The 239,449-nt window shown below is 39.9% G+C and overlaps 9 protein-coding genes and 1 long non-coding RNA gene across 10 annotated transcripts; 6 read left to right on the top strand and 4 right to left on the bottom strand.

Moving 5' to 3' along the window:
* Positions 1-43,872: 43,872 nt before the first annotated feature.
* LOC143004811 (uncharacterized) lies at positions 43,873-89,698 on the bottom strand. The gene is made up of 2 exons (XM_076155964.1): positions 88,661-89,698; positions 43,873-44,067 (listed from the first exon to the last, which is right to left on the bottom strand). Exon 1 carries the CDS (start codon positions 89,696-89,698, stop codon positions 88,913-88,915), a length of 786 nt encoding a protein of 261 aa, XP_076012079.1. The 3' UTR covers positions 43,873-44,067; positions 88,661-88,912.
* Positions 62,063-65,255, top strand: lingo1b (leucine rich repeat and Ig domain containing 1b). The gene has a single exon (XM_076156002.1). It carries the CDS (start codon positions 62,063-62,065, stop codon positions 63,932-63,934), a length of 1,872 nt encoding a protein of 623 aa, XP_076012117.1. The 3' UTR covers positions 63,935-65,255.
* Positions 89,699-97,693: 7,995 nt separating the features above from the next.
* kcnq1.1 (potassium voltage-gated channel, KQT-like subfamily, member 1.1) lies at positions 97,694-127,880 on the top strand. The gene is made up of 17 exons (XM_076156283.1): positions 97,694-98,383; positions 105,447-105,537; positions 108,886-109,012; positions 109,410-109,488; positions 109,601-109,697; positions 113,290-113,430; positions 113,620-113,730; positions 114,350-114,445; positions 114,609-114,722; positions 116,384-116,522; positions 121,447-121,503; positions 122,211-122,340; positions 124,227-124,302; positions 124,420-124,514; positions 124,733-124,779; positions 124,875-124,936; positions 125,485-127,880. The coding sequence occupies exons 1-17, from the start codon at positions 98,025-98,027 to the stop codon at positions 125,731-125,733; spliced, it is 2,070 nt and encodes a 689-aa protein (XP_076012398.1). The 5' UTR covers positions 97,694-98,024; the 3' UTR covers positions 125,734-127,880.
* A 1,202-nt stretch (positions 127,881-129,082) lies between these two features.
* cdkn1ca (cyclin dependent kinase inhibitor 1Ca) lies at positions 129,083-130,166 on the bottom strand. The gene is made up of 2 exons (XM_076156071.1): positions 129,598-130,166; positions 129,083-129,493 (listed from the first exon to the last, which is right to left on the bottom strand). Exons 1-2 carry the CDS (start codon positions 130,013-130,015, stop codon positions 129,402-129,404), a joined length of 510 nt encoding a protein of 169 aa, XP_076012186.1. The 5' UTR covers positions 130,016-130,166; the 3' UTR covers positions 129,083-129,401.
* Positions 130,167-131,765: 1,599 nt separating this feature from the next.
* On the top strand, positions 131,766-146,900 carry trpm5 (transient receptor potential cation channel, subfamily M, member 5). Its single transcript, XM_076156117.1, has 26 exons — positions 131,766-131,805; positions 133,508-133,575; positions 134,175-134,328; positions 134,440-134,620; positions 135,319-135,485; positions 135,613-135,790; positions 136,040-136,104; positions 136,491-136,676; positions 137,331-137,430; positions 137,554-137,672; positions 137,780-138,127; positions 138,725-138,868; positions 140,779-140,902; positions 141,085-141,230; positions 142,024-142,139; positions 142,226-142,327; positions 142,850-143,108; positions 143,831-143,949; positions 144,032-144,164; positions 144,269-144,443; positions 145,014-145,182; positions 145,350-145,528; positions 145,779-145,911; positions 146,310-146,382; positions 146,466-146,556; positions 146,662-146,900. Exons 1-26 carry the CDS (start codon positions 131,782-131,784, stop codon positions 146,811-146,813), a joined length of 3,705 nt encoding a protein of 1,234 aa, XP_076012232.1. The 5' UTR covers positions 131,766-131,781; the 3' UTR covers positions 146,814-146,900.
* Positions 146,901-146,989: 89 nt separating this feature from the next.
* Positions 146,990-153,257, bottom strand: traf6 (TNF receptor-associated factor 6). The gene is made up of 8 exons (XM_076156118.1): positions 153,186-153,257; positions 152,170-152,495; positions 151,555-151,705; positions 150,191-150,349; positions 149,983-150,054; positions 149,761-149,838; positions 149,154-149,480; positions 146,990-148,777 (listed from the first exon to the last, which is right to left on the bottom strand). The coding sequence occupies exons 2-8, from the start codon at positions 152,493-152,495 to the stop codon at positions 148,172-148,174; spliced, it is 1,719 nt and encodes a 572-aa protein (XP_076012233.1). The 5' UTR covers positions 153,186-153,257; the 3' UTR covers positions 146,990-148,171.
* A 66-nt stretch (positions 153,258-153,323) lies between these two features.
* Positions 153,324-167,602, top strand: ttc17 (tetratricopeptide repeat domain 17). Its single transcript, XM_076155860.1, has 25 exons — positions 153,324-153,517; positions 154,640-154,729; positions 154,892-155,061; positions 155,510-155,621; positions 156,279-156,410; positions 156,757-156,866; positions 156,991-157,138; positions 157,445-157,584; positions 157,884-158,044; positions 158,165-158,277; positions 159,512-159,664; positions 159,854-159,969; positions 160,062-160,218; positions 160,374-160,445; positions 160,567-160,791; positions 161,511-161,730; positions 162,461-162,583; positions 162,951-163,246; positions 163,460-163,607; positions 164,205-164,325; positions 165,161-165,320; positions 165,549-165,632; positions 166,185-166,304; positions 166,431-166,574; positions 166,776-167,602. The coding sequence occupies exons 1-25, from the start codon at positions 153,347-153,349 to the stop codon at positions 166,905-166,907; spliced, it is 3,618 nt and encodes a 1,205-aa protein (XP_076011975.1). The 5' UTR covers positions 153,324-153,346; the 3' UTR covers positions 166,908-167,602.
* A 13,135-nt stretch (positions 167,603-180,737) lies between these two features.
* hsd17b12b (hydroxysteroid (17-beta) dehydrogenase 12b) lies at positions 180,738-191,808 on the top strand. Its single transcript, XM_076155924.1, has 11 exons — positions 180,738-181,061; positions 183,964-184,010; positions 184,183-184,258; positions 184,944-185,051; positions 185,334-185,398; positions 185,654-185,698; positions 186,442-186,476; positions 187,087-187,168; positions 188,570-188,635; positions 188,911-189,060; positions 190,637-191,808. The coding sequence occupies exons 1-11, from the start codon at positions 180,884-180,886 to the stop codon at positions 190,742-190,744; spliced, it is 960 nt and encodes a 319-aa protein (XP_076012039.1). The 5' UTR covers positions 180,738-180,883; the 3' UTR covers positions 190,745-191,808.
* Positions 191,809-219,143: 27,335 nt separating this feature from the next.
* Positions 219,144-219,780, top strand: LOC143004847 (uncharacterized). Its single transcript, XR_012963990.1, has 2 exons — positions 219,144-219,563; positions 219,622-219,780. It is a non-coding gene; the product is annotated as an uncharacterized LOC143004847 (long non-coding RNA).
* Positions 219,781-236,268: 16,488 nt separating this feature from the next.
* On the bottom strand, positions 236,269-238,913 carry lrrc4cb (leucine rich repeat containing 4C, genome duplicate b). The gene has a single exon (XM_076156055.1). The coding sequence runs from the start codon at positions 238,911-238,913 to the stop codon at positions 237,018-237,020; it is 1,896 nt and encodes a 631-aa protein (XP_076012170.1). The 3' UTR covers positions 236,269-237,017.
* Positions 238,914-239,449: the final 536 nt, after the last annotated feature.

Below are 239,449 nucleotides of genomic sequence, written 5' to 3'. Positions count from 1 at the left end.
AAGAGAAGAATAGATTAATATTAAGAGACTGATAGACAGAATTGGAAAGAAACTCTGATAAGCTTTCACTCTCCCTTTGGCCTATATTATTACAGAGTGCTGCAAAATCGTGTGTGCATATGATTCTGGGACCATCAGTCAGAATATTTTAGCACAAAAACACAAGGAATAATCCTGTGTACAGTTGCACATTTTCGGAAGTAAGTTGGCAAGACACCGAAGAGTTTGACACTGCAGCTTTTACAAGCGCAACATATCTCAACAGTGATTCCTGTACAGAGAGACACCCATGCCAAGTTTAAAAAAAGAGAAGCCAAGCAGAGAGGTAGCCAGAGGGACTGTGCTTTTATCCATCTGGATGAAGACAACTGCAGGTGAAAGGGTGACAGCCAGAGTATAATGTTAGTCTGGGCAAGCTATCAGAAGTGAAATCCCACATAAGGCTTTGTTCAGATGGGTTTGGGCATTTTGTATTTCTAAAATGGCATTAATAAATAGATAATGAAACAAAGTGTAACTGTAAACCTAGATGGATGTGAATAATTTTTTAAATGTCGAAACTAAGGCTGGGGGCATTTTCTAATTCATTACATTTAATTTATGTTTGTGAAAAGACAAAGGTGATGCTAAAGAGTGAGAAGGTCAAAAATGTGGCAATAACCACTGGCAGACTGCAAGACCAAAAAACAGCAGGGGCTCGTGACAAAGGTAATGGAAGCTCACCAATTCTAATCCAGGAACAAAAAATGTAACTTGCTTGTGTTATTCAGTCTGAATACGAGATGTCTTTAGACACAGGACATGCTGTGTCTCATAGCATGTCTACAATTTAGAAATGCACACTAACACGGCACAACAAACACAGTAGAATGGTTAAAAAAAACCCACTGATGGTAGGCAGGAACTGAGGAAGGCAATTTTACTTTCCCCCGTCTCTTTACTATTCTTCGAACAAGAAAGGGTCAAAGAATAGCTTTTTTTTTGGATCTTATTGGTTGTATTTTTCCTCATTCATGTTGGAGTCTGAAAGCTACATAACAGGATATCAGGCTGTCAGCAGGCTCATTTTACTTTTCTTAGATGAAGCCATTTACTGCCATTCATTCTTGTTCCATAATAACGATGTAAGTGTTGTCCAATTCAGAGAAGAATTTCAATTTGGGTTGTATTGTGCCTGAGTTACCTGGCAACCACGGAAGGGAATGAAATTGTGATGAAATACCTCCCCAGGAGTGTTAATTGTGACATCCATGTTGATTTATTGGGGCAACTTTGTTTGTCAAAAGAGCAGTAACTTCATTTCCTTGCACTCCACACTGGAATGTGGTCTCGCTTATTCACGCCTTTTCAAGTTAAAGTGGATGGCACAATACTGAGATTTGCTAAGTGCTCTAAATTCTATGTATAATAGTCTGCCACACCCCAACAAGTACAACAAAGTAACGAGATGCAAGCAACTTTGACATAGTTCATTTAGATAGGAGCCTTACAATCTACAAGTTCTAAATCATTACGTGTTCAGTTCAATGATGTGCCCATTATAGCGCCCCCTAATGGTTGTCAAGTGTGATTTTTCTCACATGGCATGCTCCATCACTCTGTCTCCAAATTTCACATTTGCATGTTGCACCACTTGGGCTGCAGAATCCATTTGAGGTCAATTCTGGCAGAAGAATAAATAAAATAAAGTAATGATATAAACCAGAGCAAAAACAAGGGGGTTCCAGCACTTTTTGCTTAGACCCCGAATAAGAGAGTCAGGGAGCTGTGAATCATGAATAGATCGCATATGACCCAACATCCCAATGGAATAATCTGTGAAAACACTTGCAGATGTTACCTTCATAAGTCCTAAGTCAAAAACAAAGTAAACCTTGCTTTGGTCTCCACCACCTTGCGTTTTATGAAAGCAGGGGTATTGATTTTCTCTCAATGGGAGATGCTATCAAATGCTTTCATACTAGTCCTAAGTCCTAAGTCCTTGTGAAAAAATGAGGTAGGGAGATATCAAAAAAATCTCAAAAATGTGAACACATGCACAACATGAAAATTAATTGAGAGGCACAACAAACAATTCAACTGAGCTATAGGTAGAAGGATATTATCGCTAAATTAGACTGGCATTCTTCTAAAAAAAAGCAGAGCTGCCTACCTGTCCATTTGGCCCATCAAGCAAAATTTTATAAAATGGTTAAAATCCAGTGGAAACTAAACTAATAATCAAACACTCTTGGCACACTAAGTGGAAAGCTTTTATTTTTACTTTCTGTTATAGCAACATGGTTTCTGTTCTCTCTCTCTCAAATGAGAGCCAAATTCTTAAGAGCCTGCATTTCAACAACAGATTCTTCATTATTGGCAAGGGCCTGTGTCATTAGAAATTGCTTATTGCCCAAATTGGAAAGTAACTGGTGTGTCCTTTGTAGCTTTCAATATACCACAATCCCTCTTGTGAAATTGGGAGATTATGGAATTTACAAATCTCTCCAACTTCTCATTTTCACTTTCCTTGATGGCTTCCTGGTCATAAACTTGGACTCAGAAGATTCAGCACCTTTTGCAGGAGAGTTGTCCTACGAAGGAAGATTAACAGCCTTTATCTTTGTTTGCATTAGCTGGCTTGACAAAACCTAAACACTGCAATCAGGCTTAACCAAATAATTATATTGGTGGCATTTAAGCATATAAAGCTATTATGACCGCAAAGAGCACCAGCACTACTGCAAATAAATCCAGAGAGGAATGTTGTCCGAAAAAATATCAATAGCGGAAATTTGTAAGTTAATATGTTTACGGGATTACTCAATGTGACTGGATATGCCCTAATGAGCCCCTACTCCTAATTTGTTATGATTATATGTAAAGTGTACTGAGACATTAATTAAGTAAAGCCTAATAGGGCTTGAGACTAGCCGTGGAGAATAAATTGCCATGGTGACACAGTGCCATCAGAAGTGAGGCAGGTTTGTGACATTGAAAAATCCTACTTAAGCCCGAAGTTAGCTATCTGAACCCTTAATCTTGCTTTGTGTAGGGCATACCTTTACACACAGCTTGTGTTGTGATTTTCTGAATTTGAATGTCTTGATGCCCTGTGATATGATGTTAACCATATGTGATATAAGCTTTAAAACAATTTCTACTAGGCTAAACTGACTGCTGACATATTGACATATCTGACATATTGACATGTCAGACTGCAATACTCATAAAATAACAATCACATGAGGTAACAGACACTCGTTAACTAAATGAGGCTCACATGACATTTCAGAGTAAAATGCAATTGACATTTCCTGCCACTGAAAAGCCACCGGCTCACAGCGTTTTAACATTTTATCTAAGGGCCAGTGTGCTCTAAGAAAAGGTCCATGAATTGACAGAGTCGGCCCTTTAGATTGAGCCCTCATGATAGGTGCTGGAACTTGAGGGCTTTTAATGTATGTTGTCTTTGGGCTGTAATCTTCTGCGACAGATTGTGTGACACTGAACGAATCCTGCCCCTGTTTCCCAAATCCCTCAAAATGATTTGCCATTAACCTTGAAATGGTGACTGACTTTCCTTTGCTGACAGTGTAAGCCTGGGGCATTTTTCCCCACCTGCTGTTTGTTGGGGGAGTAATCATTCTTAAATTTTGAGTGTGCGACAATAAATGCCATGTATGAATCACATTATTGCACAAAAAGACACTGACAGCATCCTGCCTAAGGAAAAATTCAGTTTACAGAAAAGGGGGTTGCTGTTGAGGATACTTTAATTAAGTCACATTTGATCATTTACATATAATTTAGGTATAAGTAATAGCCTTTTAATCACAGCTAAGTCAAGTGATAAGGACGTCAGACTGTATAAATTTGATTAAAGTGATGGTTACAAAATGAATCAGCGACAATAGTTCATCTATGCATGTATGGATGAATTGAAGGTGAAGGAAGAAATAAATAGATGATGTATGGAACATCAAGATAAATGACATTCTCCTAAACAATGCAAACCAAATAGAGTTAAAATGAAAGAGGGTGGATATGCATTTGCAGTTCTGTTGAAGGTCAATCTTTCAGAGTCAACTGATTGTCTGACCTTCACGGCTCAAGTAAAATCAATAGAGGAATCTAATCAGGAAATGTTAGCTAGAGCTCAAAACCAAATTATGTCAGGAGAAAGGGGGTTAGGATTTGTGGGCAAGCTATTAAACTAGGTCAGAATGTTAAGTGTAATTTCATTAATTGGCTAGCAAATCAATGTTTGCCTTGTTTGCCCATATGCTTTGCAGGAGAAGAGCATTTTGGGTCTCCTGTGATTTCTGAGACACGCATCATCACTGGTTATCCTTTGAGCTCTGAGCACTCACATCATATCTCCAACAGCCCTTGTCATTTGTATGCAGACACCCAGTCAGGATTTCATGCACACGGAAGCTTCACTATTGCTCTTACTTTGAACAGGAGGCCTGTTTGGATATTGAGATAAGCCCGCAATCCAGCATCACAAGGTTCTTAGATTTTACTCACAGCTGTTTTTATTGATATTCTGCCTTTATGTCTTGGTTTTGTTTGACAAATTGTGATAAGGTTACATGGATGTAACATAAATTTCAGGACAGCAACATGTGCACAGTTTGTGACAAGATGGAAATGATAAATGCCCCGAGCCAAGGGGATGCAGGAAAATACATGACAGGCTATTTGATTAATAGACACTGTTATGCTGACATTAAGTCATGAATATCAGCCAAGCCTTTTAATCTGTACATGTAAAATGACAAATTTTAAAGTCATTATTAATAGGTATTGATGTTTTTGATCAATGTCGTATCAGGAAATAATACAACTGAATGCGGAAGTGGTGAACAATAATGTTCATTATAGGTCGGTTTACAGAGTATAAACTTGCAAGATGGTACGAGATCCTTTGACAACATCACAAGATTAATGCAAATCTGAAAAATGTTGTCCTATTAAAAAAACAATCCATGTATCAAACAGGATTGTGGCTGAAAAAAAATGATCTACAGGCCTTCAGTCAACCATAAGAAGCAGATAGTGTGCACTGCTCTGGTTACGGAGACCCTCCTGTGGAAATTCCTCCCCTTGCCTGTGACAGATTGATTTGGAGGATTGGTTGGGTCAGGATGGTGAACACTTCACTCTGGTAATGCAGCTCTTAGCTGAGTGTTTAGCCTTATAGTGGATTGGACTTGGTATTCATAGGTGACTGTATTGCCATGCATGATAACGCAGCGAAAGTGCATGAGTTACAGATGTGAGGCAATGCTCACCTCTTTCGCTCGGTCACTCTGCTTACAAGGTTTCAATTTTCACACAAATGTGCAGGGCACTGAGTGTGAGTGTGAGTGAGTGTTAGTATTTGGATCACATTCTGGGTATCTCTCCTTTCCCATCAGATCTCTCCTTCTCATCAGTTTTCCAAAGCAGCCACTCTATCAAGTCTCTCGTTTGCTGCATCTCTCCAGTTCCATGAACAGAACTCCTCTATTAAGAGATTGTCACTCCAGGGTTCTTAACTAGGTTCAACCATATGATTTTGGAGTCTGGGTCTAGGTCTGATATTGTCAACTGAGTATTGGATAGTCAATTCATATTTGAAATGTTTTGATCACAGTTATCCAGTGTGTGAAATATCTGTAAGAGCAGAGACGCAATGAGTGACAGCTCTAACGGGCCATTAAACATACATTTATTTTGGTTTCATTGCTTGCACATACACTTTCTTACATTTTCTATTGGATGGCATTGTTTGTACTTTCTCCCTGTTTGTTTTTAGATGCTGTGTTGTTGCATTGCAGTTCTAAGGTTGGTGTCACGAGGCTACATCAGCACTTTTCTCTTGCTGTATGCTGCACCATCCTTTGTTTTGTCTCCTTGTGTCTTCTGTTGAATAGTTTTTTTTAGTATTGTAAATCCGATCAGATGAAGCTTGTATCGTTAAAACACAAAGTCTGATGTTAGGGCCACAGAAAAACACGCATACAACAGGTCACTGGGATAATTTCAATATGCTTCACCATGTTTCAAGGTTCATGTTTGAGTGGCTAATGAAACAGAGGGAATGTAACTCTGGTAATAGCAATAAAAGGAAGAATAAGAAAGAGGATCTGGAATAAAAGAACTTTCCAACATGAAGAAACACTGACCGCTAAATTGCCCCAAATGTTAATTATTTCAGCAATCTATCTTTAAGTCGGAGCTGTTTTTCTTTCTAATATTCCTTCGAGCATTTTCAGTACTTGTGCCACAGCTGCCACAAGAGACCAAATGCTGCTTGCAGCATTTATGAACACAATGAATAATCTGATGATGATCATCACTATTTGTACCTGATGCTCCTCCACAGCCAGCAGCACCCTCTCTTTTCCTGGCTGATTTTGTTGTGTTTGTTTTGACCAAAGCCTCTTTCTGCATAGCTGCTGTCTAATAGCACCGAGTTTAGACGTATTTAGTGAGAAAATCTTTGTTGAAGCAGAGAATGTTGGACTTGTTGTGACAGATATAACTGATCTTGACACATTAATAGCTATAGCAATACAACACTGTCAACATATATAAGCAGGATAGTATTTCAACAAAATCAAAACTGCATTCTTTGCCTCTGATTTTCACAAACCAAACTCAACTAGTTTTTATACATAAGAGGATCTTGGAAGTTCATTAAAATATTATAACTCTGAGAGGTCATTTATTTTTAGAAAGACGGTTAAAAACCATTCATTTTTGAAAGTAGAGTCGAGTGATGAAATGCCAAATCCCAAGAAGATACAAGAGAATAGAATCTAGCTCTAAACAGTATGTGTCTAGCTTTTCATTTCACATAAGCCTTTAAAGGATAGAGCCACTGTACAAAATGTAGAATGTCAAATCTTTTTGGTAAATTGAATAAAATTGGTCCCAAGAGTAACTGCCACAATCATTCTAATGGTGGTCTACTCTTTGTTTTCTTGTCAGTTAAAATGTTTTTTTGTGATACAAATGTACCAGTTTACCAAGCCTATAAGCCTGGAATGTATTTTGTAGCTTTACAATAACTCCTAAGAATTGGCAGACAGACTACATCAAAGTCACACTCTGAGCTCCATTAAGGCTTGTGTGCAAAAAAATGCTGCTAAACATCAAGGTTAGGCAAAGAGATGCAGGAAATCATTACAGTTTCTGTGAATGGTGAGACATGATGAAAGTAAACAAAGCAGCTTTATATGCAACATATTTTCCCTGACATGTCTTATTGGAACAAAGTTGGAGTGTCGCCTGGAAATCCATCCCTCCAGGATTCTCGCCTCATTAATTTCTTCTCAATCTGAGTGATCCAGCATCTTCACCACTGTGATCACTACACTACCTTTGAACCCAGAGAGTAAGGAAACAAGAAACAGCTACACTGTGCAGGCCTTTCCAATTAGATGTATCAAATCCCTGTAAATGCTGACAGATGAGAATTATGATGGATGCACTTAATTTGTTCATCCCCAATCCATATCAATCAATCGGGGGCTCTATTTAGGTCAAAGTGCTCCTTCACACCCTTACCCATTGTCAGCCCTGTGAACGTTTTCTGGATTATGAGCCAAACCTAACAGTCTCTCTGGGGAGGTTCAGATGATGTTTTCGAGAACAGGCAAGGGAATAATTAACTCCACGTTCCAATTAGGACGGAGCAATCCATTGAGGATACAGCTTGAGACAGGATAAATACCCAGACATCAGTGTGGGAGGAGGGCAGGAGCAGACAGGCAGATAAGCAATGAGCGGAGGAAATACACATGCTATTGCTAAACACACAATCAAATAATGATGTTGAGCAATTGCATTTCACTTTACTGTGAACAGGGAGCTACAAGCCAAAGAAGCATATACAATTAATTAATTAATTAGTTTTGTATATATTTTTAGTATGTTGGTGTAAGTATACAGCTACTGTTGAAAGTTGTGTACTCATGTCCTGTACAGCAGTAGGACTTTGTGTCTTGTGATGGCTTACACCCCCTCTCTCCTGACCCTCAGTGTTTGTCACAAATGTGGTGTTATAGTCATTTTAAAGATAAAAATAACACCAAAATTATGTTCAAATGTTTCACAACCTACAGCAGATGTCATGTTTCACTAAATACACAACACATGTGAATGTGAATGTGAGAGAATGAATGTAACCCTAACTGAACTAAACCCAGCACTGCTAAAGTAATTTGTCCTATAAAGGGTGGAGCATCGAGTTCTGTTCATCTAAGTAGCCTCTGTAGACCTTTTGCTAGTGTTTCCTCCAAAGGTTCAGGAGTACTTACATTTTAAAGCATTTGTTTTGCAGTAATAAAGTATGACCCTGGGAAAGTTTAGTTTATAAATACTAGGAATGGTGCAGTGTGCGAAACACAGGAGCAGTTTCAGCAGCTGTCCTGCTGAGCAACACCACTGTTCCTTTGAGTTTTAGGTACTGTATATATTACCTATTATTTGACTTGGTCTTGCCGACACTCTCCTCTTGATTTTAGCAAGACACAAAACAAAATGCCATTCATGTCACACTGCAGTCTTGGAATAATGGTGTTGAAATAGCCCCTTGCACAGCAGTCATCATGTACACAGCCACCAAACTCCTTTGAATCCAAGAGGCGCTCATCCTGAATCCTCTATGAACTACTGCAGTTCATCACACCATCAACTGAACCCTGTGCAAGGCAGATATCATTGTTTGTGTATTCAATCTGCCTCTGATTAATTACTTATGGATATTCATCATCATACACATAACTAGTGACAGTGGCTAGGAGCTGATGGAATACTACAAGAGTATTGACAATACAGATCCTTTTGCACATCTCCTCCAAATGAGTCAGCAACTACAGGGCTAAGTAAGGGTCTCACAATGATTCCATTATTCATTCCATTAACTTGATTTCTCTGCGCACTGTGCTGGGGGACAGTTTATTACAACCTGCGTATGACAATGATTTCAGATTTGATCACCGCTTGTCAAATTATCTTTCGTGCACAACATGCGCAGGATGGCAGTACCTGAGCATACGTGTGTAAGAGGCATATGGGGGGGCATGGTGCAACATGACAGTGAGACAGCATAAGGATGCCTGAGGGTTTGGTGTTTAGTGACAGCCTGTCAGTGTCTTTGACTTTTTTTCAGCTGACAGTGCAAATCAGCCAAGCTTAATTCACACTGTGCCATCCTCACTCAGTCAATAGGAAGAGTTTAATCCTGAAAGCACTTAGTAGAGAGAAAGGGAGATTTTTCTGTCTACAGATTCAGCGCTACAGAGTCAATTTACAGCTTGGAGGTGGTGGTGTCAAAGTGTTGCAGGTAAACTGTTGGTGTTGATTCCAGTGGTATTGTTTCCTACCATCACGAATAACTTTTTTAATGTGTAATACTCATTATTACAGCGATACATTTTTTTTGTACAGTGTTAAATTGGAGTACAATGAGATAAGTTAATACCAGCAATACATTTACAGAGTGAAAAGCCACTCAGGCAGGGCGAGGTGTTTGTAAGCTATTTTATTGTCTCTTTTCAATGGTGTCAATACTGTTATACAATAACTTTATTTTGACACTGATGAGATCGAGAACTTGGGCTGAGATCGAGAACTTGGGCATGGAAACTCCATCACTGCATCAAACTACTTCACTTGGTATGAAAAAGGACCAAGTTTGCTGCTCACTGCTGCTCCCAAGGGTGTGCTATATTACTCCTTTAAGTTCAATCCGCACTATTTGCAGGGGCCGTGACTTCCAAACAGGTGGATATTTTACACATATTCATTTGGTAAAACATTATATTCACAGCAACTTCAAGTAACAGAGGGAACAAGCTGATCAATGAGAAACATGGACAATAAGTCCAACAAAGCAACATTTCATTTCCACTGCATAATAGTGCACATGTGTAGTAGGTCAATAAAGTCAGTAGGCAGATGTGAAGGTGTCTATGGAATGGCTTTTCAAGTCTTTAGGGCATTTTATAGACAGAGGGGTTTCAGCACATTGAATGCCGTTGCGTAACTCATTCCACAGAACAATCACAGAAGGAAATAGTCTAGTTCAAGATTTAGAGCCATGCTGTATGAGGCACTGTACATTAACAGAGCACAGTGCCTGAGAAGGAGCATGGACCTGAATGAGGGCGGTTGGTGTTGTTCTATTCACTCTTTTGTAGGTAAGCAGCAAGAACTTGAACTTGATATGAACATGGAAGCCACTGGAGTCACATGAGCCCCTTTTTTGATTGTGAAAGACCTGATGCGCTGTTACATTCTGGGTCATCTGAAGATGTTTCAATGTATTTGTGTATTACCATGGTGATGTATGGCCTTAGATATGCACATAAATGTCAAATAAAAGTGCCCTTACCCTAAAGGTTCAAGTGTCATCTGATTTATCAAAAAGTGAGAAGTCTGTGAAATTGTATACAAACTCATTTCAAAACAGAAGCAATTCAAAGCTTTAATATATGAGTGGTTGATAGTAGTTGCAGCATTGAATTAATTAATTCATTGTCCCTTGCTGCTTACACTTCATAATTTTCTTTGTTGAGTTTATAACAGCAACCTGTGTCAGATTGATGTGAAAACATCCTGTTGCTCTGGGAAACCTGCTTTGTCTTGCTGTTGCTACAATAAGTGCTTAATGCCGCAGGAGTTCTAACAATTAGTTCCAAGTATTGAATGAAGACTATGTGTGTGAGTGTGTGTGTAAGTGGAAGAAACAATAAATGTTGGGATAGTCTACCGAGTCACATGTAATCATTTCACATAATAGTGAAGTATTTAGTGATCATGAATAGTGAAGAGGGATATTTTGCAACAACATACATATATTCATGAACAACTTGATTCATGTACTTTGGCTGTGAAAATACTCTGACAGGATGCATTTCTATAGACGTGAACCTCTGGTTTCGCATTTTTACAATGTTCAACATATAATCTTTACTATATTGCTCTATAAAAATAAAAATAAATCTGTTTGTGTGTTGTTGTCCTCCCTTAACTCTTCACTATAGTGTATGAGCAAATTTGTTTTTAATAATGATTTCATATAGTGGTAAAAAAAACAAACATGTGTCAGTGCTGAAATATCCTGAGCCGGCTCCATTGTGCTTTCATTTGCAAATTCTGTTTGACCTTTTCAGCCTGGAGGCATTTTGAAGGTCCGACGAGAAGCCAACTTATTTTAAATGACATGCCAGCGTGGAGTAATAGCAATATGGGGAAGATGTAAAACATGAGCTTTATTGTCAGATAAGATTAGAAAAGAAACATTTCTGTTTGCTAAAATGTCAGCTCATTGAGGCTTTTCATGTTTTTGCTCAGCTGCAGGATAGCAGAGGCACAGATGAGTTTCCTTATGAGGTGGAAATAGTTTCAGTACATCACATGCATCTCAATATATTGTTAAAAAAGTAAAACATAATATTGAAATGTATTAAGATACAGGTAACATCTTCCATTTTTACTAAATAAATAATAAGATCAATACATTCACAAACACATCTGAAAATATTGTCTAAAGGAAAAAAAGGAACTGACTATAATCAATAATGTTTTATTGCTATTCTCTGATGACTGAATATTACTGATAACAACATCAGACCACATAATCTTAGGTTTTGTTATTATATGCATCTCCATTCGTATTATTATGTTCTAGTTCCCAAGGACAAGAGGCTCCTATAAAAGATGTCCTCTTAAAAGGACACATTCACATATATTCTGCAAATACATTTTTTGACATTGCTATGCCAAAGAAATTCTGAACCCGTTCCCCCTATCACCTCACAGGCCTCTGATGAAGACATTTTTGTAAGCGTCGTGTTTGACAAGCGCTTGACATTGTAAATCTCATTATGTAAATCCAATTGATTGGGGAGCATTTAAATCAGCAGGGGTGGACCATAAGGTTGAGCTTATAAACTAATTCAGAGTGAATATAATTTTCTATCTTGAACATATGAAGTGATGATGTAGCAGTTCAAAGCCCTTGACTAGTCACTGTCAATGTTTGTTTCTGTGGCCTTCGATTACATTATTCTTAAGGACAGCTGTCCACAGCACAATGAATAGTATGTACCCCTTACTCCCTTAGGGGTCACTGCAATCAATGTCCCCCAGAGAACTGGCTGTCATGTTATATGGCGGGGTGAAAGCATACTTAAGTGAATGGAGTAGAGAGGATCAAATCAGCTCCACAGGACTTAATACTACTGTACATGAGGAGTAATATGAGAATAAGTAATGTTATAATCAGTCTGACTGAAATATAAACAACAGAAAGATCATATCACACCATAAAAACAACATGAGGCCTCTCTCCTCTGGCGCTGGAAAGTCATAGTGTGAAAAACTGCATAAATAAACTGCAGGCATCCTCTGGAACAGACAATTCCTGTTGGAGTCGCCTGCAACAGGGCACCATTTGTGCTTGCCGAGATAAAACGGAAGGGATGAGCATACCCCCCGTAGGTAAATACTCGTCAGACCAGAGGATTGGCTGCTGTATGTCCAGATTATTCCATCATTTGCTGGCAGTGCCAGGCACTGTCGTGCAGGCCTGATATCCTCTGAAGAGTTTGGGACCCTGGTGGGATGGAATCTGGCCCCCTTCCGCATCCCTGGAAGGAGCACATATGTCTTGCTTCAGATCTGTAGCTGTTAAATCTACAATGTGAATCTTTTTTTAGAGGTGTTTCAAGATAACAGTGCTATAGTGTTTTCTAATGGTAAAAATCTATTAATTCATGTCTGCTTTTCCTCTCCTTTTTAACGTGGCTATGAACATATGAGGTCATATTGCGTTTATAATTGCAATCTTTATCTCAATGTTCAATTACTCAATTTAAATATATTTTTGTAGAATCTGATAGAAATCTGAGCAAAATCGGATTTTTGTCTCTCTATCATTTTCCGCATCCATACATGCTCAATCCAGAGATTTAACTACAGTTTCTGTTCACATGGCAGCCACTTGATATTGTCTCTTTGCATGCTGTGAAGCAGATACAGCCCTGCTGTTCACATGGCACTCATACATTTTCAATTAGAAGCAATTTCATAGTCTCGTACAAAGCACATCTGATTGTTCATTGAACTTCAATATACGCGACTCACATGCAATGAGTTTTTCACGCCCCAATGACAAATTCATAATAGTAATTCAATAAAAGAACTTTGGCTCAGTCCGCTCTCGACAAAGGTAAGTGCTGCAGTCGCTGCAAAGGATTAGATAAAACCACCAGCAGAGATAGAGCCTGTGTATGCCCTTCACCTGACCATTTCAATTCAGCCACACAGGATATTGTTGTCCATTATTGCTGGTGCGTTAGTGTTACCTATATGACCAATGAGATTACTTTTTTGTCACGCAGCACCCTTTCAGCTTTGTGCTGTTGGGTGCATCGAGTCAAGGGCTCCATAACTCAAATCCCAATTCTGTGGTCGAGGTATTTCAGGCGCTAAGATACTTCCATGCTGGTTGTGATAAATCACATCAGCTCCTCTCTAGACCTTTTCCCTTTGAGTCACAATAGAATCAAAAATTACTTCTGCATGGTATTTGCTCACTTTACATTTTTTCAAAATTTGATATTTAATTATAACATCCAATGCTGTGGATTTTCTTGGTTTGATGGGAAGTGTTACCATGTAGTAAATGTGGGCATACAAAAACTACTGCAGCAGTAATGCATGTCTCTACCGTCAAATCAAATATTTTTTACAGTGTCTTGGGCTTCAGTGACCCCATGTTTTGTATGGGGTATGTTTTGTATTTCACAGTGGATTGCTTTAATGTATTCACTGGGCCTCACTGCCTTTGTTTGTTGTGGTCCAACCCACCCACCCAGTGCTGTTTCAACAAGGAATACCTTGGAGTATTGAAGCAAGATGCCACTGAGCTGCTGGTTGTCAGTTTGTGACTGGAATGAATGAATCATAGCTAAAAGCCTTCACATCCACACACTGATTTCAATTAGAAGCCACTTGGGTTATTTTTTTTTCCTTTACAATTCTTAATGTAATATTGCCATGTCATGTCATCATAACTGGCTGTGCGTTGTTGCCGTTGCTTTGTTTACTTCTTAACCTATAATTCACATGTGTATCACATATCCTTATTCTCATTATTGTTATTTTTTCTTATTTCTTCTTTCGTCTTTGTGTGTTAACACAATCTTCAAAATGTTTCATCACTGCATGCTCATTGTTGTCAGTTACTTACTTCAACAAATAATATACCACAAATCTAATATCAAGTGATTTCCACGCATTTAGTGTATGAGTTCCAGCAGAGAAGTCTGGATAATATCAATGCCATGACTCAAAAATAGATAATAAATCCATATGTAAAACACTGTTGGGGCTGACCGAAAAGACATTTTAACAGGCTTTAGACATTTTACTATAAATAAATTCAACCAAAAATGACTATAAACTATATAATGGAAGTGGATTTGTGGCTTAGAAAATGGGAAAGTTTTAGCACAAGACTAAATCAGAAAGTCTGTGCTGTTACTTTCAGACACTACATATACACAGAGACAAGATATACACAATAAGAAAATGCCCCAAGGGGAGCAAAAATAAAAACAAAAGAGTTTTCAAAAGTACTAAATAGTACGATAGTAAAAGGGACTATATGGATTCACAGGTGGTACAATAGAAGAGAATACATTAATATAAAACAAAAGCAAGAGTGCTGTGGGTGCCTGCAATAAAATCTTCCTAATGTTTGTGAACACAGTGACACTGACTCCAATTCAACATTCACATTTATTCCACTAGAGTAAAAATACTAAATCTTCATCAGTCAATATATTTGATTAATGCCAAGTCGAGTTACTCTGTGCTATGTGAAAGCATCACTCATAGATAGAAATCAACACTACACCCTGCTACTCTGTGGAGCTTTGAGGCATTTTAAACTAATTGCTTTGGTTTTGAGCCATAAATACACCATATGGATGTGATAAAACAAAAACGTAGGCAACCATTTCCAGCAAACAAGCTCTGATAAGCACCGTACGCTACCTGTCCACTACAAAATGATTGAGGACTGACAGACAGAAAAAGAGGCTGGTGAAGAAAGTCAAGTATCTGTCAGCTTAATACTTTTTTTTCAGGAGAAAATGTAAATATACAGTATCACTAGACTTCACTAGAACTCAACAATACTATTTTACATGTGTTCTACAGTTGGTGGCTCAGTGGCTTGCACCCCTGCCTCACACCAAGAAGGTCTTTGGTACGATTCTGCTGGATAGGCTCCAACCCCCAAGAGCATAAGTGGCTACGGCGATTGAATGAATATAATTTACAGGCCTGTAAAATTCAGCTCCATCTGTATTTCACCAATGCCCTCTTGCATCCTGGCAGATAAATCTTTGATCGACTTAAACAAGTCCAGTTCTGTAATTGATGTGGTTTTCCTTGTCACCTCTTTGTTTGTTTGCATGGAATTTCAAGTCGCCATTTGTCACTCTTATGAACTTATGCAGAATCACATCACTTTCCTAAATATAATATCACTTCTAAATTCTTAATAGCTAACAGCTTGATTCTGCTTGGTTTCTCACAGCAGAACAATACTGAAAAATTAAATGGTAGTACATTGAACACAGCTTAGAATAACAGATTGTAACTTAAAGCTTAGCAAAACATCATCTTTCAACATTTCCTCCTTGTATAGTATCAGATCAAAGCAACAGAAGAAAAAAAGAAGTGGCTTGGATCTTTGATCTTGATGCAATAATACACCCATTACACATGCTGGAAAATGTTTGAGCATCTATTAATGAAATTAATATGGGAAATGTACCATGATGGATGTTTCTATACTGCCAATCAGTTACACTCACATTCACCAGTGCAATTTCCAGTATAATTAATTAAGTGAAAGAAAAGAAATTAACGAGTGTAAAAACTAAAGAATGAACTGGAACTCTCTCTGGATCTACATAAATGCCTCCTCCAGGCTCTACCTCTTGCCACCAATTCCCTGCTGTTCAACCAGAACTTAACTTCATGGCACTCACATGGTTGTTCTCTCCGGACGATATATCTTTGTATTCAAATCTCATATGTAAGTTGCTTTGAATTAAAGCGTCTGCCAAATGAATACAATTTAAATGTGAAGGGCATTGAAAAAATCCATTAAATAGACTGCACTTATATTCCTGTCTCTATATCTTCATCCATTTATCAATTTCAATCTTTCATCGGCACCCATTCAATTATTTGGCTGTCCTATTGTCTACTCTTCACACTGCACTTGATATTTGATGACTCTTCCTACCTTATGTCTTGTCTGAGTTTTATTCATGTGACTGAAACATGCTGTATTAAAATTGTCATTTTATTTCTTACCACTCATTTAATCACATTTGAGACCTGTAGGTCTCTACATGGCTCAAAAAAAGTGTTAAGAATGAAAGGTTTGTAATGTTCCTCTTTAAGATCCATTATGTGATGATCTGAGACTCACTGCTATAGCACAAAACACTACAATAACAAGGGGAATTCATAAACACTATACTGTATGACAACATCCATGTCAATGTCTAATAATCCCTTTGAACAATTCATTTCTTACAACATACAGTACAGTCTCTTATGATCTAGAATTGCACAAATACTTCCCCTAAGCTATAATGCAACTCAAAATCAACTTTCAGGAAAAGAATCCAAAAGGGTAAAAATGCCAGCAAAGCAAACAGATTATTCCCTGCTGACATTTTGGCTTCACTTAATGCACGTAAGCAAATCAACAGAAAAGACTTCAGACTGCTGTTGTGCCATATGTCTCCTCCTGGCATTCTTTCAATGCAAACTGTAGCTGAAAGCACAGATAAAAGCTATACCCAGATCAGACAGACATTATGGTGAATAATCTGGTCAATTTCTGATTTTTTCTGATTTGCTGAGAATGTTTAGAGACTTTGTTCCTGCAGGGTAGTATACAGTTTATACTTGACGTGACTGATAATGAGTTTATGACTTCAGGATACTTTAGCCCATAATAGCTAAGCGTTCATCATCACAGTTGGTATTTACCATTTAGGCCATTTTCAGTTCAGCTAATATTAAGGTAGTGAGAGAAAGTCGGTCAGGATAAGTGCTGTATGTCTTCATGTATCAATTCTTGTTTCCCTTTCTGAGGAGAAAGTCATTCTGGAGCTGGTAGAGAAATGTTTTCAACGTTGAACTATTCCAGTTATATACAGGCTATGGTGTAGTGAACCTGCAGTTTCAGTTTCACACTTAAACATTGCTGATTGGTCCAACATCCCTTTTGTGCAGAGTGAAACAGCAAGAGAAAATGAAAAAAATAAAAAAATAAACAGACAGCAGGACCAGCGGATTCAGGCAGGTCAAGAAGAAATGGTCTTTACTGAGAGTTGGTTGCAAGTTTACAGGCAGCAATGGGATAGCAGTCAGCTTGGCAGGTCAAGGCCTGAATCAGTACTGCCAAATGTACGGACAAGGTTCAAATCTAGACCGATATCAGAGGGGCAAGACGAGTGCAAGGCCAAAAAAAGGCAGGCTAAGGTCAAAAACACCAAAAAACAAACAGGAAACAAAAATCTGGGAAATACAGCTGGAGCAGAGCAACAAAAGGTGGTCTGACAGAGACAAAGGGGAAATCATCTCCTAGATACTGTACAAGGGAAGCTGATGAGAAGATGGTAATCAGATGTGTTGATGAAATGATGAGCAGAGGCAGGAACAAAGAGTAATGCAGGGGCGATGACAGAGGTATTAGTAATCAAAACAAAACAATCAGCTTCTGATTACATGAAGGAACAGAAACTGGTGTCACTGTGACACTAACTTGGGGTATTGAGGCCAGACATCTGTCAAATGCTACAATAGATTTTCTGTTTAATGGACAGCATGTCCCCAAAGATTTTAGGAGGAGGAGGAAAGCAGGGTTGGCAGCATTTTCTGAGAAACCTTAGTATTTTCCGATCCATCTGAGCGTCTCCACTATCAAGACAGCCAAAATCGCTCTACCCGTAGGATATCTTCGATGTCATTCTGTAATTTTCTTTTCCAGTGGCAGCCACTGTTCGCCCGGTAGCCGCCAGGGCTATTGAGTGACAGGGTAAACGTTGACTGCAAAGCTGTCAAGAATGTGTCATGCTCCCAGTAAGGGGCACCACTCTTGCAAGCAGTGCTTACGAATTACATTTGTATAGCCATAAGATTATTACTGGCTTGAAGGAATAAAACTAATATAATTTCTGATTAAATTGCCAAAAACAAATCCTCTGCTAAATGTAAGGTATCAACAGTAGAAGCAGAAACGGCAAGATGTGGCAAAGCAGGTAGAGTACATCTCAAAATGCAATTACATCACTGCATCCCAAAATAATCCTGATAAGGCAAAATGATTCTATACTGTATGTTTGCAGTTATAAATGTCTTTATAACTAATTCCTAACCTTTTAATTAAAATAGCAGTGAAAGTATCTACACATCCCCAGGAGCCAACCTTCACACAGTGCTGCCTGACGTTTCAGTTTCACTCAGCTGCTGATTCAGTATGTTGAACCGTTTTTGCTTTCATATGCATTATCTGTAGTGCTTTATCAAGTGAACCCTACAAAACTGCTTTTCCTATCCTTAGTGTTACCCAGCTATAAAGTAATTCAACTTTACAGCGAGGTGAAGGCTATTTAAAGAGCCCTGCCTTATTCTTACCTTTATTGTCCACCATTTCTTCACAGCATTATCCTGCCTGTAATCCTTAAATACAAAGCAGCACAAGTGTAATGAACTTTATGCTTTGTGCACAAAAGGTGTTTATGTGGATGTACAGTACACCAAACTTCCATTAGCATAAGATCATTGTTAATCTGGTTTGGTTGGAGGCAATGCTTTATTATTAGTGCAATCCATTTAATTAATGGGTTTCTGCTCACAATGCAACCCAGGACTTCAATGGAATGTTTGGTCAACTCGGGATGGGAGGTGTAGGATTAATGTACCTTGTAGAACATATTACAAAAGCTTTGAGACACTGGCAGGATGAAGAGTCAGATATAAAAGACACTTCAATATGCTGCTGAGACTCTTTTATCTTGGATGACAATGGAGCCAGAGGGAATTGGTGACTGTGGGCACTTTATTTGCTCAATTTTAGAAAAATGTAGAAATATTTTAATTCATTCATTTAAAACAAATCCTTAAGGGGAGAAATATCAAACCCCCTTTAGAAATCCACAAGACTTGAAATTTAAAAACAAACTGGTCAATACTTGTGAAAAATCCTCCACAGTCGCTCTTTAGCCAACAACAGTGCAGCGTTGTAGTTGTAACATTCAAGTCAAAATAAATAAAAGTTGCAAATGCAAATGCAAGATTTTATAATCCACAGTCACAACAGTGCAAACGTTAAATTAGGTTTAGATATATACATGTTTTGTGTTGTTTTATTCACTATTTGTTAGAGCTGAAGGATTTCACATTTTCAATAAAAATTGCAATTTCAAACTCAAATGCTGCAATAACTGCATTCTGCATACGCCCACCGACAGACACATGAAACCCATTCAACATTTGTGTGAAAAACTGACCAGAATTACATTTGCGGTGTCCAACAGCGTCGGATTTAGTCCAGAAGAAAAGCAACACTTCCGTCCTTCAGGAGTATTTTGGATTCGAGTCTACAGAGGTCCAACAGAGTGAGGTGACGTGCAAGGCTTGTCGCTGAGCTGAGCATGTTGTAACCTCTATCCTCTTGTCCCCATAGGAACTTTTACATTTTGTGACAATATTACTGCTGTGCCCATCCCTGTGCAGCTCGCTAGTATCTTATGCAATATGCAGGATTTGATGGACTAGTCCTTCAAATGTTTTCAAGTTCAAGGATAGACAGACAGACTGTGATTTCCTCCTGCTGAGTTGCAGTCGATGCCTGCAGCAGGTGACACGACAGTCCTTTTTTGTGGATTATAGATGGTGGAGAAGCGTGTCAAGGTCATGTTCAGCAGAAGACTCCCACAGGTGATCATTGTCCACTTGTGGTAGTTTGACAACGTCAGCTTCTTAAAATGATTTACCCTGCACCTCAGCAATGTTACATTTAACACATGTTAAATGTTCTCATGTAACACATCTTTCTTCAATCATTGTTCATTTTATGGTTTAAATGAAGTGCTGCACTAAAATTCACAAAAAAGAAAAAAGTAGGACAATTCTACTCCACTGAATTAAGCTTTTATTTGCCAACTAAAACATTTTTTTTTACTTCAATGGATGGCAAATGTTCACCAGTAGCACATTCTATTGGCACATTCTGCCACATTTTGATATTTATACTACATATACACATATGGAGTGTATATTGACATGGAGGAACCTTCTGGAGTCATCTTTTTTTTTCTTCAGAATTTAACTTTGTGAGAGACCCAATGTGACATCATGGAATATAATATGGTTGTGTACATTTCTTTAAAGCAGAGTACAAATGGTCAATATGTCAGAGAGTTCACTGTTACTGATAAAAGATTGATTTGATTGTATTGTCTAAATTGGATGGATGTGGGTTTGGTTAATTCCCTCCCAAATCTATCAACTAATTTAACCATTGCAAGGTGTTGCCCCAACAAAGAGTGCAAATGCAGCAGTATAGCTTTAGTATTGATTTTGGATCAATCATTTCTAGATTAACATATTGAACTCACTTACACTTTTTAGGGTGAATTACTACTACAAACTACCATTTCATCACCAATTCACATAACACACCAGCAAAATGTCCTCACCATACTGACGCAGTGGAGAAACTTTCTGCTGTACAGACAATTATTCTCCATGCCTGTAGGTACAGAGACTTTGTAGTGTAGCTTCACAAACCCACACCAATATACATACGCACCAACACAATTCTGTGGTAAGTCTAATTAGGGTCTTGAGGTAACAACACATTGAGCTGGCAAACATCTTGTATCACATGAACTATAATTACCTAAAGCATATATTTAAGGTTCAAATATTCCTCAAATATCTAGTAATTAAGGAATATGAATTGGGAGAGTGTAACCTAGTATACTACCTTAAGACCTAATTTGCTTCAAAGGATTGTTGTTTATGGACTTTTGTCTATATTGAGTATACTGTTTTCAAGCGTTTGGTGACACCTGTGCTCACATAAATGCTTTTGCATAATACAGAAATTACATTTGAACAGATGTGTGTGTCAGCAGTACATCTTTCGGAGCCTATTCTGCCAAAAATTAATTAGAGGAAGAAGAAAAATTCAGTATGAACCAGAGAAATGTTAACATATTTCTTTTCATCTCAAAAATGTTAAGTTTGTGGACCAATTCGACTAAATATGTGGTTTTTATTATCTGCAGTTATGCCAAATATAATAAAAATAAAATATTGGCCAGTGTTCTGTGAAAAGAAGTAATATACAGAATCTTCAAAAAGTGACAATTTTAAAACTATGGGAAGACATGCAAAGTTAACAGCCATGAGAATGAACCCAGGACTGCAGGGGTGTGGGGGTGTTATGTGTTAATCGCTACTAGTTCAGTCACAGTAGTGTCAGACAGCACTTACAAATTTGACATGTATTATTTCCTGTGCATGAACTCTCAATTACATGGTACATTATACATGCCTTTTAATTTACATACTTCTAAGAATGAGGGACCAGACCACATCAGAATCGCTGTGCTTGAACTCAAGCAGTTATAAAAGATGCCGCTACATAAATGCCAGAGAGAAAGAGTCAAATATTTATTAATATAATTTATGGATTAGCAAATAAAGTCAGTGAGCATGCAAGACAAACTCAAGCGCAACACATGATTTATCTTTGCAAATAAAGAATAATGAGGCAGCAACGAAACACGTGTGGTCATATTCTATAGGTTTAGTTACTTTCACTGAACCACAATCAGCAACAGCACAACCTGACCAATTTCTAAAAACAGGTGACCTCAACACATAGCACATCTGTTCTACCCGCATATCAGTCTAAACTGTATGAACAATAATCTTGTTGGCTTTGTGAAGAAAAGGGGACGAACACATTTCAGTGAATTCACAGCAGAGATTTTCGGATTGTTTACTTTTAACAGCATTCTAGAAAAAGAAAAGCCTGCATTCAGCCTTCCGGAGCTTGCATAAGGCTCATTAAATGTGTTAATCCCAACATCTGTCGCCAACGCAAATTTGGCAACGAGGTAAGTGAGACAGTATGGGATAATTTATTTTACATTTGAGATGAGTTTTGTGAATGCACCTCCACCCACTTGATGCAGCTGCAAACAGGTAAACAGTGAATTATAATGTTGGTAGGTTAAAATCTACATTAAAAGTCCTGAATAACCTCCACAGTCTCCTGGCTCAATCTCTGTTTATATATAACATGTGCCTTTATTTAGAATTGTGCTAATATTAGATAGATTATAAGATTAGAGGCACATTAGCATGCAGGATATAAGCAAAGGAAAAATGATGAAAATGCAGGCTCTGCATCACTGGCAGAATCTGTGATTAGACACATACTACCTGCATTGTTTTGCACAAGATAGTTTGGTCTCACCATTTGAGTGTGCACAAGCATCTGTGCTGCTGGGGAAACAGAGCTTTGCAGCCAAATTGACATTCATTGGACTATGCCCCTCTCCTGTCATTTTGTCAACACAGTCACTGTGTGGCACTCAGCCAAGCAAGACATCTGACAGACAGGCAAATGGGTGTGGTGGACCTCAGCAACATAAGACCATCTCACTGACTTCCCTGTGCCCAGTGGTGAGGTTCAGTGCACTTACATACGCTTTGTTAGATACATCTGTACAAATTAATGCAACACAATACAACATTCCAGCAATACAGTCGACCTATATGAAGCTGGTAATGGTCAGTTTTTCTGTGTTTAGTGTTCATTGAAATTGAAATGGTTCCTTTTCAGGCTGTAGCCTGTGGAGTTGTACTGGGCAGCATTATGACAGATTCAAATATCTGCTGCCAAAGCATCAAATATACAAACGCTTTTTTAGGCAAAGGGGAGCAATAAAAGTTGTCTTGGGACCCAACAGCAACATACTGTGGATTGTTTCTGTAGAGTGGCTGGTTCTGATAGAGTCAATAGTACACCGTTGACAAGTTTGTCTTTTTGAAACGCCCCTTGATGCTGTGTTCTACAAACATCGTCATGTATCCACAATCATCTCTGTGGCAAACTAGGTCGTATTGCTGCACCATGGTAGTCTTGTGTGTGCCTGTGAGTAGAGACACACAAACACACCCAAGCTGTATAGAGGGACTCTACACAGTACAGTGGAGACTATATTAGAGGATGGAGCTTAGTGAAAGGGTCTGTTTGGGACTAAAACAAAAGCAAAACCAACCTGACTGAATGAATGAATGCAGTTCACAATAACACATAATAAAATAACCTAGTTCTCTTGAAGACAGCCACTGAAACACACAAATGTCATGGTAGTCAATAGATGTGGTGTCTATTATGGGAGTGCATCTCTCTCGCTCTCTGAAACCAAAGGAAAATGTCTTGTTGTCATACTATAACTTCACTCTTGACACAGTGAGCCCTACCCATGTGCTGAATTTTGGATTTTTCTTGAAAAGAATCTACTGGTCCACATTTTAAGAATGAAGCACACTACGCTGCACTATAATCACATCACCAGCTGTGCTTAGCCTCCTTGGGATGTGTGTGTGTGTGTGTGTGTGCGTGTATGTGTGTGTGTGTGTGTGCGTGCGTGTGCGTGTGCGTGTGCGTGTGCGTGTGCGTGTGTGTGTGTGTGCGCGTGCGCGTGTGCATGGGCAGCTGCTTCACACGAAGTTACAAGCATGGGCAATCAGAGGGCTTGCGCTGCAGGTGTGCAAAACAAAGACAGCAGAGACAGAAGAGAGCGGGTCTTAATCAGGTTTTCACTCATCAAATCAGAAACGATGATCACTATTCCACCCCAGGTTCTATCAGTACAAAGCTTTTCAAATCAGTGCAACTGCATTGTGGGCTCAATACCAGTGCACTGAGGCAAATAAGCAAAATCTCACCACCATGATGTCTTCAGGGTGTTTTTGATGTCTTTGTTCCATTTTAACACAAGGCTAACATAATTGCATTTTTCATTGTGAAAGTCCACCAATCTCTTAAAGAAATTCTGATTTCATTGCAACACAGTAATTGTACATGAATGTAGCAAATATTAATGAAATTTCAGCAAACAGAAAGAAACCATTGCTAATTTCTAACTGTAATTTTCCCAGTGGTTACAAAATTGTGCAGTGCAAAATCCAGTGGGTGAAGACTTCTAATTTCCTCAAAGTACTATTTCTCATTTGCAAGAAAGAACAAGCAGAAGTCTCAAATTTCCCCCGAATGCTGAGCATTACAGGAAAAAAGCCGACATCAAAATGTAAAACAAAGGCACGTATGAGACAAGCTGCCACTATGTGTAATACAGCAATTCTGTGTGTCAGCGGTGAAATCCTCCCCTTCTCCATACGCAGAGGAACACATTTATCAGTCAGGTGTCATGACAAAACACTGGGAAAACAGGGCGATAGGGGACTGAAATGGAACCAACTCTTGTCAGCCAAGATGGGCCCTGACACCAGAATATGCTCAGGAAATGATTAGATAAAAATAACAGAATCTGCCTGGGTGTCTTGGAAGAGGTGTGCAGGTAGCTGATAAAGGATTCAGATTTATGTACCCTTCAATGAGGAAGCAGATGTTGTGTTTCTTTAAAATGTTACATGGAAGCTTGGTTGCAACGGAGAGTGTTTGCACAGTAGAAAGCCTGGAACGAATTAGAACGGGTCAACAGAAACAGGAAATCAAAGACAGATTCCACGTGTTTGGTAGGTAAGGAAACAATTTCAGACAGTTTTGTACAGAATCTATCATATCTCCTGCACTAAAATGAGAACCACCAGAATGAGGTTGGTGCATTTATTTTAAAAATATTTTCTCCCTGACTTTCTTATTGGCTTCTTTTGTTGCAGTGTGACAAAGGTAAAAGGCTCGGTACACAATCGAGACCAAAATTACAAGACCTTTCATCAGAAGGACTCCCCAGTGAATCTGTCTGAACTTTGTTTACTCACAAAAATACACTGGAGAGGTGACCCGGGAAGACAAAACACCACATCGATCTAGATTGTTCTCTGATTTTCAAGGAGGAAGCAGTGAGGGCACAGGTGTTACAAAGTGACTGTTGCTGGGGTTACGGGTGTACTCCGCCTTGTTTCCCTTTGCCCGATTTCTTATGTTCTCATTAGCCATATTTGAATAGGAAATGGATTACACGGCCACATGAGGTAATTCCTCCTTTAACATGAGTTATTGCGTAACTTTATTATAAAAGTCACTCCGCTCTATCACAGAGGATCCACATAATTATGGTTTTCACATGATATCCCCCTGAGAAACATTTAATGTCTGAATGAGACAATTAACTGTATCTCATCGCCCCATTTCTCTTCACAGCATGTTTTGCTCTTACTGCTAGCTATGTGACTCATCTATCACAGTTTATACATTGTGATAAAGAGAAAGCGCTGATCTGCCTCTTGTGTGGGGTTTGTGTCAGTGATAAATAACTGTGAGTGAGTGGGAGATTTGTTTTTAAAATCCAGTGTAAACTCAACAAACCTGGGTACGTCACCAAAACTCTACTCTCAAAACTGACCTTCAACTATCAGATCATTGTACCTTCAAAAAGACAAAATAATACACTATGAGACTGAGGAGCACAAACTGCTTGTAATGACTTACAATAGTTCCGAAAACAAAGAAATATACCAGAAAGGAAATCTTCTAAGGGCTTACATAAAGTATGTTACACTCTCAGTAAGAGGGGGGACATTCTTGTGCAACAGTTGCAGTACAAGTACAAAATAGAGAAATCCACATCTAGAGCAAAAAATACAATAAGGGCAAACATAACTTAAGGATATTATACCTGTTGTTAGGGTACAAAGTACAGAATGTGCAGAACTGGACATAAAATATATATACCTACGACTATACAGGTTATAGGTGTATGTTTGTTTGTGTGTCTAAATTGTGGATACTTGGATACAACTGATAGTTGGTTTTGGTTATTTACAATTACACAATATGTTTAAGAGTTATGGCACCATATGCCAATTAGGCCACCGTCTCATCATAATAAAATAACCTCAACCAACGAAATACTGTTGGTTGAGGTTTTTCAACAGTTTTTCTGGATCATTATGGTGAAGAATATATGAAATCTGCAGGAAGAGAAGGGGAAACAATTGCAGAAAATCTGTGTCATGAATAGTCTACACTGCCAGCTTTGCCTAGAAATAATACATGACAAAAATGCTGCTATGCCTCAGTTTTCAGGAGTTAAGAAATTCTAAAGTTCTATATTGTTGCGGCCCTCACTACTCCTCTGTATCCACAGCCATTTAACTGCCATCTGCTGAGCATTCTTTTAAGATATCCTGCTGATGAAATAAACGGAGGAAGCTTAACAAAAACGGTGTTTATCATACAACTGTTGGACTGGATTGCATTGTGTTGCAGTGCTGTCGCAGTTATTGTGTGAGGCCCTTGAGGTATACTCGCTATTTGGGCAAAACTCCCTTAATGGTATAATTACAGCTACTGTATCTGAGGTCTTTGTATTATTCATAAGGTCATACATCTTTAAGCATTTTTTGTCGTTAGATGTTATTCGTTACTGTAATGTGAAAACGTATAGGGTTAATGTTGACAGTCAGCGCATAAACTCAGTGATGTTTGCTCAAAAAGAAACTTTCCCAGTATTGACTCTGGAGGAATTGTCACAGGAGACAGAGGAGCATGATTGTGTTTACAATGGGGGACAGATAAGAGATTGGTGTGAATTAATTATTAATATGAAATAATATGTTGTGTTTTGCACCCAATGCAGGAATAAAAATAAATCTGCACATGCTTTCCATGTAATTGGAGTCATTTTCTTTGAAGCTGTGACTTTTACAAAGTAGAGAAATAAATGTACATGTCAATTGAAATGACAGCCTTTGAATACAGTCACAACAGACAGCAACAGGATAGACAAATGCTGTGACACATTTGATGTACTAAAACAAAGGACAAACAATGAGCTCTGTCTCTCTGTCTTTTACTCAAATGAGCCATGCATTTTGTGTAGGCCTGTATTATTTATGATCCTCTTTCTTTGTTCGCACCAAACTCAGTGTCTCTGCCTTCACTGATCTGTCTAATATTTTCTGAATAATGTCTGTAAGCACTTGGGCTTATTCCTCAGTGAACCAATTACAGGCCATTAACCAGCAAAAAAAGAATGAAATCGGGGATGGATAGATTGCTCATGGCAGCTTAATGATTAAAGATGTGGACTTCTGACAGAGAGTTGAATCCCTGTTCAGGCTGAGATGATCAGTGGAGAAGGTGAATGAGTAACACTTTCCATCCCTTGATGAGTGTTACTGAGGTGCTCTCCAGCAAGCACCAACCTAATTGCATCAAGTGAAGCTATTCAGTGGGACTGTGAAATAGTGGGCCATGCGATCTGTGTAGGGCAGCTCCCAGGTGTGTGTGTAACTTTATGAATGTGAAACACAGTGTTCCACATCTGCTTAGCGACCTCTTGCTGAGAAAAGTAAAGGTTAAAAAGATGTGAGCTGAGGGGACACGGGAACAAGAAAATAATTCAAGTAGCATTTAGCATTATGTCACTGTTCCTCTCTGCACAGAATGACATTTAAACCTTCTGCAGGGATTAGAATCAGTACACATCCTGGAAGGAATCCGATAGAAATAAAGTCAAACACAAGACCAGAATTACACTCAAATGTGGCCTGATCTGAGGTGAAAGACAACACGTGGCATCTTCACTCATCCCACTGTGAGTGTGTCAAAGAAGAGTTCTTCTCCTTATGCCCTTATGATTGGATAGGAATTCTGCGGCGGGATCGGAAGAGGAGCGATATGAATAAGTATTCCTTCATCTCGCTGCAGGAGAAGGAGCGTCTGATCTATATAAGGAGGGCGCGAAAGAAAAAGTTTGGGAACCACATGGTATACACTGAAGAAGTTCTTCAGAAGAGTAGCCAGGCACAGAGAAGCATTTCTCAAGATGAAGCAAACTATATTACTTATTGGGAAAATGGACCAAAAAAACACCAGGTAAAGGTCAAAGCAGGGATAAGAAATAATGAAGAGCAGAAAACCTGTCTGATGTCTACATCACAAGAAAACAGGCCTTTTTTGTTCCTGGTGCTTATCCTATTGCCTATTGCATTGTAAAGACAAAGAAAGGTTTCACAGCTCAGGGCTTTGAAGAGATTGCTGCTAAAAATCTAAATCGTTCATGTGTGCATTAGACAGATTAGTACTGCCAATATCACTGAGAATCGCCAAGACCTCAAAAACAGTGTTACATTTTTCTCAAAATGATGAAATGGAAAATGCTCCCCAAGCACAGGAGCTCACACAAGCTAACTGCACACCAGCTGTCCAGAGGGAGCCAAAGTAAATGAGTGGCTGGTGAAAAGGAGTGGAATAGCAGCTCATAAAGCGCAAAATATTCTCCTTGGGAGTTTTCAGACCAAATCAGGAGTGAACAGCAGTCAATATTGGATTTCATTTAAGAGGACACAAGAAAATGGACTCCAAAGGCAAAGGGATGGCGGTGTTTTTGATTCTTCAAGTAGATGACAGTTTGCCAACATGTACACTTAAACATTTGCATGCTCATTACTGTGACATTGATCTAAAGACGTTCTAGCTCCTAGGGGTCTGATGTGGCTTCAGTGAAAACTATATGATAAACACTGCATCATTCAGGGTATGGTGGCTGACTCTGTTTATAACCGTCAGGCATTTATAGCCTTTACCCTAATGTAAACTATCAATAATGCTGTCAATCATTTATAATAATAAATGTGTGTTCACTCTGCATGCTCAGATGGGTTGTCTGTGACCTCATTTACAAAGACCTGTTCAAATGCTTCTAAAATAGAAATGATACAAGCTAAAGACATAATTTTTGCATAGATAAACCCAGTATAGCACTGTAGGGCAGTGATGATTTTTGGGTGTATTATGTGTTGAAATTTGCACCACAAATACACTAGCATGAACGTAAATGTTCTCCTGGGGGGTCTGAAACCATGTATTGTGTTTGACAGTGAGTGACAGAATGAGCTCGGCACACAGTGGGGCATGGCACAGTGCGGTTAAATAGGCATCAGGAAAAGTTGTGTTTTTGACACCTATTTCTTACTTTTAGTGAAAAAGCTATTCTGTATCACAAGTAAACATGTTGTAAAAAAAGACAAAAGAAAAATACACAGATTGAGATGGTGTCCATTTGGAGGACTCAGAGCCAGACACTAAAATACCTGTCAGAAGGAAGCAAAATAAAGGGAATGACCCCATTTAGATCATCTTCAAGACACTTCCTTTATTACTGAAGGGAAACATACAAAGTGTGGAAGACAGAGCAACTGTGACTTACATCTAATGCCACAACAGGTATCTACATTGAGCAACTCATGGAAGTCCCTGGATATCAATCTATTGCATTTTCGTCAAAAGGCAAGGCGGATATGAGTCCTTCAGGCTTCGAAGGGAAACACAGGCTTCGTTTGAGGAAAACACACAACTCATAGCTGTTACGCTCCCCAAGAATCCACTGAAACAAAACACATTTTATGTCATACCATACTGAGGAGGGTAGTGCTGAGCTTTTGTTTATTGTGTTTATACAGGTGCAGCTCAATGAAGTAGAATATCGTGGAAAAGTTATTATTATTTATTTCCGAATTTCAATTCAAAAAGTGAAACTCTCATATATTATAGATTATTTAAATTCCTTTATTTTATTGCCAAAATTTTAATTTTGTTGGGTTTTTTTGTGGAAACATTTATCACTATACTGTATATGATTATTTTTCAGGAAATCAAACTGAAACAGGTGCATAATCGATTTTTGACAATAGCTGTTGTGAGCTGGGATGTGCATTCATTTACTATTCAGTTGTTGCAGCACTTATCATGTTGATTGCTATTGCAACAAGCATTTAGTGTTTTTTATTTGAGCAAAGGGCCCATTGTCATGTATATTATGCAATTAAATGTAATCTCATTTGACGTCCAGCCCTGGTTATTTAACATGTAATAAAACTACTGCTTACAATGCTGCACATGCTACAAATACTGCATACTGAGAAACAGAGGAGATATTATTCTTACTGCTATCTATTTTCTTCGACTAAACATTTTGACAATTGCACTTCAGACAAAGTACAGTTCATAGGTCAGTATTAAATGTGGCGTTAAATATTCAGTGTTTCTCCTATGACAGAGGAAGCGAGGAGGCAGCCCCCTCATCTCCATGAACATTAGGCAACAGTAGTCAATCATATATTCCCTGTTTAGCTGTTCATTCCCATTCACCTAACAGGCAGCATTCACACTGTATTCATTTGACATGCACAGGGTTGTGCTGCACTGCTTTTGATGCAAACCAAACACTTCCCACTGCTGCTTCACATTTAAAAGCACAGCAACCCAGTAGAAAAGATATAATCTGTGTTTACAAATTCTTAAGTACAAATTCCATTTTATCCACATATTCCTGTTGCACAGTCGATCACAACATAGGAAACTCAGCATATGAACTCATGTGAAACTCAGCATTAGGTGTGCTTCTTATGAAAAGTAAATGAGGACTATTTAGCACCGTAGCAAATTCCTAACACTTTAATAATTTGGTTTTTGATGCAAAGCAAGCAGCAATGTTTTGAGAGGATTAAAGTCTAAGATGATCCCAGAACACCAAGAGGCAGGAGGCAGAGATTTGATCCAAGGTTTAACGAAGCACAAACAAAGATATAGAGGACATACAGGCAGGCTGGTTGGCTATGGGCTCCAAACCCTTAGCAATGCACATCCTGACAGATCAAACAACACAGAGCCAGGCTGCTTGCTACAGACAAATAGGATGACTAACTAGAAAATGGGAAGAGTAGACAAGCTGGTTACAAAAGGATGTCTTGATGGCAGACAAGGAACAGGTGGAGATCAGCAGCCAGGTTAACACCTATCAGGAGAGTGCCACACACACACACACACACACACACACACACACACACACACACACACACACACACACACACACACACACACACACACACACACAACCTGTGTGGAGCTGTGAAATGTTCAGAATTCCTATCCAGTCATTCAGAAACCATGGGAGTCTGCAGCTCTGTTTCTTGTATTACTTTATCCAGACTGCCCATTGTCATTACAGAATATAGGGCAAACAGTGTAGCTAAAACAAGAATATTGTTGCTATATATGCATGTTTATTTAATTTTTTTCTGTCAAGATAATTTTAGGTCAAGTAAGATTCAGTATGTAAAGGGAGTAGGTAACTGGAGTAGGTAACTCCTAACATTTTAGGATGAATTATGTTACCTCATTAAAGTCTCTTATTGCATAAAGAGTGTTTCACAACCTCGTAACTATAAATCTATCTATTAATTTGTGATTGTTCTCATATCAACAGCAGTAGTTATTGTCCTTATTTTTTACACCAATCTAGCAGGGAATATCCAGTTTCCCTTTTCCCCATTGGAGGCTGAAATTATTCCACATGAAAATTTGTGTTCCAGGAAGTGTAATAACAAGAAATCAAATGTAGTAATCTAGTAATCTATCTCACAAATGTGAAATACATAGTCATTCTAATGACTATTTAATGAATTACAATCAGCCACTGTTATGAACTGACCTCTATCCAGGCTGTCTGGCATTAAAATTCCTGCATTGCAGTTCGTCAATATTTGCGTCATCTTACAACATCATGCATGCAGTCGTGTATTTGAAGGATACACTCTGTTGTCAACTCAAATGTCTTCTCAGAGGAAGGTGAGGTACCTGAAATGTGGCCTTGAATATAAAACATCCGGACTATTCTTCACCCAGCACTGATGTCGGCCCTTTTAATTACTTTCTCATTTATAGAAGCCACCCAAGGTTCTGTTTATTGTAGCCCACTTCATTACTGTCATGTGGCCAATGTGGTTACCATGGCGCGCCCATTACGCCATGTCCTTCGAATTTCAATTATCATTCACGGTGAAATTCATGCTGTGGACATAACACAGCTGCAATATATTGTTTTTTTTCTTATCTTAAGGGCTCAAACTCCATCCCCAAAATCTATATCTATGATCACGCCTGTGCTAGAGCTATCAAATGAGGGCATAAAAACAATGTGCAAATGTGAAATAATTTAAAGCATTTTAAGCATGCTATGGACCGCATGCTTTCAGGAATGAGACACATTTACCACTTTTCCCTAAACAGCCGCTCTGCAAAATGCAGAGGCGTCAAGTCAAACACGCCAGCCTTCCAGAATGCATTTCGATATAAATAAACCACCGTATCATTTAGGTAAAGATCGTCTTCTCACTCAAAAATAATCCAGGCGACTGACAATTCAACCAAGACTCACTTAAGGAAACAAAATACTTAACTAAGGGTTATTTGTGCAAATAGCATCACTGCTTTTCCATCACCAAAGCGCCAATAAATACTGTGGGATAAGAGGTAGATTGGTTCCACTTAGTCATTATTCCTGCAAACCATTTGCAGCCCATCAATGTATAGATCCACATTACCATCGCAGCTTGGTCAATAGTTAGGTCTAATTCCCTGCTCCACACTTGACCTAGTCACTTCTCACTTTCCCAATGTGTTTGTGAGCGATCTCACCATAAATAGTAGTTAGTTAGATTAAAAAAAAAACCTTTATCTTGGCAGTGACTTTCAGATAAATATACCTCTCAGTGCCTAATCAATTACATCATCATGTGGAGTTTCTCTGCTTGTTTACATTTGGAATTTATTCATTGTCACTTTGAAGAACTTATTGATTGGATGTAAATGATGATCTGTGGGAGGTTTTCAAATCAGTAAACATGTGACAAATTGAGAAAAAGAAGGCATTTCCAGTTCTGATGTATTGTCATTGCGTTTCAGTTGTTTTTCAAATATACAATCCAGAGGCAAAGAAAAGAACTAGTAGATGAGATGTCATCAAAATAGACCAGTTTTACCCACACAATGCTAATGATCATTTTAACGTAAATAATGGGATTTTAATTATTTAGATTACTTCTCTGTCTAACGTTGTCATGCTTGGATATAACAAAAACGCACAACTATTCGATAAAGACATCTAAATTACACGCAGTCACATTTCAGGGAGATCACTACGGCCAAGTATCATTTATGACATGCAACGCCCAGCTTCATCATTTATTGGCACACCCATCCCATTCCATGTTTGACCCCATGAGGAATTTAATTTACAGTGCCTCCATGTCCACAAGTGTATGTCAAGACATTACAGTTGCCTATGTTCACTTGATGTATAACCCAAAGCACTCTCTAATCCTTTTAATTGCAGTCAAAAAATACTCATAAATATTTAATGTCCTGGAGATCCCGTCAGATATCTCTGTTTCCAGCAAGAGTGGGGTGAGGTAAGAGACATCAAAGGCAGCGTGAGGAAAATGTGTCAAAGAACCTGGAAGAAATGCTCTGAAACAGAATATTTGACGGTATAAAGGTGGAGCCGTTTGATGTAATGAGGAAGCACGGGCGTCTGAGAGCCTGTCACACACTGAGAGCCTCCTCACACCGACCCAGAGGTGGACGGCCGTATCTCATGGGACCTGTGTCAATGCAACCTTGTTTTGTGGCTAAGTCACAATTGATTTCTTGAACGATAAGAGCCCTGCACATCATTCTCTGGCCTGTATAACCAACTCAATACATTGAGACAATTAACAGCAAAAGAGCCAAATCTAACCTATACTTATAATGCTTGTATTCCATGAAATAATTTTGTAATAATAAAAATACTGCATAGGATTATGCAAAGCATAAATAGAGCTGAACTGAGGCTGAACAACACTGCTACCACATGCAGAAAATTGAAATGGCTTCAGTGCCATTAATGCTTTTAACCTCAGCTGACTCCATCATATCAGACAGTACGGGATGCTGCCAAAGTATGAGGTGAATGTTTTTCATGCACCGCTGATGTGATGATGGTGAATGAAGAAAAGCAGAGCAGAGCAATACATGGCTGCTGCTTCAGGTCCAACCACGAATGGGTTTGTAATCTATTGGGTTTGATTACTAATCCAGTGAACTCCAGAAATGTTATATATACCACATAGATCAAAACTGAAATATGAGCATTTAACTGCCTTTGGTTTGTTTTTGTGTTTAGCTGAATGTCTTCCATACGAATATGCATTAACAGCTTAGTTATGTCAACTCAGGACACTTGATTTCTCTTGCTTACAAAACAGCCTTTTGACCATATTATCTTTTACACTGAACACAAAGCAAACAATGTAATGAAACACTGATTATATCCATGCATTATGGTAATTACATTCCACGACATTCCCTCTCAACAAATACCAAACAATCTGTGGAGCTGCAATGCTTCACCGTACAATTAGCACTGAAAAGGATCCACTCAAAAGTCTACAACAGACCGTAAACTATTTGAGAAGAAAACTAGACACAAACTCCATATTAAGAATGAACTCCATTGTGCATAATCAAACAAGAATACTGTTCCTGAAAGCTGTTGCAGGAAGGTTATATACTCATTTCCCTTATGTGTGCACATTATATTTGTAGGTGTATTAAAGAGTGTGTAAGTACTTAAATTGCTGACTACTAAGTGCTGGAGGTTAATACATCATTACAGTCCCTGGTTACACGAGTCATACATCATCTATGTACCGCTCTGGTATTGACAAATTCGTTTGATGTAGGCAATAACCTTGACAGCTTTCTCAGCAAAAGCAAAATCTTTATCACGAGGCAAAAATAATAATTCATAGAATGCATATTCTACTATTTGGCGTCACACCAGCAAAACTATAATGTATAAATGTGTTGTGCAGTATGAAAAACAAAACTCTTGAGTTCAAAGACGTTTTGGGTTCCTTGAACACATCTTCAACTGTGTTGCATTGACAGGGCTGAAGCTGATGGGTGAAAAATGGTTCAGAATGTTTTTAGCAGTGAGAGAAATATAGCAAAGGCAAGTTTTAAAATGCATGTCTTCCTGCATGTGATGTCTCCATGGCATACAGTCAAAGCTCTGAATTCCCTGTCAGGGCTCTCATTAGGGCACTGGTGTCAGGCACTGCTGAAGAAGAAGGAGGATTTTTTTTTTTATCAATGATATAATTAATCATCAAAATTCCCTCTATTCTCACATTTCTCTTTCTTTTCTTTCTCCTTGCCCATCACTTTCACTCCAGTGCCTTATAAGGCTCTCTCTCTCACACACACTCGCACACACACATCTGCTCTCTTCCAAGACACTGCAACACAAGCAGCCTTGTCCCCTTTTTCAATTCCTCTGACTCCAACTTGCTCCATCGCAGACCAGCCAGCAACAAAACTCTCACAATTAAGAAAACGGTGCATTCAGTAAATTACCCCACAACGGGACAACTGTGTGTTCAGCCTGCAGCCAGAACGGAGATCATTGCCCCAGTTCAACAGATAAACTCTTTCCCGGCCCTTGTAAACCAAAACAACACACTCAGCAGGCAGAGTATCTCTTCCAGGAACGCATTTGGCAAGACGAAACAGATCAGTAATCTACTGTAATAACATTCACCCCCCTCTTGTTTCAGAGTATCTTGCAGGTTGAAACTGACACAGAAAGCATCTTTCCCTCTTTGCGGCTTACCTCGGGTTGACACTCAGGACTGGACAGAGCAGCAGTAAGCAGAAAGCTTGGACGGATTTCATAGCTGTGTCACACTCCGGATCCTTCTCTCTTCTCTGGTGCGTTCTCGCGTCTCTCCCAGTGCCTCTCTCTCTCTCTCTCGCTCTCGCTCTCTCCCTCTCTCTCTCTCTCTCTCTCTCCCTCGCTCTCTAGCTCTCCCATCGGCTGCCTGGGTTTTTTAGCGCACTCACACACACACACACACACACACACACACACTCACAGACACACAAGAAGGGAGGCAGACAGATGCAACACAGTGGCTCAGAGAGAGGGAGGAGGGGAGGAGGGGGCGGGGGGGGGAAGAATCTCTGGCTTTAAATAACACAGGGACACGGAGCGACTTGCTAATGGGAATAAGCGGGTGGGGCTGAAATCAAGAGGGAGATGGGACTGATATGATGTCAGCGCCTGTGCAGATGTAGCTGTCGATGAGAGCTTTTCCTCTCGCTTTGTTTCCTTTTTCCCCGCAAAACACCTCTCCATCCTTTCCAATAGCATTTGACACGTGCAGCCAAACAGCTGGGGGCGTAGTGCAACTATTAGAGGGAATAGTGGACACCAATTAACTCAATCAGCTAAGATGATTTGACGAGTGACTGTAATTGTTTGTTTTTTCTCTTGTTGTCTCGCAATAATTATATGACAAAATCAGGATTATTTTATTGTGGTGTTATAGGAAAACACCGGGAAAGTGTAGATCGGAAAGAAAGCAAATCATCCATTTCTTTGTGAAATTCTTGCTCAGGTTCAAGGGTCTAGTCTGAACAAGTCACAACACCAGTCTGTCACAGGATAACACACAGAGACAGACAACAATTTGATAGTGGGAGGGCACCATCACAGAGGGCAGCAGTCAGTGATGTGAGGCGAGTCTGCTACCAACCACACTAACTCAAAGAAAGGGGTCCACTTAGGTGAACCGAGCATAAGGAGACAACAATAAGTAGGGTTTGTGTCCAGTCACAGCGTTGAAGTAAGTGATGGCAAGGAGATCATTGTTATGATACACACGTACACTCTAATGGGATGTTGCCAATATGAGGGCGTGACGGGACACCATAGACATTATTAAAGCTATTCCAATGTGTTTTAAATTAACAATGACATGCAAAGCGAAAATAAATTGACGGAAGCAATGGTGGTATCATCAGCTGTATTAACTGCTGTTGCTCCTGAACCGGCAGCCAACATGCGCCCAGCCCTGACGGTAAGGTTCACAAGTGAGCACGTCCACTATCAGCCTCCTCTCTCTGTAAATGCATGCTCAAAGCACAGGGGCTTGCACATCGTACGCTTTCTGGCACAAAGGGGCTCATTGATTTCATTAATAGGCAACTTGGAAGAGCATGTGAAACAGTATAAGGTGTAATAGCCTGTGCCCATGCAGCACTATACTGCGTCGCAATGCATTGCAGTAATTCATGGCCATGCTTCAACTATCTCCCACGCTTTACTAAATCTGGACATGCAATATTTTTATTCACACCAGATGTCACCACTCGTCTACCACAGTTTCTTGATCTCTGGGGTACAGAGCGGCTCCAAATCTGCATCTAGCACAAACAGCAACATGAGGGTTTACTTCAGGACACCTATTGTGTATTAGAAAAATAGCTGGCTTTGCTTTTGCTTACAAAATATTCAAATGTGACCCAGTTCTACCACCTGCTGTTTCACGCCATTTCCTTTTCACAATTTCACAAGGCAGAAAGATTTTAGTTCTTGTCAGTCTGGACCAGCCCAACCTCTAAACTGTAAGCTGGTGCAATAATTCTCAGGGGAAGGAGCAACCCTCTCATGTGAAAGGAAGTTACTTTGTTTAATGTTTATGTAAATTGGATCTCGAAGAATGCAGCGTTTTTAATATTTTGTCAGAACAAGATCGTAGCTATTAGCCAATGTGTTTTATTTGATGAACATGTTATTGTGGGAACAATCTGATTTTTTGCATAACTTCCACAATATAAATTGGAAACACCTATTATTATTATATTATTAGATCTTGTTCCCACTCTTCAATGCCTTGTTCTCACAAATTGCTAAAAGAAAAATAATTATACAGTATCTCCTGGGATTTCTGAGGCTGTAGCTAGAAGAGTGAATCTCAGTATTGGACACTGAGCCGTCCAAACTCTCATTCTTTACATCAAAAACATCTGAAACATCTGAGCTGAAAGAGGAGTAGAAGTGTTTAGTAATGAGGTCATCACCAGCCTCACCTGCCGTATGTATCGCTGTGGAATTTCAACTAGCGAATTTGAGAAAAACGCTGGAACATAAAGTTGGAGATTTCAGAGGATGTTACTCTCATCCCATACAGACAGAACATAAAGCAGTCCAGGTGGAGGAAAGGTGAAGGTCACACACCATGGGCATGATAAATGATTTCCATTAGAGGTTTAATAGAGTTTGGAGTCTATTGTCCGCAGGTAGTGACCCATTTTCCATGCAGAAGATTTCCACCCATTTATTCGGTCGAATTTTAAGTGCATGGAAACCCTTGTTGACTAGTTGTAATGAGTTTACTTGTCTGTGGCTTGCCTTGGTTACAGAGGAGAGTCCTCAATGAGCCGCTATAATCTGTCCTAATCCTCTACCACATCACACAGAAATGTGGGCTCTGAGTCAACTTGTTGGTCATCTTTGTTTAATGGGGAGTAATTATCATGAAATTAACACTGTTGCAATTATACAAGATTACATTTGGATATGCCATTGTTAGAACTGAATGTTGCATTGATGAATTTATATATTTTGCTCACAAATGCTTCATTTGAATTGTGTTCGTGCTGAATTTCCTTGTCCTGTGGCACTTACAACTGCTAACTAGAATCACAACATTCCAGCTGAGCATGTGATATATTAGAAATGAACCATGCCTGTCTGCCTCTCTGAAGGCATATTAGAAGGGTTTTCTTCCTCCATACTGCATTTTAAATCATTTGGTAAGACCTGTGAGCAAGTGAAACTCAAAAACATCTAATAGCTGATGCAATACATTTCTAACTCGAGCAATTTGCAACAGCTTAACAATGAAGTGAAAGTATGAAGTTACATTTTTAAAATTTTGGTCCCACTGTGGTGTCTGTGAAAGGAAGTGATGATTATTCAACATAAGCAGCAGGATGAGGCTAATGTGATGACATAATCTGTTTAAGAGGTAATGGCTTAGTGTTGTTTTGGTTTCAGAAATCATTTACAGTGTGCGGAGCTTCTTGTTGGTACTTATCAAAGTATATTAATATTAATTGCTGTTAGTGAATTCATATATGCAGTGTGTGTTTGTGCTTGTGATGCTTTGTGAGATTTTTGAAAAAGACGAGGAAAAAGCCAGAACTTGCCTACCAGCTGTCAGAGTAGCTTGCACTGCTGACAAGCCTTTGAAGCCATTGCACTACTTGTTTCTTCTTTATCCAGGAAACTTGTTTTTTTGCTGCATTCTTCACTGATGCTCCTGTGTCACATCACACTTTGCATTAAAATACTCTAACACATACGCCAGTGGATCTGTCCAGTAAAATGGCAGATATCTACAATTTTGCACTGAGCGGCCTCTCAAGGAAGACACTTAGGGGTCCTTGCTCAAGAACACACAGACAGTGGCTGCTGAGGAACTCAATGACTTTACCAGTCCATATTACGTTAGTGCTGAAATTCACTGTTTGCCTTCTGGTCACAGGCCCCTGTCTTTGCCTTGAGGCTACCACTATTCTAGCAGCCCATGTTTCCACTTGTCTGCAATAACATATCCAAGAACAGTGATACTGACTGACAGTTGGCTGAATAAATCAAGATATCCTGATTCTGAGCAAGCTAAAATAATGGCCTGTCAGCAAGGTGGCTGCTTTCACTGACAAATGTTGGCTTTCAACAAAGAGTCCCCTCATCCTCCACCTTCTGTTTGTCAGCATTAATATTAAACTAACAAAGATATGGTAGCAAGTGTTAAAATATCTATAGTATACTATGTATGTTTACAGAAGGTTTGCACCAAACAAAAGCAGAATCCAAGATTCCCTTGAATAAATTTCGATTCTCAACATCTACAATGCCATTCAAGATTCAGTGTGGGAAAAGGAAAGAGAAAGGAGGGAAATAGAGCATTTTGGCAGCAAAGCTGAAGCTTAAGGCAGTTCCCTGACTGTTGGTTCATTCATTCGGTGCAAGAGTATGGAAATGTGCTTTCACAGAACTCATGCTGAAATCATTTATAAACATCATTCCTGGAATGTTTCATTTTTAACATAGGGAAATAAAAACAGATACTGGAAAAAGATAAAATAGAACTTTATTCATCCCGGGGGAAATCACATAACAAAAGCTCAAGCCTCATATTTCACGAAGCTGACTCACGCAAACAGGGCCAAGATCAGTTGAACTTTCTTCGTAATACAGTACATGCCCCAAGTTAAGTCCATATCATATCAAGGTTGAATCAGGACCAGGGCCAATTCTGATAACCTGGTATCTGAGACTTCAATATTTAACTACTTATGAGCTTCAAATAGCTGTATTGAGCATTTTAGAGTAATCAGATGAATAATATACAGTATGTGATATGCACACTTGACTTGACTCTGAAAGAGAGGTGAAGAGATTATTATACACCACCTAAAAGTGTAAATGGGGGTAGGATATCTTTCTTGTTATCATCAGTTCATCAGTTTTATTGATATTGCAGCGAGTGCAGCCTATAATTATTTGATTAGTTCTGTTTTGTCTTTACCACTAGCTGTCTCTTTTTACAAGTTAGCTATTTAAATACATTTTATCTCATTAGGACAAACAGCAGAGTTGTGTTAATGAATATATTGTAGGACAGCTAAGCAGAGCTAACCAGGAAACTAATAGAGCAACCAGGGTCCTGTACTATGAAGGAAGCGTAAACTGGCTTAACAAAATCCAAACCCTGCAATCAGGCTTAATTGGTATCACAAAGCCGCTAATCAGCAGGATTTGTTATTTGTCCTTTGTTTGCCTTCTTAATTCTGAGAGATGCGCCCTCCCATAAATGGGGCCCTGTGGAACACGATGGAATGGTCATGCGCAGATACATAATTCACGCCAGAGGAGCTTGTGTGCATGTATTGTTCTATTTTTTATGATTCTATGTCAAGTGTACTGAGCCATTAATGCCAAATGTGCCTTTCACAAAGCTGGATTTGATTTGACTTCATTCGCAAAATACACGTTGTCTTCAGTATCTTCACTGTATCTTGTTGATCAAATATCACCTGTGACCAATACCTTAGTAGCAATATTGCCATCGTTATTGGTTTAGTTGAACTCCCAGCAGCCTGAAACGCACAATAAAGCAAATGAAAAGCGTACATAAGATACTATCTGCCTTCCACCGAGAATCTGTAGTGTTGGTTAAGAATACCCTCGGGGTAATTAAGTTGATATCCCGCTATCTAAATATCCTCACCCCGCTTTATACGGGGAAACCCCCTGAAGATACGTCAAGGGAATCCTGCAAGTCCGATGACACTATTTTCCAAACAAGTTGATTTGCTTTATTTTTCAGTGGACTAAGCTCCAAAAAAATCTGCTCTGGACCAGAATTGCCGTGGAGCACAAGTTACCGTGGCAACAGGGTGAGATCAGAAATGATTCTGCTTCGTGTCATTGAAAAATCAGACTTCAGCTTTACTTCAACATAGCTGACTAACCCCTTAATCGTGCTTAGTAGTCCTGGCCCCAGGACACGTATAGTCAGTATGTTTCCCATGCTCTACTTCGATTAAGTCAAATGTCACGTAAACACCATTATAAAATACATGACATTAAAAAGTATTGTAAGATACTCAGAGTAGGGGAGCACAGTTAGATTATTGCAGATTGATCCACTCAAACATGTAGATACTTCACCAGCTTACAATTGAACACATGAACCTTGTGTTTCATAAGCAAGCTAAGGGATGATTCACGTATAATTGGTAAATACACTAAGCAACTTGTAAGATGCCAAGATGCTAAGCTGCAGCAAGTATGTACCAGCATATCAGTAGCAGGATATACTGACTGAACAGATCTGTATCTATTTGTATGACTGGTATTGGACAGCACAAGATACTTTTAAAGCAAACTGATCAGAAATTCCCTGTTCATTTTGCTCTTTCTTTGTTCACTTCAATTGTTGCAATGCTGCACCAAATCCCTTGGAGGGGAGCCACCTTGGCCTTAAACTATTGTGATGCTGCCACTGGAGTGAAGCATTTGGGCAATTGTGTCTCAGTTATTGTAATTCCGTGAGGGTTGTTAGCAATGCATCCACTGTTTCCTCTGAATGATGGTGAAAACAACAAGGATGCTTTATAGACAGATTATTCACCAGAGTTTATGCTTGTAAGTACAGACAATTCTGAGAAAAAGTGTTTATTCTACTCATTTGGAGCAGAATAAGCTTCAATACATCCATCAGCATTATATTCAGTACATCATATACAGTGCTTAATTCTGAGGTATGTTAGTGAGGAACTTTCAAGCAATGTGTTGGAAGAATAAATCTAGCAAGAAGATAAAGATAAAGAAATGAAAGACAATGAACACGCAACCTGATGTGGGAGAGGTTTCAGCAGCGTAGGAGGAAAATATGTGAGGGTTAGATGGCTGACGTAGTGCCTGTTTTCCTTAACAGTAGTTATGTGTCAATTTACTCATCCGAGCAACATACAGTATGTTGACATTCCAAAAGGTCATGGTTGCTTGTGCAAGTATATTTGAAATAGACTTTCTTGGGTCAGCAAAATACAGAAAGAGTGTTTCACAAATAAAATGGCTTTTAATCTAACACTGACAAAGGTGAACAAAAAAAACAATACAGTTGCATTCCACTGTTGGGCTATAATAAATTGGCATCTGCCCAGTATCCAGTTATTCCATCTCTTGGGAGCTGTGGGCCCTGGAAAGAATGGAGATAGCTCTGGTACTAGTAACTTAATATATGACTGCCTTGAAGTATGGTTCATACTGTAACAAGGAATCTATACATTTATATAGATTTCATGTTCCTGAAGTCTCAGCACCTTTTGCATATGGCCACCCCCCAGGTTTTATGTTCAAACATTTGTGTGTTCTATGCACTACGTGCAACTAAATGACCATTTTGGGTTTCACCATGTCCCCAGGCGCCTGTTCTCACCAGCGAAGACGCTTGCTTTCACACTGTGAGCCTGAAATAATTTCTTCCAAAGCTGTAAACAACACAGGAGGCATTGTTTGTTGGTCAGAAAATGTATTATCGTTTCTGTTTTTCTACAGTGCAGATTTTAAAGCTGCAAAATGAAAGTCTAATTCAATGAAACGAAAAATTGTATGTTGGTTTTGACATAAAATCTATTTCCAACAAGCTATATAAAGGCCTGTGGTAAAAGACAGGGATTGCAGTATATTTGCACATGGCTTTGCCAAAACCATATGGCTCTATTCTTGGTCACTGTTTACTCAAAATGGTGATCAAAATGTGTTGCATCTAATCCAGTTCATTGTAAACCCAATATTTCTTGTGGAGATTGAGTTTTAAAACATTAACTAATGAAGTGTCATTTACAAGGTCAAAAACCAGACATACGCCAAGATTTTCCAATTCCACTATGAAATACAAATCAGAGGTAAGTAAGAGAATTGTTAGAGTGAATGTGTGGATGCATATAATACAGAATTGAGCCACCAACACACAGATAAATGAGCTGTCCTTTGGTATATATGAACCAGAAAATCAGTATTGTTTTATTTTCAATCATCATCTTGCAAACACATTGTTATGGTATCGACGCACTGCTGTGACGTTATGTTGCTGGGTGTCCTCTGTTCTGGAGAGGATGGAACATTGAAGTAATAAGACAAACCGTAAAACGATTTGCCTTGAAATGCAGTCATGACAGTGCTCACAATTCAGAGACGGAGTCCTCTTTGCAGGTAAAGATGGATTTTTACTGCCATCTTCTGGTAGATTCCTCAATCACAAGTTCAGAATAATGGCAGCCATGAACCAAAATGATATATTTTGAATTTAATATGATAAATGGGAGGCAGTAGCTCAGTGGGTAGAGCTTCCAGTTGGGAACCGGAGGGTCGCCGGTTCGAGTCCCTGCCGAGGTGCCCCTGAGCAAGGCACCGAACCCTCAATTGCGCCCCCCTCTGCGAAGGGTGGTAATGTAATGTAATGTAAGTCGCTTTGGATAAAAGCGTCTGCCAAATGCTCGTAATGTAATGTAATGTAATAAATCTAGACTGTACAGTGGGGCTCACTTATATATTATGGGAAAAAACAGTGGCATTTTATTGTTTAGCTGTTATGGTTTGTCTTAACTATTGTTTCTCATCTATTTCTCATCTAGTTTCCCAACCCAGGCACAACAACAATGTTCACAGTATTTAAATGTCATTGTTATGATGAGAAAAATGTTACAAGTGACAGGCGTGGAGTTGAATAACCCTATGCCGATTTCTCTGCTCTGCACACTAAGCTAAAAGCAGGATGGAAACAACAAGCATCTAATGTTCTCCAGTGGATTGAGGTGGAATAGCTCAATAAATATGGCTCATGTTACATCACACGCAATACTGGAAGGTCATAAAGGGAAAATGTACCACCTGCTTTAACATTAACCTGTGTGATGTCATGTCTCTGCACAGCGCCCTCCACAGTTAAGAAAGCCTTTACAAACATTTTGTACGCAGAATGGTGAGTATTGAATTGAATTTAATGTATTATGACTATGAAATCCCCCTTTCAGGTATCATTTACTTGTGTTGTAAGGGCAGGGGGAAGAAGTACTCTTTTGATATTTTACCTTAATGTTACCTCAGTTTATCGTTTGCTCCTACTTTGTACAACTCGCTGCTCTATGGAACATCATATAAAATGTTTAGCTTTCCACATTTCATAGTGAGTAGTCCAGGGGGATAAAAAAAAAAAATCTCATTATTTATTTTTATTGTATGGATTCCTCTCGGAGTGTAAACAAAAGCAAAACACTACAGGATTCACAAAAAGTAGGCTGTCATATTTATTTATAGACATTATATTACATATGTATTTTCAGGTGTTGCTGTTAAAGATTCCCTCCAAACTAAGCAAGAGAACAGATGGAGTAGGATAGGGTAGTGTATGTTTTATTGGGCCCTGAAAAAAATTTTTCTATCTAGCACATCCCATTACTCAATATTGTTACATTTTGTTAAAAAACACATAAAGGTAGGAACAACAGGATACAACAGTTTCTTAAACATATAGCAAAAACACTTTGTAAATAATAATTTCGATCAGACCCATTATAATGTGGTAAACGTTCTTTCTTTATTTGCTTTTATACAATCTATACACTCCAGTATACCTTATACTAAACAAATAAAAGAAAATGAGAAGCCTAATTTCTGCCTAAACTGTGATATTAATTGGGGTTTGTTTTCATATCTGAGCATGCAATTCTGACTAGACTATGGATTGTATGTATTACTGTGATCAAGCAGACAGTTTCCCTTGTTTCCAGGTGTACACATATAAATACATATGAGAGATAATAGAAAGAAAACATTATTAATCATCCACGTCATCATTTGACGAGTGATATCAACCTTGACTCCTGATTATTTAAAAGAAAAAAAGACATTTAAAAAAACAGTTTTATCACCCTGGCAGATTACGTGTTGAGCCAGAGAGAAAGAAGGAGAAGAAGACGACATTGCAGCATTGCTGTCATTGTCTCGGCAATCTGCTGTGTATGGCTGTGAAATGTCCAAGTAAATCTAGGTTTGTCCTTCCAAGGTCCCAAAGAGCCAAGCAGGTCCCTGTCTTGACTCTCTGTGGGTAGAGAAATACTTCTCTAGTAGCCTGGAGCAGCTGTCATGTTATTAATGCAGCATCAGGGGGTGGTGGCAGTGTGTTCACTTCACCTCAGTCATGGTTTTTGCAAGAGTGATGAGATATTACAAAAGCTTTTTGTTCCAAGTAAGAGGAAAAAGAAGTCAGCAGTCCTGTACGCTCAGCTTTGTTTAAGCTTCTCTTCAGCCCATGGATCATCTCTACCTGATAAGTCAGTGAAGTGCTGCTTTCTTTTTTCCATAGGCAGGAAATCACAGTTTTTGGTTGTTCAAATAATTGGCCAGTTGACCCGAGGGCTATATAAATGACTGTGTTTATGCTATTGTGTGAATCTACTCTCTAGATTCCCTAAACATATCCACAAATATGTCTTTTTGACATTGTTCCTGAGCATCAGCATTGGGAAAATGGGTCACAGAAGTTTGCACTCGAACGTTGCACCAAAATAATATACATTCTGAACGTGATACAAGCAAAGACTGAAATAACTGTGAAACAAATACCTCATGTACAGCAAGGTCAAATGAAATGCCAAGCATAGAAGATGGACACTGTTTACAGCTTACACTATCATGAACTATTTCAGTGCTGTGCTTCATGGCACTCTCTAATTTTAGAGACAGGTGTAGCTTTGTCTGTGTTTCCTTGCTGCAGCAGAAAGTGTCAGCAAATATGTGACGTTTAGCTTGTGCACACATAAGCGCTTCCCTCGCTACAGCCAGCAGCATCGTGCCAGGGCAGGCTCTACACATTACTGCTGTGAGGACAATTCACAGAATAAAAATGCAACTGTGTCCCTCTCTCCCACCTGTGAAATCATATTTGCAGAGAAGTGCACCTGTGCTGTGCACCAGATTTTTATGTTTTAAATAGAAATAAAAATGTCACTGTAATGATTATTATTGTTATCAGTATTGTTATCATTATTATTGTTATTGTTATTATCATTATTTTAATACAGGAACGACAACAATTGTAAAATCTGTGGTTCTCCTTTAATCGTCCTTTAAGTAATGCAAATGTCTCTTGGTAGAATGATAGAATAGCTAGATTTTGTTTCTACAAACAATGCAGATAATGACATAATCTTTTCATCATCCCTATCATCATTGTCCGTTATCATAGATGGAATGACTGTAATTCTGATTCTTTCTGTCTTCTGCTCTATGTCAAACAGCTTTGGTCAAAGGCGTTAATTTTACCATGTATGACATCAATCACAATAACAAAACATCAAAGCTCTGGAGGAAATGGAGAAAACAATGAATACAGCACAAGTATTGCGTAAAATATATAATTGAGCTGCTATTACAACTCCAATCCACAGAGTAGCGCTCTTCTATAACATTTGAGCAGCACAGGAAAACTATATGAATATTGTCAACAAAGTACTGCACAGACAGAACATTAATCAGACTGATTGGCCCCCTGATTGCTCAACCTAAATGAATGCAAGTTTTATAATCCAGTTTGAATTGTGATGTGCAAGCACAATGCAGACATTCATGATTTAATACAATATTCAAAGCAATTTCTTCATAATTTCAAATCAAATGTTTATGGATACACCACACAAGACACACTTTGCTGTTAGGTAACTTCCTCTCAACAATAATATCATGTTAGTCATCAGTCATTGTGTTCCATGATGAAAGGTGTCAGCCAGCTAATGAAGGATTTCCTCTGTTGGTCTTTGTGGCAACACAGTGACAGCTCTCATTAATTATTAATTTGACAGCTCTACTGGTGACAAGTCGTGTCTAAGTGGGAAAGCTGTCAGGACTATGTTACCTTTTTAAAAGATGACACATAATGAAAGTTTATGAACTGATTTTTAATTTCACTCTGGCTTTGATGGTTTTACCCCAAAACTTTGACAATGTTGAACACATACTCTCACTTATATTACACCATAAAAAGGAAGGGGAATAACAAAAAATCTGAATATGTCCCCTTTAACACTCTACCATACAGCCGACTCACTGTACACATGTTAGAAATCAATTTGACTGTCTTAAAATACAGCTAATCACTGAAAAACACAGGCCGGATTATAACATTAACATCTGGCTGTCAATCATCCATTTTCTTTATGTTCAAGTGTATCATTGCCATTCCTCACACATTCTGAGTCACAATCCGTCATAATGATTCAGCTCCCTTTCTAGTGCTGTTTAACATTGAGCTGGATGCACTAACAAAATGTTGTTAGGGGTGTTACTGTGAATTAATCTGTGCTTTGTCACTCTCCGTGGACCATGACATTACTTTGAGAGGGAGTTATTCAAATTATTCAGATAAAGTGAAGTTGTAGCCTTCTGTCGGCTATTTTTCAGCAGAATCCAACAACAAATCGTGTATGCTAGTAACCTACACCTCCTTTATTTCAGCTCAGTGAAATAAGTTGTTGGCATTCCCCTCGTTAGCATGTCATGAATTAGCTAATTATCCAGGTCGTCCCGGTTCAGTGTTTTGGTGTATTTTGTTCATTACCTGTTGTAGTTTGTAGTATTATTTTCCTGTTGGTTTTGTCGCATTACTTCCTACCCTTAGGTTTCCTGTTTCCTGTTACCTGATTGTTTTCAATTGTTGTAATTATCCTCACCTGTACCTCATCCTCATCAGCCTCACGTGTTTACCGTACTGGATTTGTTCCTTGTTTCAGATCTGGATTCTATGCTGCCCTGGTTTTGTCAGTAAGTTCTTGATGCTCTATTCTGTTTCTGTATCTGTTGTCTGGTTTCAACTCGTTATCTGTGTTTGTCTCCGTAATCTGTGCCCCTCTGGTTCTTGTCTTGTTTTGTCCCTGTATGCTTCACCCTGTTGTTGTTCTTCTTGCGGTCCTTGTTTCTCTGTTAGTTTTGGTCCTTCCTTGTCCTTGTTCCTTGTGTTCCTTTTATTCAGGTAGTACCTCTCTGTGTTTCTTAGTTTTTGTTACCCAGAGCCTCATCAAGCGCCTGTATTTTTGTTTCCTTTTCTAACGCTTTATGCTAGTTGTGTTGTCTTGAGTTCTGTTTTTCTAGTATTCTGTTTTTCCAGTTTGTTTCCTATGTCATGTTTATATTTCTACTTTTCCTTACCCATTTCCCTGAGTGTCTGTAATTGAAACCAGCTTTTCTGTTCTCCTTGTTGACCGGCATTTGAGTCCTCAACCTTTCTCTTCCCCAGTCTCCTAACGTAACACCAACATGGATACTGCACAATAGCGAAGTCTTGGCCCTGATCAACACACAGATTCTCTCCCAGCTGTTTTCCTACAGAACATATTTAGTTGAAGCTGCTTGTTTTGTTAAACCCAATACACAGTAACCTGCCCGACAGATACTTGAGACAAGATGTATCACAGCTTTGAACGCATAGACAGTTTGGTGTTATGCTTAATGGAATTCAGAACTAAAGCATATCTGTTTAGCTGTTTTGAATGGTAGCGTGGGCTTTCCTTCACCGTGATTGGTGTCACTTCAATACATTTCCTTTGATGGCTAGAAAATTATATACTTGTTACAATATGTTGGTCTTTGAAGCAGACATTTACAAGAGCAGGAGAAACTCTTGTTTGTTCACTGCCTTGCTTCACTTTTGACTTTATAATCTCTATTCATCGGTTGACTGTATAATTTAAAGAAAATGAAGCGAATTAAACTCACTAGCAACATAACCATATGGATGTTTGAGGCAGCCATAACTGGCTCCCCTTATTCTTGAACTTAAATCTAAAATGAAAACACAAGCAAGCTTTTCTAAAAATTAGTTTTTTAGGCCACTGTGCTCCTGGTAATTTGGCATTAGAAGTGAAGTGACTTGCTGAGGTCAAACAAGCCTTGCAGGTAGCAGCTCTATAGTGTCTGGTGCCAGGGATTCAAGCAGTAAAAGTGATTATGCAAGCAATGGCACTGATAATTGTTCATGACCACATGTGGTTTTTGTCCAGTGTGAGATTAAATCGTCACTTTCATGTGAATGCAGTCAGTAAAAGGTACACATTCTGAAAGCGGGTCTTGGAATTGGTTCTTTTATTTGTTGATGTGTAACACTTTTGTCACAATTACAATGTTACATCAACAATCAGCAATGCATTAACAGAGATGTCACTTTTTATAGCTTTCACAGTTAAATCGACTGTTTCACAGTTACTTATACCCGGATGAACACCTACAAACTGCAAGCACAGATGCTTACAAGCTTCCACAGCAGTTCCGGCCTCATTTACACATGGAATCCAGTTTGTAAATCCAAGGGATGTTATTTGGGTTAAAAGTTGCTTTTAAACTGACAAAGGCCCCTGCTTGTTTCAGCTGAAGACATGCCAGCAGGATCATCTCTTTGATTGTGAAGTAGTGGTCAAAATCAAAGCCGCAGATCAGGCCTAGAAAGAAGAAATACAAAACCATGGAAAACCTTTGCTTTGGTATGGATATGGACTATTGATTTAGGTTTCATCCTCAAATATTGCTAACATGACCTATATGAACTGTTACATCAACTGTAGACCAGGACAGCAATGCATGTGCTACGAGCATGAAAAGTAAACTTTCTTGTGCGTTTTGTAAGCAGTTTCGTTGGAATGAATGGGCCCCGTGTTTAAACACAGCATCTGTTGTTTAGTGGTTGGCAGCCATAGCTCAAACAAGTAACTCAAAGCTGTATGCCAGCTCTTTAGTGCTGCAAAAAGATGCATCTAAGAATAAGGAATAAGCACAAGTGGGGATAAGTTCTCACTGGGCGTAGACAGAATTAAAAACTAAAAAGTCACGTGTACATTTAATTGTTTGAGAATATTATGATACTAATGCAGCAAATCTGCCTCTGTTTCCAGGGGACAAAGTGAAGGGAAATTCATTAGGATGCAACACATCTATCAACAAAACGTGATTTAATGTTAAATATAAATGTGGAATTCATGAAAACGCAGTCCATGCTTTGAAGAGTCGATGTAATGGGCCAATAACCTTTAACATGTAAAAAAAAAAAAAAGATGGATTAATCCCACTCTGGTCAAGTGCTTTTTAACCTCAGGGTAGTCTATTCACATTTCCTCTCATCCTCCCTTCGTCATCTGGTTTTATTTCTTATACAGAGGATATCTCATTTCTTTTAGATTACCTACTGTTGGTAAAATGAGCCATAAATTTATTTTATGTTTTACTGGAGGAGAGAGGCCCTCTGCTTTTCAAAAGCATGAATAATTCCTCTTCTTCCCTGTACAACAAATATGAGCCTCTGCTGACTGATTTCAGCTTTCAATATTCAATAAATTCAAAAAGTGTGGATTCTGTATAGGACTTGGTAATAAAATATAATTTCAAAACAAAATTTAAATAAAACACAATACAAAGACAATACAAAAAACAGCAACAGTAAAAGTAGCAGTCCAAAAAGGAAAGAATGGTAAAAATAGATCATATTTGGTGTTCACTCTGTGTCTCACTATCATCAGTGATACAATCTCCCATATATAAGGACTGTGCAGCCGCCTTTGCCCTGCCAGTATGAGAGTGCGAGTTCAATATATCCATTAGCACCATTACGCCTCTGCCTTTCACCCACACTCCCAGTGCTCACACCAAAGGTGAGTTTGATGGATACCTCAGTCTGCACTATGGCTGGCATTAAGCCAAAAACACTGGCAAGAAATTAGGGAGGAGTCCGCCAACAGAAGAAATGGTCCATCCATCCCTGTCCAGCCTGTGTGTGACTACGCTTCCAATTGTTTTGCAGAATTGGGAATCGTACAGAGATTAACATGAATTTGCTAAATAGTAGTTTCAGCCTCCCCTCCCCCAACACAGCAACCAGCACACTTTTATGTTCATCCTCATCCCTCTTCCTTTTTTTGCACATTCATCTCTCCCTCTCTAAGCTTGGTCCCTCTACGACAGCACACCAGTCTGATTTTTTTCCTGTTCCAGATAATTAAGTCATATTCTGGAATCTGAAAACCAATGTAAATAAACATCAGAGTGATGCCCCCGGTGCAATTAGAGAATAAATTCTCTTTATCTCCTTTGACTTTTCCCTTTTCCTCCCTGCCTGTGCTCTGTGCCTCTCAGTCTCCCAGTGCACTGCAGCTCCTCCTTCCACCTCTCATCCGCTGCCCCTCCCTCATCCTTTCTCTCTCTGCTAGGTGCAGCATGTATGTGAGCGTATGTGAGCCAGAAGAGCCGCCTGTGTGTTTACATGTCAGCCTATCAGTGTTGCCGGATTTAGCGCATCTGGAGAGGACGCAGGCATCTCTCAAATGCCCATCAGACCAGGCATCCTCGTCTCTCTACATATCACATCTTTATCATTTGATTCTAGCCTCACTTCTATCCTGCATCCTTGCCTCAATGCTTTCTGAGGCATTTTGAATTTCCTTGGCAACATGGAGCTGCCTGAATTAGAATTCTCTGCATGACAGTCCTGGTAAGTACTCTGTCTCTATGGTGGGCTTTGAGCACTGAGGCATTGGATCAGATTTATTATGGTGCAGTGGTGGGCCAGTGAATCGCCAGGAAGGGAATTAATGTCAGGGATAAGATTGTATATTGTAGGGAATGGATACGACACAAAGAAGAGGAGATACTAGATCTTATTTGTGCTTTGTCATCTAGATGGATTTCATTTTGTTATGTGGCATTTGTCTGGGTTATAGCGTGTATGGAATACACACAAAAAGGTGTATATGTACTATCTGTATATATGTAGCACATAGTTTTCATGGGGCTTTTATTTCAAATGTGTTTGTATGTGTGTGCATGAATGCTTCAGAATGCACATATGTTTTGCCTGAATTACAACTAACGGTGTGCGCTTGTGCAGGAGAGGTCCAGTTTTGTGTTTCTTGCTGAGTGTTTTGCCAGGATGGTTGTTGCTACCTCATTATTTGCCCTCATTAGCTTTCGATACTCCTCAAATTGGATCTAAGAGTATGAGCCCTTTTCATTTTAAGCTGCCATTTGCTTTTGGCTGTCTCCAGCAGGGATGAGGGATCCTATGTAGGTGTCTAAATTACCAAAGGTTAAAAATGAGTAGTGGTTGCTGTGGTGGTGACGAAAAGGATGGGTGTGGGGGTTGGTGGGGGGAGACTTTCTTGTGTCATTATGATTAAGTAGGACAAACGCATGATGCTTCATAATTTGTTTTGACATGAGGTGTTAGATTTGCATCTTCATAATCATGGCTGCAACTCTCCAGCAGGCACACAGCCAGGAAGGGACCCTTCCTCTCTTTTTGTAACAGTGCAGTACAACCTCGGCAGCATACAGACCTCGGACAGTCTATTGGTTAGGGGTCTGCATTTCTCAACTGCATTTACTCAACTCTTTATGAGCAAGATAAAACTTTTAATTTGGCCCCTCTAGTCATTTCAGAGCAGTGAATTTCCCTTCTGATATTAAATCATTTTATATAACAGTATCAGTCACTATTATTGTTACAAGTCACAGCAGATTGTGTGGGTATATACAGAATATTGGCAAAAGTGGGTAAATATACATCTTTTTCATCATTTATGTATATATGTGGCCATCAATTATTAAATGTTACTATTTCTGGCTTTCATCAGAAATGTACTTTGATATGATCACACATCTAAATCAATGATAGAAACAAATAATCCATGCAATTTAGCAAACAAGATTTGGAACAAGCTGATTTTTACCTGCGGGCTACCCAGATTTCAGTTCTATGCATCTCATTTGATGATTTAACAAGCTGTTATACATGGTTGTAGTGTCATATCAAAATAGCAGCATCATAAGATTTTAATGTTGCTCTAACTAATGCATGCATACAACACATCATTTTATAAAGCTTTCATGAGTGCCAAACCATCGGTTATTTGTGTGTACATTCTCAGCTGGTTAATTGGTTAAAAGCAAGGTCTAGTAAGTGGCAGCTGCATATATGCGATGATGGTAGCCTGACAATTGAAGAGGCAGACATATTACGAGAAGCAAGAAACATAACCTCCCACTGCAGTTCAGCGGCCAACAGAAGGGCAGCTGTGAGTTGTGAGTATCTGGGTGCGTTGTGTTCTCTCCCACCTATGCACAAATGCCACTTAATGATGTACCCTTGAGTTTTAAATGCACTTTAAATCTCCAAATGGTAATTTCAATAATGAGTAAACCTTGGTTTGCAGATTTGAGTTGAATTTTCATGTGTCTGAAAGAGGAAGTGAAAAGAAGGCAAATTCAATCTGTATGCATATGTGCACTGATATACTTTTAAAAAAGGTGTCGCAACGAATAAATGAGGCTGCTGCATGACCTTGTTTCACTGTGACACATCACAGCAGGTTAGAAGGCAGCAGTCTTAACATTGTGTACTGATGTATTACCCAAGCTTATTCTGATGTACTAATAACTAATTTGGAATTTCTCACAATTGCAACAGAAGCAAAATGAATTTATACTGTACATGCCAACCACAGATCCTATCCGTACAGTATCAGTTACTAGTCACAATCAAAACAATGCTGCTGTCAAGGCTTTGTCAGAGCTTCCCCCTCTTTATCACATGCTTGATATTGTGTGACGCGTCACTAAGATAAGCCAGTCCAAGTAATACTGAATAATAGCCATTTCTTTGAGGTCAAGTAATGGTTTCTATTCAAATCCAAAAGGCAACAGTCAAGCTCGTTAATCATACATTCTCAGGCAGCTACACGAGTGTTAGGTGGAGGAATACATATATGGACATAATGAATAGGAAAACCATGTTTTTGAAGTGTTCCTGTGCTTGTTAGAGGATGCACCTCACATAGTTTGCTCTCACTTAGTACGAGTGACAAATAATGATTGATGTGATTTCCGACTTTGCTTTGATTTTGCATTGCGGCTCATTGTTCATTTTTGTTACCGTGCAGAAAGGTTGACTTTGGGTTTGTAATTATAACCCATTTTATAAAGTAACTACTCTTTAAAAATCAGGACAATCTCGCACCCTACCGTTGATTTGCGGCGCCCTAGAAAGAAGTAGAGGAGTAATTGGCCAGCATACTTCTAGGATATAATTATCAAAGCATTTTCTGAAACAAGATCCATCTGGAGCTAACATGTTGCCTCATAATGGGAAGCAGCAGTCATGTTTAAAAGGAAATGGTAAAATTGATTGTGGTAAGGACTGTGCGGCCATGTGTTTATACTGTGTCTGCTGGATGGAAAGGTGACAGATTGGGGCAGATCTGTCATAGGATACTCAAATTAACGTTCTACAAATGTAGTCAGAAGGTCACAGTGCTGCTCATCTACTGCAGCCTCTCATTTAAATTTAATAATAACAGTTTTATGCAAAATATGAGACAGTGTTGGGTAGGGTGGCAGACTCAGGTTTCCTCCTGCTCTTACTCTTAGCTGGCTTTATGCTCTAGCATATTACACAGAACAGAGCTCACAATATTAGACAGCAGCACTGTTCATAGTCAAGGGAAAGACTGTCTCCCATTCATCTGTCTACCCATCCATTTATGCAACTCTCATTTTCAATATTTATGAAAACACTGGTCTGGTTTCTTCCAGCAGAAAGAAAGGGAAAGATGCCATGGATGATGAAAGAGATGGAAGTGTGTGCCATTTAGCTCCATCGGCACCGTGTGTGCAATGCATAAAATGTGTATTCTTGGAATAACAATTAGTAGATATAAATAGAAAGACAAAGCAAGATAACTTCTTAGTTGTAGCATATTTGTGTTTAGTGATTTGGTATGAACATATCTCCAAATCCATCGCTGACATTGTAGGGCTTTAAGAAACAGGATTGTGCTGTAAATGGCTTTAGCCTGCCCATTTTAATGACATGCCAAAACATCCTCTTTTCTCAGATATGATCAGGGAATCAAGCTTTATTTAATTTCCATCTTATTCTACTGCCAGGGGTGACTTTGAAGACGGAACGTGGGTGTTCTACCTCTTTAGCAGAGTCAGTGTTAGACTTTGCTTGTGAAGCTCTAACAGATCTGCATGAAAGTCCATTGCAATGTAAATGCCATGGAGTTTTTCTCTTAGATTTTGCCTTCAGGGTCTGGGTTTTCTACTACACGTCGTGATCATTCCTGCTAGATTCAGCTAAGAAGAAAAATACATTAATGCTGCCAATTCAGATGAAAATTGGCACTGGGATCTCAAGCTGCTGCCTTCACTTCATTGTTTTAGTTCACCGGGCTGCAGGCTTCAGGCTCTAACAGACCACCCATCTAAAACCAGCAGCAGCCAATGTTTACAACTTCACACAAGCTTATTATATGGTTCCTGACTAGAACAATGTGACATCTAGCAAAGTAATGAAGGCAGTCAGCAATCCGCAAACCCAACATAAAGCATTGAGTCAGTCTAGTAAAGTCAGTGTGTATGTGCGTATCCTGATATCGCTCTTCCATTTGTCAGTTTACCAGAAAAAGGACCCACAATTGTGTGTCTGTGTTGCTCTGTTTCTGCTGGATGTGTCTCAGTTTAACCGTTTAAAGTAGATATAAAACATCAAGGTTTTATTTTGATTATTTCATTTGCTTTTACAAGACATTGAGATTGAAAAATAGAAATGCCAAAGAGCACCTCACTGCCTCGAGAAGACAATGCAATAATGAGTGTTTGCAGACTTTAAACAAACATTGGAAAAAATCTGACTCACACATGCACGCACGCACACACACACACACATTATTTTTTTCTAGGTTTGTTACTAATCCCCCAGTTCAACACAAACACTTGTTTCTGGGTGACAAATAACACTCAGATATCTGTAAATCCAGCCTAAATGAATCCTTCTATTGAGGTTTTGTTTTTGAATTCCAAAATGATCATTATCTCACAGTGTGTGGCACGCAAAGCAAAGGAACGAGGAACAAAATAGCAGACAAAATCTAACAGAAACCAAACATTTCCTTAAGCAATATTCATGATAAGAGGCAGGAGAGAAGCAGCAACCAAGTAGAGAGTGTACACAAAGTCCTCGAGGCAAGACAGTGTTTGGGAGAGTTTATTCTGGTAAACACTTTTCCAATGTCTGACCTGAATTTACTGGGCAACTGTATTACCACTTGGAGTCTACTCTCAGACTCTTCTGTTAACTAAATGGGCAACAACAAATGTTAAGTTCAGACCTCCATCAAGGCTAAACACACTGTCCAATTATACATTTAACAGGTTATTGACTAGACCATGATGATTAAAAAGGCCAAAATGCAAAAATGGTTATGAGCCACCATCTGACCGTACCAGAATTTAGGACGGGATAGGATAGGACAATTCATTTGATGGGTTGTTTCCTGGTTCATATCATATCTAACTAAACTCACACGGGCAAACCATGACTTGTAGAGGTAACACAAGGTGAAAAATGATCACATCTGCATATCTGGAATGGGAATTAATCACAAAAAGCAAATCCCAATGTTATAAACACTTCCATCTTGACAAACTTTCCCTTACAAGAATGAACTTGATGGAGTATCAATAAGGATCAGCATGCACAATTCAAAAAAACACAAAAACTGCTGCTTTGCATGTCATCGCTGAGACATTCACCCCTAACTATCCCAGCTCCTCCTGTTCTCATTTTGTTATTGCTGTAACTGACAATGAAAACCTCTTTTTTTGTATTTTAGGAGCATGTGACAGTTGGATTGTGTTTTGTATAGCCAAACATTTCAGTCAGCCTTCTGAAATAGAACAGATTAAGTGTATTTCTATGAACTTTCAGATGTGGTGTTTGGCCTCCAGGCTCTGACCTTGTCGCTTCTCCAAGCAGTAATTTAAAGGACATCAACGGAGGGGGATTTGCAGTAAACCTTTGTTTGAAGCTCCGAGATGAGCTAATCTGTGCTGCAGCAGTGATGGTAGTATCAAAAGTGTGCATTCTGGTGATCACTGTGTCATGTGGGAGTGTTGCAGCTCAAGTGTCAGTGTGAAGTATTTTGGAGGCTTCGCTCTCTTTATGCACTAAAGAATTCAAGTTCGACAGACATTATCTGCCTTTTGCCCAGATACACAAGCACATGTAGAAGTACGTAGTTCCACTGATTTAAGGGCTTGTGATGGAGGAAATGTCCTGTATGAGTACCGTCTACTTGTCCCAAGCCGTGACACCTATGTCAGCCACTTTAGAATACTTCATTTTTTTCACTTCAGTGCTTGTCTAGCATCACAACATGCCGCTGTCATTGAGCCACAACCTAGCGAGTGAATAACTGTTGTTTTTTTTTACAATATATAGCTCCAGGATAAATGTGAATGGAATTACATTTGACTTGCTATATGACGTGTCTTTTTTGCCATTCTTGACATTTCTTTTATGAACATATGCCAAGCATGTGATAAGAAACACTTAAACACATTAGGAACACTTAAACACTGATTGTAGAGATCATACTTCCACCAGTGAACATGTTAATCTTGATTAATGTCTAAGCTCACAAAGCTCTGCAAGAATGACTCATGCATACAATGTAACACATAGCTCATTTTCACAAACACACAAATGGCAATGGATTATTTATTTTACTAAATCTAATTTTTGGCTATAACTCCAACATTAATTCATACAAGTCAATATGACATAGATCCTGTGCTTGTTGTCGATGAATTGTGAACTTGGCCTCTATATTTACCTTTTGTTATTCTAATTTTTTTTATCATTGTAGCAACCAATAATGCTGTGAAATTCACCTCACAGGTGCAAATTTCAGCAGTTAGTTCTTTAACAATACAACATGCCAATTAATAGTGAAAATGTTTCGTAATACTATTCTAAAAAACATCGTCAGCATCTTCTACTATAAGAAATAACTGAAACCTGAACACTAACTAGATTTGTGTGCGGAGAGAGTTAATGTGTGTACTGGAATTGTTGTTGTAAATATAAGTGTATTTTTCTGCAATTTATAGATTTCATGCCCCAGCGCGGATTAAGTAGGTATATTGAATGCATTGATGAATAATTTATAGATTAACTATTTGTGTCTATGGAGTGCTGTAGTGGATGTTTAACAGCAACATTGCTATACAATTCCCGATCCAAAATCACTGATTTTGCTATGACATTTTGCTAAATTTAGACAATTAAAAATAATAATAATAAATAAATGCATTTACACATTATATTTTCCTGTTGCTTGGTGAATTTGCAATACACCCTGCAATCGCAAAATCATGAAACGCTAGAGGGACTGGCTATAATAAATCTTTTGTGTCTTTTATCAGGCTTTAAATGAAATACTTATGCTTTGCACTTGAGTCATGGTTTAGTTACCCCCGACTGAGGAATCTTGCTGCCAAATTATCAGGTGGGCGGACAAGCTGATTGGTGGGTCTAACCCTGTCATATTGTCTGTTTACATGAAAGAGCTACAGCCTTTGGCCGGCTATGTCCTACAGTACTGCTCCCATCAGTTAGTGCTCTCCCACTGGCCAACACATATTATGGTCACAAGGTTTTGAACAAAGTAGTACAAAATAGTTTTGTACCTGCAGCTATTTCATTGTTGAACAAAGATGTGTGTCATTTCATAAACACCTCACCACTGAGAAATGTAATTTGTCATTTATATGCCTTCTTTGTTGGACTTTTTCATGTCTCTGTGCCTGCTCTTGAAAATTCATTTTGATAATCATTCAAATCACGAAAAAGGTGTTTGTAGTAGCATGCCCTTTTTTCCATTTCGTAACAGGATGTTATATCTGCCTGTAGTGTCAAGAGAATTGTTTAGCATTTCAGTTTGATTGAAAACTTAATTTCCTACCTTCAAAAGCACTTCTATTCATATGAACAATATAACTTTCACATTCACCTCATGATTCATGCTGCTTTTGTGAATGATCTGCTGCAGCTGATCTTTTATTTGGTCGATCCACACCAGTGTTGGCAATAGCTGAGCAGGGATTACAAATTTTCATAGCTTTGTAACCCCTGCTAGAAGTCCATGAGACATTGTGCTAGCAACTTGGTGTTGCAGTTGTTGCTGTTGGTTTGTTGTTGGAGTGAAAACACAGAAACCTTAGCGACTCTTGGGGCACTATGTTGAAGCGGACCACATACTGTGCCATAACCCCCCTTGGCAGGGATCTAGTTGACCTTCTATTCTGAGATACGATCAGTGGTACAATATTCAAAACTCACTTGACCCGACATCAAAAGGATAAAACGCTGGTCAGAGAAACTATCCATATTGTGTGATGGACAGAGACAAATGGACAGCCAATGAAGATTGTTGTTTCCATTTCCATTTTTTACAGTTGTGAATGTTTTTCCCGAATTATTTGCCAGTGCTTCTAAGATCTATTGATTGAATACTTTTGCATAGAACACAACATCATTGAGAACAGGTACATATCCATTTCCGCTCTCAGTTTGTACAATTTGGGACGATATATCTCTCCTTTTCTTTTTAGATTTCCCCCTCTGCGCCCCCTTTTTTTTTTATTTCGCCGCAGCCCATGACACATTTTGCAAGTGCCTGGACGGTAGTATGATGTCCTCCTGTAAATACTGTACTTACAAGATCAACAAGATTTAGTGCAACACTGATGCCATTTGAAACTCCGTGGTTGCATTATGTAATTCAACATATCTTTGCTGGCTGTGTTTATTTGCTGTCCCCGCTATTTGTCACTCACATGTTCATTCCACAGCCTGGTTCTCTTTATTGTTTTAGTACTCTTCTTTTTGCTTTGTCTTTTCTTTTCTCCCCCTCTGAAAGAATTCTCCAGAAAGAAACACACGTGGACCCATGAAAACAGAACTGTGACAATTTGATTACACAATTATCCCTTTGGTACAGAACACAATTATTCATCAGCAATAATGATATTATTTATTACCTATACAACCCAGTTGTACCGGCTGTGATATTGCTTTGTCTCCATATGCACCTAATTCACATGTCTATCACATATTATTCTTCTCATTAATGTTTGGCGCAGTGTTAATTACCTGACAAATTTGTTCTGGCTAGTTTAGCTGTTTATGCGTACCTGACAGTCAATAGAGGGTGTGTGTTAACAGTTAGAGAACTCTATGGGGATGGGGACAGCATTCACACAGGGATAGGAATGTGGTCAATGGTGTTCCCGTGGGAATGGTAATGATATACTGTTACCTCTGTGGTAATGGCAAGGGAATAGTACCATTGTTTTAGGTCACAATATCTAAGAAAGCTTGTTTTTCAGGTGAAATAGAAGGGTTTGTGTGATGTACAGTAGTTGCCAAATATGGGTTTAGAAGAGAACAGAGTTTTCTCAAATTGAATTCTCTTTTTCCAGCTGTACTTTAAGGCAGGGGTGGGGATGCTGCCACAGAAGCTGGGGATGGGGACAGTGCAGCTCTCCAGTGCAGATGGCACAGCCCTCCTCATCAGATGGAAGACATGATTGTTCCCAAATGCATCACCAAAACGCTTTTTTTTTCAACCAAGACAGCATCATTAAGTGTAATTCAAAGTGTCGTCACTGGTCAAAAAATAACTTGAATTCATTACATACATTCCCTCTCCATCTGTTCACTACACACACACACACACATACCACACACACACCATAGCTTTGTGGTCTTGTGTTTTCACAATTGTATTACTGATTGTGCATATTTCTACATCAAATACATCAGGATTCTTTTGATGCAGTTTCTGTATTCAGGATGTCATGTCTTGCATTGCTCATTAAGTCCGTCACACATCTCAGTGGTCTGTGCCTTCTGTTTCTATCTTCAGTATAAACCCTGGATATTTTTTATGGTGCATCAATTCTTTTGAGACACAATAACCCTTTTTTTTCCTATGGAGTGCTTGTCTCTAATCCTTTGACAAATACATCTCTGACTTTATTTCCCTCTGCTCCATATCACCTTTAGATTCGTCAAAACAAATACAAACATTTGGGGTTTTTTATGTAAATGTTGTTTTGCAAGTTTTTACCACTGTGCCATGTTATGATGTAGTGAAGTTAATACTCTGCTAGTGGCGAGGAGGGATTGTTCTGTTCTTGTTGAAACTGTTCTGCCCCAACAGCTGATTTTAACTTGCCTAGCATGAAATCACATTTTGTTCTGGCGATATACAAACCATTGCTTTAAAAACAAAGTACAATATAGGGACTGCCATATTGAGCTGTATAATTACAAAGTCTTCTCCAACATCTCATCTTTACAAAAGCTCCAAACTTAGGGCTGAGTGTAGCAATCTGAGCAATAATTTCTGAAGAAACCATTTAAGCTTCTCTGGATCTGAGCTTCACCAGCCAAAGGACAAACGGTGATAAAAAATAATAAACGGTTCATGTTTCATTGTTATTTATGAACATACAGTTTGACTATGTGCTGCACAAGTATAGACACTTTATGGACAGCAGTAGAACATGGCTTAAAACTTATTTCTATGTTACCTCAGTCCATTGTGCAAACTTGTGATTGGTACCATATTTTTATGTCTCCACAGGTTAGCAGTAGGATGGTGTTTGGGGAGGCAGGAGGACACAGCTACCTGGTGGCGTGCTGGCAGCCCATCCTGGTTCTGATGCTGGGCACTGTCCTTTCCGGCTCCACCACTGGTTGCCCCTCCCGATGTGACTGCAATGCTCAAGAGCGCTCAGTTGTGTGCCATCGAAGAAGATTGGCGGCTCTTCCTGAGGGCATCCCCATTGAAACAAAACTTATGGATCTTAGCAAGAATCGTCTAAAGAATCTGGGGCCCGAGGAGTTTATTAACTACCCTCAGCTGGAGGAGCTGCAACTGAATGAAAATATTATTTCATCCATTGAACCTGGTGCTTTTGGCAACCTTTTGAATCTACGAACTCTTGGTTTGCGCAACAACCAGCTAAAACTCATTCAGCTGGGAGTGTTCACAGGCCTGACCAACCTCACACAGCTCGATATTAGTGAAAATAAAATTGTTATTTTACTCGATTATATGTTCCAGGAGCTGTACAACCTGAAGGCTCTGGAGGTTGGTAATAATGACCTGGTCTTTATCTCACCCCGATCTTTTCATGGACTCAGCAACCTTGAAAGTCTCAACGTTGAGGCATGTAATGTAGCCTCGGTGCCCACTGATGCCCTCAGTCATCTGCACAACCTGTTGTCACTTCAATTACGTTATCTCAATGTCAGTGTCATAAGAGATTACTCCTTCAAGAGGCTTTATCGACTCAGAGTACTGGAGATTTCTCAAATGCCAGCCCTGCAAACCCTGACCCCAAAATGCCTGTTTGGACTAAACCTTACATCATTGTCTATCACAAACTGCAATCTTACTGTCATCCCCTACCAAGCTATCCGTCACCTGGGGCATCTTCGGTTTCTGAATCTGTCTTTCAATCCCATTCAAACTGTAGAAGGGAATCAACTGTATAATCTGCAGAAGCTCCAGGCTTTTCATTTGGCTGGAGGAAGATTGGCTACTGTTGAGGCCTACTCTTTTCGAGGACTCAATCATCTCCGTATACTCAATGTATCCAGCAATATTTTGAGCACATTGGAGGAGTATGCCTTCCATTCGGTGGGTAATCTGGAGACTCTTGCTTTATATGGCAACCCTTTGGCCTGTGATTGTCGCTTGCTCTGGGTCTTTCGGAGGCGGTGGAGGCTCAATTTCAACAGACAGCAACCCACATGTGCTTCACCTGAGGTTGTACGGGGCAAAGAGTTCAAGGACTTCCCAGACGTCCTCCCTTCTGATTATTTCATCTGTGAGAAATCAAAGATCATTGATTATAAGGTTCAGGAAAGCCATGTGGATGAAGGAACTACAGTTGAATTCACTTGCCAAGCTGTGGGTGATCCGGTCCCAGCGATAATGTGGCTATCTCCTAAGAAGGAATACATTACCACTAAAACTGTGGGGTCAAGACTCTCAGTGTCTAATGAGGGCACACTGGAGGTGCGTTATGCTCAAATTCAGGACAATGGCACCTATGTATGCATTGCAAGTAATGCAGCAGGTAATGACACCAAAGCTGCCCACCTTTTTGTGCATAGCTACTCACCCAATTGGCCCCATCAGCCAAACAAGACATTTGCCTTCATTTCCAACCAGCCGAATGATGAAGGCACAAATGTGACACGGGCAACAGTTCCATTTCCATTTGATGTAAAGACACTTATAATTGCAACCACCATGGGATTTATCTCTTTCCTTGGAGTTGTTCTGTTCTGTCTTGTAATTCTGTTTCTCTGGAGTAGAGGGAAAGACAGTGGAAAATCAAATATAGAGGTGGAATATGTGCCAGGTAAAGAAGAAGCGGACGACGTCAGTCCAAACGAAACACCAATACAATTCAACATGAAAATCATGTGAATCTTTAAAAAAGGATGCCATGTAATCTTATAAACTGAACTTGGGGTACAAACTGGCCTCGCTTGAAATATGTGCTCATTTGAGGCAGAAGTTGCACAGCAGCAAAAGGATCTTGACACTTTAACGTTTCTTTTTACTTCAGGGACTGACACTTGAAAAGTTAATATTGGGTTTCAACTATTCCAATTTCGGTGCATTTTCACTGGCAATACTGAATCAGTATGTTTATAAGCACACTACACCCTGGTTGTGACAGTAACAGTTTATTAGGTGAAGCCTTTACGTGGTTCTTAGTGGTCTAATCTTCCTAACAATCTAAATTTACATAATTTCATCATTTCTTTGATAAAATCAGGTTTTGATTTGGGGTAATGTGTGTTCCCTTAAAGTGATCGTCTCAATAGCGCCACAGAATAGAGGATCAACTTAACCCTGTAGGGACACGTTTATGGCTCTGACTTAGTTTTACACTTAAAGTTACAGCGAATGTAAAGTTAAATTACGTAAAGTGTTGCTTGGAGGTATCTTCTGTTGCCCCTCATTCAACAAAGAAATCGATCATCTAATGTATTTACATGCTGCAATCTTTCTAAAGTTATACAAGTAACCTAGATATATTAATTGGGTTGAGTTTGTTAAGATTTTCATTTGGTGTCTAACAGATGCAATAAATGAAGGATTGAATCTGGTAGTGCGCATATAAACATAATGAATATGAAAAATAAGCCAGTCCTACAGTATGTGCTCCTTTTTGGCAACAATGGGAGATTGTCTTTATATGTATTGACACTTTGAGCTATACATATTTTCTGTATTTTATTCTTTCCTTGTACATTATGCTGTTGTTCGACAGTAATGATTTTAATGGCTGTTGGTTTTAAACATAATCCGATCTAAAGAGCAGATTAATATTCAGTAAACATATTTGTGATGTACAGAAATTCAACCAAAAGAGAAGAATATTATTGCTTATCAGATTTTACAAGAGCCCGAATGAAAGTAATCTGATTCACAGTTTATATACAGTAAGTGTAGCAAAGGTCATTTGTTTACCCATTTGGTAGCTCAGTGAGCACTAGTCCAAGGTTATACTGTCACCATTGCATCTCAGGAATGGTGACATTATTAATTTGATGCCTTAAGTTATACATTTTCCTGCTTTCCACAGTGCAATGCCCAATGTATTTGTGTAAAACAAAGTTTTACGTCTCCTAAGGATCTCATGTTTTAAAATCAAGCGCTGCTCTGAAGATAATGTGTTCATTAACTTGTTTGAGAAGGATGGGCAGATGGAAATTCTATTAAAATAAATAACAATTTACAGTATAAGGGTGTTTCTTTATGATAATCTACTACAAAATGAATGTGAGATCATGAAGCTATATTTCTCCATCTGCAAGGGCAGGTGTAACCTGCGGCTCAGGGGCCGCATGCATTTTAGCCACAACTAAAATGTGCATCATAGCCTATGTATACTGCCCGGTGCCTTTTGTTTGAAGATGAAAGAAAGAGAGCAACTTCAAAACTGCTGCGAAAAGCAGGTCAGAGCAAATGTACTCTTAAGAATCGGATCAAATCTCCAAACTTCACTACTGCTGCTTGATGCCCAGGAGATGAAAGCGCTGAAAGCCATTGCAAGCTGTTTGTGGACGGTGAATACATGAAAGTCATTAAAATATCAGTGTGTAAGAGTTAGTGGGATAAACAACACAAGCCAGTTCTCTGTTTGATACACACTTCTGTGATCGTTTATTCAAATACAACACAGAAGCTTACATTCCCAAAACTCCAGCTTAAATTTAAAATATGCTGCCTTTGTTCCCATAGTTACCTAATATGCGTAACATAGTCCACCCCACCAAATTTTTTCTGGGAATGATGTCTTTATGCCCTTGTTTCACCACAAGTGCATCTACTGTTTCCTCAGAAAAACCCAAAACTGAGATAGTTCAGAAAATGAAAGACATGGCTCTAACTGCAAAGACCGTCAGAGACAGGGGCATGAAACTGGCAACAAACATCATCAGTCTGCAGATTGAGGACATCAGCTCAGCCCTGGTAAACTCAGTTACCTGTGGTGAGGATGTGAAAGATACTGAGCAAACAAAGCTGCTATGCAGGTACAGTAGATAAACTCTGATAGGCCAAACGGAACACTTCGACACAATTCCACCCCGTATCTGACAATGACCGTGGAAAATAGCCCCAATAAAAGGCCCAAAATATACTATGGGGGGTGAAAGTGTGTGTGTGTGTGTCTCATTTGCGGTGCGAGCGCGTCTGTCGAGCACACAGCAACTTTTCACGGGGCTTCACGGCTGCCGGCAGGCTACGAACAGAGAAGGTAAAGGAGCTCCATAAGAGTGAACCTGAGCGGAGACACTCCAGCAGAGAGCAGACACTCTCTCTCATCTCAGAACACACTGAATGCATGTGAAGTACAGATGATATGGGAACTACAGGGAATTCCCAGAATTACAGGGAAATTGTGACAGTGATATGTGGACAGACATAAAATGTGAAATATGAAAGGTATAGTATTAGTAACAGTAACAGTGTTGTTTTCTATAAGATTAATATGATGTGAATGTATTAGTGTGAGCTTGAAACAGAAAATATATACAGAAAAAACTCAAAATGTTGTTGAATGTAAGTACTTTTTGATACAAAATGTGAGTGTGGGTATCAACATTTTGTTAATGTCCACACAAAAGACTCTTATTCAGCTGGTTTGGGTGGAGAATCAGCCATGTGAATAAATGTTACTAATTATGTCAAACATGAGGAGCTCTCAGACACTTTTATTTTGTCAAACTAGCTCTCAGAGGAAAAAACGTTGGATACCCCTGATAAAGTGTGTGATCTGAAAACACTATTAACTGTAGACCTAAACACATATCTATGTGTCAAAGGAGCTATGAGTTTGTCAACATCATCATCAGTCGGCATTTTTATGCGCCCTGGAGTCAATCACTAATTCGTGTGCCCTACTATATCAATCCAGTGAGCTGCACCGGTATCATGCTGCTTGATGATCTTGCCATTGTTGTCAACATTAAACCACCATCAGAATCATGACACTCCGATTAAGAGTAATGATATCCAGGTCAGGAAGTTGTGTTGCTGACAGATTGTGGGGTTCATCAGCATAATGAAACCTATATTAAATCTGGGTATAATCGATTCATAGGTAATGAGGTTCATATTTATATAAAAGAAGAAGAAAAAAATAATAAATAATAATATAACATGTTTTTTGCAGGATCAATCAAATAATGTTAGATTTTTTTGATTTTCTTTGCCACCTAATATCATAAAAACAGATTAATGAGTCAGTACTCGTGTTGAAAAGGATTTTCTGCCCATAGCTGAGCTTCTAGTTGTTATAATACACAGCATCAAAGACATCTGCATCTTTCATCCACTGTTCTGCCACGACAAATCCTTTAAGCAATCACTGCCTTGAAGCAGCCGATGGGACCTTGTGCAACAACTGCAACAACTCAGGACAGCTGTTGATCAAATACATGAACTGACACCCATCCCATGCCAGTTTCTGTGAACTCTGCATCACCCCCACAGCTTTCACACTGTGTGTTTGTGTGTGTGTGAGTTGAGTCAAGCTTTCATTCAAATCGTTGGTTGTCAACCGCACAGTGACATCAAAGAAAATGTCTGGATGTTTAGAGGATAAGTTGATAATGGCCTCACATGCCATCACTGTTGCTTTGTTAACACAACTGAGCAAGAATTGGAAGTAGCTTTAAAGATGCTCCAGCGCCCATCAGGGATCATATTTTGGCCTTCATATTGCCCCTTAGTTAATATAGTATTCGAGATATAGAAGAACATTGATTTACAAACTATAAATGTAGCTTAATGTTCATTTATCACAACAACAGTTAGCCTTTGCTCAAATCAAAGATTAACCAGCAACAAACCATAACAACAAATATCACACATACAATAGTAGTTTTAAGTTCAATGAATACAGTAAAAGGAGGTAAATGTGAAGCAATTGCCAAACTTGGTAGATGGAAAGATCCAACAATCAAAGTGATATCAACGATCTGTCGTCATGACGGGCCATGTATGAGGCAGGCCTGCTTTTTTGGGTGGGTCGGACAACCTATTATTCTGGCACTCCAATCTGGAAAATGTCCCATTGGACAGAAAGCCTATTAGACTGATGGTCTGCTAGTGCCAGAGAGGTGGAATAATGAGCTGTTGGTCCTATGGGCAGTCTCCCTTTTTTGTGCCTTTAAAGACAGCAAATAATTTCCTCGGGGGATGCTCAGGAGAGCCGACATATCCTGGCCAAGGAGGTTTAAATCTACAGTCAGTAGTACAGGTTGGTTCTGGAAAACACTGCATCTGTGGCAAAAGAATGGCTGATGAGTTTAAATCCGTACTACTGCTTTACTTGCTAACAAAGCTAAAAAATTAAGATCAAGCGGTCATGTCAGTAAGATTAAGTACCCATTTTTGTCATGACAAGATTAACAATGACAATCAGAGGATCAAATGTGAATACCACTGTGCCCAACACAGGGCTCACAATTACAATCAAAATGTCTGCATTATTAGGTTCTAATTTTAGCCATCCTCAAAGAGATGAAGAGATCATACTGATGTTCACAGGTCAAATTAGATATTGGCTAGGTCCAGGGTTTAGCTGTGTGTTGGGATAGAGGGGCTAAGGTCAGGGAAAAGGTGTTAGGAGAAGGGTTTAGGAGCAAATGTTGGGAATTGAGGAAATAGGAGCACCCAGTAACCCGAAATAGAGGGTAGTGCACCATCCTTCTACAGCTTCCATCCAGCTATTGTACATGCTAGCCCTGCGTAATGATTGGGGTGTATTGTGTGTTTGTAATCTGTAGAAACAAGTGCCTTGGTCCTAAATGGCTCATGGAGGGTTGAAGTAATTACGATTTTCGGGATAAATATTTCTTAAGTACAGAAATATCCACTTGTGAATGAGTAATGGCATTTTTGGCATGCATGTGTGTGAGGCAGGCTATGTACGGAGAGTATATGTGTTGAGGTTGTGGTCCTGTCAGATTGACTCACCTGGTAATGATGTACCTGGGCCTCGACCTTTTTGAATGTTCAAAGGGTGTCCATGTCCATAGCTGAGCTAATTACTGGGTTTCAGGGGGGACAGGGTTCGTATCTGTTTTCTGTAGGTGGAGAGATCAGGTGCTGGGGTCGAGGAGTCTGTCAGCTGTCCCAAAAAGGCTGAATGATAATCCTGTTGTGGAGGTTGTGGGTTCAAATATCAGGACAGTTTCTAAGGGGCTTCTGGTTTTCCCTTGATGGTGGTTGCACCTCTTTGTCCCGGATTGGCAGCAGAGCAGGGGGGAAATGATGATGCAGAGGAAAGACCACAAGGGCCTTAGCATTGGAAGGAGATATGGGTAGGGATGGGAGATAAGAAGAAGGGAAAGATGTGGAAGAAGGAAGTTTTGTGGTACGGCAAGTAGAAGACTCAATCTGTAAGAGACAAGACATCAAATTAAGATCAAAAAATAATTTCTCCATGTGTATGTCCATGTCTGGTCATGCAGAAACAGCAGAACATGAATGGTAAGACACAAAAAGACAAAGAATATGGCTGAGCTATGTATAAGGCCAAATTCCAATTGCGTAACTGCAATTTGCAGTATCAATTAAACTTCTCTGACGGATGATATTAATCTCTGTTGGAAGTTATTTCCTGCTAATAAATGGGAGAAAAACTGAGCAATCTGTTATTCAAAGCAAAGTAAGTTATTCAAACTATCCTGCTAGTAATGTATCTGTCTGACTGCAGATAATATTGGCATGAATTAATAAAGCAAACAACATGTTATCTGTGGGTGGTCATTATTTACATTTTGGTGCTGAAAATAGGAATTAATCAACAAATGCAATGTTAAAATCACACATCTTCCCTCAAGAAATAAATACTGTCTGAATGGCACTTTAGGGTCGCAGTATGTGATACTCATATTGCCTTGCATTTCTGAGAATATGCCTTTTGACAGCTCCTCGAGAACTTCACCAAACCAGTTGCATTTAGCTGGGTTTTGTGTTAAAATGAAGAGAGCAATAAAGGTTGCAATAACAGTAGCGCTTCAGAAACCATGACGGAAAAAAAAGTGTTTCATGTAAAAAGAACAGCCATCCAAAAACAACCATATACAGTACCTTTTCCCTTTCTCTTTCACATGGTGGATTATCCTTTAATGACTGACCTGGTAATAACATCTGTATAATGAAACCGATTTCTACAATGCTGATGAGATGACATCAACACAGAACTACTGTTGATATTTTAGATGGATTCTGTTGTATTATTGTACCTAGACACTTCTGGGTACAATAATGTGCAATATTGCTTTTGTTAAAAACAAACAAGCCCTTGAATACATCTGGTTTATAAAGTTGATTCAGAGTGGAGTTTTTTTTCTACCATTATGAATACAGTAGGAGAAGCTGTACACAGGCCTTGCTGAGCCCTGGAAGAAATCAATGAAAACTTCAATCAATTCTAAAAAGAAATCATAAGAGAAGCTAAAAGAGGCTCCTATGTGTGTCTTCACTCTTCATCAATATTTAACAGCATGGCTGCAGACTAACTGTAACTATATACAGATAGACTTGATATACAGGTTTAATTCTTGTGACACAATATCATTATATTCAGGGACAACAACAAAGGGCGTCTGCTGCATAGCTGAATAACATTTTGGATATTTTCAGCATTGCTTGTGGGAGAGAAGATACGAGGCCAATTAATAACAAAGCCAAGGGGTAATCCAGGGCAACCAAACTTGATACACTCAGAGGTAAACAAAAAGACAGCAGAAATGAATACACATTAACTACACATTATTTTCTCTGTCAGGAAAACTAGGATCCATTTGTTCATGTCAAATTAAAACTGCATTAGAATTAAAGATTGCAGTGCATAACTAGTCAATAGTGCATAACTATTGCTAAGCATTGAAAATGAAATCTTTGTTTAACATTATTGGAATATCGAACTGAGTTGAAAAATATAAAACACACTCACACACGTTGAAATAACAATTGATTCCTGAAATAATATGTACCTCTGATATTTTTCCCTCACTTTCAATCGAAAATAGCCTTGGCAGAAATAAGAGAATTTTTTATGCTGGTATGTTGTGACAGATTTAGGCCATTGTAACAAAATATAACAATGGCAATATTGAAGTGAAATACAAATACAAAAGTTGAGATTTGGTAGCATGTATAAGAGAAACAGGTCAGTATCACTCTCAGGCTGTGATGATTGATAAAATTCATTTAAATAGGTTCCTGTATGTTCATTGCATTTATCATATCTGTTGAGGTTTTTTCAACTAGATTAATTCATAGCATACAATGATCCCAAATGTGATAAAATGTCTGTATAAAGACGTGCATTTTGTAAGACGACACAAGATGTCTCACAAAATGCAATTTCGCCATTTCACAAGACCCCAAAAGAAGATGACCCGTTTCTAATAAGAGCAAACATTCTAGCAGCCAGGATGTGCCAGATTAAATTCTTAAGGAAAGGATCAACACAACTGGTTGTCCTCATATACTGGGGTATTCCTCATCATTGCTGTTGTGTTAAATAGGTCACATGCCGCTCAGTTACTCCTTACTTCGTAGCTCCACACACATATTTTCATTGTCCTATACCTTTTTACATTAATTTTTTTCTTGTTTATTTGTGTTAATGTTGACTTTGAGCTAACCATTGTAATATTCTGCCCTGTTTTCATTATTAAGCCTTGTTATACCTTATTCCTTTGCTACTCCTTGCCCAGATTGTTCCATATCCTCTGAGATTTTGCCTGCGTTTGAGTTCCCACCCTGTCCTCCATCCCATAACACTTGACGCATGTTAATATCAACAGTGGCAAGTAGAATTTACAGAAGTGGGTCCTGGCAATACAATAAAGAGAACACATTTCGCAGTTACAACGGATAGTTCAAGGATATTGTCCTCATTTTCATGACGCATGAGTGGCCACAGAAGGGTCTTATATGGAAAAACAGGTGAGGTTAACAGAAGTGACACACTGACGCTATTATGTCATATGTTCACATGATCACATCTTTTTTCCCTTTCATAATTTGCCTTATTCCTGTCTCAGACAAATGTGGTCATTTGAAAACATGTTCAAGTGGGAGGTATCTCTACCATGGATCAAACCTCAGCTTCTGTGGTGAGGGATTTTGCCGTTATATACTTGCAGAAACAATGACACCAAAGCCTTCAGCTATGCTAGGCTAAGGTACAGTATACGATGATACTGTGTTTTTCAAATAGGGGAATACAGTTTGTTTTTATTCTTTACACAAAACTGCTACAGCCTCTTTTGTATTTATGGAGCAGAAGCACTGGAGTTGCATTGAGTTTCATTTGTGCTCTGGACTTTGTCGTCATCTAATGAGAGCAGGGTAATTCCTTTAGAGAGGGCAGGGCAGGAGCGCACCCACAATCTAATCACCTTGGGCAAAAAACATATTTGTCAAAAACCAATTGTCTTCCAAACACAACTTTACTTGTGAAGTCAGGGCTAGAAAATTGGACCTCCAACATTGGTGGAACAAACCATATCCATGTGAGGAAGGCTTTATTTTTAACCTAGATCAATTTTGGATTAATTGAAGAAGAATTTTCACGCATGTTACCACAGCTTCATGCTTGTTTAAAGCTAGGGACTCCTTGTGCATAAATTCACACGATATAAGAATACGGGGAACAAAAATGAGATGTGAGAGAAGCAGCGTGTGTGGGAGTGTATGAGGTGGTTGGGCTGTGTGCAGACAAATGTGTTATGACACAGTAATGGCCATCTCTGGTTACATTTCTTTCACACGTCTTTCTAATTAAATCATATTTTGGCACATGTAAACTGTATTAATGTTCCAAAGAGGTACGCATCCATTAAATGTTGTGATTGTGGGCTCCACATTTTGACTTATCTGCTATAAGGAATACATATAGAGTTCAAATTGGTTCTCTGCTCAAGTTTCATTACATTTTACTGAAGACACATTATCTTGGCATATCTTTATCCAGAAAGGATGTGGCACCTTGTAAGAAAACTAGTAGCTTTAGCTGACGGTTTACCTTGGCATGTCTTACTGGTGATATGCAGTAGCTGAAAGGAATTGAACTGACAAAATATTCACGAGGCAGTGTCATTTAGGAAAAAAAGCTGATGTTTAAGAGATTATAAACTAAATGAGAATGACAGTGAATGTCAGTTGCATCAGTTGCAAAAAAAAATGTGTTAAATCAATTAACACAACTAATATGTTAATCAATTAACATAACTAATGTGTTAATCAATTAACACAAAAAAAAACATCTAGGAAGCCAAACCACTGCCGTGAAAGAAAAGAAAATTGTTGATTAGTCCTGTATGTATCACACCCAGATAAAGACAACACCAAGTACAAGGCCAGCTTACAAGTGTTTGATTTGCCCATGCCAAGTTGCGGCTGGCCAGTCAGAGTACAGCCTTTAAGGGAGGTCTGTTTTCACTCAGTGTGCAATGTAAGTGTTTCAAAATAGACCCCTAAAAAAACAAAACATGGACATCTGTATAATATTTCCAAATTGTGAGTCATATTTGAGTTCAATCATGTAAATATGGATTAGAATACGGTCAAATCAATAGGCGTTCTGGAGATATATATATTTGGAGAACAAAAAACTATTTCTCTGTGTTTAAGGTTTTATAATTTTATTGATAATGTTATTTTGATACAATGAAAGTAAGGCTTCATATCAATACATATAGATTATGCCAAAAACGTTATCCTAGTTAATAGTGGTGGTCTACAATTTAGCATCATATTTTTCTTCCCTTTACTTCCTACGTGGACTCGTGAGAGCATAATTCTGGAGCAGATTAAGCAGGCTGAAGCTGACAATCAGCCTCTGTGTGTGTGGCCATATAGTCCCAGAATGACAGTGATGGAATTCATTAATCATTAGCAGCCTGCAGGCATCCGACCCACACCCAATATGCCTACTGTGAAGTCTGTTAAAGTGAAACACTCAGCCAGTGCTTTCACTCATGAATACCAAGATTATTGGGTGATACAAGCATAGAGCTGAAAATCACATAACTATGTTTTGAAGTCTGTTTATCACAAACGTTTCTCCACTCCTTCTGAGCTACTACCTAGTCATTTAACATGCCATCCTTCACACCCCCCTAAGCATATAGTTATATGGAGCACAATATCTGTTCTGTAGGAGGGAATGTAGTTGGAATAATAACACAACTTCATATTAATTCAAGTGTGCCTAAGTTAGTTTGTCTCGTCCATTGCTCCGTCTTGTGTTTGTTATATGTTTCCCCTCCCCCTTGGTTTCCTGTCTGTGTCACTCTACCTGTGTTTGTTGTTCCGGGCTGGGTGTGCTTACCTGGTTCCTGTTCCCGCCATCTCAGCCATACATCGGTTGGCCATCAGCCATTCAGTGCTCATCAGCTGCAGTACTTAAGGGCAAGGTCATAAGCCATTCTTCCCTAGATGGAATGACATCATAGGCTGACATTCACCCATTCATTCACTGATGGGTCAGCCCTGATGGGTCAGCCTTGGATGAAACATAAGTGAAAATAAAGCATTTCACTGAAACTGTGGAAGTGGAGTTCTTGTGGTTGTGTGCTTGTCGTCCTCATACAGTGTATCACAGCACATGCTGATTTAAATTTCTTGTTATTTGTTTCCCTTGACAGCACTTCTTGTCAGTTGAATGTTTTCAAGGTTGAAGTTAAGTGTTCTGTTCTGCAACTCTAAACACACACACACACACACACACACACACACACACACACACACACACACACACACACACACACACACACACACACCAAGGCTTGCTCAGAAAACTGAGATTGTGGTTAATTTGCACACATTTAACCTGGATCAGAGTTAGAGATTCATCGGGAATTGAAAGCTCTACATCCTGAGCTTAAGAAAAGGTGGTACTGAAGAAGAAATAACACAACAGCTTTCTTTTTGTGAAACACAGTGCCCTAAACAAATCAGCTTCGGCAATAGTTTGCTGAATTGGTTGTGAAAAAAGAATAAATTCTCTTTTGAGACAGTAAACTAATTAACCAAATTAATTGAATTAATGATCCATCCCTAACCTCCAGACTTTGAGATGGTGTCTGGCTGCTTTAGAAATTGCTGGTTGCCAGCAACAAATCCATCTCAGAGCAGAATCTGAAAAACCTGCACTCATGGTTCAAAATTTGTATGTGCACAAGTATTTATGCAACTATTTTTGCCAAGGTTTTACTGATCAGCAAAATCATTTAAATTCATAAGAACACTGCTGGATAGAAACTAAGACCAGTGAATTTCCTACTGAACAAACTCAGAAGCATAAATCAGATTATTTCTTGCATAGAAAAATATGGCACAAGATGAAATATTATTCCGTCTCAAATACATTTTTCGACCCACAAGTTCTCCCTTTTTTGATATGTATGTATGTCCCCAAGGCTTTGATGAAACAGAGCCAATTTCTGAGAGGTTTCCCATAAGCCCTAAACCAAAGCATCAGGGGGGGCTCATATGCACTCAGGATATCTTCTCAATCACAAAAGATTTGTTCAAGGTCACCCACTATAAAGTGCCATTTGTTGCATGGGACTTGTTTTCATAGCTTTAGGCAGTTATGGCAAAATGTGCCATTATCTGGTAATATATTGACACAGCTATGTACTGTTACACAATAGAATGTAATTAGCGCCTTAAAGGAGTAATGGTAGAGCTTGCCTGTATTTTTGACTTGATTTTTATGCCTATAACTCTCTATAAACACATCACAGAAACACAGCAATGCTCAGAGTTGTTGTAGACAACTTCATCATTAGATTCCATGTGTTGATTAACAAAATTTATCATTGCAAATGAAAATACAGGGAAAAACCCACACGTTTCCCAGTAAAGAAAATTTTTATTTACTTATTATTTATGTATTACTCTTATATACATTTAAACACATTTCTTCATTTCTGGGCTTCAAAGTTGGCAAATCGCCTGGTAAACTCGGCGCTGAATTTGGCCTGCAGGCCTAAGTGTGACACCCCTGATTTATTGGGTTCATAGTCCAAGCCTCTTATAATTGAATATCCTTTTTCAAGAAATGTACCTGTAACATCCCCCCAATATGTCATTTTCATACATCCATTTCTATTACTGTACTGGCCAACTATCCTCACATGACAAAATATATTATCGACATCAATGACGTGTAGAAGTTTAGTGAGATAGTTAACTGTATGTATGTGTTTGTGTGGAAGCTTCAGCAAGGAAGGCATGACCATTTTCTGAGAGAATCTACAGTTTAGTCAAGACGGCTCATCACATCTGTGGAGCAGCAGAATGGTTTTGCGTTTAGTTATGAACCTCGAACCTCAAGCATACAAGTGTAACACATGAGTTGAGGTCAATAAATGGATTCAAAATGGTATTGAGGTAAGTGTTCATTATACACTGTAGATGCTGAAGTGCACTGGAATGAAAAATGCTATAAAAGTTAACAAGGCTCACTGCCAGTCTCTATTGCAGAAGTGTGAGGAAGAAGTGTGAGGTTCTTTCTGCTGCTTATAATGAGCACATCTGCTCTGCTTGTTATTATAGGAACTGTAGCTCAATCTCAATGAGAAATGAAAATATTATATCAGGTAGGGTGCCCTTAATGTCCTGAGTATATGATAATGGACTTCTAATAACAGCATCTAATGAGGCTGACAAGTATCCCTCTGTTTCCACACCTACTGAAGGTAAAATGGTTTAAAAATGTATTCAACCTTTGTTCAAAGCCACGTTTATTCATGTAGCTTCTAACATGTGTGTATTGAATTAATGTGCACACTCTTTTTGAATATAGTTGATACGTTATAGTGTCTACTGACCTTTTTTTGTACTGTACAAGGAAAAAGTCAGTATAGTCAGCCCATCTCTGATGTAAGTTTCCTCTCGTTGTGACTTGGCATAGATGAAGAGGATTCAAATAAAATAATGTTTTGCCTCTTTACTGGTGTAGTTACTCACCAGCTACATAGATTTCCGACAAAGGCATTCTGGTATACTGTTTTATAAAACAGCATTATCAACCTGTACTCTGTCTCTTCAAAAACAAAATCTTCTTGTACCTTGTTTTGGCTGAGCACAGTTCTGCTTTCCCTTTCTTTACAGAACAACGATAACTCCTCATCACCTCGACAAAAACCCTCAGGAGCACTCACAGTTTACTGAAGTATGCCGGCCGATAACACTGTAAATAGTCACTCATTATCACTGAAACCATAGGGATCAGGATTGTCACTCTCACATAAGTCAGATCATTTAACTTTTTTGGAAACACTACAGCATACAAGGCTCTCAGAATACTTTGTAAAGCTGAGTCATTTGACTTAAACTCTCTTCATTGAATTTCTTCATTGAAGTGTTGAAATGCGTCAACAAAGACCTTGACAAAGGAAAATATTCTTTTCAGAGCATAAAACTCATTGTATAAGTGTACCCATAATTCCAACTTTCAGGTGTATAAGGCCATTAGAGCCACAAGGCAATTAGATTGTGTTTGTGCAATCTGATTAGTACAATAGTACAATTAGCTGTTGGTTTAGGAAGGAAATGCGCTTACGATTTCTTGTGACCTGAAGTTCTTTTATCTACCTTTGTTGAACACACTTATTGTAAGTCGCTTTGGATAAAAGCGTCTGCTAAATGACCGTAATGTAATGTAATGTAATTAGTGCTTCTTTGTTTCTGGTTTGCTTAAGAACAGTTATATTCATACAGCTGTGATTGGTTGTTGTGACTGCCTGCAGCAGTTTTAAGGTCACACAATATTCATACTTATTTTTTATAATGCAATCCCATGAAACAGCCCTGCAGTAAATGCAATCTTTTTTAAGCCTATAATACTTTAGGAAAGCCAAATACTGTATATGTACAAATTGTCCTTGTACCTGATGCACAAAGATTCATTCTTTCAGAGAATTGCATGATGGTTATAGCTGATTGCAACAGCCTGTAGAGAGCTTTTGTTACTCTGTCCACCCACTATAGTTACCTCTCAGCTGGTTCTCTTCAAACTAGTCAGTACAACGCAGTCACAACCCTGGCTACAAAGGTGCACAATCTTGCTGATTGCCCTTTCTTTATTTGGACGTTCTATTTGACTCAGTGGGCTGTTGAAAGTATTTAATTTTCTTTCATTTCTTTTGTGTAAGCCTTTAGTAGTAGGGTTGATCAAAGTAAACATTGTACTTTGTGTGCTAGGTGTCCATATTTACTATGAGGCTTTGCTATTAGACTTTAAACTAACAGCCTAACAAAAGGATAAATGGCTCAACAATAAAGGGTTTGAATGTCTTGTAATGTTTGGTGCCAAGATAAGAGTTTCACCTCTTCAGAAACAGCTGCCCTCATGGGATTATTCAAGAATGACAGTGTTCACAGAAAAGCCCAATATCACATTGAATGTCTCAGAGGCCCACAACATCAAGACAATTCACAGACCCCACCTACAGCTATCTAGTTAGACAACATATACTGTAAGGAAAAAAGGAAGAAACTTCGGGAGAAGAAATTCCAAGAGAGATTGGCCCTCCACAAATGGCTGAGTGTGCGATAGGAAGTTGCAGTGGGATTACACAACGTACAATAAAGCTTGCAAAGCAGTTAACACAAACAGTCATGAAATAGGAAATAACATGTTAGACAGAGGGAGAAAGACAGAAAGAATGATATAAGGACAATACAGTAAAGATTAGATAGATAGATAGACAGACAGACAGACAGACAGACAGACAGACAGACCGATCGATCAATCGATCGATCGCATCCACAACTTGGTTCATTGTCCCCTCCCCTAGAGTGTCTATTATCAGCCCTCCATGTGACCCCGAGGTGTGGGGTGTAAGCTGAGAGCATCATTGGACCACATGCAGTATTCCTTTCTGTGGTGAAAGCATTATCCTTGGCCTTTTATGTGTAAGTTAAGATAAGGTTAAGCCCTGAGATCCCCCAACAGTCACTGTGTAAACACTTCTGAGAAGCTGGACTACAACAAACCCAAGCACTTACATTATCCCAGGAAAACAACTGAATAATGGCTTAATTTTGAGATGTCCACTGAGGTATTAAGCAAACAGGCTGACTTCTGTCTTGTGTGCAACAATTTGGATGTCATGCATGCATTTTGTCTTACAGGAGGTTGTGGGGAGGAGGGTTAGCAGATGGCAGAGATATGGCAAAGTCCTGCAAGTAGACATGCCTCTGGGCGAGAAGGCATCTAATGTTGAGACAGCTCAGGAGCCACAGAGCTGGAAAATAGCTGACCAGTGGACCATAGGACAGAAAAGTGGTCAGTCGAGTCACAAGATATAATATTGAGTTAGGTTAGGTTAAAAAAAAGTATAGGGAGAGAGATTAGCTGATGTGCCCAATCTTCTCACTAAACTCACACTATCACTGACCAAGAGTGTTTAAGCCCTGAAACTAAACCTGGGTTGGCTAATCACCCTCCCGCAAAAAGGAGAGTGTGCCTCCTGTTCATTGGTGAGCGGTATACTGAGAAGAGGTGCGTCTTTAAGATGAAATTTTTTAGATGGGATTCAATTGTCTGCCTATTTAACGAGTGCAAGAAGTGTATTCCAGAGAACAGGAGCGCAGCCCGAAAATGCTCTTTTTCCAAAAGTCTTTGTCTTGACCTTTGGGATTACAAGTAGGCCTGCCTGCTGAGATCTTAAGGTTCATGCGGGAAGGTAAGTGGCAATAAGGTCAAAATGATTTACTGGAGCCAGGCCATGTAGCATTTCATAGACAGGAAACCAGTGCGGTGATGCTAGAACTGGCGTGATGTGCTCAAATGTTTGAGTTTTAGTCCGTCGAGTTTTCCTGCAGTGAAAAATCGGCAGTTTTTTCAGAGCAGAGGAGCTCTAACCAGACAATAGAATATTACAGTAGTCTAGTCTGAAACTCGCAAACACATGAATAAGGGTTTCAATCCTTGTAATATTTGCAACCCTTGTAATATTGTTAATCTGGCTGCTGAAGGTAAGGTCCTCTTCAAGTATTATGTCCACATTCTTCGCTGTTGAGGATCATCAGATGGGACCGTGCCAAAATGTAGGTTTCAATTTCTGCTTCTTTGGCCCTGGATCAGCATTCTTTTTTTACATTCAGAAGCAGAACATTTGTCATCCAGCCTTTAACAGCTTGGAGGCAGGACTAGAGGTTGGAGATCCCAGAGTGATTGTTGCATAAGAATGAAAATCTATGCCAAGCCGACAAATCACATGTCCAAGTGGAAGCATACCAATTGAGAAAAGTAATGGGCCCAATACAGAATCCTGTGGAATACCAAACTTTACAGGGTAGCGAGGTGAATTGGTATTGTTTATTCAAACAAAGTGGAACCTATTTGGAAAGCAAGATCTAGATCAGGAAAGTGCGAGACCAAGAATGCCAATGGGATTTTCTAGACGTTTAAGTAAAATATTGTGATCCCGGTGTCCCAGTGTCAAAGGCTGCACTTAAATCGCATTGCATCAGAATCAGCAGTAGGAGGTAAATCATTTGATACTTTAGTCAGAGAGTCAAAATCGGCAAAAAGATCTTGTTGATGGCAGAGGTCATAAAAAGAAGATGGAACAACATTTCCCTTGTTTAATTGAACCTTGAAGCAGATGGGCCACAGCGTCATGTTGGTTTACACTCTTGTCAGCCAAAGGACAAGATGAGAAACTAGATGGTGGAAAAATGGAACTGGCTGCTCAAATAAATCTCCATATCTGTTAGGACAGGTTGATGGCAGGTGTTCACTGCATGAATCCATGGATCCATCTCATTTTGTGTCAAAGATGCAGGCTGGTCATGGAATGTTGAGTGTGAATGGAGTTGTGAGTATTTACTAGCCATAGCAAAATGTTATTAATGCTACAGTGTACCGCGCCATTGCTGACTATAAGGATCCCTTTATGGCCACAATGTAACCATGTACTCAAATTGACCCTTTTAGCAGAACACAATCTATCACAATGCAGCCATCATCTAATAATGACTCCATTTTCATGAAAGCGGGTTGAGTTAATTATAACCACATGCATAGTCTCCAGATCGCTGCACAGTAGAGCTTATTTTAGATGAGATGGAACATGTTTGCAGCATAAATATCAGGTTGAAGAAATCTGCATGATGCCATAAACACAGCGTGAACCAAAAACATTTCCTGCACTGTAGTGAATCGATGCCTTGAAGAATTTGAGCTGTCCTGGAGGCAAAACCTTGCCAAGCACCACACAGGTGGGCCACTCTGTGTCTGTTTGAGATGTTGTGAAATCTAAATAAGAGGTTTCTACTCAATTAGTCAGATTGGATTGTATTTATATACTGTATATAATTCATCAAATGAAAGAGGCAAGGAGAGATAGTTTTTGCAGTTTCTCAGAAGGTGAAATTCACAAGTACAAGGAAACGGTCCAGATCTCTTTTTATTATTTTGATTTTGATTAAATAAATGAGAGATGATAGAAGTCTTCTGCTTCCAAATCCATGTGTTTTTTAGCTGTTCCTCAGTCTAGAATGTATTATATTAAAACCTGCCGCATTGTTGCAGCACAGTACATGGCAGTGTATAAATGCCAGAGGTGTCTGTCAATTAACACATTGTCTTTGTTCAGTTGGGGATTTTAAAGAGAGAAAAGAAGCCATTAATTACCAAATTAATTCAAATACTACTGCTTCAAACAAGGTTTTACAGTGCACCTATTAGGTTCATCTTAGAGCTGGCAAAACTCTAGTTAAGTCTTAACTATCACATATTTCCTTCTCCTTCATTAGGTGTGTTGTTAAAAGGAGCTGTATAGAATCCATTGTTTAGCCAATGACCCTGATAAAGTTGTAAACAGCAGCTGTCCTGTTGGTGCTGACATAAAAGAGGAATTATTGCAGGGAAACTGCTGAACAGTCATTGTTTGAGCCCTCCGGCATGGCACTGACTACAAATCAAAGCAGAGGTATTTTCATCAAAGTACAACAGTAGATGGTAATCTTTCAGAGAGCAAACCTGCTATGGACCTTTTACACTTGTCAAGGTCTATACACACGAGGAAGAGTAGAATAAAGAGATGAGGTTGTTGATTTGTGATTATGAATCAATATTTTCCCCCCGACGTGATATCATCTCTGTGAGCTCAATGTGACATGAATACACACAGTAAACCTATGTAAATGGCTGTTATCACACCATGTAGAACAAATTAATGTGCTTTTTGACATATGTAATCTACATTCATTTACATTTAAATTGCAGTAGTCACACTATCTCCATCGTTGTGTGACTTAGGGAATATATACAGGGTACTCACTCAATACTGTAGTTTGTGTGATTAACTGTGCTTGTCGTGACTGTAAATGTTCATTTAATCAAATTAAGCATCTAACAGAATTTGACAATTCTGAACTTGCAGTTGTGCTAGTTTGCAGCATTGCTTTCTACCATTTGTTCTGTGTTAACACGGTTATACATAAGACAGCTATCTGTCTACTTGATATTCCGCACTAGTCCTTGCTGGATCGTAAATCTTGCTGGAGATAATTGCTTTGACTTTCTCTACCTAGAGAATAGCTCCTTCATACTATATAAAGAGCATGACAGACAGAAGGGTTGGAAATATGTCATTCAATAGAAATTGAATGGCACCTTGTACATTGCTTTTAATGCACATAAATACACCTTTATATCATTTAAATATAATATAGTATCTAATCTCTAAATGAACCTCACAGAAAGCCTGCCTTGTTTTCCCAACACGTGTACAAGTGGTGCACCATGTCTTTCCATAAGAAAGCATCAACTACTTGACACAGATAAAATTTGGTGGATACAATTTGGGCAAAACAAAATTATCATGTAGGTTGCAACCATATCCACAGTTTTGACCATTTTGGATTTTTGCAAAAATAGTTGGAGTTTAAACTGTGTATTAGGATAAGCCCAAGCAAATTGTATGAGTTCAATTTAGTTTGTATATATAACATTCTGTTTTCCATAATTGCCTGTGAAATTGTTGTAGGTTTGACCTGTTTTACATAAACAGATGACCGTTGAACGAATCGTTCGACCTCAATTTAGCTGACACGTATGCATATGACGTAAAAATGTCAAAGTTAACCATTTATAGATATCGCATCCACACTTAGGTCAACATATTTAACATGTTTACTCTTTCTCAACACATGAACCAAATAAATAACTCAACGCTTAGGCAGCATCACAGTAGCATACTGTGTTTCCATGGCATCCAGGTAAAAAAATACCGAATCTTGGCAGTATGAGATGCGCCTCCTGAAAATAAAGTGGGCTATATTGAATTTCAAGCCACAGTATGCCACTGGCTGGCTGTCAGAAACAGGGAAATGTCTTTGGTTTGTGCTGCCTTGTCCCTGTTCCTGTCAGGATTTTCATCTCATATGGTATATCATCTTCACATCTCATTTTTGTGGCAGTCAAAAAATCTCCACTCAACTCAGCAGCAGCGGGAACACAAGCCTCAAGTGTGTGGTGAGAATCTCAGACTTTGTCACTCCAGATTTAGCAGTGGAAAAGAACAACATCACCAAAGGCAGTCTGCGGAGAATCAAAGGCCATGGTCATTCTTGATGAGACCAAGATAATGCTGGTTTTACACAAGCATAATATTGCGTTCACGTTTAAAAAAAGATAAATAAATCATGTTCACCCTGACAAAGACGAACACATGTTAGAGGTTAACATGGCCCTGGCCCAATGATGAAAACCAGTGAACAGCTTTCAGGAGAAATTGTTATCATTTACAGTTCAACACTCATTTATCTGACTCCAAAAGACAAACATATTAAATAATGATCTCATTATCTGATCCTGACTTGAAAAAAAATCAATAGTGCGTGCACTTTTACCAGTATGAGTGTGCAATTTCACTAGTGTGTATGCGGGAGGTCTCTCATTTGTGTGTATGAGAGGTGTGTCTATAGGTGCATGTGTGTGGTTTCACTAGTGCGTGTGACATGGACACATGGAACATGGATTTTGTCCTTAAATGGCGCTTCATACCATACTGATGGTGTTCAGACTTACGTATAAATCAGATTTATGGATAAACGTAGGAACAGAATTTGTTGGGACTGCCTGTATATCCCGAGAACTGTCAGACTCAGGAGTGCCTTGCCTGTAGAATATATAAGCATTCAAACTAAAAACACCATTTGTGACCCAGCAAGCACTTTAAATTAGATCTGTCATCAAGCAATAAAACAGACATTAACAGAACTTGTTTGCCAATTATGTTTTATAGCACAACAGTGCAATGTCAATCCACAAATCTGCCACTGTGGCATATTCTCAAAGCTCACATTAAAGATCCAAAAGTGCTTGTAATGTCACTTCTCAATTAGTACAACTTTGAATTTTATTACAAAATTCATTGACATGGGGAAAGATGTGGCCTATCTCTCAGCTCCCATTTGATGCTACAACTATTAAGTTCTAATCACAGTTTACATGCATTTAACTGCGTTTGACTGATGTGATTTTTGCATCAAATAAATGACCAATGTGCTTTACCATACATTTGCAATCTTTGACACATTGGCAAAGCAAGCTGTACATGTACATTCAGGGCTGCTGGCCACACCATTGATACTCAGCCCACGCATGCACACATGTACGCAACAACCTCTGCTCCAGACCAGGTTCCAAAAGCTTATTTTATTGATGTTTCCTATCACATAAGCAACAGAGAGTGAGGAAAAACTCAATTAATCTTTTTTTTTTGTTGCTAGCATACATCTAGCATAGTCTTGTCTTTTACTCTGAATATACTACTAATACTTCTATAGCATATTTTGATTAATGTCGATTTTGCATTCACATTAAGGTGTATGGTATTTTGCAGTGCAGACACAACTAGCTGGAGAAATGTAGCATTCCACAAATGGTAAAGATGTTTTCATCCTTTTAATCCTCCCCGGTTATTGCCGGCCATGCAGCTTCTCTGCTGCTCTGCTGTGTGTTTTATTTGATGATGCTGTTATAAAAGCAAGGATACAAACAAATCAATACTTCCTGATGCAGAGGTCCAGCCTTCCCTCCCCTCCTCTCCTCTCAAACCTCTCAAACTGTCGGGACGATGGAGACTTGCACTATTTCACTTCAGATTGAACTTGGAGTTCTGTGCAGCCTTCAGGCTTTCCTTGTAAGCTCTCATTTCACAGTGTTGAGGAAAGAATTAACCACAGGTGCTTTTATCAAGAATATAGAAAACCAGTCTACTTAATCTTTTCAAACTAGCACATTATTATGAATAAAAGCAATAAAGATGTATGTGATCCTTCAACAAGAAGATGAAGAGGAGAGAATGTGCATTAGGTACACGATATCGTTTTAAAAGTGAGACATCTCAGCACTGGCAAAGGAATGTTTGAGTCAAGGCTTTTGATCAACAACTCCATCAAACTGCTGGACCTGAAACATGGCACTAGTTCAAAGTTTTTATTCTCACATTTCAGTCTAAAGTTACTTTTTTAAAGCATAACCCAGCACTGGACTACTCATGACTGAGCATGACTACCATTATTTATGATGACGATTAAATGGATCGGGGTTCTGCTGCAGAGATATAATTTAAGAAATGATTTCAGAATGTCACACCTCTTGAAATGTCTGAAACCCTGTCTCTTTGGAACTGTTGTAACTGATATGATTTGAAGCTGATCACAGCTGCTGATTTCTGTAGTTGAGGACACTGCAACCTTGCATAGCTACATTTTAATCTTAGAAAATATAATTCCCTCCAAGTGCAGGGAGAAGTGGTTTACTTACTATTGATTTATCTGACGGCTTCTCTCCAAATCCACTGTGAAAACATACACAGCATAAGGAATAACATTCTACCAAAGTAAAACAGACAAACAAAACAAATACCTAGTTGGCTGCATGCTGCGAAAAGGGGAATAGTCTTTGGGTCTTCACATCAAATTTGAGTCAGTTGTGACCAACATAAACTTTTACCAGACCATATAAAGATGTACATGTTTGCTGGCTGCTTGCAGGTGTTGCTTACTCACGCGACCCAACGAGATTTGAACGTGAACCTTAACTGAGACTTCAAAAAATTAGTACGATGACTTGTACGGAAGGAAATAATGACCACAATAAATACCACCAATTATGGTTTTCTAAGACATTGGACTTAGAAAATTAACCAAATTACATACGCCTAAAAGAGATGGGGGGAAATATCAGAGCTACACATATCCCCTAATCACTTTGGCCCAACATGCAGTCACATGCAGTTTTTGTGTAGTAGGGCAGCGCCTACTCAACTCAGTACAAATCATGCCTTATAGAGCGTAATTCAGTTGTTCATAGCTCAAATGTAATACTCAGGACTTAAGGTGAGAGAGCCAGTGGAGGCAGGGAGTTGTCGACCTGCTTAACTTACAGAGCTGTGCATCTGCAGACTGTTAACCAAGGATTGCACTGATGGCAATTAATGCTTTGAATAAAACAAAAGGCTAAAGCATGAGATCTGACATGTTGATTAGAATGTAAAGATTATTTCCTAAACCCTGCAGATCACATTAGATTATTTGGTGTTCAGAGTTTACCTGGTTTCCCTATCTGTAGTTATTGCATTTTACTAACACATTCCTTATTTCAGTGATCCATTGTTAAAATCTAATAATCTATGCATGTGGAATATATTTAGTGGATGGGTGATGATGGGTGTTATTTGGAAACAATGCTCTTTCCTCTCCTACCTTACCATTGCCTGTTATCTCATAGAAAACATGTGCAAATAATTATCAGTTTAATGTTGAACAGTGTGGCTAAACCATTATTCTTTATCAGCTCTTTGACTGAGCATCAAAGTCTGCCAAATATGTGAACATAATGTGAAAAATATGGTATTGTTTTCAAGAAACGCAGTAATAATAATTACAAATCTTTACCTATTGAAATTTGAGATATATTTTTAATTTGTTTTAGCAGACAACATGCAGACAACAATAGGAGCTGTGAACAGTTTCTACAATAGCCAGAGGACGCTGACAAAGGAAGACGAGCGCCTTTATCCTCACTGAATCCTCCTCTCTCACCTTGTGAACATGCATTATGTAGACATAATGGTATGTCTTGAAATGGTCCTAAAAGTCTGCAGATTGGGAACATGCAGTCAGCGGAGCGTGGTATTTTCTAATAACACTTCACTAAAGAGGCTCTTGGTGCTGCAAAATGTTCCAGGACTTTAGTGGATGCACCCATGGCTGAACACTTACACAACGCTTTATGTTATGTCCATTCAGTACATGTAAGCATTGTGGGAATTGCATTATTTTGTCCAGCTGCTTCTGTGTCCATACCGTGACATTACTGTAACAGTGCCAACTCAGAGCTTCACTCAGAACTTCCTCCTGTGCTTTGTTTCAGTGAGAAAGATACACAACTCTTCTTTCCAAATTGTACAGTTAATGTTAAGCTGTCACTTTACCTATAAAACAAATAAATGAGTCCAATGGTAGCTGCCTAGGCACGTTTAATTACAATGCATAATGTGCTGAGCTACAGCAAAGTCCCCTTGGGGCTTGTAGACAACTCACGATCCTTACTTTTTGGAAAAAATGATGTATCCATGTTTATAAGCATGTTCAAAAGTAAATTGATTTCCACCCTTTTCCTTGCTGTGCACATAGAGGGGAAAATGTCCTTTTACAAATCCTGCTCTGTTCTGATTGGCCAGCTGCCTCACGCACCCGACGGACTGTGAAAGATGCTGGGCAAATAATTACACCAAAGTACATGATGGCCAAGTGCAAACAAGTGTGTAGGTGGGTAAATCTAAATGTGTTATCACATAATAAACAAAGCTAAAGCCTTGTTGGCAGCTCAGCTCAGCTTCTGTCAAGGTTTGTCTTGTGATTAATTTGTGGTCGTGATCACATCAATTGTGGGGTTGGAGTAAAAACAGTGCATCACAGTCACACACAGTATTTGGCCTCTGACTCCATTTCCTCTCTGTAGCTGCTATCACAAGTGTTCTGTCTTTTCTCTTCGCAAACTGCTTGGGTCATTTTTTGGTTCTGTTTTACACTTTTAGCTTCTGTCACTCTCATCTTTTCTGTTGTGATTGCCTTTGACTTGTCTCTGTTGCTCACTTTCCTTCTTACAATGAGTCGTTTCGCAGCTCAGACAGAGCAGACCAGGGAGGGACCACTTATGCTCCACAGCACAAGACAAGACTAAAACCCACACACCCTCAGAGTGCTCAGCATGTTGTCTGGACGGAGGCCCAGAGTCTTACTCTGCGCTCAGCCAAGCAGCTGTGACATTGTTTTCCTCATTTTCAGCCTCGCAAACAGTACGGCATCAGTCATGATATGAGAGTTTAGTAATATATTGAAAGTTGCCCTGATTCATGCAAAAATACATAAAGAGAACTAATGTCTTTGGGATATGGTATGTGTGTGTGTGTGTGTGTGTGTGTGTCTGCCCCCCAGACCAAATCTGGGAGATGGGAGATATACGTACTAGGGACCACAAGTAAGCCTGCATTCTGGGAGTTCAGTGTTCTAGGGGGGCAATGTGGTACTGTGAACTCTTTAAGGTAACATTACATTACATTACATTACGGTCATTTAGCAGACGCTTTTATCCAAAGCAACTTACAATAAGTGTGTTCAACAAAGGTAGATAAAAGAACTTCAGGTCACAAGAAATCGTAAGCGCATTTCCTTCCTAAACCAACAGCTAAGAGCATAACTAGAGCTAGAGTAGAAGTGCAATAAGTTAGGTACTATGATGAATGAGAAAAAAGGACAAATTAGAAATGAAAGATTAGAAAACAAGAGCATCAGAAGAGCTAGGACAGAGTAGGTGATGTCCTAAGAGGGAGGATCCAGGTAGTGTTTCTTGAAGAGATGGGTCTTCAGCCTGCGGCGAGAGATGGGCAGCGACTCCGCCGTCCTGACATCAGTCGGGAGATCATTCCACCACTGAGGTGCCATAACAGAGAAAAGCCGTGACCGCATCGATCGCAAGCAGGGGCCGCTGAGCGCTGGGGCAGCCAGCCGCCTGGAGGCAGCAGAGCGAAGTGATCGGCCGGGGGTGTAGGGCTTGACCATAGCCTGGAGGTATGAAGGAGCTGTTCCTTTCACTGCCCTGTAGGCTAGCACCAGAGTCTTAAACTGGATGCAAACAGCTACGGGGAGCCAGTGTAGAGAACGGAGAAGGCAAGTTGTGTGGGAGAACTTGGGAAGGTTGAACACCAGACGAGCAGCAGCTTTCTGGACGAGCTCCAGAGGTCTGATGGCGGAAGCCGGGGCGCCAGCAAGGAGGGAGTTGCAGTAGTCCAAGCGGGAGATGACAAGAGCCTGGATCAGCACCTGCGCTGCCTTGTCAGTAAGGAAGGGACGAATCCTCCGGATGTTGTAGAGGAGGAATCTGCAGGAACGCGTCACCGAAGCGATGTTTGCCGGGAACGACAGTTGGTCGTCCAGGGTCACACCCAGATTCCTCACAGTCCGAGTAGACGTCACCACGGAGTCATCTATGGTGATGGCCAGGTCTCGGTGCGGGCAGTCCTTCCCCGGGAGAAACACCATCTCAGTCGTGTCCAGGTTGAGCTTCAGGTGGTGCTTCGACATGGAGCCAACATTGAGCCTGACCATCAAGAGCTTTGAAAGTAAGCAGGTTGATTTTAAATTCTATTCTGAACTTAACAGAAAGTCAGTGTAGCACAGCCAAAATTGGAGTGACATGATCTATTTTCCAAGTTTTGGTCAAAACATGTGCAACTGCATTCTGGACCAACAGGAGAGTCTTTAGAGACTTATTAGGACAGCATGATAATAATGAATAACAATAATACAGGTAACTAGTCCAGAGGTTTACAGTTCAGCACATGTTCAATTGTTCAATTGTCCTCTTCTATACTCTGACTGAGATCATTATTCGATTCTTTTGATTTAAAAATGTAAATTATTCATAACAATTTGTCTGTGCACATATCTTATAGTAGACAAACTAAATGTCAATGAAACATAGAATTCACTACTTCTGATGGGAAACTGATTTGATTGAATTGTCTTAACTGAATGAATAAGGTTTGATTAATTTCCTCCCAAATCAATCAATTCATTTACCCATTAGGAGGTGGTTCCCCATTAATTTAATTTCTACAGAGGTCAATTGGAGAAAAACTATCGTAATATATAACAGGATTTACAGCTGTTTGTTAGGTTCCTGTGTTTGAGGTGAAATCAGTGTCTATCCTCCTTGTTTCTATTTGTTAGAATTGCATCTCAGAAGAAGCTCATGAAGTTGTTACTACTAAGATCTATGGGGATACTGTACATGGGTCAATAGTTATAATAGTTATGGCTCTTTGTCAGTCTGGCCAAAGTGCTGAAAAGAAACCATGGGCTGTTTTCGTTCTCCTCTATTAATGATGAGTAATAGGCAGCTCAGATATTACAGAGGGCCTTCCTTTATGCTTTTAGGCTGTCTAGCCACATTGAGTGTGATACTTCCTCTTTTGTTGAACGCCATATTCTCTCAAGTTTCCAAAATATTTGCTTGAGTTTGCGGGTTTGAGTATCATACCGTGGTGCTAACCTTTTTTGTTTTGTTGACATCTTTTTTTAAAGCTCATTTAAAGCAAATCATGTTATTGTGAAAAAATAATGTCTCAATCTTTACTATCCATTTGACATAAAGCAGTATTGTAGAATGCAAGGCACAAGCTAAGCTAAATATAGAGGATATTTGAAAGGCAATGAGAGTGTTCTGCTGTTGCATTGTATCATCATTACCATACGGTGCCACTGCAGAAAGGCAGTGATGGCAGAGGAGACATTCTCAAATTAACTGGGCTTCAATGGAGACATAGAATATGGAATATAATATAGTCCCTTATAGTGTGAGGTTATATCATATTTACTTGATGAGATAAAAAGCAGTTGGATTACAAAATACAGGCATACTGAAATGGACTGTGATGTAATAAATTAATTTATGCTTTACAGATTTGTACTTATCATTGCGCATCATTTTATTGTGATTATGAGAAGTATAATGTTCCCCCACCCCCACCCTCCACCCCACTGATGACGCATCACCCTACACTAGTTGTAGGGTGATGTAGTTGTATGTTTGATGGAAGATGGAAACCTTTGAGCTAAAAAAACAAACATTTACCACAAGGAGAATCACGACCTTGGTTGACAATCATGTCCCCTGTTCTTAGGTGGGAGGAGTTGTAGAGGCAGGACTGGAGTGCAGTGGGTCGGGATATTGTAAATAATGTTGGAGGTTTTAAAAAGAGGGACAATAACAAGACGCAGAACATGTTAGAGATAATAAAAAAATATCTCCAAACTGCATGCTCATTGTCATGTCACATGCTTTCTTCAATAGAAATATCCAACATGTCCCCTTCAAGCCAAACTTAATTTCCATTGCTTGACCCCCATTGTATATCTTTAATGCCCACATTACTTTGCCCACTCTTTGGAACTAACTCAACACCGCAGCTGAATAAATTATTGTTGATTGCAGCAGTTTGCTGCACAGAGTTTCTATAATCCATCCATCCGTTCTCTATACTCACTTATCCTGTTCAGGGTCGCTGCTTGCTGTAATCATAGCCTCTTACACTAAATCACATTAGCTTTAACAACGTGCTACCGCAGCTGCCACCTCGCTCCCGATGGTATCACAAGCCCAGCCTGCAGTTGATTTCTCTGCAGACCAGGCAGCATTGGAGGCTTGTGGATGACTGAGCACCCACAGGACACAAAAAACAGCAATTACACTTAACTTATAGCCTTTGAGTGACAAGATATCTCATTCAGAAATAACCAAACCTGTGGCATAGCATAGCGTTAGGTGTTGACTCTGCCTGAGGGAGCAATCAAGGAGAGGGGATAATACAACAAGAAGGAGTTTACAATTTCTGAATGGAGGCAACAATCCTTTGTAGATTTCCAGGAGGCTCAGGAAGTAATCTACTTTGATAGATGCAGCATGCTCACTTTATGAGACAACTAATCAGCATGAACAATTGGTTTATTCCCATCTATTCCCCCCTCCAGCTACGTGAAATTGATATAGGCACCACTCAGGTTTGATTTCAAGGGCAGTGTGTTTTCCTCACTTTCGATTCTCTAAACACTGTAGAATATCATGAGGTACACCTTGTAATAGAGATACCCTAGAGTGTGAAATAGGTGTAAAATGGAATTCCCCTTTTAATTGAATCCCAATATTCCCACCTTTCCCAGAAAGATCTCACAGAACCTAAAGCCTATATTTTATCCTATGCATTAAATATGTCTCTCTCTGGCTGCCTGAGCGTTACGGAACAACCCCCTCAGACTGGAGGAGAAGATCATAAATTATTCAGCCCCTACCTTATTATTATCATCCTCCTATACATTAGTCACATCACACACCGATACAATTAATACATATTCCAATCATGTAATAGCCCACTGATTTTCTCCTATTTATCCCTGTGATGTGTCATAAATGCTAATTGTTGTGTTGAAATGTGGGTTTTGAATGTATGAGCCTATAGCATGCATACATTTAGGACTGTAAATGTTACAACATTTCTTAATTGATTAAAGATTGATTTGATTGGTTTTACTGTGTACACATTCACATATACATACTGTATATATATTTATGTGTATTTACAGTATGTATATGTACTGTATATGAGCTGAATGTGGATACAGCAAAACTGTATTTGCCCATTTCAGTATTTAGTAATTCTGTCAGTTGAAAACTAAGCACTGGTTTAAGTAAAGAATCTAGTAAAATAAATGCAGACAATCCAAAGTATAACACTCACTAAATCCCTGTAGTTATCCCCACCAAGGAGGCAATGTTTTGGTCTGTGTATGTTTGATTGTTGGCATGATTATTATAAAAGATATCAACCAATTTCCATGAAACTAGGTAGGAGTTTAGGTATGATCCAGGGAGGAACCCATTCAATTTTGGTGGTTGATCTTGATTTAGGTCAAGGAAGAAAGAAAATACCCTTTCATTAACATTGCAAGATAGTTTTGTTGTTTGTTATTATTGTTATTTTCCCCAATTTCTCACAAAACAGTGAAGCAATCTGGCCAAAAAAGGAAAAGAATTCAGGCATCGGTATCCCAAGGTGATCTTTCAATTAGTGTCATCTGGTGGACTGAGGTATATTTCCAGAGAGGCTTCACAATCACTGTGAAGTACCAAATAGAGACACATCCAAGTACCACCATTAAGATGATGCTGATAAAGAAGGGTGCAAACAATCTTGACAAATCTTCAATCATCATGGATCTCCAACATCTTCATCTCCCTGTGTCTCTTCCTCTCTGTTGTCCCTCTCTGTATGCCATGTTCTCTCGTAACGCTCAGTGTGTTTGCCCTTTGTTTGTGCATAACACCATGCAAGGGTTGTGACTAATGATCTCCACTGTGTCTACAGCTCATTATATTCAGTTTTTAAGAGGGATTTTATGCATTTATTTTGAAATTAGTTACGAAAATAAATATGAAAAAGCTTCTAGTTTACCTTTTCTTTTCTTTTCTGCCGAGTTTCACTTTAAAGCTGTGGGGAACAGTACACTCTCTCTGCATGGGTGCATGGAGACGTACAACAGATGCTGAAAACAATGAGAATAAGCTGCTGAATCCCTTCACTCTGTACACACACCATGTACAAAAATTCCAACTATGTGTTGAACATTGTATTCACATTTACATGCAAGCGGATAGAAAAAGATGCTTTATGTGGATATGGTCAAACAATGATAAAAGAGTAGATCAACGGATACTGTGAAGTTTGGGTGATGGGATCATGACAAGGGAATACATGACATCCCCCAGAAATTAGAATGATGATATGAGAAAAGGATGGTTTGCTGAAACTGTACCGGTGGACGTCTCAGCACTATAGCTGACCAGGGGCCTCTCCACATGGCCCCAGTGTTCCAAATGTACTCCCATGAGGAAAATATGACTTGGCAGTGACTGAACTTTACTCCAGCAGCCTGTTAAGTCTCTGGATTCCAACTTAGAACCTTTTGGCTGTATTAACAATCAGCAGGAAACGCTATCAAGTCAGCATGGACCAACATCCTCATGAAATGTTTTCAGCGCTGTGTTTAATCTGTTCTGTGAAAAATTCATGGTGTTCCAGAAAGCAAACAAGGTCGTACCCTGTACTGCATAAATAAAGCTACTGTACATATAGTTGCTAAGATGTGTATTTTGTTGCTGCGCCTTCTTATCTGGGGTTCTGAGTCAACGACATCTCCACACACTGTCATAAATCATAGGGTGATGAGTTGTGGTGTTTAACTTCAACACTCATAAATACGGCAAACTCCTCGTACATGCAGGGCCACATCCATGATTGAGGACACTGAGGTCATATTCTCAGCATTTTTTCTCAAGATTTGAGGGCTTTTACTGGACATCAGCCGGCAGAAACAACCCACCTTGATCATTTGTTCCTTTACTAAACCAGTTCATAGCATATTATCCAAGATGACAGTCTTTTAGGTATGTTTTTATTTTTAAAGATTTGATTTCCTTTCCTTCTGCTGTAACTTCAAAATTATACAAATCCTTTGATTTGTAGAGAAAGCAGTAGGAGATGAATTAAAGACACAGCTAAAAGCTTAGTGGTCCAATAGTTCTCCAAATAAACAAGACAAAATAAATGCATGTGGCTCTTTTGAATGATGTGTTTGTCAAACCGTGGTACAGCCCTTCATACACGGTCGCCCATAAAGTTGGCATAAACAATTATTCTAACCTTATGGGCAACAGTATATATACAGTATATACACTGTTGCCCATAAAATTGGAATAAAAAATCATTCTAACTTTATGGGCAATCGTGTTTATGATGTGGTCATGTCATGTTTCATTATTTCTTTTTTGATGATATGATGACTGGCGATTTTGAAGAAGAGATTGTGTTCTTCAATTCTGCATTACTGTGCCAGATGAGGCTTGAAATGAAGACTTTGAAGGTCCAGATTTGGGGCACGGCTAATGTGTGTGCACACCAGCATGAGCTCGGTGTTTGCACACTGGGTTTGTCTGGGTTATATCATCAATTATAATTCCCTCGCCCATCTTTTAACCATCATCTGCCATGGCTTGATTAGCAATGTCTCTACGTACATAGGCTGAGTCACCTGATAACTTTCTTTTGAGGCCATAATGTGACTTATTTCCTTTTACGAATTTATATAACTGAGAAAAATGGAGGACAATACATCTCAAGGCCCCGTGACTAATTTCCACTTTTGGCCTGAAAGCTTGGATCGAGTGAGTTTCGAAAGCCTTGGTGATCCCTAGGCTGCCTGTCTGTGCTGTACACTGCGAGCACATTCAAGCCTTATGTAACTATGACCTCAAGCAGTGACATCAAGGTAGAGAAACCTTACAAGTGCTGATGACACCTGTGTTTTCTTTCCTTTTGATATATGTTCTCTTTTTCCACCTCATTTCTTTTTCTGTCTCGCCTCTTTTAGATTTTCATTTTCTTTAGTTTGAATTCATCAATTACTTATTAAAGAATGTTATTGTTTGTGCCTGCTATTCCAGGGTATATAATGGTAAATAAATACGCCTTCATATGCAGGAGATGTTGGAGGAGGAAGATTTCTTGACATTCCTTCATTTTATTGCACTGCCATTGACACTAGTCTGCACTGGTTTTCTCTTTTCTCTTTTTTTCATTTACCTCATTAGAAGCAGGAGTCAGTCCTTTCGATTGCTTGTTAGACATGGTTTAAATGGAGAACACGATGGCTAATGGGTGTATGAGTACAGGCTGACGTAATATAAAATGCGCCTTCAAGGTGCTGTGTGTGGAGAGTACAGCTGTCAAATAGCAGGCATGTTCTTAATAGCTTTCCTGACTGGAAAGAAATACAAATTCAGAAAAGCTTGGGTTTTACAATATGACAGCTAGATCTTCCAAATACTGAATATTCATTTGAACGAATAATTGACCTACTTTGCTATTTATTTTTTGAAAGTACCCTGTCCTAATGAAAAACGTGGCACTTTAGCAATCCTAAAGAATCAGTGAGTCAACATATTATTTATCAACAACTTCCATAAACTGCATCTCCAGAAAATAAAAACAGCTTTCATCCACAAATACGGAACCACATGTGACCTTTGCATGGACAACCTGCCTCTTCTATACTAATAACAGACATGCCATCTATGTCCAGCAAATTGGAGTTGTGCTTAATATCCACCCGGCAACAGAACCTGTCATCACACGGATGCCACTCGACTCCTATTAAATCTGATTCAGCCAACCAGTTTCCCTCCTCCTTGGATTTGCTTGGCCAAGGTCAGTCTGAAAAAATTCCACAATGTAACTTTGTCAAACAAAGCTGCATGAGTCTCCAGGGTTTCTTTGGGTTAACAGCAGGGCTGAATATGTTACTTTCAAACTATAATTCATTACACATTACTCAGTGTGAATGTTGAGTTGTGACACGTGGAATTGCCACAACTAAAGGGAAGAGCGATATTACCTAACTTGAATTTATATTAAACAGAAGATGCTCACAACATTCATAAGTGAGAATTGTTGTTGACAGGAAAGGTGGGAAAACATTTTGCAGCCTCACAAACATGCCAGGGGGCTTACACACAATGGCTCTTACCTGCATTTGACATTAAAATGAGAGAAAATAATTCAATCAGCATGTCGGTCCAAATATCAGGAGACTCTTGTACAGGAATGAGATCACCTCAATCAACACTCATCCCCCACAGGATCCCTGTTGTTCCTTCACAATAAATGAATGCATTAAAAATAAGGTGCCAATGTTCAAAACATGATTACCAATATGAATATAACTCAAAGTAATGCAAAATAAAAATATATAAAACCTTCTGTGCTTGTGACTGATGGTCATGCATGCATGTGCAGACTGTATGTGATTGACCTCCCCATCAAGGTTAGGAGCTGGGGGATTAATGTTAGGCTGTGGAATGCTTCAGCAATTTCTAAATACTAATGTAAGCCTGCATAAGAGTATGTGTAAGTCCTGTTTTACATAAATGGAGGCTGCGTTGCCTCTAGTCAAAGGTGAAATTAACATGCACAACAAGTCTCACAGAAAGTTGCTCAAGTGCGCTGCATCCATTTAAATTTTAAACACTGCTTACATCCTCAAAACCATGTGTGATCAACATAAAAATAAGCCTGTCGGTGCAAACAACTTCGTCACCATATGGAAACCTCTCTTTGTGTTTGCCTAAACAGAGTTGAGCAAACAGTATTAGTATTTCAAAGTTATAGATAACAGCAACAGCTAATAACATTTTATGTATCTGAATACTTAAGTTATTTATTAGTATAACTAGTTCACTTAAATGGGGTCTGCACCTGTAAAGCATTCATCTCAAACTGAGAAGTGATGCCTTGTACCAGATTGACCTGTCAGCTAATTTCCAAACTGTGCCTTTAAAGACTAAAGGCCTTTGCAGCACATTTTGACATGTGATGGCACAAGCACATTAGTAACATTAATGATGGCTGCTCATCCTACAGCCATAAAGTTACACGCTGGAGATATACCTTTCAGCAATTGTGCAAAACTGCAAAATGGCTGAGCAGTTTGAAGTTGCTTTGCACCGCCTGGCGCCAGGGGTTCTGCGAGCTGATAAGTGCTGCGGTGCAGAGGTGGGGGAATTCATTCAGAGCGCAGACTCGTGTGCTCAACAACCAAGGGGGCCGTTGAGTTAAATTGAAAAATACCATCTGGTTCAAGTTTTTTTTAGCAGAGGAGCGTAAATAACTCGGTTAATGTAAAGACTTTTCTGCGCCCTGGTGCGTTTAGACGCGCTGCAGAAAGTTGACGCGCATATATGGGGGAACGTTTGTCGGTTTGAGTTAGTGACAGGCACCTGAGTGAAGAAAGCTGATCACGGCTGCAGAGGATCGGAGCTACTATGTCTCATCCAGCGTGTCAAAGGAGCGCACGGAGGGCTTCTGGCGCGGTGGCCCGTGGGAAGAGACCACCAGATCTGGAACTGTCTGAAACCGCGTCCGGCGCACACGAACCCGGCAGTCACAACAACTTTTCGGAAAAGGAGAGAATGCCCGAAGACGGTAACATGCACACCGCTGCTTTTCCCGCTCACCCCGCAGTCCATCATCCGTACCTGTCTCACCCTCGGATGTCTGTGCGGATGTCTGTGTACAGCGTCGGGGTCCGTCCCGTCCTCACCCGCGCATATGTCCAAGGACGCGTCTACAACTTTCTGGAGAGGCCCTCTGGGTGGAAATGCTTCGTGTATCACTTCACAGTGTGAGTGTCCCTATCTTCATAACGGTCACATCCACTGGGTGTTCAGGAGTATAATTGCAATTCTAAGAGCATAATTAAACAGGGAGTTATCTGTGCATGCAGAGCCTTAGAAGCACTCAATACTGAGAACTGTTAATCCTGGAGATTTAAGAAAGATGATTCTCAGACACACACACATTTGTAATTCCCACTTAGAATATTATTATAACGTGTTAGTCAAACATATTAAAATGGAAAAAAAAATACACTTTACCACAGGTTGGAGAATCACTGGCAAAATTACTATTATTATTAAAAGTACTCAGAGGAATCTCCGCATCACCAATCTTTTCTTTGGAGTGCCAAAAATAGAGAAGTCAATTTCAGTTTACATGCAGACAAATGTAGTCTGACTTTGTGTTTGGTAAAGTAGATGAATGAATGGAAATAATGCAGCAAAGTTGTCAAGAAAACAATGGAAGATTACTTAATTACTACAGATTACTACCGACTAATGTGTGATTTTGGTGAATTGTGGATTTTAGCAACTGAAAATCCAATATCCCAGAGTAGTGAAGCTATCAGATTATAAAGCACCACTGAGAATAAAATCCTAAATTTGTTTTGTTTGTTTGTGTAGTCAGAAAACTTGAAATGTTGTTTGAACTGTAGCCTGTACTGAATGCTTGTACATCAATAAATATGTACAGTCCCCTATATGCCACTGTAAGGGCCGTCAACGCTTACATTTCACTGTCATTGTAACTGGGAAACAATAGTGTGTGTCCAAAACTGTGGTTTAGGAATGTGGTGTATGGCCAGTCATGATCCTCCAGCTCGCCCCTGTGTGTTCTGTCTGTCCCCACTTGCTGGAGCTGATAGCAGGCAGCTAAACTTGGCAGCGTGTCTCCTATGAAAGAAGTAGTGGCCCAGCCTGGCACTGCCACCCTGTGACCCTGCGGTGTTGGGAGGGATGCAGGGGGAAGGCAGAACAGCCAGTTGGAGCAGAACTAGTGATCCACTTGAAATGTGATCCAGTGCAGTGTAACTCAACACGTTAGAGTATTGGAATACTGTTGACTAAACAATAAAGAAAATGAATAAGTTAGAAGCTATATATGATATAATATGATGATTTTGATTCTAGAAGATTCTTAAACACTTGATTGCCATGTGATTCACTTTTCAGTCCCTCACTTTGTTAACAACACACGAGGACATGAAAATGTGTTTACTGTTTTGGCAGAAATATCTGGACAATTATGAATTTGTAGTCATATCAGGCAGCTTTGTAGGAAGCAAATAATTGTAAACATGGCATTTGACTTCAGGGGAGTGTGTCTGTATTTGAGTGTGCCTGTCCTGATCACACTCATCCCATGTCAGCTCCCTCCATGTTAACACTTGTTTACAGTCCATATATGGCCTTTGTCAGCTACTGAAGCAGCAAAGATAGCAATGACTTACAAGTCAGAATCCAGATTTCAGAAACCTATGCAGTGTTTGGTCCGTGTTCACAGCGTTAGTGTTGGTATGTTTAAGTTTCAGGTGAAATGTCATGCTGTTAGTCATTGCTATATGTTATTTGATCATTTGACACAGAACATTGTTCAGATTTGGTTATTTTCTGAAATACAGTACAGTTTTTGGATTTTGTCGCTTATGCTACTGGGACGACAAACTATTCAGTAGATTTTGTGTTTGGTACATTTTTCTACAAATGTTTCAGTGGGAGGAAAGAAGTTACAAACAAGCACTGCCTTATCACTGACCCAGAACTGGAGCGTCATAGTGACCCAAGGCCTTATCAGAAATACCCTTTGTTTGTGTGTGTGCGTATGTGTGTGTGTGTGTGTGTGTGTGGGAGGGAGGGGAGAGCTCATGAAGGTCTGATCATGAGTTTCTCTAAAAAGTAAATACATGAAATAGCATTTTCATCTGTATGTAGTTATTATATTCTGTGCCCTGTTGATAAACTCACCAAGAAAAAATATTATTTATGCATTAAGTATGTTTGACTTTTTGTCTTAATGCAACACTCTTGTGCTGTTTGCCTGTAGTGGGAAATTGGAAATGTAGCATATGAATGCAGGTGGTATTTTGGTTTGGAGCAGCATGGATCCATCCAGGCCAGTACTGCATATTGCATGCCCCTATGTGTGTTTTAAGGTCACATGCTGGTTATCGATAGTCAGGAGTATTTTTCAAAGCCAAATCAGGAGATGTTAAATTAGCTTCAAGAGCAGAGGTAAGAGCTCATTAATTCTGTTCAACATTTCAGCTTTTATCATGTAGCAACCTGGGAAAAGGCATCCATGCTTTTATCTTATCCTGCTTCTTAAGACAGTTCTTCATATTCCTAGCTCATTCAGAAATCTATCTTTTGTCCCCATTGTATGAAATAGAGGAGCCGCTTCTTACTGGAGCATTAAGACAAGCTCATTCAACATTTGATTAGAAAATTACAAATTGTATACCCTATTAGTCTGCAGTTATATTACATTTTCCTTAATTCATGTATTTAATTTTGACTTCTCTATTATGATGCATTGGTTTTGATGATGCATTTGTACAGAAGCTTGAGTGCTGTTGCAAATTGAATATATGATGTAAATAGTAGTGACATGGTCAGCAGCATCATTATTAACTCTTATCCTGCTTGCTGCTTTGTGCCTAAACACTCTCTCCACAACAGACTAGACTGTGAGTGAATCTGCATGCTCATCAATTATAGAGAGTGGCACTGAATTGACTCATTAGCCTGGAGTGTGCCAGGTCACTTTTAGAGAACCTGTTAGGCACTTGCTCGCTATGGATGGAGATTTTTCCAACAATGTAATTCACTCCTTTGAGACTGTGCTTTCTGGTCTTCACTCTACCCTTCCTTACAGACCTATGTGCTGAAATGCTGCAAAAACTGCAATGTGTGGTTTTCTGTGCTCTGACACTTCCAATCCGATTAACATAAATCTGTTTCACCTGAACTCGTCAGCAGTGGAGGATGAGATATTGACACGACAGGCTGACATTCTACTGAAGTGCAGGGCTCATGGACAGTTTTGGAACTTATTATTCAGCTCTAACTTTTTATTAAAAGTCAGCCGTTTCTCACATAAAGACTATTAAGTCCAAATTCTGTTCCACCATGATGGTTGATCATTTGGAAGACTGCGTGAGTCTGGCTACCAGCAGCTACTGCCCGGTCTATAAGTCATTAGAGTAAGGTAGTGACCATAAATGTATTGAATTGTATTGTCCCATAAGGGTTCATGCAGTGATGCAAGGTAGGCTGAATGTAAGCCAACATGTATTGTAAATGTGAAGTATACACAGTTTATAAGTATATAAATAAATATATATTAAGCATCTTTAATGCATGTAGATCATTATTGACCTGGTCATTTTAAAAGTAGCTTGCAAGCCGGAAAAATGTGTGGGCAGCCCTGCTCTAAGGAGACAGCAGAGGCTTGTTAAACATTTTTTTATTTTCCAGCTCCATGGTCAGAGACACTGTCCCTGATAGTGGTCCACAATTTTGTGGGTTTCTCTTCGGTTACTGGGTACTACATTGGTTCAGTGAGGCCAATTTTATCTGTTGATCCATGGGTGGTAATGGCAAAAAGTCCATGTTATCTATTGGCCTGGAGGGAAAGGAAGTGAATAATATTGGTACAGTTTGTGTAGATGGCGAATAAATGATCAGATAGTTGCAGATGGCTGGAAGTGTATGAGCAGAATACTGAGTGGGTTTTAAAGCTGACACTTTCAGTGATCTGGAATAATTTATTGACATTTATTACTTAATTGAAACACTTAGCAGCCATCTGTTTTGAATGTTTGATATTCATTTGGAATCAATTGACCTCTCTATTAAACTGTTCACCAGCCTTTGTTTATCCAGGTTAGGTTAATTGAGATTCCAATCTTTCTCTGCAAGAGAGAGGCATTTGGTCTTTTACAGACATTGTGCAAGTGTAGTCTACCAATAATGAGGACAAAAAAGTATATTGCGATGAAAACGTAAAATAATACAGTAGAATATTACAACAATATAAGCTTGAAATACATTTAATGTGATTCCTCTGGAGTTAAATCATTTCAAACATGGGCAATTGGTCGATTGAATTAAGTTCAGGCACTGATAAGACTTCCCACAGAGAATCAGGCTATACACTAAAATGTTCTAGGTTTGTGAAGAATTGAAAGGTGCCCCTGAGCACATAATGTCCTGATCTCAAGTCATGTCCTTGATTTAGATCATTTTCAATATGCATTGTTGGAACATGGAACTAAACGTAACCTAGGTGTTCATTTATTCCTCAGATTTCTTATCCCAGCAGTTTGTGCTGGTGTGTTTCTCTGTCACATTCTCAGCAGTCTGTCACAGCTGCACTGGCTGAGTTCCATCACTGGGGTGAGAACACGCCCACCTGAGCATACAGTGTTGGGCATTTTAACACTGCTTGACTCAGCTTCTGCTTCTTACATCCTGCATTGGAAAATGAGAACAACAAGTGATAATAACTTTCTCCCCTACATTCACACTGTCAGATAGTTTCTCTTCAACATATTGAGTCATATTACATCATTATCATCTACTACATGAGGAATAAAAAGAGGACAGCAGAGAGTTGTTAGAAGAGATGTCCTTTTTGTCTGAGTTAGCATGTAACTTTCATAACTAGAAGCAGGACTTATCCATTTATCTCATTTAAACCTCACATTTTGGATTTCTGAAATTACGGATAAGCGAATAATACGAGGATACACTTAAAGCCTGATTACAGGATTACTAGCATCCGTGTAGGTCTATTCGCTTTCCCATCTCCTCATATTCTAGATTCTAAATTTGATATGCCTCTGTCCTGACTAGTAGTCATTCTTCTTTTTTGTCCACTGTGCTCTGTTGTTCTTAATGGACCAATTTGCTCCCATTCACACAGGAAGCGCGCTGCAGAAAACAAAAGTACCAAACCATTAAACCATTCTGTTTTGATGTATATTCTCCTTGTTTTCTTCCTGCAGACAAGGAGGGCTGGTTTGTTTAGCCTGTTTTCCCCTCTGCGTCTGTCTGTTATCTTTTGTGTCTTTGTTGACACGTGGAGTGTGTGCGTAAGCCTGTATCTGTATGTGGTACTATATGGGAGGGTAGAAAGGGAGTATTTGGATTCCTGGTTAGCCTTCAACTCTTGCTGTCGTAGGTGGTGATAAGGGCCTCGATGGTGCAAACACACACCGGAAACTGTAACTCCTTGAATGTACTCTTTAACTCCCCCTTATGCATGCTTTCCATCAGCTCACATAACAGTAAAGCATGTATTCCTGTGACAGCTTTCTGCTAAGAGCAATAACAACAATGAGTAAGCACATTACGTAGATCTAACAGTACAATGTTATTTACAATATTGCTTAGAGACCCATTATCATATAATTTCTTCGATAGGACATGAGATATGACTGATTAAAATTCTACTGATTTTCTAGCATTTTAGGTTGTTATTGTGGAACAACATAGCCTCACCGCTCTGTGTTTGTTCATGAGCCTTCAAGCTGTTCTCATCTCCTTGTGGGTTTTTGTCAAATTGGCAAAATGGTTATGTCCAGACTGGTAATCAGCTTTCTACTGTGCACATACTGTTTAATAAGAACAACAATGGAGTTTTTGCCCCTTTTTCTAACTTTGTGGGTATGTCACAAGAAACAGGTTAAGTGAGTTACTAAGATTGCAAGGCAAGAGGAAAGTTTGTACCCCATGATCACACTTGTAGTAATTACTGCTTTGACCATATATTTTATCCAGATGAGGGAATACATGTCAATGCAAATCATACATGTGTCTAGAATGTATTGAGATCAGCATGCAATCCGACCTGATTACATACGTGACATATGGACGAGGTCCAGCCATCGTGATCAGGACTCATAACATGGCACGTGTAAATGCAATCCTCACAACTTGGATATATTTGTGGAATAAAATGATGCAAGAGAGAGAACGACAATTGTCTGACCCCCTTTGGTCAATTTGTATGAAAATAAGTTGTGCAAATTTAATTGCCATTTTGAGTTGTGGTAACTGGCGACCACAATCAGATAGAATGAATGAAAATATAAAAGCTTTCCAATGTGAAACTTTCTAGTTGTTCCCCATCAAATCAGAATGTGACCCTCTGACTTTTATGAAAAACTGTGAAAAAGGATGACACAAAATATTTTGGTGTATCGTTCTGTCTCTAGGACATTGTTGTAAAAAAAATAATTTTAATAACATTTTCCACTTGCTGGGTGGTAAAATAGACACACCAAAAGACTCCTCAATTCTTGTTGTTCTTCAAAAGTCTATTTTGTATTGAGGTTTACTGAGGCGAAAGGCAAGGGTATGATTTTTCTGGCATAGCGATACAACGGCTTCAAGCCTTATCTCATCAGAATATCTCAAACAAGTCTTAATGTTGCTTTAGTTGAAACACATGTGACCTTGACTGGCAACAAGGAGAATGTTAAGGAGCAATTCAGACTTTGATAGCGTATGTGTACCTGAACGCCTCTCAGATGTGTGTATAAACCTGTTCTCTCGTTATTTGACATGTTTATCACTTCCTTTGCATTCATACGTTTGAGTGCACAGTATTATTGAATCCAGGCAGAATCTTTTCCTGGCACAAATATAAAGTAAGGTCACACTGCCTTTAAACTTGCCTGAACATTGCTCTGCAGCTCAGACTCAAGACACTGACAGTAGTTGTTGAAGCTACACTGCTGGAATCAAAGTTTTAAATGCTGACATAGATCTTGGGGGAAATGCACAGAAGTTTAGTGAGAAGATTCTTGTTTGTGTAAAAGACTGATGACAGCAGGTTCTACAAAGCTTCAGTACAAGGAAAAATTATGTTTCTGTCTCTCATTATGTCTCTCATTTTCTAAGAGCTCAGTCAGACATGATCGTCCAATTAGATGACAAAAGAAGAAATATGGAAATGCTTTGCTTCATGTTTACCTCAATCTGTTAATTACACCAATTGTCATTGACCTCTCCATGATGCTTGATTTGCATTAATGTACTCTACTTTCTGCTAACTTTCAGGTTCCTCATAGTACTGGCCTGCCTGATCCTCAGCGTTCTCTCCACCATAGACCAGTACCAGGCACTGGCTCACGAAACGCTATTCTGGGTGGTGAGTGTCATTTGAATAAATGCGAAAGGAATACCTCAGGCTGCCCCAGAAAATCATGATTTTTGTCCCATAGCTGGGACCCAAACCTCATTTGTTCAATGGTTTGATTGACCCCCGAGGGACATCCCAGAAGGGAAGGAAGAGAAGTTCATACCATGTGATTCTAAAAGTTGCCGTCAGTCCAATTAGACCGCCTGTAGTTGTAATGGTTGAGGGTAGTGATGATTGGGACTGTAGATTATGCTGCAGTATGCTTTGAGTAGTTGAACGCTAATACTACTCGTCAACTACTGGCAGGCAGTCTGTGTTAAGCAGCATCACCAGCAGTTACGAAGCCAAAGCGGTTTGTCCCAGTGTTAGACCCAGGGCCTATTTCAGCTTCAAGTAACTGAGACTAAAATCTGAGTGATCCATGGATTCAGCTAGGTTTTGTTTTTAGAAGACTTCAAATCAGACAGTAGAAGAGAGGAGAAGCATCTCACACCCACTATGAATTCTCTCAAAATGTCACATCAGAATATATTTAGAATGTTCAATCCATGGTCCAACATTTGCAGTCTGACCTATTCTCACATCCGTCATCTATTTAGACATTTTGGCTTGAAACTGCTCTACCAGGTGGCAGCAGTAAATAATGTCATCTGACTCAAGAAGAGCACACATAAATTAGATTTGGTGTGCTTTGCATGTTTATTTAGTAGTTACAGCAGTGAAATGTGTTAGTGGAAGTTAACCTGATGTACTTCTGGAATAGATTATACCACGAAAAGTGTATCGGAAAGATTTGGGATTTGGGAGAATTAAATGCCCCAAAAAACTGATGATTTGTTTTAACAGCACAGTTTATTTTTGCAGCTCGTTGCTTGTTGCTCTGCCCTTTCTCTTGACTTTGACCATCTGTTCAGCACTTCTGTCTTGGCTTCTGAATACATGCATGTCCCTGATTCTTCAGGCACCTTTTTTGACTGAAAAATTACAGGGAAAGAAGTTGGTGACAAAAGCAAAAATGTATGGCTTACATACATGGCTTAGTCAGTAATCCATCCAGTAGTCAGAAATTAATAACTTTGATAACTTTTTTTCAGAATAAACTAAATTTGAGAGTAAGTGCAGAATTTCACTAATATCACTTTTTTGTGTGTAGCTGTTTCTACAAACAAATATCAATCCCCAATCTAAAAGGCAGCTTTAGAATAATGATTTTAGCTGCTCTTGTAGTTTTTGCAGACCTCTTGAATCAAAGGTAAAGCAATCCCTCAGACTGCAGCACCCAGAAAAAGGAGCAGACTTGACATTTTGCTCTGAGAGATTGGTCCCCTTTGGTGTTTTAAATCCCTGCCAAAGGACTTTAAGAATGTCCACTTTTTTAAGCTATTTGTACTTGATTCATATCCAATTTGATGGTTTCTCTATTGTTATGGCCTCTGTTTTGTCGTGTGATTGTATTTCTGTTATATTCTAATCTTGGTGAAACTCAGCTGGTCATCTTGGCCTTGGGACTTCCCTTGAAGAAGAGGTTATGAATCTCAACAAGACTTTCCTGATAAAAAATAAAGGTTCAATAAATAAAGGCAAATAAAATAGTGTGCCACTTGTGCCAGGGTCATACTGGCCCGATAAGGACATTGGAGATGAGTGCGACACAACAATCTCAGATGATTCTAGGGCTTCATTGTTAAAATTGTATGGGCCTTTTTTTTCTTGCACTAGAAGCTCAATACAATATCATGATTTCTATGAAAAAGGCATTTTTGGCACTGCTGTCTCAAACTCCTTAAGCAGTAATTAGTGGCCACGCATTATTTTCATTCAGTGTTCATCGTAGTGTGTTTTCAGATGCTTGAAGGTTGTCTGATCATTTTGCTGATATTTCCTGAAACGTTACAAAGAAAAGAAATCCACAATCATTTTTGTGTAATCAAAATGCTTTTCAGAGAGAGAGAGAGAGACTGACTTTATTAATCCCAATGGGAAATTGCAGTGTTATAGCAGCCAAGTCACGTCAGCAACAAAAACCAGAAAACAAGTATGGAAAGAAAACAATATTAGCCTGCTTGTGGACATTTGCATTCATTCATTGATTAAAAATTTGAGCTTGTCTTTGGAAAAAAGAAGCTGTACGCCCTGTTCTGCTTATCCATTTTCGTTGTATTTCTGTGATTGTCCATGTATTTGTTTTCAACCTTCAAGTAAGATCCCTCTGAGTATGAAACTATTTACATAGTGGCTTCCAAGATAAACACACACACACACACACAGGTCATCATGTCTATGTTAAAAACCCATGAAAGGCCATTGATCATGTTATCTCAGCTCAAATTTCAAATCCTTATCAATGACTAAGAGTCATGTGAGGGTACTTGCATTCTCATTCGCATCACTCCATTAATTTCCACATGCAGTATTTTTTGGAGCAACAGCCGAAGCTTGTACTAGATTGAAATGAAGCACTGATGAAGCTCTGTTCATATTTCCTATCTGTTTAGCACTGTACACAATTTGATATGGCTTGTTTGTTTGTACGAAATATAATCAGGAGAATAAGAACAAAAAGGGAAAATAATCAACATCTGTCCATTTTTCTCAACAGGACTAAGTACATTAGCAGTGAATACATTGTATTTTTCTGACAAGCCAATATGATAGAGTGAGCCGATATTTGATGACCATTACTTTCTAATGGATATTGATTTATTTGTTTGCAGAAATAGACATGGATGTTTAACCCCTATTATTCACAAGTCCTTTCAATCCTAATTGTCATAATCATATATTTTCTTACTTAGCCCTCAGGAGTTGGGGGTTAGCTTTTTTTAAATGTACAATAGATAATGATCTAAATAAGCACTATGTTAAAGCTTTGCAGATTCTGGAGGTTTCTCACTTTTTGAGTAAGGCCTTGTGTAAATGGAGGACAGACAGGGCCGGTTTCTCTTAATTGTTGAAGCAGGATCTAACTTAATGAAGACGTAGGCTGCACAAAAAAATGATAGCAAAGCCTATGGAAATAATGATGATCTAAATCAATATGTCAGCATTTGTTATTGTAAAACATGATTTAATATAGATAATTAAACACTGGATTGATTTTGATCACAATTCTGACTCAAAATAAACAACTGTATGACAAGCAGAAAGATCAACTCGTCCTTAATAAATTGCAGTTACATGATCAGGTTTATATGGCTACAAAACAGAGCAAGTTTTATATTGAACAACGTAAAGTGGGTCAGCGCTTCAAGTAGCATTGCAGTCAATAACTTTGCAGCAACTTGGGAATCTTCAGTAGGTTTCTGAAACGGTCCTTCCCGTCCTCCCTAATCTGTGTGTTGTCTCTCACGTTGGCAGGAGATCATACTTGTGGTCTTTTTTGGTGTGGAATATTTTGTGCGCCTCTGGTCAGCAGGTTGCCGCAGCAAATATGTCGGCATCTGGGGCCGACTACGCTTTGCCAGGAAGCCGATTTCGATTATAGGTGGGCTATATATATATAGATGCCTATACATATCTGCTGCAATGTAATGTCAACACATATGCATGCACACACACATATCATGCAGCTACCTGCAGTATGCAAACAATGTATGTGATGTGTCATCCTAAAATGAGAAATTCACTCACACTCACACAAAATGTGGCATGAAATTAAATCCTTCACAGATTTCATCCCCTGAGCTAAAATATGAATATATTGGTGTTTTTTTCATATTCAGCAGTGAATACAGAAAATTCCAGGCCAAAAACTGGAATTTCTTATTAAAACATTGATTATACTTGCTGCTTTGATTTCCCTAAGTTGTTGTCAATGTGCCTAAATAAATTCATGAACAGCCTAATAATGTACTAAAGTGACTCATTTTCTCTCAATGCAGATTTAATTGTAGTCGTTGCATCGATAGTTGTGCTGTCAGTGGGTTCTAAAGGCCAAGTGTTTGCAACTTCTGCTGTAAGGTAAGACAGTGTGTGTGTGTGTGTGCGTGCGTGTGTGGTTTGGGGCAGGCCTGTAAGTACATGATTACATGCATTGCTTTTGAAATAACACATCAACTGCATTATTTTTCAGAGGGATTCGCTTCTTGCAGATCCTGCGTATGCTCCATGTGGATCGGCAGGGAGGAACATGGCGTCTTTTGGGCTCTGTGGTCTTCATCCACCGGCAGGTATAGCACAATCAGTCCTTCAAAAAGCACATTTCAGGTCAAAATCCATGAGGACTGTGATTATTATTAGGAAGCTGGAGGCTTTCTATCCAGAACCTCTCATCATGAACAGTATTATGTTTCATTACTGCACAGTGCAGCCCGTCCACACATGGGCAGATTTCTTACAGAAAAGGAATATTCTGGCCTGAAAACCAGTGTAAAATCATGACAAAAAAATAGATTTTGTACTAGGTTCATGACTATTGGTTAGATATAGCTGTGAAACACAGATGTGTCCATGTTTCCCTGTTTCCCAGTGACCATGGCAGCTGTCTCCCGTGTCTGTGTGAGTGAAGACAGACATATGGATCAATACTCAGCGATTTTGCCCTAACCCTGCTACGCTACTGTGCTTCCATTTATTGGGCTGGACTCATGACTAGATTGCTCCCAGCTGATGCTGGTCATCAACAGTTATTGATTGCGGCAGTAAAGAAAGTGGCAGACAGGTTACTGCAATGCATGGAGATGGAAACGTCCGTCTCCTGTTGCCTGTCTCTAACGTCTAACCTACAGTGAGAGACTGGGGTAGGTCTGGCTGTAACGGTTTATACTCTGACTCTGACTCAGTATTGAAGGCATTCTTCTCTTGGCATGAAAGAAATTATTTGGAAAATGCAAATGGAATATCTTTTTTTAAAGTAAAATTTATTGGTTAGTATCAACAAACAAAGTAGAGATTCAAGGTGTTTTTGTTTTTCACACCTTTCAAAGTATTTATGTAGTGCCCAAGTTCAATTCTGAGATCAATCAAGGCCCTCTTGGATCTTTGGCAATTATGAATGTGAAATTTTCCATAAATAATAAATAAATTGAGCAAAGAATTTAAGGGAGAGCTTGTTTATTTGGTTGACTGCATTAGATTTCCATCTTGAATGAAAAAAAGTGTTTTTAGACAAATGTTCCTGCCCAGCTTCAGGTCTAAGACCAAGACACTCCTACCTCACTATTAAGTGCATCTCATTCTGCGTCAAACTGTCCACACACCTTCACTTGTGCCCTTGAGTCTAAACTTCCAGACTACCCAAGTGTGATCATGTTAACTCTGCTGTGAGAGATTTACAACAATGGAAATGAAAGCAGCATGTTAGAGGCCTGTCCTTCAAATTCTTCAGTAATGCAAGAGAGAAGAGAGAGAGGGAGGAAGAGAATGTAGTGTTATACCTTTCAGTGTACTCGTGTTACACAGCTTGAGGATGGCAATCTAGCTGCAGTGAAGCTAATGCACTATTTTGTTGGAAAGAAAACGGGATCAGATGTTGCATGGACTCTGGGGGAAGTAAAGGACAGGACATGTCACAAAAAGCTAGGGGACACGAAAAACCAATATTGAAAACACCATGCAGCGTTCTCTATCCATCCCCTGGACAAAGAAAGCAGGGACCCGGACAAAGTCGCTAATGTCCACAACCACAGCTTGATAGATTTTCTCAGAGAGGGATGAGGCAGAAAGAGAGGACCCTGCTGTAGTTAGATAGCCTATTTTCTTCCTCAATCATGGTGTGCAGTCTTTTACAGGGACCACCTTTTTTTAATGTAATTGTGCTGACACAGCGGAGGGACTGGGCAGCATTTCACCTATAAGGCAAGCTGGGCTGTGCTGTGTGTTACACAGTGGTCTGCATTTAAATATATGTGTTTCTTCTCAGAAATACCTCTGCTGAGTTTTGTGGCTGATATGTGGAGGCAGAGCTGCTGGTACTCACAGGGTGTGTATTTGATTTATAATTGGGCAAACATTATCACAGTGTCAGTGTGGAGGTGCATGGGTTTAATGAGCCGAGAATCCAAGTAGCTAAAGGGAATTTTGGCTCACTGTAAAGTCCCAATGACACAGCGGAGTACAGGGAGCTGTCTCACAGTTAGTGGAACGACCTGTGGTTGTGATTTTAGTGGGTGTTGTTGCACTCATGGGCTAAAGGTGTCGTGATTTCTGGCTGCGTTTTCACTGTTTTATGAGTCAGAGTTAACAGTGGAGGAGTTAGATAGTTTTGGCCAATGGAGGCTTTCATGGTGTGGGTGTGTGTGGGGGGGGTGGGTGCGTGCGTGCGTGCGTGTGTGTATGTATGTGTGTGCGTGCATGCATGTGTGTGTGTGTGTGTGTTAATTGCAGATTCGTTCAACCTTCAGCTTAACAATTGCAGTGTTGTCGCATTGCACCTCATCCACTGGTTTCGACAGCTCAAGCAACATAATCAGAAATTCCTTCTGAACTGTGTTTTCACGTCAACGGCATGATTATTTGTGTCTGTGAAGAGAGGGCGACGACATTCTAAATGTGGACATTTCTGCTGCAGTTGCATTTCAGCTTCTTCTTGAAAGCAGTTTTTTGTCACTGTCACTGTTGCTGCACTTACACAAATTGTTGCCCAGTGTTTTTCTGCATGTGTCAACACAGGACCTAAATATAACAACAATATGAACTGAACTGAACTGTTTTCAGCAAGACATCTGTTAAAGTCGGTTAGAGTTTCATTTACAACAAAAAATAAACGCTAAGACACTAGGTAGCGTTCCAATACCTGTGTATTCTCAAAGCCTTCTTCACCTTACTGGCTCAAAACCGAGACAAAACTGAATGTGGCTGCCAGGTCACAGTGCAGAACACTCCCTGCGCCTACCAAACCTCAGGCAGCGACTCAAAGGACCAAGCTGTGAAATCTGTTATTTCAAAGAATCCTGGCCTGCCACAGTTGCCCTGCTTGCAACAAAGCAAGCAGGCGTATTGGTGGCAGGGGTTACAGATTCTCACTATTCTCACTACTCAATACTAATATAAATAGTCCAAAAACAACACCAGTATCACCGAATCGTACTGTATTGTTGTTATGACGGAGTGGGGTAATATGGGCTTGCATTTGAGTAACTTAAAGGGGGGAAATCCTGCTCAGTTTGCTTCTAAACAAAGTAAAACTCGCTGATTGACAGTGAGCTTGATCTGGATGGTGTAGCTCTCACCACTACACCACTACAGCATTAACACAGACTTTTGTGATAATCTACTGCCGCTTCTCTGTGTCTCCCTGAAAATGCAAGTGTGACAGTTTGGGGACAAGACAGGAATAGAAATTCCGGTCATCAGGATTTCAGTCCAATTTAGTGCAGAGATTGCAACAATACTGAGTGGTTAAATACGGTTTAAATCATGTAGTAGGTGAGCGCAAAGAGAACATTCACTTACTGTGCACTTTCATAAAGCATTAGTCCAATTACAGTCAAGCAGGGTAACAGCCAAATAGATCTTCTGCACAAATCCCGTCCACTTATCGAATTTGCAATAATATGCTTCATAGTCCTTCGTTGTTAAATCCACCAAGAGAGGCTCAATTATGTTTGTGATGATTTAGTGGTCATCTGACTTAAATTGACACCTCATCACTGAATTGAATACAAAGGCTACAGTGTGTTAAATGCTGTCGGCCATATTGTTCTCTATCTGGTCAGATGTTCTTAGGGACTTAAATTCCACTGTCAAATCTGATGAAATAAGATGATAGTATGATGAATTTGAATTTATCCCTTGTCATGTGTTTGTCCATGTGTATTTCAGGAGCTGATCACTACTTTGTACATCGGCTTTCTGAGCCTGATCTTCTCCTCGTACTTTGTCTACCTGGCAGAGAAAGATGCTGTCAACAGCAGCGGCTCCGCTGAGTTTGGAAACTACGCTGATGCTCTGTGGTGGGGTGTGGTACGAATCTGTGTCTATTATTTTGTATTCAGGTGTGTGAGTGATTGTGGTATGGAGCATGATCATGATCAAGTCACTGTCATCACTGTCTAATGGATGTAAAACATTGACTGAATCTTTACTATAACAATACGTAAAGGTTTGTATGATTTTATGGTGTTTTGTGTTCATTCCCTATTTTTTCCAAAGGTGACAGTAACTACCATTGGCTATGGAGACAAAGTGCCCCAAACTTGGATCGGAAAGACCATTGCGTCCTGTTTCTCAGTCTTTGCCATTTCATTCTTTGCTCTGCCGGCAGTAAGTGGAAAGAGAAGCTTTTGAACAGGGCAGCTTTCAGGGTTGCGTCTGACAAACTGTGTGATAACTGCAATGTTATAAATTCCCTGCATGTCAAACTGAGATGGTTATGCTAAAATCTTAATCATAATCTATGTCGTGCAGTACAATGTGACATGAATCAGAAATGGTGCCTGTAAGACAAGCAGGATAAAAACAATGCAGGGAGAAATGAGTCATCAACTTGAAGTGGGTTGCAGCAGTTGTCAGGTTAGGTTTGACCCGAAATGTCTGAAGCTGTCACAATTCTGTCACTGGCTTGGACCAAACTTTGGATTTGACAAGCAAAGCAAAGAAAAATCATGATTCTCTCACGATCGTTAACTTTCATCAGCAACAAATCACACATTCTGTATGAATGTTTGGGCAGTTGAAAGGGTTGTTAAATTGAGGAGTATAATCCCAAATAATAAGACGAAGAAAAAAGTTTTTTTATCTAAACACACAGTACCATACTACAAAGCTGGTTCTGCTGATGATTTGTGGTAATTAGTTGTCTTTATGGATATTGTAACACAACATGTCGCTTTGCTGTTAGGAATGAATTCATCGGCAGTAACTCTGCTGTTATTGTTCACAGGGCATCTTAGGCTCTGGCTTCGCCCTGAAGGTGCAGCAGAAGCAGCGGCAGAAACATTTCAACAGACAAATCCCTGCCGCTGCCTGTCTCATCCAGGTGAGACAAATGTCACCTTACACTCCAATGAATCACCATGAAATACTGAAATCACCACTATGCAGCCTAGCGACTGAGATGACCTGCAGGTCCCTGTTGCCTTCCTTATATGACAGACACTGTGCATTCAAAACAATGTTGCTCTGTTCTTCTGTCCTTTCAGACATCATGGAGATCTTTTGCAGTGGAGAACTTTGACTCTGCCACATTCAAGATGTTTTTGAGAAAGAGAAGCCACCTCCCCTCCTCTCTGTCCAGCCCAAAGCCCAAGAAATCAGTGAGTTATCCTTTTTTCACTGTCACTGTAACTCTTACTATGTTACTTAACTACTTATGAACTTCATTATGCTTTGATCAGCCATACTATAAAAACATTGTACCACATAAAGCCTACGTAACACATTCAGATTAAGATCGACATGTCCTGTTCCATCAGTCTGAAGGCAGCAGGTCTTCTTTACATAATATAAAGCAATATTAGGTTTTTGGAGACATCTCTGCATTTTGCTGGCATGGATTTGCTTTTGTAGACAGAAATATATGTTTGTTTGTTTTGTAAATGTGTTTATTTTTGGTTGGTTACACGCTGCACCTAAGTCGTAGAATGGTAGAGGAAAGCCCTGTGTATAATGATAAAAACATGTATATGTGCAGAGTGCTGAGCTTATCAACCAACCTCAGGCTGTCCTCTCACACAAAGCACTCACTCACGCAAAGCTTTACAGCACACAGTGGTGTTTATACACTAAGAGAGCTGCGGCAAGTGGACTCATATCAACTCTGATGCTCTTGGTATAGCGACACAAATAATGACTATGACTAGCAAGATTTAGCAATCTGTCACTGCCAAATGAGAGCAATTCCAGGAGTTAGAGGATGAAATGCCAAAAAGCACAATGGTTCACTTCAGATGTCTGTAGGCTAGCGAGGCAACAACTTTGCATCATTAACAAAACGTGCTGGGATGTTTGTGCCAGTTTCAAATGGCATATGATGTCATGATGTGATGCAGTATAAGTCATTTCTCCCTCTCCTAATATGTAAGCGTGTTAATATCTTATTAGCAATCTTATGCGTGATTTGGCAGCGTTTGGTATTAAGAATTGGCAGCCAAAAATCATGTTTACCAGCAAAAAAAGCAAGAAACACAGATTCACTTTCACATCATCTACCAGTACACATCTTATTAGAAAGAAGTAGGAGTAGAAGTAGCACAGATTTTAATCAAAATCTAATCCCTTAAATCTGCAATTCCTCCTTGTAGTATAGGCTGATGCCATTTGGCAAACACAATGATGTGTTACTCTCACCATCTGCTGCTGATTAAATGCATAGGCCATTAAACATATCTGCTTACTCTGCTTGCCCTTATTAAATAAATATGATGTCATTTATCATTATTAGTGGTAGTAGTAGTAGTAGTAGTAATACATGTTACCTTACAATTTCTTGTGTGAGGCTCAAAGACAGTGTACTGTCCAAAATCACACCAAGGGTCTTGACCTGGGTGAAGAGGGGAGCATGCCCCCATCGATACTCAGACTAAAACATTGGAACGCGATGTCTTTGAACTAATGAGGAGAATATAACACAACTGCTGATGCCATTGTTCAAGTCACCTTTTTGTACAAATGTAATTGTCTGACAACTGAATTGGATTTGTGAGAATGAGTCTTTACAGTCTTTACCAAATAGGCTATCTGAAGGCAACTAAGGATCGCCTGTTTACAATCAATCTTAAGCAGAATTGTTTTGTGATGACTGATAAACCAGCAATATGCAAAGAAAACTCTGTTAGTGTTATTCTGACTGTTGGAGGAGTATATTTTCAATCGCAAAATGTTAAAAAAAGTCAACCATTACAAAAGAGAAAGAGCTGCATTATCAAATGAGTCTTGTATCCCCTCCAGAGAAATAAACTGTTCATTTCTTGGGCAGGTGAAGATCAGGAGAAAACAGAAGAGCACCGACAAGGACAACGGTCCAACCTCTCCCACAATTCCCAACATCACCTATGACTCTGTATTCGATAGCGGGAGGGAGCTGAGCTCAGACGTTTACAGCACTGTGGGCACAGGTACTGGAGTCCAGTTATGCTACTAAATCCATCCCACATTCATTTTCAATCCTGACCAGTCAATCACAACTCTAAGAAATCTGCCCCCTGAACAAACTGAGCCCTATGTATGGATTTTTGATATTTGTGGGGCTCTGGTGATGGATCTGTTGATCAATCTGTCTCAAAATCAGTCAGTCCAGCCTTTTGGTCTAAAAAACTATTTACTGGATTGCTATAATATGACAAGGACCTCTTTTCCATGAACTTCAGTCAATTTGAAAATAGCTTCATCTAACCCGAACGTCGATACACATCCTGGTTCTCTTTACGGTTCAGTTCTCATCTTTCTCTCTGTCTTTGCTTCTCTCCCCCCTGTATGTTAGAAAAATGCTTTCTTCAATAATGTCATCTAGTGCCACCACGAGGTCACAATTTAACATTAACACCTTGATTCTTGTCAAGATATTGTGAAAAGTAGGTAAATAGATTTCTGTGATTTGCGGCAGATTATCAAGGGTCTCACAGGATGAACCCTCATTAAATTTTGATTACCTCCTGACCTTTTCCAGTGCAGTCCCAGGTTGATGTTGGCAACTTCGTACACAATACACCATCTTAACATAGAATTGATGGCCATGACATTAGTCGAGTAAATTCATGCTCTTCCAAAGGACGCACACTACATTTTGGTGACATATCAACCTTTCATTTACAACCAGGGATAGGGTGACATTTGCATTTGAATACATTAAGATCACAAAATATAATGGGATGATTACAGTCAAATTGATTGTGCACTTTAATGTGTTTTGATCATGTCATTGCCATTTAAACAGAGTCATCCTCAGGCCAAATGCACGCTCAACATGTTAGAATAGGTTTTATTTTGTGTGGTTCATAAAGCCCAGAGATAAATCATTTTCTGGCGTGACATGAACCTCTACTCTAAGGCCACAATTAGGTCTTTCTCCAAGCCTTACTCCAATGATTTTACAAAAATATATGTCCAGATTATTCACTGCTATCTTTTTTGGTACATTCTGGAGATATCTGGGGCTCACTTACCAGGTTCTTTGATGAGCATGACTGCCTAGAAGCAAACCATGAAAAATATCCTCAGAGATACAGCTCTCATCTGAATTCTTTATTGTAAAAAACAATGTTAATTTGATGTTTAAATATGAATATACAGACATACATACTGTATGTAGATAGGCATAAGAAATTCAATTAGATTCAACTTTATTGATACAGTGCCAAATCACAACAAACAGTATCTCCAGGCACTTTACATACAGAGTATTTAAAGAAGCCCAACATTCCCCCTATGAGCCAGCACTTGGCAAAATTGTTTATGCGTAGCTGCGTTCAATTGTTGGCCACAGGAGGAAGAAAGTCCACACATCTAAAATTGATGAACATATTGTCGCCATAAAACATGACATTGCATGGATTAGATGAGCTTCAGTTGTGCAAGGCACTGAGCTAACAATGCTCTACACGACATACTGTAGGATCCAAATGAGGGTAAGAAGGAAAACAAAGCAGAGATTCCTTAGAGTGGCATTAAAGACAGCCATTTCATTCTGTTTTTTAGAAAGGAGACTTATATGAGAAACGTATTAGATAAATGAAATATTTCACGGTCCTGCATTTTAATGTCAATACTTAATTACTACATAATTTAGACACCTAATATAAATACCTTGGCATGAATTATTTGCCTTTGTAAAGGGCAGTAAGGTTTAGGTGTAGACAAATATGAGAGAATCTGATATTCTGTGGGGCGCATACATGGTTCCTGTGGGCCGATTGTCTCTGTCCTTTGTACGCACACTGAACATCAAGGCTCAAGGATCAAGGTTTGTTTATTAGAACCCAAAGGTACATTTTTTTGTACAGATGGGAGATTAAGCAGTCCAAGGTGAAAAACAAAACATCACACTGATACAGATTCAGAAGACAGCAAATAAAGACAACAAAACGAATATCATCATAGTATTAAAAAGTTAGTTTTAGAGTAGATAAAAGACTGTTAAAATGAAAGTGAATTGGGTTTTCTCAGACAATCCACTGCTGATATTTTACACTTCTTCTTAAATGTCAATTTAGAGTCTATGATTGTAGATTGCAAGATACTTAAAGCTTTCTATATAGACCATGGCCTTATCTTTTATGATCATGTTCTCATGGATTGAAGCATGAGTTCTGAAGTCTATGATCATATCCAATCATCAGTGGATGTTGTGGACTGTTTTTTGGTTCCCTCAGTTTATTGTCATCAGATTGAAATATTTTTAATAATGCATATTAAAATCACAGTCATGCATGCATTTACAGTATATCAACTCCCCATCCATGCCTGCTATGAGTCAGTTTCACGGTCTTTTGTTCAGGATTCAGTTCCTAGCTTCATAGGATAGCATATAAAGATATCATTTTTGATACATTTAATTTCAGGTCGGGCTGGAGCAAAGTTTAGTCTTTCCTCTTTTCTTGTTTTTTCCTCTTATTCTTACGTTTGTATCCTTTCAAGCACTATATCAACAAAGGAATAGTATTATGAAAGCAGTAATGGATCAATAAGGGTTGCATGGGTGGTTCAAGGTTAAACCTCTAGCTTACCACTGCAGAGACCCAACGTTTGATGTTGTGTAGCTTAACATCTGCCTCAGTTGTAGATTTACTAAAAACTGTTTTGTTTTGTGGGCATCTGGTATCTGATCAGTTTGTGTGCCTGGGTGGAGTGGGGTGAGTTTTCAAATTGAATGGCACTTCAAATTGGGAGGGAAAAATAAATCAAAAATATAAAACAGTGGATCAACAAAACTGAACAGTGATGCTGGCCGTCTGTTTACGTGTTACAGACTTTACAGCAATCTGTTTTGACAAATTATCTCTTGACATTATATGCTTTTTGTGTCAACAGCTACCTTGGGCATTCTTTGCTTCTTACACTAACAGATGTCCTGATAAGCAGGTTACAATGATCCAGTTTTGTACATGACTGCAGTTTTGCTACCAATGACCTTGCTTCGCTTTCAGTACTGCAGCAACAGAATTTAATTTCCCCAGTAGTACAGATGTGTGCTTATCTGTTTGCTTTGTGTTTACTTAAACCCAGTGACTTTCATTCACAACTAAATACATTCTACTGGTCTTTTCCACACCTTACATCTCCAGCACGCTGCTTTCAACTAGGAGGCTAACTAAATTGCCAAATTGCCATCTGCCGTGGTTTTATCGCCTGGATACACACACCAGAGGTGTCTGAAGCGTTCAGCTGCTTACATACTGTAGTTACCAGGCTAAAATTATTGTATGAAATATGGATTTTCATGCACCAAAGCTAGTATATCAGATTTCACTTGCACACTTATACGAGTAAGTATGAGTAATTTATGTATAGGGAAAAAAATCTCATAATTTCTGTCCTTTTGGTGGCTATAGAAATATGACCCTCTGGTGAGATGCTGCCCTTTCCTTATCTGAGCCTCTGACTTTGCCTCTTTCTTCCTCCTTGACTGCAGATTTTTTTGCTTCTCCTACTTGTTTGCTTTTTTGTTGTTTTTCACCTCAATGTTCTGTCTGTCACCCTGGTTTAGCAGGACCGCTCACTCTCGAAGGATTTGGTGAGCTGCTGTTAGTGTCCACATTCTGCACACATCTTCAGAACAATCACTCCTGCTCACATTTACAGCATCTTGTGCAAAACTACGACAGTCACTTGAAATAACCTCAGAGCATGATATTTGTCAATGAATGATCAATACGGATGTGATGTCGTTAACATCATCATTGCCCCTTTAAGGGTATATAACACACGCACACATCTGATGTATAAGTTATGCATGATCCATTAGTATTAATTTAAGGTACGTGTCATGCGTATTAATGCATTGCTGTTGAACATTCCTAATGATCAAATCACTGTAGGTTTCTGTGATTATGCAAAACTTAATTGATCATACAATTCATTGCATGCATTTACATGATATCAGATCAGCTGCCTTCAATTTGTATTCAGAGACCCTGCTTGGCTCTGACAAATCCCTTTTTATGGAGAATGATAATGTTTTAGGGACAAAATATCTGATAATGATTCTCAACATAATTCCTCCATAAAAAACTGGATATTGTTTTTGATAAAGGTCCTTAAAATTTGGCAACTACAGAGCAGACGCAAACACTGAACACTGAGACATAACAACTGAGACATAGCAGTTGAACAACAAACTGAATCTAAAACTGTTAATGTCCATCTTTATTGAATTATTATTAATAACTAGGAATAGGAAAACCCAAATTCCTGCTATTGTTCCGAGCAGTTGTTTGTGAGGTTTTGTGTGTTCACATGAAGCAGAATGCATGTAATTATCTTCCCCAGGTTCCATTACAGTCATTACCTTGTCAAGATCATGGAGCAAAACAATTAGTCAGATTAAAGATCTACCACATCCATACATGTTGGTAGTTACTTTGCTGCCTCCTACTGGTTGAAGAGAGGTCCTCACCCCCTGCCTGGCTAAATTTCAAGGCGGTGTGAACATGATTGCCCCAGTGGTTGTCCTGCTTTGTTCTTCTCTGCTTTGTACATGTGGGGAACAGACTTCAGTCACAGCCACAATCCTCTAAATAGTGCTGCATGACCAAAACTACATTTTATAGTTTCATATCTACACGAGAGGGATATTTTTGTGATCATGATATGAAAAACACAGTAACATTCAAATAGGTGAATGATCAATTACGTGCTAACTCTTAGACTCTCTGGACAGCAGCAAAAGGAATTTAGAAAGTGTTAAGGGTTAATTCACGCATTGACTCCTGAATTAGTGCATCGCCTGAGCATGCATTGTCTTTTCTTGCTCTTATTAACTTGTTGAAGTGGATTCCCGCTGGATCATGATCATGTATCTGCATCTCTTCGTCTGTGCTTCAGATGGACAGCAGTCTTGGACGTCTTTGTCTTCTCTTCAGTTCAGCTCACCACCCCCAGGTAAACGCTGCATGTCGGCCCTGCATGTTTCTGTGCTGCTTTGTTTCATCAGCAGTGAGTGGTTGCTTCATACAGTGCAGGGCTAACTACAGTCCAGAGGGGGGGCATGTTAGGTATTGTTAAACAGCTGATGCAGTGGCTGCCAGACAGGGCTAAACATTTAATGTGTTATTGTGATGAAATCATATTTGACCTGTATCTTTAAGACATGAGAATTCTTTTTTAAAGGAATAACAAATGGCTGAAAATGACTCGCTGTTGCTCAACGAATAATCTTTCTGCACCCTTGTTGTGTTCCACTTGAAGCCCAGAATTGACTTATTTGTGCTCAGAGGCATTTTTTAAAAATAATTTATCTAGCCCTGTGTGTGGTGCAGCATCCTAAAATACACACGCGCCTGACACCTTTATCACAGTTATTGATGCTCGCTCCACTCTTACTGAGAAATGTCAGTCAGCTCGTCATGCTGTGACACATTTGTGTTTTCCTTCATCAACGTCATGCACAAGACCAACAGCACAGCACACAACATTCACACAACTGTGCTCAACTGCTGTGATACTGTTACCATTGTACAGAGGGTTTAGTATATGCAGAACATGAAGGATATATCGATGTGGCATGTTTGTGATTAGCCAGATCGACAAGGACTGCGGATGTGTTTGTGTGTGTGCGCGCGTGTGTGTGTGTGTGTGTGTGTGAACAGTGAAAAGAAGCCATGGCCTTCTAGAGGTCCAATCCCCTGGACCCCTACAGAGGAACTGCAGCTTTGCGGATGATCTGGAGTTGGAGTCGGAGCGAGACAGCGAGCTGGCTCCCGTCACCTCTGTCTCACAGTGAGTTCTTCTCTGCTGCGTTCGTGTGTGTGCTTGGATATGTACATGTTTGCATGTGGTTTTGCATGTAGTTATCAAACATTGTAGTATGCAGAACCCCAGAGCATTCCAGTCTCTGCTGCGTAATGCTCTATTAGTGGAAACCACTGGTGTTTGCTGAGGCACTTGCACAGTAGGAGAGTGATGTGAGGAAATAAGTGTCAAGTAACTGCAGTGTAATGCAAGTACAGACTAAGTGAAACAAATGGAGCGACAGCTCTAACCCATGGGACCTCCCTTTGGAAATGGGTTGGTTAATGATGCAGATTGAGAATAGCATGCAGTGGTGTTGTTAGCAAAAAACCTTCTGTGCTCTGCTGACTCCAAAATCCTCAACCAGCTGTTCTCTTAAAGCAGTGCCACATCAAACCCAATGCTCTTACACACTGCAGACCTGTTACAGTTAGTTTCTTACCCTGTCCTTCCCCAGAAGACCTTAGCAAACCCGGTTTGGGCCCGACGGAAGCCTTCTGCTGTGGAGCTGTGTATTTGATGCGTTTGCAGAGGAGATGTGGGGATGTTTACTACATTTCACTTAATGTCTGCAGACACTTTGCTGAGTTTGCATGTTCATTTGAAGGATTGGAGCTCGCTTACCTAACAGACCTGCAGTATAGCCAAGGAGCCTGAATGAGTTTACCAGGAGCAAGTTGTTGAGAAATCATCACCAATGTGTAGTTTTTTGTGTGTCCAGCAAATACAAGACAAAGACATTGGTTGTGTTCACTGCCCTTGTCTCTTCTACGTCCTTGGGTTGATACTTCTCTCATGCTAGACAACATTCGTGGTAGGAAAGTTGATTATCCGTTGTGCACATTCACAGAGCGCACTCATTTTACAAACTTTTTTTTTATAAAGCGGGCTGTGAAAATTAGTTCATACCCTGTGGCTCCCATTTTGATACACACACACACACACGCGCACACACACACACACACACACACACACGCACCTCCGCTCTTCTGTCTTTGACCTTACTGGACTTGACAAAGAGCTAACAGCCTTCTCATACTCATTCATTGGCTTTCCTGGATAATGAAGCCTGATGACTAATAGCTCCTCAATAATTCCCACAACATAATAATGGAGGCTAAATGTGCTGGAAACACTCAAGGCTTTTTACTAATGATTTTCAGTGATCCTTGCTCACACCTCAAAAATTAGCCATCCTTTGTTATTAGTGTGGTTCACCTTGATCACATTCAAAGGGAAACAATCCATGAGAAAGAAGCTTTTGATCTAGAGCGTAATCATGCTGCTGTGCTGCTACTTCCTCCCCAGTGAACACAGTGAGGGTGTGATGTGTGTCAAGCAGCTTCTCATTTATCACCAGACTCCTCATGCATGTTTTATACAAGAAATAACGCTGAGATGGTCGTGTTTTAAGCACACGTTACACATTACTTTAGTCAATATTTTCAGATTTTTTCTCGCAGAATTGTATTTTAAAAGGAGACATATTATTCATATGTTCTTATTTTCATTTTGGAGTCCCCTTCTGAAAGCTTTGAAATGGTTTGAGTAGACCGCAGTCCCTTTAGAGTAAACCTGAGATCCTCCTTGAGATTTCCCTGCACTATTACAACTCTTCTGTCTCTTTTGTAACTTGTTTCTCTTCCCACCTATGGCTCCGATTGCACTTCTGGCCATTTTATGTGAGAGTGAGAGTTTTTATCTTGTCTTACCAGAGAGCTTTGGGATCTGTTTGTTGGGCGCCTAAAGCAATTTGAGGCATTTTATGGGATACTTTGCTATATAAATGACTCCTTGCCTGGCTAAAAGTGTTCACCATCATGTTTGTTTACTCTGTAAGTGTTCTTAGAAACCAAACAAAATCTTTCCTACAGACTGACCGACTCTCACCGAAGAGCCATCCGTGTGATCCAGAGAATGAGATATTTTGTCGCCAAGAGAAATTTTCAGGTGAATATGGCAGTATTGTATTGATAAGGTTAAAAAATGATGAAGAGGTAAAATGTGCAAGAAACTAGACGTAGTTATTATCGATGGTTTTGGTGAAAAATGTTTTTTCGTTAATAGCAAGCCCGTAAGCCGTATGATGTACGGGATGTGATTGAGCAATACTCCCAGGGACATCTCAACCTCATGGTGCGAATCAAGGAGCTCCAGAGAAGGTAACTGCTGATTGTCATGTGACTTAGAACGTGTGAGGAACTCCTGGATGGATTGTGTTTGGTTTGGTTTGGTTTGGGTTTTGCCGGCATGACAAAAATAAGACAAGAGGGAGGGAGATGGGAGGAAAAGAATGCAGCAGGGAGTGAGACAAAGAGAGCAGTCCATATATAAATAAATAAATGTTGTTCTGATTTGAGCCTCCTATTGTTTGCTACAGACTGGACCAGTCTTTAGGGAAGATAACTTTGTTCCAGACCGGCACAGGTAATGAATCACACCACATGGTCTCTCAAAATGCATTTACTATGGAACAAACAGCATTTTAAACTGCCGGTATCATAATTTATCTCTCTCTGCAGACCGAGCCAAAGACAAAGGCAACAACTCTATTGGATCCAGGATCAACAGAATGGAGGATAAGGTGGGAAACAAGAGCAATATTCCCTCACTGCGTCTGCTTACAGACTGCATGTGTTGTTTGTGAAAGTGGAATGTCGAACAACAACGCTCTGCTGTTGTATTAATAATTATAGTGTTTGCCAAAATGTAATGAAGTTGTTTCCTCCCAGCAGAACTTTGACAGACAACACTTTACAGTTCCTCTGCCAACAATTCCTTTAATTGGGAATAGTGCTGGCCAACAAACCCACTTACAAGCTTGGTCAGGCCAGCCACATTTTATTGATGTACTGTATATTGTTTAATTCTGAAACTTTTGCAACACAAATCATAACAAAGAGCTGAATCAGCAGTCCACACTGAGCCTTGTGACCCTGCACTGAACCTTATCCTCACTCTTCCACTCCCCTATCAGGCCTGTGCAGCACAATAGTAAAGAACTAAAGTAGGGTCACTTGGCACAGGTTGAAAACTGAACACACGCTGTATGTCATCAACTTACCCTGTTCGTTTAAATAACACACCAAATCTGAATCCAGACACAGATAATTGAATCAATCCTCCTCACAGATCACACACATGGACCAGACGCTGAACCGCATCGCAGAGTCGCTCGCCTGTCTGCTGGACCAGAGGGACGTCGCTGTGGATGAACGGGGCGGTACAACCAGGCCTCGGCTGGGAAGGACCTTTAATGTCCTCCCCAGTCAGGACTGCCTGCCCAGCTACGACCAGCTGTCTTCGTCTCCCGCCTCCTCCAATGCTGCCAGCACTGGGACCTTTCCCCACACCAGCGCCACGCGGGATGAGAGCTGCTGAAAGTGGGCCTGTCACGCAGTTTCTCCGTTATTTATAAAAAATCCGTCTGTCTATATATCTAGCAGCTGCTGTTTATGCTAGTTCGGGACGTATAAGACATGTGATGAGTAACCAACACTTCAGCCTCGATTTAGCCACACACATCACTTTGTGAATCGAAGCGCAAAGAAATGAAGTCACTGTAGATTTTTTTAAATTTATATTCTATAATCTTTTTGCATGTGCTGTAATCCATTTAGGGTGATTTGTGCTAATGACATGATGTATTGTGATTCAAAACACATTCAATTTTACTCCATTTATCTTGAGGAAGAGGCCTTAAATTACAATACTTTGCTACTTTCAACAAATTGCTATTTCCAGGATTTTAATACTTACAGCTGTTCTAAAATGTTCAGAAGTATTCTACAGCAACAAAACATTGTAGTTATTTTTCATAAAGCTTCAGCATCTGGCCTGCGTGGCCAATCTGTGACTTCAAAGAATAAGTTTAATATTTAAAACCATTCAATGAGTTTCCTTATATTGCCACTGGTTATTTCAGACCAAGCAAAAAACTGTTTTCTGTGTAAACTTGCTGCAATAGCACCCACTCTGTACAACTCTGCATTATTGATATGATTCTCTGTGGTGGATTTCATCAATCAAAGTGGGCCTTACTTTTTGGTTTGAGAGTCAGCAGCCAGCATATCTCTAAGAATGTGGCGTTACTGCAACAGAGTCTCCTTTGAGGCTGGAAGTTGGGGATGGGTCATTTGTTTCCTTGCTGACTTGGGGGTGGGGTTGTTAAAGGGGATGGAAATGCATGACTGTGCTCTTTAGTCAGGGTACCTTTGGGCAGCAGATGGTGACCTCTTCCCTGCTGACCATCAATGGGGTGTCCATACATTCCGGCACACAAGTGGTCATGTGGCTAAAGGACTGAAATGACCATCTGCACTCTGCCTTCTGCCTCTGGTGTCCACAACAATGGGCTCCACCCGCCTTAAGTGTGCTAGTGTGTTTGGCTTTTATGCCTACACCGAGGTGGGTGAGGGGAGGGTTTTGTCATAGCGACGGTGCAAAGGTTTTCCTTGTTTTATTGAAGTTGTTTGGAGCTACTAGGACAAAATATGAATGAACACTCAAATGTTGTTGAAGGAAACTACAAAAAAGCACATTAGTACAAACAGCTGCTTTGGTCAAAAGGAGATGTATTCCTAATCTTGTTTTCAGTTTTGTAATGCTATCATTTACTTGTCTTGATCACGCAATAAATGAAATTTAACTTCGAATTAGGTTGAATTATGCTCTCCTAAAAGATCCATGAAAGCAGTAAGATTAATAGCTATAATGAGGCAACTTAACCCAGCTGCAGGTCCTTATGATCGCACTCCCATTTCCTCATTGATCGTTTTATTAATTTGTGCAAATTTGATCAAAGCCTAGTTAGCAAAGGCCATTCAACAACAATCGTGTCAGGTGGAAACACTCACTGCTTTAAATTATTTACTGATGATATACTAAGCAGCTTTTAATGTTGTAGTCAAACACATTTCATGTCGTCAACACAAGGCAGTGGGTGTGAAAGGGTAAACCCAAGGGACAGTTTGATTATTGATTTTTTTACTAGATGTAATTCCTTGTGATCAAGAAGTTAGACCATTTCTTACTTATGCAGGAATAACACACTTTCATTGGTTGTTTTTGGCTTGGGGGCAGTTTAGATTTCAGTTGAGATGTGATGTTTGCCTTTGGTTTGTGCATGAGTTTAAATATAAAACAAATACTTCTTGCTAGTATCCTGCAAGTAAACACAATCCAGACTGAGAGTAAACATGAGTCATTATGGTTTGGTCACACGTCCATAATAAGAGGTGATTTGACTGTGAAAAGAGATGAAGTGAAAAGAAATGACGTTGAGGGGAGTCTTGGCTTTTGAGAGGTCCAATTAGGTGCAAAGGCTGATTTGCAGGTGAAATGGCTGGCCGATCTGCTTTGTGGCTTTTGTCTGGCCCACATGCCAGATGGCCTCTTGAAATTCTTAAGAGTTTAATGCCCCAACCCCCTTTAAAAAACATCACATCAATTGAGCTTTTGCGTTTGGCTTTTTTTTAAGCTGATCAGGGAAAGTTAAATATCACAGTATACAACTCTATTACTTATAAAACTTATATCACTTCAAAAAAAATCTTAATGTAGTGCCAGGAATCAGAATCATACTGTGTGAATTCGTAGTTGAGTCTTGGGTGGAGAGAGATTCCATTTTAAGGCAGAGCTGCATCAGGATGAAGATAGGGATTGTTTTGATGTTAAGGTTGGACGTTTTGTTGACACTTTTGCCTATTTCTGCAAATCTAAGACAGCACTTGTTTGATGACAAAACGTTTGACATGTGTGTTCTGTGATGGACTATCAACAGGTGCAACTTAGCCCAGAGCCAGATGTTGATTCAACAGATTCAAATATGTGTTGCGACAGAGGTCACATTTATTACTATAGTACATTAACAAATTAGGCCAGACACATGCACAGTAACTACCACCAATAATTACAATTAAGTTGATTCAGCACTTGAAACCATGTTGACATTTGCCATTTGGTTACAGATTGAAGAGTTATAATGATGTACCAATAATTGGTAGTGGTATTAATCAAGGACTACACTGAGACCGGCCACTCTCATGGCAACAAGTTTTCACAGCAGCTTATAAAAGATTTACTCTGGGTCTGTTTTCATGCTTGTTACCTGAAAACTCAAATCCTGGACATAGTGCAAAAAGTCATTCTGTGAAGATTGAGTGTTTGCATGTGCTTTGAAATATTCAGCTCTGTTCTCTACAAGGATTTCCACCAAAGATGTTTGCTGCTGACAAAGTGTCACCGTGACAGTGAGTGAGACGTGTCACACAGAAAAGTTGCAGGCAAAATATTTATTTTCGTACCGTGGAAGGAAAATAAAAATGAGTCCTGATATATTTACTCTAGCTGATATGTCACATTTTGGCATTTCTGGAATCTTTTAGGAGCCACATTTAGATGTTGTATTCTTCTACATTGACAAATTCTTCAAGTTTGTCTTTGTAATTGCAAAGAACAAACAAATTCAACAAATTAGGAAAGAGGAATAAAAGCAAGACTTCTGATGGATAGATTGATAGATTCAACTTTATTGTCATTGAGCAAAGTACAGGTACAAGCCAATGAAATGCAGTTAGCATCCAAGCACAAGTGCAAAAATGTACTATAATAGATACAGAATAAACTATATATACACACAGGTAATATCTTCTGGTCCTGAGACAAAAACAAAATGTGCTTCTTCTGGTCAGAACATGCGTTCAGTGGCTCAAACAACAAGAACAGACAGAGAGGAAACTTACAGAAAAATACATTTATTCAGTCGTCCATATATAATTCATAGAAATAATAATACCAATGAAAACAAGACAACACATTGATCAGTAGAAAGCTTTTGGGACAGTAAGTGTGAAAACTGGAGACAGTAAATAAAAGTTAACATAAATAAATTAAATACATTTAAAAAACAACACTGGTAGAGAGGCCAGTCTCGGGCTGAAATTAAATAATTATTTAAATAAAATAAGATAAAATCCCATTTGTGGAGTGTGGTAAAAGTTAAGTCTGTGGTGATTTCAAAGGGTTGATAGTCCATCCTGATTTCTTGCTCATCTTATTGTTTTGTATGGAGCTACTTCGCTGGAATATGTGTTGAAAGGACTCAAGCTGTCTGTACTCCTTCTCCTTTTGACGAAAAAGTCTGCCAAGAGAAGAAAAACAATTGTTAGCTGGAAAATAACATCACTTAAGAAAATACAACATCTGACAGAATAATCGTTGACATGAGTCAGTTGTATTGTTTACCTGTGATTTTGGCGTTGTTTCCGGCCTTGGCGGCGGGTTTGGAGTGTGCTCTCTTCCTGCGAACAGGCGTCACCTCCGCTGGCCGCTTGGTGTTGGAGAGGCTGGGACAGTTCTCCCGGTCCATCTCGGTGCTCTGTGTGCTGCCGGCCCCGGAGACGCTGTCCTCCGCGGGCTCCTGCTCCGGCTGGTCGCGCTCCTGGTAGAAAGCAGCGGTGCAGCATGAGGGAACTTCCTCCCATTCAAACCGGCCAAGCAGCGGAGTTTCAGCCTGGAAGTTGAAGTTCCAGCGGCGACTGTCCTGCTCTGTGATCTCCCGCAGCCTCTTGGTCAAGTCTCGGCTCAGCTGCTCGTGATCCACCGGGCCAAAGAGACTCCTACACACCGACTCTCTGCGTCTGATCGGGCTGACTTCTCTCATGTTGTTTCTGTTCCGCAGCTGGTCCTGGTCCTGTTTCTTTGTGTTTGCCTCAGATCTTCTGATCAGTGCGGAGTCGCAGGTCCTAAATAAAGCCTGCGGGGCGCACGATGCTCTGTTTGTACACAAAGAGCACAGTCCTCTGATTGGTTGATCAGCTTTGAATTGGTGGCGGGGGGGCAGGGGGAGGGGTTGGGGACTGAAGTCTCTCATGCTGAGAAAATCGATATATACCCGGAAGCAGTGTTTCTCAAGCTGGCGTGTTAAATGGTATTGAACATTCAGCCAGCAACACACCTGGCAACTCTGAAGATTTATGTGGGAAAATGAAACCGATGGATGGAAATGATTGGAAAAAGTATTGAGGTAAATGTGCAAATGGAATGAGTTTCATTTAGATTGTGTTAAAAATTGCCCAGCTGTGTCCATATGCACACTATGTCCTTCAGTTTGAAGTGTGTGTGGGGAGAAAAGTTTTCATGCTCATACTTCTTTATTTTATTAAATCACACCTTGCATGCTTTCTTACAGATGGTGGTTTGTGGTTCTGGGCTGGTTTGCTTCATTCATCATGTTTGAGAGCCATTAATCTAAAGGCTGATGTCATTCCCGCTATAAATCGGTTCTCTATCAAGCGTCTGAAGTCTCAGCTAACCAAGGAAACGACAGCTCAGTCTACAAAACGATTCCACGCGTTTATAAAATATTTTTTCCACTTTATTTCTGTTTCACTCGATTTTAAAGAATTGCATATTTTCGGATGGGACAAAAATTCCATAAATTTAAATAAGAAATTCTGAAGTGTACTGGACTGTGATGTACAAAGTACTGGTATCATTTACCGGAGTAAAAGCTGTATAACTACAAGAAAATATATTCATTTACCAATAAAATCTTTTTAAAGTTAACAGCGTTAACATTCAGTAACAAAAGGTGAAGGTCCTCATGGTGAGAAACTTAGTGGTGTATTGAGATATTTATTTATCTGTCCTCTGTGTAAATATTCTATTAAATAAATATTAAACTCCATACCTGTTACAGTATAGTTATGTGCACAACCCTGAAAGCACTTAAACCAGCAACGGAGACATTTCTGTTTAGTTTCTGATGAAAATGTGCCAAAGTGCAACATATCCAGTCTCCATGGAAACAGTGATTAGTGGCAGTTCTGCCTGTGGGCTTTAGATGTTTAAGTCCTTTGAAAGCCAATTTGAGAGTGAAATTTAGTGTGCTGTCCAAAATGAAAAAGCTGTCCATATCAGGAATTTAGCTGGATGCTAACGTACATATCGGTTTAGAATACAATACATTAAAAGTCATTCATTTGATAACCTAATAATCATTAAAGTGGTTTAACTGGTTTTGAATTTTAGATATATTTCATTAAGTTTAATTTCTACTCTATGTGACCGAGCTTTCCTGTAATAATGAAAGAGATTCACATTGTTAGCCTTTTTTAATATCACAAAGTCAAAGGGAATGGAAACACCCTTGGTCAGATTATGACTGAGGCAATTTATCTTTAGTAATTAGCTCCAAAGGAAGGGATCATTCAAAACAGAGTGAGATACTGATAGTCTTTCAGGAGCACAAGGTCTTGATTAGAATTGCGTGAAGCTGCTGACTATCATGCAAAGTGATGGTGCTCGGTCCCGCCTGTGACTGGCCGCAGGGAAAACCATGTCCTGATGCCCTAGAAGATTCTAGCCCAATGAAATTACAACTTCCAGTGTGGATTGGCACAGCGGGGAGCATTCAGCGCTTCAACCATGCAGGAGAAAGACACACCTCTGGTAAGCATCCACACTATTGCACCATCAGTAAGTTAAATAAAGTTAAATGTGTGATCAGTATGTGAGGATATACAGTATGTTCAGGTAAGAAAGTATTGATTTGAGATGTTTCTGTTCACATTGTGTCAGAGGCGACTTGAAAATTCAAGACAGGTGAACGGAAACAAATGTATTGTATGCTCTCAAGTCAACAGTGAAACAATTTGATGATATAGATTTTGAGGAAGTTAACTTGTAGGTGAAATAGAATTGTTTTGGACATCATAACTCAAACTCAGAGATTTTATGTGTATTCTGTTCTTCTGTATCTATTATAAATCAATGTAGAAAAATATTAAAGTAAGTAAATCTCACTTTTCTGTGCATGATCTTATAACCTCTCACCTCATGGTAGATTCATATTGATAATACTTTCTCTATGATGAGGAGCTCAAGATGTGGTATTGCTTGGTTTTTCAGTCTCACCTTCTGTAGGAGTTCTTTCTATTTTGTACTTTCATGGTGAGGTATTACAAGATTTTTGCATTAGTGCATTCATTGATATCACTCTGTTGGATTCTCAGACTATTGCGAGCTGCTGCAGTCCAAAAGCCAATACCAATTTCAAGGATAAGCATATTTACTTCTGTGAATTGGGTTTAAAGAATATATTATCAGTTTTAAGGCGGAATGGATTCTTCTCAAGAGCACATCTCCCAAAAGCAGATTATGAACACCTACACAGATAAGCACATAGTGCTGTGTATTGGTTGGGTATCACATAGGTATGTTAACAAATTGATTCAGACATTCCACTTAATTTATTTTTCTATTCTTTATAAAGTGGCTGGTAAATCCGGACCCAGGTAAGATTTAAAGTGCTTTTGGCAGTGGGGTTATATCAAACACACACATACACAGACAGCTTGGTGTCCTCTCCCCCAACTTTCCATGCAAACAGCCCTATTTGCATGGCCTATGGTCTTTTCCCTCGCACACCCAGACCTGTAGTCAAATACAGCCTTCCACAAAGGCTCGCTCACTCACATCAAAGCAGATGGTCGCACGTTAATTGCCTCTGACTTGGTTTATTAACCATTTTACCACAGCTCTCTTTAACTATGTTCTTCATTCAAAATTGTCTTTAATTATCCAGGGAGGTAGGCCAAGCTGGAGCACTTTTATGAGCACATCTTTGTTTTAACCGTCCTGCAGGCTGCTCACTTGTGCATGCAAATAAGAAATGTTGATAAATGTCAGGGCATGTTTGGTCAGGCAAAGGGATAAACATCACAAGCTCCCCTTCTGGAATTGTGCTGTTTATTTCTATGAGAAGAATCTGATTTCTTACGGAAATAGTTCTACTGTATAACAATAACTACTCGCAGCCCAAGTCTTTATGTTAATTGGGCGTTTTTGTCAACAATCCAATCGACAGACAGATTTCATTAAAGCATTCCAGCCAAAATGGGATTGACCAAGTTCCGCCATTGTCATGTTGACTTGGTTTCATGAGTGACAGCATCAAGCGATGGCCGCCATGTGCCTCCAAACATACTGGAAGAAGCAACTTTGCATATGAAGCGAGGATGAAAATCCAGGCAAATTTGCGTTAACCAAAAGTACTTCACCTTCCATCCTGTCGAAAAGAATGGCGGTTGAGTGATTAATGGCTTTTAGCTGCAAATGGACAATATGTTTAGGTGTGTTCATTTGTTTACAGAGCGTGCTGCATCCACAGACGAGGTGCCTGCGATGTGGGGACATACTGGAGTGGTCAGAGGAGCACGGGTGTGTGTATGAGTTTGTATGACGGAAATACCAGATAAGTCTTTTCCCAGTATGAGGATAAGTTGAACATTCTTTATTGAGAGAACAACATATAGAGTAGCAGGCAGCTATCAGATTACCCAAGTGATTGACTGAGAATAAACACAAAACTTGCAAGAGGATGTATATTTGTGCAACACAGCAACCTTTAACTGCAGATTACCAATGTTTAGTTGAATTGAAAACTGGTGCAGAACAGAACATTCTCCCCAGTATAGAATACTTTCATTTCTGTGGAAAGTGCAGCAGAATGTGCCGCTTTAATACAGTAGATTAGAATCATTTATGATGACTTATACAAATCTATGCCCGGTGGTTACGGCTAGGACAGGCGGGTAGCATGATAGATTTAGAGAGAGGGGAAACTGAAGAGGTGGGTGGCAATTTTCATTTCATGGTGGTGTGCAACTCTTCTCTCTCAATCAAAAAGCTCCAGGAAGTCTTGACATCTGGTTTCTTGGATATTTGTGAGAAATAAATTGGAGAGATCTGGATTTGTACTGTAGACTGGTGGAAGGCAGATACGAGATACACTTTTGTTCAATGTGCTTTACTGTCAGTGTCCTGCTGGGCTGTACATGCTGCTCTACAATGGATGAGACCCTGGATGCAGCGAGAGGTCTGGGTAGCAGAATGAAGAGGGCGAAAAATCACTGGGCAGTGGGAAGGGCTGGCGATGTTGAATTTGTTGGCCCTACAAAGATGAGAGGAAAGGTGAGACAAGAAGTCATAAGACAGCAAACACAGCATTGCAAAGCTTTGAAGAAATCACTTAATTTAACGAAATTTGTTAAAAGATCTATTAACGTCTGTGCATTTGTCCAGTTTGTGAGGGTTCGCAGCAATACAGAACCAGTGTTGGTCTACCAGATGTTGACAGAGGAGTGGGGTCTTGCTCCTCCTCACCTGGTGGTTGCCCTGGTTGGTGGAGATGAACTGGCACAGATGAAACCCTGGCTTAGGGACACATTAAGGAAAGGACTTGTGAAAGCCGCACAGAGCACAGGTTTGTACCAAGGGGCCTAAACTTGATTTCATTTTTTATTTTGTATAGTTACAATAGTAAAACATCCTTTTAGGTAATTACATCATTAAAACATGTGTTTTCCACAATCCAAAATACATTAAAGGTGCAATTGTGTTCTTGGTTTATGCCCATTTAAAGTGAGTTTCCTTTTTGAATGATGTTCAGGAGAGTTATGTCCAAACAAGGTCACTTGTTTTTTGTAAGTTGGAGCATTTTTTTAGATATTTGACATTTCAGTAAAAATAACATCTTTTGGCATCCTGAATAGAATGGTCCAGTGCCTAGGGACACACTTCTGATCCACCACTAAGTGTACTGGAAGTGATTACTGTAGAGTGGTGCTCAAGCACATGCCACCATGCTGCCTGAGAATTACTACAGAAATGAAATCCATGAATAATACAATTGTTTCATGGTAAAATGTCATTGCCAAATGACATTTTTTTAACTAGCTAAACTTTGTGTCCATGAATTGTGTCTATAGGCTTTTTGACATCTTCCACATCTATGGAAATTGCTGGCATACCACTTTGAGGCAGTCATATAATTTGCATGATTTAAAGTTCTGCTCTTCATCAACTTACACACACAACAAAAGGATAAATAAATCTACATGATAAACACACCTACCCAGTACAAAAAGAGTACAATCGGTAAAAGGCTTCTTTGTTCTCCAGGGGCATGGATTCTGACCAACGGATTTCAATTTGGAATCACCAAACACTTGGGCCAGGCCGTGCGAGATCACGCACTGGCCAGCACCTCATCTAAATGTCGGGTAGTGGCTATTGGTATAGCACCCTGGAACATGATACACAACCGAGAAGATCTACTCACTGCCAAGGTTTCTCTACTTACACAGCCAACGCACACATCTCGCCAGCAACTTCTGCCCATGCTGAGAAAACATTAATTAAATGCTCTCCTGTGTGTTTCTGCATACCTGTATTTATGTACTGTATGATCTCAAGGTGGATGAACCTGCAATATACAAGTCACATGATTTGCCTCACGGCTCAGTGTATTCCCTGGACAGCCACCATTCCCATTTTGTGCTAGTGGAGGAGGATCCTAATAGACCAGGAGCAACGAGTGAAATGAGGGTCAAGCTGCTCAAGCACATCTCACTTCAGCGCACCGGTCATGGAGGTACGCCCTGGAAACAGTAGAGGAAAACGTATTGTAATTCCTTACATAAATAGGATAAAATAAAGAAGTACATAGATATTTTCTGAAGATAATCATTTGAGATCTCGAGATAATGGAATAGTTTTCTCACTATCTCAAGAAAAGAACAGTTACCTTTACAATAATCATGTATATCACTTCAGCTTGACAGTAATACTCCACAATTGGACTCACTAAAGATCTCTCAAAACTGCTCTGTGGCTCTTGCAGGTGCAGGCAGTTTTGAAATCCCTGTTCTCTGTCTATTGGTCCATGGGGAACCCAGGATCCTAAAGGTCAGTTCTAATTGTACTATACTCTGTGGGTGACTCTCTATAGATTCAAAGACTTGACCGCGGTGAGACCTTTAGAAAGAGAGATGACTCTTTCATTATACACCCTAGCTTTGAAAAGTCGCATAGAATTGAGAATCAGGCTCTGAGTCTAATTTTATCCTATGTTTTACGGAGACAGCAGTTCAATGAGGGAGAAGTTACATTTCCACAAAGGTCATTTGGCTGGAATGGCCAAATTTAAATACTGAATTTATTAATATAGCAAAGCACCATACGAATACAACCTTAATAGCAACAGCACTTTTTGAAAACCAAGAGGTTGCTTCTGATTTTGACACTTATATCTACATATCTTCATTTGTGAACATTGTGTCCCCCTTTTTCAGAGGATGTGCAAAGGCATTGGCAATTCAACACCGTGGCTGATCCTGGCAGGCTCGGGAGGTGTGGCTGACATTCTTGTCACACTGATGAATAGGGGCTCCTGGGATACGGACAGTGTTCATGAGCTGCTGCTGGACACCTTTCCAAGTGCCCACCACAGTACAGACATCAGTAACTGGGTCAAGCTGGTGAGAGGGATGTGCAGCACATACAGGCACACAGAAAAAATACACGTCACAAAACTCACAAAAGTTAGCTCTCCAGTAAAAAAAATAAAGAGAGATGGTGAGAAAGGCTTATCTTTTAAAATTTGAATGAATGACCCAATTAAAGGACTTTTAATGATCCACTGGGCTCAGTTTGAAAAATAAAAGGAACAGGGTTTTTTCAAGATGCCACAGTGTAGACATCATTTATTGTATCAGTTGAATTCATATTGAATCCAATGTGAAATGCTCTGTGCAGATTTTAGTTGCTTTCAGGTCAGCATTTTTATTTGGGTTTTTTTTGCCTGCACAAAGAGTTTATATTTGAGTCTCAGAGCCCTCATTGTTACCTTCCAAAATTGTCTGTTAATAAACAACTTTGAAAATCTACACAGGTAAAGACCCAGATATTTGTCCAAAGCAGAGCTAAAAGCAAGCACATATTGGACTCGTGGACTGGCCAAAGACATGAATCATGTTGCTGAATATCTTTCTGTCTGCTCTGTTCAAGATGAATTTATTCAGCCCTCAGCAACTGTTCAGCAACTGTGCAATTTATTTCAGCAACTGTGCTGAAAATGGAGCATGATGACACTACAGGAATAAAACTAACTGAGTTTTGGTTTTTGCAATCAGATTCAAAGGATCCTAGATCATGGACACCTCCTCACTGTCCATGACCCTGAGCAGGAGAGTCAAGACCTGGACACAGTCATCCTTAAAGCTCTGGTTAAGGGTAAGCTTTGTCTTTGAAACTGTAACTTCATCTTCCATTGTGTAAATTGTATCTCACAAATTGTAAATCTTGTACATTTGTGTTTTTCTGTGTGTGTGTGTGTGTGTGTGTGTGTGTGATTAGCCTGTAAAAGCCAAAGTCAAGAAGCCCAAGACTTTCTAGATGAACTGAAGCTGGCTGTGGCTTGGAACAGGGTGGACATCGCCCAGAGTGAGATCTTCAATGGAGATGTAGAGTGGAGGGTGAGACAAAAACAATACATTCACAAATCAGTTTTCTTCATTAGAAGTGAAGAAGAACGTGCACGCAATCTGTATATGTAAGCCATTGTGACACTTGACCTCTGCAGGCATGTGACCTCGAAGAAGTGATGATGGACGCACTAATCAATGACAAGCCGGATTTTGTGCGTCTGTTTGTGAATAATGGCGTGAACCTGGGTGAGTTCCTCACTTACGGCCGACTGCAAGAGCTGTATTGGTCTGTGTCGGAGAAGAGCCTCCTCTACAACCTGCTACTCAAAAAGTATGCAGAAAAGCAGATTTTGCTCGGCGCTACAAGGAGCCATGGCCCACCTGGGCACCACCCGCCTGTGCAGGGGGACCGGAAACCTCGCTTCACCCTCCATGAGGTGGCCAAAGTGTTGAAAGACTTTCTCCATGACTCCTGCAAAGGCTTTTACCAAAAGATTCCTGCCGTGAGTGAAACGTCCGCCCCCAAAGTTACAATAGAACACAATATGTTACTACATAGGCACTGCTATAGCTGATCTATGAAGTCCTACTTTGCACTGTTCAAGGTATAATACATCTCATACAACAAAATGAAACGGAGAGGAACAGATCCAATTAAAACCACAATTTATTCTGCATTGTATGGAGATCAACCACAGTTGTTTGGAGGAAGAAATTGCTCAACTTAAATTGTGTCTGCACAATTTGACATTTTCGGCATTTATTTAAATTTCTTAAATTATTTCTTTCTCCTAGCATTTTGCTGTAGATATGGCGAAAAGGGTAGCTGTCATTTTTTCAAAAAGCCTGTGGTCCACATTATTTCTTCACCCAAAGTGTTTTCAGCAAATTCCATGGAAGCTATTGTGTGTAGAAATGGGTTTTTGAGATATCCGTCTGATGGGAGAGGCTACCAGGCAAATACACGAGCTCCTAATTGATTTTGATATAATGATTGTTATTGGCTGTATGGCAACATAATTGCAAATGTTTTATAATGTGCGTGGCTACTCTGTGCATTATGCAAATGTAATACATGCAGTGTACTTTGTGTTCCCCAGGAGAAGCCAGCTAAGGGTCGACTGTTCCACAGCCAGAAGGACCTGCACGAGTTAGAGGAGCGCTGTGAACACCCTTGGAGGGATCTTTTCCTCTGGGCTGTCCTTCAGAATCGACAGCAGATGGCTAATTTCTTTTGGGCCATGGTCAGTCTTATCGTCTTCTTGCCATACTCCTACCATCAGTGGCATGCGATTCAACTAGTAAAAGTAGCACCAATAAAATTACACCAGGGCAGGCTAGTTTGTATTCTGTATTCAGGGTGAACAAGAATGATGTGGTCAGGTGCAGGTACAGGTCAGTCCTGCCGTAGGAAAATGTCACTCTAGATAAAGGAACACCGTTAGCGGCATATTTACCTGGTGTTGAACTTGAAAGCTATCTTATCTCCAAGAATATTATTCAAATGAAGGTCATGCTGTTTGCTGGGGCAGTAGAGCCACCGAGCAGTGAGGTAATGTGGGCAGTATGTAAAATCCTCATGAATGTAATGAGAAATATAGCCCCAGATGGTGCGGCTGTTCTGTGAATGGTTTAAATGACACAATTCAATGATAATGGGCCTTTCTTAGTTTTCATCTCTAAGACACCTTTCATTTCTTAATTTCCCTTCTCCAAACTATTGGAACCAATTATTGCAATCTCTCTACTGTAGACCATTATGTACTATTCAAAGTGTGTACTTCCCTGAGGGCACACCGGCCAGGATATCCGAATTCATAGTTTGACTGTGTGAAGTGTCTCTGGGATAGAAGGTCTCACCACAGGTATCGTTTCACACTTCCTTAAACAGTACGGGAAAATACTTAATGCACATATACAGTGTATGAGCCTGGTAATAACATTATCCAGTGTCTTGTGAAAGAAAAAAATGTCATGCCCATTTTAGCACAGAGGTGTGATTAACTTGAAAACCTTAATCAAAACCTCAAGTAGAATAAAGTATAGGTACACATTTACACATTAATCCTTTTCATATTTTTGCAATCAAGTCCAATGGCCTAGTATGACCTGAATGCAAAAATCTGTAGGATTAATGGGACAATGACAATTTAAATAATTGCAAAGTGTTATAATAGTATAATAAATATAATCAAGCACCAACTGAATCCATACTGTATGTTCAGAGTAAAGTAGACATTGCTTTCCTTCTACATAAATGCATAATTTCTGACATAGATGAATGACTATGAAGAATCATTTGAACTCAAAATGCTGATGTAGCAATTAAAAACCGCCCTCCTGGCTTTTCAAGTCATTGTCCAATTTTAACAAAATGCATATTGTGCATCACTGTTAACAATTTTTCCAAAGCCCATCATACCCTCTAGACAGCCATTAGTTTCCATTTATTTCTCTACAATGTGAAAATCCTTTTGCAGATGCCTAAACTTTCCTAAAACAGGTAATCGATCATGATGAACAATATGTCTACTTTTATTTTCTTGAAGGTTATGTGGCAATTTCTTATAGAGCGATCTGTGCGCTCAAGTGCAGTACCATGCAACAATGCTGCAACTTTGACAAAAGTAAATGAAGACGATGTTCTCTGTGATTAATTACTTGTCTCATGCAAGCTTGAAGTCTGTGCAGGTTGCTTTTTTTTCATAACTCATTGAAATGAAGTGGTTATATGGAAAGTGGGGAAAACATATAACAAAATCACAAAAACCTTCAATCTTATTTTTAAAATGATCAATAGTAATGAAATGCACAATATTTACAGCAAAAGGGCAAACCTGTGCAGTAATCAATGGTTCTCTCTCTGAGCTGGAGCCAACTTCACAAACAGGCTTATATTTTCAGTTAGTTGAGAAACAGGAGCTGCTGCTTTTGATCTACAAGTATAAAATGCAATATGTGACTATACGATATACGTATACGGGCAAAAAGGTACAGATGAGCCCTTTGAAGACTTCTTGCATGCTCAAGTGACTTAGATGTATATGATACATGTATGCCCTATTGAGAAGCCAATGATGCCGTAAGAGTCTCTTAAATTATTCGTAATTTCTTCTACCCATTTCTTAAATCTGTGTTTCTTGTGATCATTCAGGGCCCTGAGGCTGTTGCTGCAGCACTGGCTGGTTGTAAGATCTTGAAAGAGATGGCACGGCTGGAGATTGAGGCTGAGTCAGCGCGTAGTATGAAAGAAGCAAAATATGAGCAGTTTGCCCTTGGTAAGTGACAAATCCTTTTATGACAGTGTGACAATGTGATGAAGACAAGCAAAGAAGCAGATGTATTTCTTTTACTGAACTCTCAAATTCCATGGCATCGTATTAAAACTCATCTTTGCATCTAAGGATTATTCACATGCAGACAAGTGATTGACATGGTGTACCTACTGTTATCGTGGCAGATGTCTTTGGAGAGTGTTACTCCAACAGTGAAGACAGGGCCTATGCTTTGCTGGTGAGACGAACTCGCTGCTGGAGCAAGACAACAGTCCTTGACTTGGCATCTGAAGCAGACGCCAAAGCCTTCTTTGCCCATGATGGAGTGCAGGTAACAGACATTTCCACTTACTTACTCAGATGCAGTTTAAATGAGTCCTTAATGTCTGATGAAATATTTATTTGTTCTTTTATTAAACGTGCACCCAATAGTTTCAGTGTGTTGTACTTTGACATAGAGCATAGGATAGTTTACTATGCTGCCTCCTGTATTATATTATATAAATGTTTTGAAAATTTGTCAGATTAAGGGCAACATGTTCAATGGCAATGCCACTCATTTCATATTTATGTGAGTCACATTTTCTGCTGCTCTGTGGACTCTATTCAGTGCACAGTGACTATAGCTCAATAGCCCCGCAACAAACCTCCTTGCCATACTTGCCGAGTAATTACTGAGAAATAATTGGCATTCAATGTCAGTTTGAAAAGTTACAGTTATATTATGTGTAAAGTCAGTCACACTGTGGCAGTTATGGACTGACATGCATGTTCACATTGTTAGCTGTTAATAATCAAATACATTATAATATAATTAAATATATGTTTACCAAGGGAATACAGCTCAATCAAAGTTAGCTGTGGTGTCACAAAGGGTATACAAGCTCATTGCCAAGCAGTTCATTTAAGTTGTCCCAAACAATTCTGCAATACCTCCCATACATGATGTGAAATGGTTTTGTAATAGGGGTCAACATATTTTTCTGGGATAACTGGCATTAGGTAGCAGTGTGGAGGCTTATGGTGCCCTCTTGTGGCATTATATATTTAGATCTGGATAAATGTGAGCCTCTTGTGGATCCAACTGAATGCTGACCTACATCATACAACACACAATTTTCCAGCAAGCACTCCTTACAAAGATTTGGTGGGGGTCCATGACGACAGACACAGCCATCTCCAAACTCGTTCTGGCTTTCTTCTGTCCTCTGCTCATCTGGACCAACCTCATAAAGTTCAGGTGATTCATGTGAACCATCGCCCTCTCTCCCATGGTGATGTATGTGGCATGCGGTATTAAAACAACTCTTCACCTTTGTTTTTCAGTGATGACGAGCAGGATAATCGTAAGGGGAAAGAGCAGTTTACAGAGTTGGACAGTCTGGATACAGAGAAGGCTTTACTTCTTACAGACGATGATGACCCATTGTGAGTTTGCAATCAACTCAGGCTTACATGTTGCGGCAAGCCACAAAAGAATGAAATTGCCTTTGAATAATATAACTTGATTTAGGATGAATAATAGTTATAGTCATTCAGGTGTAGCAAGAACAGAAACAGTTGAATACATCTTAAGTATAATAGCAGGTGTCTGGACAGCATTCAAAGATTGAAAGACTCTTAAATGAGTATTGATTTAAACTGATGACTAATGTTATGTCTGGGTGTCTTTGAAAACAGCCCGTTATTTCCTTTGAAAAGGACTGGCCTGTTGAAAAGATGCTCACAAGGCAGTTCTGAGCACACTTCTTCAGTGTGCCTTAATGTGCATGGAACAGAGGCCGTTGCAATGTGTAATAGATCATGATATTATTTTGTCTTTAAACAATGTGGGGACATTTTTTAATCCTCCCATGTTCTTGGCAACACATAATTACTTAGATGTCAATTACATTTATACAAAAGCACAGATGCAAAAAAATGCATTACCTCTTGTCCACTGTATTTCAGAGACTCTCAAATTGGAGGACCAGCAGCCCAGAGCTGTGCATCAGTGTGGTGGCGTTTCTTAATCCGCCGCTGGCGTCGCTTCTGGAGTGCTCCCGTCACTGTGTTTCTCGGGAATGTCATCATGTACTTCGCCTTTCTGTGCCTTTTCACCTATGTGCTCTTGTTGGACTTCCGTCAGCCACCACCTCTTGGCCCAGGACCACCAGAAATGTTGCTATACTTCTGGGTGTTCACCTTAGTGCTGGAAGAACTTCGACAGGTGACCGCTCAATCACAATCATCTACCTAACATCCTATCGTCAGTACGTCTGTCTGTCTGTCTGGTGCCTCTCTCCAAAGCACTGCCAGTTGTGGCTTTGCTCCTCCCCAGTCAAATAAGCCTTTTCTACTATAAAATTGTTGCTGATGAGTCTTTATACCTTTGGGCGTAAAAGCCTGAGATGAGCCACGTCTGCACCGCTGCTATAGCATTGCTACAGGCGCACCCAGCATGCAACCAAGCTCAGCAGGGCCTCCTGTACCTTCAAAGGAATTTAGGGGTGCATCCCTTTCCTTAAAGGAAGGCAATGCCACAGGCAGATCCTGTACCAACCATACTGATCAGTAGAACAAGGGTAGGCATTTCACAGTAAATGCTAATGTCTCTCACAATGCACAATTGTGAATCTTCGTATGATGTGACAACAAATGGGAAAAGGAACTAAAAGAAAATGTCTTTAGATATATATATATTCATTGTCAGATGTTGTAATCAGCAAAAGGGAATTCATATTTGTAAATCTCTAGTTTCCATTTCCTGGTGGCTATACACTAGTCATTTCTGTAAAGTATATTTGTTTTCATTTCAGCATGACCAGTTTTGATATATGTGTAGAATGACACTCAGGACTTGCACATGGGCCCAATACTGTCCCAATGTGTCTATTTGCTATAAGTTCTATCACAAATATCTTCATCACAGTTTACTTCCTTATGTGACAGAGCTTCTTTTCGGATGAAGAGATGAGCATCTTGAAGAAGTGCAAGCTCTACGTAGAGGACAACTGGAACAAGTGTGACATGGTTGCCATCTCCCTCTTTGTTGTTGGGGTATCGTGCAGGTATGATTACACCTTTAAGGGCAAAAACGTCAGAAATTAATAAATCACAGAGTATGAAATGTTTCTGTTCTTTGGCATGCAGGATGGTTAATGACACCTATGAAGCAGGACGAACAGTTCTGGCAATAGACTTCATGGTATTCACTCTCCGGCTGATCCACATCTTTGCCATCCATAAGCAGCTGGGCCCTAAGATCATCATCGTGGAGAGAATGGTAAGAACAAAACACTATAAGATTGGGTTTGGGCAAAACATGACACAATACTCTTTTTATTTAGCCTATAGTTGAGATAAAATGGCTCTGTTTCTTCTTTCCAGATGAAGGATGTCTTCTTCTTCCTCTTCTTCCTGAGTGTGTGGCTAATTGCCTATGGCGTCGCCACCCAAGCTCTTCTCCACCCCAATGACCCAAGGATCGATTGGGTGTTTCGCAGAGCCTTGTACCGCCCCTACCTGCACATCTTTGGCCAGATCCCCTTGGAGGAAATAGATGGTAAGATAAAGGAGATGATAACATGTACAGGCAGGGTGACGGTGTACCTAATAATTCATGCGAGCGCTTATGCCAAGCTTCTTATGGACACTAAAAGACGACATCACACCTGTTTTGGTTTTATAAACACTGATCATTTAATTAGATCTAAACCTGATTGGAACCGCATTGGAAATTGGCACAGTACAGTCAGTATGTTTAATTTTTATTTGTGGGAAAAGAAAGCTTTAGTTCTGTATTTGCACTCGTTGTTCCCAATGGCTTCCCGGTAAATAAATGGATTCATTTGGGAGGAAATTAATCAAACCCAATTGCATTCAATTAAGATAATTATATCAAATCCATCCAAAATACACCATTCACGCATTTAAATGTTTAGACACAATCAAATGAAGGACTGAATGAAGAGATGTGTGTGCGTGTGTGTGTGTGAAACAAAATGACAAGAAATTGAGAGAATAGGATGACGCAACTGTTTTGGTGTAGAACATGTAATATTCCACAAAGATGTAGCATTGGGTTTCCTACATTCATATGTATTTGTTTTCTCTTTCATTATTCGGAGTACAGCAGCCCGCATGCCTGAAATCAACTGTACCAATGACTCAGAGGAGATTATCGCGGGCCACCGGCCACCATGTCCCAACCTCTATGCCAACTGGCTGGTCATCTTGCTGCTAGTTATCTTCCTCCTTGTCACTAATGTGCTGCTGCTCAACCTCCTCATTGCCATGTTCAGGTCAGGGGATGATAATCCAAACTGTCAATTTTTGTTAACCTTCTTAGATTATCATGTTAGAATGACCTCAGGGACAAGGGACAGCATTCAGTTTTCTTTTGTTCATTATAAATCCAAAAATGTTGGTTTTGAATGCAATTGAATCTGTCCCCTTTTCCAATCTATAGCTATACATTCCAGGTAGTACAAGGCAACACAGACATTTTCTGGAAGTTTCAGAGGTACAACCTGATCGTGGAATACCACAGTCGTCCTGCCCTGGCTCCACCCTTCATCATCATCAGCCACCTCTCTCAGCTCTTCCTCAGCCTTGTCAAAAATCCTGAACCAAAGCAGGAGATTCTTGGTATGGAAATTCCATTGAACAAATGCAACAATAGCATTTTCTTTCAGAAACTATTGATGTCAAGGAGACATTGAAATGGTTTCCTGTGCCTTCTGTAGCTAATTTCAATTGAAAGAAATATATGCAAATAGTGAGCTTATCTCTGTCTCTCACCTGCTCTATCCATGGAAGTTGCTTGTTGGTTAATTGGTGGCTGGACTTATTTTGTCTGTCTGTGTGTCTGTGTGTGTGTGTGTGTATGTAAAACCAGAGCGGGAACTGCCAGCTGGGCTGGACCAGAGGCTGATGACATGGGAGATGGTGCAGAAAGAGAACTACTTGGCCAAAAAGGAGCGCCAGCATTGGGAGAGCAGTGAGGAGAGACTCAAGAGTACCTCCTCTAAGTAATTTCCTTTTTGCAAATATCCCCCTTAGGGAGACGGAAGTCATTTATTCATTCATTTCCTCATCAGAAGATAAGACATATGGGTTAAAAAGAAAGAAATGACTCAATGATTATCTCATCTGTTTGTTTTGTGGACGTTATAATAATTATTCAAAACATTATGAATTCTTTTTCAAAAAAATGGGTGGAAGGGTTGGGCATGGCCTAGTGAAGAGCCTGTTTAATATTGATGCCAGAGGCAGATCCAGGAAAATTCTGATTCTTGTAAATGAATACACCCATCTAAAACAGAAATGTGCCAAGTAGGGATCCGTATAATCACACTCACTGTCTACTGTGAGACTATGTTACATTTTATCATGATATTAATATTCACATTGACTTGTTTATTTCCAGGGTTCAGAGCTTGTTAAAAATTGTTGGTGGGTTCAAGGACCAGGAGAAGCGAATCTTAGCCATGGAAACTCAGGTAAACCTGTGGAATATTTTTGCAGAAGTGCACGTTTTTGAATTAAGATTCTGTGTAACCCTCTGCTCTGCTTTTGTCTTTAGATTAGATACTGTGGAGACGTGCTGTCCTGGATGGCGGAATGCTTTGCTCAGAGCACACTAAAATGTGGGAGAGATGCTCCAACATCTCCAAGTGAGTCACTGGTTGGCAATAAGGATAGAAATGTTTAGAGTCTAACATGTAAAACACTGTTATTATACTATTTTACTCCTGGTTCATCTTCGTGTTATGTGGCAGTGTCTTTGGCAGGTGGCACAGCAAGCAGCACCAAGGAAGCCGCTGAAGGTCAGTCAGTGAAGGAAAGGAAACAAGAAGAAGAAGAAGAAGAAGCTAAACCAGGGCAGCAAGCATATGGAGCGAACAAAAAATTTCCTTACATGGATGAATAAGTAATACTGACTACAATCACACACAATCATGAATTTATGTATGTTGTTGTTTTTTAGAATACTTTTGATTTATTATGATGGTGTAACCAGGGGAAATGGGGCATAATACGTCTTATTTGAATTGTAAAATATGTTCAATGTACCACTTGTAAATTGAACAATAAAATGTCAAAAAATCAGTTTGTTGAAGTTTATTACTTACTAAATTGATATGCAATACACTCAGCATTTTACATGGCTTTCTGTGACGGTGACACATTGTTTTTTTATTTCTGTAGTTCCAGTTCCTTCAACACAGCTCTGGATTCTGATGTTAGGTTGTACAATAAGGGCACTCCTGATTTTGCTCTTGATGTTTAATGACAAACTTTAATTGAATGAGGCAAGGTATAATTTAAATGTTAACACATTAAATGTTGAATTCAATTCAAGGTTGTTTTACAACTATTTGATGCATTTTTCAGTTGCTGTATTAACATTGCGAATAACATCACACGAGTCATAAAATGCAATGATAAAAGCAAAGCATATAACATTATCATTCTGTCTATTATATTTGCCGTGTAAGGCTTCACGTGCAGCATACTGATTTATTGTAAAGACACTGACCCTTGTCGCTGGCTTTATGTCTACTTTCTAAATAACACCTTCATCACATTAGGCAGGAGATTGTGAAAAAGAACCCATAATATGCTGTGTGCGTGTCAGGAGCAACGAGTACCATAACAGATTTCCATAGTAGAAGGCTAGTCAATAAAATATAGACAGCGATGTGATGAAAGCTGGGGGCCAGAACGCTCTCCGTTTTCAAACGGCATTCTGACCCTTTCTGCTTATGTCAGTGTGGTGGTGATCAGTCAGAAGTAGTGCGGCATAAAATGCTGAATGGGGAAAGCCTCTCGATTTCCGTTTCGCTATTCCTTTTCCTTGGAATTACATTTTTGGCAACATGATCAAACATTCAGTGCTGTCTCCAACAACCAGAACTAGTGAACATGTAATCACAAGTCTTCAACTGGTGTCTTGATGTGATTAAGGATTAACAACTTGTACTATTACATTACATTACATTACGGTCATTTATTATTATTATTATTATTATTATTTACTATAGGAGATTGGTATCATGTAGGCATCGGTACGTACATTTTAAAATTTAAAAACAATATTACACAAAATGTTGACAAAGACCCAGCAAGGGAATAAATATTAGCATAGTTGTGCTGTCAATTTTTTTCTTTTAATTACTCCCAACGGTTTTCCTCCTCTTCTCATGTAACCCGAGGAATGAGGAAATCTCAAGAAGAACTCATCTCAGCAATATTGACAGTGGTATGCGATCCCATATGGGCTTGACTTTAGTCCCTTAACACCGAGGCCTCAGGCCCTCTGGGCTGCATTGCTGCTCCCTCGCGATGAATCACTGCATCAAAACGTGGCGTTACCTCACATCGGACAAGCAGAGTGTCATCTTTAATGTAGGCTCTCGTAGCCAGCTGATGCAGGTGCAGAAAGGTGACATAGCCAAAGCCCTTGGGGTTGCGCTGGATAGTGGGTTTCTGGAAGGCTTGCAGGTCTGGCTTAGTCTCCATCACCTCCATGTGGTGATGACCCTCAGGGCCCTGGTCTAAGATGGAAAGTCGGATAGTGCCCTGGAAGGGCCAACTTAGCTGACCATCATATGCTCCTTGCATGGTGTGGACAAAGAGGGAGATAAAGTTGGAGCAGCGTGGGGCATTGGGAGTCTGCAGGTGTAAGCGCAGACACAGCTTGTAACCTGGACGGCCAGTGTAGAAGCCTGGACTGTGCTCCACCACTGCCATGCCTGCCTCCTGGTTATGCAAGTGGGCAGAAAAGCCCTTGAGGCGCCAGATGAAGACACCATGGGACTGGTGGGCCTCCAGCTCTTTTACTGTCTCCTCCAGAGCAGACACCCTACGTCGGAGCTCTGCAAGCTGGCCTGCCTGTCAAATCAACGGGAGAAATGTTTCAGAGTTAGGTGCAAAGGTATACCTTCATGTGCAGAAGCTAGTGGAGTGTCAAACAAATTGACTCTCCAAAAAATTTAACAACCATCTATTAGTGACTCAGCTCTAACATGAAAATGTATTTTCTGTACTGTCTGATACAGTTGGAAGAGAGCAAGGACATGTGTTGGCACATAAGAAATTATCAGAGCTTTTACACAGAAAAAGCACAATTAAAAATGTACAGCATAAAGCAATCCTGATAATCAAAACGAGATCCTAAGAGGTCAGAAACTATACAAAAAGTAGCCTTTAAATGTAGTCAAGAACAAAAACTACAACTCTACTTCTGAGACGCCATGACATCCATTACCTGGGTTTCTTTTAAGATGATGAGCTCACGAAGTTGGTGGTCCTGCTTTACCAATCGTCCATCCATTTCCCTAAGCATCTGAACCTCCTCGTTACGCTGACAGTTGACAGCATTTGCGGCACAGCTGACGGCTCCTCTGGGTCCACCAAAGCCCGACACTGGCACTGCAGCTGCTTGATCCTCCAAGGAAAGAGAATGCAGTCCTTGCGACCGGAGAGATGTGGATGCGGTGTCACCGAGGGTGGTCCCGCGCAGGAACTCTGCCATGAAGTGCATGTGCATCTGTGTGAACTCTTGCATGTGCTGAGCCAGGTTATGACGCTGCATCTGCAGAGACGAGCGTGAACCATACTTTTGTAAAATCATACAAATATATAAATAAACACAATATACGTGTATATACAGTACAAAACACACACACACACACACACACACACACACACACACACACACACACACACACACACACCTCGATGGTATGGGTGTGTAAAGCCCTTTGAGACATTGTATGTGATATTGGGCAATAGAAATAAAGTTCACTTGATTTGATTTGACCACAAACATTGCCTTGTGTATTTTGAATGCATTATCAGACGCGATCACTTACTCTTTCCTGACATCCAAAGGTGCTGAAAGTACAGGCAATGGGTGCTTTTGTACAGTCAGTGTCACAATGAGATTTCATCTGAAAAACACAAACATAAATTCAGCTTTGCTCATATTTACGTACTCAAATCAGATGTTTTCAATGGGCACAAAGGGTTCAGCCACTATTAAATCTATCATATAATGCAGCTTGATGATGTGACTCAACATGTGACTCAATTACCTGGTCTCTAATGAGATCCAACCCACAGTACTGACATTTCACGTTTGCAAAAGGACACTGCTGCTCGTGAAGCTGAGGGAGAAACCAAACCAGAGTTTAATAAAGAGAACAATGCGCACAGATACACAGTGCAGCTAAGCTAAGCAATTTTTGGCTTTAGATTATTCTTTCATAAATAAAGTGATTTATATTAGTGACAAAAGCTCACCTCTTTCTCCTCATAAACAAAACTCGCCACACAGTCTGGACATGACACAGGTCTCCTTTGGCACTCCATGACTGCGTGCTCGTCCAAATGGCTCTTCCTCACAGACTGTTGGCATTGTTGACATGGTACAGTGGCAAAAAGACACCGTGTCACATGATTCTGGACAAATGGAAGGAATGTGGTTAATTATCTTGATTAGGAATGCAATAGTGGACATCATAAGTGAACAACATTTTCAATATTGTGACCTGGGAACACCTGGCCAGTGTTCCCAGGTCACATAACTCTGCCTGCCCACACACCAGTGGCCTGCAGTTGCTGTTGCTGCAGAGCTACAAAAATATAAGGAGGAAGGTTCATGCAACTCCACTTCCACTTCATACTACCAAGGCTAGAACATCATCTCTGTCATTCTGTCAGTTCACAATCTTTGTTACTGGTACTGATGTGAACTGTGCTTGGAATCTCAGATGTGTGGTTTAAAGTCTGATCATGCTGACCCATGTGCGATTCCTTCTTGATGCGCACAGCAAACAACTACAATAATAATATAGTTTAACGATCTACAAAGATGCTTAACAGACAGTCTTCCGATATATTGGCTGTCAGCACTCCAGCACGAGCATATTTGACTAATCTGAAGCCATACTGATGGGCTGTTGGATGATTCAGACCCAATAGTCTGAAGCCACAGTGGAACAGACGGAAAGACCAATCTGTGGTGATTATAGTGAGGGTGAGACAGGCAGCAAGGCAATGTAAGATGTTTTGAATACCTCTTGAATACCTTTCATTTCTTCATTTAAATCCACTTTATTTCACGTCTCCTTTTTAGAGAGTTTTAGAGGGTAAGACTTATAAAAGGGCAAATGCCATAAATAGCTGTTAATACAACACAAACAAGTCCAGATCAGCGTATACACACACAGGTGTCCTATGAACGGGCTCACTAAGAACTGCATACATACAAGCTGTTGAGGGCTCAAGCGTTGTGTTGGAAATGCCTATTTATCTTCAGAGCATGACAGTCTGGGTCAGGTATAAATGGTAACAGGCTAAGGTGAGATATGATTAACACTTATATCTAAACTTAAAGATGCAATATCTTGGGTAATCACAGCAACCAGAACTGTTCAACATTTTATTACATTTAGAACTTCTGTTTGAGATATTATATGCACGTTTCTTTATTGCACTAGTTTAGGTGATTTCTGCTTCTTGTTTTTCATTCTGCACTGTACTGTAACTGTTGCACAGTAACTTCCCTCGGGTTAATAAACTTTCATCTTATCTTAGCATTATAGAGAATTGCCTGTGTTTAGGTGGGGCACGTATCAGAAGAGTCGATCACTTTGAATGGTTACCTCGAAATGTCGGAGCTCCATTTTGTCAGAACAGCCGGTGTTAGGACAGCGAACAGTTAGCGACAGAATCTCTCGTTTGGCAAAATTATCGGGAAAGAGCTGTTCTTCTGACAACATCTCGTTGTCCACAGGGCACCTCTGGCCTGCATCGCTGTAATTCAGAGGAAGGAGAAAGGATACTTTAGGCAGAGTCATAGATTAGTAGTAATAGTATTATTCAAAATGTCTTATCAGATTCAAATTCTACAGAGTGTATATTTTGGAATCAAAAGTCAATGACTTGATTATGCATTGAGCAATAGAATCTGGTGGAATGCAGTATCTTAATAATTGAAAGATTCTTACATTGTTAACTTTGAATTCAAAAGCAGGTATTAAGTAATTAAGTAATAAATCCAATGTGAACTACAGTGCATTATGATGTGAAGCAAATGTGTACATCTGAATCTGAACAACTGAAACCAAAGATTAATAAAGGTACAAAATACTGAACCAAAGCACAAAGATGTCCTATCTATTCAGGAATGTGCCATGAAGCAGTCGTTAAGCCATAAAACACGTGATATTCCAGATTTGATGTTAAGCATTCAACCTGAAAATGACACAAAGGCATACCGTATGGACTTCTCTATGCAATTCTTGCAGAACCGGTGACCACAGGGTGTTTGAATAGCATTCCTCAGGGCCATGAGGCAGATAGGGCACTCATATTTGCTCTCTAGGGGAGGGTCAAACTCGACGTCATATCCCTGGACGGGTTCAGGGGCCTGAAGGCTGTTGGGGGTACAGCTTGTAAAGGTTCCGGGGCTCTCTGAAGGGCTGAGCAGGGACTCTCTTTCCCTTTCCATCATTGCCAAGGCACAGCCAGATAGCTCTCGACCAGCAGCTCCCTCATAACTGTCATTCTCCAAACTTCCCTTTTTACTTTCAAAGCAAGCCATCTGCGGGAGAAAAGGGCACAAAAACAAGGAAATACCCAGTGAGACGAGCAAACAAAAGGTCTTTTACCTATAGAAATCAGTAACTGGGATTCAAAATCATTTTTCTTACATGACAACAGTGGATTTAACGCAATATATCAACACATAAATACACAATACTGTATACAGATACATTATCAAAATTCATTCATAAAGTTATTTAGGCATACACAATCCTTTTTTAGAAAAACATTTTAATACTTCCCTTTTTTTAGAAAAACTTTAACAATTGTTGTGACCAAATGAATCGTACTTTAGTGTGAAATGACCTTGCCACGCTAATTACACACATGTTACTCTATTAATAACACATAAAAAGCAGAAGAATTGTGGAAGATTCAATTTAGTTACAGCGTGACATACTTTACCTTTAGCCCTTTTAACAAGCGGCTGTATCTTCGCTTATGTAAATTGCCATAGCTAATAACGTAGTATTTAAGAGAAAGATGATCTGAAGCTAACGTTGTCCCCATGCATCAAGTAACCAGTGTTGTGATCGGTCATGCCACTGGATGCGGAACTACAACTTCTATCCAAACTTTACTGAGAACGAAACTGACCAAAAGGACACGTACCAACAATCTCAACGGCAGTGAGTGCCTTCAAATCCTGTGTTTCTAAACGTAGATATAAATATAACTCTTTACCCACCTTTGCCCAGAAAACGCCTTGAAATGTTCGTTTTGTGCACAATTTCCTGTACGCTAAACGTAATCGCCGACAAATGACTGTATCCGAGGAAGACTGGAGCGCCCCCGTGCGGCTGGAGGCTGCACACCGTCGCAACATTGCATTACAGGAGAAACCGAAAAATGGCGGAGCTCAGGAAAATCTGTCCTGGGTCTTTGCTATGTCGTGTCAACTACTCGCGAAAAACACCGTTTCAGGGGAAGCTTTTTATTCTTCTCTGTATACTTATAGTGGACTCCGGGGGAGCTACCACCCATTGGGTTGTCACGGAGGATGGCAAAATTCAACAACAAGTATGACAGCTAACACATTGACCTGCTAACAATTAGCGTGTAGCCCTTTTTTAGCCGAAAATGAATTGTAATGCTTCTGCTAGATGATTCTACGAAGTCGTTTTGGCGCTGTGTTAAAGTTAAGGTGACGGGTTTATTAACAATGGTAATGTCGCTTACAGTGGTAAAATAACATTAGAAATTGCGCTGAAGTACAGCCTTAGTCCGTTAGCTTTTAGTAGCTACAATGAGACTGACGTTAACTGTAGATGTTTGAGGTCAAGATGTGACCACAATATTTAGGCCCAGACGAGGGTTTTCGTTCGAAACTGCTTACTAGTACTTCACCATGCTAAAGCTTAGGTGTCTGCAGTCTGTCGGCTTGGCATACATTCAGCTCTAATGCATACTCATGATCTGCAGTTTTTTCATGAGAAACGAAAGTCCCAGCTTTTGACAATGTCGTAATCACCGCTTAAAACGGACATAACCAACCTTAAGTGCAGTTTCTGACCTCTGATGTTGAATATATATATAAGGAAACACATTATCTATCTGTCCCTCTGCTCTATTCCTACACAGTCTGGAGTTATTATACCTGGACTTTGCACGAACCGGATTTGTAATAAATCATACATACAAGTTTATTTGGCATATTCTTGACTCTTCTGGCTTCTTGAATCCTTGCCGCTGTATAATCAAGAAAATATCATGACACTAGTTCCTCCACACTTGAATGCCATGTGTGCCTTGTGTGAATATTAGTCATCATTTAAATCCTCTATTTACTGTTAGTCATGTCCTAACATTGGCTGAATGACAACTATTCTGTTTTTGAGCTCATTTTATGTGAATGTCTAACATTCCATTGCTTATATAAAGCTAAACAGAGTTAAATCAAACTATATCTTTATATGTGTTTTGTGTGGTTTAAAAAAAGAATACTATGAGGTCTGTTAAATGTATAGGCGTGTCTCACATTAGACGTGAAAAGACTGTCAGCAATTCCTGCATCGTAAAATGTAGTCATTACAATCTGCTCTATTTAATCATCTAAGCGGACCAGTTTCACTTTGATTGACTTGCTGAGCTTTTCACCACTGTTTCCATGCAATCCTTCTTACCACAGTGTTGTTTTGACAGGTTGACTCCCCTTTAAATCTGAAACATCCGCACGACGTTGTGATCTTCATGAGACAAGAAACTCGTGTCAACTACCTCAAGAAGCTTGAGGTTTGTGTGTTTCATTGTCATTTAGGCATATCAAGTGGCTTCCGTAGATGCTATTTCTCTTTTTGCTCTCATTTTGACATTGAAGGTGTGATTGCCTTGCTTCTCCAAGCAGTCACGCTTATATTCATTAACTACCTGACTCACTGTGTTATTGTCATGCAGAAACAATTGGTGGCACAGAAGATACACATTGAGGAAAATGAGGACAGAGACACAGGGCTGGAGCAGAGACACTACAAAGAGGATCCTGACTGTGTCCTGGCGAAGGTCCCTCTGGGAGACCTGGACCTCTATGATGGCACTTATATATCCTTGGACAGCAAAGACATCAGGTTAGGAAAAAGAACATTCTCTCTTCAATCAAACGCTTCCTGGCCCATGTTTTTGTTGCTACAGGGTTTTTGTATGTCACCCTGCCTGTAAATAGGCTGAAAGCATTCTAGCCATCATTTGCTAATGAATAGGGCTGGATATCGAACCTAATCTGTTGATCCTGATTCAATTCAATCTGATGTGGGTCAGATCGATCTGATTCGATTCAATTCAGTCAAATTTGTGAAGGTTTAGTGATTCGAACAAAAGTACAATTATAAATAAAAATGGGAGAAATCTGTTTTCCAAATAGTTTTTGTTACCTTGGTTCATTCTGTTCATATTTCCATTCTTAATTACAATGAGCTTTAATTATTATTATTATTTTAGTATCATCAGAATTATTCTATTGAAAAGCATAGTTGTCACCCTTAGCTGAATTTGTACGATATATTTTTTTCCTTTTAGCCCCGAAGACTATGTGGATTCCCAGTCAGCTCTACCCCCAGATCTAGAAAAGCCTGACTGTACCAAAGTGTTTGAACTACCTTACAGCATCCATGCCTTTCAGCATCTCAGGGTGAGTAAAAGCCAAAGTAGGAAGGATGTTTACCAGAATCATAGCTTAACCTCTTTCAAAGTTCTCACACTTCCCTGTCTGCTATCAAATGTATGCCCTCATTTGACACTACTACATAACAGGTCCTTGACATACAAACTGCATATGTTTGTAAGACTGTGAAACCTTACATTTTTGTCTGAATTGTTTGTATAACTCTAATGTAAACATGGTGTGCGGAATGGCCCTTAAGATTATATTTAAATCAAATCCAGTAACAGTTTTACAAATTAGGCCCTGGCAAAGGCTTTAATGGTCTTTATTTCTCCTTGGGTAAGTATCCACAAATACAGTACGTGTTCTGTTATCTGGAAAGGGGAAAGCCCAAACATTACACTTCATTCATTAATCTCTTTTGGTTTCTTATGGGAGGACTGCAGCCAAACCCAGCATCCATTAGTGGTCACCAGTCCATATAATTGCAGAGATGCATACAGTGTGTAATTAGCAAGCTGTAAAACATTTGAATATTTCAGTTTTCCCAGCGAGTCAAAAGCAGAAATGTTGTAATTTGCAATTTAATCAATCAGTTATTATATACACAATATTGATGACTTTGTGCGCTCGTGAGCACATGGTGAGTTCTGACATGAGGGACTCTTCTTCCTGTCCTTCCAGGGTGTGCAGGAGAGGGCAAACCTTACCTCACCACTGCTTTCTAAGGAGGATCCCATTTTTAGTTCACTGTCTTATAGACTGGGCCGCAGTATGGATGAAGTCGGCCATCGCATCTATCAGGGCTTACTGAGGGTAAGGCCTGCATCTGTCATACATGGCTTCACTGTAGAGTTCTGTTTGCACAAATCAGATAAGTGAATGGAATGTACGTTCAATTATCAGATTTTAGTGATGTGGTTATAGCTGTGTAAAAAATTATTAAGCTGTCTACTTATGGAGAGGAGAGTAGATTTAAGCAAGCAGTAAATGTAATTTGAAAATATTAAATACATTGAGCAATGCAACCAAATAGTGTTAGAGTCAGAAGCCCCCCTTAGACAGTGTTATGGTTCTGTCAGTTTTAGAAACAATGAATCTTCAAAGAGACGGAAAGAGTATGCATGTTTTTTTAACTTGCTTGTGTGTTTGTGTATCCCAGAACTCGTCATCCTGGGTGTTGTACAATTTGGCATCATTCTATTGGCGTATGAAGAACGAGCCACGGAAGGCGGTAGACTGTGTGGTCCGTGCTCTGCATTTCTCCCCAAGGTAAGAATCCTCAAAAGACCCAATAATCTGCTCCACCACTGCACTTCTAGACTGTCTATACTGTGAAACTGTTTTTACACACAGGTGCCCACATTCTCATGCTTTGTTTGTGTGTGTCCTGTAGGCAGCACAAGGATGTAGCCCTGGTTAATATGGCCAACATCCTGCACCGCGCCCACTTCTCAGCAGATGCAGCCATACTAGCCCATGCTGCCCTGGACCTCACCTCAGATCTCTTCACAAGCCACTACACCTTAGGCAACATTTATGCTGTAAGTTGAAGACACATTAGTCCATGGCAGTGTTGTTTATTCAAATATCAAATGGACAAACTAAATGGTCATTCGTTGGTTACTTTACAAAGATCTTTACAGGGCAATACTGCCGATTTTACATGTTGTAACTGTTGCATTTCAGGGATCCGAACATGCGTTTCATATTTGTAGCCGAACTTCTGTTTAGTGTGTTTGTTGTTTTATTTCTGCTACAGTAGGAACTCTGCATAAAACAATGAAGTGTCTTTTAACATTTGCTGTATCCTTCATCTGCAAGTCACTCTTCTCTCCCCGTCTGACCAGATGCTTGGGGAATACAACCACTCAGTATTGTGTTACGAGCAGGCACTGCAGGCCGAGCCAGGCTTCGAGCAGGCCCTGAGGAGGAAGCATGCTGTACTCTGTCAGCAAAAGCTGGAGCAGCGCCTCGAAGCTCAGCACAGGTTGACTAATTTTATACATTATATACATACATACATTATACATTTAGCTCCTAAACCTTCCTAGTTTGTCCCAAAATATAGGATTTTTTCTTCAGGCCTCTCAGACTACATTGGACTAATACCCAAAGCTATAGAAATTTGCTGAAGGCTGTCATTACTGGAAAATGTTGATGTTTTGAACCAGGTCCTTTTGATTGTAGTATAATCTTGTCAAATGCTACACCCTGCTAGATACTTCAGCTAACTGTTTTGTGTTCCCCATTTTACCCACAATTTCTCCCCATGTTTACATCATATAGATCCCTACAGCGGACATTGAATGAGTTGAAGGAGTACCAAAAGCAACATGACCACTACCTTCGCCAGCAAGAGGCTCTGGACAAACACAAACTGCAGCAGGAAGAGCAAATCCTGCGCAACATTATCCATGAGACGCAGATGGCCAAGGAGGCCCAACTGGGTAAGAGGCCAGATCATTCACCATCAGTAGTTTAGGTCGGATCAGAATTGATTCCCCCCCCCCCCCCCCCATCGTCTGTGTGGTAGTGTGTACGTGTCAGCGTATTGACTTGTGTTTCAGGGAACCATCAGATGTGTCGACTGGGCCAGCAGCAGCGCAGTCTCTATTGCCCCTTTGACCTTCCTGTGCGTTACCATCGTGGAGATCTGTTTGAACATGTTCACTACGTCCAGGTGAGTCAATGTACTGCTATACTGTACTGGATGTTTAAACACAAGCAAGGATTAATTGCCGGTGATAATTAATGAGTGATGTTTGATATCACTTTTGATATTTTTGCAGAGAAACAAGACAGCTTAGTTTTGCATTGTGGTTAAAGTGAGTGCCCCGCATAGTCAAGACTGTGTGGCAGTAGAGATGTTAGTCAGAGGGTGCAACACGCTTGTTGTTGGGAGCTACATGTTTGTACATGCACACACACACACACACACACATACACACACACACACACACACACACACACACACACACACACACACACACGGGTCAGCTTTAGGATTGCTGATTTTGTCTGCTGGCGAGAATACAAGGGGATGCGTCACCAGCCTCACTGTAAGTGACGCAATAAGAGCTTTACCGATAATTGGTTGTAGATCTGACTGGAAATGGAAGTCATTTTCTGTGTGCAAAAACGTGTGATCTGCCCATTTCACAGTAATAATTGTGTGATGTGCTTGGACTCTGCCAAGGATGGCAGCACCCAAAAATAACGTGATAACTCCCTAAGAGTAGCGTTGTTACTGGTTCTTTCAGTTTTTTTGTATCCTTCTTAGCTGAACACTTAAAATACACTGTGAAATGATATCCTTAGCCTGTAAAAGGGGCTCTACGCAACATTAGAATAAGACAAGATGAAACTTAATGGATCAGAGTGGAAATTGTTGTGTCATGGATTGCTCAGTAGTAGGCAGTGACTGAAAGTGCCATAGAAGCAATTAGTACAAGTACAACATAATGCTACAAATAGCAAATGCAAGATACTGTGTACAAATAAAACAGATGGGGTAAGGTAGGATGCGTGCATTTTCCAGTATAAAGCAGCGGTAGAAGTAGTCTTAAATATTGCACCATAGTGTGTGTTATTCCACATCAGATGAAAGTATAGCACTGTGATGACAAAACATGATAAAACATGCCATGAATGAACTAGCCCAACATTGCAGTTTGTAAAATGTACCTGTGTCAAAGTACAGTGGAAAGAAAAAGAAGGAAACACAGCAACAGTTTATTTATTTAATTTAACTGGCTTTAAGACAAGTGAAATAATATTTGCAAGGTTTCAATGAATTTTGGTTGTACCTATGTAGACCTCTCCCAGGGCTCAATAGACATGGATATGAAAAACAAAAAGGCGAAAGTCACAAATGTTCCTACCTACCTACCTATATGTTTTGTAATTTCTTATAGTTTGGAGAGGAAGTATCAGTGGCTTCCAGTGTGGCTCTTGTGTCTGAGCATAGTTCAAACCGGACAGCAGCCAGCCCCCAACTCCATCCCTCTATGTTTGGAGACCAGGACCCTGCCGCTGCCCTCTGGGGCAACAATCAGGATTACAAACAGGTAACTACTTTTTTGTTACTTTCTAATTAATTATTGAATACATGAATGAACAACAACTTCATAGCATGCGTTCTGATTCTGAAAGTGATTTGTTTACATCAGTACTGAATGATACCCTCTAATGTGGTCATTCCATTTCACCTTAAAATTTGTTTTGGAAAACAAGTGCTCACAGTGTTTTTGCTTCAGGACGTACAGAGGATGCTTTGGCCTCGGAGGGCTGATTGTGCCCATGACTACCCCAACATTCCCCCCGCTCATCTCTTGCCAACATTCTACCTTCCACCTGAAACACAGGGCCTCAGGTCAGTGACAGTATCCGCATTATAGCTTAAGTATCCGCCTGGAGATGCAAAGTGATTTAAAGTGACAAAACTATGCAATTGTGTGTATTCAGCTCAGTGGCATCTTCCATCTATGGAAGCAACGGTCCGCCAGAGTCTGTAGCCCTCCCAGACTGTGATTCTGTCCCTCAACCATATCCAGTCCTCTTACCTGCCTCACTAGAGTGGCCTCTAGAGGGAAAGGAGCTGCCAGATCCGTTTGCCTCCCAGGTAATTATCTTTCCTGTATCTTGTATGTTCCCATTGACATCCAACTTATAAGAATTACATGTAAACATTTATAGAGCGAGATTGATTTAAATTGTATTTGTATATTGTAGTGCAGATGAATGCCAGAATATTGACATTACTGTGTTTGTTTACAGGTGCTGACTTTACGCAGTGGAGGATGGACACTTGAGCAGATTGGCTCCAGAATTTCTGAAGCTATGAAAAAAGTAAGTATATAGCCACGCGATCAAGTATCTGTTACATCTCACAGTTGGCAATTTCTTCCTGACATGAATCACTTAAACCTAAATAAAGCAGGAGCTAACTGTATCCTGGTTCTATGTGTAGGCCACCATACCCCGCTGGCAGGTCCACAATGAGGCCGCTCTATTCTGGCGGGCGAAAGGCAATGGCAGCCGTGCCCTGCAGTGCCTTCGCCAAGTTTTGAGCTCAGCCCCATCTTCACACCGCCACTTGGCTCTCACCAATGCTGCTAACCTGCTGTTACACCACGGCATGTCCTCCCACGCACACACACTACTGGAGCAAGCAATGGCACTGAATGCATCAGAGGTAATGTCACACCAATACTTTTTTTATATATATAAAGTTTTACCATTTTAAGTCATTTTACACTTGAAAAGAAATGCACTGTACTCCCTTTACTGTACATGTTTGGCCTTTATAAGTAGGGTACTTGCTGGATAAACGCCCAATATTTAATACAATATCTACAAATCAAAAAAATTGATGGAAATCTTCAACCGATTGAGGGCTGGATTCAAAATTTCACCGAAAATCAAAGTAAAGCATTGAAATGACAGGCTGATCCAACTTGCCTGAATTTCATCAAGCCCTAACTCATAATGTGGCCCCCGTGTGCCTGTATGCACTCCTGACAACGTTTGGGCATGGTCCTGATGAGTCAGCGGATGATCCTGGGGGTTCTCCTCCAAGACCTGGATCAGTGAGCTCCTGGACAGTCTGTGGCAGTACTTGGTGGCATTGGAGTACAATCAATACATAATGTCCCATTTGTCCAACGAGGGGTTTTGAAATGGAAGTCTGACTACTGTAGATCAAAATATGAGTTATTTAACAAGCAAGCTTAGGTTACAACTCAATGTTTCAGCACACAGAGTCAAGGAACTGTTTGACACAGCATTAGTTACTGAACTGCTACTCATTACTCAAATAAATGTGTTTTTGGTTGATTTAGCCATGGCTCATACGTTCATATGCTACCAATTTCCACCTCTAGTTAACATTCCTGTGTGTCTTTCCTGCCTCAGCCCCACACCCTGCTCAGCCTGGTTAGTGTGCAGTTGGCCCAGGGCAACGTGACAGGTGCTCTGGCCTTGTTCCGCCACATCCTGGTGACGGCTCTTTCATCCCCTTCTTCCATTTCATCTTTTGCGGGCTGTGACCAGTGTCGTGCCAGCATACCTCTTCTGCGCTGCCTGCAGTTCTACCCCTTCCTTTACAATCTTTCACACCGGCAGCCATGCCCACGTGAGTAACTCAAAAACACACGGTCTCATTTAGACTCTGCTGATTTCTAACATCTTTTTTTTCTATTTTTGTTGCCTTAATTCTAACAATACAAATCAATTTTTTGTTCTTAGAAAGCTGCAGTAGTGGGAAATAGCACTGGGCTGTTTCCTTTTGATGTCAACAGAGGCTGTACCTTTTTTCTTTATTCATATCAGTGGGAGTGAATTTAGCTTTGATGTGGCCACTCAATAATTTAAACGGCAGAAAATATCTGAAGCTGAATTTAGAAGGTTCTTTCTCTCTAAAGCTAAATATTGCTCCTATAATGCACACTGAGTACAAAAGGGTCCCACCAGCAGTTGTAAAACACATAAGATGAGAAGAAAGGGTAAAATACATATAGAAATAAAGGTTAGAGACATTGTTCGGACGCAGCTTAATGTTGGCTGACAGTGAATGAATCCACACACCTGGTTCATAATAAAACCAAAATATTGATTCTGCTGCCTGATCCAAGTACACCCAAATACTTGTGTTAATTCAGGCATAACTTAATGCAAATGAAGCACATGAAGGTTATTGATGTCATTTGCTGTGGGCCACACTAAGATGCAGTACGTTTCTTTACTCTGTATTTATTTGGTTAGGGTTGTGCCATGTTTGGAGGCATTGGATAGCAAAGAAACCTTTTAAAAAATGTTTTGAATGCTTTATGATAATAATGTTGTCTAAATGTGTTGTGATCCAGAGGGCGTCGGCTGCATGGCTGAGGATGACCTCAGTGTACAGCTAGAGGACTGGGAGAACATCAGTGAAGAGAAGCAGGACCCACCAGCCATTTCCACCATGGAAGAGTCTCTGCTCTTTGAGAGTAAGAACAACTTAATGACACTTGAGTGACAACAGTCATTCACAATATACTGTAGTATCAAAGAGTGCTTAGTCAAATAAAATAGATAAAAACAGATTTCTCACTTTAGCTTTAATACTATGTTGGCACAGTCCCAAATGTGACACAATATCTTTTTTGCATGAGCACACCAGATTTAAAAAAAGCCAACACTACATTCTACACTCATCTGGGTCCTTGAATTGAATTCCTTTCGCTCAGGGTATTAACGCTGTGTTGCCTGTCAATGCAGAATGAATAGTGTTTCTGTCTTGCTCAGTCTGCTTGCTGTACTGTTATCTTCATGACATTACTTTTGTTTTCCTACCTGTTATCCTCCACACCTTAGAGGTTGTCTTGGACAGTAATGGTTCAGGTGAAGCCGCTGGCCAGCTGCAGGCCTCCCCCCCTGCCTCAGCCACTGGTAAAATAACCAGCCCTTTTGGAAGTGGAGGAGTGGAAGGAGAGGAAGCATGGCAGCTGAAGGAGGACCTGATGGGAGCTTTTGAAGGGGCCCTGGATGTCGGGGGCAAACGAGGGGACTTGCGAGGTATCCGGGTGCTGAAGAACGACCGAGTGATGGGGGCCCGTGCTGGTGGAGGGCCCTGCTTCGGAAACTGTGAGGATGATGATGGGGCAGAGTGGGTAAGTGTGCACGCCCATCCTTCTCACATAATGATAACGTTAACTTTCATGCCCTCACTGGAATTAATTAGATTTTCTTATTATTTATGAGTGAACTTAGATAATTATTATTTCAAAATAACACAGAAAGATATGTTGAACATTTTCAAAAAAGCCTAAAAGCCTTGTTCGTGTGTATGGCATCACTGACTTCTTTTTGTCCTCGGTAATCAGATCACCTTCCAGGTTAAGCGGGTGAGGAAGGCCAAGGTGGATGAGACGGTAAGCAGCTCAGATGACAACCAGAATGGAGAGTCACTGCCTGGAGGACACTCTGTCCTGGAGATCAGTGGGCCAACTATCCCATCGCCTGGCCCATCAGGTACCACAGAAAACCATTTCATTTACATGGAGTAAACTTGGTTTAGACTAGAGATGAATGATGAACCAAAAATGTACCAGTATCAACAGTACAAGTCACAGACTGACCTAATCTGCTTGTGTCAGCATGTTCTGTAAAAGCCTTTTCTGGTATTTAGATTAAAAAGGCTTGCAGAATGGAGGAAGGTATTAATCCACTCAGGTGTTTCACACAGTAAAATGACTTAGGGCCTAGGCTGCCACCTGCTGTTAAGTAAATGAATCACAAAATATGAGATGCATTAGAATCTGTCAGACTCAGTTAGGCAGACGACAGCAATTGATCAATCAGACTAATAAATTGGAATTTGCTTTGCAGCAGTTCATTTGAGCAGCTTGTTGCAGTATCTGGACAAAAGTGTGTTTGTACGTGTACATGTGCGTGTGTGTGTCATTGGTTCACAATCAAAATCTGTGAAAGAGACGAGACCTTTGTCTTCATCATGTAATGGAGAGTTACGAGTTTTAGATAGATAGATGTTTGGGTGTATGACCTTGAGAGAGATCTGAAGTGTTGGACTTGACGAATGATGATTACATCTTTGTTGCTTACTCACAGGACGCTGGAGGGATTACAGCAGTCTGGGCTGGCCGGGGCCCGAGGAGTGCCAGAAGACACGTAGGGTGGACCTCACCACTGTAGCAAGTACCTGGCTGGCTGTCTCTGCTAAGAACATTGAGTAAGACTTTATTTTTAATTTTCATCTGATTTCAGCTTATTGCCAATATCTTCAAATAGCTTTTGAAGATGATACACAAATATATCTCTACCATAGCTGCCAATGTAATCTCAAATGTAATCCTACTTTAAATTTGAATTTAATAGAAGAAAACGGTAGGGTTTGTGTACAAATTCCAACAACTGCAACACAAACAACTCATGTTCTCTTTCCTGTGCTCGTGAAATCAAGGAATTCAATGAAGGAATTATTAAACAACAGAGTAAAGAACAACACAGTAAAACATGTTTCAGCGGTATCAGCCACAGCAGCTGCCAGTTACTACAACATCATTTCCTAACATAGGTTTCTAAAGCGTTTCGATACGGATCATTGCCAAAATAAATTCCTGTAATGTAAACAGACAGTTTTCATTGCACTTTAAAGCTATACAATAACACGGTCATGCCACCAAATTATAATGATAAATGCACATTTTCATGTAGTTGCCACATAGTTTGCCTACAACATGTTGGTAATACACTAATACACTTTGCTCATCAGTCACTATACATTCCTGGGGGATCGCTGAGTCAGGCATAATGACGTATCGCTCATGTAGTCAAACAGTGCCATTTGTAGGGTCACCAGGGCCATCAGTTGGCCTCTAGGGATTACGACCACAATCAATACAGATTCACACACTTCAGCAGTAGTTTAATTAAAATCCTGCTGTGACATATTATCAGCACAGTGTGTTTTCTATATTCAAAAAAAGCCAAAAATTTGCCATGAAGACTTGTTTATAGATATGTTTTGTTTTGTTTTTTTTCCCCTCTCTCAATCTCCCTCTCAGTATCACGGAGCACATAGACTTTGCCACTCCTCTTCAGGAACCAGCTGCCGAACCTTTATGTAACACCAACCTGGCTGCCAGCATGCATACCCTCGACCACCTGGCAGGGGTGGCCAATCGTGCCGCCATCCACTACACTGGAGAGAGCCAACTGCGTGAGGTGGGCTGAGAAAGAACCCATAGAATATAACAACCATGCATGCATGTTTGCTCTTATGTAAGCAACAGTTAAGAAGACAATGAATATGGGCTTCCAGTGAAGGTTCCAGGTCATCCAGGTCATGGGCTTCCAGTAACTGACAAAAAAATCCTGATTATCATAGTGTTAAAGAACAGTTTGAGTCACAACTTCTCTTTAGTAAACTGTATCAACTGTGTTAAACCTCAGGTACTGCAGAACCTAGGCAAAGAGAAGTTCTCCCCTCAGTCCTTTGAGCAGGTGGGCACACGGATTGCTAAGGTCCTGGAGAAGGTAAGAACTTTCAGATCTCCGCACGAAAATAATGTTTCAAAACAGTTGGTCAGTAGTCGGCTGCACCCTTTTTATTTTGAAAGCCCCGTTACAGCGCTTTGGAATATTTTCTGTACTTTTCCCCCAATCTGACAAAAATATACAGTCTACAGAGAAACCCGCTGCACTGAAACTCTCTTTTCTGCTGGCTCAGTGTGTCTCTACAAAGAGGGTTAGAATCACACAGGGCCAGCTAAGAGCCATGGAGTGAGAGCCAGATTCACAGACTTCCTCTGCAGCATTTCTGAGCAACACACAACATAAGAGTGCTTCTGGAGTGTTATCTAGCCACATCACACTCAAATACAGCTTTGATGGCCTTATTGTAGCCACGGATACTTTTGCAGTGGCTTTGCTAAAAGAATTTGCATATGTCTCTCTCATTTTGAAATAACTTATAGCAGTATTGTCTGAATAAAATTCCAATTGTTTTGAGAAAGTGACATTGGTTTTGCATTAAGGAGGATATATTTTGGTATATAATTGTTTCTTCTTTTGGACGAAACCATGCAGAATCAAACATCCTGGGTTCTATCCAGCATGGCTGCTCTGTACTGGAGGGTGAAGGGTCAAGGAAAGAGAGCCATCGACTGCCTTCGCCAGGCCCTCAATTACGCCCCCCATCACATGAAGGCAAGTCAGCCTCAACTACCCCCAACACACAACCCGCCTCACACCACTTAGGACACAACAAAATATACCAAATACAATTATACAGGTGTAAAATGTAATAATGTTTATTTGACGGATGCTTTTCAGGATGTGCCCCTTATCAGCCTGGCTAACATTTTCCAAAATGCACGGCTATGGGAGGACGCCCTCACTGTGGCCCGTATGGCTGTGGAGATCGCTCCACACTTTGTTGTAAACCACTTCACCCTCGCCAACGTCTACATAGCAATGGTAACGGCATCAATCACTTCTTAGATGTGATAACTTGAACTATTAGTTGATTGAATCTTGGCCTTTAGTAGTTGTTGTTAATAATAGTTGATGTCTAAAAGATTGAAATGTACTTTTACGAAAGAGACCACAACTGTTATGAAATGGTGATTTAATCCTGTAACCTTAGGGTGATGTGGCTGTCATGTGTCTTGTTTGTAGGAAGAGTTTGAGAAAGCCATGCACTGGTACGAGTCGACTTTGAAGCTGCAACCAGAGTTTGCGCCCGCCAAAGACAGACTACGAACCATTCAGTGTTACTTGCTGACCAAGAGGGAGCGCCGTCAGCCATAAACCACTCAACCATTTAGATCCCAGGACAAGCTCACAATCTGACACGCACACACACACACACACACACACACACACACACACACACACACGAAAAACACATGCACGCACATACACATCTGTAGCTCACAGTTAGATTTTAAAAAAAGAAAAAAAACATGTAAGAAACAGTTAAATTGTTGAATTGTGGTTCACGTCCATTGGAATCTGGATTTTGTCTTTTTGGAGATGTCACACCCTGAACAGAGACTGTACATAATTATGCAGCACCTTTTTGTTACCCAAGACTGGAAATTGTGACTTATCAAACACAAGTTTTTCCTGCAGCTTTGCTCTGCTGTCAAAATGGAGGGAATGATATAAGACCCCGCTGTAGTTCATTCTTCTGCCTCATTTTGATTTCAGTCAGTGCTGATTGGAAAATGAGTTCAGTGGCATTTTTTTGATGACATTTTCACCTTCTTCTAAGAGGGGACATCTACATTAAAGAAAATACCAGTATAGTATAATGTTACGTTCCTCTCAAAGGTAATGCCGAGTCTCTGTACTGACTGAAGTGACCGATGTAGCCTGGAGATGGCATTATATTTTAATTTAACTTAATTTGGACCTTTTAATTGAAATGGTTGTATGTTCTTATGTCTTTTGTTGAGATGGTAATTCATAAAACTAGTCGGATCATATATGCCCTCACTATTTCTGCTTCATAAAATGGATTGGACATCTCTCAGATGATGCACTTTGTTCTTTATCATTCCTATCTCTGTGGGACCTAAACATGATTTGGATTTGCTCCAAGCAAATTTGATTACAGAAGAGATGATCCGGAATTTGCTATTACATTTGCTTCTTAGGGAAATCATCTGTTAAAAAAAAAAGATTTATTTGACCATCTATAAAAGTGAAATCTGCAAGTGAAATCTGTATTAAATGTACATTGTTAAATGCAGTGTGTGAATTTCATCACTTCTCATTTCTATGCATTTATTCTTTATCTCTTTGGTAAATAAAAGCAAAGTTGTTTGGACACTAGGCATGAAAATATTGTAACAAGGTAGTTTTTCATGACTATTCAACAAACACTTGATGAATCTTTTCTTAGGAAATAAAAGATTCATTACATGTTTACTGTAGTGAATCTGTTATTTCTTATAATTACTTGTATTTACTTTCATGTATACATTTTAAAATCAACCAAAAGGTGGCAGTGTGGAGCCTGTTTCAGAAACACTTCATTTAACCTCCCACAGCATCCACCGCCATGCACATTTCACTTCTTTAGGCTAGATGCTATACATAGCAATATATGTGTGATTTTTTTTTGTCATTTAGTTGAGGAGCTAGAATACAGTTATAGTCACAAAGTCTCATTTGGTAATGTTAAAAAAATACTTTTAATTTCCTCTAAGAGATTAAAATTCAGCATCAAGGGAGAACTTCTTTTCTTGTATGGTTTCTCAATATGTGTAATGGGGAATCCTCTCAAATTATCTCAGTTCTAATATGCTCTGTTATATAACCTACTGCTTCATTCTGCATAAGTAGTTCCCATTTTGGTGATGTGCTTAGTGCTACGGATTTTTGCCGGTGTGAAAGTTGAATCATCATGAATTGTGGCGAACCAAGAAGTTTTTTTTAATAGAGGGGGGTGTTCATGAGTTTGTGCAGTAGCATGTCTGATGTTTGCATCAGCACAGCCGCCATGCATTTGTTAAGATCAGAGCACCCTCTGCCTACGGCTTGTTTGAGTCTACTGTGTATTAGAGCCAATCAGAGGGTGAAACTTCAAAGCTGGCAATGCCATTCGCCAGAGGGCCCGTTCTTCCCCAACCCCCCCAAAAAAGTCCAATTGGACAGAAAGACCATAAGTCCGACAGCCTGGTATCCTAAAAACAAAGGTCTGTGGTTCCAAAACTGCACACTCTGAGTTCTGTGACTGCCAGTTTTAACAGTTTCAAGCACTTGCTACGCCAACAAACTGTCCACAAATATCTGAAAACACAATGGTTAAAGCACATTTGTGTAAACATCACATCACTATCGGGGGGGCCAATCTGTAGTGCATGTGTATAGGTATCAGATTTATTTAAGGTGGATGTACTGGTAGGTAATCCAAATAATTTAAGTCCTTACTTGTTAGTGTTGATCTCCTAAATGTGTCTTCATGGTTGGTCATCACAGCTGTTCCTGTGAATTTGTAGACGGTTGTCTTTAACATAATTTGTAATGTATGTTCATGGATTAAAGGGACATATAGTTATAAGTTAAATATCTCATCTCAGAATGCACCAGACCACAGCATTTGTCTTCCTACCTTGTTTGCTTTTTCACTGCTATTTAATTTGCAGGTCTGTCCTGCCCATGCTCTACAGCTCCCAAGATGTCCCCTAGCCTAGGCCATAAGAGATATATAACCCCTCCAGCATGTTCTGGGTCTCCCTCCTGGTGAGGAGGCTCATTTAAGCTGCTTGTATCTCTTTCTTCCTGTCGCTTCCCAGTGCTCATGACCATGGATAAGATTTGGAATGGAGACTGATCAATAAAATTGAGAGATATCCCTCAGGTGCATCTCTCTCTCTTCACTACGACAGGTACGGTACGGATACAGCATCTATGTCACTGCAAAGGCCTCATCAATCCACCTATCAATCTCACTCCATCGCCATCCAACCCTCAACAAGAAAAAACAGAGTTGCCAAGTCATTTACTTGATGCAGCAATTCACACACACACACACGTATACAGTTTGTGTGTTGTGTGAGTACAGTGCTCCCAAACTCACTGTCTTGTTCACCACATTTATTCCCTGATATTTAAATCTCTCTCTCTGTCTCTCGATATTGTTTAAAACTGATATCTGCTCCCAACCTGTCCACCCTAGCCACAGTGTATACAGTATATCAAATAGAGGTAATTTTGACATGACATTGCATCGTGTTTACAAGCTTTTTTCTCGATTTAATGACTATATAGCTGTTCTGTATTTGCAGTACTACGTAGTTTCTCGGCTTTGTAAAAAGTCTGATAATGAAAAAAGCAACAAAATGCTTTACAGCCATTCTAACAAATCAATTTGCAAAACTATCTATTCCTGACATGAACTAAAAATAGGTACTTCAGATCTCTTCTTATTCTTTTATTGGCTGTGTCGACGCCGATGCAGCATTAAGCATTTAGTAATAAGATGAAACAAAGTGCTCATTCATAAAAAAAACAAAACAAACAGGCATCCTTGTAGTATCTCTGAAACAGCACTATCTATTTGTGCAAGAACCAAAAATGGCACAGGCATAGTGCAGCCTGCTATTTTTAGAATGGCGGAGGGGAACAAGATGGTTGCAGAGACACTGGAGTAAAATACACACACTCCTGTAAATACAAGCACAAAATATGAGACGGCGAATTCCAACAGTTATCCTCCACTCCACATTCAATACGACTGGGGGCCACTGCATTGCTCGCGTCTATTATTACTTTTAGCTTCAAAGTCTATAGTTCCTTTGCAGCTGAAGCCCTTCCGTGCTCTGTTTTGGAATGTTTCTCAATGAATAATTGACTGGAGTGGTATTTTTGAGCAGCACTGTCTTCAGTGACTATATAAATAGCTTGTGTGCAGCAAAGCGTGCATGGATTTGTCAGGGGCATTAGGGCTGTGAGTAGGAGTGTTCTTATGTAATAGGCATGTGAGCTCGCACACCACAGAGACACTGCATTGAATGTGTGTACGTGTGTGTATGTGTGTGTGTGGTGTGTGTGATGTGTGTGTGTGTGTTTGGCTCTGTACCCATTGAGTATTTTGAGAGTGATAGCGTACTTACGTTGGTAAAAGCTGAGGCAGCTCACTTTATTGTTGTGCTGATTAAACATGAGCTCATACAAACCTTTATAAGCCCAAATGTTGTTTTTTTCATGCATAGTCTGTATTTGATTCAAAGTAATGAATGTGAGATGGAACATATGAATGAAAGTGTGACAGAATTTCTTTTTTTTTACTGTAATTTCAATCAAGGACCATTTGGATAGAGCATTCAAAGATGCAAATCAATGCTAATATTAGCAACTAAAATTCAAAAATTACTTTAGATTCCATACAAGACATAAGAATTGGAAACAATACATTGATTTCTATGCTATGTGCTGTGCCTCCAGCTTTTTGCAATTCAGTGATCGCAGAATTCAAAGCAGTAACCAAAAATCCTCCCTAAGAAAGGAGAATGCAGTTTGGTCTGAAAAATGCTGCACAAACCTCCAACGCCTGATGAATTCTGTGCTCGGGGTCCTAACGTTCCTGTTATATCTATTTGGAAGACAGTCTGCTAGCCAGCCGGTCCGGAACTGAGCACCTGTCCCACCTGTGGACGTTCTTCCAGCGCCTCTGCCAACATGGACTCCTAGTGAATCCAGCCAAGTGTCAGTCCGGGCTGCCATCCATTGATTTTCTTGGCCATCACAACCCCCAAGGACGGAGCAGTGGCCCTAACTTCCAAGGTAACAGCAGTAGCAGAGTTTCCCCAAGCCTCAGGGCTCTCCAGGAATTCCTGGGAAAAGTGAACTTTTACCATCGGTTCATTTCTCGTGCAGCTGACTTCATGCACCCTTACAAGGCCCTCAACGCCAAGCCTTTAAGGACAGGGTCTGGAGTAACACCTGCATTAAATGTCAGCGAGCCAATCTAGCACTATATCAAAGCATGGTTTGAGGTGCCGGAGAAGCGCTTAAATCACGTCACCATAGACCTGTCAGGACACCTCCCTCCATCACAGGGTTTCACACACCTCCTCACCTTGGTGGATAGAACAACCAGGTAGCCAGAGGCCACCCATCTGTCGGCGACAACGACTACAGACTGCCTTCATCAGCACCTTGGTCGGCCACTCACAGTTCAGCACTCAGAGCACTGCACGGCTGCATATCACCCACAAGCAAACAGCCTCTGCAAGCTTTCTTACCGCTCATTGAAGGCTTCCCTGAGGGTCAGATTGAAAAATGCTGGCTGGTGTGACCTGTCACCTGCTGCTGTGGCTCAGGACTGGCCCACAAAGAGGATCCCCTGTCCTAGTCTGCTGAGCTGGTCTACAGGCACCAGCATGGGTGCCTGGCAACTTCATCCCACAGGCCAATGGTCTGAATGGAAACAACACCACACTCCACTCCTCTGGGTAAGGCTCAGGTCTCTGCACCCATAACCACTTTGCAGCATAGTAGGCCTGATCGTAAAACTTTCCTGGTTGACCTCAGAGGTTAAACTGTTTGTCAGTAGATCACCTCAAACCTGTGCATCTGGACACTGCGCTGTGAGTGGTATTTGTGTGTGTCGGGGTTGTGTGTGGTGAACAGCCACCCTTAAATATATATGTATGGGAGGTGACATAATTCACAGCAACTGTCATGTGTCGTTTTACCCACTGCGTCATCACAGAAGGAAGCGTGTACATTCCCTTTAAGATCATCTTACTGGCAGTGTTGTATAAAGATAGCGATTGTTTGGATTGAGTCAGGCTGTGATGTGTTTATGCCAATCCAGCACCAGTAATGAAGCACTTGGGGTATAACTTTCTGTTGGTTTTCAGCCTCATCGATACGATCATATTGATATCATACGCACTTTAACCATTGAATCAAGTAGACGATTCTGAAGACAACAAAACATGTAATCATCTCAGTTTACTTGAAGGAGACTTCTTCTATCAATATCAAATCATTTAACATTGTTTTCTGCATTCATTTACTGCTTCAGACAACACAAACAGTGTCAGTGAAGACATGTCAAATCTCTGAGAGTGAAAATATAACAGACAATGTGTTTCTACTGAATGTAAGTGTGTAGTATGTATGAATTTGTTTTGTCTATAAATCAACACAGCCATACTATACTCACTTTGTAATATGACTAAATCCCTTTTCAGCCCTAAATTTGGGTCCTTGTATCCTTTCACCGCAGTTGTACGACAATAACAACCGTCCATAACAACAAGTCCATATCCTCATTAGTTGTATACTTGACATGCAGTCTGCATTACTATAGACTGTGTTTTAAACCCTATCTACAGGCCGGTTACACCTACACCGAAGTCTGTCTGTAGTAGTGCATTAACCCATTTCTGTTAGAAAGGATTACATCTGAAATCACATAGGTGGAATGCAGTAACTTCTTATTTTCTGCAACTCTGAATGAATGTGCTATTGAAACATTTCTATATTGGATCTTATATTTCAGTAAGGTCATTGACACGGTGCTCAAAACTGCATGTAAGTGTTTGTTATTACTAATGATATTGTGTAGTTCTTATTCTTTGTTCACTTACAGGGCAGGGCTAGAGTGTCACGGTGGTACCATGGACAGCTCCAGCGTTGTATGACTCTCATCTCCTTGTAGCAGGCTGCTTCTGCATTTACACACCTGCGGTCCATGGACACACACACGAGACACTTTGGTGAGTCACAAAAAAAAGCTTCACTCTTCACAATGGACACACACTTGGAGTGTTTTAGGCGTATTTTATTCACACCTCTGACTATTTAAGGGCCCTGCACACACCTTTTCCACTCAATTTACGTTGGACTCTTGTGATTTAATGTAACAACAAAACTGATTCGGATACGGAATCACAAATCCAAACATCCTGTTGTAAAAATATCCTTTTGTTTTTTGAGAATATGACAAAACCAACGCTTAAACTATGTCTACCTCCATAAATGAACATCCTACAGGTTGCAGCTCTAATGAATGAGACTCATTCTGACACACACACACACACACACACACACACACACACACACACACACACACACACACACACACACACACACACACATTGATAAAGATAATCTATTTCGTAATCTCACAGGTTTTTTCAATGGGCTTTACATGTATTTTCTTCTGGGAATCCCGGGCCAGTTCGGACTGAATTTGCGCTTGGAAGATGTCCTTTGTTTATGTTTGGTCTCGTACAGTAGTAAGCTACCTTGAGAAGAGAAACCCGCAGCGCCAGGCATGTTGAGTATGAGAGTTAAAAATAGCATCATCGGTCGGCCAAGCGCCGCTCCGTTACTACGCGTTTCAGCATTCTGCCCTGTGCAGAGGGAGTCTGCAGGACGGAGACCGCAGCAGCCTGGAATCCGCCTTATGCACCTTTTCTATGGAGCCCTGGACTGTTAGGCACACCGGGGGCTGTGTGATCAGTGTGGGGGATATACAGCGGTTTTTAAACACACAATCACAGGCCAAAATCTTTAGACATTTAAAATTATGAAGATTTCAAGTTTTTCCATGAATGTATTGCTGATGGTTTGACTCCCGGTAATCACCACACACACACACACACACCCTTTTTTGATTTATTGTTTGCTCCAGTTGTTCCCAGTGGTGGAGAGCATGGCTCAAGCATGGCCTGACCGCTTTAAATAGGAGTTTATTGTGCTGTATTGTGCTATATCTTTCCATTTCCAGCCCATGCTTCAGCGCATCCGCACAGGTTGTCAGCACACAGTGGGGCAATGGAGGCTCCTTTCATCTTCAAAGTGGGAGATTCTCCACCTGACGTCAATGCTTAGTGACTGACGCAGCCCCCAGGAGAAGGCAGTCTGCTTTACTTTCTCATTTTCGAGGTGTTAAAAATAAAAAAAAACACACAGAGCAGGGTTGAATAGTACCACGTGATGATCTGACAGAGAGTTACACATGCATACAAGACAGCTTTGTGTCTGCATTTTACTCACATTTTTACAACGCGATAGGGTGGGGGCGTGTGTGCGTGTGCGCGTGTGCGTGTGTGAGAGGGGGTACCGTCATGCTTATAGCGGCGAATTATGAATAATAGTTAAACGCCATTTTTTTTCTCTCCACACTTTCATCATTCTCTCTCTCTGTTTTTTTTGTTATCATACGTCCCCTGCGCTCGCGCCCTTTGCCGTTCCGCGTGCGTACTGGAGGGAAGCGGGCGCGCGCAGCGGTTCTCAAACGCCGCACGCTCGAAATTCCTCCAAGGAACCTCTGCGAGCTTTGCTTTTTTCATCACGCGCGGGCTAAAAATAGAAACGGGGTTGGATCGTGATCCAGAAATAGATAGGGGGCATCACTCGTATAAAAGGCTCACCATTCAAGAGTACAGTGTGTGCACAGGCTCAAGACGCCCTAAGACACTGCTTGTTTTTTTTTTTATGGAGGACAAGATTTCCATTTTTGTGGCACTTTCCGCGTTGTTAAAGGAGGCTCTGGCGCTACACTGGTGAGTTGTGTCAGACCTGCTTGCACTGCATCTGTTTTTCCTCCAGGTTTTCTTATATACTGTATCTATATATATATATGTATATTTATGTATCGGTTCTTGTACTGCAAACCGCCGGGCAGCATCAAATGTGATTGTTTGATGAAGGCGGAATGCCTGCGGGGAAAAACGCGAAGTCATGAGTGTTTTGTGAGGATTAGTATTTTTGCAGTGTGCTTGAGGGTTATTGAGCCAGTCTCTTCTTTGTATCTATTGGGGGATTACCGGTGATTGGGATTATCTGTTGTATGATTGAGATAATTCATGTTATCGTGTTTTGCTGTTGTCATAACTGTTGGTTCCACACGCTCACCTTTAATCTCCAAATTAGCCTGTGATATTCACATGTTATTGGAGCTGTAAATTAATTTGGAAGCTTTATTCGTGTGTGTGTTGGAGGGAGGGAGCTGTCCTCTTGTTGTGGTGCTGAAGTGCTTTAAGACTGTAGCTTCTCACACAAGGAAAGGAAGGAAGGAAAGGTCTTCACACAATGCCTTCAGACTTCTATGTTGCCTCTTCTCGATGTCCATTTTGATTTGACCGTCGTTTTTAAGCGATACACGCTACAATATAAGCCTCCGGATGATGATTCTTCATGCAGTGTGTAGGGCACCCCACACACTCTCTAACTTGATGGTTTTATCCTGGTTTGCAGAGCTCTTTTTTGCACGAGTCTCGAGTCGTGACTGCTAAAAGTGAGTAAGGCGCGTGCTGCGTCAGTGTCGTCTGGCTCCGGTGCGCTCGAGACAGATGGGGGGGAATCGTGACCGGCTGAGAGAAGCATCCGCGAATGAAAGGCTGGACGGCCCAATGAGAGCGGAGCCAGGGTGAGGGTGAGGAGGGTGAGGAGGGTGGGGCCCCTGCCTGCACGCACTCACTCCGGCGAGCTGTGGAGCCAAATCAAGCCTCCGCAAATAAAAAGTTCGGCCGCGCTGTTAATGAAAGTGTGGTGTGTCGGTGGGAGGGGGAGGGGGGGTTCGATATCGTGATCGATCACCGATCACTATATCGTCCTGGGGAAGAAAACGTGTCGGTTAGTCGTAGTTTCTAGTGGGAAATCATACATAGTTGCAGTCAGAGTCAGTCAGATTGGCCTCATACTTAAGTGCTCTCATATATGACGGCGGGCTCCAGCGTAGTATAGGCGTTCCTATTGGTAGATGGCGGCGTGTCCTCCAATGAGACCGCGGCCATCCCTCTGCTACGTGTTGAGGTCTACATATTGGCAGTGAGATGTCTCCTCTCCTCATCGCCGCTATTTTCAATAAGAAGGTGTTGCTGCAAACCAATGCCAATGGGCTTTTCAGTTTGAGTGTATTGTCAGGTCTCGCTCTCTCTCTCTCACGCGCGCGCGCACGCACAAGCGCCACACAAACCAACACACGTGTTGATTTGTGCATTAACACTCTTCCCTAAAGCACTCTGATGATCGATTTTCGAGTTTGGAAGCAATGAGATGTCCGTCACGAATCTTTTTGCGGTCTGGGCTTGCTGTGCAGATATGAATGGAAGCCCTTACCCCAAAAAGCATTCGAGGAGGACGCAGACAACACGGCGTGGATTCACCGAGACGTCTCGCAAATCTTGGAAGTGACACTTAGTTGCTGTCTCCTCGGTCAAGACCGGTGCACATCAATGTTTAAAACACACACACACACACACACACACACACACACACACACACACACACACACACACACACACACACACACACACACACGATGTGACAAAGGCCACACATCATAGGAAAATAAAAGAGAGATTACATCATCGACCACCAGAACTCCCCACTTTGATATATTGTCTGTGATTGAATCCTAAAATTATATATGTTTAACAAACACTCTTTCCAAACTATCTCTTGGTCAGTATTTTTCAACAAACGTAACATTACTGCAAGACACCAGATCTGAGCTCATCCCTAGAACAATCTGATTTGTATTTAACAGTTTTTTATTATAGAAATCAGACAAGGAATCAATGACAGACAGGATGTAGCATCTTTAGCTGTGTTCTTATTAGGCTGCACTGGGTTAGGTTTGTGTCTATTGTTAAACATGTTTGAAATGTTTATGATACTGTAGAAATGCAGGTCAGTGAGTGTAAATGAGGATACACCTCGGTTACGCAATGTTTGACTTGATTTGTTGTAAGTCGCAGTTTTGATTTAGTAATATATGTTAAAGTATAGGTTCTATTTTTGTACAATCTTGGTTCATAAGTCTGCTAACCACACACATACTGTATCAGGCAGTTGCAGTTTCTAGCATTTCTATACCAAGATGGTTAGAATTAGAAACATTTCAAGCACTGGACAAAAGGTGAGTATGTGTACGCGTATATGAGTGAATCTCTCTCTTTCTTGTTGATTTTGTGTAGTGTGATCTATACTTTGCAATGCAGGACCTCCTGCACAGGTGTATTTTGTATTATATGGCGATGTGGACATATACAGTGCAGTGAATCAGAAAACAAAGAAAAGCACAGCCAGATAAACTGCTGTGCTGTGTTAATAAGTTCACCTTGGCTTTCTTGTGTTATTTTATTCATTTATCTTTTGATTGTATTTTTGCACTGGCAGATTCTCAGTGTAAGCAGCATACACAGGACCTTGGACCAGATCACTGGAGGCCAGCTGGAGTCCACACTAAGAGTGGGAGAATCTGTGAAAGGGAAGAGAACACTACAAGGAAGCTCATGAGGAGCTGCAGCTCAACAAATGTGAGGAATGATGCATGTGTAACCCCCCCCCCCCATATCTCCAACAGGCATCGTATAAGACAACATAATGGAGACACACACAGATCATAAGACACTGCCATCACAAATAATGACAAATAAAATACCCGACATTCTGCCTTTGTTATAATCTGTCCGAAGTGCTGTGAGGAAAGATAAGGGATGAGCGATATGATCTGAGTCTGAAGGAAACAGGCTATAGGCTAGTTTTTTGAGAAGCCACAGAATAAATCCTTAGTATTCAACAATAAGGAGGTGAAGGTGCAGTGATAATGAACTGAAGAAAGGCTTTGTGCATGCAGACAGGATTCCTCCAGTGTTCTGTGTGCCGTTCCTTACCTGAATAGGAGTACAGCAGGCGTAAAGATTTGTGCCGTAATCACACTTTCATCCCACCGGGCTTCCAGGACGTTGGAAAGAGATCAAAATGTATAAATAAATAACTGCAACACCTTTACATTCTGTCTTTGAACTATTTGAAAACATGTAAGAAGCAGATAAACTACAGGTAGCTGGTATCAGGTGTCATTGAGCTGATGGTGCATTCATCTCATTTTCTTTGTCAATACCATGATATGATCTTAAATGGTTTTTATTTCTTCTTTCTCCAGGCTGTATCTTTCAGTATCAACAATTTATTCAAAAGTATAAATGCAAGTTATATAAAATGAAGCACAATATCTTATTTTATTGAATATCCTATATGATTATCTATGTATCACAGTATAGTATAGTATAGTATAGTATAGTATAGTATAGTATAGTATAGTGTTAGTAAGAAAACATCTCTTTCCCTGTTTTGTTTTTGTATGGAAATAAATCATTATTAAAAACCTTTGGTGGTGATGTCCTGCATCTTTTAGGGTCAGACTGTACACACAGATTATTGCTTGTGTGATCAATAACTCATTTTGTCCTTTAACTATCAAAGAGGCTATTATTAATTAATTATGCTTTTCCAAGTTAACTGGTCTACTCAAAGCTGAAAAATGTCTGTAGAAATTGGACTCTGAATGCGGTGATTCTGTGTACGCGCGTGTGTGTGTGTGTGTGAGTGTGTGTGTGTGCGTGCATGCTATATCTGATCACAAACACGATTGTTTTCTCTACAGACATTTTGCAAATCAATCTCAATTCTGCATCTCTATCAACAAAGGCCATTCTGGAAAGTAACCCAATTAACTTGATAAGAAGCTGTTCATGTGGTGCTGAGTCACTCTGTTCAGCTTTTCTGCATTTTCTTCGATGGAAAATGTCCATAAGCTCATGGTGACGCAGACATATGATGCACATTTTTTTCTTTGTATTCATCAGTGTCTCAAGGCAAACAACCTCTTCATCATCTATCAGAGCTCCTCCTTTGTATCCCTCTCCTTTACCATACAGGCAACTATGGTGTTGCTGCCTGAAGGCTCATGATCAGCAGCTGGTCCAGTTGTGGCTGAGAGGCCACTTAAATATACATTTCATTCAGTTTCATTTTCAAAGCAGAGCCAACAGTGTAGAATCCTGTTTATCATTGCTGCATTTCTATTTTTAGATGCAATGCTCTTACATAACTCCAAGTCTCACATTATGGACCGCTGCTGTCTGCTCCACTTGGCTAAACTGTGGACTATGCGTTTGATGAACACATATCTACAAAAGTAAAACAAAACAATGGGAAAAGGCCTATGCATAGATGGGACTCTCCAAATGAAACAACCTCGACACAACGCTTTAATCAAACACACAGGGGCAGATAGACTTTTGAGATGTGGGCCTCCTGTAGAGCCTGTGACCAAGGATGAATAGGCTTTATCGTAATTCTTCAGCAATTTAAAGCACTTACCTGAAGAGCCTTAGCCTCTGCATTAAGTTAAGTTGTCAAGAAACCTTAAACAAAATTGTAGCAGTAAAACACTGTGTTGTATGATGCATATATTATCAAACATTAGGAAGATTACCGTTTCAAATTACATATGTTAAGCTATTCAGTGCTTAAAAGTACTCATTTAACAGGCTATATCAGCCCACACACAAACAATATTTTGCTCACTTAAGTGCACACTTTATTTATAGTAATTGAAAATACGACGACCATAAGTAACTGATGACATGTACGCTAATAACATGGTGATAGAATTGCACATTTTCTCCAGAGGGTAAAGGGAATGGCTATGAAGTAAAAAAAAAAGAAGATAACTAATGTTACATCATGTTGGCTCATTTGGTAAAGAGGCTTTAGGTTATTGCTGAGACATTATAATAAAACATGAGCTGAAGACTGTCTGGTAGCAATAAGAAGCCATTCCAGTACTTTAACAGTCTTGACATATATTGTGCAAATAATATGGCAAGGGCAGCATTACACTATACATTTTCCTTTTCTTCTTTGAGAGGAATAAGTGATTGCACGCATGTGGTTTCAGGAAATTATAAAATACAAGCAGAAAATCAAGGAGCATGGTCATGGACAAAGATGGAGGCCACTGTGGTTCTGTCTCCCTCTAATCATGGAGGTGTGATTTGGCAGAAGTAGTTTGTATCCTCTGAAAATGAATGTATGTGTATAAGCTCACCGTAATGTGTCCAAGTGGAAACTCCTGATTGTGGTTCGTGTCACTTTTATTTTTGTTTAGCACAGGACCAGCAATTTTCATTTATTCAAGACATTGCAAATATACAACGGTAGGGGGCGATAATGCTCTAGCTGGGTGACATCCCTCATTTAAAACTGACAAGGAAGGAAGACAACAACCAATCAAAGCAGATGGGGTGGGAGTCAACGCGGAAGTGGGTTTGCCAAGCGCCAATGGGGTCGTGAAGAGAGACAGCGAGAGGAGTAACGCGGAAGCGGAAGTGGCGAATTCAACACATCGCGGAAGTAGCAGCAGCGCAGCGCCTGTCTGACGCGTGTGTTTGCCCTTTGCCCCTTTCTTACTTTTGTTAGCATAAAGTGCAAACACACACGGAGCTGTGTGTGGTGCAAATATGTCGGCAGGCGGAGAAGCTGTGTTACGCGCGCTGGAGGCGCCGCTGTTCTGGCTGGGAGCCGTCACCGCGGCCTGGCTGACGCTGAGCACCGTCTACCGACTGCTGACTGGAATCAGGCTGTGGCTGCTGGGCAACGGGCGGCTGGTCTCACCGTCCAACCTGGGGAAGTGGGCAGGTGAGACCGTCCAACCCTTTAGTTCAACAATACAACAGTCTGCCGCGCACACACACAGATGTGATCAGACATGAATAACACATTTGACTACAATATGAACTGATACTTCTTCCTTCGTCAACAGTGTTGTACAATATTCAATTGTTTATCCTGAAAACCAAACACTTTTGTAAAACGCTATTATTTTGGACATCTTATAGAAAGGGTCCTTAAACACCCAGTTTTCACCCAGTGCTGTAGAAAGAGTAGCAGTGGATCTGTCTCCGTTATCTTGTGAAACCCTCTGTTTAGTCTCAATCCGCACTCACTGATATTGTGATATGTCTTTTACCAGTTTATGTCCTGTCTGTGTCTTGGTATTGACATTATTAATAAATGTTGCATGTACTTAATGTTTCTAATATCTAATTGTTAATATTATGCCCAACAAATTATTTCTGCTGGTGGAAAATCAACGTGGCATGTTTTCATTAACTTTTATGTGCCCTCTTATGTTCAGCAGTTAGTCTACACTTACTATATAACACCCATTTGACCCACATAATGCCTCTAGTTTCAACTCATATTTTATCTTTTAGACATTACATTTCTTACACATACAAACAAGTTTACAAAGTAAAGATAAGAGTCAAGATAAAAGACGGTTGAGCAATCCTGGCCTACAAACCTTGAGCCTGTCTGTAGCTGCAGTTATGATTGGGAAATGCTTATGACACATAGATTTGAGTTGTTATACTTTGTTAAATATGTAGTTTTAACAGAGTGAGGCAGTGGGCAGTGAGGCAGTGGCTCAGTGGGTAGTGCTTCCGCTTGGGAACCGGAGGGTCGCTGGTTCGAGCCCCTGCCGAGGTGACCTGAGCAAGGCACCGAATCCTCAATTGCTCCCCCCTCTGCGAAGGGTGGTAATGTAATGTAAGTCGCTTTGGATAAAAGCGTCTGCCAAATGATCGTAATGTAATGTTACAGCTTATATTGGGAATCCAGACAGATTTTTGAATATAATCTTAAACTGCAAATAAAGCAATCATTATTATTTTAATATGATTATTTGTTATAAATATGTTTTTAACTCCACATTTTCTTTTATGTAATGTGTAATGTAATGTTTTTCTAGCTGTGAACAGCCTGTGCAGTATTGTGCTGCTCTTTTGTGCTGCACCACTCTTGTGTGATAACTTCGACTTGACCTGAGTGTGTGTTTGTGTGTATCAGTACAAGCTTGAGATTACAAGGTCTTGTCCTTCAGCAGATATGAAGTAAATGGAATGTACTATTCCTTTTTGTACTCTGCAGTACTTTTGAAATGAAAACAAAAACAAATTGGGAAGGACATCTTTCAGTTTCGTCTGGTGGAAACTGTAGCAAATCCGGTGGCTGGATTATGGTGAGAAAGGATTGAATGGATCAGGATGAGTGCTGTCCATCTGTCCAGCCTGCTCATTGACTCTAATAGATTATGTTGCTTGCAAGTTGGACTTTTAGGGTTCTGATAAAGAAAGCTGTGGGACCGTATGCAGAGTGGCATCAGATAGGAGGCTACCAGAGAATCCTCACATGTTGGAGGATGTGAACTACTGTTGTTTATCTTTGTGTTTCAACAGCTGAAATAAAAATATGCCTTTTGTTTTAAAAATAAATATTGTATCACATGCAAAACATGTCAGTTGTGTGATATAAGGCTTTATTCCTCTACTGGCGTCACTCAAAAACCATCTCACTGACCTGGACTGGATTTAGAGGACACCTTGATTATGTAACAGGACTATACTCATTCATAAATGAGAGCAAGGATCCATGGGATTCTGTTTCATTCAGCCGTGCGTGCGCACGTGCACGCGTGTGTGGCCGAAACCACAATATCAAAAAAAAAAACAGCTGCAAAAGATAAAGATCCTACCTGCATTCTCATCACTCACGGCTGGCATTACTTCATATTGTCTTGCCACAACATCCTCACATGACGGCAGTTCTGCTAGTATCTGTTATTTAGATGTGAATTCAGAGTTGTGGCTGTTGGAACGGTTGTGGTGAACAGTCGCCTCTTTCTGAGGTAGTTTCTTCTCTTCGCTAGCACAGCAACTGAAACAGAAGCACATTGTGTTGGGCGTTTACAATCCCACACTGTGCATGGCTGTGAGCTCACTTTTATCAGTCACAAAACCTTAAGCTTCTTTTAATATTCCACTTACATGTGTTGAACACAAATTGAATACAAACAAGTATGGAGATGGGAGCCTGCTGAATGTCTTTGCTCCCCTGTGTGGAGAAGCATTTCACATCCTCAGATGTCTCCCAAGGAAGCTGATGTACCTGTGTGTCCTACTTAAGAAGAGAGCTTGGGCACCAATGTGACCTGAGCAGGGCCTTGCAGGTTACACAGGGACAAATGTTGTTACAATCTCACACTCCATCCTGCTCCCCCATCCTCTTCCTGTTATATTTAGCCAGAGGTGTGATGAAGAGTTTTCTCTAAAGTGGGGATTTGCTAAAAATAGCCCCTGCTGCTGTCCGTGCCAGGCAGTGGCAGGGCATCCATCCGCATGATTGCCATCAGTGACGGAGAGGACCTCACTTTACCTCTCCTCTGTCTTTCTTATTCTTCCTTAACTGCCCTACATGTAACCGTTCCAGCAGTACATCTCTCTTCAATGACAATGAGCCCTGCTGTTTCTCTTCTTTTGTTTGGATTAAGTTGTTGCTGCTCACAGTGCCAGTGTTTCTTTCCCTGGTCTTCATGTTCATTTCACACTAAAGAAAGATATATATATCTTTGACTAGTTTGGGAATGGCTGTTTCTTACAAATGTGTAAAGTATTGTTTGGGTTTGCAGTGGAGGAGTTAAGGGAAATTATTTTTGCTTATGCAGTGACCAATGACTTTCCTCCTTGTTTTTACATTTCAGTTGTGACTGGAGCCACAGATGGAATTGGAAAAGCCTATGCAGAAGAGGTAAGAGTCCCTGGGCTCTGTCTGATCTCTCCACCTGGTTTAATGTCACTATCTCTTACACATTTTCATCTACAAACTAAATAATGTTCTGACTTAACTTCCTGAAGAGTGTATCTTAGACCAGTGAAGGCCACATGCACCAGCTCTGTAGTTGACAGCGTTTTCTCCACAGCTTGCTCGCAGAGGCTTTGCGATCGTGCTGATCAGCCGCACCCAGGAGAAGCTGGATGAGGTAGCCAAAGCAATTGGTAGGTTGTTTACTTTTACACTGCATTTTTTTTTTCCCCTATTGTTGAAATTGATTGTGTACACAAAGATGAATTTTTGCCCTAAAGTGAAGTTGTCTGTAGAATTGTCTGTTTAAACCTCTGTGAAATGCAGAAGTGTATAGCTTTGTATTCATCTGTTTCATCAATCTTACTATTTGCAGTCGAGGGAAACCAACAGTATGCTTTCTGTGCTCCACAAGCATAAGACTAATATAGTGCGTCCATTGAGTACGACAGCTGGATAGTTTGAAATTCAGTTTTCCTGGCCCATGCTGCAGTTCAGTGCAATGTTTTGTCTTACAATGGATATGTACGCTTGTATCTGACACTTTGATAGTCTGGTAAGATTAAAAGTCATTGTATTGAACTGTTCCTTTACTGAATGGAGTTTGAGCTTTATTCTTAAATGATGTTGGATGGAGTAAAACCCTCCTGTTGGAGTGAATATGAAAGCAGATTTTAAGTGATGCATATCCTGATTGAAGTAAAGGCTAATGGCAGCAATGGCTTTATCATTGTCCCTCTGCACTGCTTTCCTCTTTCCAAGTTACCAACTTTATTAGCAATGTGCCCCCATACATTGATGTGAGCACTGATAATGAGGAACATAAATACTGTTCCTCAGATATAACTGATAAAGGTTTGTGCATATTTGTATTCATAGAGAGCAAATGTGGGGTGGAGACCAAAACGATTGTAGCAGACTTCAGCGCTTTGGACATCTACACTAAAATTGAGGATGGACTTGCCGGACTGGAGATTGGTGTACTGGGTAAGACTGCTGCTCCCCCTCAGGCTGCAACACTTTAGTGAAACAGAGAACATCTTCTTCGTAGCTGTCGCAGGAAAACTGTGTTATCCATGGCGATACATTTTTAAAAATTCATATCCTGATGCAGTTTAATTTTGCATTGCTTCTTTAGAACTTTGCTGCCCTCCTAAGATTGGAAAGAGTAATGACAATGTGAGCCTTAAGCATCAAGATATGTTTGTATAATACATTGTAATGTATTTTAAACATGATGGTGTCCCTAATTTTCTCTTTTGTCAACAGTGAACAATGTTGGAATGTCCTATTCTTATCCTGAATTCTTCGCGGATATCCCCAATCTGGACAGTGTAAGATTTCAGATTTTAAAACTCGTGTAACTCATTCATGCTAGAAAGTATAAACACACATCCATAGAGAGCTTTGATTGTTTAATGGTGCCGTTCCGATCTGAACCTAGACAGGACCGGCACATCAAACCAACTGATTTGAATTGATATTTTGTAATGCTTAGAACATATATAGTATATGGTTTAAAACAAAAGTAGCGAACACAAAACACACTCAAGGTGTATTAATGCTCCTCTTGTTCCTCCTTTTTGCAGTTCATTGACACTCTGGTCAACATTAACATAACTTCAGTATGCAAGGTAAGTGAAGTGCATGTGGTTTGACTGAAAACCTTTTAAGTAATATATTCTTTAGACTTAGGGCAGTTGCATTCATTTCCATATTTCTTATAAATTGGACGTCCCAACAGGATATTACATTGGGACAGATCATTCAGAAGAGCACCAATGAAGTCATAAGATGGTGGTATTTAAAGAGCGATTGGTCTTAAGTTAAAGACAGACAGTTTTAAACCTGCACTCATTAGATTAAGATTCGTTTTCAGATTTTCGTTGGGTGTGTGTTCTGAAATAGAGGCCCATTATTACAGGAATAAGTGTGTAACTAAAGAAAACTTAAACAATGTGCTGAATTGTGTTCTCTCTTAAACACACGCACGCACGCACACGCACACACGATCACACACAGTCCAAACGACAGTACCCCCTTAAACACTTGCTTTATGTCATTGAGTGGCTTTTAATAGCCCCCTCTGCTATCATTATCCATTCCTTTGTCTCTCCTCCCTTGCCGCTACTCCACACACACACACACACACACACACACACACACACACACACACACACACACACACACACACACACACACACACACACACACACACACACACACACACACACACACACACACACACACACACACACAGATAAAACTGTAGGTAGCACAACCCACTCACAATTACAATCCTCCCACTTTCAGGGATTCCATTTTCTCTCGTTCTTTGATTCCATTTCTTACACTCCTCTCTTTCTGTCATTTATAGATGACACGTATTGTCTTACCTCGCATGCAGGAGAGGTGAGTTGTTCCTCACTTCAACAAGTGATTATTAAAATAATTGTGAGTAGTTAACACACCTCCACACACTGGATGCATGAAGCAGCACATCAAACTGAAGTTGGCAGTAAAAGAGCTTTCTAGTTTGAGGCTTCATAAGGGCTAGAGAATGTTGGATGTGATCAAGTTTGAAGATGAAGCCCAGTTTCATTTAAATATTACGACAAACTAATGAATGTAATATCTATTGTGATATAATATCTGGGGGTTTTTGTATTATGATTTGGTAAAGTTATGTGATAAACTTTCTCTCTTGATTGGACCTTTTATCTGTTTGGTCTTCATATCCGCTAAACCCTTTTTTCTTTCAGAGAACGTAGCGCCCACCACTTTCATTTTGATTGGAAAAAGCAGCTAAAGTTGTTTTTGGTACTGATTTAGGTCCTAATATCAAGACTCATCTCCCTGTTCTATTCACATTGGGTTTACAGTTTACCGGTTTGATTCAATTCATACTTATTTATAACATTACTATAAGCTTGAGGTTCCAGTAGCTTCAGCAGGTTTCTGAATCCATCGTTGTCCACGTCGTTGTGACTCATTGTGACTCATTGTGACTTTGTGTTTTCAGGAGGAAGGGGGCCATCCTCAACATCTCCTCTGCCAGCGGAATGTACCCTTTCCCTCTCCTTACTGTCTACTCTGCCTCTAAGGTGCGTGCCAGAAGAAAAACATCATCAAAGGCTCTCACATGTCGGGCTCATGACCTTTTCTCCAACAAAATGTGTTTTGAAGTGTGATCTTTAGAAAGGGGCGCACACAATGTTTTTTGGCCCGGTACTAAAATTAGAACCAGTGGGTTTCTGCCCGTGTTCATTGTTTGGGGTGAGATATGAGCTGCAATTTTCAGATTTTTGTAAATGGAATCTCTTCATGCAGAATAGTTCCGTTTCACTTTTTGGAATGAGAGAGAGCACGATGGTCAAATGTGTATGTGTGCGACACATTGGGGCCTGTCTGAATTCACAGTTACTACACATAAGAGCACATGTAGGCTGAATCTGAACTTTGAGGTGAATCTTAAATTTCACTTTAACGTTAAGATTGTGGTTGAGATGTTTATGTTTATTACATTTTCAATTTGTTTTCTGTGAAGTGTAGATGATGGCTTGTTGTCAAAATGATCAAATGTCTTGGATTCTATTTTTGGAAGTTTTTCATCTTTTAAAACTGATAACTTCCAAAAATGGATTGCGCTTAACCTCCCAGATGTGTTCCAGGCATATTGCGAACTTTAAAAAAAACTTTTAAAGTCAGTTTCTAAGGCAATACAAGCTCAAACAGTTGTTTATGTGAACTCATCAGGAGCCATTGAAGAGAAAGACAAACTCTTGTTTTTGTGTCACCCCACAAATTGAATTCATTTGTCAACACAATAAACCCTCTATGTGATCCACAGCAGCCAAAGTGGAGTCATGGTGATAATCTGTGAGCTGATTGATCAGCAGCATATGAAATACCCGCTAACAAACTCATCATCCATGTCTTACTGTGCTTTAGGGCCTTTTAACAACAGTGTTGCCTTTAGCTCAAATGTCCCATTGAGATTCCAGGGCAAATTGAATCGGAGGAGTTATACGTCTCAATTGTTCATCTGTAAGTAGACACAGTGACAGAAGAGCAAAGGCGTGGTGATTAAATTACTCGGGAGTCCGGACTTACAGTTCATCATAAAGTCATCTTTATACTCCACACTTAGTCGATTAATGTCCTGTAGGACAAAATCCATTTTGCCTCACAGTTTCAGTGACTGTTCATGAGGCTACATTGAGATTTAGTGGAGTATCTGAAAGGAGATGTAAATCATGAACATACAAAGTAAATATTGAACCCCGTACACTTTTGCCCAATGAATAATTAGAGTAAAACACATTGAAATCCCTGGTGCAGTCTTCACACGCTGCTGATCCATGTATCAAAGTCTCAGTTTGGGGAGTAGCTCTCTCTCTCTCCCTCTCCCTCTCTCAATTTTGGTGGCTTTTGGTGTTGAATGCAGTCTTTTGCTTGTTGGAAATCCAGATTTGTCTTTAATTGCATTGTTTTCTTCTCTGTAGGCATTTGTGGATTACTTCTCACTTGGACTGAATGCTGAGTACAAGGGCAAAGGGATTATCATCCAGGTAAATCCACCAACAAAGCTTTGTTCTGTTGCTACAGGTTCCACATGGCTTCAGAAATATTTTCACAGTTCAAACAGGCAATATTGTAACTCTGAATGCTCCTCAAACTCTCATTTTTAAACAGCTATAATAGGTGTCATTTGAAGGAGAACCCTCATTAATCTTAAGCTTAATGAATAAGTGTTTGCTGATATATTGCCAAACCATAAAAGTGAAGTGCTCACCGTTTATGTAACCACCGTGGTTTCTCTCTCTCTCTCTCTCTCTCTCTCCAGAGTGTTCTGCCATTTTTTGTGGCAACTAAGCTGAGCAAAATCCGACGGGCCACACTGGACAAGCCGAGCCCCGAGCGCTACGTAGCAGCAGCACTTAACACTGTGGGACTCCAGAGCCAGTCCAACGGCTATCTGCCCCATGCCATCATGGTAAGTGTGTGTGTGTGTGTGTGTGTTTGATGGGATAGTTCTTGATGAGTACCTCTGAAATAATGTATCACCCATCAACCGAAGTCAAAATAGTGAAGTTCTGAGGACTTTGAGATGAAACAATTGCAGCTATTGAAGAGGTTAGTGCCATTCTTTCTTCCGGTAGTTCTTCTCAGTTCAGCCTTTGAAAAACAAGCAATTTCTTATTTTCTGGTGACGATTCCCTGAGGAAGCATGCTTTTCTCTAATGTATGCAAAACAACAAGAGTGCAGAGTCTCTTTTACTGACAGAACGGAGTTTGCTCGTCAAAACACAATCAATTGTACCGTGTTTCTCTGCTTTTCTAGGCTTGCGTATTGAGTGCTTGAGTTTGGAGTTCCAGTAAGTGTAGCAGAAACGTTTTGTTTCAGTGTGTAGAAAGAAAATGCATAAAAGGGATTTAATACTGGTGTTTGGTCCACGCTAGAGATGTGAGCGTGTTGTTCTGTTCATTGAGAACGACTGGGAAGGTGCTAAACATGCCTCAGCCAAGTCTGAACTGTAACCCTGCCCTGTTAAGTGAATGACAGCAAAGGTAGGGGAACTCCTAACACATCTGGTTTCTTTATACAAGTAAACTGATCTGGTTTAGCGTTGGGCTCATCTGAATAATTGAGGATAGAGACGATGCTAGTTGTGGCGCTCTCCCGGCGTCCGGGTCAGAAACCTCATCAGACGGCGATTTAACTTTATACAAAGCAGTTTCCAACAAGCTCATCTCCATTCTCTGGAATTAATGTTGTGTCAACAGCAGCGGGAAGCATCAGTCAAACAGTAAACATCCCTGAAATAATGGAGTGGGACCCTGGCAGTATTGTCTGCATTCTAACACCGGCGTCTTTCTGCAGAGGCTGCCGAGGTGCAACAGTAGTTTCCTCCTGCCAGTGTTTACACGCAGTACGACACGCTGCGGAACTAGCTGACCTGAAGAACAATCATTAATTTTACAAGATACATCTAAATAAGGACAAACAACGATCTATCAACAAACACACCAATCACACCCTGCTAATAGAATATTCTTTGAACCTGTGCTGTTGACACTTTTTTGTGAACATAAAGCTGAGTCGGCTCAGATCCTTCCTCTCACTAAACCACAAGCTGCAATCGTTTTGTTCTGATTATCCCTATAATTGTGATGATAATGAGTATCGTATAATTCCTCTCTCTTGAATTGTGTGGCAAAATCCTTCCTTCCGCCCGCCTTCCTGTACAAATTCACACATCTCTCACCAGCACTGTACAAATTGGCACTGTCGATCTGACTGGGACTCAAATACATACATGCATTCGTTTACACTGGAAATTGTGGAATGAATTCAATTCCACAAATGAAATTATTCCTCAAATTTAGCAGGCAAACTTCAAACAAAGTGAATTCAGCCTGGTTTGTTACAGGTTGTTTTTTTCCATTGCATTTCCTTGCTACAGTTGCTCTTGAGAGATTTCAAATTCACAATTTATGTTTAATCTGTTTGTCTAATCAATCTGTTTACCGGGAAATGCCACCATCTTACTGTGATTGTCCTCACTTAGGGCTGGGTGACGACAACGCTGCTCCCTGCCAAGCTCCGCACCAGCTATTTCATGGGGATGGGCTTGTCTCAGCGCGCTCGCTACCTTAAGAAGCAAAAGCAGGGATAGATCAGCCGCAGCACACGGCCGCAGGAGTGCACAGAGGGGACCAACAGCATGAGTCAATCGTCCAGCTAGCAACATCACGGACCAAGAACCAAAAACAACCCAGATCCTTTCCTCTGAGACTCCAATTCATAGATCTGAAGCACGGAAGGGTGGACTGTTCATCAGGGGATCAGCTTTATTTACCTGAAAACCATTTACCAAATCCCAAAACAAACCTGTTTGTCAAAGCTTCATTAACGTAGGCTTGTGTTTGTGTGTGTGCCTGTGTGCCTGTGTGCGTGTGAGGGGGGAGGGCGGGGGCGAGGAAGTACTTCTACTGTGAGTCTAACCTGTAGCAGTAAAAACTGAGCACTGGATTCATCAAAAGACAGCAAGTATAAAGTGATTCTGCAAATTTACTGTACTCTTTAAAGCACTTCATCACAGTATTCTATGCTTTTAAAAGGTTGTGGTGTGTTCTCGTTTACAGGCACTAAAGGTATTTCAGTCTTATCTGTGTGACGTTTAATTGTATTTACATGTTTCTCATAAATATTCATTACCAACTCATTAAGAACATGAGGTTGACAAATGCAGCCTGCTGTGTTTTTCATAAATAACATTACAATGTTCCAGTCTAGAAACACACGTAACAATGAGAATAATATAAGTATAATATGGCCCCTCTAACGTTTTCCCTAACAATATAGATGTGTTGAGTGAAGGAGGAGAAGCTTTTGAGTAAACAGTAGATATTCACTTACATTCATACAATGGGCCGATCTTTCAGGAACACAGAGTCCTAAAATAACTAAAGACCAACCTTTAAAATAGATGGGACCTATTTATTTGAGCCAAAATACATCTGCAGCACAATAGGAGTTGTGTTGAAAGTCTTCATTTTCCCATGACCTGGTCTTATATTGAAGTGTGTATACAATATGTCATCAGTTGCGTAACATTTTACTTGTCTCAGCTTTCAACTTTGATATGATTAGAGAGTTTACTGACTAGTCTTTAACTGTATGCTGCAGTATTTGTCTTTCCAGTCACAAATAAATCAGCTCTTCACATAACTTCATCCATTTTGCTGTCTGTCGTGACTTATTACTCTTAACTTTTTATCCCACAAACGTGATTTTCACTTAATGATATAAGCAATAAATGGCCTTGAAAGGATTACAAATCTTTTCTTTAAGACTGAAAACTACTACATACTGTTTCTACACATATGCCAACACCACAAGATCATTGTATTCACATCCAATACTAAGTAATTCTGTGTTCTAGCCTCTACACACTTCTTCTGTCTCAGGATGTCTACAAATTAGCTATTTCCTTTCACAAGCTATCACTACGCTCCAACAACTTCCTTTAATGGATCCCATTATTCATCACCACTTTTCACAGCCCGTATGAATGTGTTGCTTTTTCATGTTCTCCCTCCTCCCCTACCAGCATTATCATCAGGTTCCCATGCCAACTGTTACTGAGAGATTATTCCGGAGCACTGCTATGGAAGCTGCCGGAAATGTGTCGTCGCTGAGAATGTAGGAGGGGAAAAAGCGTGGTGTGTATGTGTGTGTGTGGGAAGGGAGGGATGCCCAAAGGAAGAAACAAGTGGGTTGCAGAGATGTATATAAAGATGAGATGAGCTGAGAGGAGCTCAGAGTCCACAACTCGCTCATCGCAGCTTCACAGCAGTGTTTGAGAGCAAAGAGCTGATTGGAGAAGGAGCACAACGGAGCTGGAAAAGCACCTCATCAAACAGCACCCACAGGATCCAGTATCAAGCGGCTCTGTCGGTGATTGAGGAGAGACTGACACTTGAAACTGCCACATTCACACAAAAAACTAATCTAATCAGCTTCACCAGATTTCTCCACATCTACCAGCCTGAGCTATCGGCTTTTTACTGCCTTCTCACAGTCGGTTCACTATGGCGACCAGCATGGACACGCTCCCTGCCCATCTGCTGCTGTTGGTGATGGAGGAGTTCCCCCAGCCGCTCGCCACCGCTTGCGTCTGTAGGGCGGAGCGACGCGAGCCCCGCCTACGCTGCGTGCAGTGCGGCGTCATCGAGGAGGAGGAGGAGGACTGCTCTGCCTTGGAGGAGGACCAGGCCCAACGCTCCTTCCTGCAGACAGTGGAGAGCCTGAGGAGGAGTACCAGATGAGCCTCTTCCAAAAGAAACCTCCCAGGAAGTTCTAGCATGACTAACTTTTTTTGGCCATATTCGGCTTTCCTGCCACCAGTTTGGAGACCTACGTGTGTTTTGTGGAGGCTGACTAATAAAACATTCAAATCTACGTGGGCAGTGGTATTTTGGAACACTTGCTACCATACTGGCAGTGGTGTAGGAGGCCATGTTCTTTGAGTCAGCAATTCATGACGGACGGCCCTGCAGAGACGAGCATGAAAGAACTCCTAGTGGCTAGAGGAGACTTTGTTCTCTATCCTTACGTAGATATTTAAAATAAATATGCATTGCTGGTGATTCTTTGCACTATTTGTTCCTGTGATAAGTACATTGTCTACTATCTTGTGTTCATACTGCTGTTTAGCGTTTCAATTTGATATTAAAAGCAGCTGTTTTAAACCTTTCTGTAATGGTCAGTTGTTCAAGGTATTAATAATAAAAATTATTATTAAGACCAACTCCTCAATTCTGTTTGTGAATGAAACTCAGTATCAAATGGCCAGAAAAGGAAATAGTTAAATCATTAATTGGTTAATGGTAACAGGCACAAATCATCATTAATCTTGGCAATTTATATATAATTCACATCATTAGTTTGACAATAATTTTAAATGTGGAAGGCTCTCTTGCAGATTTCCATTATAATCTTTTAAGATTATTCCATGTGGGGGCACTATTGATACACTTTTTTGAGCTCAGTAGGACAAACTTATGTTGTACACAACAGCCACACAGTCCAGCATATTAACTGCATATTCAGACCTGCAATCTATTCACTGACTCCCCTCTTCCTGACATCCTTTGACCTTAAAGTTATGTAACTTTTGTGTCTGAGGAGGAAGAGAAAAATATGAGGCAAACTGCATTGTCACAATTTTCTCTCGGCCATCAGGCTGTGACCTTCTTTTCTTCACTCTTTATATATGTCAAAGTCTCCTATTGTCATTATAACCAATACGTACTATATCGTTACTAATTCATTTGATTTTCTGTTTATTATTGCTCAAGCACTTCTTGCTTAGTGTAGATTTACAAGCACCGCCTGCATCGTCTCCACGTTTCACAATGAAGAATCCCACACTTTTCTATGAACTTTTATGGGATAAACGAATAATTGTCTGAATCGTGGATATATTTCATTGCAGTTTTTCCATTTTGTCAATAGCAAAAAGAAATGTTTTAGAAAAATAAACTCAGCAGATGTCGTCTCCATAAATGCACTCATTTACAAATACGCCAGCTGCAGCCTGTCTGATTTTTGGTTGTTATGTAAATATCTGCTTTTCATTGCCAGTCAGCTTTTTTCATGTGGATTCAAGAGAACAATTCTTTCTTTCTCGCGCTCATTCAATGATCAGTGTAGTGCTGGTAAAGTCAGAGCCTGTTTACCAAAAGTCTAGTGCCACTAATTAATAACAAATAATTCAAGATTTTTATACAAATTATATTTCTCTCATAAAATTTTTATAATTTTCACAGATAACTCCTTTGACTCTTACTATTTATTGTTTTTAAAGTCAGATTGTACTCACATCTGCAATCCAAGGATTTTAAGATCCAGAATATTCCAGGACTCAGGGGAGCATCATGTTATGTCACAATATATTTATACTATTCATTTCTTCAAAGATGGTCAGTGGAGTTAAGTGTGGTGCATGTGGAGATAAAGGTTCTAGTCAGCGCTTTATGCTCTCTCTTCTCCTCCATACAGGCCTGACACAGCTTCAGTGTATGTCAAGATTTATTGCCCTGTTCAATAAGGATTCTATGATCGCAACTCTTACAGCCTGAATGCTTGTTCTGTTTGGTGAATGTGTTCAGTAGATGATTCATGCAGAATTTACACTTCCTGTTCAGGGTCTGTTTTCAAGCCCTTGCAATACTGTGCATAAAACCCATTGATCTCCCTTGCTGCAGCACTGCTGTACACACTGAGTGCCAATGTACATTTATTTTGTACATGACTTTACCCTTTAAATCCTCCCTCCCAGAAATACCACTTGTGACCTCAGTGTTTTAGGTTCCATGTTAGGTTCCATTGTTTGCCTCTCAGGCTGGCTGACCTCTTATGTAGTAGTTGATACTCCAACAAAAACATTTCATAAACATTCATAAAGTAGCTTTCTTTACCGGGGTGAAGATACAGCCATATCCTTATTGTAAACTCAAAGATTTGTTTTATAAGATTACCTTCATTCCCATTCAGCCATCATTTCCAATTCATTATGAATGACTCGTTTTGGAGACATTCCAGGCACTCGCTGGGTGAACACAAGTTTGCCAGTCTTTTGCAATTCTATTATTGACAGACATATATATACATATTCACATTCATGGGCAATTTATTGTTTCTGACATTCATTCATACATTTTCTGACTATGAGAAGAAACCGAAGCAGCCAGTGGAAACAACACAAACATGTGCAGAGCATGCAAACCCCCCACAGAGCCCAAGGCCCCGGCCCTCTGGGAGTCAGTACACAAGAATATATAAGCTGCCAAAAGACTGAAGTGCTTCATGGTGTGTATTTGGAACATATAGGAGTGTGTTTGAATGAAGTATATGGTGATACTGTGAGAAAAGAAGATTTGTGTGCTGACCCAACCTCGTCTCATAATTAAAAACTGAAAGTACATGAAAACTAAGCATAAAGCTGATTTCTGCTGAAATAATTGTAAACTAATAGTCCATACATCTCAGTTTGTATTTAATGGAACACTGAATAGTAGAGTTTTAAAAGATGTCATGGACAGAAGAGCAGCATTAATCCTGTAAATAAAGATGTTCATCTAAAAAATTAGAACATGACCTCCTTTTTGTTTTTCAGCAGCTTTGGAGGGCAACTAAAATGACTTTAGTGAAGCAACATCTGTTCAGTATCCTGATTCAAATAAGCCATCCTGCACAGGCCATTATGTTTATGCTGAGTGTTATCCAAATGAACTTATGCACATGCATTCAGATCACCGTATGGTGTAATCCTGCTGCCCATTTCATTTCCCTTTAATAACCCATACTCCTAAATTATAATATTTCTATATTGCCTCTTTCCTGACACGGTCACTGGGGCCAAACTGAAGTGCTGAACTGATTTCTTAGCCACAGATACACATGTTAATGACTCCTAAAAGCTACATACATCTTTGTGGATTGTTGCTTTGTGACGGCGAAAGAGCCTACAATTGAAACAAACTAATTGTCATTGTGGATGCCTGTGTGTTATGGGCACCAACCCTCATTATCCCACCATAGTCTGCTCACTGAGCACATGTACGTACATGATTGGACTTGCCCTTCCATTCCTCTTTCCCCGCTGCAAATCGCTGTCACATTGGCAGGTTCACTTGGTGCGGGCATTGGCTTGCTATTAAGGGGTTATTTGTATAATTTACCACTTCTAATTCCAAGGCTCAGCCATATTGGCAGGAACATTCAAGACTAAATTGAGTGTGAAGATTGAGAGGAATTAATGTCTGCTGGACTGTGAGCTGAATGCGTGTCTTCAGTGGGCCCTGGGCCACTGCAAGGACAAGAGTCTGATCAGGATTTGTACGTTAAAGGTTGACTTAGCAAAGTCAATAATTGAGCTACTCTATGGGACTTTGTCTGGCCCAAAGCAATCAGCCATTCTTTTTGTTGGCTGAGAGGAGAAAGTCAAGCAATCTAACAGGACTATGAGGCTTGTAAGTGGAACAAACAAAAACTGGAAAATAATTTATTTTCAAAAGATCATTTTAATGGAACCCCTGGCGCCCAGAAATCATCCCTTCAAAATAAAAAGAAATCCTGGCCTCTATTTCATGTCCAAAATATTCCAAAGATCAGAAATAATGCTGTTTTCGTTCATCCAAAATGTAATCCTGGTATCACAGCTGTTATTGAAGATGACGAAATACAAAGCATTACAGCTTTGTCACATTCTATGATGAAATGTTACATTAAAATTCAGTCGAAATCCACCAGGGCTCAGTCTCACCAAGACAGATTAGCAAATAAAATGACACTTTTTGAGTTTTTTCAAAAAGGTTATGGTAAAATGACTCACAACGCTAATTTCCTGTTCAGAAATATCACTTCCTTACTCAACATGTCATTCCCTGGTCGTTATGCAGAAAACTTTTTTCTTTCTTTCAAATGAATCAGATCAGTAATATAAAGAAGTGCCCTGCTGGGTACCTTTGAATTAAAGGAAAATAAGGGCCATGAGACCATAGCAGTCGCTCTGCTGCCCATAATGATATACAGTATTCATTGAATAAGTTACATAATCGCTCCACACAGTGTCTGTTTGCTGTTTTCACACTCTGTTCATAAAAAAAAGTTTTCAAACAAACAGGTATAGTGAAAAAGGCAAGTGTAGTTAACAAACATGAATAAAATTGACTTGGTGCATATCGAATAAGCTGAGCGTTTCATAGGATTCCCAAGACTGATTGAAACAGTGAATTGCCAGGATTCCCATTAGCTCAGCATAAGGATAACTCTATAAATAGAAAATCTATGGTGGAATGTGATGACAGTGGTATATCTATAGAAAGTATGCTTAAATAGCAGAACAGCGATAAGCCTATTTATTTTTGCAATCAAATTGCAGTTCATGTCGTGTATTCTCTGTAGCCCTGATAGCAGAGGCTCCTTTCATTGGTTTCTTGTATGGTATATATTCGTATATATATTATATATTAGTAAACTATTATATATTGAAATGAATAGAATGGGATAGAATAGAGTGTAATGGAAGGTTTCCTCGATTCTCAAGCCTTATAAATAAAGTCACTTTTTCAAAACAAAACAAAACAAATCCCCATTTCATCCAGATAGGAATCCATCAATCCAGGGCTATGTGGAAAATATATGTCCTACCATGCACCTCCTACTGTATGTCATGTGTGTTAATTGTTTAATTCTCTCTAAATTGTTAATTCTCCGCTGGCTGTAAAGCAAATTGCCTCTTGGGGATAATTAAGTTTACCATGACCATGACCTTGATTGATGAAGAGTCAAAAAACCTTTACCCTCCAAAATACCACCATTTTACCACAAGGGGAATCATGACCTCACTTGTCAGACATGTTTGTGATGCTCTGGGGTGGGAGGAGTAGTGGAGGCAGGACTCGGGTTCAGCAGGTATCTTGCAGGACAATCTTTTCTCCCACTCATATTCCATTATGAAGTCTGCAACGGTCATACTCCTACTAACCTGAAAAAGCAGTACAACATTTTGGAATCATGTGATAGCATCTGACCAATCACATCCTGGTTGTTGGATTATGAGTGGGAAAAAAACATTTTTGAATACGTGAAGAAAACCTACATTTGTTTTTGAATCTGAGCTACATATTCTCACATTCCAGCTACTTTTTAAAATGCATATAGAGTATATTACCAATCATAAAATGCAGTTTTTATTTAGAGTACAATAACACAACCAGTCTTCACGTGTAAGTCAATTTATTTTGCTTTTCTAAAAGCTAGTATGCAGCTTCATACATCATAGGGCTGTGTATTCTCTGGCCTCATACAAAACACTGTAACCATGAGAAGAGCATGTCTATGTTAGACACTTTTAAATCTCTACACACAAAGTAGAGTCTCTCTAGGACAGCTATATATTCATTAGACTGTGTGTTTTAGGAGATTGTGTGTTACACAGTGATTAGAATCACATCTAATAAGAACATCTATCCATAATGTGATTGGTCTTTTGCCGTAAACAAACTGTAATTTCATTCAAATTCTCTCAAGAGGAATCATCTCCATCTTCCTCCTCCCCCCTTTTCTCCTTACCACATTTCCTCTAGGAAATATAAGTGTGACCATTTCCCCCATTAAATTAACACTGTACACAGCCATTGTGTGTCATCAGCCAGGCCAAGCCCAGACGCATAGGCATCCTTTTGCTCTGCATTGTCATTTGCTTCCCCTTAATTATGAAGTGAGTGAATTGAGATTTTGAAATGGACTTCCTCGGCTTTTGGCGTGATTGGGTTTTTATCATGTCTGGTAAATGCTTAGAAGAATGGAGACAATAGGACATGTTCATCTACATGTTAATAAGTGACAGCGTGCTCTGACATGTATCGCCTTCTTGACGCTGAGACTTGGCTGGAGAGTAAGAAATCCATGCTCAAATTTGAATCTACCTATCTGAGACTTGACTTTAGATAAAGCATTCTATTAAGAAACAGCAAGAGACATGGCATTATTAATAAATTTGACATTTGTCTTGGATTAGATTTGAATGATGCCACGCTGTCATAGCCATGCCATTTACTCTGAATCACCAAGCAGAGCTGTTGACAAAAGCCATTTTGCAAGGTCAAAAGGGATTTAAAAGGAAATGCACAGCGATTAATTGACCTCCAAGCATAGGTTGAAAGAGTGAATGAGACAGACAGATTAAATTTGGGGCATTCTTCTCAACCCATCCCTACAGGCATAGGTTGAGGTATTCGGAAGTTAAGAGCTAATTCGCTACAGTATGTAACCAAATAGAGTTTGTGTCGCCTCCTGCCCACTCTCTCTCTGTTCCATTATCTCATAATAAATCCTGTCAAATTACAAATGTCCATTTGCACAAATTTTCTTTGCCGCTGTGAGAAAACCTGATGATCACTGATGATCAACACATGATATTATTTTGAAGTTGCCAGGTACATGTATAAATGTTTTCACTTTGCAGACCCATCGTGCACATGGGAAAAAAACGTGTTTAGCAATGGCTATTGAAAGAAAGCATAATGAAGAGATCTCCAGAAGGTCATTTGTGTTATGTGGTTTGTGTGTGGGAGTGTGAAGGAGTGCGAATAAAAATCAAGCACTAGTGGACAAGTAGTAAGTTATAAGTAAGATGGTTTTACTCACCCAGAGGAAACCAACACAGACACTGCGAGAAGATGCAAAGTCTAGATAGAAAGGCACAATTTGGTCCGAGCTGGGTTTCGGTCCCAGGACCTTGACCTTGTAGTGTAAGCAGTAAATGTATAAAAACAATTGCAACTAATTTACAGTGGTCTGTATATGTATTGTGCTCTTCAATTCATGACATTTAGGCTAGACATGTAAAGTAATTAGTCAGTAAACTTGACAGTTATCATGCAGCTTGTTACATGGAGCAAAATGAACTCCTCTGTTCTTAAAGCACTGGGTGAAGTGGTGATTACCATCCCCTGGGGGTGGGGGTGGGAGGGGGGGGGGGGGGAGGGGGGCAACCTGATAAACGGGTTGATTGACAGATCATGGGGTGTTGCTTGAGAATAATTTATCTCTGAACGGCTGCTATGGAGTTCACATTGAGGGAGATAATGTAATTTTGAGCCTAATCAGCTAATGGATCCTTTATCCATTTTTAGTGTGCATAAGAGTTGAAACCCATTACCCTAATGGGGATGCACAGACTAGGGAATGGAGTGAATGGCAGTCAATGTTATTTGGTTTTAAGCCCACTGTAACCTCAAACACGTGTGGGACGGATTACAACAGAAGAAGTGATGAATACAAAATTTGGCTCTGGATTAAAACCTGCATTCATTGGTGACAAAACTATATATATTTGTTTATAATTTATATGCATTTTTCACTACTATTTGTCACTAATATTTGGTTGGCCGTGTGACTATTTCTCTATTACATCACATTACCAAACTTAAGTTCATTCAAAGCAAATTCCCTCTCCTCCATCTAGCTGTATTCCCCTGCATGATATGTCAGTCTAGTAAAAGGAAGATGGCCGTCTCTTGGTTTGCCAGCACTCATGCTTCATTTCCACCGACACGGAACTCTAAATGAAGGTTGAGAGAGAGAGAGAGAGAGAGCGAGAGAGAGATAGAGAGGTTAATTTTATGAAATTGGACTTGAGCAATGTCCCCACCTGTAGTGCCTCACCAATAGACTTTGGTTCGCTGCAAAACTTTGGGCCTTATTGAGGAAAAATTGGCAAAAAGAAAACACTAATGTTCTGTATAAGTGGTGGTGAGAGCAACCCATCCTCTCTTCTTGGAAATGTAAAATCATATTTGACCTGATATAGCCCTTTGGCGACTAACTCGTCCCCACAATATCAGACAGGACAGGACTCCTGTGCTTCAGGAGATGTTCCATTTGATGGGGCATCTGCAGACTGCAGAGTGGTAGCTGTCTTTGTTCTTCTATTGCTCTCTCTTCTCAGTATAGTTATCAATCCTTTAGTAAGGATACACAATGATTCATAAATTACACATCAGGTAGTATAATAGCAGGAGATGTAATAGCAGGAATGTGCCCTGATTTTGCCATATTGACATTAATAACATAACAGCAGCTGTAACATACAATTAACTGAACTCACCTGCTACAGGCTGTCTTTCACTGGCGGTAGCTGGAGTGCTGGGTGTTGCTAGATCCGCAGCTGTATTCAAACATACAGTATATCCACACTGTACACCACTGCATTACGTCACATGTGCCACTCTACTGCATATAACATTACACTGTACAATTAAACTTTACTTAGGTTGAACTTGCTTCAGATAGCAGTGTTAATGGGAGATCAGATGTTCCTTCTCCTGCACCTCAGGGCTTCTGCAAATATTTCTGGACAGTTCTAGAGTAGATTTTAGGCTATGAAGAACTTGCAGCTGACCTGTTGCAGCAGCAGTGTTCAAACTTAGCCTCGTTATATTACATAAATTGTTATTTATGTATAAGAGAGAGAGAGATAAGTATCCGAATAGATAAGTAACTAAATATTTAAACACCCACATATTGGTAAGCAAATTCCAGCACAGTGCCTTCAATCTGTGTCTGATTTAAGCAGCTATCATTATATCATTATCCCCCATTATTTTTCTTTCTTTCTTTCTTTCTTTCTTTCTTTCTTTCTTTCTTTCTTTCTTTCTTTCTTTCTTTCTTTCTTTCTTTCTCCTTCCAAGAAAATAATTGTGATAGACTAGGAGATATAGGAAACAAGCATTTAAGATTTGATCGACAAAAGTGAGCATCTGTGTGCTAGTAGGCTTAGAAGATGCCATCTCACACAAACATCTACTAAGGGCCCCAACCCACATAACAAATGTTTTTGATGAGATATTGTATCCTGGGTTCTGGTCCCTGGATTATACACCTCTGTCTGTCTTCAAAAACCACCAAAAACCACCTTCCTGACACAATCATGCCTTTTTAAACTTGAGATAACTTTCCTCTGGGATCTAAGCTAACAAATGTTTTAAATTACTAATTCAGATGGACAAAAAGTGCAACAAAATTGATAAAACCATAGCTGTGCGGTCTGATTAGCAGAGAGGAGGAGGATGCGTTCAGCCCTTAGTATCTCTTGCCAACTGTTAAACATGCTGTTGAAAATGTAATGGTTTTGTTTGGGCAGTCATTTGGCTTGAGTCATTAGGTATGATGACTGGTCTGCATGGTTGTAAAATGCCAGGGAGTATGAGGGCATTTTACAGGACCAGGTGCAGCCAATATTGCAAAACTGTTATAGCATGATAATGCATCAATAAACACTGATAAACAAATTTAGGAGTGGTTTAATGATTATTGGGATGAAGTCATCCACTCTCCATGGCCTCTGCAACTGTGCTATTTCACTGAATGGTATGTGACTCCCAAGGACTCGACAAAGTCTAAAGAGAAGAAGAAACTGGTTGCATTTCCTCAATTACATTTCCACCTGAACGATAGAGATTGGGCAAGATTTGAGCAGACACTGGAAAGGAGTGCTGAATAAAATTTGGCAAATGAGGTCTGAAGGCATTTTCATTCCTTGTGGTTCGGTCCACTTTGGCCCCAGGTTTTACCCCTTGGTACGGTTTGTTTGGATATGTCTGAACCGTGCACTTAAGGATTCCTGTGGTTGAATGGAGGGTAAGTTCCCAAGGTGTTGTAGTGGTTGAAAAGGTTTCTTAATATATTCTATGTAAGTTCCGTTTGATAAACCAATGAAGTTTTTAAAAATGGTGTCTTTGACCTAGTTCAGCACCCACGTGCTCACCTGATTTGGCCTCAGACTTAAACCTCTTCCCATACTGGCAAGAAAAGAGCTTCTATGAAATGGTGATAAAATACCTCTATCATCACTGGCTGAGATGGAAGAAGATTTATGTGCCAAGCTCAGAACTTTCCTCAGAAGCTTCTCAACATTTTACCCAACATACAGTACATGATTGCAAAGTTCAGTGTGTCCCGTTTGGAAATCATTGCAAAGCCTCTCTAAAGTAATATGTCAACAAGCTTTGCACTGCACAATGGTTTAAACAGTTGTGAAGAATAATGTTAACTCCTGTTTTAATGCAAGAATGCAACATTTATTGTTTCAGGGCTGGTAGACATCAAAATAGTTTGGTCTGAATTGAACTGAAGAACCTAGGATATATTGTATACTAATGGATAATATAGTGTAGATGTGCGTTGAAAAGATGGATGCTGGATCCACTGCTACACCAAAACACACGGTATATAATAAAATGGTAAAACAACAAATCTATAATTGAGACTCAGATCTTTTATCTTCTGACATTGTACAAACAGAACGTCCACAATAATTTTTCAATTGCTCTTCCCTTCCATAACCTCTTGACATTGGTTTTGTAGTATGTTCTCCAAGGCTTTATCATGTAGCTTTGAAAAGGGTATACAATTACTGTGAAGTCATGAATCACACGAGGCTTCTTTTGGGAGAGCACTTGCCATGTTGAAAGGGTCAGGAATGCTATAGGTAGAGAGGAGGCCATTCACAATAGAGAGCAAGCTCAAACCTTTAGCCCCCTTTTAACCTCTATGATGAATTTAGTGTGAATAATATCAAAGGGAATTAGGGTGGGCGGGAAGATAACCACAATGAGCGGATTCCGAAATGATAATGTTACACATGAGCACTCCAAGGTCGGGACATTTACTAAGAGAAATAGATTTAATGCATTGGATTTATTTTACTTCAAAAGTGGAGGGTATTTCAAAAACTCACTGTGGTATAATTCTGCACGTAGAGAAATGTATTATTCATAGCTTGGGTCTTATTTGAATATCAAAATCATCATTCAGAGTGAGGTACTGGTGGTTAGTGTTTTAATTTATTTTGAAAGTCAGATTTATTCAGTTTTTCAAGCAATTAATTACACGCACACAATACATTAAGTTAATTAACATTAGTTAGTTAGTTTGCAAAATGTTGGGGGGAAGGTTTGTCAATGCAAAGTTTGTCAATGCAACAGTTTTTTCATGTTCTTTAAAAGAACATGCGAGAAGTATGTAGCTTCTATGTTTCTCAAGCAGAGGAAAATGGTAGCAACAATGGGAGGAATTCCTGGAAAACTGCAGTTATAGAGCCCCCCTCGTAGATTTTTTATAAAAACATTTGTTGTTGAGCCTGATCAAAGCTTTGTTCATATTTCTCACTCATTGAACACATTTGTGCCATTGCTGCTGCTTCAAAGGCTTGTGTACTTTCATCTCCCTAGACTTGTAACTTGTAACAAAACACTTCTCCAACTTGACAAAGAAATTTCTCATTCATTGCATATTTCACTTTCGTTTCCCCTCCTCTCTCCCCGGGTTGGACGCAGCAAAGACACATTTCAGCTGCTACATGTGTAAGTACATTTAACAAATGGAGTAGTTTGACTTAAGTTCCAAATTATGAGGTGTTAAAAATGGCTGAACGGTTAAATCATCTGTCCAGTCTTGTTGCTGTCCTATTGGACCTCAATGTAAAGCTGTGTCTATATACTGAAAAAGGATGATGTCACTACCTATCTGAAGGTGAAATACATCAACTGATATTTATTTTATACCTAAACAGGTCTAGAAACAATGCTTTCAGTTGGCAAGCATAACAGTAGCAGCAATTTATTTCTGGCTAAATGGGAGTTTAGTAAAGTAAAAAAGATTTAAGTTGTAACAGGCCTTTTCTTAGCTCTATTACTGCAGAATAAAGCAGCACAGAGAGCATCCAAATCCTTCACCTCCATGATCATCTTGCTTCTTTCTCCCTCGCTCTGTCTTGCATGTTATTTCTGAATGCATACCTTCATGCTTTATTGTACCTTTGTATAATCCCACTGGAAGTTCCTATTGCACACCTAGCTGTTTATTGAGAGGTAATCTCTCTTTGAAGTGCCTCTCCCAAGGTTTCTTCCCGTTTCCTTTTCCTTTTTGGTTTTCCCTGGAGTTTTCCCTCTCGCTTGGGGCATGGACGGGAATTTTCCTGATGATATGTGCCTGTAAAGCCCTTTGAGACATTGTATGTGATGTTGGGCTATACAAATTTTGACAAAAGTTGACTTTGACCCAATCAGCCCCTAAGGCAGATCAAACAAATAGATATCAATATCTTCCTTAATATGTGTTGTGTGGCAAAAATGTAGTCCTGATTCACTGCGACAAGAATCTGAACAAGGCTTGAGGAGCTCAGATTCATTTCAGCAAGAGCAGCTTGTAAACAGGGATTTGCAAAATGTATGTGTGCTCGAACATCTGTGAATGTGGCATACTTTAGACTCCCAGGACTTGAAAAGCTTGTTATTCTCTCCTTTTCTGACCAATCAAACACGGAAATATACTCTGGAGCTCTCAGACATTTTCTTTGCTGCAGTCTGCTTGGATGCACCCCGACTACAACGACACCAACAATTAGCCTAAACCGAAATCCAAAACTAAACTTACTCTTCAAGTCCTTAACCCTAATGTAAATGGTTGATTATGAAGGATTGACTGATGCTCCCTCAGAATGTTGTCCCCACAAACCACACACACATACACAAGCACTCACACTGTCCCATTTAGTAGTTATTGTTAGACGTGAGGGAATAACATTTAGAAATTCCTTATCTGTAATGCAGATGTGGTGTTCATAAATTGAAGTATTTTAATTTGGAAACGGAACAATTATTTTCTGCTGTACAGTCTGGCCCTGACTCTGAATCAAAATAATATCACTCAAGGAAATTACATTAACTCAAAATTAAAGTAACATGGCTGGTAAACATTCTGTCTGGCAGCTATTATACCAGTTACAACTTCTAAAAGCAATGCAGTTCTACAAATATCCACAATCTGTGTAGAATTAGCATATAGTAATGATTAAAAAGAAAACAATTCTACTTACAGGCCATTAATTTACAGTGGCTATGGCTCATTAACTTCCAATTTTCACCAAAGTCACTTGATGACTTTTACACCCCCCTTGGTTTCCTTGTTGGTGGTGAATTTATCTCAGGTGACAGTTTTGTGTGTGACAAAAATCGGTTCTTTGCCTGAAAATATACAAGTTATAATTTGACCGAGACATTGCAAATTACATGATCTCCTCCTTCACTTCCGCCATCTGTCTGATGTTTGGAAGGCTTTTATGGCTTCAACACCCGCCACCCAATTCAGCTGGTGTCAACCCTTGAGTGTATTTGTTGAATACATGAATGGTATATTGTATATTGTAATAAGATGATTAATTATTTCACAGGTAAAGCATAAACCCGCTTTACTTTTATGTTTTGCTGCACATCCCCCTGTTCATCATTTAGCCAGAGTTTAGGGGTGGTAGTAGCGTGTTTTGTCTAGCATTTTGATCCAAAACCAAATAACCTGGTAGCTGCTCGTCACATTGCCTTTAAATTTGACATTTTAGTTTGAGGATTTTCATGGCAGGCATTTATGATTTTTCAAGTAGGAATTGTTTGGATTTGACGACTCGATGGCTCATTTTCTAGCACTCCCACATCCTCTATGAGACCAAATTCATTGAAGACATAATGACTGTAGTATCTGTAGTGCCCCTTCAGGCCACTATTGCTACACCTGCCCAAAAGATTTTCCCTGATTTTTTTTATCCATCCCTGCATGTTTCTTTGGTGAAGTCAAGTAGGCACTCACTTACAATTAACTTAAATACTTCTCCCTTGACATCTTCAAATCCCCTCTCAAGGTGCACCTCTCCTCAGTGTACTTCGATAATTGCTAACTCACCAAAGAACAGGAAGCACACTCTCCTTTTTGCAGGAGAGTGATTAGCCGTGATAGTGTGAGTGTAGTTAGAGGATGAGGCACATCAGCTGAATTTCTCTCTCTATCCTTCTTTAATCTGCTCATATTACATCCTGTGACTCGACTGACCACTTCTCTGATCTATAGGCTCCACACCCTTGAGTGTGAGGTCCGTAGGTCAGCTATTTTCCAGCTCCTTGGCTCCTGAGCTGTCTCAAAGGTAGATGGTTTTGCGGATCTTTCCCACATGGCAGACCCCTCCCTGCCACCTCCCTCCTACCCAGCCATTTCTCTCACCCTAACTAATTCCAATCCCTGGATTACCGCTATACCAGACCAAGTCATATGTTTCCAGGCTTCGCCATTGCAACAGGTCTTATTTTTGCTGTGGCAGTACTGATTTAACTCTATTCTTAGTATGCCAATTATCAGACATCCTGTACCCTATGGTAGATGTCTAAGGGGACAATGGACAATGGTTTGTCATCCTCAAGCTTTACTTGACTCTAAATCATTTATGGCAGGAGAGCATTGTTTGCACCAACATATTCAGAATGTGTTCAAACTTGACAGAGCGGCTCAATGGAGCATAGTGCACTATTGCATTCACCCTGGTGGTAAGACTCATTTAATTCATTTATTTAACTTATTCATAATAGTTATTTATCATTTTATCTACCTTTGTTGAACACACTTATTGTAAGTCGCTTTGGATAAAAGCGTCTGCTAAATGACCGTAATGTAATGTAATGTAATGTAATCATTTATAATATATTTTTGTGTGTTTTTTGTCATCAGTAAATATGACTTACTTCTATCTGCCTTTGCTGCATGTAAGACCACAATATGCCAATGCATCAGTAGCAAACTGTTCTGTTCTTACACTTGAGTGCAAAATCCATGCAGAGACGTTAAAGCAGATACTAGTGTGAAGTTAAAGATTTCAATGTATTAGGCATATTCGACAATTGATGCATTCATTAACTTGAATATCTATGTTGGTTTTTAATGTCAAAGGACAAGAAGAGACACTTTTATTGATCCCCGAGGGGAAATTCTCCTTTTTCCTTGACAATTTGGTCGATTGCCAGAAAGCCCTGATTTTGGGTCATGTGGGTCCTCTGGAGTAGTGCATGGTCTCATGAAGCTCCCATGGGTGTTTTGGCAGTGCAGTCCAGTCTGCTAATAAGCACAAGCCCTCCAAATGCATTCATACAGAAATACACCAAAGTGAATGTACAGAACACAGGCAACTGTGTCTCACAACTCTCATTTAAGATTGATTGAAGATGTGATTCTTTACTCGCAGCATGAACACGCATCTTCTATCCAATGTGTGTTAGGACTGAAGATCACAGCTTTATGTAACGAATGTAGCAGTAAAAACACACACGGGTGAGGGTTATATTTTTGGAGCATTGTGCTGAAGTTCTGCACCTGTTTCCATTGTTTTGAAATGGTGACACAATGCATTTACATTGCTTTGGTGGAATGATGAAGTTAATTCATGGAGGTTTTTGTAATTTGATCAGTCCATTTACAACTGGACCTCATGCTTTGCATAATTGAATGATTAAAGTCTGATCAACAAGGATGCATGTTAAGGTCTTCTGTAAAATAGTCCACAGAGTTTTTAGATGTGGGTGCTCATCAAAAAGAAACTACACTTTTTGAGAAATCAATGCATGTATAATACATATAATGGTGGTGTACACAATCTGACAGTAAATGTGAAAATAAACAACAAATACACAAAGATACCCACATTTAACTATTCATTTAATCCATAATAAAGGTGTCCATGGGCTGTAGTGTAGAGCAACACGAGGAGAAGCCAGGAGTTAGTGGAATGGAAAGGGCTGCCAAGGGTTTTGGTATAAATTTGCGAGTGAAGATTTAGTATTTCTCAATTCAGTGTCATTAATGTAATTTATGTGGCAAAACATAAACATGTTTTGGAAAAACAATATAGAGAAAAAATATTTACGGACACAGTAAGCCTGACAATGATTACTTATGACATCCCATCAGACTGAAAATCACCACAAAATTTCACTAATCGTGCTGGATTTTTACTCTCAGCCCGTTGGCCATTAAAAGAGGTCAATTTTGGAGGTTGGAAACGTCCCAATTCCGACTTGTAGGCAATATAATCGTCAAATACACAGCAACTAGCCTGGAAAATTGGCAATTCACCACTTGAGTAGGAGATGCACAGAGCATGTGAAAGAAATGTCAGTTTTTCAAACATCATCATTATCCTCATCCTCATTACACCAGTGGGAAAATCATCTCAAGAATACCAAATAAACATATATAAATACATCAGTGAACAGAAAGGACCTTGACAGATGAGCCAAATTGAACACCAACAACAACAACAAATGTTCAGTCACCATGAAGCTCCTTGTCTATAGGTCATAACAAATTAGACATACTGCCATTCACACTGCAAACTTTATTTAAGATTTCTCTCTCGAAAACATCATAATGTAATCATTTGTGCTTGCATACCAAGACAGCACAGACGCAGAATAGAACAGATGCACTGGGTGGCAGACTCTCTTCATTTGAGTAGATTCTTTATTCGATTGTATACTTTAATTTCCTCTTTGTAAGCAAGAGCATCAGGAAGTTCTTATCTACAAAAACAGAGCTGCATTGTATTTGAAGACATTACTGCACAAACATTCTCATACAACAAATGATTAAATGCATAATCGAGACTTGTCTGAGGAAGTGAGCTACTTTAGAGAGGGAAAATGTTTCATAATCCCAGAGAGAGGAATTTGTTCAGAAGTCTGCCTCTGATTAGCACTGCATGAGCGCCATTGCATCAGATTCGTATACTGCGACGCTTTTGGGTTTTATTCTACGTGTAATTTTGCAGGGGTGTAAGGGTTTACTCTGCATATTAATACATTTTGTAGTAAAAAGAATGTTAGTACAGTCCCTGTACAGTTTAAGAGCAAACATTTGAGCAGATGGATGTGATACATTCACAATGCCCAAGAAATAAAACTCTGAAAATCATTACAGAAGCTAGATTTATTTTTTGCAGGTTGAGTAATAAAAATAGCACATGATAGTGTTGCAACCTACACACACCTTGCATATTTATTGATTTTCTAGGCAAAAAGAGCTCAATACATTTCAACAAATGCATAGCTACGATTTTACTACTGTTCTCTATTTGCTTAATTTAGCATGACAGAAAAATAACTCATTTATGCATCCTGCCCAAGGGACGTTAATAGAATTAATTGATTATTCAGATGATGAGTGTAATTTAACTGATAATACACAAAGATGGCCCTACAGTAGTTACGCACCCAGGGGACATCAGCTCATTGCAGATGAGTTTTTTTCAGTAACTGGACCTATAATGATTTATGCTGCTGGGAGATTTAGCCCGTTTCTTCTCCTCTCTACTGGCATTTTCTGTTGTCATCTAAAATAGGTTGATAGGAAAGGATGATACGTGTGTGTCTGTTGTATGTAAAGGTGGCTCATAAATCTTCTAAAGCTGAAAAGTTCACACAAAACAAACCCAAGCAAGTAATGAAGAATCACATCGACATAGTGGGGATGTTTATGGGCCCTGCACACACAGGTGTTTCCACTTACCTTGACTACTGAAGCTTGATTTATATATTTGTGACTCTCCAGGTTTGGGAAAAGTTCCACCTCAGCACGCTCCCAGCAAAGCTCCATCCAACTTCAAACTGAGAAGACGTCTAATCAGCTAGAATAAGTGAAAACACCTGTGTGACCCTTTAACAACTTCAACCCAACAAATGGCTGAACAGAAAGTTTGTTTGCTTTGTGCCGATCCCTGATAGGGACATAAATAAATACACAAAAGAAATATGAACAACCTTCAGAAAATGAGATTATATTATCAAATTAATTCAACCAACCACTGAATAGAAAAACATGTCTGTCCCAATAGCCTTTGTGCGCACAAGGCACAAAGGCTGTCACAAATCTTAGAGGTTGTCTAATAAGATACTTTATTTTGGTGGAATTTTAATCAATTTAATTACTTACTGAGTCAAGCAATCCTGCCATTCATGAGTTTTTTTTTTTGAATCCACAATGGTGAATGCAGGTGAGAGCAGAGCGACCACCAAGTAATTTTCAAACGTAAATTATTTCAACTACTGTGGAGTTTTTGTATTCGTTTTGTCATAGTGTGATTTGTACATGAGCTGTATAAATGCACATTTTGACATTTTTCATCAGCCTTTATCGTGGGTTAGCATGTAAGCTAGTTGTGTCATCTCGGCCCATAGAACAATTATTGTTAATTTGTTATATTATTGTTATTCATAATTAAAATCAACAGTGTGATTAAACTTATCTACCACTGTGGTTACTGGCTCTTATCTGTCAATAACTGGCTGTTAGCAGGCAGTTATTCAGTTGTTTTTGTAAAACACGAGTGTTCTCTTCCCTTCCCAAACCTGTGGTGAAAGCATTTATGAAAGCTGATAAATCCAAGATGGAAGTTTGACTGCACACAGCCTGCAGCTGTATTGAGGGGGGAGAGTTCCTGGTTGCCATAGCACCGAGCACCTTGATGCTGACTTGGCATTAAGGTTGCAGCCATCAATGGCCCCAACATCATACTGGAAAACCTTCAGTCTTTTATTTGTATTTATTATGTGTGTCTACTGTTATTTTTCAATTTTGTTATCCATCCATTCATTATCCTCCACCATCATAGCAGGGCACACATAGACACAAACAACCACTCACTCCCACATTCACACCTATGGACAATTTAGAAAAAAATTAGAATCACACAATTAACCTGCATGGACCATGAGGGAGCGAACCCATGAAGAGAACCCATGCAGACACTGGAAGAACGTGCAAAATAGTAATAATAATGAAAACTTCAGCATCCAGTGTCTGCCTGTAAACATGGCGGGTGAGATAACTAAGTGGGTGTGGATGATTGTTGTGGGATCTAGTGACACTGAACAATGTGACTGAAAGGAGGGTGGGACACATACAGTACATACACCAAGGTCCACTCCCGGTATGTGTGATCAGGAGAAGGATCTGCTTCTGAGTGAAACATACAAGGAGTTACAGTGAAGTACCAGTTACAGATAGAAACATAATCATGTCCTGGAGGCAATAACCTGTTAAACTTCCGCTTTTAAATGGAGCCAACTGGATTTCAAGACCTTCAATATTTGATAAAAGATGATGTAACCCTATGTTTACCAAGTGTGTGAAATGATCACTAATGATTGTGCAGCTTCTGACATCTTCAGTGTCCTGAGGGTGTTAACACTCGTGGGCGCTTTCTTCCCTTTACAGTGTATTTTCTCAGCAATCCTGTCATCACTTCACTCACCTACTCTCTAACAAAAGGGGTGTTGATTAATCCATTTACAAAGCTGTGATGGCTATTGTTGTAAATCTGCTGTAATTTCAATGCAAATAGAAATATTAAAATGTTTCTTGGACACTGGGTTCAATATCTAGTGACTGCATTGCATTATGGTCCAGTATGGATACAATCAGTGGAAAAAATTGATGTCTTGGCCACTTTTAGAATGAATTTCATTGTTTATGGTTACTGAAAGTTGGTGGAAATGGGAAAAAAAACTAATATGGAGCAGTTAATACCTACTAATGTCTGCTCATTTGGTTTGTTGCATTTTCATTGTTTTGCCATCAATATCAGTTATTTTTCACAGCAGGAAATTGCTTCATCATTACTTTTTCTGTTACATTATGTGCAACGTAATGACAATAATAATATTTGGTGAGAGACATTGGATCCAGCGACCTACCTGACACTTTAATGCAGTCTTCAGGCATTATAATACTGAGACCCTGTTTAGAGTGCACACATGCCTCAGTGTTCTCTGTTGATGGGAATTGAGCAAGCGCCTGCTCCCATTTCACTTTTTTTGTCTCATCACCTCAAACAGCTCAGTGAGAAGAAACGTGATACCCATTAGGTTGCTTATAGCTCAATTCTTGGTCTTGTCTCAGAGCCACCGCAAACAATTCCATTAAACTGTTGGGTCTTCTTTAAGAGAGAAAGCTTGCTCGTCCATGTGCAACACAAACAAATACACTCTCAAAACACACACACACACACACACACACACACACACACCCGACAGCCTGCTTTTACTGGTGAGAAAACACTCACTTAGTGTCGAGGCAGTCTACAAAGATTGGAAACTCAGCAAGTGGTGGGAAAGCTGTGGTAAAAAAAAAGAGGATCTACACCGTAAGGCACTTTGCTGTTAAGACTGATTGGCACTCGAGAGATTGCATCAAATTAGATGCTATTTTGGGGCAACTGGTTCCTACCTAGTATTTACCTAGAGTGTGTAGCGACCCCCCGCATGACTCCCCGATTCATGCAGGGAGTCTTGGATGTGTGTAGGACCACCCTTGCCTCCTTACGCTTAACTCCAGCCTCATCTGCTGCCATTTCAACTGTGAGAACCCATGTCATCTAACCATTTAACCTAAGGCATTTACATGTAAGCTTTGGCCCTTAAACATCTCAGGGATCTTCAAAAATGCTGTGTGAGTAAATGTGACCATCCTTGATCTTGCTCTGTGTCCTCTTGCTGGACCAACCAGCTTGTCACTTCATATGTCGTTTCAATTCCGTTGCCAGGGAAGAATTAATTTACAGCTAATTTACTGTGGGTGTGACAATATCAACACATGAAATGTTAAAGTGGACACATTCAGATTCTTTTTTTATTTGAGGGGGATCCCGGAGTGGAGCATTATCAATCGCAAATAATCTGCTCTGCTGCGGCAAAGGAAATGTGAGAAGAGGATGCATTTGTTTTGGGTATGTTGCCAGTTCAGTGTCTCTTAGCAACTTAAGGCAAAGATAAGAATACAGGTGAGAGAGGAAAGAAGCCTCCAGATCCTCCAGCGAGGTAGGATTCCATTCAGCTTTGATCACAAGATACACAGAAGCAGACAAACAACTTGGCTGCCAATTATATGTTGTCCTTCTGGTAATTTCCTATGGATATGCATGTTTCCTACCGTCCCCTACCCTGTCGCTGTTAGTCTACTCGTCAGGACCTGAAACAATTTAGCGAATGCTGATTACGCTCACCGCTGTGTCCTTATCAGCAGTGTACCACTATCCACTCATGGACATTTAAATGACATTGCCTGTAATCTGCCAAGTGTATGGCAGCGTTGTCAAACGTCCTTCTCGTTCCAGCAGCTCTGGGGTTTGCAGTTATGAGTCAGCAAGCACAAATGGGCCACTAGGCAGTCGTACGGTGTTGTGGATGCTGGTGCTCCTAATGCAGTGTTAGGAAAGCAGCTGTGTGTTAGGACCTGCAATTGAGTCATGCTGTGTGGGGGTGTAATTGGACATCATGTGGAAGCTGTCTAGACTGCTGTAATTTTGATATGTCCCCAAAAAATAATGCCAGCCCGTACTTGGACAGCCATCGATTCTGTTTAAACCTGGCCCAAGTCTAAACCACTGCACCATTGAATTAGCTCAATCGTGATTACAAACTGTTTCATATCTTCATCACAACAAAGCAGATAGTCAAATGGTCTGTGTTTACAAGTTATCTTGTCACTGCTGACAGTGCTTTACTTGTGTGTGCCCTGCATCACTTGTGCTCTTCTGTGAGGACACAGTCAGTTTCCTCTTCACTGACGACCACCTAAATGTCACACAAAGTGCTGGCAGGGCTAGAAGTGGGGGTAGATTTGCACAATGCACCCTTAATCAGTGCATATGCTCAGATTTAGAGTGAGGGGACAAATCATATTAAACCTAATTTAGTTCAGCCCAAGTAAGAAAGTAAAAAAACAAAACACAAACAGCCTGACCAGCACAAACTCAATGGGACAGACTGAGTCATGTTAGTGATGACAAGCTACGCCCTACAAGGCTGGCTGCTCACTGAATAAGTGCACAAGGTTTAGGATGCACTGGGATCACCAGGCTGTGTGTGTGTGTGTGTGTGTGAAATAGTTTCCTAGGATAGATAATGCTTCAAAATGTCTCTCTACTCGTAGTGATTATTCATTCCAGTTTGGAACTACAACCACAGAGAGATTGTATGGATAATTTAATTAGGAAAGTAATTTATGAAAAATCTCTGAAAGTTTTCCAAGTGCTTAACCTGTTTGGTGTTGATAAACATAAAATCATCTGGAATTTTTGGAGAATTTTACGTGGTCCTTTGGAGCTTTTTGATGGTCAATTCTGGCAGTGAGACTAATGTGTGTGTGCGTGTGTGTGTGTGTGTGTGTGCTGACGCTGACTTCATTTTAATAAACCATGAAAATGTCAATATGCCCCCCCCCAAACACACACACACACACACACACACACACACACACACACACACACACACACACACACACTTAGCCTATTTATGTCTCCTGCTTTGTACATGTATACATATAGCAACTTTCTTGGCAGTTTAGTTAGCTCACATCTTTCTATATCATCTGGAAAAATTTCAAGAGGATGTGGTGTACATGCAGCAGCTCACCTGGTCTTCAAACAGCCCAAATCACCACTCGCCAATCCTCTATTTGTATCCCTCCATTGGCTACCAGTCGCTGCCCGGATCAAGTACAAGTCCTTGATGTTCGCCCACAAAACATTGTCCAATATGACACCCACTTACCTGAAATCTCTCACTCAGGTTTATGCTCCCTCACACTCTCTCTGCTCAGCCAATGAATGGTGCCTGGTGCCACCATCACAATGAGGCCCTTAATCTCTATCCAGACATTTCTCCTTTGTTGTTGCGAGGTGGTGGAATGAGTTACCAAACTCCATTCGTTCTGCTGAGTTGTGAACACCTTCACACCTTCACACCGAATGTCTACCTTCATAAAAGACAAAACGATCTATACCTCCTACAGCCTCACCTGATCTTTGCTTATATTGTATTGAAACCTTACATTGCTTTGGATAAAAGCGTCTGCTAAATGACTTGATGTATCTACATGTAAACCCCTGCCAATAGTATTTATGTTGTGTATGTTATGTTGTGTATGATCAAAACAAATAGGAAAGGCCAGAGGTTTTATCTTGCTGTTTGTATCATGCAGAAGTGGTTCAAGATTTGTAACTGTTAAGTGATCTTTGCCTCCAATTTTCAGAAATCCTTGCTGTCACTTAGTGATGATGGAGATCATTTTTGTCATTCACTGTCCTCACAAGACAAAATCATCACTTTCTGCTGGTTCTTCCCCAAAGCTTGGCCTATTAGGGCTTAGGTTCTCAATCCTGGTCGTGGGGCCCCACAGCACTGCTTTTCACATCAACCTTCTCCCGCCCCACACTGGATTAGCTATATCACGTGTTTTGTCAATCAAGAACCTAACAAGTGCAGGGAGCTATAGAAGATATTGCTGTGGGTCCAAAGTACCAGGTTAAAAACTACAGAGGCTAAATCAATGCCACCATGCATGGATTGTTAGGCCCAAATTATTGCATATAGTATTTTAGAACAGGTGTGTGTTTATACCCTTGAATGAATCTTGAACATATGAGTAACAAACAAAGGGAAGCAGTTGGACATTCTTTGTTAAGAAGCTACTTTGAAAGCATTTCATATTAGACTCATTATTGGCTGTTGAAAACAATCAGATCACTCAGCATGAGAAGCAACCAATCAGAGATGAAAAGATATTGCTCTATCACCACTGTTGTGGTGAATTGTTCACATGCTAACCTTAAACGTGTTAAAAATTTGACTATTGGTCCAACCAAATGTTCGTTCATTCTCCTTTCTTCTAGTTCTCCCCTGACCTTGGCTCTGCCATCTTCGCTGAACTTCATGCAACCAGGGGAATGGCAATTTGAATTTGTGTAGATGCTGCTAGTTTGCTAAAGGCATGTATGCAAATGAATCTCCCAGTTTGCATCGCTTAACAATTCTATTCATTTTGTGCTAGTTGGATATGTGGCTGTTCCCATATGAGGGGGGGACCATCTGTGAATAAAATCTGTCAAGGTAAAATGTCTGCATATATTTGCTCACTTTGGATCTATGACTCAACACATCTATGTTACAACCTGTGCAGAATATTGTGTGATCATCTACCTACGGTACATTAAAAGCCAATATGCATATTACAGGATGCATTTCGGTCAGAAGCACATTAACCATTGCAGGCTAACAGAGATGAAACATCAACAGTGCCAGACTGCTCCAAATTAATCCTGATGACACTAAGTACGTCAGACTGAAATGACTAACAACACTGCAGAAACATTCATCACAACACGTCACAATACAGCATCCACATATAGGCGCTATATTGCATCTTTATTACTCCCCTCTTATTGAAATGCATATTTACTGTAAAATATGTGTGCATGTGCAATGTGAGGGAGAGATACAGAGAGAAAGAGAGACAGAGGGAGAGAGGAGCATGAGCCCTGTACAAAAAATAGGATATCCCCCAGGGATGGCGCTTACTCCCGGTGGAGCGACCTGTCTTAAATAAATCATTTCATTTCCATGCCCAACTTCCCTATCTTCCTTTAATCCAGTGTGGGAGAGAGTAGAGAAAGATAGGGGAGTAAGCTGTTTGCCTTCCTCCTCTGCATGTGTGTAGCTTTAAGCCTTTGGTTGAGTTGAGTTTCCAAACTTTTTTTGTTGACCCACTTAGAGCAAACTGTAAACCTGCAAAATAGGTTGTACAGTAGAGGGGGGAAAATCATTGCAAATATCTGTTGGTAAACAATGTTGTAATTTGTGCATGCTCCAGTTATCTGTGCTCCAGTTATCAGTTTTCCAAATGCTATCATAATGACATAATAGAGATCAAATGACCATGACTAACATACAATGTTAAACAATACATTTACAGTATGCATGACGACGGATCCTGGATTCCATTTGAGGAGTTGCTTGTACACAATGCAATGGCAGTACAATAACTACACAAATTGTGGGTGCAGTATTGTCACCTTTGTCATGTGAGCAGTGCAGCTCAAGGGGACGACCAGAAGAATTACTTTAAGTTTAAATGAGGAGCTGATGAAGAACAGTGGGATTTTGGCTTTGTTTAGGGTTTAGCAACACCAAAGATTGTGGAAAAATGCTCCTATACTGTCAAGTTGGCATTAAGGTTTTTGGATCTTTGGAAAACTGTCATGCAGACCTGACCAGACCAGACCAGACCAGACCAGACCTGTCTCCATTTTTCATTTTCCAAACAAGACCACATGCATAATGCACATTGGATTTTATGGGCCAACTTTTGTGAAGCAAGTAAAGCTTGAATGTCATCCTCAGATGTGTAAACAAATCCTCCCGTTTGTCATTGAGGCCATGTCTGTTTTCATAGACAAGGTCAGACTGCAACAATGGATTTGATTTGCTGGTGGAAGTCATGGTCAGGCACTATGATTGGCAAGTCTGAAACCACTTAATATAAACATGGTTTGACTCTGACCTCAGCCAGTTGGGATTGGGTTTCAGCCCCTCTTTTGTCCAATCAGAATCAAGAACACAGTATGTGTAATAGGTGATTACTCTTACTGATTACTACTCATAGAATTTACAGTATCTTTTTGTAGTATTAGCAAGTAGCTAGTTGTTGTGTCGCCACTGTTCATCAACCCTTTCTCACATATTGTGCATCATGCTTTTTTCTTATCATCTGTCAGTGCAAAGTGCTGCCACATCGCTGATTTCTTGGATGTCTTCTTTCCACTTTAGTGCTCCATTGGAATTTGTTCCGCCAGCATGCACTGTGCACCGACTATACACCACTTTGATGTGTGACTGTAACTTTTGCATTAACAGAGGCAAAGTTAGCAAAAACAATAACAATATTTATTACCTGTACCTACTTCTGTGTCCATTGTAGCTCAAGATAATCCTAATGTTTTGGCTATTAATGTTGTATTTGAGTTTTAATGTAATGAATAACTGGATACTCACGCAGTGGGGGTTTACCCTAAATACTATACCAACAGTATCATTTTGCTGTGCTTGGGATTTACTTGACCATTAACATTTGGAGACTTTGTACTTTACCTCCACATCTTTTTTACAACTTAAGATTGTACTATTTACTTCACTTCACTACTTCACTTTATACTATAAATTAATGATTAATATCATTAAGAAAAAATATGAAATATTGTGTTAAAAGTAGGGCTGTCAATTGATTAAAATCGATTAAAATCGATTAATCTATCAAGAAATTAATTGCATTTTTCTACTTTAGACTAAGCTTATAATGAATATCTTTTAATGTAAAATCATCAAATGAATGTAGAATAAACACAAAGAAAGTACATTTAAATTCAAAAAACATTTTAATGAACAGTGTAAATTCAAAAAAGAAAGCTCTCATCTCTCATCCTCATACAACGTGTGTATTCTTGACACGATGGTTCCTCTCGAGGGTAAATTATAAGAGGTATCTCCCGATGCAACACAAAGTACTTCTCTCAGTCCATCATCCTCTACTGTGCTAACTGGGCGGCAGTTTTTAACAATCCAAGTAACCAAAGAATTGGTTAACCTTTCACTCACGGGTTTCGTCATTCGCCCACGAGTGCCACACTCCTGTAGAGTAGCCTGGCGAGGTCCTGTGGAGGTACTTGCAGCGGGGTGTTTTGCTCTCAGGTGATACGCCAAAGAGGTGGTACTTCTGTGGTAGTTGAATTCGGCTTTGCACACTGTGCAAATTGCTTTTGTTTTATCCAAAGAGCCGTCGGACAACTTTTTATACAGAAACCTTCCCCCTAAAAGTCCGTCGTTCGCCATCTTTCTGCCAAAGACTGTCTTTTAATAAGAAAAGATGGTTGCCCGCGCAAGTGACCAAAGGTTATGGGTCAGCCACCAACGGAAGTAAACAAAACCGCGTTAATTGCGTTAAAATTTTTTAACACATTAAAAGTTTAAAATTAATCGCCAAAATTAACGAGTTAACTTTGACAGCACTAGTTAAAAGTAATCAACCGTTTGATAAAACACTACTCTTATTCGTCCAAATCATAGCTCACTTGCTTTTGCTGACTTAAGGTAAAAACTAAACAACCACATAGCTGTGTGTATATTTAGACATTATATGAAACCCTATAGTAAATCCAAATCAGATTTGGAGGTCAGTGGTAGCCCTGTGAACAGAAACAGTGTTCTTAAGCTACCCTTGGTACATCCCATGGGTCTGTCGGAAAAGTGCACATACTGCATAAGAGATCAGTTGACCCTGTCAACTGTGCTTGGCAATGATTGACATTGCAGTCTTAGAAAGCTGCAGACTTTTACTCGTGCTGACAAGACAAGGTTTTTCCTCTCACAAGTCTCTACCTCACTGAGCCTGGAGACCCTCGAGCCTTTCATGTTGTGATCAAGTGGGGGAGAGATTCGTGAACACTGATTGATAAGCCCTCTCTGAGCTCCTAGCTGGAAAACTGTGAAGTATTTGCAACATAAATTGGAAAATAAACATGCTATTTGATTTGTAGATAATAGAGTTTGGACATGACTTTACGCAAGAACTATGGCTTGAGAGCAGGTGTTTCCAAAAGACTCAAGTCAGGAAGCAATGAAGCAATGAAGCAGTGCGCACACATACTGTCCCACAGGGGCAAGCAGTCATGGTACAGATAGAGCAGCTCTGAATAATCTGGCATAATGTACTGTGGGTGCAGCTACCCAAGTACAAGAAAAAAAGACATCCGTGTCTATGTCTTTTCAAAATATTCACAAACTCCTTCGGGTCTGTGTTGTAGTTTTTGTGTAGAAAAACATTGCCGAAGTGAAAATATCCACTAATGGCCACAAAATGAAACGGAATAAGCTTAGTACAAACAAAAAGGAATGGAAATTATATAACAAAACATAAATATCAAAGCTTCTGTATCCTATCGCTTGGAAGAAAGAATTGTGTCCAGTTTTCATTGCTGTCCACCAAGCCTGAGTTTGAGCTTCTGGGTAAATTTCACACTTACCCATTAAATCACATCTTCTGGCTTGCAGCTTTTGTCACTCATCTCTTGGAAGTCAGCCATGTTGAACATTATATCCTCATCTTAGTTAGTGGAGTCCACCAGAAAAGCAGAGGCAGGCTGTGAAAGGCTTTTCCACATCCACAGAGCCATTTTCCTGCTCCATATATGTGGTGAGATTTTGTCACACCTGTCCTTCCCTTTATTTTCTTCTCCTTCAAGTTATCAGCAGTTAAGTTCACATGTCTCTGCAGCCTTCTGCTTCATCAGAACTGGAATGTACAGTGGAGGAAATAAGTATTTGATCCCTTGCAGATTTTGTAAGTTTGCCCACTGACAAAGAAATGAACGGTCTATACTTTTAATGGTAGGTTTATTTTAACAGTGAGAGACAGAATATCACATGATATAGAAGTATACAAGTTCTTCTCACATCTAACTATCCTCATGTCTACTTCAGATCATTCTGACTGTCCTCTGATCCATTTCTATTTGGTTTCCTTCCGATCCTACTGCTGTTCCTAGCTACTTCACATCAGGGTAAGTTGTGTTTGGATTTTGTGTTTATACAACCACAAACACAAGTTACAACCATGAAAAAGAAGTAATCACACATTTTCTATCTCAGCCCAGCCTTACAAAACCCTTTGTATGCTGCATAATATGAGTGTCTTGTACAGGCACTGGTTAAACAAGTCTTACAGCGGTTCCATGACACAATTTAATAAAGTGTTATGTTAAATCATTACAAACAAACAGATTAATAACTTTACAAACAAGTGATATACAAATTATTGCATCCATGTCTCACAGCCATCTCGTGAGCACAACAGCAATAAGAGTATCTGCTCTTGTTGCTGCTGTGCTCACAAGACTGTCTTTTAGTTGGTTTCTCCGTTGAGGCTTAAGCTAATAATGAAACTGTCATTAACTTCAACACCTTCACTTTTGTTTGTTACTCTGTAATGCCTTATTCCTTTTCAACTTCCAACAGAGCAGAGAACAACCTTTTTAACATATTAAGGCTGGAGAAGGTCTGTGAGGGCGTTTTTTTTACCTGTTTTAATGGAAAAAAGACCCACAATTATAACTGTGCTTCTCCTCGTTGAACTCGTCTGGGTTCCAGTAGCACAGCACATGGCTAAACACGCTAACTGAGCGCATTTGTAGTTAATCTTCAAAATTGACCTCCCCAAGAAGGTTAAACGAGTTGTTTATACAACACGCCTCTGGGTTCCATCACAGTAGTTATACTTACTGGAAGCTGTTCTTCTTGTGTCTGTCTATTTTGTTTTACCTTTATTTTTGAAAGCTTTCATGCGTGATAGCACTCTTAGCTGTATTTGCCTCTCATCTCTTGCAGCGACCTTTCACTCTCCCTCCCCCTACTGCACACCACTCTCCAGACATGACAGGTGGCCTTGACTTTAAAAAGCCAATAGCAACCAATACTGCTGCACTAAACCAGTAATGAGTTTCTCTGTGTTGTCAGTTAGAATAGACACACATCATCTTATTAATGGTTACATCATCACACTTATTAACATTCTCTCCTCCTATAAAAAACCCTTAATTTAGTTTTCACCTTCATGCCAAGTCTATCTTCTCTTGCTCAGAAGCACTTGTTCATCCATAGTCAACAATGCATTGTTTTCTCTATTAAACATGAGCATATGTGCAGTTTTGCATCTTTAATGAACAATCAACTTTAAAATTCCTCTCAATTTGGACTTTATCTTTGTGCAAACGCTGGATGTTTCTTCTCAGCAAACAACTTGGTAATCGTTCCAACAAACTTTTCTCATTTACACTGAAGGTTACATCCTGAAAATATCAACATCCACAGTGTTGGGCTGTCTTTCCCCTTGTAAAAAAGGGGTGGTACCCCGAGGACTTTAATTTATTACTTAAAAGTTATTATGATTTTATTTTATTTGATAGAGATAAATAAAAAAATGTGCTGCCCCCTACAACAGCCTGCATTTCTACATAGTAAGTGAAAACCATCGCAAAGGGAAACATAAAAATCCATGTCCATCAATAACCGAATACAGTCAATAAAGTCTAAAAAAATGACGGTGGTGAGATCAGAGGTGTTTCTTATACTTATGCATACTCTGTAAAGTAGTGCATATTTTGAGTGATGAGTTTTCTTCACGTTATGATGCTCTGCCCTGGCTCTTGGGAAAAGCAGAAGGTAATTCTCTGGCTGTCTAGAATGAAACCACAATAATACCCACCATAAATTTGGTGAATTATGACTGGACCTCAACACCACTCATCCTTCTTCCCCCTGCTAAAATGATGAACATCTTACCATGACTATGTTTGACTATTTCCAGAGATTCTGTATGGGGTGTGACACAGGCTAAAGTTTACCCACAGCACCTCAGAGTGGATTTCACAGTGGATTTAATCCTGGTCCTCCGGTACACCAGCACCTCTGCTAGCTCCACCGATGCCTCATTAGCCAAATAATTTGACTAGGAATCAGAATCAACACTCCCCAAACAGGAGAGCAGCTCTCATGTTTTACCAGGCATCTGTCAGCCGCTTGTTCTAAGTCTCTTGCGTTGTCTCTCATGACCTTTACCACACCGCCCCACACTGTATAACCCCGGTGTAGTATCTGGAAGATGCAAATCCAGCAACTGATGACTTTCAGCTTTGACATTTCCAATGTTCCAAGAGAGATATGGTAAAAGTCAGAGGCCCTCCTAGCTCTGCTGTAATCATATCAGTGTTCAATTATATAAATATTGAAGTCATAATTAGAGATCAAAACTTTCCAGAGTCCAAATAGTCCTTTGTGTCTTTTGTCTATAGCTGTTACAGGGGATACTTTTGTGTTATCTTCATGATGGAATACTGATCACTGTTGCTCACATAGAGATACTCAAAAGCGTTTTAAGCTATTAGTCCACCTGAATAATTGTATTGTGGTCATGAGATGTGCACACAACTGCCAATAACATTTGTGCTATGCCTAATTGTAATTCTTCTCAAATTTTCTGCTCTTACAATATTTTTCACACATTCTACCTAAACCATAGCTTCTGACATTCATGTACTACGTTTACTACCCTATCATTCCTTTTCAGGTAGTATTAGTTGTTTTTAGCCTAAAAGGGTAATGACCTTCATGAAGGCAGGAAAAACTGTTAAAAATGTAGAAAAAGCAACTGCTAAACCAGTCTACTCAGCGAAGAATGAAAATGCAAAGAGGAAAACAACAGTAATTGCCAACAGTTATTGCCAAACAGTATCACCAGCAGTAAACGCAGCATGTCTAGTACTTTGGTGGACACCAACAGTGTGCCCCCTGATGTGTACACCATGCTATGACACATGGTCAGCAATTGGTGATAGATAATTACTACTCCAGAATGTCTCTTAACCCCAGGACCTCCTTCATAATTTTACAGGAAAGAGGAAAATGAACAAAGAAGTACTTGAGCAAAAGAGCCCCATGAGATAAGTAAGCTGTCACCTCTGTCCCCTGTCAGGCACAGCAAGAGTTAAAACGATTCTACCTCTCCCACCAGTCAGGAATTGAATATGAGCTATGCTAAAACCTTTGTGTGCCTGAAGCAGTCTGTGTGCTTCCCATCGCCAAAATATATGCTTTTAACATCCACGAGAGGATAAAAATTGGTTTCCACACGATCACAGCAACTGGAGGTGGGATTAAAAACATCATGCCAGCAGTTTTGAAAAGTGATTGCGCAACTTAATTCTTCATTTTATGAAACAGTGACGTCATCAAAGTTTTCATCTTAGTTTGCTGTTATTTTACTTTTATTTAATAACAGTAGGTCCACCAGGAATGAATGCTTTCACAGGAACAGCCTGTTCACACTCTCACAGTTCTACAAATTCACACATGAAAGAGGAAAAGCTACAGGCACCTCAGCCGGCCACTGAGCAGTTGGAGTTAAGGTGCATTACTACCTTCATCTTATCTTAATTGCAGTATTCTATTTTTCTTTCTTACATACTTCACACCAGTGTGGCATAAGCATAAAAGTGAAATGTATATCATAATACATTAACACCTCAGTGTTAGACAGTTGAGGGAGTTACAAGAAACAGAGATCAAACAGTTTTATGCATTGAGACAACAGCCAATTAATCAACTTGCCGTTAATTATTCTAATCTGAATTCAGCTGAATGTAAATGAACTTAAAAATCAACTTTAGAACAATGAGTTATTATTAACATTTCGCCTTTTTCTGATATGTGTGTGATCCATCTGGACTGTGAAGCGATCACATGAACCAAGTTTCATGGCCTTGTATAATAGGTTGATGTTGTCATGCAAGCCAAAAGTAATTAACTGATGGACTGCCATCCATCCATCATGGTTGCAGCTCAATCTATCAGAAAGGTAACAAGGAAAATACACACTCTCTCTCTCTCTCTCTCTCACACACATGCACATAGACACACACACCCACACAAGCACACACACATACACACACACACACACACACACACACACACACACACACACACACACACACACACACACACACACACACACACACACACACGCACACAGCCACGCACGCACATGCACACCTACACACAGAGTAAAGGCCCCATAAATTACAATCCACCAGTGTGTTGGTCTGGTGAAGATGAAGGAGGCAGCCCTTTCAATTATGCACACCTCACACACACACACACACACACACGCACACACACACACACACACACACGCACACACACACACACACACACACACACACACACACACACTCCCATGACTTATCAAGATGAGGCTAAAATGAAGTGACAGACTCTTCGTTATCTTGCTCTCAGAAAAAAGACATCATATCTGAAGGACACTCACCTATGGATCCCCCCTCACGATCCTGCAGAGCCCCCATATGTTATGTGTTTGCTATATCTTTGTATTTTTGTTATGTTTGTGTTTGCTCGCAACACGTGAAGAGCACGTTTGGTTAGAAAAAAATCTAATTGAACTAAAAACTGTCAGTCTTTGCAAAGGAGCTCTCCACTTTTCAGTTTTCTATTGTTGGTAATGTTAAACGATAATGGAGTGGAAAACACGCAATTTTGGAAATTGCTTTTATTGTTTTTGGGTCTATCACAGTTGCTGTAGCTCTCACATTACAGGCGTTGAGGTAAATTATTTTCTTGCTGAAGCCATCAATTCAGGTATTGTTATTATCAAAAGCATCAATGAGCCCAAAAGAATTGTCCCTTTTCATAAAGAATTCTGTCCCTGAAGCCTCCTCAGTGAAACCCCCCATGGGATTGAATTAATTGACACCCAAGCCACCATCCTGCTTTGCGACTTGTCGGCTATTTTCTCTGCATTTAAAACACATCCATCTGCATCTGTTCTGTTGTCCAAAGTGCGTTAGTCAGTGGTACATCAGTAGCTTCAGTCCTGCTCTCTGCTATGCTTCTAAACTTCTGCACTGTACTTCTATTGCACATAAAGTCCCCTAAATCTGTAAATTGTCCAGTTTTTCTGTGCAACATAATTATTCTGCAACCGCGTACGCTTATTTTACCAGGTTGTTGTGATGGGTGTTGAAGGGGAAAAGATTGGAAACGCTATAGCTGCGAGAGAATGTAAAGGTATTACAGGAAATCAATTCCCATTTGACCTTTAAGTGATATGATAACTATGGATAAGGTGAAGTTTAACTTTTCTCATTATTTCTCTTCACAAGTACAAATTTAATGCAAGACTACACATGAAATACCACTAAGCAGTAGAAATATCTCCCTGATAAACTGACAGACACATAGCCTTAAAATAACATCAACATTTACGTTTCCAGTACCTAAACAAACATCTTCCAACGTATCTAAACATCAGTTGGGTTACTCTTTGCTGTTTGGGCTCTAATTTCTAATGTCATAGCCAACACAGCCTTTTACCACACATCAAATGTAAATGGCTGAGAGAATGTCATAAAGAAGAATTTATATTTCATATTTGCCTACAGAGAGTACAAATGATAAAGGATATGTAAGAAGCTATGTGAAAATAAAAGCCTGCTTTCTCATCTATTATTAATAATGGGTTAATAGAGGGGTGTGAATGCATTTCATGTAAGGAATTTTCAAAGTCATTGCTCTGAAGCACAGTTTTACATGTATATGCGCCTGAATTGCAGCCCGTAGAGAAAGACAGGGAGCTGTGATTTGTATGGATACAGATGTCAAAATGTCAACGCATGTAATCCTTTCAAGGGGTGATGAGGTCGTTAGGTGGTTAGAGTTTGGCACTATTCCACAGTCTAACACAAGAAAATGCTTACTCCAAGTTCTGGAGGTGAAAGCTGAGTTCTGGTCCCACTCCCACTCCACCCCCACCTCTACTATCCCTCTCTCTCTCTGTCTCTCTCTCTGTCTTTCTCTCTCTGTTGCTTGGAGAGGATTATTTAGACAGCAGTAAATATGGATATACAGAGCCCTCCAGTATGCCTCGGTGCATTTTATTTAATAGCAGCCAACATTAAAAGCATGTTCTCTGAGGATGTATGGGGAGTGGTGTGTATGTCAGCGATGCCAACATCACACTGTCTAGACAACAAAATACATCCAGACTGGATTAAATTTTTACATCTACGACATTGTTGATACATCTTTAGTATACATATATAGATGGATAGATAGACTAATATGTTTTATATTTTGTAAAGTTTTAGATTTCAATCCATTTTTAGTATATATATATATGTATTTATACTTTATTATTACTTTACTCTTTATTCCTCCTCCACTACATTTAATTCCTTTCAGTGTCTGTCCTCCCACCGCTTTCAGCAGCTGTTGCTTGGCAACTGTTCACGCCTGCATTAGAATATAAATATTTACATCAAAATAGGTGATCACATGTAAGAGACAATCATCGTATCATGTAGGACTCTTCATCCGCATTTAATGCACCTGTTTGTTTTGTAGCCATTCTTTGATTTCACTCTGAGCACTGGTCACAGAGAATTACAGCTCCATATCACCATATCAGATCTAAATCACATATTTTCATGCTTTGCTTATTGCAGTCGTTCATGCTGTAATAATGGAACAATGCACCAATGTCCCCAAATATTCTGCAAAAGAATAATGAAATTAGATTGTTAAAACAGAGTTCCCATTATTAATTCTGAACATACTGTATTGTATTGCTTGCAAATGTATTTTTTTCTAGGGGCTTTGTCACCAAACACAACGCCTTTTAACTCATCTATGGTACATTTAGGGAATATTTTAAAGATAAGATTAGTTTGAAGGTTAATTTGGCTTTGTATCATCTTGCCTTTACGTCTCTCTAATCCTCTCTTTTGCCTGCAATGGCATCACTGTAGAATCCACACTGCAGTGCCAAATAACCACTTTTTCTTAAGTCTGAACAGTTGCTGCCTGTCATGGTTTGACTGATTTTAAGATTTTACTGATTCTTTTAAAGCCAGGAAGGGATCCCTGCCATTTGTCAGATGTTTTAATTCCCCTACAATACAGAGTGCATCCTGAGACCCTGAGGCTGGGCTCCCCTGGATGTTTTTAATTCTTGGCTTGAGTTCACAAACCAAGTGACTGAGCTTTTATAATCTGGGGTTCATTCAAGGGTCTAGATTGTCTGGCAAAGCAGATGACAAAATCCTCTTTGAAGTCATTATTCACATTTTTCACAGATTGGACTATATTTCTATTAACATCAGAATATCTGTATTTGTATTTGTACTCTTTTGCAAACAAAATGAGTGTCGATGGGACAATTATTATGACTAGCCCTCACGCCTGCTTTTGATTCTGATTCTTGTGTTCAGCCAACCAATCAATCCCATCATTGCACTCTGACGCTGTCACAAGCATGAGATTTGGTGTAGTGCATCTGAGGACAATAGGCCTCGTGGACATCTCATCCACATCCTGATGAATTATGGATCGGGATCGTCCACTGAGCATTTTGTAACTCTATAACTGGTCTCAGCAGCATTTGCACCTGACAGGGGGGTCAATTTCCCTTATTATTAACACTGACAAAACAGAAAGGTTTGGATGATTTTATCTTTTTTGTGGCAATATCTGTCCCATATCTATATAATGTACTACTGTTCAGTTACAGCCTTGGTATTGATTTGTAACCTCTACAAATATGCAGGCAGGAAATGAACTCCTGCTTTAAACACTCAACGTTCTCACACTCTGTGTCTGTGATGGCAGGGGTCTGTAAGTCATCAATTCTATCATTTCGTTGCGGACCTTGCTTATGACCCTATTGGTATGCAGTTTACTGAACCAATGGTCTGGCATTTATCAGGTGTCTAAGAGCACGATGCTGATCGATAATTCATTTTGGTTTTGCCATCATAATGACATAAATACTCGTGGGGATCTGGTGGTCACTCGTGCTACATTAGCCCCTGTGACATTAGAGGTGCCTTGGCAAAGCAGCAGCTTGTCATTTGAACAGATAAATGTGGAGTCAACTGCCAGCTCATCAAAGCACAGAAAAGGGCACAGAATATTAGTGCCAACCAAAGGTGCCAAATTCACTGACTGCCTAAGTTTACCTCAAACATCTCCATGCAACCCTAAACACACACACTTTGCAAATATGAACACTTCACTTTTAAATACAGGATTTTCTTTCAATACTTCAATAATTGTCTATTTCTTTGTAGAATTAAAGGAGACGATTTTAGAACATTATCACCAAAAGATTCTAGAATGATGTATGTCGAAGTGTGGTTATCACTTTGAGGATTAATGAATTGGTTACAATTTAAAGTACTGGTGTTGATACTGGTATCAAACATAGGCACTACCCAGCCCCAATGCCTTTGCTGCTCCATTACATCATCGTTCACTTCTGTCTTCAGTGCAGAGCTGTTTGTAATCTTCTCTGGTGCTCTCCTCCAGTTTCTCTGCAACAAAAAACCAGGTCAAATCCTTTCTGCTCCTCTCTGGGAAATAATTGTTGCAGTGTGTTCTAATCATAGTATGTAATGTGTCAAATAAATATAACAGCTTGTCTATTTCATTGGTTACCCTAAAAACAACTAGACAAGGAAGAGCTATATGTGTATATGTATGTACAACACGTGTACATACATATAAATTCAACAAAATGTAAGGATATTTTTAGCTAAGGATACATTTGCTGTTACCTCAGAACAAGGTCCTTGGTTAAAAGCTTGGCTATTTCTGTGTTGCTTTTTTGTGTTCTGTCTATATGTCACGTAATGAGACATACTTGCTGTTATATTTATATCAGATAAGCTGCTACTCATCATCCCTGGCCGTGCATTTTGCCGTAGCAACCACGCAGACCACCACAGGTGAAAGAAAGCATATGTCGTCTTACGTCCCGAAGGGTAATGTTGGCTGACATCAGCAATTCATTTTGGACCTGTTTGGATTCTCAAGGAGAAGGAAAGCTCATTTTTGGAGTGCCAACACACATTTTTGATTTTCAGCCCACATGAGTCAAATGAGCAGGTTCGCTGTTTATTACTTTCAGCCAGCAAACAGGCACGTGACTCTGCCGCTGCCAGTTTAACCAAATCTACTTACTGATTATCAGATGAAGCACCAGTTGTTTTGCAGCAGTTGGGCGGGATGTTGAAGCTGTCTTCTTTGGAGTGTAACTGCATGGAACTGGAGTTTTGGCTTGCAACTGCTGTTCCAAAAAGATAACTGTCGTTTCACTCTTGCATAAGTATAATTTCTAATATTCAGGTCTGGGTTGTTTTCATCCCATCCATCCATTTGCCATACCCACTTATCCTGTGCAGGGTCTCAAGCATAACCAAGCAGCCATGAGATGCACATTGGACGTGTCACCAGTCTACTGCAGGGCTGACACACACACATAGAGACGAGCTCATTGCTAAACCAGTAAAAACCATAACCATAGAGTTTCAAATGTTGATGCAGAGGCACATTGTAATGGACGCCTGCAAGCCAATGAGAAGTGTGTATTCTCTACAGTCATGGTATAATAACTTTTAGCTATTTACTTTTTTTCCAAAATTGTGATAAAGTAGCCAATTAATAGCTTTTTATTGAAGAAAATAATGAGCCTTTCGGTTCCTCACACAAAAATACGGAATAGAAGACAGCGAGTACTCTTATAATATTTTCTTTCTCCATTAAATCATGAGACACTTGGCTTGTTCTCTTTTCTCTGTTTGTCTGTGTAGACAAATGTCGGGAGCTACTATCGGCATAGAAGCTGTATAAACTGTGAGAAATGAAATATATTGAAAAGCAGCTATTGGAGCTCAGAAAGACAATTTTAAGCATTGGTTTGCATCTACTTCACATTGACTATTATTGACAGGGTGCTGTAGATATGTTCAAAAACTTCAGCTTCAGTTATTACATATAAAAAGTTTTGCATGGATCCAGTGATATTATCCAACACTGGCATGGTTATGTTGTAAACTCACACTATAGATGCTTTCTTGTTTGATTTGAACAATTTATCATTGCATTTTATTTTATACAGCGGAGTTTTTTGGATCAGGATGCAAATGTGTCTCGGAGAAAGATAAGTAAATTGTATTTTGAAGTATTATGCATTATGATCGTTCCTGCATAGCTTTCAGTCGGTCCATGATCCTTGCTGGCACTGTTACCTTCTCGTCTGTCCAGCTTTGATATGTGTAACAGGTGTGAGTCCCTGCTTGGTTATAGCCAGACCACAGCAGTCAAGTGGGAAACCATCTGTTTCACAGCTCACTGATGGTGTATTTAACCCGGCCCCCTTCTCTTAGTACCAGACGCCCTGTGGATTTTTTCTTAAAGGGGCATTTGTTCTTGCAACTTAATAGGCCAGAGACAAAGATAGTACACTATATTTATGAATGTATCTCTTAGTCGTGTACAGAAGCAACAATGGCACAAAGCAGGCAGAAGAAAATAAATTTCAACGTTACTTTGTCTTTTAATTTTCAGTGACTCTACTGTATTGGTGCACTGATATGGAAATAATAAATATAGTAAAATTCGATACACATTTAATGTATCATTTATGTAATTTTATTTCTACTGCATCCTAATTTCAGGATTTTTTTTAAAGGTCATGACCGTATACTTTTTATCTAAAATCTATTTTTTTCATGTCATGTTATTTTTACCACATTAAAATAAATAAATAGCTAATGAACATGTATGCCACATTTGAGCGTCATGTGGAATCATCAGTGGAATTTATTTTGAAAAGAACATACCTTGTCTCAGCCTTGATGCAAAACAATCACAAAATAGGGTGTGGTCAGGGTTTGTCACAGAAGATTACTTACAAATAAGTTACAGCTGCGCTCCTGGTGGGCTGCAATGCTGAGGCTCACTGCAGCCGGTCTCCATCCAGCAGCAACACCATGGCGATCATGCAGATGAAAGCATCTCTATTTCTTCCTCAAAGGAGAGCAGATCACCATGTAGGTTCTTGATGTCTGCACGTCGGCTCAAAGTATCTCTTAGTTTATGAGCCTGAACGTGCCCAACACACATGTAGCCTCTCATGTTGCTTTGATCTGGTGCTGTTGTTGAGCTTTCAATTCATTTAGCACACATAAGTCCTTTGAAGGCTGACACTATTTTGAGCTGTAGTACCTTCATGGAGTGTGGGAATTTCTATTGTCCACGATTCCTGCCGACACCCTCTCCCCCATCCCCTCTTTCTTTTCATTTACTACATTTGAGAGTGATGGGGCTCGGCTCAGCTCGAGTATTCAGAATATGTCATTATTAAAGCAGAGCGTGAAATAATTGGCTTGGGGTGTTCAGCAAAGGTAGTTTCTTCTGAGCTCAACATAATATCTGTATTTGAACCTGCATTCAGATGCAAACTGCAAATTTAGCAGAAATAGAAGATGCATATGTCTCAAACTGCAGATAGTGGTTTCTTGTTAGGGAAAAATGATTGAAAAAGTTTTACAGACAATAATATGGCATAGAAGAAAAAATATGAATCTACAAATTCTCAGAAAATGAATGTGTCTTTACTCTCTGTCATATCTAGTATGTTCCTGTCTGTATATTAATGAGCTTGGTGTTCAGTTTTTTGAATTGGGTCCGCTTAGTCGCTTAGTGAATTTCATTGTGATTCCCTTGCTGGTTTGGACTGTCCTGCATCACAGATACCAATAACTGTCTATCAGCCTCAACATTTCACAGCCATGAAGTCCTTCAAGAATGAAATAGAGTAATCACAGAGACAATTGTGACTCTGAGTCATTGTGTGCTTTTTGTCTGGAGGGAGCGTCAAAATGAAAAGCAATCTCCTCAGTGAATTGATCTTAATTTTTATGCAAATCATGATGGTTTACAGAGTCTATCTGGTTTACAAAATACATAATTTCACTTGTGACACGGTTCTCCGAGGTACTTTGTTTGTTTGTTTTATCAGATTGGAGCACAGGAAAATACTTTTGTGCTACTGGCTAGTGGCTACAATGGTTGATTGATAAATTTGGAACACAGAGGGGTTGCAGTCACTGCCTATAATGCAAGAGGGATTTTAACCCAGATCCACTTTTCTTGGCTGTCCACAACTGATATGACCTCATCACCTGAGGCAAAACAGACACCTGTTAAAGCTTTTTTTGTGGTCATGAAAGAACTACAAGTCTGAGAGGGAGCAGGTCAGTTGATGCAAAGTGCAAAGTAATGGGTAGAAGCCCTGAAGGACTATATGCTCTAGCGTATCCATCAGATATAATTCACAAAACCTTTGGTACAAGTGGAGTGTTTAACATGAAATCACTTCACTCAAATGAATCCAATTGATGAGCGAAAAGTTCTCTTTATACATTCAATTCAATCAAGCCTAATATGAAAATGTCTGATATGAAAGTGTGAATTAAATGAACAGATTCACCTCTGTCAGACAGATGGAATAATTCAAATGAGTTCAAAAGAATCAGACTTCTCATGTATAATGCAAAGAGATTTTTTCTCTGTCAAAGAGATCTGCTTGTGACCTCATTCCTTCCTTTCAAGTGATCCTTTTTTTGTTTGAATGTTTCCGCTTGTTCGTGAGAGCAAATATGAGTGTGAAGTGACGAATGTAGGCATGAATGAAAATGAAATGCATTGGAAAAAATTGCAATTTTTATTTGTATTCATGTACAGTATGAACTACAACCTCAGGTATCAATAATTGAACATCGTCCTCAGAGAAATTAGTTGGACTCCTTACAAGCACAGTCTCTTTTTTCTTCTTCTTTTTGTTTTGCTTTTTTTTGTTTGTTTTTTTTTAACAATAGAAGCACATGTAAAATTATGATCTGAAGGTTTTTTTTGCATCTTATTTTTGAAAATATTTTTTGTAGAAATTTACGATTTGATGATTATTCTCTCCAAAAATGGGAGAGAATATACCCACCTAACCCTCCCCTTACATAGACAGTTGGCAGAATAACACACAAGAATTCACCTTGGCTTGGGGTTTGCACAAAAATCAAGCTCACTCTGCTGGTATTTCAAGTCCAATCTGTACTTGAGTCCTTAATTTCTTTCTGGCAAAAAAAACTCCCTCATAAAGCCATCCCACTCTCACTCAAGTAAATACCAATACAGAGATATTCCAGTCATTCTCAATACCTCACAACCCCATCTCATTCTCAAATACAGTACATATAGAAAAATCCATATCCTTTTTTACTGTAGCCAGCATCAACATTGAATCATTAAGCCACCAAAAGCATTGAAAAGGAATTGAGCATTGAGAAAGAAAACAGAGGAAAAGGGAAAGAATGGTTCACTCAGGATCATTGATGTTTCCTTCGACGATGCTGTCCTCATCGTTCACAACGTGACATGAGAATCCAAAGATGAACAGGTTTCTACCAATTGTTCCTGCTCCAGTAACAAATGCATTTGTTCCACCTACTTCTACAAGACATGGCCCATCGTTAAAAATAGACTTCCTTCCATTTCTTTTTGCAATACTTTAATGTTAACATTGCACTATTGCAGAAAATATATGAACAAACTGAAGAGACTTGCAATTTTGTGACTTGCAAGCTATGGCAGGTGTGATCGCAGAGAGGACACCACAAGACTATGCGTAGTGATGAACTTAGTTTGTGAAATTACCAGTGATTAATTGGAATATTAATCTATTTCACAGATACCAAAGTGAAAGGCATATCTATCTACCTCTTCTCACTTTCTGCACAAGGTCACTGTTTCCATGGCTACTGTCTGACGGCTAGTTTTGCCTCCTTATTCCTTATCTATTTTTCACTCCTCTCCCTTTATATCTGCAATATCTCCATTTGAAGACCCCTCATGACAGTTGTGGATGAATCCCCCCGACCCCTCCCCCACCCACACCCACACTTTTCCACCCCCACCTCTCCGTTCCTTGAGCCTTCCTCTTTGAAAGACTAAATGGAAAAGCAAAGCATAAACAGACTAAAGCAGAGACAATGTTTTGATGCTTTATAAATGTTGCAACATCAAAGAGTGTGTGTGTTTTTCAGTGACAGAAGCGAGACGGAGCAGGGGTTGCTTCAATATCAAAGGCCACTACCCCCTGTTAGAAGGTGGGCACAGGGAAAGTGGAAAAGTGTCATGCTGTTTTGTTATCAGCTTTCCGCTGTTAGTCTGCAAATTAACTGCTGATACAGATTAATGAGCTATAACCCATCTTCCCTTATTTTGGTGCAGGTTCCTAGCTGCTTCACTGACAATGTGAGTCCCATCTGCATTAGTCTGACAGGGTCACACTACATTGCAAAGCAGCTTCATTTGCCTCTTTATCTGTACTAACAGATGGACGATCAGCGCCCAAGCTTGTGTGACCCCAGGGTGATGGCAAGGTAACGCGACGCTGAGTGGACGTAGATCATTACCAGGTTAACAGGGAGGCTACAGACTGGAGCCTTATGCTCCCCTTCATTTTCTCAAGCAATTCTCTACCGTTGTGCGGCACATGCCGACGGATAAAGCAAGACAAATGAGACATGGCAAAGGGTCAGGAACGTGTCTGGGCTAAGTGAGAGAGACAGTGAAAGAGGCAAGAGGACAGGGATGAGTACAGACAGTGGGGGTAAGCAGATTTAGACAATGTGACGTTTTCCGACTTCACTGGTCCGATAACCTGCTAACTTATACGCAGGCACTCTCCTCTGCTAGAACCAGGATTGTAGCCAGTTATGGGATGTCACAGAGGTCCAGACCTAATAAAGAGTGAAAAATAAGTACACGTACATAAGTAAACCTGTATAAATAGTCAGGGGTTGAAAAGGTCTCCTTTGAGTGTGTGTCTGGGAGCTGTTTGTGTGTGAGTGAGTGGTGATTGTAAGTGGTTCTAGCCCTGACTACGGCCCTGGCTAGAACCACTTACGACTGGAAACTAATCAATAATAATTTACAAATAAATTTTACTTGACCTGACTTCAATTTCAAGGAGAGCGAAAAAGAAAAGATGAGACAGGTGGACAGGGGGAGGAAGGTATGGAAACTGTAGAGTGAGGTGGGGGAGCAATTTAGTCTTGATTAAAGCAGAGGATGTATGGCTGTTGTTTAGGAGCCACTAGGGAAATGCACATTTACTCATTCAGCTGCTTTGCTCCCCAGGCATGCTGGCTTTATTGTAATTTCATCAAGAGCTACGTCATTAAAACATGTCATCTCTGGTCAAGTGACAGCTAGATTATAGTGCCTGTAGAATAGTTTTTTCTTCCACATATTGGTGCAAACTGGGGACTGCACCACCGGTGATAAAATGTTCATCGAACGCCCATCAGAAAAACATTATCTGTTTATTTTACCAAATTTATTTTGGTATAGGCCCAGTTTCTATGACGGTTCAATTATGTGTCGAATTCAATACATTCTAATCACTTTCAGTCAACCATTCTTTCCCTTGTGCAGTATTACACACACACAGAGAAAAAAGAGCTAAAATGCTATCACAAAGTTGTTTTTCTTCATTTAGCCACTAGACATACTTTTCAATAAATAATCTTTGTTTTTGTAAAGACACTTATTAAAGTATCATATGTCCACCCTTTTCCAATGCTGATTTTTCACCTTTGTGACCTTTCAAGTTAATGTCAGTTGGATTTCTTTAATCTTCACATTTTGGTCCATTGTACTCCAAGTACGAAACAGCTTCTAGTGGATATTTTGTCAGATGCAAGATCAGATTTGAGTCTCTTGTACATTGTCTTTTGAGCAGGCTTGAATCAGTAAAGGTTCCTGTGTGACTGAGCTGTGTATGGTACTGAGCATAGCAGGGTGGTGATAAGTGCTCTTGTAGGTGTTGTAGTGGTTGTAATGCTCCAGTGGGGGCAGAGATAGGTGTCTCTCCATGGCAGCGACACCTGCAAGCTCCTCTTCAACAGTTATAACCTCCATGGAGGAGGCAGGGCCGTCGGGATCCTGCTGGTTATGCTGCTTTCTCATCTTGTAGAAAATAACCAGAAGAACAGCAGCCATAAGAGTGATGGCCACAAAACAGCCAATGATAATCTTGGTGGTTTTCATCACCTCATCCAGGCCATTGAGGGCTCCCTCACCATCAAGGTCAAGAACTGGAATAGTGTAAGTCCGCTCTGTGGTCCTTGTTGAAACTGGAGTACCTTTTGTGGTTGAGGAAGACACCCAGCCAAATGGAGGAAGTGGGGTTTGGCTATCATCCCCAGGTGCCTCGATGGTCTCCACTGTCACTGTTGTAAAATAGGTCACCCCGCTGTTTTCCACTGAGGTGACATTAAGCACAGCAGAGGCGGAGATGTTGCCTGCTGTGTTGCTGACCATACAGGTGTAAGTCCCAGTGTCCTGCATGGTGACGCTAGTAAAGTTCAATGTCCCATCATTGAGTACAGACAAGCGCACCTTGTACGCCCCGTGTGTCACTAACGATCCATTTGGTGTCAGCCAGCTGATGGACGTCAAGGAGCTAGTACGGCATTTAAGCTCTGCAGCCATGCCTTCTGTCACATTCAGGTCAGTGGGTGGCTCCACGATGACAGGAACGTCACACTGGAAGTAGCTGTGGTCCAATTCCCCAATGTAGCGGCCTTTGTAGTTTGCAGGAGAGTGACAACGGGCACAGCAGCTGGTGTTGGCAGGTACTGTCTCCTTCAGCCACCAGCTGAGCCACAAGATATCACAGTTGCAGTTCCAGGGGTTGTGATGGAGGTGGACCCGCTCCAAGCGATGTAGAGGCATGAAGAGGTCGTGTGGCAGAAAGGTGAGGTTATTGTGGGCCAGGTTGAGTTCCACCAGTGACTGCAGGTCATCAAAGGAATTTCTCTCGATAGTCTGGATCTGGGCGTGCATCATCCACAGCTTCTGGAGGTTTGTCAATCCTGTAAATGAGCTTGGCTTGACAACAGCGAGTTGGTTGCCTGACATTTCGAGCTCTTCAAGTCTAATCAAAGGTAAGATGTTTGGGATCTCCTTGAGGTTGCACATACCCAAGTTCAGGTAGCGCAGGTTACTCAAGTCCTTGAAGGCTCCATCAGAGATGTAGGAGAGACGTTTGAGCTCACCTAAGTCCAGCCTTCGAAGGGAGGGGACCCGGTTGAAGGCATAGGATGGTATACTCTCAATTGGGTTGTTCCGAAGCCACAATTCCTTAAGCTTAGACAAGTACTCAAATGCTCCATTTGGGATTGTCGTGAGCCGATTATCAAAGAGCTCTAAAGTGTTGAGACTGGTCAGCCCATTGAAGGCGCCGATTTCAATGCTGCGGATGTGATTCTTGCTCAGCTGCAGGATCTCCAGGTGGCGCAGGTGCTTGAAGCTGTCCACCTTGATGACCTGAATGAGGTTGTCCTGGAGGTTTAAGTATCGAGTGTTGGTGGAGATACCATCTGGGACATCTCGTAGATTGCGACGGGTGCAGATGACTTTGCTAAACTGATTACTGCAGGAGCAGACAGATGGACAGGTCTGAGCACGAACCAGCCCGGCCACCACTAATATCTGAAGGGTTAGAAGCAGCACAAAAAGGGGGTTGGACAGCGACCCCTTCAGCCTATGACCTCTCATTGTCTGGCGCTGGAGGGAAGAGATCATTGTGTTCAGCATTCATAGTTCATCTGCTGTTTGTCTTCTCTGCAACAAGAAGAACAGAGAACACTTATATTAGTTAAAAAACAAATAAAGTGTGAATAACAGTATTGTTATTGTACAAGAGTTCTGGGTACAATCAGTTTAAAGAACAAATAAAACCTTTTTAAACAGCAATATATGGATAGCTCAACTGATGAATAAAAGCAAAAGGGATTAATTAATTATTAATTGTGAATACTGCCCATCCGTGGGAAATTATACACTCTAACCCTGCCTTGTCCCAGATTCCCAGATTCTTAAGATGATTCATCTATACTGGAGGACTAAAGGATGACAAATAAGGACTTAACCGAGCACATGCCACACATTCAGGGAGGAGCTGCACATTTAATACATAAAGCTCAGAACTCTGTCAAAGTAAAACGACAATCTATTGACACCATGGGAACTTATTCTTTACAAATAGACACACTCACTGTAATCCCTCTATTACCAAAAGCATTATGGTCTGTGAATAAATGGGGTCTCTGCAATGGCACAAACAAATATTG

Source organism: Genypterus blacodes, unplaced genomic scaffold (assembly GCF_046128005.1).
Source record: "Genypterus blacodes isolate CSIRO-AG114 ecotype Tasmania unplaced genomic scaffold, CSIRO-AGI_Gbla_v1 ptg000067l_1, whole genome shotgun sequence".
Lineage (NCBI taxonomy): Eukaryota > Metazoa > Chordata > Actinopteri > Ophidiiformes > Ophidiidae > Genypterus > Genypterus blacodes.
Note: the sequence above shows the minus strand (reverse complement) of the source record. Positions and strands in the feature narration are given on the sequence as shown.

Excerpts from the sequence above, each read along its gene's own strand:
- lingo1b (XM_076156002.1), top strand. The coding sequence starts at position 62,063 with ATGTCTCCACAGGTTAGCAGTAGGATGGTGTTTGGGGAGGCAGGAGGA.
- LOC143004811 (XM_076155964.1), bottom strand. The coding sequence starts at position 89,698 with ATGGTCAGGCTCAATGTTGGCTCCATGTCGAAGCACCACCTGAAGCTC.
- kcnq1.1 (XM_076156283.1), top strand. The coding sequence starts at position 98,025 with ATGTCTCATCCAGCGTGTCAAAGGAGCGCACGGAGGGCTTCTGGCGCG. Across the intron at positions 98,384-105,446 it reads TTCGTGTATCACTTCACAGT|GTTCCTCATAGTACTGGCCT; the intron begins GTGAGTGTCCCT and ends GCTAACTTTCAG. Across the intron at positions 124,780-124,874 it reads TTTGTTCCAGACCGGCACAG|ACCGAGCCAAAGACAAAGGC; the intron begins GTAATGAATCAC and ends CTCTCTCTGCAG.
- cdkn1ca (XM_076156071.1), bottom strand. The coding sequence starts at position 130,015 with ATGAGAGAAGTCAGCCCGATCAGACGCAGAGAGTCGGTGTGTAGGAGT. Across the intron at positions 129,494-129,597 it reads AAACAACGCCAAAATCACAG|ACTTTTTCGTCAAAAGGAGA; the intron begins GTAAACAATACA and ends TTCTCTTGGCAG.
- trpm5 (XM_076156117.1), top strand. The coding sequence starts at position 131,782 with ATGCAGGAGAAAGACACACCTCTG. Across the intron at positions 145,912-146,309 it reads CTCAAGAGTACCTCCTCTAA|GGTTCAGAGCTTGTTAAAAA; the intron begins GTAATTTCCTTT and ends GTTTATTTCCAG. Across the intron at positions 146,383-146,465 it reads TCTTAGCCATGGAAACTCAG|ATTAGATACTGTGGAGACGT; the intron begins GTAAACCTGTGG and ends TTTTGTCTTTAG.
- traf6 (XM_076156118.1), bottom strand. The coding sequence starts at position 152,495 with ATGGCTTGCTTTGAAAGTAAAAAGGGAAGTTTGGAGAATGACAGTTAT. Across the intron at positions 149,481-149,760 it reads CCTTTGGATGTCAGGAAAGA|ATGCAGCGTCATAACCTGGC; the intron begins GTAAGTGATCGC and ends TCGTCTCTGCAG. Across the intron at positions 148,778-149,153 it reads TCATCTTAAAAGAAACCCAG|GCAGGCCAGCTTGCAGAGCT; the intron begins GTAATGGATGTC and ends TTGATTTGACAG.
- ttc17 (XM_076155860.1), top strand. The coding sequence starts at position 153,347 with ATGGCGGAGCTCAGGAAAATCTGTCCTGGGTCTTTGCTATGTCGTGTC. Across the intron at positions 155,622-156,278 it reads ATGCCTTTCAGCATCTCAGG|GGTGTGCAGGAGAGGGCAAA; the intron begins GTGAGTAAAAGC and ends CTGTCCTTCCAG. Across the intron at positions 159,970-160,061 it reads CCTGAAACACAGGGCCTCAG|CTCAGTGGCATCTTCCATCT; the intron begins GTCAGTGACAGT and ends GTGTGTATTCAG.
- hsd17b12b (XM_076155924.1), top strand. The coding sequence starts at position 180,884 with ATGTCGGCAGGCGGAGAAGCTGTGTTACGCGCGCTGGAGGCGCCGCTG. Across the intron at positions 181,062-183,963 it reads CAACCTGGGGAAGTGGGCAG|TTGTGACTGGAGCCACAGAT; the intron begins GTGAGACCGTCC and ends TTTACATTTCAG. Across the intron at positions 184,011-184,182 it reads GAAAAGCCTATGCAGAAGAG|CTTGCTCGCAGAGGCTTTGC; the intron begins GTAAGAGTCCCT and ends TTTTCTCCACAG.
- lrrc4cb (XM_076156055.1), bottom strand. The coding sequence starts at position 238,913 with ATGCTGAACACAATGATCTCTTCCCTCCAGCGCCAGACAATGAGAGGT.